This window comes from Blennius ocellaris, assembly GCF_963422515.1.
Source record: "Blennius ocellaris genome assembly, chromosome: 12".
NCBI classification, from domain to species: domain Eukaryota; kingdom Metazoa; phylum Chordata; class Actinopteri; order Blenniiformes; family Blenniidae; genus Blennius; species Blennius ocellaris.
In genome coordinates this window covers 2,878,756-3,167,113 of record NC_137661.1, presented here as the reverse complement: position 1 = coordinate 3,167,113, position 288,358 = coordinate 2,878,756, and the positions used below count along the sequence as shown (strand labels likewise).

At 45.7% G+C, this 288,358-nt stretch overlaps 10 protein-coding genes across 18 annotated transcripts; 2 read left to right on the top strand and 8 right to left on the bottom strand.

Annotated features, from left to right (window-relative positions):
* Positions 1-624: 624 nt before the first annotated feature.
* gorab (golgin, rab6-interacting) lies at positions 625-9,655 on the bottom strand. Its single transcript, XM_080506398.1, has 4 exons — positions 9,162-9,655; positions 8,130-8,231; positions 7,478-7,618; positions 625-1,317 (listed from the first exon to the last, which is right to left on the bottom strand). Exons 1-4 carry the CDS (start codon positions 9,536-9,538, stop codon positions 972-974), a joined length of 966 nt encoding a protein of 321 aa, XP_080362524.1. The 5' UTR covers positions 9,539-9,655; the 3' UTR covers positions 625-971.
* A 24,146-nt stretch (positions 9,656-33,801) lies between these two features.
* Positions 33,802-55,538, bottom strand: ntmt2 (N-terminal Xaa-Pro-Lys N-methyltransferase). Of its 5 annotated transcripts, none has more exons than XM_080506187.1 (5): positions 54,808-55,538; positions 49,374-49,546; positions 48,436-48,465; positions 45,145-45,418; positions 33,802-34,894 (listed from the first exon to the last, which is right to left on the bottom strand). In XM_080506187.1, exons 1-5 carry the CDS (start codon positions 55,070-55,072, stop codon positions 34,638-34,640), a joined length of 999 nt encoding a protein of 332 aa, XP_080362313.1. In that variant the 5' UTR covers positions 55,073-55,538; the 3' UTR covers positions 33,802-34,637. The 5 variants fall into 5 exon arrangements, with proteins under 5 accessions (XP_080362313.1, XP_080362314.1, XP_080362317.1 ...); XM_080506188.1 differs by having other exon boundaries at positions 45,145-45,400; XM_080506191.1 differs by lacking the exon at positions 54,808-55,538 and adding an exon at positions 53,294-54,250 and having other exon boundaries at positions 49,374-53,203.
* Positions 55,539-67,999: 12,461 nt separating this feature from the next.
* On the bottom strand, positions 68,000-126,069 carry patj (PATJ crumbs cell polarity complex component). Of its 2 annotated transcripts, none has more exons than XM_080506438.1 (41): positions 125,931-126,069; positions 124,291-124,357; positions 123,528-123,682; positions 122,948-123,112; positions 122,541-122,753; positions 113,128-113,361; positions 112,946-113,048; positions 112,706-112,794; positions 112,458-112,587; positions 110,638-110,715; positions 110,392-110,441; positions 110,179-110,235; positions 108,745-108,879; positions 108,129-108,518; positions 107,831-107,965; positions 106,661-106,870; positions 104,152-104,196; positions 97,160-97,330; positions 96,989-97,056; positions 96,833-96,910; positions 96,580-96,760; positions 95,531-95,641; positions 94,993-95,203; positions 86,171-86,421; positions 85,888-85,979; positions 77,311-77,386; positions 77,154-77,198; positions 76,895-76,951; positions 76,662-76,716; positions 76,426-76,532; positions 76,128-76,211; positions 75,871-76,058; positions 74,373-74,520; positions 73,842-73,925; positions 73,635-73,761; positions 72,280-72,317; positions 70,983-71,105; positions 70,755-70,856; positions 69,902-69,978; positions 68,308-68,431; positions 68,000-68,233 (listed from the first exon to the last, which is right to left on the bottom strand). In XM_080506438.1, exons 2-41 carry the CDS (start codon positions 124,310-124,312, stop codon positions 68,087-68,089), a joined length of 4,956 nt encoding a protein of 1,651 aa, XP_080362564.1. In that variant the 5' UTR covers positions 124,313-124,357; positions 125,931-126,069; the 3' UTR covers positions 68,000-68,086. The 2 variants fall into 2 exon arrangements, with proteins under 2 accessions (XP_080362564.1, XP_080362565.1); XM_080506439.1 differs by having other exon boundaries at positions 112,497-112,587.
* Positions 126,070-128,622: 2,553 nt separating this feature from the next.
* On the top strand, positions 128,623-138,476 carry tm2d1 (TM2 domain containing 1). The gene is made up of 7 exons (XM_080505882.1): positions 128,623-128,750; positions 134,570-134,643; positions 134,897-135,005; positions 135,076-135,167; positions 137,993-138,066; positions 138,180-138,299; positions 138,399-138,476. Exons 1-6 carry the CDS (start codon positions 128,632-128,634, stop codon positions 138,285-138,287), a joined length of 576 nt encoding a protein of 191 aa, XP_080362008.1. The 5' UTR covers positions 128,623-128,631; the 3' UTR covers positions 138,288-138,299; positions 138,399-138,476.
* A 47-nt stretch (positions 138,477-138,523) lies between these two features.
* Positions 138,524-165,509, bottom strand: tmem259 (transmembrane protein 259). Its single transcript, XM_080505881.1, has 13 exons — positions 165,243-165,509; positions 163,724-163,960; positions 161,263-161,571; positions 160,380-160,485; positions 159,167-159,277; positions 152,229-152,351; positions 143,590-143,690; positions 143,462-143,519; positions 141,589-141,672; positions 141,090-141,222; positions 140,145-140,244; positions 139,970-140,059; positions 138,524-139,810 (listed from the first exon to the last, which is right to left on the bottom strand). The coding sequence occupies exons 2-13, from the start codon at positions 163,937-163,939 to the stop codon at positions 139,613-139,615; spliced, it is 1,629 nt and encodes a 542-aa protein (XP_080362007.1). The 5' UTR covers positions 163,940-163,960; positions 165,243-165,509; the 3' UTR covers positions 138,524-139,612.
* A 2,208-nt stretch (positions 165,510-167,717) lies between these two features.
* LOC308137101 (olfactomedin-4-like) lies at positions 167,718-186,083 on the bottom strand (the record flags this gene model as incomplete). The annotated part of the gene is made up of 7 exons (XM_080505675.1): positions 167,718-168,153; positions 169,781-169,949; positions 173,019-173,246; positions 173,347-173,500; positions 173,812-174,030; positions 185,829-185,951; positions 186,030-186,083. The coding sequence occupies 7 exons, from the start codon at positions 186,081-186,083 to the stop codon at positions 167,718-167,720; spliced, it is 1,383 nt and encodes a 460-aa protein (XP_080361801.1).
* Positions 186,084-209,637: 23,554 nt separating this feature from the next.
* Positions 209,638-268,356, top strand: cyfip1 (cytoplasmic FMR1 interacting protein 1). 2 transcript variants are annotated; one of them, XM_080506126.1, is made up of 31 exons: positions 209,638-209,936; positions 227,584-227,704; positions 230,893-230,982; positions 231,637-231,714; positions 233,820-233,921; positions 234,533-234,714; positions 236,210-236,306; positions 236,763-236,891; positions 236,960-237,064; positions 238,240-238,331; positions 238,540-238,657; positions 239,060-239,182; positions 239,274-239,399; positions 239,483-239,649; positions 242,973-243,120; positions 243,724-243,877; positions 243,971-244,127; positions 246,070-246,166; positions 246,517-246,593; positions 248,237-248,345; positions 248,422-248,541; positions 248,636-248,835; positions 252,389-252,476; positions 256,017-256,160; positions 257,031-257,121; positions 257,272-257,402; positions 257,521-257,593; positions 260,357-260,451; positions 261,380-261,618; positions 262,308-262,455; positions 267,260-268,356. In XM_080506126.1, the coding sequence occupies exons 2-31, from the start codon at positions 227,588-227,590 to the stop codon at positions 267,422-267,424; spliced, it is 3,762 nt and encodes a 1,253-aa protein (XP_080362252.1). In that variant the 5' UTR covers positions 209,638-209,936; positions 227,584-227,587; the 3' UTR covers positions 267,425-268,356. The 2 variants fall into 2 exon arrangements, with proteins under 2 accessions (XP_080362252.1, XP_080362253.1); XM_080506127.1 differs by lacking the exons at positions 209,638-209,936; positions 227,584-227,704 and adding an exon at positions 228,469-228,481.
* Positions 252,883-253,996, bottom strand: fndc9 (fibronectin type III domain containing 9; the record flags this gene model as incomplete). The annotated part of the gene is made up of 2 exons (XM_080505936.1): positions 253,922-253,996; positions 252,883-253,503 (listed from the first exon to the last, which is right to left on the bottom strand). The coding sequence occupies exon 2, from the start codon at positions 253,495-253,497 to the stop codon at positions 252,883-252,885; it is 615 nt and encodes a 204-aa protein (XP_080362062.1). The 5' UTR covers positions 253,498-253,503; positions 253,922-253,996.
* Positions 268,357-268,483: 127 nt separating the features above from the next.
* On the bottom strand, positions 268,484-287,624 carry nipa2 (NIPA magnesium transporter 2). 3 transcript variants are annotated; one of them, XM_080506131.1, is made up of 9 exons: positions 287,491-287,624; positions 287,349-287,396; positions 287,166-287,256; positions 280,113-280,270; positions 271,878-272,108; positions 271,498-271,554; positions 270,276-270,366; positions 270,033-270,193; positions 268,484-269,437 (listed from the first exon to the last, which is right to left on the bottom strand). In XM_080506131.1, the coding sequence occupies exons 1-9, from the start codon at positions 287,621-287,623 to the stop codon at positions 268,791-268,793; spliced, it is 1,617 nt and encodes a 538-aa protein (XP_080362257.1). In that variant the 5' UTR covers position 287,624; the 3' UTR covers positions 268,484-268,790. The 3 variants fall into 3 exon arrangements, with proteins under 3 accessions (XP_080362257.1, XP_080362255.1, XP_080362256.1); XM_080506129.1 differs by lacking the exons at positions 280,113-280,270; positions 287,166-287,256; positions 287,349-287,396; positions 287,491-287,624 and adding an exon at positions 272,174-273,179; XM_080506130.1 differs by lacking the exons at positions 280,113-280,270; positions 287,166-287,256; positions 287,349-287,396; positions 287,491-287,624 and adding an exon at positions 272,632-273,179.
* nipa1 (NIPA magnesium transporter 1) lies at positions 274,716-276,858 on the bottom strand. The gene has a single exon (XM_080506133.1). The coding sequence runs from the start codon at positions 276,716-276,718 to the stop codon at positions 276,260-276,262; it is 459 nt and encodes a 152-aa protein (XP_080362259.1). The 5' UTR covers positions 276,719-276,858; the 3' UTR covers positions 274,716-276,259.
* Positions 287,625-288,358: the final 734 nt, after the last annotated feature.

Sequence of the window (288,358 nt, the reverse complement as noted above, 5' to 3'; positions counted from 1 at the left end):
CAAGGGGGAGAAAATCTGAGTCTCATTAAGGAAAAACTTCCTGAAAAAAAAATCGAAAAACAAACTGGAAGAGACGTAAAAGGAAAAAAAAGAGGAAAAAACCAGCAGTCATGAACGCAGCACAAGCTCCACCGTTTGCATCTGTGTTGAAATGTGAACATTTGTTTGCATCTCGGTCAGAATAAGTTAGCATTTCTATTAGCATCTATAGCCTGTTTACGTATTTAACGTCTTCAGCTGTTCTATTAGCTTCTCTTTAAACAAATTTGGCTAATTTACACCGCTAAATTCTTTAGTATCCGTCAGCTTACTTTCGTATACTTTTAGCATCTCTAACCTGTTAGCATCTTCATATCCTTTAGTGTCTATTAGCATCTTTTGCCTGTTAGCATATTTAAACTCTAAGCATATTTCGCCGTTGTTAGCATCATAGTCTACTAGTATCTTTTGCTTCTGTTAGCATCCATAGCCACTGTTAGCATCTTTAACTCCATTATATATTTTAGCCTTTTAAGCCAGTTCTGTTATTTTAGATATTTTAACTTGATAACAAAAGTAACTACTCAAATTCTTTTATACTTTGACTTGAAAATCACAAGTGGGAGTAATTCAACACTTCAAAGCAATCAAGTTTTCAAAGTGTCTTTATTGTAATCAGTGTATTTACATGTTAGCATTAGCGCAGCCAGCATTGTAGCCCGCAGAATATAAATACCCCATAAATACCAGGAAAAAACTGTCCTTCCCCCACAGCGATGAAAAAAACTCTGTAAAAGTATCAAAACATTAGCGGCAGCATTAGCACCGTTCTCCACACAGATAGAACCGAATGGATTCTGATGTTTGATTGGTCCACAACATTACAGTGAAAAGGGTCTGAGGTGGCCAGACCCACTTCCTGCTAAGTCCAAAATCGGGATTTTCAAAAATAAAAGCCCCGGGCAGGCTTGGTAGCTTCTTCCTGATTAGTTTTATTTTGGTAAAATAACAGTTGCCGCCTCCTTTTTAGACTCCACTTCCTGTTTAGGCTCTACCTTCTTCGGTTCGTCTGGCATCTCCACTTTCTTCTCCTTAGACTCCTCCCCTTTTTCCTGCACTACCTCTTTTAGCTCCACCTCCTTTAACTTCGTCTCCTTAAGCTCCGCTTCTTTGAGCGCTAGCCGTAGCATGAGCTCCTCTAGCTTGCGTGCCTTACGCAGCTCCTTCTCCTGGATGATGGTGTAGAGATGCTCCACCAGCTGCTCTTTCACCTCCGTCTTGTGGTGCAAGTCGAGCTTAGCGGCTACAAACTCCGCCTCCGCACGCTCGTAGCGCTTCCTGTCAAGGAGCAGACTAGCTTTAGCGATGGTTAGCCAGCCGAGAACTAGCCACTATTATTACTATAAACTTTCACTACAGTTAGCGACAGTGTGGATGAACAGTTAGTCACCGCAGACTTAGCGACAGAGAAGTTATTCCGTGGGAATAGATATAAAACACTCGATGCGTCATGACGCTGCCGGTGACGTGCCAGCAGCACCACCATCTTGGAGCGGTTAGCTTTAAAAATTAGGTATGGTTTGTGTTGCTATGTGGACTAGCAAAGTGAACTACGATTATTTTTGAAGATTTTCTCGCCTGGAATCTTTGTGTTTAGCACAAATGGGAGACCTCCCCAAGATGGCGGTGCTGTAGGCATGTCGCATCAACAGGCGCTGATGGGCGGTGCGGCATGTAGGTTTTATATTTATGGCCACGGGTAGTGACAGGAAATTTAGCAACTGGGAGTTTGGCAACAGACGAGTTAGCCACAGGAAAGTTTGTAACAAGGCATTTAGCGAGAGTTAGCCACAACTAGCGACCCGACAGAGAGCGACAAGGCAGTTAGCCACAGGTAGCCACAGTCAGAAACAAATCACTTTAGCCACAGTTAACCACAATTTGCGACTGGACAGGAAGCAACAGACCAGTATACCACTTCATGGCTGACTAGTTAACAGTGGTTAACTCTCACCATGGCTGACTAGTTAACAGTGGATAACTCTCACCATGGCTGACTAGTTAACAGTGGTTAGCTCTCACCATGGCGTTCACTAGCAGCACTGTGTCCATGATGCCAGTTGAACAAAGGAAGGATAGGATGTAGCGTGGACTGAACTTTGATACAAGCCAATACTGTAATGAAGAGTTACGCCTCTATGGAGCCCTGGAGTGGCTATTGGGGGGGGGGGGGGGGACTATATATATAAAATGCATGGAAATTAGATAATAATTAGTAACCTCTAATTAATAACTGGAGACACCGAGTTACCATCTTGTTCTCTCGTATTCTATTGTTTCACCAATGCCGCTTCTATTACGTCATATTTGCTGTTGTGGAGCTTTGAGATCAAATGATACGGACCACATTAGATAGTGGTGTTTCCAATTAAAGCATGTGAAATACAGACATGTTAAACTCACCTGGGTCCAGAAAGAGAGGATCTACTTCTCATGTCTCCCTCTTTACCAGAAATAAATGAGGCTGGGGCTTCTTTTTCTACATTTGGGCCTTACATAGTGAATTTCTGCTCCTTTCACTTTATTTCTGGATTGTCTGAATCAAAAGCTTCAACATCAGGAGGAATGGAGGTGACGAATGATAGAACGAGGAATGGAGGTGAAGAATGATAGAAGGAGGAATGGAGGTGAAGACTGATAGAACGCAGCTCTCCAGCCATTTCCATGCCAACCTACGTAAACACAAGCTGATTAAAGTTCTCTTTCACACGAAGCCTTTAAAAGGCTCATTTTAGGGTTAAAAAATCCAGCTTTTGTTTACAGTAGTTTGTAGTTTGTTTAGTAGTTGATGAACCAAAAGTCTGGCTTCACTATAAAGAAGTTCTGTGGCGAGTAGCAGGGAATCTCATAGCGGGGCGTCTCATAAGCCGCTGTTCCACCAGGCAGAGCGGGAGGTTACGGTATGGCAGAGCGTGGCAGAGCGGGAGGTTACGGTATGGCAGAGCGTGGCCGAGCGGGAGGTTACGGTATGGCAGAGCGTGGCAGAGCGGGAGGTTACGGTATGGCAGAGCGTGGCAGAGCGGGAGGTTACGGTATGGCAGAGCGGGGCAGAGCGGGAGGATACGGTATGGCAGAGCGGGGCAGAGCGGGAGGCAGAGCGGGGCAGAGCGGGAGGCTACGGTATGGCAGAGCGGGGCAGAGCGGGAGGCTACGGTATGGCAGAGCGGGGCTGATAAGGACTGGGAGACGTCCAGTGAAGAACATGAAGCGGTCAGCGGTTAAACGTTCTCACGGTGAACAGCAGGTCCAGATGCTGCTGAAGCTCCTCCGGTTCCTGAGAGGAGCCACACAACCCCGTGGTCTTTCAACCACCTTGTTAAAAGGATGTGATGTTGTGTCGCGCCGACGTTTCAATAAACTTGGTTAACAAATGAACCAGTGAGCGCAAAGCGACGCATGTAAACAACAACAGAGGGGTTATGGCTGATGAAATAATTAAATGTTGCAGGCAAGTCGAGAGAGATGATCGTCACTACCAATCAGCAGACGGTGGTGCCGTGGCTCCTCAGACCCGTTACTCGGTGCCAGGTCCCTCAGTGGAGGGGGAGCGGCGGTCACCAGTTCTTTCCGTACCGTCCAACAACTTTTAAGTCGGACTGGACAAAAACCCGTCCTGCTCTGCAACAGAAAGTGTGGTGGAACTACGCCTATAGTGGAGCGTCTCATAGCGGGGCTTGCTTATTATCTCCTTCCCTCTTTATTAATCTGAGGTAATGACTTATTATCTCCTTCCCTCTTTATTAATCTGAGGTAACGACTTATTATCTCCTTCCCTCTCTTTATTAATCTGAGGTAACGACTTATTATCTCCTTCCCTCTCTTTATTAATCTGAGTTAACAACTTATTATCTCCTTCCCTCTCTTTATTAATCTGAGGGAACGACTTATTATCTCCTTCCCTCTCTTTATTAATCTGAGGTAACGACTTATTATCTCCTTCCCTCTTTATTAATCTGAGGTAACGACTTATTATCTCCTTCCCTCTTTATTAATCTGAGGTAACGACTTATCTCCTTCCCTCTCTTTATTAATCTGAGGTAACGACTTATTATCTCCTTCCCTCTTTATTAATCTGAGGTAACGACTTATTATCTCCTTCCCTCTCTTTATTAATCTGAGGGAACGACTTATTATCTCCTTCCCTCTCTTTATTAATCTGAGGTAACGACTTATTATCTCCTTCCCTCTTTATTAATCTGAGGTAACGACTTATTATCTCCTTCCCTCTTTATTAATCTGAGTTAACAATTTATTATCTCCGTCCCTCTCTTTATTAATCTGAGGTAACGACTTATTATCTCCTTCCCTCTTTATTAATCTGAGGTAACGACTTATTATCTCCTTCCCTCTTTATTAATCTGAGGTAACGACTTATTATCTCCTTCCCTCTTTATTAATCTGAGGTAACGACTTATTATCTCCTTCCCTCGCTTTATTAATCTGAGGTAACGACTTATTATCTCCTTCCCTCGCTTTATTAATCTGAGGTAACGACTTATTATCTCCTTCCCTCTTTATTAATCTGAGGTAATGACTTATTATCTCCTTCCCTCTTTATTAATCTGAGGTAACGACTTATTATCTCCTTCCCTCTTTATTAATCTGAGGTAACGACTTATTATCTCCTTCCCTCGCTTTATTAATCTGAGGTAACGACTTATTATCTCCTTCCCTCTCTTTATTAATCTGAGGTAACGACTTATTATCTCCTTCCCTCTTTATTAATCTGAGGTAACGACTCATCTCCTTCCCTCTCTTTATTAATCTGAGGTAACGACTTATCTCCTTCCCTCTCTTTATTAATCTGAGTTAACAACTTATTATCTCCTTCCCTCTCTTTATTAATCTGAGTTAACGACTTATTATCTCCTTCCCTCACTTTATTAATCTGAGTTAACGACTTATTATCTCCTTCCCTCGCTTTATTAATCTGAGTTAACAACTTATCTCCTTCCCTCTTTATTAATCTGAGGTAACGACTTATTATCTCCTTCCCTCACTTTATTAATCTGAGGTAACGACTTATTATCTCCTTCCCTCTTTATTAATCTGAGTTAACAATTTATTATCTCCTTCCCTCTTTATTAATCTGAGGTAACGACTTATTATCTCCTTCCCTCGCTTTATTAATCTGAGGTAACGACTTATTATCTCCTTCCTCACTTTATTAATCTGAGGTAACGACTTATTATCTCCTTCCCTCTTTATTAATCTGAGGTAACGACTTGTTATCTTGTTTTCTCACGTTATTATTTTCTCTTTGTTCACTCCGGGGCTTCGTACAGTAACTTTCTATATCATTCTCTCGGGTCAAAATTCAAAAAAGATGAGGCAACATGATGCCGTCGATCATTCAGCTCAGTTTTCATGTTCTACTTTAATATCCTGGTAGCAGCATAGTCTGTCATGTTTGATGGTAGTTTTATAGTAGTCTGTCATGTTTGATGGTAGTTTTATAGTAGTCTGTCATGTTTGATGGTAGTTTTATAGTAGTCTGTCATGTTTGATGGTAGTTTTATAGTAGTTTGACATGTTTGATGGTAGTTTTATAGTAGTTTGACATGTTTGATGGTAGTTTTATAGTAGTTTGTCATGTTTTATGGTAGCTTTATAGTAGTTTGACATGTTTGATGGTAGCTTTATAGTAGTTTGACATGTTTGATGGTAGTTTTATAGTAGTTTGTCATGTTTGATGGTAGCTTTATAGTAGTTTGACATGTTTGATGGTAGTTTTATAGTAGTTTGACATGTTTGATGGTAGTTTTATAGTAGTGCGTCATGTTTGATGGTAGTTTTATAGTAGTTTGACATGTTTGATGGTAGCTTTATAGTAGTTTGACATGTTTGATGGTAGTTTTATAGTAGTTTGTCATGTTTGATGGTAGCTTTATAGTAGTTTGACATGTTTGATGGTAGTTTTATAGTAGTTTGACATGTTTGATGGTAGTTTTATAGTAGTGTGTCATGTTTGATGGTAGTTTTATAGTAGTTTGACATGTTTGATGGTAGTTTTATAGTAGTGTGTCATGTTTGATGGTAGTTTTATAGTAGTCTGTCATGTTTGATGGTAGTTTTATAGTAGTCTGTCATGTTTGATGGTAGTTTTATAGTAGTCTGTCATGTTTGATGGTAGTTTTATAGTAGTCTGTCATGTTTGATGGTAGTTTTATAGTAGTTTGACATGTTTGATGGTAGTTTTATAGTAGTTTGACATGTTTGATGGTAGTTTTATAGTAGTTTGTCATGTTTTATGGTAGCTTTATAGTAGTTTGACATGTTTGATGGTAGCTTTATAGTAGTTTGACATGTTTGATGGTAGTTTTATAGTAGTTTGTCATGTTTGATGGTAGCTTTATAGTAGTTTGACATGTTTGATGGTAGTTTTATAGTAGTTTGACATGTTTGATGGTAGTTTTATAGTAGTGCGTCATGTTTGATGGTAGTTTTATAGTAGTTTGACATGTTTGATGGTAGCTTTATAGTAGTTTGACATGTTTGATGGTAGTTTTATAGTAGTTTGTCATGTTTGATGGTAGCTTTATAGTAGTTTGACATGTTTGATGGTAGTTTTATAGTAGTTTGACATGTTTGATGGTAGTTTTATAGTAGTGTGTCATGTTTGATGGTAGTTTTATAGTAGTTTGACATGTTTGATGGTAGTTTTATAGTAGTGTGTCATGTTTGATGGTAGTTTTATAGTAGTGTGTCATGTTTGATGGTAGTTTTATAGTAGTTTGACATGTTTGATGGTAGTTTTATAGTAGTGTGTCATATTTGATGGTAGTTTTATAGTAGTGTGTCATGTTTGATGGTAGTTTTATAGTAGTTTGACATGTTTGATGGTAGTTTTATAGTAGTTTGACATGTTTGATGGTAGTTTTATAGTAGTTTGACATGTTTGATGGTAGTTTTATAGTAGTGTGTCATGTTTGATGGTAGTTTTATTGACCAGATAAAAATACTGTGCTACCATCCGCTACAATGTTTAAGACAAATTACTGAGGCACGGAGACTTGAAAGTGGGCGGAGCCTTGGGTGGAGTGTTGCTAACCTCACTGTTAACTTTGACAGCGATGTTAACCAACAGGATGACTAACCATGTTTAAAACAACGTACATTTAATGGTCAGTTAGCTAATGGTGGGTTAAGGATTTAACCAGCGGTTAGAGCTTCACCAGTGGATAAAATAATCCAGTATTGAACAAGCAGGCCCAGACTGTTAGGGGCCGGACAGTTAGCCACAGTTAATCGCCAGACAACAAACAACTTGACGATTAGTAACCAGACAGCAGGCAACAGGGCAGTTAGCAATGGGCCAGTTAGCCACCACAAGGTTAGCAACTGATTATTCAGCAAGGTAAGCTACAGTTAGCGACAGAACAGTTCGCTGTTTGGGATGGTTAAGAACCCCCCCCCCACACCCTGAGTCAGCATTTGCCTGGCTTTGCTGTACTCCCAGTCGGACTCCTCGATTCGTCCCCTCAGGATTACGATGTCACTGGTTGCCATGGTTTCCAGCTGCTGCAGCTCCACATTGACAGTGCGCAAGATGGCCGCCTCAGCCTGCGTCTGCTGTTGCCTGAGGTTGGGGGGGGGGGGGGGGGGGGGGGGGGGGGGTGTGACACGACAGGTTCAACATACATGATCTCAGTAAGAAACCATGACTTGGCAGAATTACTTTATTTTTTTTTTACCTGGCATTTCAACCATGACTGGGCACATTTTTGAGGAACCACAACTCACCATTTTGTTTGCAAAACCGTGACTCCACACAATGACTGCACTTGACTTTGCTCTTGACCCTGCCAAGTCATGACAGGGTCATGACTTGGCATTTTTGCTTCAATTTGAACAACAATTCAGCAGTTTGAACTGTGACTCGGCACTTCGTTGGAGGAACCATGATTCAGTGTTTTGGACAATAACTTTACATTCTGAACAATCACTGCACTATTAACCATAATTTGGCACTCCGAACAAAACCAACTCAGCGGTTTGATCCATGACTGCAGTTTGAACTGTGACCCTCCTCATGTTTAGAGGAACCACGACTCGGCAGTGTGAACCATGACTCAGCGGGAATAACGTACTTGATGAGCAGCGTTCGGGTCAGCAAGTCTTTCTTGACTCTGTTCTGTTTCTCCATCAGACTTTGTTGCTGCTGCAGAAGCTCAAGACGAGAACGCACCACCCTAATGGAGGATTAACACACGTTAACATACACACACTTCATTAACACACGTTAACCAGCTCAAGACGAGTCAAGACAGTTGTAAAACATTGTAAAATAGTAGAAAACCAGGCTAAATCCAGTGTAAAATATTCTAAACTACAGCAAAAAATAGACATTTTATAAAAGAAATTTAAATCCAGAAATTATGGAAACCCTAAAAGGACATGGTTAAAGATGTACATATTTACTTATGTACATACTCTGAAATTACACACAGTTACACACTATGTCACAATTGATAATCAATCAGTTCTATCCTCTGTATCATTGATAAATCAGTTCTATCCTCTGTATCATTGATAATCAATCAATCCGTTCTAGAGCTGCTGATTCAGCAGTAAAATGTCACTAAAGAAACATCTACAACACTGCAGCTTGGTTTATGATCACGTGGATCAATAAGTCTGATATTTGAAGATATTAAATGTATGAGATGAATCTGGTTCTATTCTCCACCTCACAATCAACGCTGCCGGGTTCCTTGTCTCCAGAATGTGCTGCTCAAGGTTCCAAGTTGTTGTACTGGTACCAACATTCTCCCACAAAATTTTTAAATCACAAACTTTGCGTAGGAAGTGGCGTATGCATTTTTCGGGGCCCGTTTTGTGCTTCAGCAGCCTTTATAAATGAGAACCTGGACATTTTTTATTTTCAGGAATGTTTTCAGTTTTTTAATACGCTGAATTTTTAACTTGTATTTTGTAGATAGTTTTTTATTTACGTATTTTTAATTAATTCTATGTTTTTTCATTTCCATGTTGTTTTTTTTCATTTTATGAATTTTTTGCTACCTTTTCTGGAATTTTAACAAAACATTCTGGATTTAAAAATGTTATTTTATGGAAAGTTATTTCTTGATATATTCACTTTTCAGGCATTTTCCACTCACCTATCCACTTCTTGCTTCTCCAGCTCCTTCACCTCCTCTTCCTCCATCTTCTTCACCTCCTCCCGGGTCTCTTCGCTCTCTGTTACCGGCCTCTGCTTCACCTCCGGTCGGCTCTCTGTCTCCACCTTCTCCCCCTCCTCTTCCTCCGGAGCTCCATGTCTCCTCAGCGATGCTTCTGCTTGCTGCTGTCCAGCCTGCAGCGCCTCTCCCCCGGCTGCCTGGCTCCTCTTCTCCCGGCTCCGCGGAACGGAATTTACCTGCTTCTTCCTCGAAATCTGAGCCGAAGAACAGGCATTGTGACCCGGCTTCTGTTCCACGACCTTTCGCTGCTGCATCCTCCGCAACTCTTCATCTGAGAATCCCGCCCAGCCGCTCATGTTAACCCGGCCACGTATAAAAACATGAAAATATATCAATTCCAGGTCAAGAAAACATTTTTTTCATGTTTTTCAGTTGAATACAAACTTTTTAAAAAACTCCTGGCAAGTCCGCCATCTTTGTTTATCAGCCACGTCACCAGACCCAAAGGGAAGTCCAACATGCTGCCTGATCAAATATAAAATGTATTTATAAAGACCCCAAGGGAAGCCCCAATATTTTACCTTATCAAAATATATCACACCTATTTATTTATTTATCAATCTATTTAATATAATTGATGGTTTTTGTAATTCATTAGTTCTTAATGTATTGTTTTTTTTATATATATATACACATATATATAGCTTTGTTGTAAAGCACTTTGGATACCACTAGGTAACTAGGTGATTGTAAAGGGCTATAGAAATAAAGTTTGATTTGATTGATTTGATTAGTATTGCTAATGCTAGCTGCTAATAGCATAGCTATGCTAATATTTCAGCTATGCTAATAGCCTATGTATGCTAATATATTAGCTATGCAGATAGCTTAAATATGCTAATCCATCCACTCTGCTACTGGAATAGCAATGCTAATTATTTGTGAAACGAAGCAGGAACATCATGGCTTGACCTTAGTCCCCCTCCACTAAAACCCCCCTCCTGTAAATACCCTGTGGGGCACGAATCACGAGAGTGTGGAGGGAGTCAGACATAGTGGCGCGCGCTGTCCAGATGTTAGTGTGTTAGCGTCAGCGGCGGGTCAGGAATATGGTTCATTAGAGAGTTTGAACACCCCCCCCCCCCCCCCCGAGTGTGTCGTGTGTGTGTGTGTGTGTGTCGGGGGGGGGGGGGGGGGGGAATTAGCCACTGGGGGTGTTATTTGTCGACCTTGTCTGAACCGCAACAAGTTGTTGGGGTTTTGGGGGCTTGAGCTTGGTGGTTAGGGTTAGGTCCTGTCCCGCTGCTGATTTTGGATTTTTTTTTCAGGATTCAGGGTTTTCTTTAAGGGTTTTTTAGGGGGAGGTTAAAGAAGTTTTTAGGGGTGTTGGATTTTTTTCTTTTTGTGGAGGGGTTCAGGGTTTCTTTCAGGGTTTCAGGGGGTTCAGGAGGTGTTTTTTGGGGGAGATTAGTTGCATTTGTTTTGGTAGGGTTGGAAATGAGTTTTTTGTAGGGGAGTTTCAGGGGGATCAGGGTTTTTTGGCAGGGGGTTCAGTGTTCATTGGGGTAGTTGGATTTTCTTTGGGCGTTTCAGGGTTTCTAGGTTTGAGGGGAGGGGGTTGGATTTTTTATTTTTTGAGGGGGGTTAAAGGGTTGTGTTTTTTAATTTTTTTACTTTTTTGGGGGGTGTTTCAGAGGGATCTGGTTTTGGGGAGGCAGTTTAACAGCTCCAGCTTGATGCGACACAGCTCGTCTCCCATTAGCTGCCAGTGCTGCTATTTTTAGCTCTTTCTTTTTTCAAGGCGCCGTGCTGTTTGAGTTTTTTTTGTATTTCATTAGCTAGCAGCGTGGCGGTTTTGTAGCATCTGGATTCTATTAAATGCCCCCGGGAGGGGGTGGGGGGGTGGGGGGTTGTGGCTATTAGCGGTCATCTGGCATTGTTAGCTTGTTAGCCACCCCGTTAACCGCTTCTCCCACGGACTGATTTTTTTTTTTAAATGCTAGCCGTGTCTCATTAGTTAAAAGATCTATTAGCGGAAAGAAGGGGGTGGGGGGGGTGTTTATCCCCCCCACCCCACCCACCCTCCTCGGGGTGTGAGTGAAAGGGTTTTGGCGCTGAGCTAGCGCAGAGAGAGAGTTAGCGGAAAAATGCCGACATAAACTTTAAAAAAAATGCAGAGTTGTGGAAACAAAGAGGATGAATCAGCACTTTGATCTGCAAGAAAGAGGAGCTAACTGCTAGTGGCTAAGTCATTAATACTGACAGGCAAACTAACTGCTAACAGCTAAGTCATATTTTTTAAGACAAGCCATTTGCAAAGTCAGAAATACTTTGAGACAAGCAAACAATGAACTGCCATGTCATTAATACTAACAAGCTAACAAGCTAGGTACAAACCCTCAAACAGTAAGAGAGACGCATAATGCTATCGGTAGCCCACAAATAAACATGATAACAGCTAAAAGCGAATCCACAAAACGGTGAAATATGCGAACAGCTAACTGTTAGCAAAGATCCAAAAGCTAGTCCTAGAACTGGTTAGGAAACATGTTTACTAATCTGAGAGCCACTTAACAATGAAGCTAAAGCTAGTCCTATAACAGTTTCACAAACAAAACTAAAGCTTGTAGCAAACATGCTATGCTAACCGTAGAACTACTTAGCAAAGATGCTAAAGCTGGAAATAGCTTCAAAGGTTCAGTAAGCCGACAGACTGCTAGCAAAGCATTAGCATTTAGCATGTTAGCTCCCTGTTAGCATTTAATTTGTTTCATAGTCTTCCACGAAGAAAACACAAAACACTCCTAAATGTGTCATTAAAATAATAAATCCGCTAATGCTAACCGCTCTGACGACGCCTCGCTGGAGTGGTTAGCTTCCAGGCCCGGAGCGCTAACATAAAGCGTCAGCGCGTGCAGTTAGCTTAGCATGTCGGGCCAGTGCCAGCTCCTCCGCCATCGTAAAGACACTAACAGGCTCGTTAAAGCTAATCGTCCCCGCGTACGGTTGCCAGCGACGCTAGCAGCTAATGGCCCACAGATGTGTGCGCTAACAGTGTGCTAAAAGGTCACGGGAGGAGCGCGGGTGGAGTTAGCGTGTGGTAGCACGGCTGTAGCTAGCTTTAACCTGAAGCAAACATGGATGGCAAAATAGCAAGTATGCTAACTGGTCGTGAAACTAGCTTAACGTGTTTGCTAACATGTTTTTTGGACTAAATTTAGCTTCATTGTTAATTTACAAGGTATTTAAGGGGTATTTTTGGAGAGTGTTTGGGAGATATTTAAGGGAGTATTTAAAGGAGTATTTGGGGGCATTTTGGTTGTTTTCTAGGAATATGTTTGAGGTATCTGGGGGTATTTATGGTGGTATATGGGGCTAAGTTTAGGGGGTACTTGGGGGGATATTTCTGGGGATATTTTGTTGTAATTTGGGGTATTTGTGGGGCTACTTATAGGGATTTTCAAGCTGTATTTTGAGGATGTTTTGTATTTTTTTTTTGGGGGGGGGCTTATGGGGGCATTGAGAGAGTGTTTGGGGTTTTGAAGAGGGTATTTCAGGGGTATTGGAGGAGCTTTTGGGGGGATATTTGATTGGGTATTCTGGAGATATCTAAAGTGGTATTTGGGAGGAGTTGTGGAGTATCTGGGATTGGATTAATTTTGGGTCGGCTTTGGGGATATGGGGGCATTTTGGGGGTATATTGGGTGTATTTCTGACAGTATTTGGGGCTATTGTGGGGATATTTGGGGTATTTGTGAGGTATTTGTGGGGTATCTGGGAGAGCACTTGGGGGTATATTTTAGGTTACTTTTGCGTGGGGGGTGTTTGCAGGTATTTGGAGGTATTTTGCGGATGTATCGGATCATATGGGTGTGTATTAGGATTTTTCTACCATTGTAATTTGGGGTATTTGGGGGGTATTTAGGGATATTTAGTGGGTCATTTCTTCTTCTCTCCTCTGGTGTATTTCAGTGTATTTACGACTTGTTGTCTCTTGTCACGTGACACTTGCAGAGTTCTATTGTAGTTGCCCCCCTTCCCCACATATTGCCTCCAGATGTGGGCAAGATGCTTCAAAGGGGTGGTTGAGGCAATAATTCAAGATGGGGGGGGGGGGGGGGGGGGGGGGAGAAAAATCCCCGCTGAGTCGTTGTCCAGCCAAAACAAGCAAAAACTCATTGAGACGAGGAAAAAAAATCCCCTGATGATGTCATCAGTGCATATTAATGCCCCGCACCCTCCCCCGTCCCCAGGCTGAGGGGAAACACACCGCAGAAAACCAAAACAGTTGCAATTTTTTTTAAATGTCAGTGTGCAGTATCAACATGTATGAGAATTGTACAAAAAATAATTAAAATATGAAGATGTATGATCATGTAAGAAATCATAGAAAAATGTAAAAAAATTATGGAAATGCAGGAACATTTTGGAAAACGTATAGAATGCAGGAAAATGTGAGTAAATTCAGGAAACTGTACGAAAGCATATGTAAAGTATGAAAACATGAAAGGAACCAGCAGATGGCGAAAATGCAACTTCACAGATGCCAACTGCCATTTAACTCAAAAGAAGAAGAAGAAGAAGAAGAAGAACAAAGACACAAAAATGTACAAAAAATTTAGGATAATGTAGGAAAATGTACAAAAACGTATAAAAAGTACTTAAAGGTACATAAAAGTATGCTAAAGTAGAGAAAGGTTCTAACAACCCCAAAATGCACAGAAATATACGGAAATGTAGGAAAACAGAAATACATGAAAATGTAGGAAAATGACAATGATTGAAAATCCACAAAAACATGCAAAAATATATGAAAAAGCATAAACACATAAAATCAAAGTTTACCTACAAACTCTCTATCACGACTAATTCATACAGGATGTGAAGTTAGCTTCATGCTAAGCCACACCCTCTCTATTATGACTACTGTTAGCATTAGCATTATACTAAGCCATACCCTCTCTATCACTACTACTGGTAGCATTAGCATTGTACTAAGCCCCAAACTATCACGGCTCTACTGTTAACATTAGCATCCTGCTAAGAATCTGTCCTACTCAATGATGATGTTAGCTTTACAATTTGTGTCAATTGACACATTAAAACAAACATTAGCATTGAAGGCTAATAATGAGGTTTAACGTGAACGGCTAACACTGTGATTAGCTCTGAGTCTATTACTCAGGCTAACACTAAGGCTAACCCTGTGGTTAGCTTTAAAAATTAACACTGACACTAGCTTTAAAAGTTAACAATTAATGTGGCATTAATGGCTAAATAATGAGGTTAGCGCTGAAGCTTAAAACATGACTAGCTCTGAAGCTAATTCTTAAGCTAGGTCTAGCTTTTAAAGCTAATAATAAAGCTAACATTTAGGCTACCATTGAAGTTAGCATAACAAGCTAATAATTAGCCTATCAACGAGGCTCGCATTAAATGCTAACACTGAGGCTAGCATTTCATGTTGCTGTATTACTCTCTCCCTTCACTAATGTTAGCATGCAACACGCTAACCCCTCCATGTGAACTCCCCGATCTTTAGCCTTGCTAGCCTCCCCCACGCATTCCTGTGGCTTGTGCTGACGTTGATCTTCACAAGCGCCGATTGCTGAGTGTCTGCAACGCTAACCACTAGTGACAAGGTGACAGCCCGCTTGACTAACATGCTACAAGGGTGGGAGAGGGAGGGGGGGGGGTTAATTCATACAGGATGTGAAGTTAGCACGCTATACTGTTAGCATGTTAGCTTGCAGGACAGAGCAAAGCTTTCATGAGACACTGCTGCAGCATGCTAATGCTAAACATGTGGTGGGGTGAGCAAGCAAGAGACAGAAAGAGAGAGAGAGACAGAGAGGGAGAGACAGAGAGGGAGAGACAGAGATTGGAGGTGGGGGGAGGACAGCTGGAAGGTATTAGTGTAATCTCAATGATTCACACACAAGCTAATGCTAATGAGCTAATGGAACATACAGGTTTTAACAAGGGTGGAATTCTCACAATAAAATACAGTAGAACCTCTGAGGACTGGACCTGATAAGAATGACACTCTGTACTGAGCGACACATCATGATGAGCGGCAACCTGCAGAACAAGGGAACCGGACAGGTTTTCCTGGCGAATGTCAAGCTGAGCGACACTGAAACCACCAAAATACTTGCACTGGACCCGATTATTGGAATATCCAGGTCACGGGTGATCCATGATTGCACCCATACTACACTAGTTCACTTACATGCTCATTCCATAACGTTCCATAACATATCGTTCCATAACGTAATGTTCCATAACGTAACGTTCCATAACATAACATAACATAACGTTCCATGACGTAACGTTCCATAGCGTAACGTAACATTCCATAACGTAACATTCCATAACGTAACATTCCATAACGTAACGTTCCATGACGTAACGTTCCATAGCGTAACGTAACATTCCATAACGTAACATTCCATAATGAAACATTCCATAACGTAACGTTCCATGATGTAATGTAACGTTCCATGACGTAACATTTCATAACGCTCTACAAAATAACGTTCCGTAACGTAACGTTCCATGACCTAATGTTTCATAATGTAACGTAACGTTCCATGATGTAACATTCCATAATGTAACGTTCCATTCCATAGCGTTCCATTCCATAACGTTCCATAACGTAACGTTCCATAACGTAACGTAACATGACGTTCCGTAATGGTCCAGAATGTAACATATTCTACAATATAACGTTCAATAACGTAATTAACGTTCCATAACATTCCATAACGTAACAGAACATTCCATAACATAACGTTCCGTAATGTTCCATAACGTAACGTAACCAGTTACGTGCGGTGGTGTTTCAGTCAGGGCCAGCAGCCCCCACCTCCGCAAAACATTGTGTCCTACAGTAAAAACACAATCAGAATCCAATGTAAGGCCACAACTATGCATCAGTACTTAATCCACACCAACATGACAGCTGATCAACAACCACAACACATCAACACTCCACTGTGCAGCTTCGCCATCAGATCATTTTCCAGGTTTGCATGGAGGGGAGGGTCTTGCTGTTAAACTAGCCGTCATCACTCCAGAGTAGCAGATAATAACAGTGTCATCACCTCCTGCCCATGAGCCCATGAGCCAATCAGTCCAGCTCAGTTCAATGACCACACCCAGACCAGCACTAGAAACTCTGCTGGCCCTAAGGTGGTCCGTCAATAACACATCAAACTCTGATTGGCTGATGATATTGTCACTCAACATTTTAACCCAATAGCAGCGTCCAGCTTCCATCAGAGGTTAGCAATGAAGCTACTGCTGCCCCCCCCACCCCCAGCAGAGGAAAGGAGCTGTGATGCATTTAGAGATCATGGGAGATTTGAGCTCCACAAAATTTAACTAGTCGTCTTCTGGATAAAGTTGCTAAAGTCACTAATTGATTCCAGACACAGATTTCAGAATCACTTTTTTAATTATAAAAAAAAAAAAAGACTGCACACCACTGAACGTTACCTAGCGTTCTATAACGTAACGTTCCATAACGTAACGTTACGTTCCACAACGTAATGTTCCATAACATAATGTTCCATGACGTAAGGTTCCATAACGTAGCGTGACGTGGCGTGGCGTGGCGTGACGTGACGTGACATAATGTTGGGCACGGAATCCATGCTCTTCTTCAAGCAGCTTCTCCCCCGAGAGAACAGGCTGCAAGAACAATGTAAAGACAATAAACCAGCAGGGGGGGGGCAGCGACCTCTGGCAGGGCCACAAACCCCAGGTTGGGAATCAATAGAAGCGGAGAAGCGACTGCAGGGCTCCTTGCTCCCAACCGCTCATTGGTCAAACCTGATCCAGACACTGCAGGTGTCCGAAACTCAAACTTGGTCAAACTGCCTCCCAAACAACTGCCCCCTGCTTCTCACCCCGACTCCCGAGCAAGACGGAAGTCTGTGCATCACCGGGAGACCAAGAGAGCACAAAGTGGAGCACAGAACCAAACCAAACCAGCCCATAATACCTCAAGTAACAGCAATAATAAGTAATACCTCAGCTTTAAAATGAGGTATTATTTGTGTCGATACGTGGAAGAGCAAGTGAGCTACAGATGTTTTTGTGGATTTTCTCAAGAGATGTCAGTGGGGAAATCCAAGATGGCGGTGTTGCGGGCGCCGCCATACTTATTTACAGGTCGCCGCCATCTTGAAATCGTGCGAGGCGGAAGCGTGACCGCAAATGACGCAAAATGACCCAAGGAAGTGACGTGTTGGACTGAAAACGTAGGGAATTACGTTCACGGAGGCCGACCCACAGTAAGTTACGTTCTGATCGAACATGAAGGTACGTAGACAACATGAACACTTGAGAAGTGGCGTAGCGGGACCCACTCGCCGGATATGACGCCAAAAAGAAGTCATTCGCTGAAAAGACGCACATTTATCGTTTCTTTTTTCCAGCCTTTCGTATGTCAACAGAAGGAGGATTGTCTTCTCATCAGGTAAATATTTGCCTTGTTATCTCTATAGAAACGATCAGCCTGCTCTAATAAGAAGCAGTAGTTTATCACTGCTAATGAGAGGAGGAGGAGTTTTGTGGTTAAGTTAGGAGCAATGAACGTTTAAATTGCTCTTTCTATCCTCTGCCTTGTTTTGGTGAATTAAATGTCATTTCTTGTCTTGTGAAAACTTTCTCCAGTAACTTTTGGTGTGTGAAGAATTAAGAATGTGCCGACAGTGAACTGCACCAGTAATCATATCATTCTGTATTAATGGATGTTTACAACGAGCTTGCTGCTGTGTTTTTAACCCAGATAGATGCTGTATATATATATTCACTGTGTGTCTTTATGTGTAAAATTACATTACTATTCATCCTCGGTCACTAAAATGTGACTAATAATTAATTTATTATAATCAGGCATCTTAATAGGAAGCATGTATCTGGGATGAAACTTTTTATCAGTGCATTCACATGAGAAAGTTATTAAAGGTTATGAGAGAAATTTTAAATCAAGTGTATGACATAATGCAACGAATCATTTAGATGTTTGTCAATAAAGTTAAATGTTTATGTCTGTGTAACACATATAGAGAACTGAAATTGCATTTCTCTTCACATCTGCATTTAAAAAAGAATTTCACACACTAAGAATAGAAATAATTGACGTAACATATATACAGGCTATGAATATAATAAGTTAAGAGAAGTATAAAAAGATAAATAATGTAAACACTGCAGTGAAATCAACACAGTAAAGTAAACAGAAAGTTATAACAAATATAAATTATGATGATTGACTTGTTCTGTTTTCAGAGGCAATCTTCTATTTTAAATGAAATTAAACAAAAATAATGTGAATACATCTCTTGTTTTGCAGGATTTTTTTAATCCAGACACAGAAATGCTGGAATGGATGCAGTGCAAAGTTTGCAAAGGTTGGCCTGTTGGTTGTGCCTTAAAATCCCACAAACATCAGAATCAGAATCAGAATCATTTTTATTGTCATTGTAACAGGTACAACGAAATTTCATAGAAAGTTTGGGGGAAAGAAGGACAACATGAGGTGAGGAGAGGAGGGGAAAAGGCAGATTGCAGACTGTGTTCTAAGGAGACAGTCTGTAATTGGGGAAAACCCACCTCAGGCACATTTAGCATCAACACAGACAGGTTACAACATATTTCTCCAGACAGCACTTGGGATATGTGAAGGCCAGTTTTGCAGCCGCCGCTAGGGGGAGGTGTTTCGGCCCACAGCCCACAGGACGCTCAGCCCGTCAGGCGCACAGCCATAGACTCCGCCCACAGCCATAGACTCCGCCCACAGCCTCTGCTGTGAGGAGTCATCCAGCTGTGGATGTGAGACCACGGATGAGAGCACAAGGTACTACAACAATAGTTTGTACAGTTATTCAATAGATGTGTGTCGTATGGCAGAAATGACTGAACCACTTGGTGAGATATTTATTATACACTTTGTGTTGATGTTGTGTCTTTATATTTCATTTCATTTCATTTTATTGAGAGCCCCATTAGCTTCTGACTTATTGCAGGAGCTATTCTGCCTGGGGTCTCCTTCAATTTCATTACAAATTAATACATAAAAAGCAACATAAACACACATACACACACACACACACACACACACAACAAACCAAACAGTGGAAGTTCAATGTGAAACAAAAAACACATCACATAACGATAGCAACATTATCATTTTGCTATCACCTACTGACAAGTTTAAATTAACAATCAGAGTTCATTATTGTGTAAACAGAAACACTTTCAACTTCTTTTGAAAACATATTTTGTTGTTCTCTGACAACAATAATCCAGGTAAAGCATTCCAGGCAACCATGGCTCTGTAACAAACAGCTCGCTGCATTTGGTTAGTTTTACAACCGGGTAAAGCACACCTTGTGTCAATGGCCTGACGTGTTTCATAATTATGGTTATCTGAGAAAAATGACAATTTATTATATATGATTTGGGGTGTTTTTGTAACAATTACATTCCTCGTAAATGTTGTTAGGAAGTGTTATGAGGTCACTACTTTCATAAAGGGTTAATCATCAACAGTAGTTTGATGATCACATTGTCAAAGTAAAATATCAACTGATTCTGCATCTTGTCTACAGTTGGTGATTAATGTTGATTTCACCTGGTGATGGTGTAGTAATCTGATTACTTCCTGTTTTCACCTGGTGATGGTGTAGTAATCTGACTACTTCCTGTTTTCACCTGGTGATGGTGTAGTAATCTGATTACTTCCTGTTTTCACCTGGTGATGGTGTAGTAATCTGATTACTTCCTGTTTTCACCTGGTGATGGTGTAGTAATCTGATTACTTCCTGTTTTCACCTGGTGATGGTGTAGTAATCTGATTACTTCCTGTTTTCACCTGGTGATGGTGTAGTAATCTGATTACTTCCTGTTTTCACCTGGTGATGGTGTAGTAATCTGATTACTTCCTGTTTTCACCTGGTAATGGTGTAGTAATCTGATTACTTCCTGTTTTCACCTGGTGATGGTGTAGTAATCTGATTACTTCCTGTTTTCACCTGGTGATGGTGTAGTAATCTGATTTCTTCCTGTTTTCACCTGGTGATGGTGTAGTAATCTGATAATCCTGTCCTCTCTCCTGTCCTCTCCTCTGTCCTCTCTTCTGTCCTCTCCTCTGTCCTCTCTCCTGTCCTCTCATCTGTCCTCTCTCCTGTCCTCTCCTGTCCTCGTCTGTCCTCTCTCCTGTCCTCTCTCCTGTCCTCTCCTCTGTCCTCTCTCCTGTCCTCTCCTCTGTCCTCTCTTCTGTCCTCTCCTCTGTCCTCTCCGTCCTCTCTTCTGTCCTCTCTCCTGTCCTCTCTTCTGTCCTCTCTCCTGTCCTCTCTCCTGTCCTCTCTCCTGTCCTCTCCTGTCCTCGTCTGTCCTCTCTCCTGTCCTCTCCTGTCCTCTCTGTCCTCTCTCCTGTCCTCTCTACAAAGGTGTCTTCCTGTTAGAGGGACTTTTCCTTTCCACACTGTCTCATATGAGTTTTCTCTATCAAAGTCACCTGAGCTTGTGTAGAAAATAAAGATCAATGATTCATGGATGTTTGATTCTTTTAAAGGTGTCAGAGGAACTTTTTGAAGGTTTGTCATGGACATTTACTCTTTTCCTGCTGAAGTAACTACAGTTACTCTCCATTCTTGTAGTTTATTTACTCCTTTCCTGCTGAAATAACTACAGTTACTCTCCATTCTTGTAGTTTGTTATTTACTCCTTTCCTGCTGAAGTAACTACAGTTACTCTCCATTCTTGTAGTTTATTTACTCCTTTCCTGCTGAAGTAACTACAGTTACTCTCCATTCTTGTAGTTTATTATTTACTCCATTCCTGCTGAAGTAACTACAGTTACTCTCCATTCTTGTAGTTTATTTACTCCTTTCCTGCTGAAGTAACTACAGTTACTCTCCATTCTTGTAGTTTATTTACTCCTTTCCTGCTGAAGTAACTACAGTTACTCTCCATTCTTGTAGTTTATTTACTCCTTTCCTGCTGAAGTAACTACAGTTACTCTCCATTCTTGTAGTTTATTTACTCCTTTCCTGCTGAAGTAACTACAGTTACTCTCCATTCTTGTAGTTTGTTATTTACTCCTTTCCTGCTGAAGTAACTACAGTTACTCTCCATTCTTGTAGTTTATTTACTCCTTTCCTGCTGAAGTAACTACAGTTACTCTCCATTCTTGTAGTTTATTTACTCCTTTCCTGCTGAAGTAACTACAGTTACTCTCCATTCTAGTAGTTTGTTATTTACTCCTTTCCTGCTGAAGTAACTACAGTTACTCTCCATTCTTGTAGTTTGTTATTTCCTCCTTTCCTGCTGAAGTAACTACAGTTACTCTCCATTCTTGTAGTTTATTTACTCCTTTCCTGCTGAAGTAACTACAGTTACTCTCTATTCTTGTAGTTTATTTACTCCTTTCCTGCTGAAGTAACTACAGTTACTCTCCATTCTTGTCGTTTGTTATTTACTCCTTTCCTGCTGAAGTAACTACAGTTACTCTCCATTCTTGTAGTTTGTTATTTCCTCCTTTCCTGCTGAAGTAACTACAGTTACTCTCCATTCTTGTAGTTTATTTACTCCTTTCCTGCTGAAGTAACTACAGTTACTCTCCATTCTTGTAGTTTGTTATTTACTCCTTTCCTGCTGAAGTAACTACAGTTACTCTCCATTCTTGTAGTTTGTTATTTCCTCCTTTCCTGCTGAAGTAACTACAGTTACTCTCCATTCTTGTAGTTTGTTATTTCCTCCTTTCCTGCTGAAGTAACTACAGTTACTCTCATCATTGTAGTGAGTTTTGCTTAATGCACCACATTGTCACTGCATGAATGAAGCAGCAGATCAGTTTAGTAGCTGAACTCTCCAGATGTGGTTCCAGCTGCAGTGTCTTGCTGAAATAGGTTCAGAGAGAGTTGGACAACTTGGTCCATCATGTCCACAGCAAGTGTCTCCAGAATAAAGGTTTGCTCCTACAGAATAAAGGTTTGCTCCTACAGAATAAAGGTCTGCTCCTACAGAATAAAGGTTTGCTCCTACAGAATAAAGGTCTGCTCCTACAGAAAAAAGGTTTGCTCCTACAGAATAAAGGTCTGCTCCTACACAATAAAGGTCTGCTCCTACAGAATAAAGGTTTGCTCCTACAGAATAAAGGTCTGGTCCTACAGAATGAAGGTTTGCTCCTACAGAATAAAGGTTTGCTCCGTGGCTCAGCAACAATGTGGGATATAAAATAAGAGGTGCAGTGATGTGAAATGTAAATGTACTGCAGTATTTAGAATAGAGAAGAGTGAATGTACTGCAGTATTTAGAACAGAGAAGAGTGAATGTACTGCAGTATTTAGAATAGAGAAGAGTGAATGTACTGCAGTATTTAGAACAGAGAAGAGTAAATGTACTGCAGTATTTAGAACAGAGAAGAGTAAATGTACTGCAGTATTTAGAACAGAGAAGAGTGAATGTACTGCAGTATTGAGAATAGAATAGAGTAAATGTACTGCAGTATTTAGAATAGAGAAGAGTGAATGTACTGCAGTATTTAGAATAGAGAAGAGTAAATGTACTGCAGTATTTAGAACAGAGAAGAGTAAATGTACTGCAGTATTTAGAATAGAGAAGTGTAAATGTACTGCAGTATTTAGAACAGAGAAGAGTAAATGTACTGCAGTATTTAGAATAGAGAAGTGTAAATGTACTGCAGTATTTAGAACAGAGAAGAGTAAATGTACTGCAGTATTTAGAATAGAGAAGAGTAAATGTACTGCAGTATTTAGAATAGAGAAGAGTAAATGTACTGCAGTATTTAGAATAGAGAAGAGTAAATGTACTGCAGTATTTAGAATAGAGAAGAGTGAATGTACTGCAGTATTTAGAATAGAGAAGAGTGAATGTACTGCAGTATTTAGAATAGAGAAGAGTAAATGTACTGCAGTATTTAGAACAGAGAAGAGTAAATGTACTGCAGTATTGAGAACAGAGAAGAGTAAATGTACTGCAGTATTTAGAATAGAGAAGAGTAAATGTACTGCAGTATTTAGAATAGAGAAGAGTGAATGTACTGCAGTATTTAGAATAGAGAAGAGTGAATGTACTGCAGTATTTAGAACAGAGAAGAGTAAATGTACTGCAGTATTTAGAACAGAGAAGAGTAAATGTACTGCAGTATTGAGAACAGAGAAGAAGGTTAGATGAGACACTATGTTGTCCTGAAGGTAAGGAAACATGACAAATAGAGTGAAAGCTGATTCAGGAGGTCTGAAATGATTCTGCCTCATTTCATCGTCAATAATTCCTCACCAGTAAACATTATTGTCTCAAATAGCAACGTTTAATTTATTTTCAGGAATGTTTGTAGTTCTTCCACCTGAGCCTGGAGATCAGAGGCTGATTTAGGATGAGACATTGAATTGAATTGTTCAAAATTTGATTCCATCCTCTTCTACTTTTGTAACGTTTTCTTTGTTTATGAGAATCAGATCATTTATGGAATTGAAAAGTGATTCATCATTTTCTTAAGAAGATGACTACAGGTTGATAAAGAAACCTCCATTATACTTTTTGTTCAAAGCATTCTTTTCTCTTGGCTGTTTGTATAAATTGAATATGGAACATGATGGGGGGGGGGGGGGGTGGCTCTGGACCTTATAAATACTCTGAGCTTTATTCACATTATATCTACTGGATGTTCCTCCAGTGTTCTTGTGCTTCTTCAAACTGAACATGGTCCACGAAACCGTGACGTAACTGAAGCAGTGACGTCAGTGGTCCTTTTAAATATGGCGGCGACCACATACATGTATGGCAGCGGCCACAAACGTGTATGTCGGCGCCCGTAAGCCACCATTATGATACCACACTGGTGAGGTTTGAGTTTTGAGAGTAGTATGGCGCTGAGCGTGAGCAATGATGTCGGCGTCCATAAACAAGTATGTCCGCGGCCGTACACCGCCATTTTTATACCACACTGGCGAGGTTTCAGTTCTGGAGAAGCACGGTTGTATTGCGGATCATGTACTCTTGCCTCCCACCGCAGTGACGCTGTAATTGTGCGTCGGAACAAAACAAGGCGGCGACCAGCAGGAAGCAGCCATACTCCATGTAGTACTGCCTCCCACCAGCAGTGGCGCTGTGGTGGTGATTCAGATCAAAATGGCAAAACAAGATGGCGGCGGTCATCAGGAAGCGGACATATTGTCGGCCATTTTGGATTCCCCAATGACGGCTTCTCTATTTTCTAGCCTGGAATCTATGTTTAGCACGGACCGTCCCAAGATGGCGGAGCTGTAGGCACGTCGCAGGCAGCGCCGGAAACCACATGGTAGAAAATGGAGGGGAAAACTCATGGCAGAATGCAAAGCAAGATTTTGTATTGAGTCTTATTTGATAAGAAAAAATATCTGATCCACGACTCAGACAAAATGAGCGCCACCAAGAAACAACTTGTGGTGTGTTAGGTTATGACGTTAGGCGAACATTGTAGACAGAATCACTTGACTTATAATGGCTCTCCTACATTTGTCCCTCTAGAGAAAACACCAGAAATACCTGGAGAGGTACACCAAGCTGGCTATTAATAAAAGGAAACATGACGAAGCAGCACCACCCAAGCAGCTGAAGCTGTGGGATTCGTGTTGCGTGACTCAGAAAGGTGTGGATGAGTGTCTTTTAGATTCTGTGGTGAATGCACCACTCTGAATGTCGTAGAAGAGCGAGAGAGAACCTTAAGGGGACGATGCAGGATGTGGAGTTCTGTGACTGTGTGGTTTGGTAACACCACAGACAAAGAGAGGAGAGCTCTAAACAAGGTGCTCCGCTCTGCAAAGAGGACTGTGGGCTGTGAGCTTCCTGTTCTGGAAGTCCTTTATAAATCCAGACTTTTAAACCGAGGACTTGGAATAATCAATGACTCTTCTGGCCACCCTGGAAAAACCTTGTTCCAGCTTCTTCCTTCTGGCAGAAGATATCGTTCGCTGAGATGCAGGACATCTCGATATGCCAGCAGCTTCTTTCCACAAGCTGTTATCAGTCTAAACAGCACTTTAATGAATAATCTTGCACTTTTATTGAATCTGTTTCAGTCGATCGATTTCACAGTGTCAATTGTTTACTGTTCTCTTTGTTTTATTTCTGTACTTTTATCTTGTTTTATTTACCTACTTTTAATTAATGTTGTTTTATGGCTGTACCTGTCTTGTGCACACCGGGGACTTTGACAAATGTATTCCAATGTGGTTTTACTGCAAATGGCAAATAAAATGAATCTGAATCTGAATCTGGGCCACCACTGACTGCTGGGCAGCAAACAGGAAGGACTTCATCGGTGTCACAGCCCACTGGATACAACCTCGAGTCTGCAGCGCTGCTCTGCTGCACCAGCATGCAAGCAACTGAAAGGACTGACGAAGATCCATACAGGTATGGAGGCTACATTTAGTACTATTTGCCTTGAGTCTAATCCAGTTTAAATATTTAGGCTTGTTGTCACATCTGCATTCATTCATTCATTTTAATACTTTGCCTTTAACTTAGAATATCTGGATGATCAACTGCTAATGTGTGCAATCATGTGTCTGTGTCTTTTCCCTTGCTACTGTGAACTTACATTTCCTGTGGGATCAATAATGTATCTGTATGCCTTTTTTCTTTCCCGTCTGTCTGGAGTTCAACATCAGAGACAAGATTGTACGTACAACGACAGAGAGTGGGTCCAATTTTCTGAAGGCCTTCAGAGTGTACGGTGTTGACGATGACAACAAAACCACTGGGGGCAGAGCCAGATGAATCAGGTGGGTGTAGCATATAGGGCTGGACAATATGTCTTGAAAGTAATAGTTTATATTGCAGAATATTTACCTTTAGTGGAGTATTTTCAATGTTGGGTCTTTGTATTTTTGCATAAGTCGTGGACTTGAATTTACACACCCACTGAAAAAACAACTGGAGGTCTTCAAGATACTTTTCAGAGCTGGAAGCTGTGGGTTCAATTACAAACGTGATCAGACGAACTGTTCTTTCTGCATGTGATTTGATTTTTTCAACCATGGCAGATAAAAATAAAAATCACACAAACTAGCTAAGTTAGTTTTTTACAGAGCAGTTCTGCTGTGCAGAGTACAGGGAGACACTGGAGTATTTATTTTCTGTTGTAGCAAACACAACAGCATTTCAGGCACTCGTCTGCAGCCTCAGCTAATCTACATACTTGATGGCTTACTGAAGGAAAATAACACGTTGAAAACTCCAATATGACAATATGCTCATCTGCTATATCGCACATCAGTTCATACTCAAATATAATCCACACATCGCCCACCCCGAGTTGCATAGTGGTTTGTGAAGATGACATAACTATTGTCAAGTGTTTGGATATCATGAAAAGCACCCTTGAATGCTAATTCCTATATTATTTTATTCTCAAGGAGAAGAGGATGGTGAAGAGATCGTGATGGAGGCTGTTGAAGTTGGTCCCTTGTTGGAGCAGGATGATGGCCTGGAATACCAACTGCCAAATCGCTGTGCCTGTCGCCTTATGAACCTGCTGGGTGTTTGATTGAGTAAAAACGGTAATCCAAGGGATGACATGTAAGTTTGGACACTTATTCTCCCCACGGTCCTTTGATATTCACAGGTGGCAATAGTTGATGTCAAAGCAGTGAATGAAGACCGAGATACGTGAAGCTCTCACGCTCATCGTTTGCAAAGTGCCAGGCTCTCTAGAACAAGAGCAGCAGATCCACCATTCAGAGATCATTGAAGAACACTGCAAACTCCATATCCTGAGTCCCTGTGAAACAAGGTACACTTTGCATTTTGAGATGTGTTCAACCCTTTGAATATGTTCCAGATGTAAAGCACTATACAGATATAATGTATTTATTTTTATTGTTATAAGGTGGAACTCTCTCTTCTATGCTGTTGAGAGGATTGTACGGATCCTGAAGGAACAAGGAGAAGCAGAGTGACTGAAGAGTCCCATGTAAGTTTACTTTGCATTACCACCTAACTGTAGGGTTGGCTGGTGTAAGTAAATATGGAGGAGATAATCAACAAGAGCAGCCGGCTTCTTTATCTACCATCTTTTCAGGTGATACAGTTTTAGGTGTTGTGGGTATTATTATTATTCATGTGATGTTTGACTACTTAGACACTGATGGTTTTGTGCGTCTGTGTGTGTTTTTCAGGTTCAGTCCTGCAGAGATTGCTTTTCTCATGGAATCTGCAAAGACCATGAGCCCATTTGCAAAAGCAGTTGATGTTCTTTGGAGCGAGGGAAAGATGCAGATGGGGTGACTTGTACCCACCATCACACTGCTCATGTCCAAGCTCCAGAACATTCACAGCACCTCCAAGAACTGTGGACCGTTGGTGGAGGTTCTTCAAGCAGGACTTAACTGTGGACCGTTGGTGGAGGTTCCTCAAGCAGGGCTTAACTGTGGACCGTTGATGGAGGTTCTTCAAGCAGGACTTAACTGTGGACCGTTGGTGGAGGATCTTCAAGCAGGACTTAACTGTGGACCGTTGGTGGAGGTTCTTCAAGCAGGGCTTAACTGTGGACCGTTGGTGGAGGTTCTTCAAGCAGGACTTTACTGTGGACCGTTGGTGGAGGTTCTTCAAGCAGGACTTAACTGTGGACCGTTGATGGAGGTTCTTCAAGCAGGACTTAACTGTGGACCGTTGGTGGAGGATCTTCAAGCAGGACTTAACTGTGGACCGTTGGTGGAGGTTCTTCAAGCAGGGCTTAACTGTGGACCGTTGGTGGAGGTTCTTCAAGCAGGACTTTACTGTGGACCGTTGGTGGAGGTTCTTCAAGCAGGATTTAACTGTGGACCGTTGGTGGAGGTTCTTCAAGCAGGACTTAACTGTGGACCGTTGGTGGAGGTTCTTCAAGCAGGGCTTAACTGTGGACCGTTGGTGGAGGTTCTTCAAGCAGGACTTAACTGTGGACCGTTGGTGGAGGATCTTCAAGCAGGACTTAACTGTGGACCGTTGGTGGAGGTTCTTCAAGAAGGACTTAACTGTGGACCGTTGGTGGAGGTTCTTCAAGCAGGACTTAACTGTGGACCGTTGGTGGAGGTTCTTCAAGCAGGACTTAACTATGGACCGTTGGTGGAGGATCTTCAAGCAGGACTTAACTGTGGACCGTTGGTGGAGGATCTTCAAGCAGGACTTAACTGTGGACCGTTGGTGGAGGTTCTTCAAGCAGGACTTAACTGTGGACCGTTGGTGGAGGTTCCTCAAGCAGGACTTAACTGTGGACCGCTGGTGGAGGTTCTTCAAGCAGGACTTAACTGTGGACCGTTGGTGGAGGTTCTTCAAGCAGGACTTAACTGTGGACCGTTGGTGGAGGATCTTCAAGCAGGACTTAACTGTGGACCGTTGGTGGAAGTTCTTCAAGCAGGGCTTAACTGTGGACCGTTGGTGGAGGTTCTTCAAGCAGGACTTTACTGTGGACCGTTGGTGGAGGTTCTTCAAGCAGGACTTAACTGTGGACCGTTGGTGGAGGTTCTTCAAGCAGGACTTAACTGTGGACCGTTGATGGAGGTTCTTCAAGCAGGACTTAACTGTGGACCGTTGGTGGAGGATCTTCAAGCAGGACTTAACTGTGGACCGTTGGTGGAGGTTCTTCAAGCAGGACTTAACTGTGGACCGTTGGTGGAGGATCTTCAAGCAGGACTTAACTGTGGACCGTTGGTGGAGGTTCTTCAAGCAGGACTTAACTGTGGACCGTTGGTGGAGGTTCTTCAAGCAGGACTTAACTGTGGACCGTTGGTGGAGGTTCTTCAAGCAGGGCTTAACTGTGGACCGTTGGTGGAGGTTCTTCAAGCAGGACTTAACTGTGGACCGTTGGTGGAGGATCTTCAAGCAGGACTTAACTGTGGACCGTTGGTGGAGGTTCTTCAAGCAGGACTTAACTGTGGACCGTTGGTGGAGGTTCTTCAAGCAGGACTTAACTGTGGACCGTTGGTGGAGGTTCTTCAAGCAGGACTTAACTATGGACCGTTGGTGGAGGATCTTCAAGCAGGACTTAACTGTGGACCGTTGGTGGAGGATCTTCAAGCAGGACTTAACTGTGGACCGTTGGTGGAGGTTCTTCAAGCAGGACTTAACTGTGGACCGTTGGTGGAGGTTCCTCAAGCAGGACTTAACTGTGGACCGCTGGTGGAGGTTCTTCAAGCAGGACTTAACTGTGGACCGTTGGTGGAGGATCTTCAAGCAGGACTTAACTGTGGACCGTTGGTGGAGGTTCTTCAAGCAGGACTTAACTGTGGACCGTTGGTGGAGGTTCCTCAAGCAGGACTTAACTGTGGACCGCTGGTGGAGGTTCTTCAAGCAGGACTTAACTGTGGACCGTTGGTGGAGGTTCTTCAAGCAGGACTTAACTGTGGACCGTTGGTGGAGGATCTTCAAGCAGGACTTAACTGTGGACCGTTGGTGGAGGTTCTTCAAGCAGGGCTTAACTGTGGACCGTTGGTGGAGGTTCTTCAAGCAGGGCTTAACTGTGGACCGTTGGTGGAGGTTCCTCAAGCAGGGCTTAACTGTGGACCGTTGGTGGAGGTTCTTCAAGCAGGACTTAACTATGGACCGTTGGTGGAGGATCTTCAAGCAGGACTTAACTGTGGACCGTTGGTGGAGGTTCTTCAAGCAGGACTTAACTGTGGACCGTTGGTGGAGGTTCTTCAAGCAGGACTTAACTGTGGACCGTTGGTGGAGGATCTTCAAGCAGGACTTAACTGTGGACCGTTGGTGGAGGTTCTTCAAGCAGGACTTAACTGTGGACCGTTGGTGGAGGTTCTTCAAGCAGGACTTAACTGTGGACCGTTGGTGGAGGATCTTCAAGCAGGGCTTAACTGTGGACCGTTGGTGGAGGTTCTTCAAGCAGGACTTAACTGTGGACCGTTGGTGGAGGATCTTCAAGCAGGACTTAACTGTGGACCATTGGTGGAGGTTCTTCAAGCAGGACTTAACTGTGGACCGTTGGTGGAGGATCTTCAAGCAGGACTTAAGCGTTGCTTTGGACAGATGCTTGCTGGTCCAGAGCTGATTGCTGCTGCCACTCTTGTCCCCAAGTTCAGGACACACTGGACGACTGATGGAGGCGTCCTTAAATGTGCTGCATCACTTTTTTTTGGTATTGTTACATTTTTTTAATTATGTTTAATATGCTTAACACCCTAAACCTCACTCCCCTCACATCTACATGTGCATACAAACCTTTCCCTACCTCCTCCTCCTCCACACCTCCATCCATACTCCCTCGTTTCCTCGCCCTCCCTTGCTCTGTCTCATGCAGCCCTCTCAGGTGACCCTCTGTCGCCAGCGGAGGACGAGGACTTCTTTTCAACCATCAAGTAGACGGATCAACGGGACGACAGCACCAAGCAACTGGAGCCCTACCTGGAGCCCTACCTGGAGCCCTACCTGGAGTCCTACCTGGAGCCCTACCTGGAGCCCTACCTGGAGTCCTACCTGGAGCCCTACCTGGAGCCCTACCTGGAGCCCTACCTGGAGCCCTACCTGGAGTCCTACCTGGAGCCCTACCTGGAGCCCTACCTGGAGTCCTACCTGGAGCCCTACCTGGAGTCCTACCTGGAGCCCTACCTGGAGCCCTACCTGGAGCCCTACCTGGAGCCCTACCTGGAGCCCTACCTGGAGTCCTACCTGGAGCCCTACCTGGAGCCCTACCTGGCCAGTCCAGCTGGACCATGGCCATCCTGACATCACTCCCATCTGTGTGGCAGCAGTCTCTGAAGCTCAACACCCCAGTACGGCCTCTGCTGCCTGGAGAGGCTTTGTAGCACCACAGGGAGGATTTTTAGACCCAAGAGGGCGAAGCTGCTTTCTGAGAACTTGGAAAACCTGCTTCTCATGAAGCTCAACAAAGGGTTTTGTTGATTTGTTTTGTTTATTTGTTTGCCTGATGTGCTATTAAAAAGGTTGATTAAGAGATGGGCCTATGATCATGATTAGTGACATCATAGTTTAGTGTGACGTGTTAACCTTAAGTGTAAAATACTAATGCTGAAAGGACTATATAGTGAAGTACATTAGGATACGAGGCAGGTTGTGTTTCTTTAAATAATAACATTGCTAAAGTAGGTTCCATATAAATTATCCTGTGTTTAATATTTTTGCAGCCTGTGAATCATACAATAGAAATACTTTTTACTTTTAAAAGTACTTTTGAGTACATTTTAGAGCCTGTACTTTTCACTTTTAATTGAGTAGATATTAGAATCAGTACTTTTTTTACATAAGTATTTCACCTTTACTCAAGTAAAGAATCTGGGTACTTTTGCCATCTCTGCTAATAACCAACCATAAATCCCCACAGTAACGTAATGTTCCATAATGTAACAGTAACGTAATGTTCCATAACGTAACATTCCATAATGTAACAGTCCAGAAAGTCCCAGCAGAGGAGCGGATCCCAGCGCACAGGATGGATGACGATGTTGACGTCACATACTCTGGTACAGTAAAGTTTGACATTCCCTGAACAGCAGAGAACATAAACCCACCAAGCGGCTTCAATCTGCTCCCACCAAGCAAGGAGCTGATAGAGGATTTATACTAGTTTTATTTTGAAATTTCATTGTATTTTGTAACAAAATGTTTAATTAAAATTGACTTTATGTTGAGATTGTAATCAACTTCAGTACTAACTGTTTGATCTTGAAAATATATTGAAAAAATAGACAATTTCGTTACGTACACTGTGACCACAACAAAGAAAAACTTTGAAGTGTAATTTTAAAGGATTTTATAGCAATATCTTACCAGTCTGATCCACTCAGGATGAAACTGGACTGTATGTGGTCCCTGAAGTACATTAAATCCTATGTAATACTTATCTTGTATACATCTTATATACATGTGTATATATGTATTTACATCATATAAACACATAAATACATCGCTAAAAGTGGTTAAATAAAGTAAAAAAATTGAAATAAACATAGTTAATAAATAAATAAATAGTTTACATTGTGGGTGAAAAGTGCTAACATAGTGTTAGGATTTCTTACCTCATAAGCATCACTAGGTACCATTTATGTTGTGTTTGGCTCTCGATAATGATTAATAATTATCCAAGATTAATTATGTTATTGAAAATTTTAATCTGATCTGTATCAGAACCTCGGACCTCCACCTGTCTTAACCATAATAGCCAATTCAGTTCTATCAGTGTCATAAGATATACTAAACAGTTCATCAGGAATTTGAATTAATAGTTAAATTAATTACAATTACCAGAATTAACAGTAAAGGTTGAAGGATTTTGGAGTTCTTGACACAGAAGAGTCGACATTTCATTCTCCTTTGTGCTCATTAATAACACAGCAAGTATGATTCCAAACATTATATTTATTAACAATGAAAACAAATAAACACAGATTCTAACTACCTATATACAGCTGGGTGTGTGTGTGTGTGTGTGTGTGTGTGTGTGTGTGTGTGTGTGTGTGTGTGTGTGTGTGTGTGTGTGTGTGTGTGTGTGTGTGTGTGTGTGTGTGTGTGTGTGTGTGGAGAAAAAAGAGAAAGAGAGAGAGTTGGAGGGAGTGTGTGTGTGAGACGTGTGATGAACTACAAAACAAGATGGCGGATCACAAGAAACTCCATTCCAATGTTTGTTATCAGAGAGCAGGAAGTCTGTCCTGGGTCTCCACCATGTGCTGGAGAACAATGGAACATGGAAGCTAGTCTTTAGCGTCTGCTTCCTGTGTGTCTCTGCTAAAGGACCATTTCTAGAATGACTTGATGTGAATGAGACTTGTTTTGTAAAACGTCAGGGAGTCGTCAGATGGTGTTCAGTTACTGTGTGATGTTGTCTTTGATGTGATATGTGTAGGATTGTGAGTTAACTAGTTAGTAAAGCAAAGATTAGCATGCAGACCCTGTGTCTGTGGCAGAGCTAACCTTGGTTTACAGGTTGATCACTGCTCCTAATATCATTATCTATAGAACTCAATCACTGCAACAGAATCAACACATCTTCATAAAGTTAAACAGTTCTATCATAGCATCAGGTTTAACTAATCTCAGGTAAAGCCCAGTTGTTGTTCCCACTTCCTTGAAGGAGTTCAGTTGTTGTCCTGCTGGAGGGAAGCTGGTGTCTTCTCCTGTAGTTAGCACCTCCTGCTAACTGTGGTTGCTGGTTCTGCAGGCTGAGGAGGAGAAGATGAAGTTGATGTTTCAGGAGTCCTTCTTTGCAGCTCCTGGTTGTTCCTTTTGTCCAGACTGAGGAGCTGGTCGCTCAGGTCTGTGATGGTTTTCCTGCTGGTTGAGGAAAACACAAAGAAGTTCTGTGAGGCGTCGTTCCCCTGGTCCGTCCTGGAACATTCCTGAGTCAGAATTTATATGTCATGATAGTTGTATCATAACAAATGAAAATTGTCTTTCTCTAGAAATGAACAAACTTTCTGTGGTCTTGTGAGATCCCAACAATAGCATAGCAAAAATTGTTAAAAGAAAAAAAGCTGATTGTTGCAAAGGTAAGTTAGTCATTATTTGCAATACTTCTTGAGTACACTAAGCCAAATGCTAAGACAAGACACTCACCCTAACAGCACTAACGCGAGCATGAAAACAAAATGAGACGAAAAGTTTCACAGCTTTTATTTTCCAACTAAATTGTAAAAACAAAAAAAAATATTTACATCACTGTTTGCATCACACGAGCTGTTTCAAAGCTAATCTTCACTTTTTTACACTGTCAAAAAAATCAGCTAAGCTGCATGCTAACTTTTCCAGTTTTACATTGATGCTAACATCAAGCTAGCTTCAAGTTAAGGCCGAGCTAACAAGAGTGATCATCAAGCTATTGCCATGCTAATGCTACTAGTTCAATTGTTTCAGTTACTGCTAGCATGAAGTTGTTTTTACATTGAGTCATTTTGGCATTGTTTCTTGCGGGCATAATCATTTGGCGTAAATTACTAATTAGCATTGAGTAGGTTTTAGCCAACAAAGTGATTTTGACATTGTTTCATAAGCGACCATAGAGTCATTTTTGTTTTACCTCTTGTTAGCTGAGTCCATTTTCTGTGGTGTCTGAAGTTACTGCCTGGAGCTGTTTTGCTCGTACAGAGCTGTTTTTGCTATCTAGCATTGAATCATTTAGGCTAGCTGGCATTCAGTTATTTTGACTAGTTAGCATTGAGTCATTTTGTCTAGCAAGCATTCAGTCGTTTTGTTAGCGAGCATTGAGTCATTTTGGCGAACTAGCATTGACTCATTTTGGCATTGTTTCTTGCTAACATTTTTGCGAGCGCTGAGACAATTTTAGCCTTATAAAACACGGAGTGGTTTTGGCATGGATAGTCATTTTGGAGCTAGCTTAAAAACTGACAACACTGACTGTTGTTTTTTAAGCTCGCAGATAGTTGTTTTGGACAAGTGACTGTTTTTGAATTTAGCTGGTAGCTATTTAGAAAGCTAGCGCATGGCAATCATCCAGACGGGCATGATGATGTCAGGAAATCCGTCCTGATGCTCCACGGCAAGGATCTGCAGTCCGGCGGCAGCGATGATGACGCGCATGATGTCCAGATGGCGGCTGACACTGCTATCGCTAACATCAAGTTTAGCACCCTGCCGCGCCATGTTGTCCTTCAGGATAATCACGCCATCCGGACGAAGGCTCTTCTTACAACGACGCAGGAAGTTCATCAGGTCCTTATCCGTCAGGTGACCTAGCATGAAGCAAAATAGTTACGTTCAGAAAAAGGTTACTTATCCATCAGGTGACTTAGAATTGTCGAAAAGTCACTTAATTTACTCGAGGTACTTCTTTGCTTCAGTGACTTGCCCGTGAGGTGAAACTATTTTTGCTTTTGTTACTTTAATAATACTTTGTAAAATGTTGCTTTAGTTCCTTATCCATCAGGTGACCTACAACTGAGAAAATAGCGTCTGTAGTTACTTTAGTTGCTATACAAAATGAGTTGCTGGCCTGTCAGGTGACCTAGTATTGTAAAAAGTGGTTACTTTAGTTACATTACAAAAAAAGTTACTTGTCCATTAGGTGACCTAGAACTGAGAAAATAGTGTCTGTAGTTACTTTAGTTGCTATACAAAATGAGTTGCTGGCCTGTCAGGTGACCTAGTATTGTAAAAAGTTGTTACTTTAGTTACATTACAAAAAAAGTTACTTGTCCATTAGGTGACCTAGAACTGAAAAAATAGTACCGTACCGTTCTGTACTGTACTGTACCGTACTCAGTGGTGTCGTCTCGTTTATTCACGTGGGTATACTGTGATTTTTCTAATCCCAGCCTCGTACACCCCCATCCTGGAACATCTGTCCCGCAGAACCCCCCCCCCCAGCAGCCGCTGCTCTAAAACAGCCCCAAACACCACACTCATTAATACATAAAGTATGCATCCACACATAATTGAGATCATGAAAGACTGGTTATGTATTATCTAAATGTAAATCTATTGTAAGCAATACAAGATGTATAACAGTCTTTAACAGCTGGACTTTAATTAACCACTGAACATCCCGTGACAAGTTAAGACAAATACGTTCCAAATAAAGAAAAATGAATGAATACATAAATAACAATACAATGATACAAATAAAGTTTCAGCAATCAAGTGCAAAAAACTGTGGAAACCACACAAATAAACTCTGAAGCTTGAAAAGGCAGTAAAGTAACTGCTGATTTTCAACCAACTTTGTTACCTTACAACATCTGTAGTATCAGAAAAATGTAAACAGTCTGTAAACATCCAAAAATGTAATAAATGACATCACTGGTCCACACCTCAACTCAACTTTCAATAAGTAACACAACTGTGTGTCACATGTATGTTTGTATGTTGCTTATGCGATGCAGGGTGTGTCTGTTTTTTAAATTATTTTTATTGTTCTACATCATTTTGTATTCTATGGTGTTAATTTAATTGTATATATTACATTTATTTTCTGCTCCTGTCGATGTTCAGCACTTTGGCCAACTGCGTTTGTTTTTAAAGTGCTCGAGAAATAAAGTTGAGTTGAGTTGAGAGAGTGTGCCGCTGCCCCGTTACTGACAGAGTGGCTCCATCACAACCATGCTGATACATGCCTTTGCGCATTTTTCAGTGGGTATACAGAAATCCTGGACGCTTTCTAGTGGCTATATGGTGTATACCTGCATATCACTTAGACTACACCACTGACCATACTGTACCGTTCTGTACTGTGTTGTAATGTACTACACCATACCGTTCTGTACTGTATTGTGCCATACTGTACCGTACCGTTCTGTACTGTACTGTACCGTACTACGGCCTAATACGGCAGAGAATGTTGCTGCTGCGCTCAAAGCTGCACTTCAGGATCGGCAACTTGACGACAAAAACCTTCATCCAGAAGCACTGAAACGCTGCCAACATGTCTGCTGCCATCAGGGCCCTGCAGTGGCTGAACTGCTTCACTCAATCTAAACTAATGCATTGCATGACCATCAGCAAAACCTGAGCGCACCCTGGGACGATGCTGCAGTGTTGTCGGGGCCTTTTCACACAGCTGGCACCGGAACAATGAAGTCCACAAGAAGCAAGTGGGGTTGGGACTCCCAGAGCAGAGGCTCAGAACGGTAAGCATACATGTATATCTGAAGATCTCAACCTGTTAACGTTAGATGACGTCACTAACAATACAATGGAAAGATAATGAGCTCATTTGTTAGTTACTGAGTTCTTCATGTATTCCTTCACCCGTCAGCAGGACTGTACCACTCCCTGGGGATCAAAGGAGCATTAGTGGAGCACATCCTGGAGCAGGCCCCAGCCATCCAGCTCCAGCTACACACACACACACACACACACACACACACACACACACACACACACACACACACACACACACACACACACACACACACACACACACACACACACACACACACACACACACACACACACACACACACACCGAGCTGTATATAGGTAGTTAGAATATGTGTTTTAATTGTTTTCATTGTTAATAAATATAATGTTTGGAATCATACTTGTGTTATTAATGAGCACAAAGGAGAATGAAATGTCGACTCTTCTGTGTCAAGAACTCCAAAATCCTTCAATCTTTACTGTTAATCCTGGTAATTGTAATTAATGTAACTATTAATTCAAATTCCTGATGAACTGTTTAGTATATCTTATGAGACTGATAGAACTGAACTGACTATCATTTCCTGTTAAGACAGGTGGAGCTCCGAGGTTCTGATACACATCAGATTAAATTTCAATAACATTATTAATAACTATCTTCAATAACTATTAATCATTATCGATAGCCAAACACAACATAAATGGTACCGGGTGATCCTTATGAGGTACGAAATTCCTACAATGACAACGATTTAATGACACACTACTGGCCCCATCGTACAGGAATAATGTTAGTGGTCGACCTCATCATGGAGGATCTGACTTCTCCCACAGTGAAGCAACATAATAACACTGAGATGAAGGTGATCACAACACTGTGACACCTGTCTCCAGGTGAGCTGCAGTAAAACACTGTGACACCTGTCTACAGGTGAGCTGCAGTAAAACACTGTGACTCCTGTCTACAGGTGAGCTGCAGTAAAACACTGTGACACCTGTCTACAGGTGAGCTGCAGTAGAACACTGTGACACCTTTATACAGGTGAGCTGCAGTAAAACACTGTGACTCCTGTCTACAGGTGAGAAGCAGTAAAACACTGTGACTCCTGTCTACAGGTGAACTGCAGTAAAACACGGTGACACCTGTCTACAGGTGAACTGCAGTAAAACACTGTGACACCTGTCTACAGGTGAACTGCAGTAAAACACTGTGACTCCTGTCTACAGGTGAACTGCAGTAAAACACTGTGACTCCTGTCTACAGGTGAACTGCAGTAAAACACTGTGACTCCTGTCTACAGGTGAACTGCAGTAAAACACTGTGACTCCTGTCTACAGGTGAACTGCAGTAAAACACTGTGACTCCTGTCTACAGGTGAACTGCAGTAAAACACTGTGACACCTGTCTACAGGTGAACTGCAGTAAAACACTGTGACTCCTGTCTACAGGTGAGCTGCAGTCAAACACTGTGACTCCTGTCTACAGGTGAACTGCAGTAAAACACTGTGACACCTGTCTACAGGTGAGCTGCAGTAAAACACTGTGACTCCTGTCTACAGGTGAACTGCAGTAAAACACTGTGACTCCTGTCTACAGGTGAGCTGCAGTAAAACACTGTGACTCCTGTCTACAGGTGAACTGCAGTAAAACACTGTGACACCTGTCTACAGGTGAGAAGCAGTAAAACACTGTGACTCCTGTCTACAGGTGAACTGCAGTAAAACACTGTGACTCCTGTCTACAGGTGAACTGCAGTAAAACACTGTGACACCTGTCTACAGGTGAACTGCAGTAAAACACTGTGACACCTGTCTACAGGTGAGAAGCAGTAAAACACTGTGACTCCTGTCTACAGGTGAACTGCAGTAAAACACTGTGACTCCTGTCTACAGGTGAGCTGCAGTAAAACACTGTGACTCCTGTCTACAGGTGAACTGCAGTAAAACACTGTGACACCTGTCTACAGGTGAGCTGCAGTAAAACACTGTGACTCCTGTCTACAGGTGAGCTGCAGTAAAACACTGTGACACCTGTCTACAGGTGAACTGCAGTAAAACACTGTGACACCTGTCTCCAGGTGAACTGCAGTAAAACACTGTGACACCTGTCTACAGGTGAGCTGCAGTAAAACACTGTGACTCCTGTCTACAGGTGAGCTGCAGTAAAACACTGTGACTCCTGTCTACAGGTGAACTGCAGTAAAACACTGTGACACCTGTCTACAGGTGAGAAGCAGTAAAACACTGTGACTCCTGTCTACAGGTGAACTGCAGTAAAACACTGTGACTCCTGTCTACAGGTGAACTGCAGTAAAACACTGTGACACCTGTCTACAGGTGAACTGCAGTAAAACACTGTGACACCTGTCTACAGGTGAGAAGCAGTAAAACACTGTGACTCCTGTCTACAGGTGAACTGCAGTAAAACACTGTGACTCCTGTCTACAGGTGAGCTGCAGTAAAACACTGTGACTCCTGTCTACAGGTGAACTGCAGTAAAACACTGTGACACCTGTCTACAGGTGAGCTGCAGTAAAACACTGTGACTCCTGTCTACAGGTGAGCTGCAGTAAAACACTGTGACACCTGTCTACAGGTGAACTGCAGTAAAACACTGTGACACCTGTCTCCAGGTGAACTGCAGTAAAACACTGTGACACCTGTCTACAGGTGAGCTGCAGTAAAACACTGTGACTCCTGTCTACAGGTGAGCTGCAGTAAAACACTGTGACACCTGTCTACAGGTGAACTGCAGTAAAACACTGTGACTCCTGTCTACAGGTGAACTGCAGTAAAACACTGTGACACCTGTCTACAGGTGAACTGCAGTAAAACACTGTGACACCTGTCTACAGGTGAACTGCAGTAAAACACTGTGACTCCTGTCTACAGGTGAACTGCAGTAAAACACTGTGACTCCTGTCTACAGGTGAACTGCAGTAAAACACTGTGACACCTGTCTACAGGTGAGCTGCAGTAAAACAGTGACACCTGTCTACAGGTGAACTGCAGTAAAACACTGTGACACCTGTCTACAGGTGAACTGCAGTAAAACACTGTGACACCTGTCTACAGGTGAACTGCAGTAAAACACTGTGACTCCTGTCTACAGGTGAACTGCAGTAAAACACTGTGACTCCTGTCTACAGGTGAGCTGCAGTAAAACACTGTGACACCTGTCTACAGGTGAGCTGCAGTAAAACACTGTGACTCCTGTCTACAGGTGAGCTGCAGTAAAACACTGTGACTCCTGTCTACAGGTGAACTGCAGTAAAACACTGTGACTCCTGTCTACAGGTGAACTGCAGTAAAACACTGTGACTCCTGTCTACAGGTGAACTGCAGTAAAACACTGTGACACCTGTCTACAGGTGAGCTGCAGTAAAACACTGTGACACCTGTCTACAGGTGAACTGCAGTAAAACACTGTGACTCCTGTCTACAGGTGAACTGCAGTAAAACACTGTGACTCCTATCTACAGGTGAACTGCAGTAAAACACTGTGACTCCTGTCTACAGGTGAACTGCAGTAAAACACTGTGACACCTGTCTACAGGTGAGCTGCAGTAAAACACTGTGACTCCTGTCTACAGGTGAACTGCAGTAAAACACTGTGACTCCTGTCTACAGGTGAACTGCAGTAAAACACTGTGACTCCTGTCTACAGGTGAACTGCAGTAAAACACTGTGACTCCTGTCTACAGGTGAACTGCAGTAAAACACTGTGACACCTGTCTACAGGTGAACTGCAGTAAAACACTGTGACTCCTGTCTACAGGTGAACTGCAGTAAAACACTGTGACTCCTATCTACAGGTGAACTGCAGTAAAACACTGTGACTCCTGTCTACAGGTGAACTGCAGTAAAACACTGTGACACCTGTCTACAGGTGAGCTGCAGTAAAACACTGTGACTCCTGTCTACAGGTGAACTGCAGTAAAACACTGTGACACCTGTCTACAGGTGAACTGCAGTAAAACACTGTGACACCTGTCTACAGGTGAACTGCAGTAAAACACTGTGACACCTGTCTACAGGTGAACTGCAGTAAAACACTGTGACACCTGTCTACAGGTGAGCTGCAGTAAAACACTGTGACTCCTGTCTACAGGTGAACTGCAGTAAAACACTGTGACTCCTGTCTACAGGTGAACTGCAGTAAAACACTGTGACACCTGTCTACAGGTGAGCTGCAGTAAAACACTGTGACACCTGTCTACAGGTGAACTGCAGTAAAACACTGTGACTCCTGTCTACAGGTGAACTGCAGTAAAACACTGTGACTCCTATCTACAGGTGAACTGCAGTAAAACACTGTGACTCCTGTCTACAGGTGAACTGCAGTAAAACACTGTGACACCTGTCTACAGGTGAGCTGCAGTAAAACACTGTGACTCCTGTCTACAGGTGAACTGCAGTAAAACACTGTGACTCCTGTCTACAGGTGAACTGCAGTAAAACACTGTGACTCCTGTCTACAGGTGAACTGCAGTAAAACACTGTGACTCCTGTCTGCAGGTGAACTGCAGTAAAACACTGTGAAACCTGTCTACAGGTGAGCTGCAGTAAAACAGTGACACCTGTCTACAGGTGAGCTGCAGTAAAACACTGTGACACCTGTCTACAGGTGAGCTGCAGTAAAACACTGTGACACCTGTCTACAGGTGAGCTGCAGTAAAACACTGACACCTGTCTACAGGTGAGCTGCAGTAAAACACTGTGACACCTGTCTACAGGTGAACTGCAGTAAAACACTGTGACTCCTGTCTACAGGTGAGCTGCAGTAAAACACTGTGACACCTGTCTACAGGTGAGCTGCAGTAAAACACTGGCACCTGTCTACAGGTGAGCTGCAGTAGAACACTGTGACTCCTGTCTACAGGTGAGCTGCAGTAAAACACTGTGACACCTGTCTACAGGTGAACTGCAGTAAAACACTGTGACTCCTGTCTACAGGTGAGCTGCAGTAAAACACTGTGACACCTGTCTACAGGTGAACTGCAGTAAAACACTGTGACTCATGTCTACAGGTGAGCTGCAGTAAAACACTGTGACACCTGTCTACAGGTGAGCTGCAGTAAAACACTGGCACCTGTCTACAGGTGAGCTGCAGTAGAACACTGTGACTCCTGTCTACAGGTGAGCTGCAGTAAAACACTGTGACACCTGTCTACAGGTGAGCTGCAGTAAAACACTGACACCTGTCTACAGGTGAGCTGCAGTAAAACACTGTGACTCCTGTCTACAGGTGAGCTGCAGTAAAACACTGTGACACCTGTCTACAGGTGAGCTGCAGTAAAACACTGTGACACCTGTCTACAGGTGAGCTGCAGTAGAACACTGTGACACCTGTCTACAGGTGAGCTGCAGTAAAACACTGACACCTGTCTACAGGTGAGCTGCAGTAAAACACTGTGACACCTGTCTACAGGTGAGCTGCAGTAAAACACTGGCACCTGTCTACAGGTGAGCTGCAGTAAAACACTGTGACTCCTGTCTACAGGTGAGCTGCAGTAAAACACTGTGACACCTGTCTACAGGTGAGCTGCAGTAAAACACTGTGACACCTGTCTACAGGTGAGCTGCAGTAGAACACTGTGACACCTGTCTACAGGTGAGCTGCAGTAAAACACTGACACCTGTCTACAGGTGAGCTGCAGTAAAACACTGTGACACCTGTCTACAGGTGAACTGCAGTAAAACACTGTGACTCCTGTCTACAGGTGAGCTGCAGTAAAACACTGTGACACCTGTCTACAGGTGAGCTGCAGTAAAACACTGTGACTCCTGTCTACAGGTGAGCTGCAGTAAAACACTGACACCTGTCTACAGGTGAGCTGCAGTAAAACACTGTGACACCTGTCTACAGGTGAGCTGCAGTAAAACACTGGCACCTGTCTACAGGTGAGCTGCAGTAAAACACTGTGACTCCTGTCTACAGGTGAGCTGCAGTAAAACACTGTGACACCTGTCTACAGGTGAGCTGCAGTAAAACACTGTGACACCTGTCTACAGGTGAGCTGCAGTAGAACACTGTGACACCTGTCTACAGGTGAGCTGCAGTAAAACACTGACACCTGTCTACAGGTGAGCTGCAGTAAAACACTGTGACACCTGTCTACAGGTGAACTGCAGTAAAACACTGTGACTCCTGTCTACAGGTGAGCTGCAGTAAAACACTGTGACACCTGTCTACAGGTGAGCTGCAGTAAAACACTGGCACCTGTCTACAGGTGAGCTGCAGTAGAACACTGTGACTCCTGTCTACAGGTGAGCTGCAGTAAAACACTGACTCCTGCATGACGCTTCATGAATATGGGCAGTGATGAACGGAGAGTAAAATTAAAAGATCAACTATCTTCGGCTGTATTAAAAATGTGTAATCATGACAATTATTTCATGTCTATTTAATGAAACTCAGAAAAATGTATTTAATTTGTACACAGCTTAAAAATGATTGAACTTGTTCACATGCTTATTATTATATTGATTTGATTATTGTTATCTTTTCTGTCCACACTGGTCATTTTTACCACTTAATGCATTATTATGATATTACTGGTGGACGCAGCCGTCATCAATCGCAGTGATTCACCACCAATGTGGGGCAGTGAAAGAACCGTAACGTCAGACTGACGCTCTGCTGACGGAGGGTTGAGACGGACCATCATCACTGTTGTACAGAAACGGCACCCCGAGCAGAGACAAGAACAAACTCCCCTTTAAAATCTGTATTTTTTTTACACCTTTAACAAAATTGAATGCACAGTGTACGGCACCACTGATTAAACAAATGGAGAACATCTTTCCTTTATCTTTCTATTTCCATCATCTTGTCTGTTTAAGAAACTCTTGTGTGACTTCTTAAAGTCCTCCTCACTACTTTTAGTGGTTTTCCACCTTTGAAGCTCTCTTAGGGCTGAAGATGATTCCTTATCTAAGTCAGGAACAATTCTAAGAAAAATCTTACATTTCGAGGAATTCTAAGATTTTTCTTAAGAGTGACGTCACTAAGAGCTAATTTTAGCCTTAAGATGCTTTGTGAATACGGGCACTGGTGACCTAGCGATGGGAAAGTTACATTAGTAGCTTTAGTTACATTTAGAAAGAAGTTACTTAACCATCAGGTGACCTAGCATTGGGAACGTTACATTAGTAGCTTTAGTTACATTTAGAAAGAAGTTTCTTAACCATTAGGTGACCTAGCATTGGGAAAGTTACATTAGTAGCTTTAGTTACATTTAGAAAGAAGTTACTTAACCATCAGGTGACCTAGCATTGGGAAAGTTACATTAGTAGCTTTAGTTACATTTAGAAAGAAGTTACTTAACCATCAGGTGACCTAGCATTGGGAAAGTTACATTAGTAGCTTTAGTTACATTTAGAAAGAAGTTACTTAACCATCAGGTGACCTAGCATTGGGAAAGTTACATTAGTAGCTTTAGTTACATTTAGAAAGAAGTTACTTAACCATCAGGTGACCTAGCATTGGGAAAGTTACATTAGTAGCTTTAGTTACATTTAGAAAGAAGTTACTTAACCATCAGGTGACCTCGCGTTGGGAAAATATTACTTTAGTTACTCACAGGCCACCCACTGGATCCAGACCACGTCGTACTTGTCCCGGGTCGAGGTGAAGTTACTCTAGTTACTCTAGTTACTCACAGGCCACCCACTGGATCCAGACCACGTCGTTCTTGTCCCGGGTCGAGGTGAAGTTACTCTAGTTACTTTAGATAATCTAGTTACTCACAGGCCACCCACTGGATCCAGACCACATCATACTTGTCCCGGGTCGAGGTGAAGTTACTCTAGTTACTCTAGTTACTCACAGGCCACCCACTGGATCCAGACCACATCATACTTGTCCCGGGTCGAGGTGAAGTTACTCTAGTTACTCTAGTTACTCACAGGCCACCCACTGGATCCAGACCATGTTGTACTTGTCCCGGGTTGGGGTGAAGTTTCTCTAGTTACTCCAGGGACACTAGTTACTCACAGGCCACCCACTGGATCCAGACCATGTTGTACTTGTCCCGGGTTGGGGTGAAGTTTCTCTAGTTACTCCAGGGACACTAGTTACTCACAGGCCACCCACTGGATCCAGACCACATCATGCTGGTACCGGGTCGGGATTAAGTTAATCGAGTTACTCTGGTAACTTTAGTTACTCTAGTTACTCTGGTTACCCTAGTTACACTGGTTACTCTGGTTACTCTAGTTATTCCAGTTACTTTACTTACTCTAGTTACTCACAGGCCACCCACTGGATCCAGATCACGTTATACTTGTCCCGGGTTGGGGTGAAGTTACTCTAGTTACTTTAGATAATCTAGTTACTCACAGGCCACCCATTGGATCCAGACCACGTCGTACTTGTCCCGGGTCGGGATGAAGTCCTGCAGGTTGTAGCAGAACAGGGTCTCCACGCGGTCCACCTGGTCCTGGTCCAGGAAGTCCTGGTGGGCCGTGAGCAGGAACCGTTCCACCATGTCCACCAAGTCCACCTTCTGGAAGACCGGCAGCAGGACCGAGCGCGAGACCCGACCGATTCCAGACCCGCAGTCCAGGGCAAAGGACGACCCAGCATTTCCAGGTCCCTGGATCCACAACCAGGTCTGTTAGAACCAGAACAAAACCACGGGACAGCCAGCTAAAAATGCTAAAAATGCTAAAAAAAAAAAAAAAAAAAAAAAAAAGAAAAAGGCTAAAAACACTAAGGTTGTTCAGAATGCTAAAGTTGTTGAAAATGTTAACATCATTAAAATTGCTAACATTGCTAAAATGCTAAGTTTCTAAAAAAAAAGTGCTAAAATTTCGAATAATGCTGAAATGTAGCCTAAAATACTAACTGTGCTAAATATGCTAATCTGCTAACATGCCAAAAATGCTAACAAGCAGTTTAAAATGCTGAAGGTATTAAAAACATATTAAAATGTGAGCAGTGCTAAATATGTTACAACTTGGCAAACAAAGCTAATATGCTATGGAGCTAAATGACTAAAAGAGAGTTGAACGAACTAACAGGCTAACATGGTAACCTCGGGTTGAAAGCCAGCATTACCCGCTAACTCTCATGCTAACCCTGCATATTAGGATGCCAGCAGTAGACTATAGTTAGCCGCTCGGCACCATTAGCATTTATATTTAGAAACATGGGAAACATTATCACATATAGCTGCTGAGTTAGCTAAAGGTATTCGTCTACTGAAACAATTAGCACTGCGCTATGTTTAGCACACACTAGCTGGGCCCTTCACTATATTTAGCATGTGCGAGCTGAGCTCCTCACATATCCGACATGCCAGCTGCTTTTACAAAGTGTGAATTGTTTACGATAAAAATAGATGAGAACATGAATCCTCACACCATGCCAACACCGCTAACACAGTTACTTTTAATACTTTAGGCTCAGTGTCTGCTCCTTTATTTACTCTAAGGAGAGTTACTTTTACTTACTTTCATATCAAAGTTATTTATCAGCCAAGTGACCTGCCATACTTATTTGACTTGGAACCAGTTACCTTTGGGTTACTTTTGTGTTTGCATTAGCCTTTAGCTTTAGCCTTTATATTAACCTTTAATGTTAGCGGCAATGTACCGTAACATTGAGTTGCTAGTTTAGTGTTAGCCTTTAGCATTAGTGGCTATGTATCATAAACCTCTTCAGAAATTGTTGAGTGTTAGTATTAGTCTTTAGCATTATCCCATAGCATTAGCAACTACATACCATTAATGTTTTGTGGAACCTTTTAGTGTTTAGCATATTTAGTAGTCAAGATACCATAAACCTGAATTATTTGTTTAGCATTATGTTTTAGCATTAGCGGCTACGTGTTCTGAACTTGTCGAGAATCCTTTAAGTGATACTTCCTTTATGTTTATAGTTGGACGGGACAGTTCACATCAATGAACAGGCCATCACTTCACCAGGTTACTGTAAAAATGCTAGATTTAGCACAATGCTAATTTCCATCCGTCATCCCAGATAAAACCATATAACTTGTAAACATATACAAACTATAAAAACGTATTAAAACAATACGGTACAACAAAGATAAGATCATTTACGGCGCCATCTTGGCTTAGCGTTGGTCGTCTAATAACTGGAGGGTTGGTGGTTTGAATCCCACTCAATCCAAGTCCTTGTGTCCTTGAGCAAGGCACGTTACTCACATTGCCTCATATGCATGGGTATGAATGGTGCATGTATGACGATGGTGGTGGGCAGTGGTGACTACAAGTAGTTTACCACCACTGGTGGGACTGTTGTGAATGAATAATGGTTTCTGTATGTACTTTGAGTCAGCCTGAAAAAAGCGCAATATAAATTCAAGCCATCATTATTATCATTTGTATTAAAAACCCACCATAAAGTAGGTAAAGTTCTTACTCAGTGGTCTGACTTAAGTAAACTGCCTATTTATTTTAAATATATTTTAAGGTGCATGAATGTCCTAATGTTGATCAGCCATATCTTGCTGGTTTTTAAAACCGACGAAGGGGGAGCTTTCTGAGATCACTGGAGATTTAGTTTTGCAGTTTCTGCAACCTTTGACAGCAAAAGAGGACTGTGGTTGGCCTGACGTTAGTACGACTATTTCTTTCCCTATTAAAATACCCTGGGGTGCAGGGGCCGTCCCAGGCATGGCTTTGTCTATTAGGCAGGCACTTTTAAATCATTTAAAATCCTAAAAGCTGAGAAGTTGATATTTCTTTGAAATGGCAAAATGATGTGACGATGTGGCTTTTTGTCAAACACCTTGAAGTTTTGTTTTTTGTCGAGCTGTTCTATAGGTTTTAGAACAGAAGGTGGAGAAGCAGAACTCCAGGTGAGAGGCCATCCTGTCGTGGACGGAGGATTTACTACCTTCAGCTGTAATGAAGGGCTGGACTTCTTTAAAATGTACTAAATTAAATTAGATGATTCTGGTCACCTGTTTGATGTGTTTTTATAATAATTCAGGTTGGAGTCCAACGCAACCCTCAGTACTTTACTGCTCCAGTTCTTTTCCATCTAACAACACAGGAGCTGCTTTGTGTCGCTGGTTGTTTGCTGATCCTCCTGCAGGCAGGTTTTTCTGGAATGTTCTCACTGGGTTTTTCTGGAATGTTCTCACTGGGTTTTTCTGGAATGTTCTCACCAGGTTTTTGTGGAATGTTCTCATCAGGTTTTTCTGGAATGTTCTCACCAGGTTTTTCTGGAATGTTCTCACCAGGTTTTTCTGGAATGTTCTCACCAGTGCCCGTATTCACGAAGCCTCCTAAGGCTAAAAGTAGCTCTTAGTGACATCACTCTGAAGAAAAACCTTAGAATTTCTCGAAATTTAAGATTTTTCTTAGAATTTTTCCTCACTAAGATAAGGAAGCATCTTATGCCCCAAGAGAGCTCCTAAAGTGGAAAACCACTAAAAGTAGTGAGGAGGACTTTAAGAAGTCTATGTTAAAGATTTCTTAAACAGACAAGATGACGTGAATAGAAAGAGAAAGGAAAGACATCATTGCTTCACTGTGGGAGAATTCAGATCCTCCCTGATGAGGTCGACCACTAACATTATTCCTGCACGATGACGCTGGTCGTGTGTCATTAAATCGTTATCATGAAACAATTTCATAGTACTCACGGTACCCTCACCATTATCCACGAGCGCCTGGGCAGATAGTTCTTTGTGCCGGCGCAGGGGGGTGGTTGTCATACAGAAAAGGCACATCAAGCAGAGACAAAAACAAACACCCCTTTGTATTATAAATCTTTTCACACCTTTAACAAAATTGTACACAATCAGTCAGTGCCACTGATTAAATAAACACAGAACATCTTTCCTTTCTCTTTCTATTTCCGTCATCTTGTCTGTTTAAGAATCTCTTAGGATTCTTAAAAGTCCTCCTCACTACTTCTAGTGGTTTCCCACCTTCGGAGCTCTCTTAGGGCTGAGGATGCTTTGTGAATTAGTTTTATCTTAGTAAGGAAAAATTCTAGGAAAAGTCTCAAATTTTGAGGAATTGGAATGTTTTTCTTAAGAGTGACATCACAATGTATTACTTTTAGCCTTAGGATACTTTCTGAATATGGGCAAGGAGCACAGAGCATCTTCCTCTCTCTAATAACCAATCACAGCTTTCAGCAGACTGCATCATACAGAGCAACGGGGTCAACCACACCTCCTCCTTGCTAAGAGTTACTCTTAGACACTTCCTGAGTCACTGTTAAGCTAAGAGTTCCTTGCTAAGGGACTTTTAGGCTAACATAAGTGTTCCCTGAGACGCTTTGTGAATACGGGCACAGGTTTTTTGCTGAAAATCAGACAGTTTTATCAAGGCCTTTATTGTCTGTTATCACTGAATCCTTTCCCCCAGTGAAGATCACCACGTCATCTGCATACACCTTTAGCATTAGCAGCTACATATGATGAGCTTGAATTACAAGTTTAGCATTATCTATTAGCATTAGTGGCTACACATTATGAACATATTGAGGAATGATGGGTTAGCTTTAGTGGCTAAGTACCATGAATTTCTTGTGGAAACTTTGAGAGTTAGCATTAGCCTTTAGCATTAGCCTTAGCCACGTACCATGAACTTGCTGAGGAACTTTCGTGAGCCTTCCAGGTCAGCGTGAGAAACTTCGATGAAATCTCCCATCATGCCCTCCTCCGTTGCCGGAACATCTTCGTAGAACTTCTGAGCTCGGAAATAAAACGTTTTCTCTCCTTCCAGGAACTCGCATGTTAGCGGGAACAGCTTCACTGCAAGTAGCATCAGGCTAACTGTTAGCATCAAAGTTAGCTGGAAAACATTTTCTACAAGTAGCATCATGCTAACTGTTAGCATCAAAGTTAGCTGGAAAACATTTTCTACAAGTAGCATCGCACTGTTAGCATCATAAGATAGCTGGAAAAGCTTCTCTAAAAGTAGCATCATGCTGACTGTTAGCATTATAAGTTAGCTGGAAAAGTTTCATTACAAGTAGCATCAGGATAATTGTTAGCATCGTACATTAGCTGAAAAAACTTCACTACATCATGCTAACTGTTAGCATCATATGTTAGCTGGAAAAGCTTCACTATTAGTAGCATCATGCTAACTGTTAGCATCATATGTTAGCTGGAAAACCCTGGCTCTCCCCGCAGTGCCTGCTCAGGTAGTATCACCCCCGGCACCTGGGCTGCTCAAAGCGCCGGAGTCCATCCCTGCATCGCATCTGCGCTCTCTGCCCAGGCGTGGAGGTTGGGCCGGTCACAACCAGTGGCGCCAACCGCTGGAGTGGCGAAGAGCCGGCACCACTGTATGTGACTGTGGGGTGGTTGGTGCCACTGGATGTAGCTGCCTGGGCCCCCGCGCCTGGGCGGAAGGCGGTGGGGGATGTAAACAACAACAGAGGATTCATAAGGTCCAGATCTGCCACCAGGCTGAGACGACTGTTGCAACGTCACGTATTTGCAGAGCTCTAAGCCCCGCCTACTTTTCAACCTACTTTCTGCAGTGGAACCGGGCACCAGATTTGGCTCCGATACGCTTGGCTGTACCGCTCCGTAAAGCTCCGTTCCGTCCTGCACTTCTTGTGCGGTGGAAACACGCCATTGGTCACGGGTTACTCTCATATGACCACTTTTTTCAGTAACCAGTAATCGTACACGTTACTATTTCCAAACCAGTGATCAGATTATAGTTGCTTGTCCAAGTCACTGTGTGTAAGTGTGACAACATCCAGCAGGAGGACTTTCTTGTCTGCAAAGCCGCTTTATTATTAAACTGAACCGGCGCTGGTTCTCTGTCCTCCAAACACACACACACACACACGGTCGCACTATGGGGTTATATTTGTGCTAAAATTCTGAGCGAGCGAAGGGAAAATTTGAGCGCAAAAAAATTAATTGTGCAAGCACACTAAAAGCATTTTGAGGAAATATTTAAATTGCACAAAGACAAACTTGAGATTGTGCGCTCAAAAATCATTTCTGCGCTCAGATTCTTCCTCTGCACTCAACCTCTCTCTCTCTCTCTCGCTCGCTCAAATCTCTCCACGTCGCTCAAGTCCTGCTGTGCGCTCGCTCAAAATGTGCAAAGCCCAAATGTGACAGACACGGTTGTCCACCAATCACAGAAATTTGGGGCGGGCGGTGAATTCTGATTGGTTCCTTCGGATTCTGGAAGTGCCTCATAACCAACGAAGAAGAAAAAGAAGAAGAAGAGGGAAAAACAAACTGCGAGGGAAAACATGTTGTAATCCAGGATCATTATCTTTAGTTTTCCTTATTTCTGTTTTCCCTCGCAGTTTGTTTTTCCCTCTTCTTCTTTGTCGGTTATGAAGCACTTCCAGAAACCGAAGCAACCAATCAGAGTTCGACGCCCCAAATTTCTGTGATTGGTGGACAACCGTGTGTCACATTTGGGCTTTGCACATTTTGAGCGAGCGCACAGCAGAACTTGAGCGACGTGGAGAGATTTGAGCGAGCGAGAGAGAGAGAGGTTGAGCGCGAGAGAGAGAGAGGTTGAGCACGCAGAGGAAGAATCTGAGCGCAGAAATTATTTTTGAGCGCGCAATCTCAAGTTTGTTTTTGCGCAATTTAAATATTTCCTCAAAATGCTGTTAGTGTGCTTGCACAATTAATTTTTTTGCGCTCAAATGTTCCCATCACTCGCTCAGAATTTTGGCACAAATATAACCCCATATCGCACGTGGGTGTAAAAAAGGTCGCGTAGAGCAAATACTGTCCCTCCATCCATTTTCTGCCACTTATCCAGGCCGGGTCCCAGAGGCAGCAGTCTGAGCAGAGTTGCCCAGACTTCCCTCGCCCCAGACACTTCCTCCAGCTCTTCTGGTGGCACCCCAAGGTGTTCCCAGGCCATAGAGAGACATAGTCCCTCCAGGTGTCCTGGGTCTGTCCTGAGACCTCCTACCGGAGGGACATGATGGAACACCTCCCTGGGGAGGCGTCCAGGGGGGCGTCTGAAACAGATGCCTGAACCACCTCAGCTGCTCCTCATCTGCTCCTCTGGATGTGGAGGAGCAGCGGCTCTACTCCGAGCTCCTCCCTGGTGACTGAGCTCTTGAGCAAATAGTGTATATAAATATCTAAATAATGCAACAACAGACTTCAACTACATCTCTGGGTAAATAAATACCAGAAATAGTATAACTCTGATAATAAAAGCGTGAGTCAGATATAAATACAACAAAGAATGAAGGTCAAAGGTCAAATATGTACCAGCAGGAGGTCAAAGGTTAAACTAGATGATCTGGATTTCCCGCGGCAAATGCATGATAGTGTGAATGCTGCTGGCAAACTGTAATGCTTTTTGCTGCCTGCCGACTGTAATGCTTTGCCCTGCCGGCCCGTCTCTGGTCTGGAGTGACAGTTTAAGAAAGAGTTTAAAGACTGGCAGTTTAAAAAGGGCGGAGAGGAGATGAAGAAGAGGGTGAAGAGCACAGATGAAATGTTTGAGAAAAGTTTAAAGCTGAGGGTTTAAAACAAAGTTGATAAAAGAAAGTTTTAAAAAAGTTGCACAATTTTCCAAAAATTGCACACTTTAAAAAAAATTGCAGTTAAAGAATTTTAAAAAAAATTGCACGATTTTCAAAAAGTTGAAACAGTGTCAAACAGTTGAAAAAGTTGAACAAGTTTCAAAAAGTTGAAACAGTCGAAAAAGTTGGAAAAAGTGTCAAACAGTTGAAAAAGTTGGAAAAAGTTAAAAAAAATTCAAAAAGTTTCAAAAAGTTGAAAAAGTGTCAAACAGTTGAAAAATGTGAAAAAGTGTGAGTTGAAAAAGTTTCAAAAAGTTGAACAAGTTTCAAAACGTTTACAAAGTTGAACTGTTTAAAAGTCGAATGGTTGAAATCGGTTAAGATTTGAAGAAGTTATAGGTAGTAAAAAATGTCTCCATCCGTTAACATTGGAATAAAGTTGCACAAAAGTTGAAATATTTTAAAAAGTTGAAGCGATTTGAAAAAGTTGAAATATAGCCGCAAAGTGCCAAAAAAGCTGCACGATTTGACATTCGAATGGTTACGAACGGTTGAAGATTGCCAGAGTTTAAGCGATTCGAAAAACGTCCAGAATAAACAGAATAATAAAGATTTGAATCTCTAGAGTGTGAACGCCATGCAGTCACACTAATAACTATAAACATGGTGCAGGAAGCACAATCAGCAGAGTTGTCATTTTCCTGTTGAGACAATGGAGGGTGTTGTCGGCAGCTGCTAAAAGTAACTTGTAATCTCGTCAGTAAAGTAACTAAGTTACTTTTAATGAGTAACTAGTAATCAATAATATGATTATTTTTTCAACGTAATTGTGACAACATTGCTACTAAATACTACATTGTGATGTGTAGATTTTTTTCTTTAAAGGTAATAGATTCCTTTCAATGGTGATGGTTTTCACTTGTACTTGTACCTGTACCTATACTTGTACCTGTACCTGTACCTGTACCTATACTTGTACCTGTACCTGTACCTATACTTGTACCTGTACCTGTACCTGTACCTGTACCTGTACCTGTACCTGTACCTATACTTGTACCTGTACCTGTACCTGTACCTGTACCTGTACCTGACTCCGCTCACTCCAAACCTCACTACATGTACTTGTTTTTTCTCCCTGTCGTTTCACACTACTTCTATCTGCAGCCTAAACTGAGCAGCTGTAAACTCTGAACTGTGAAATAGTTTCTATTCTCCTCTTATTAGTGTTTAATAGAATATTAGATCTTATTCGTTCTCCACAGGCCTCCTAAGGCTCAGTCCAACACTTTACAATGTCACAGCCACACTGAATTAAACTGCTGAGGGAACAAGCACGATTGTCAAAACGAGCCCCAATCCTATATAAAAACCTACATTTTCACAGTAGAGAATATTTTATTCTTCAATGAAAGCATAAATGATGTGCAGTTATACAAACGTGTGTCAACATTATGGACATTAATAATTAGATCTATAGAATTAGTCCCACCTGTGTGGATTCTGCAGATAGAGTTCCTCAGCACCGTGGAAAGGAAATTACGCTAAATTCCTCCTCTCCACTTCAACATTGAACGCATCACGATGAGCCAGAGCAATAAAAACCAATCAGAGGCCTCCTTTCAAAACATATAGATCACATGGTATCAACTGACAAATCTGGTTACTCCTTACAGGAAGTCAGTAGCGAGTCGTTTACTAGAGGCAATAATTCAATATATTTTGGCGAAAAAAGATGAATTTAGGCAAAATTAGACAATGGCAAGTCATGTTGGAGGTTATAACATGTTTTAGAGGCTTTGAGCAACACGTCTGCTGTTTATTCAGCCATCTTTTCTGAAAACTGATGATGATGATGGCAGATCCAGCTCAGCGCTATCATCACACATTAGTGGGAAAAAACCATCACTACAAGGAGCATCCAGCTATCCAGTAGCCTTGCATGTCAGCGAGAACCGCTTTACTGCAAGGAGTATCACGCTAACTATTAGCATCACACATTAGGAACAGGTTCACTATAAGTAGCAACCAAGTAACTGTTAGCATTGCACATTAGGAACAGCTTCACTCTAAGTAGCATCCAGCTAACCAAATAGCATTGCACATTAGTCTTCATGTAAGTTGAATATGCTAACAATATGTGTTCAGGATATGCAAACATGCTATTTTCTTCTAATGACGTGCTAACAACATGCAAACTTGCTAGTTTTTCAACTAATGACATTCTAACAACATGCTTACATGCTATTTTTCACTAATGGTGTGCTCACAACATGCTTGTTCTATTAAATTACTAAGATAATTTTTGCTAATTACATGATAGTTACACATGCTAACACTATGCTCCATGCTACATGTTAACATACTGAGGGAGATCTGAACCACCAGGTACAGGTCACCATGGTAATACTATGCAATACGCTAACATACCAAGGGGGATCTAGTCCACCATGTACTGGTAGCCATGCTAACATGCTACATGCTAACATACCAAGTGGGATCTGGACCACTGCGTACAGGTAGCCATGCTACATGCTAACATACCAAGGGGGATCTGGACCACCAGGTACAGGTAGCTCGCGAAGAACTCGTTGCGTAGCGTGTGGTGCAGATGAAAAGACATGCTATGTTTGCACATGTTAGCGTCGGCTAGCTTCCAGCGCTCCCGCATTGCATTGTGGGCCGCGGCGTACTCCAGATTAGCTGGTGGGGCTGCCAGTGGAGACTCAGAGGGGGCCGAGCCAGAACCAGTATCAGAGGCAGGACCTGGATCAGGATCAGGGGGGTCTGTTTCTGAGGTGGTTCCCATGATAAAGGGCCTGGACCAGGATTACAGTCCAGGGGATCTACAGGGTGGAAGTTCTGGGTCAGGTTGTTTTCAAAGACTTTTTGGTTTTCCGGGTTCTGGTCCTGTTGAGGAGGTCGGAGTTGGTGGTTTTGGCTTTGGTGGTGCTGGACTTGTTGGTGGTGCTGGACTTGTTGGAGGTCAGACTCTTGGTGCTTCTGGTTCCGGTCTTGTTGGAAGTTAGACTGTGGTTTGTTGGTAGTTCTGGTTCTGGTGGCTTTTAAAGAGGTTCTGGTCCTGTGGGAGGTTGGAGACTTTATGGGTCCACACTCTGTCCTGGTTCTGGAATTGTTAGGGGTTCCGGTCTCTGTGGTCGTTGTATTCCTGGTTCTGGTTCAGGACTTGGTGGTGGTTTCAGGTCTTTCTGCACTCTGTTAGTCCCAGCTTATGCTCTGGACTCAGAATGTGGTCTGGACTCATGTGCAGGGTCTTTTTCTTGAAGGCAGCAGAGCTAATTCCGGGGGTGGTAGTGGTGGATGGGTCGGTGGGTGGAGGGGTGGGGGCGGGGGGTTGCATTCCTGAGACGTTAACGCTAAACTTAGCAGCAGGTGCTGGTAGCAACGAGACCACATTCCTGCTGCTAGCAAACAGCCTGCTAACACACACACGAATATAGCATGTATGCTAATGTCATGCTAGTTGTATATGCTAACTGCTAGTTTAGTGTTATATTTATTTGAAAAAGCTTTTTTGCTCATTTTACTTTGATGCTAGTTTTATTAAGTGTTTTAGCTAATTTGATGCAAATTGTTTAGCTTTGAGTTGAGTTCTACAAGTGCTAATTGCTGGTTTTATGCTAGTTCTAAAAAGGTTTTATGCTAATTCTACCAATGCTAATTGCAAGCTTTCAAGTAGTTTTAAAGTTTCAACTAGTTTATGCTAATGTCATGCTAGATTTATTCAGGATTTTTGCGAATCTTATGCTAATGCTCTGCTAGGTTTCAGTTGCTTTTATGCTTATTTCATGGTAGTTTGACAGACGTCAATTACTGATTAAAATCTTTATTATTATTATTACTTCTTTAATGCTGCGCTGTAGCTCCTGCAATCTTCAACCGATCTGAACTGTTCAAATATCACAACGTGCGGCTTGCTTGTGAAATGTGGTCTTTGTTCACTAGGATCTTTTCCAGTTCTTTTATGACCGGTTCCTTGATGACATCGCTGTGACATCACAAGCAGAGTTAGCAGAGAACCCAGGCCTTTTCGCTCCATGACAGCCACCAGACACCAGTCATGACACGCCGATACACCACTTCCTCTTGCCGCTCTGCCGGATGCCGCAGATCCACCGGAGCAGCTGCAGCTAAGAAAAGCCGGCTGAGGGCTCCTGCATTCACGTTTACAGCGTTACAGTTCTGCTTCATTCAGCTGCGGCATTCACATGAGCATTTGCTTTCACAATGCAAACGTCTTGTTGCAAGTGAAAAGTCACTTTTGTTTTAAACAAAAAACTAAGGAAGCAGAAGATAAATATAAAAAAATACAAGAACACGTTAACTCAAATTATACAGGTATGTAGAAAGGAATATTATAGTAAATTATTAAATAGTAACAAAAATAACGTGAAAGGAATATGGGACATATTAAATAGTTTGATCTAAAATCATTCAAGACGACAAAGTTATCCTCAATACTTTATTGATAATGAAACAAAAAAGGACAACATGGAAGAAATTGTTCATAGTTTTAACAACGTCTTTGTAAATATTGGACCTAAATTAGGAGAGGTAATCCCTGAAGAGAGGAGTGATTATATTATAGATAGGAACCCCAGCTCCATGTTCCTCACAGCAGTGGAGGAAAAGGAACTAATAGATATTGTAAATAAAACTAAATACAAAAACGTCTACTGATTATAATGAAATAGACATAAAAACTGTTAAAAGAATTATTGCGAGGATTTCAGAGCCACTAACACACATCTGTAATTTATCATTTCAAACAGATACATTTCCAGACAAAATGAAAATAGTAAAGTACTACTGCTCTATAACACTGGGGATAAATTCCACTTCACCAATTATGGGCCAATTTCTCTGCTTCCACAGTTTAGAAAAATTATTTATCAACAGATTAGATCAATTCTTAGACAAGCATAACATACTCTCTGACCGCCAATAAGGATTTCGGCCTTGAAGAAGAAGCTTTATTGTCATTGTACATGAACAAAATTGCGGTGTAGCTACAATAGACACACAGACATACAATGGAACACAGGCAGCCATTCTCACATTCAGCATCACATTCATCTCAGCAGACACACTGTATATACAGAATAACCTAAACATTCAGCTCTCATACAGACCCGCTCACACACCCAGATGAGTGAGAAAGTGAGGACATTAGTGCAGTAAGGTAAAAAAAAAAGTTAAAAAGAAACAAACCGATAATAAGTTACATAAAATACAAAACTAGCTACTTGAGGTACCTTGGTTGAATGAGTATGAGTATGTGCGGTTTGAGCACAAGGTACATGTTATTGCACAGAATATAGAATATTGCACACAGTCTGAGGTAGGTAGTTCTTGTCTGAGATAGGTAGTTCTGTCTGAGGTAGGTGGTTCTTGTCTGAGGTAGGTAGTTCTGTCTGAGGTAGGTAGTACTTGTCTGAGGTAGATAGTTCTTGTCTGAGGTAGGTAGTTCTGTCTGAGGTAGGTAGTTCTTGTCTGAGGTAGGTAGTTCTGTCTGAGGTAGGTGGTTCTTGTCTGAGGTAGGTAGTTCTGTCTGAGGTAGGTAGTTTTGTCTGAGGTAGGTAGTTCTTGTCTGAGGTAGGCAGTTCTGTCTGAGGTAGGTAGTTCTTGTCTGAGGTAGGTAGTTCTGTCTGAGGTAGGTAGTTCTGTCTGAGGTAGGTAGTTCTTGTCTGAGGTAGTTAGTTCTGTCTGAGGTAGGTAGTTCTGTCTGAGGTAGGTAGTTCTTGTCTGAGGTAGGTAGTTCTGTCTGAGGTAGGTAGTTCTGTCTGAGGTAGGTAGTTCTGTCTGAGGTAGGTAGTTCTGGTCTGAGGTAGGTAGTTCTTGTCTGAGGTAGGTAGTTCTTGTCTGAGGTAGGAAGTACTTGTCTGAGGTAGGTAGATCTTGTCTGAGGTAGGTAGTTCTGTCTGAGGTAGGTAGTTCTGGTCTGAGGTAGGTAGTACTTGTCTGAGGTAGGTAGTTCTTGTCTGAGGAAGGTAGCTCTGTCTGAGGTAGGTAGTTCTTGTCTGAGGTAGGCAGTTCTTGTCTGAGGTAATTAGTTCTGTCTGAGGTAGGTAGTTCTTGTCTGAGGTAGGTAGTTCTGTCTGAGGTAGGTAGTTCTGTCTGAGGTAGGTAGTTCTTGTCTGAGGTAGATAGTTCTTGTCTGAGGTAGTTAGTTCTGTCTGAGGTAGATAGTTCTTGTCTGAGGTAGTTAGTTCTGTCTGAGGTAGGTAGTTCTGTCTGAGGTAGGTAGTTCTGTCTGAGGTAGGTAGTTCTTGTCTGAGGTAGGTAGTACTTGTCTGAGGTAGGTAGTTCTTGTCTGAGGTAGGTAGTTCTGTCTGAGGTAGGTAGTTCTTTTCTGAGGTAGGCAGTTCTTGTCTGAGGTAATTAGTTCTGTCTGAGGTAGGTAGTTCTTGTCTGAGGTAGGTAGTTCTGTCTGAGGTAGGTAGTTCTTGTCTGAGGTAGTTAGTTCTGTCTGAGGTAGATAGTTCTTGTCTGAGGTAGTTAGTTCTGTCTGAGGTAGGTAGTACTTGTCTGAGGTAGGTAGTTCTTGTCTGAGGTAGGTAGTACTTGTCTGAGGTAGGTAGTTCTTGTCTGAGGTAGGTAGTTCTGTCTGAGGTAGGTAGTTCTGTCTGAGGTAGGTAGTTCTTGTCTGAGGTAGATAGTTCTTGTCTGAGGTAGTTAGTTCTGTCTGAGGTAGATAGTTCTTGTCTGAGGTAGTTTGTTCTGTCTGAGGTAGGTAGTTCTGTCTGAGGTAGGTAGTTCCTTGAGGTAGGTAGTTCTTGTCTGAGGTAGGAAGTTCTTGTCTGAGGTAGTTAGTTCTGTCTGAGGTAGGTAGTTCTGTCTGAGGTAGGTAGTTCTGTCTGAGGTAGGTAGTTCTGGTCTGAGGTAGGTAGTTCTTGTCTGAGGTAGGTAGTTCTGTCGGAGGTAGGTAGTTCTTGTCTGAGGTAGGTAGTTCTTGTCTGAGGTAGGTAGTACTTGTCTGAGGTAGGTAGTTCTGTCTGAGGTAGGTAGTTCTTGTCTGAGGTAGGTAGTTCGGTCTGAGGTAGGTAGTTCTTGTCTGAGGTAGGTAGTTCTGTCTGAGGTAGGTAGTTCTGTCTGAGGTAGGTAGTTCTTGTCTGAGGTAGGTAGTTCTGTCTGAGGTAGGTAGTTCTTGTCTGAGGTAGGTAGTTCTGTCTGAGGTAGGTAGTTCTTGTCTGAGGTAGGTAGTTCTTGTCTGAGGTAGGTAGTTCTGCATGAGGTAGGTAGTTCTGTCTGAGGTAGGTAGTTCAAACAGGTGGTGTGCAGGGTGGGGGTCGTCAGCTGTGTCGCCTCAGCTCTTCTGACACGTTTAGTGTGGGGAGGGCGCCGTCTTTACGACCCTCTGGAGCCTCCTGCGGTCTGCCTCGGTGCAGTGGGAGAACCACACGGGGCTGCAGTAGGTCAGGATGCTCTCCATGGTCGATCGGCAGAAGGTCACCAGCAGCTTCTGGCAGATGTCCTTCTTCCTGAGCACCCTCAGGAAGTGCAGCCGCTGCCGGGCCTTCTTGACGACGGCCGAGGTGTTCCCAGACCACCAGAGGTCAGCCCAGATCACGGTGCCCAGGAAAGTGAAGCTGTGGACCCTTTCCACGAGCTGGCCGTTGATGTGAAGGGGGGGTGGGTCCGACATGCGACTCCTCCTGAAGTCCAGGACGACTTCCTTGGTCTTGGTGGTGTTCAGGATCAGGTTGTTCATGGAGCACCAGGCGGACCGTTGCAGGACCTCATCCCTGTATGCAGACTCATCACCGTTGGTGATCAGTCCCACCACTGTAGTGTCGTCGGCGGACTTCACCATGGTGTTGCGGGGGTGCGCAGGTCTGCAGTCTGTTGTGTACAGGGAGTAAAGCATCGGGCTCAGCACACAGCCCTGTGGGGAACCCGTGCTCAGGGATCTGGAGGAGGAGCGGTGAGGGCCGAGCCTGACGGTCTGGGGTCTGTTGGAAAGGAAATCCTTAATCCAAGCGCAGGTTAGTGCGGGGAGACCCAGGTCCAACATCTTCCTGACCAGGAGACCCAGGTCCAACAGCTTCCTGACCAGGAGACCCAGGTCCAACAGCTTCCTGACCAGGAGACCCAGGTCCAACAGCTTCCTGACCAGCAGGTCAGGGATGATGGTATTGAACGCTGAGCTGTAGTCTATGAAGAGCATTCTGACGTAGCTCCCCCGATGTTCCAGGTGCTCAGCGCGGTGGCAGAATCAATTGATTCTGGCATTAACAGAATCAATTGAGGAAATTATGAATGCTATAGGTTACAAATAGTTTACAGGTGTGGAGATCGAGAGAGTTCATGAAAGTACATTTCCTGGTAATTTAATTAATAATTGATGATAAAATCAATTGGAAATCTCATATAAAACATGTTCAAAACAAAATATCAAGAAGCATTTCAGTAATCAATAAAGTATGACACATTCTGAACCACAAATCACTCCACATATTATACTGTTCACTGGTGTTACTGTATCTAAATTACTGTGCAGAGGTTTGGGGAAACACTTAGAAACACTCACTGCAGCCACTATCAATTTAACAAAAAAGAGCAATTCGTAGTATTCATAATGCTGGCTATAGAGATCATACAAATCCACTCGTCTTAAAAGCAAAATTACAAAAATTCACTGACCTGATTAATCTTCGAACCGCACAAATAATGTATAAAGCAATACACAACCAAGTTCTTTCAAATATTCAAAACCTACTTTTTACCAGAGAAGGGGGTTAACTGGAGATGGGATCTAAAGTTAAAACATGGAAGGTCTTTTTGTCTTTCTATATGTGGAGTTAGGTTGTGGAACAGTTTGGGGTTAGAGCTCAGGCATAGAGCTTGTACACCAACAAGAACCACGTTCTCGTTCAGGATCGGTTCATAAATGAGCACCGACAAAGAACCATTTTTTTTCTACCCTTAACAGAACCAAGTGAGAGCCAGGAACCAGGAGACGGACTATAACAGTGGTTTGGTCCAGGAACCAGGAGACGGACTGTAACAGTGGTTTGGTCCAGGAACCAGGAGACGGACTGTAGCAGTGGTTTGGTCCAGGAACCAGGAGACGGACTGTAACAGTGGTTTGGTCCAGGAACCAGGAGACGGACTGTAACAGTGGTTTGGTCCAGGAACCAGGAGACGGACTGTAACAGTGGTTTGGTCCAGGAACCAGGAGACGGACTGTAGCAGTGGTTTGGTCCAGGAACCAGGAGACGGACTGTAACAGTGATCTGGTCCAGGAACCAGGAGACAGCCTGTATCAGTGGTCTGGTCCAGGAACCAGGAGACAGACTGTAACAGTGGTCTGGTCCAGGAACCAGGAGACGGACTGTAACAGTGGTTTGGTCCATGAACCAGGAGACGGACTGTAACAGTGGTTTGGTCCAGGAACCAGGAGACGGGCTGTATCAGTGGTTTGGTCCAGGAACCAGGAGACGGGCTGTAACAGTGGTCTGGTCCAGGAACCAGGAGACAGACTGTAACAGTGGTTTGGTCCTGGAACCAAGAGCTGGACTGTAACAGTGGTTTGGTCCAGGAACCAGGAGACGGACTGTAACAGTGGTTTAGACCAGGAACCAGAAGACGGACTGTAACAGTGATCTGGTCCAGGAACCAGGAGACGGACTGTAACAGTGATCTTGTGATGGAACCAGGAGATGGACTGTAACAGTGGTTTGGTCCAGGAACCAGGAGACGGACTGTAACAGTGATCTGGTCCAGGAACCAGGAGACGGACTGTAACAGTGATCTTGTGATGGAATCAGGAGATGGACTGTAATAGTGGTTTGGACCAGGAACCAGGAGACGGACTGTAACAGTGGTTTGGTCCAGGAACCAGGAGACGGACTGTAACAGTGGTTTAGACCAGGAACCAGAAGACGGACTGTAACAGTGATCTGGTCCAGGAACCAGGAGACGGACTGTAACAGTGATCTTGTGATGGAACCAGGAGATGGACTGTAACAGTGGTTTGGTCCAGGAACCAGGAGACGGACTGTAACAGTGATCTGGTCCAGGAACCAGGAGACGGACTGTAACAGTGATCTTGTGATGGAATCAGGAGATGGACTGTAATAGTGGTTTGGACCAGGAACCAGGAGACGGACTGTAACAGTGGTTTGGTCCAGGAACCAGGAGACGGGCTGTAACAGTGGTCTGGTCCAGGAACCAGGAGACAGACTGTAACAGTGATCTGGTCCAGGAACCAGGAGACGGACTGTAACAGTGATCTGGTCCAGGAACCAGGAGACAGACTGTAACAGTGGTTTGGTCCAGGAACCAGGAGACGGACTGTAACAGTGGTTTGGTCCATGAACCAGGAGACAGACTGTAACAGTGGTTTGGTCCAGGAACCAGGAGACAGACTGTAACAGTGGTTTGGTCCAGGAACCAGGAGACGGACTGCAACAGTGATCTGGTGATGGAACCAGGAGACAGACTGTAACAGTGGTCTGGTCCAGGAACCAGGAGACGGACTGTAACAGTGGTTTGGTCCAGGAACCAGGAGACGGACTGTAACAGTGGTTTGGTCCAGGAACCAGGAGACAGACTGTAACAGTGATCTGGTCCAGGAACCAGGAGACGGACTGTAACAGTGATCTGGTCCAGGAACCAGGAGACAGACTGTATCAGTGGTCTGGTCCAGGAACCAGGAGACAGACTGTAACAGTGGTCTGGTCCAGGAACCAGGAGATGGACTGTAACAGTGGTTTGGTCCAGGAACCAGGAGACGGACTGTAACAGTGGTTTGGTCCAGGAACCAGGAGACAGACTGTAACAGTGGTCTGGTCCAGGAACCAGGAGACAGACTGTAACAGTGGTTTGGTCCAGGAACCAGGAGACGGACTGCAACAGTGATCTGGTGATGGAACCAGGAGACAGACTGTAACAGTGGTCTGGTCCAGGAACCAGGAGACGGACTGTAACAGTGGTTTGGTCCAGGAACCAGGAGACGGACTGTAACAGTGGTTTGGTCCAGGAACCAGGAGACAGACTGTAACAGTGATCTGGTCCAGGAACCAGGAGACGGACTGTAACAGTGGTTTGGTCCAGGAACCAGGAGACAGACTGTAACAGTGATCTGGTCCAGGAACCAGGAGACGGACTGTAACAGTGATCTGGTCCAGGAACCAGGAGACAGACTGTATCAGTGGTCTGGTCCAGGAACCAGGTCGCTCCATCTAGTCTGGCCTAAACCTCAGATTCAGACCAAAGAGACAGAAAACATTGCGTCTCCTCGTTGCTCTATTGGTGTTTTTTCACGTCCGTCTTGCTTTAGTCTGGAGCCCCTAGTGGCCAGAGAGAAAATAGGAATAATAATAATAAGGTGAATGAGCTTGGGGCTTATTTTTCAACATGTGGGCATTACATATGGAATTTCTGCTCCTTTCACTTTATTTCTGGACGTGTCTGAATCAAATGGAAACAATGGACAACTGCTTCTAATTTATATATCCGACGCAGCTAACTTACAGCGGAGGAGCTCTGCACACCCCCATCTGAATTTAACCGGAACCATGGAATTGATCAGCTGGTCTCTCAATGCGATCGACCAAATGTTTAGACACGACGATCAGCAAAGGAGAGCCTGCATGTCCTGATGGGACGTTTGCAGCCGGATACATGCTGGATTCCTGGGGTTCCTGGAGGTCCTGGAGGTTCCTGAGGTTCCTGGAGGTTCCTGTGTTTGGCCATTGTTTCCATGGAGGAAGTGGAGGACCTCTACATATTGGGATTCATGATAGCAGGTATGCTGCTGATTGGAGCTGGAGGCTTTCTGCTCTATCGCAAAGTTGAGAAGACGCTAGCAGCTGCATTGGGAAGGCTGCCTATCGTCACTGAGGGACTGTGCCGAGCTTTGAACGCTCAGACTCATGTGATAAACCAACTCAAGAGTATGCAAGTCACGACTCTTGAACGTTTACGCGAAATTGGAGTCATCTTGGAGAAAGTTAAGACTTGGCAGGAATGCTAAAAAAATTACGGCCAGGATTTTGGAGCAGCATTGGAGACCAGAGACACTCAAGGTTGAAAGATAAAGCCGAAATCGCCTGAACGAAAACAAATCTAACCTACATTTCAGATTCCCAGACACCCAGTCGTCGAGGCTGGTGTTTCGTCTTCAACTCTCCTGGATGTGAGTGTGGAACGAAGGCTCTGTGTCCCCCCTCCCCCCCCTTCTTCCTTGATACCTGGCCTACTGGAAGCTTGCTCTGTTCAGGACTCAAGGCCTTCTCATAACAGAACTGGACTGAACTGCAGAGACAAGCAAACAGTACCTTTTACCACCTTCGCTGCGCCCCCCCCCCCCCCAACCCAACACCAAGCAGAGGCTGTGGGAGGAGATATGGCTGATGCGCTGAGACACCTCCTCCTAGTGGCGGGCTGCAAAACTACCCTTCACATATCCCAAGTGCTGTCTAGAGAAATATGTTGTAACCTGTCTGTGTTGATGCTCAATGTGCCTGAGGTGGATTTTTTCCCCCAATTACAGACTGAACTCCTTAGAGCTCCTTAGAACACAGTCTGTAATTTGCCTTTTTTCCCTCCTCTCCTCACTTCATGTTGTCCTTCTTTCCCCAAAACTTTCTATGCAATTTTGTTGTACCTGTTACAATGACAATAAAGACGATTCTGATTCTGATTCTGATAAGAATAAGAATGGGAATGAAAATGAGAATAAGAATAAGAATGAGAATAAGAATAACTTTATTTATATAGCACTTTTCAGAACACGTGTTGCACAAAGTGGTTTACAGTAAAAACAAACAGAAAGTCAGGTGAGACTGAGGAGACAAGCAATCAAAGAGACGGACAAGTAGTCATCAAACAGATAGAGAGTTATAGATGGAAAGTATTATTATTATTGCTGACAAAACACCACTGGTGTGGGTGGCCTAAAGAGAGAGCATGCAAAAAGATAAAGGGGCAACATTTATTAAAAATGGAGGCTTCCCTTAAAAGCAAGTCTATAAAAATGGGTTTTTAAAAGAGAGGTGGATCTAGAGTACAGGGCCCTGGTGGAGAAGCACCGTCACCCTTAGGTTTAAGTTTTGACTTTGGGATGACCAGAAGGGATCCACCCCAGGATCTCAGGCTGTGAGCAGTTTGTATTAGGTCAGCAGGCCAGTAATGGAACTGGGCACCAGACCAGGAAGCGCTTTAAAAGTAATTAGCAACCATTTAAAATCATTTTTAAAACCGACAGGGAGGAAGGCCAGGACAAGTGTAATGTGCCTATTAAAACCAGTAAGAAGATTTATCTAGATTTCTATTTACTCATTTGATTTTGTTGTTTTGTTTTGTGTCTTTCGCATATATAAAAAATAGAGGTCAACTGCTGGTTGATGTGAATGGGGGTAAGCAGTAAATAAGCTCTACTTCTTCCTACTCCTTTTTGGTTATGTTGGGCCTTAGTTATTAGTTATCCATTACTTTTTTAATTTGTGCTTTGCTCCGTTATGTTTGTTGTTGTGTTATCTCTGTTTTGTTATGTACACACATGTCCTTAATAAACTAGAACTACATGCTACAGCTATGCTAGTTCTAAGGAGGAATTAAGGTGCTTAATTAAGTCACTTGTCAATTAACAATAGAATTAACATGAAACCGAACTAGCATAAAAGCTAGTTAGCAATTAGCATCTGTAAAGCTAGCTTAAAACAAACAAAAATAGTTTTAATAGCTATTATGGTAGTTTTAATTGGTTTTGTTTTTGTCTGTCAGCTTAGCATTTGCTTTCATTATCTGTGCCTTATATGAGCTCCACATTAGCCTTATGCTCGCTGCTTCATTCTAACTCCAGGCATTCAAGGGTTAAAAATAGATGTGATCACTAACAGCTGTCACCGAGCTGCCACGGTAACTTTAGCCTGTCCAGTCAGGTGTGAAATGCTGTGTGAGCAAGAATCCTTATGGCCGGGTGACAGCTCATGTCACTACGCTAAATTTATCCGTCCGGCTCCAGATCCTACTAACGTTAGCAAAACACAAGCTGAAGTCACCTGAGAGCTCAGACAGACAGCTAGCGCGAAACTACAGGGACAGAAACTAGCATAGCATGCAGCAGGTTGGCATAAAACTAAAGTAGCATTAAATAGTTTGAATTAGTATGTAAAACTCGCCGACATAACTCGACAAGTAGCATGAAAATGAACTGAAAACAAGAAAAAGCTCAACTGGAATCAAGACATGAATTTAGCATCGTGTCAACTCCCTCTGGTCCCAGTGATGACAACGCAGTCCCAGTCCTGACAGTTGTCTCCGTGACGACAATGCAGTCCAACACCTGACAGTCGTCTCCGTGGTAACAACACAATCTCAGTCCTGACAGTCGTCTCCATGGTGACAATGCAGTCCCAGTCCTGACAGTCGTTTCCATGGTGACGGCGATGATGCAATCCACGTGTCTCTTTGAGGTGCTAAGCTAATGTAAAATGGGTTAGCATCATAAAAAGAAAACAAATCTGGCAGAAATAATAGTGGCATGAATTTAGTGTTATATTGAATACATTTAGCATTATTATCACTAAACCAGCATTAATATAACTAAACTAGCATTAATAACTAAAGTAGCATTAATATAACTAAAGTTATGAAGTGTGGAGGAGAAAGTTGGAGGTAGTGTGTGATGTGCGATGGAACTACAAAACAAGATGGCGGATCACAAGAAACTACATTCAGATGGAGGTTATCAGAGAGCAGGAAGTCTGTCCTGGGTCTCCACCATGTGCTGGAGAACAATGGAACATGAAGCTAGTCTTTAGCGTCTGCTTCCTGTGTGTCTCTGCTAAAGGACCATTTCTAGAATGAGTTGATGTGAATGAGACTTGTTTTGTAAAACGTCAGGAGTTGTTAGATGGTGTTCAGTTACTGTGTGATGTTGTCTTTGATGTGATATGTGCAGGATTGTGAGTTAACAAGTTAGCAAAGATTAGCATGCAGACCCTGTGTGTGTGTGTCAGAGCTAACCTTGGTTTAACAGGTTAATAACTGCTCCTAGTATCATGATCAATACAACTCAATCACTGTAATAGAATCTAATCTAATAATAATATCAAGTATCCCTGCACCAGGAGACGCTGGGTTCTGGCTTGCGGTCAGTCAGAAGAGTTGAGGCCTTGGGTGTGAGCAGTGGTGACCAGATGACTCGTCCACAGACAGCCCCCACAGAGGACTGACGTCGGTCTTATTATTTTGGGATGGAGGGATTTCCCTGGGGTGACTGTGGGTCTTCTCCACCTGGTAAACGGCTTATTAATGATAAAGACAAAGGCTGAAAAAAAAAGGTGTGGTTCTGCGGAACCTGCTGATGTCCACTCATTCACTCCGCCATCTTGGTTCCTCCTGGAATTGACAAACATTAGCAAGGAAGTAAATCATTCACATACAATATGTAAAACTCACACAATGTAAAACCAGCGTGAAACAAACGAGGCTTTAATCACTTTTTTTATCGTTTGATGGAAATGTGACAAAACGCAAAATTATTTGTAAAGAAAAGAAAAAAGAAATGAAAGAAAAGAAAATCGTCCAATAATGAACTGTTAGCAAAATTATGAGAGAAGTTTGGAAATGACCGCAAACTGGAAAACTGCGAAGGTGTAAGGCTAAGCTTTGTGGATTAGCATTGGGTAGAAAAGTTCAACTTTGTTGCCGTTACAATGCAAGGAAAGTAGTTAGCACGATGGGGGAAAAAACTTGGCTAAAATTCAAGCTCTGAACAAGACTTTTATTGTTTTGATGGAAAAGTCGACCAACGCAGAGGCTATGCTTGCTGTGTTAGTTAGCTAGCGGGCTAGGCTAGCAGCTGCAGCACGACGCTGCCACGTTGCCTCTTGAGCATGTCGACGGCCTGCTGGTGCGTCGCGCCATGGAGACTTTTGCCGTTAACCGCCACGATCTGGTCGCCACGTTTCAGACTGCCTTCGGCTGCCGCCGCACCCTGAAACACATAGCATAGCATGCTAGGCTAGTCATGCCGATCATGCTAAGGTAGTGTATTATTGTGCAGCCCACCTTGCTGAAGACAGTCTTGACATAGATGGGCAGGTCTCCGTGAGGACTGCCAAAGCCGCCGACGATGCTGAAGCCTAAACCGTCCGGACCTTTTTCCAGAGCCACTGAATGGTGCCGCGGGCCACTAACACACACACACACACAGACACACACACACACACACACACACACACACACACACACACACACACACACACACACACACACACACACACACACACACACACACACACACACACACACACACACACACACACACACACACACACACACACACACACACACCCTAACTTTGAAATGTATTTAAAAAGTATCAAGTCTGTACAAAGTGTCTGATGGAAGAAAGTTGCTGAGTCATTAAATGTGAAGCGCTGGGGTGTTTAAAGGTGAAAGATATTCAATGAGTGGTTCTGTGGAAACAGTAACCATGACTGAAGACTCACCTATTCTCATGATTTCTCTTTTAATAGTGTATGTTTAGTTTTGTACATTTCGATTGTGCGAGTGTAGTTAAAGTGTGTATGTTGCGTGTGAAACAGTAACCATGACTGAAGACTGTCGCCGTGGAAACAGACAACCGGCGAACATCATGAGTATAGAGGCAGGGCAGCACCAGGCCACACCCCCTGGAGTCCCGGTAAGGACACCCACCGGCAGTAAGGAGACCCATTCGACGTTAAAGAGACCCATCCGGGGCTGGTTTAATCTAGACAATCATGTTACTGTCTAGATAGAGCAGCTCAGGCTGGTTTAATCTAGACAATCATGTTACTGTCTAGATAGAGCTGGTCAGGCTGATTTAATCTAGACAATCATGTTACTGTCTAGATAGAGCTGCTCAGGCTGGTTTAATCTAGACAATCATGTTACTGTCTAGATAGAGCAGCTCAGGCTGGTTTAATCTAGACAATCATGTTACTGTCTAGATAGAGCAGCTCAGGCTGGTTTAATCTAGAAAATCATGTTACTGTCTAGATAGAGCTGCTCAGGCTGGTTTAATCTCATAACAGTTGGAAAGTATTTGGATCAGTGTGATTACTGTAAATAATATATGTAGCCCTAACAAGGGTATTGTATGTTGTCCCCCACCCATCCCCCCACTCCCTCTCCCCTCAATCTTCTCTCTCTCTTTGATCTTTCCCCCCGGGTCGTGTACAGCAGCCATACCAACTTCTAATAAAGCAGCAACATGGGGAGTCTCTTCCTGTTGCAAGAGCAAAAACTGTTCTGACATCAGAAGCTCTCAATCACTTCATATTGTCTCCCAAGCTGCTGAACAGGACGAGGGCGAAAAGAAAAAACAAAAACATAAAAAGAGAGACGCAGCCGGCAGTAAGGAGTCCCACCAAGCGGTAAGTAGACTCGTGGTAAGGGTAAGGAGCATGGTAGTAAGGAGACCCACCCGGTGGTGAGGAGACTAAGCCAGTAGACCTCACCCGGTGGTTAGGGAGACCCACCTGGCGGTAAGGACACCCACCAGGCGGTGAGGAGACCCACCCAGATGACCCCCACCAGGCTGTGAGGAGACCCACCCAGTGTGTGTGTGTGTGTGTGTGTGTGTGTGTGTGTGTGTGTGTGTGCGTGCGTGTCTCACTGGTTTTCTGCCGAGTCGCTGGACGATAGATGCTCCACCTGAGAGACGATGGCACTCAAGTTGGTGTCAGATGCAACCTACAACACACACATTGTTTGTGTGTACCTGCAGTGTGTAGTGTGTACCTGCAGTGTGTAATGTTGTGTACCTGCAGCATGTACCTGCAGTGTGTAGTGTGTACCTGCAGTGTGTAATGTTGTGTACCTGCAGTGTGTAATGTTGTGTACCTGCAGTGTGTAGTGTTGTGTACCTGCAATGTGCAATGTTGTGTACCTGCAGCATGTACCTGCAGGGTGTAGTGTTGTGTACCTGCAGGGTGTAGTGTTGTGTACCTGCAGTGTGTAATGTTGTGTACCTGCAGCATGTACCTGCAGGGTGTAGTGTTGTGTACCTGCAGTGTGTAATGTTGTGTACCTGCAGTGTGTAGTGTTGTGTACCTGCAGTGTGTAGTGTGTACCTGCAGTGTGTAATGTTGTGTACCTGCAGTGTGTAGTGTGTGTACCTGCAGTGTGTAGTGTGTGTACCTGCAGTGTGTAGTGTGTACCTGCAGTGTGTAGTGTTGTGTACCTGCAGTGTGTAGTGTTGTGTACCTGCAGTGTGTAATGTTGTGTACCTGCAGTGTGTAGTGTTGTGTACCTGCAGTGTGTAGTGTGTACATGCAGTGTGTAATGTTGTGTACCTGCAGTGTGTAGTGTGTGTACCTGCAGTGTGTAGTGTGTACCTGCAGTGTGTAATGTTGTGTACCTGCAGTGTGTAATTTTGTGTACCTGCAGTGTGTAGTGTGTACCTGCAGTGTGTAGTGTTGTGTACCTGCAGTGTGTAGTGTTGTGTACCTGCAGTGTGTAGTGTGTACCTGCAGTGTGTAGTGTGTGTAGTTCTTCAGCAGGTCGACGACGTCGTCGTGACTCAAACTGTCGACGAAAACATCGTTGATGCTGATCAGACGGTCTCCAACCTACACACACAATAATACACACAATACTCAACAATACACAGACAAATGATAGATTCATCGTCAGACACACACACACACACACACACACACACACACACACACACACACACACACACACACACACACCTTGAGTTGGTGCGTTCTGGCGGCAGCTCCGTTGGCGTCCATCATGGCAATAAAAATTGGGGCGTTGCCCAGTGGACTTCCCCGCCCCCCCGCAATGCTCACACCCAAAGACTCTGATGGTGCCTGGAGGGGGAGGGGAAGGCAATACTCAGGGTAGATAATACTCTGGGGGGGTAGGCAATACTCTGGGGGGGGGGGGGGGGTAACACTGACGGGAGTTAATACTCTGGGAGGGTAGAGAAGTTCATTCTTTGGGGTAGATAATGTTCTTGGTGGGTAGTTAATATTCTGGGGGTAGGTAATACTCTGGGGGTAGGCAATACTCTGAGGGTAGTTAATACTCTGGGGGTAGGCAATACTCTGAGGGTAGTTAATACTCTGAGGGTAGGTAATACTCTGGGGGTAGTTAATACTCTGGGGGTAGGTAATACTCTGAGGGTAGGTAATACTCTGGGGGTAGTTAATACTCTGGGGGTAGGTAATACTCTGAGGGTAGGTAATACTCTGGGGGTAGTTAATACTCTGGGGGTAGGTAATACTCTGAGGGTAGGTAATACTCTGGGGGTAGGTAATACTCTGAGGGTAGTTAATACTCTGGGGGTAGGTAATACTCTGGGGGTAGGTAATACTCTGAGGGTAGTTAATACTCTGAGGGTAGGTAATATTCTGGGGGTAGGTAATACTCTGGGGGTAGTTAATACTCTGGGGGTAGGTAATACTCTGGGGGTAGTTAATACTCTGAGGGTAGTTAATACTCTGGGGGTAGTTAATACTCTGAGGGTAGGTAATATTCTGGGGGTAGGTAATACTCTGAGGGTAGGTAATATTCTGGGGGTAGGTAATACTCTGAGGGTAGTTAATACTCTGAGGGTAGGTAATATTCTGGGGGTAGGTAATACTCTGGGGGTAGTTAATACTCTGGGGGTAGGTAATACTCTGGGGGTAGTTAATACTCTGGGGGTAGGTAATACTCTGGGGGTAGTTAATACTCTGGGGGTAGGTAATACTCTGAGGGTAGGTAATATTCTGGGGGTAGGTAATACTCTGGGGGTAGTTAATACTCTGGGGGTAGGTAATACTCTGAGGGTAGGTAATACTCTGGGGGTAGTTAATACTCTGAGGGTAGGTAATACTCTGAGGGTAGTTAATACTCTGAGGGTAGGTAATATTCTGGGGGTAGGTAATACTCTGGGGGTAGTTAATACTCTGAGGGTAGGTAATACTCTGGGGGTAGGTAATACTCTGGGGGTAGTTAACACCAGGGGGTGCAGTAACAGTGGAATGAACGGAGAGTTACCCTGCTCAGGTACACGGTTCGAATCCCAGAGGGAACTGCTGTGAAACAAAGAGACACCGAGTCACACAGATGATGTCATCACCGTCACACAGATGATGTCATCACTGCAACATGTCAACCAAACCAAATGGCCGGAGCGTCGACCAGTTGATGGCAACATGGTTAAAGCGATGGCACTTTCTCTACAGTCATGGAGCAGTGGCTTTGAATTCATCCCTTTTAATTCTCACAAATACACATCCTGTAGCACGAGTCCCCCGTAGCGTTCCACCCCCCGTAGAGTTCCACACCCCGTAGCGTTCCACCCCCCGTAGCGTTCCACCCCCCGTAGCGTTCCACCCCCCATAGCGCAGTGTTTTTCACCCACTGCTCCGCGGCACACTGGTGTTTCCTCTAGATCGTCAGCTGAGCCGTGGGAAATTATCCAATTTCACATTATTTTCTAAAAAAACATTTGCTCTCACAGCGACAGTGTGTTGCAGAGTAATGATGTATAAATACTCTTCACCACTAGAGGGCAGCACAGAACTTTGCCGGTGAAATGTAAAGTGACAGACGTCAGTGTGGTTCATCTCCACCTCCTGCTACCATCTTGTATCAAAGTACTGTGTCAGTGACAGTGATGGAGAAGTTTTTGAAAACCAGGATCTCAGCTCTTCATCCATCAGGTCCAGGTTTCACACTGAGGGAGTCACTATTAAAAAAAGTCCTTGCTTTCTGGATTTACTTGATTCCTGTTGATAAAACTTTGATGAGAAAGACTTTATATTGTTAATAGACGCTACAGAGTTTAACTTTTTAACATTTTCAGGTGGAGGTGTGACTCCAGAGTTTTACAAAGAAAAAAGTGTGTCTCGGCTCAAAAAAGGTTGAAAAACACTGCCGTAGCGTGCCACCGCCCTGTAGCACCCCCCCGTAGCAAGCCACCCCTCCGAAGCGTGCTAACCCCCCCCCCTCCCCGCAGAGCACCACCCCCCGTCGCGAGCCAGCCCAGGCAGAGTTCTGTCTCCTCATAGAGATCCAACCCCCAGAGCGTGCGACCCTCTTTAGCGAGCCGCCCCCTGTAGGGAACCACCCCCCGCAGAGTTCCCCCCCCCGTAGCAAGCCACCCCCTGTAGGGAAACACCCCCCGTAGCAAGCCGCCCCCTGTAGAGTTCCACTCCCCGTAGCGACCACCCCCCCCGTAGAAAGCCGCCCCCTGTAGAGTTCCACTCCCCGCAGTGACCCCCTCCTGGTAGCGACCCCCCCCCCCCCCCCCCCCCCCCCCGTAGCAAGCTGCCCCCTGTAGAGTTCCATGGCAGAGTGCAGACCTCCTTAACATTAACACACTATCACTTAAACATCCTCAACGCTACCGATGCTGTTGGCGGCGGCCGTTGTTGTGGCGATGTCATGGTCCTCTGATGGTTGTGGAGGCTGTGATGACTCTGGCGTGAGGGGCGGAGCCACAGCGGACGAACTCACCCGGCTGATGCCACTCACCTGAAACCGTCGGACGAGAGAATTTCTTGAATTTGAAGAAATTTGATTGTCGTGTTTTGTTGAGTCATCATTGATCGTACCTCGCTTTGCTGAGACTGCCGGGAGGAAATCCACGATGCGGCTTTGAGACGACCGACTTCCAACAAAACTGGACCTCGAACACACTACACACACACACACACACACACACACACACACACACACACACACACACACACACACACACACACACACACACACACACACACACACACACACACACACACACACACACACACACACACACACACACCTAACTTTGAAATGTATTTAAAAAGTGTCAAGTCTGTACAAAGTGTCTGATGGAAGAAAGTTGCTGAGTCATTAAATGTGAAGCGCTGGGGTGTTTAAAGGTGAAAGATATTCAATGAGTGGTTCTGTGGAAACAGTAACCATGACTGAAGACTCACCTATTCTCATGATTTCTCTTTTAATAGTGTATGTTTAGTTTTGTACATTTCGATTGTGCGAGTGTAGTTCATGTGTGTATGTTGCGTGTGTGTGTGTGTGTGTGGAGTATTGTATATGTTGAAAGAACATTCAACATGGCCGCCACCTCCTCCTGTTTGTACCTTCAACATGGCCGCCACCTCCTCCTGACTCTTTGTGGTCGTGTCGTCTCCATTGACCTTCAGGATTCGGTCGCCCGTCATGAGTCGTCCGTCCAGCAGGGCGGCGCCACCGCCAACCAGCTGAGAGATGAAGACACCACTGCCACTCCTGGAGGACCAGAGAACAAGATTAGTGGGCAATTCCTCCAATGCTAGTCAGCAACAAGTCAGTGACTCATCAAAAGCTCGGCAGCTAATCAAAAACTAGTCAACTACTAATCAAAAACCAGTCCCATACTAATCAAAAACCAGTCCCATACTAATCAAAAACCAGTCAACTACTAATCAAAAACCAGTCCCATACTAATCAAAAACTAGTCAACTACTAACCAAAAACTATTCAACTCATTGGCAGGTAATCTAAAACTAGTCAACTACTAATCAAAAACCAGTCCCATACTAATCAAAAACCAGTCCCATACTAATCAAAAACCAGTCCCATACTAATCAAAAACTAGTCAACTACTAATCAAAAACTAGTCAACTACTAACCAAAAACTATTCAACTCATTGGCAGGTAATCTAAAACTAGTCAACTACTAATCAAAAACCAGTCCCATACTAATCAAAAACTAGTCAACTACTAATCAAAAACCAGTCCCATACTAATCAAAAACTAGTCAACTACTAATCAAAAACCAGTCCCATACTAATCAAAAACCAGTCAACTACTAATCAAAAACCAGTCAACTACTAATCAAAAACCAGTCCCATACTAATCAAAAACTAGTCAACTACTAACCAAAAACTATTCAACTCATTGGCAGGTAATCTAAAACTAGTCAACTACTAATCAAAAACCAGTCCCATACTAATCAAAAACCAGTCCCATACTAATCAAAAACCAGTCCCATACTAATCAAAAACTAGTCAACTACTAACCAAAAACTATTCAACTCATTGGCAGGTAATCTAAAACTAGTCAACTACTAATCAAAAACCAGTCCCATACTAATCAAAAACCAGTCCCATACTAATCAAAAACCAGTCCCATACTAATCAAAAACCAGTCCCATACTAATCAAAAACCAGTCCCATACTAATCAAAAACCAGTCCCATACTAATCAAAAACTAATCACATACGAATGAAAAACTAGTCAACTACTAACCAAAAACTATTCAACTCATTGGCAGGTAATCTAAAACTAGCCAACTACTAATCAAATCCTTGTCAAAGACTACTGCTGAAAAACTAGTGAACTACTAATAAAATAAACTAGTCAGCAGCTAATCAAGAACTTGTCAACCACTATTAAAAACTAGTTATGTACTAATCAAAAACTAACTACTTAACTACTAATCAAGGGCTAGTCAACTATTCATCAAAAACTAGTCAACTAGTAATCAAAAACTAGTCGGCAATAAATCCCAAAACAGTCTGCAACTAGTCACTAGTCTGCAACTGGTCCTCGTTGTGTTATTGTGTTGTTGTCATTTTTTATGGTCAATGTTGTTTACCTCTTGCAAGCGATGCTCAGCCCCAGGCCCCGCCCACTCCTCCTCTTTAGCTCCACCCTCAGGACGGCCTCCTCGTTGCCTTGGCAACGCTCATCCCTCAGCACCGTCAGTCGCACTCGAGTTCCCGTTTGGCGCAGCACCAAGATGGCTTCCTGGTGGGTAGAGTCTCGCACGTCCACACCGTCCACCTGGAGAGATAGTAATAGTAACATTTAAAGTACTAGTAATGAGAGGATTACTAGCAACTACAGGATTACCTCCAGGATCTGGTCTCCGGCTCTTAGTCGTCCGTCTCGAGCTGCTGCTCCTTCGTCATAGACTTCGTGAATCAAGATGGCATCCTGAACACACACACACACACACACACACACACACACACACACACACACACACACACACACACACACACACACACACACACACACACACACACACACACACACACACACACACACACACACACACACACACACACACACACACACACCTTGAGTTTGTGCGGTCTGCAGGTACACACTACACACTGCAGGTACACAACTATTCTATTATTATTACCAGCTGCGTATCGTTTCCTCCAACGATACTCAGCCCAAGTCCCGATCGGCCTTTATTGATCTCCAATCGAGTCTCCTGACCAGGAAGTACAGGGCACAAGGCGGGGTCTAGTGAGGAGAGATTGGGGCAAGAGGGCAGGCAGGGTGATGAGGGGGATTGGGAGGAGTCATTAAAATGGTCAATTGAATGACTTCTTGCTTCAGTGTGTGTGTGTGTGTGTGTGTGTGTGTGTGTACCTGTGTTGTCATGAAGCAGTTCTGGATTTATCACAGCAGACACTGTTGGTTGAGACTGGCAGGACCACACACACGCACACGCACGCACACGCACACACACGCACACACACACAAATAAACGCCGTAAAAAAACCAGAAGAAATGAACCACACACACAAATAAAGACATACACACAAATTATGCCAAGACACACAAACCACACAAGTTACACAATAACACACATACTCAGGTACCTGGTCAGAGGCATGTGTGAGTGTGTGTTCCTCTGTTGGCGGGGAAACACTGTCATCCTGTGGGCGCGCACACACACACACACACACACACACACACACACACACACACACACACACACACACACACACACACACACACACACACACACACACACACACACACACACACACACACACACACACACACACATCAGAAACAAGCACACAAATGCACCCACACACACACACACACACACACCCACACACACACACGGCTGACCTGCAATGTGTGTAGTTCCAGGCTGTCGAAGGAGGCGGAGCCCATCTGATACATAACCAATTACAGGAGGAAACGTCAATGTCACAATGTACGTGCATGTGTGTGCTTGTTTTTCTGATGTGTATGTGTGTGTGTGTGTCTGTGTGTGCTTGGTTACCCCCGGGCTGTTGGTGCGAGGAGGGGAGGGGGGGGGAAACGGGGTGACAGCCATCTGGTTCACCGCATCATCGTTTCTAGGGAGACGGACGGATACCTCTGATGTTACCATGGTAATGTCAAACTCGCGTCAACTACCCTGGAAGTTAAACTAGTGTAAAGTAAAATAAACAAAGTAAAATTAACGTAAAGCAAAAAGAAGAGTTACAAATGTAACTGGTTCTATTTCATCCCTACTGACCGCTTTAGCACTGGATGTCTACGTTTCATGTACACACTGGTCGACTTGTCATACCAACAAAGTCACCCGTGACCCCCACGTGACCTCTGGAGCCTAGATGAGCAATGTCAACAGTGTCATGAGGAATCTGGATACGCACTTCACACATTGGATGCTGAAGGAGTGACGGCCACGCTCACTCTGGTGAACCTGGTAAAGGTGCTGGGTGAGATCCACGAGGCTGCCACACAGACCGCCTCAATGGGTGCCCCCTTCAGAGAAGCCCATGAGGTAGATACACTCCTCGTTGAGTGACATGTTACCCCGGATGGTGGGGGGAGAGCACTGGCCATGCAGGTGTTCGTAATGGCGTCCACCACCCAGTGGGATAGCCTCTGCCTTGACAAGGCCCTGTCCTGCCTTGACAAGGCCCTGTCCTGCCTTGGGCCACCGTAGCAGCCAAACAGCTGCTCACATCGTTGTATGCTTGACGTAGCATTAATGTAAGTCTTCAGGGCCCTAACTGGGCACAGCAGTTCGGACACCCCTCCTGACGAAGGTTCAATGCGTGCCAACCAGATCGGCTGGTTAACGTACAAGGGCGACAAACCTTTGGGAGGAAAAAGCCACGTTCGGCCACAACGTGAACCTGCCCCCCCCCCCAGGGTACCACCTCAGATGTGTCTTCCACCGACAGGGCATGTAGGTCACCAATCCACTTAGCGGAGACAATGGCCAGGAGAAATGCTGATTTGACAGACACCCGGTTGCGCTCCACTTGTGCCAAGGGTTCGAAGGGATGCTGACCCAGCGCCTCTAGCACCAGGGGCAGATCCCATGCTGGAGCCCTCTGAATGCTTGGAGGCCAGAGCCGTAGGGCCCCTTTTAGAAAGCGGGTCACCAATCGGTGGGAGCCCACAATGGCCGAGCCCACCTGGGCATGTCTGCTGGAAATAGCGGCAACAAAGCCATTCAGCGTGGACTGTGAGCGGTCACTATCCAGGGACTGAAGAGAATCCAGGATTACGGTCACCGGGCAGTGGACTGGGTCCAGCCGCCTGTCCCCACACCAGACAGAGAACCTCTTGAACTTGTTCTCATATTGAGTTTGAGTGGATAGTGCCAACGTGTTCAGGATGGTGGCTCTGATGACAACTGTACAGCCGTTCAGCAGCGGGTCGGCCCCTGCAATGGACAGGCCCACAGCTGGAGTCGCCCAGGGTCTTGGTGCCCAATCTGACCCCCAATTGGGAAAGGAGATCCCTCCTGTCGGTAAGGTGCCATGGCTGAGGGTGAAACAGCCTACACAGCATGGGAAACCAGGTCCTCCCCGGCCACCAAGGAGCCACCGGCAGCAGGCTGCGGCTCTGCTCAGAGACTCTGTGTAGCGTCGGCATAATCAATGGCAGAAGGGGGAATGCGTAGAGCACGAGGGGGACTGGAGGTCTCCGTCCAGGAGAACAAAAGGGGGCAGTGGGTCGACTCCTCCCAAGGCAAAGAGGTCTATCTCTGCCTTCCCGAAAAGTTCGCAGAGGTTTTTCACCACCTCGGGGTGAAGCCTCCATTCGCCAGGCGGGGGACCCCATTGAGAGAGGAAATCCACCACTTGGTTCTGTTCCCCCGGCACATGCATCGCTAGTAGGCTGGCCCACTGGGGAACCGTCTATTACAGCCCCACATGAACAATCAAGGAGCTCGAGACCAAACGCTAGATTTACAAAACCTCTAAAACAAAATTGGAGTAAAACAACTGGTGGATTACTTTGCCCAGAAAAAAACAACTGTATCAAATGTCTGTTAGGCCAGAAGTGCAAAGCTGGGTGAGAAAGCACTGCGTTGATCTTCCGACTGCAATCACAGCCAAATTGATGAGTTGGGCAATACATGCAGAGAAAGTTACCAGAACTAAGGACAAGAAACAGAAAGGTGCACAGCAGCCACACGTGTATGAAGCAGTGTTCTCACTTTTCAACTGCACAGTTTATTTCTCACCTCCTGTGGTGTCGTAAACACTTTTTGTATGAGCGGGAAGTTTGTCTGGTCTTAAATGCACGGCTGGCACTGCTGAAACAGGTTTGTTCAGCCAGAAGGAGCTCGCCGACAGAAGTGACGTCATTTTGTTGGGCAGCATACCTCACTGCCAAAGTTTCGTCTTGTGCTTATGGAGTATGAATTGACCTTTATCGTGAACATGAACGAAGTGGAACCTGTCTAATGTAGGATTGATGTACTAATCGCAGGGAAAATATCTTTAAACAGTTTAGTGGGTATTGGGTCTCGTAGGCAAGTTTTATTTCATCCCTACTGACTGCCAGAGGTGGTGCTTTAGCACTGGATGTCTACGTCTCATTTACACAAGTCCTGGTCACACTCCTGGTCTCCCTAAGCGTCACAAAAAAGATGATCCTCATGAACTGGAAATCCAAACATAATCTGAATATAAAGTTATTTAAAAACTCCTAGACCACATCACATTGGAGAGAATTTCTGCTTGTAGGAAAAATCATTTGGCTCAATTTGAGTTGACATGGTCCCCAATAATTAAACACACCATGTAGCCCTGTGGGGGGGCGGTGGTGCTGCCCTGGGGCTCTGCGGGCCATCTGTGGCTGGGGCGTCGTGGCTTGGGTGGTTGGCGGCCCTGCGATCTGGGGGGGGGGGGGGGTTCCGGCATCTATCCTGGGGAGTGGCGGCCTGGCCTGGGGGGTACTGGGGGGGTTGTGTGGGGTGGGTCTGCTCTGGGCTGGGGGTGGTCCTCTGAAGGTTGGGTGGGGGTGCTGGGCGTCGGGCCCTGGCCGGGCCGTCTGGCCGGGGCGGGCGGGTGTGGGTCTTCGGGGCCTTGGGGGCTGGGTGCCCTCCCCTTTCTGGTTGGGGTGCCCGCTGCAGCGCCGAGGGTGGGTCCTCCCTCTGCCTCCCTCCCCCCACTGGGGCGAGTTGGCCCCTGCTGCCGTGCTCCAGGTCTGCCTCGCTCCCGGATCTGGGGGGGTGGGGGACAGTGCGGATCCTGGTTTGGATGGACAGCTGACTGAGGGTGACCCCAAGCTATCTGTGCTTTCTCTTTTTTAAACTTTGACAAAATCTTGTTCCTTTTAATTGGATTTAAAACTCCATTCACGTTAAATGTAATTATTCTAACAGAAATGAAGTCATTCTTTCTCTCTCGAAAGGTTGTAAGCAGTCCCTTAACAAAAAAAACGAAACCCGAGAACATATTTAACATGGGTGTCAAGAACATGCAACATTTTAACAACTTTCCAAACTTCCCACCTTGTGGTCGGCTCATTGACCTGGCCCGGACCTGGCCCGGACCTGGCCCGGACCTGGCCCGGACCTGGCCCGGACCTGGCCCAGACCTGAGGGGTATCCTCTGTATCCTGTCTGCATTAGGGGCCTTCTTCTCTGTTTGCAGCTATAAAGTGTCCTTTCTTTCCTACTTTGTGTCTCGATCGCCCCATTGATGGTTACATTTTCTACGCCTAGTTTATTTCTTATGATGTACATACCAGTACACCCTGAGCCTTGGCATGAATGCTTAATTTTAAACTAGTCTGTGTTCTCCGTCTGAACTCGACGAAATGCTTGCAGCTTTTCCTTGAAGCCTGGGGCTCCGCTGGTTCAGGGAACCTCAGGCTGTTTGCCATGATTCCCGCTGTATCTTCTCCATCAGTGACTTTGGTTGTATGATTACTTTCACTGACACCTGCCATGTCTGCCGTCGCCTCCTCCACCAGCTCGTAGGTTGTTGACTCCTTGTCATAAAAGACTCTCAGTCCCGCGGGGTAGAGGGTCTGGAAGCACATGTTGTTTTCCTTCAGGGCTCTCCGTGTCTCTGTGTATTCCTTTCATCTGGCTAGAATTGCCACTGCATAGTCATGGTCCAGATTGAGGTTGCAGTTTTCCCAGGTAAAGCCTTTCTTTTGCCATGCTAGTTTAATGACTTCTTTTGTTTTATATCTGAGAAATTTGACCAGGATGGGTCTAAGTTGCGGGCATGCTGGGGGCTGAGGCGCCAGGGCCCGGTGGGCTCTCTCAATCGGCATGTCCTCTGTCTCGGGAATATTCAGATTCTCTCGAAGCAGTTTCTCCACGAACGGGATCAGTGACCTGATTCCACCCTCTGCTCCTTCTGAAACTCCATTTATCCTCATGTTCTCCCTCCTTGCACGGCCCTGGTGATCTGTTAACTTGGACTGTAGCTGCTCCTGTATTTTTAGCATTTTGGCTAACACCTCTTCGACATTTTGCCACCTGTCCTCGTTTGGTACGATCCTAGCTTCAGCTTCGTCTAACCTCATGTTGGTTTTTGCAAGCTGTTTTTTGTTGTCCTGTCTAAAGTTGCATATCTGTCTCGGTATCAGGGGTAGGTCTGCCGCCTCCTCTGCATCCTTCCTGGAGCTGCATTGGTTAGCCCCAGGTGGGCTACCATTAGCCTCCTCGTGTTGTGGTATTTCACCTTCCTCCTCCACTCTCTGGACGTGTTTTTTGCTCTTGTTTCTAGACGTCATCCAAGTTTTTCCCGGTTATTTCTGATAAATGCAAAAACTTGTGTTAAATTGACTTTAGGGCGTTTTTTTCCTCACTGCAGTCGTGCGCTCTTACTGAGCTGCTACCGATCGGTGGAACCCGCTAGAGCCTATCTTGATAACAATTCTTATTTCTCCTCAGCTTCGAACATCTGTCTTTCTTCATCCTCTTCCTCACTCATCAACTCGAAAACTACTCTCTCCGAGAGTTCGGCAGCGTCTTGCAGAGTATAAACAGTCCTGCCGAACACGCGTGTTTTTTGGCAGCTTGCCGCCGTCACTGCAGAACCTTCGTCTAGTTCTTACGGCTTCAAGAAGGGAGTCTGCAGGGGCCTAAACTCTTCAGTCCAGACTGATGTTAAACATGGAGTTCCACAGGGTTCTGTCTAAAGTCCTATACTCTTTACTTTATACATGCTACCTGTAGGGAATATTATTAAACACTCCATTAACGTCTATTGTTATGCATGTGACACACGAGTTTATTTATCGATGAAACCTGATGATAATAACCAACTTTTTAAAGTAAAAGCTTGTCTTGACGATATAAAGGATTGGATGAGCCATAATTTCCTGCTCCTGAACTCAGATACCCCAATCTCACCCGGGAGTTATTTTTGACCAGGATTTATCCTTTAACTCACACATTAAAGAAGTCTGCAGGACTGTCTTTTTTTACCTATGCAATATACTCAAACTTAGAAACATGCTGACTCATAGTGATGCTGAAAAACTAATCCAGGCGTCTGTTACTTGGAGAGTAGACTATTGTAACTCCCTATTACCAGGGTGTCCAAATAACCATTTAAAAAGTCTTCAATAGATTCAAAATGCTGCAGCGAGAGTCCTGACAAGGACCAGCATGAGAGATCACATCACTCCACTACTAACCTCTCTTCAATGGCTCCCTGTTAAATCTAGAATAGAATTTAAAATCATCCTTCTAACGTAAAAAGCTCTTAACAACCTGGTCCCATCACATCTTAAAGAACTGTTGGTCCGATATCTCCCCAGAAGAACACTTGGTTCTCAGAGTACTGCCCCCTGGAGGTTCCTAGGTTTTCTAAAAGTAGAATGGAGGCGGGGCTTTCAGCTTTCAGGTTCCTTTTATGTGGAACCAGATCCAGTTTCAGTTAGGGAGGCTGAAACAGTCTCTACTTTTAATAGGAGATTCAAGACTTTTCTATTTACTATAGCTTACAGTTAGGACTGTTTCAAAAGACCCCCCACAGCTTCTTTCTCTCCCTCTCTTTCTACCTCTCTCTACCTCCTGAACCAGGGTCTGTTTCTCGCCGATTTACCCAAATCAAGGTTTGTATCTCCCCCAATCTATCTCTGTCTATCCTATCCTCTCCTCTATCCCCCAATCTATCTCTCTGTCTATCCTATCCTCTCCTCTATCCCCCAATCTATCTCTCTGTCTATCCTATCCTCTCCTCTATCCCCCAATCTATCTCTGTCTATCCTCTCCTCTCCGCTATCCCCTCACCCCAACTCATCAGCAGAAATCCTTCACCTCTGATTCTGGTTTCTACAAAGGTTTCTTCCTGTTCGAGGGAGTTTTTCACAATAAATCTGCTGCTCATGTGGATTTGTTGGGTTTTTCTCTTTTCTCCGTTAAAAGCACATTGAAATGACTGTGTAGTATTTGGTGCTTTATAAATAAAGTTGAATTGAATTGAATTGTTCTTGGCCCAGCAGAAGGAGAGGCGTGTTCGCCGCCTGTCTGGTAGAACCCAGCACTCCGGGGCTCAGCCTGAGCACAGACGCAGTAGACCGGCCGAGTATAGAGACCATATACTGGGGACGGGAACGCGCATGGTACCTGCAGAGTCTTGGCCCAAATACAATAAACACAAAACAATCACTGTACTGTGGTCCTCACCCAAATTGGGCTTGGCAACAAAGGCTGATAGCAACTTACGCCCGGTGAAGCTAATGTGAACAAGACCACGCTGGGCTCTGGGCACATAACCCACTAGCAAACAAATTAAGCTGGCTAAAATAAACATCGAGAGGAAGCTGCGCAAACGTGGCCGTCATCAGCAATCTCTTTCTATTTTATTTACATTGCCCAGTGTGCATCAGCAGCCCAAACACGAAGCATATGCTGGGGGCAGGCGGCACTCATGCGGCCTTTGCCAACAGAGGTTGCTAACGGGTAAAGCTACTGCCACAGCTCCTGCTGGGCGAATGCGCGCTGTTCCAACCTAGCACGGTCTCAGAGCTCCGAGTGATGGAAGCTGTAGCAGTAGCTTGTATGCACAATCTCCCAGCAAACTGTGCGTGAGAAGAAAAAAGTCAAGTGCCCTGGAGTGACACCTGAAGATATAACCTTCATTTGGGCAATCCAGGGGTCACAGGTGACATTGTACCCGCACTGCACATGTGCCAAGGAGAATATTCAGCACTTAAAGCGCCACCTCTGGCGGTCAGCAGGGATGAAATACAACTAGCCTACAACTGAAACTAACATAAAATCAAACAAACGTAAAGTAAAATTAACACAAAGTAAAACAAACCTTCAACTGAAAGTAACGGAAAGTAAATGAAACGTGAAGTAAAATTAACAAAAAGTAAAACTAACCTTCAACTGAAACTAACGTTAAGTAAAAGAAAGTAAAATTCACACAAAGTAAAACTAATCTTCAACTGAAACTAATGTGAAGTGAAACTAACAAAGTAAAACTAATCTTCAACTGAAACTAATGTGAAGTGAAACTAACAAAGTAAAAATAACCTTCAACTGAAACAAAGTAAAATTAATATAAAGTAAAACTAACAAAAAGTCATGTTAACGTAGAGTGAAACCAATGTAGAGTGAAATTAACGTAGATGGACCGAACGTAGAGTGAAACTAACGTAGAGTGAATCTAACGTAGAGTGAATCTAACGTAGAGTGAATCTAACGTAGAGTGAAACTAACGTAGAGCGGACCTAGCGTGGAGTGAAACTAACGTAGAGTGAATCTAACGTAGAGCGGACCTAACGTAGAGCGGACCTAACGTAGTGTGAAACTAACGTAGAGTGAATCTAACGTAGAGCGGACCTAACGTAGTGTGAATCTAACGTAGAGCGGACCTAACGTAGTGTGAAACTAACGTAGAGTGAATCTAACGTGGAGCAGACCTAACGTAGTGTGAATCTAACGTAGAGCGGACCTAACGTAGTGTGAAACTAACATAGAGTGAATCTAACGTGGAGCAGACCTAACGTAGAGTGAAACTAACGTAGAGTGAATCTAACGTAGAGCGGACCTAACGTAGAGTGAATCTAACGTAGTGTGAAACAAACGTAGAGTGAATCTAACGTAGAGCGGACCAAACGTAGAGCAGACCTAACGTAAAGTGAAACTAACGTAGTGTGAAACTAACGTAGAGCGGACCTAACGTAGTGTGAAACTAACGTAGTGTGAAACAAACGTAGAGCGGACCTAATGTAGTGTGAAACTAACGTAGTGTGAAACAAACGTAGAGCAGACCTAACGTAGAGTGAAACTAACGTAGTGTGAAACTAACGTAGAGCGGACCTAACGTAGTGTGAAACTAACGTAGTGTGAAACAAACGTAGAGCGGACCTAACGTAGTGTGAAACTAACGTAGTGTGAAACAAACGTAGTGTGAAACAAACGTAGAGCAGACCTAACGTAGAGTGAAACTAACGTAGTGTGAACCAAATGTAGAGCGGACCTAACGTAGTGTGAAACTAACGTAGTGTGAAACAAACGTAGAGCGGACCTAACGGAGGGTGAAACTAATGTTGATTGAAACTAACGTAAAAACCACCGTGAACTAAAACTGAAACTAAACTCAAACTAACGTAAAGTTAAACGTACCTGAGCAGCAGCAGTTTGACACGTGTGGCGGCGCTGTTGATGATGGCGGAGGCATTCTGGTGGCTCCGCCCATAAAGGACGTGATCATTGATCTGGAGGGAATGGGAAGTGCTGAGTCAGCAGAACAATACGCTGACTCGGCAGAGTGTTATGCAGACTAAGCAGAGCATTATGCTGACTCAGCAGAACATTACGCCGACTCAACAGTGTTACGCTGACAAAGCAGAACATTACGGTAACTCAGCGGAACGTTACGCTGACTTGGCAGAATGTGGACGCTAACCTCCAGCAGCTCGTCTCCAACCCGGATGCGTCCGTCACGGGCCGCCGGCCCACCCGGCTGCAGCCCGACCACAAAAATGCTGAGTCGTGATCGGTCCCGGTTCCCGGCCAGGCTGAGGCCCAGACCCTGACGCTCCTTCTCCAGCTCCACGCTAAGCAGCACCCCCTGCAGGTCACTGTAGCGCTCACTCAGCCGCTCAGCCGGGGGAGGGGAGGGCAAGGAGAGAGAGAGGGAGAACTGCCGAGTCATCTCTGAAGGGGAGGGAATGAGAACTTTGCTAAATCTCAACAAAAAACCTTTAATTACAAAAATGGCAAATTAAATGAAGACCTTTTACAAATAACATAAAAACACAAAAAACCTGACAAAAATAAAACAAAAAATTCTTAAAGACAAAAAGGACAACTAAACTACAAAATCGTGTGTGTGTGTGTGTGTGTGTGTGTGTGTGTGTGTGTGTGTGTGTGTGTGCTGCATCAGTTGCGGGAGGTCACTGCAATGCAACAAGACCCCCCCCCCCCCCACACACACACACACACACACACACACAGAGTTGATGTTGGCATGACGACAGGGTAAAAGGTGACCTCTAAATACACACACGCACGCACGCACGCACACGCGCACACACACACACACGCACACGCGCACACACACACACACACACACACACGTTAGCATGCTACAAACCAGGCGGCAGCATCGTCCATCCTTCAGTCTCACCGCTGATGCTCCTCGTGTGTGTGTGTGTGTGTGTGTGAGTGAGAGAGATGACGCAGGGGGAGGGGTGTGTGTGTGTCAGTATCACCGCCACATGCACGCACACACACACACACACACACACGCACACGCACACACACTGGGAGTGCATTCACTGCTTCCTTGCTAATGTAAAATCCGAGGCTAATGCTAAAGCTAAATGTAACTGAATATGAGGCTAATGCTAAAGCTAAATATAACTAAATATGAAGCTCATACTAAATTATAAGCTCATGCTAAATCTGAAGGTAATTATAAGGCTAAATGCACTACTAGATCTGAGGCTAATGCTAAAGCTAAATGTAATGCTAAATGTGAGACTAATGGTAATTCCAAAGCTAATGCTAATTCAGAAGGAAATTTGAAAGTTAAATGCACCTCAAAATCTGAGGCCTGTAAAAGTTGGTGAGGTTAGAAAGACTTTCCTTCCTCAGTCTCTGCTGGGCTTTCTTGGTGACGGCAGCAGTGTTGGCGGTGGAGGACAGATCCTCTGCCAGATCAATGCCCAGGAACTTGACACTGCTCACCATCTTACCACAGCCCCGTTGATGAATAGTTTGACACCTGTGAATTCCCCACTTCACCAAAAGCATTTGGAAAGAAGCTAAAAGCTTTGTTCCTACTCTTCACCTTCTGGACCAGAAGAAGAAGGCCTTTAAAGACGGTGATCAACAGGAGCTCCAGCGAGCAGTACAGCAAGAAGCTTGAGCAGAAGTTGCAGAACAACAACGTGAAAGAGGTGTGGGACGGGATGAAAACCATCACTGGATGCAGCTCCAGGAGGGGAGTCACCATAGAAGGAGGAGTGGACCAAGCAAACCTGCTAAATTACTTCTTTAACAGGCTTGACCTTCCCCATTCACTCCCAAATCAGATGACTGCACCCCCCACCAGCACCTCTGCCGATGCCTGCACAGAGGGAAGGGCTCCCCGCCCAGAATAACAACAGCCCAGGTGTGTGGAGAACTGAGGAGGCTACGTCCCAGGAAGGCGGCTGGTCCTGACGGTGTGTCCCCACTATTCCTGAAGGCCTGTGCTACGGAGCTGGGAGACCCTCTACAGCACATCTTCAACCGGAGCCTGGAGCAGGGGAGGACCCCCCAGCCGTGGAAAACCTCCTGCATCGTCCCAGTCCCTAAGAAACCACAACCTGTATAGCTGAACGACTACAGACCGGTTGCCCCGACGTCACACATGATGAAGACCATGGAGAGGCTGCTGCTACACCCTCTGAGACCACAGGTCCGCCACGCTGCTGACCCTCTGCAGGTTGCATACCAGGAGAAGGTGGTAGTGGAGGATGCCATCGTCTACATGCTGCATCGATCCCTCTCCCACCTCGACAGCGGCAGTGGTGTTGTAAGAATCACATTCTTGGACTTCTCCAGCACCTTCAACACCATTCAGCCCCCGCTCCTGGGACACAAACTAACAGAGATGGGGGTGGACACAAACCTGGCGGCATGGATAACGGATTATCTGACAGGAAGACCCCAGTATGTTCGACTGGGCGACTGTAGGTCCAACACTGTGGTCAGCAGCACTGGAGCGTCAGAGGGGACTGTGCTGTCTCCGGTCCTGTTCACCCTTTATACATCCGACTTCAAATAAAACTCGGAGTTGTGCCACGTGCAGAAGTTCGCAGACGACACTGCGATCGTGGGATGTATAGGTGGTGGACGGGAGGAGGAGTACAGCAGAGTGATCCAGGACTTTGCCACATGGAGTGACTCCAACCACCTGCTCCTCAACACCACCAAGACCAAAGAAATGGTGGTGGACTTCAGGAGACCGAGGCCACAACCGGGGCCTATCACCATCAAGGGGGACACTGTGGACATTGTGAAGTCTTACAAATACATGGGAGCACAGTTGGATGACAGACTGGACTGCAAACACAGATGCCCTGTGCAGGAAAGCACATCCTTCAACATCTGCAAAAAGCTCCTGCAGATGTTTTATCACTCTGTACTGGCGAACTCCCTCTTCTATGCTGTGTTCTTGGGGGGGGGGGCAGCATCAAGAAGAAGGACGCCACACACCTGGACAAAGGAGTGAGGAAGGCAGGTTCTGGGGTGGCACTGAACTGAACAGTCTGACATCTGTGTCTGAACGACGGGCGCTGGACAGGCTCCTGTCCATCATGGACAACCCACTGGACAGGCTCCTGTCCATCATGGACAACCCACTGGACAGGCTCCTGTCCATCATGGACAACCCACTGCATCCACCATCTCCAGTGACAGGCTGCTGTCCCTGTCCTGCTCCACTGACAGACTGAGGAAATCTTTCCTCCCTCATGCCATGAGGATGTTTAACTCCCCCAAGGGAGTTGGTGGTTAAAAAAACCTGTGGACAAGGGTACTAGAGGGGACCCGAGCACCCATGGGTACCAGACTTTGGACTGAAAAAGCTTTTGCTCTTTATTTTTTTGTTATTTTTATTTCTACTCCATTCATTGTATTCTGTTGTTGCCTCTGCTGACACCGTTGTTTGCTGTTGTTGTGGTTGCTGCTGAGACTGTGAATTTCCCCACGGGGATGAATATAGTATTTATCCATCTTCAACGGAAGAGTTTGCTGGAAGCAGCTCACCCAGCGTTAGCATTAGCTCACACCAGAGGCCTGCAACCAGGGGCACTGTGTCCCCTCGCAAGGAGCATAGTTTAGGACCTGCCTTGTTTTTTTTCTTCTCTTTGTACCTACTGTTTTACCCTCTTCTTTTTTTCATTGTAGATTTTGCAGTTTGTGAGATGAAAAAATTATTAATAAATCAATCTCCCTCCTCCTGCAGCTTCCCACCTGGTTCTCCCTTCTGTGCTCCCAACAGCCGCTACCTCTTCATCGTCAAAGAGCAACAGCGCTGGAGCGGCCTCCCTCTCCTCTGGACAGCCAGACCAGCGACCCTCTTCCCGTCAAAAGCCCACCGCTTCTTAAGTTGTTAAGTAACTGTGGAAAATCTGTTTTAATCTTTGGCCCCAGTCCCACTCTTGGCCGAGGTGCAGCTCACTTCCGCAGAATTTTAAGCCTGAACATGTTTGTTACTTCTGCCTGCAGAAGCCACAATGTAGATTTCATTGATAACTTCAACTTATTCTCGAACCATCCCTCCTTCTTCCGTCCTGACAGACTTCATCCCAGCAGCTTGGGAGCGAGATATTAGCTGCTAATATCCTAAATAACGTACACTAGTCCCCTCGAGACTGACTGTTTATATTTCATGGACACGCCCTTGAGTGTCCTTGCTCCTGGACTCCTCAGGCCCCCAGCACCCCCTACTGTTCTCCTCTGTCAATTACATCCTCACCATCTGTGTTCTCAAAATTAAACTCTCTTCCTGCTGTCTCCTCACCTTCTAATATCCAAAGCTTTCATGTGGAGACTGTGTCTGTTCCATCACCGTTTTACCAAAGACTAGATGACTCCCACAGGAGAGGAGTTAAACATAGGAATCTGATAAAAATCAAAACTCAAAACATCTGGCAGGGTGGTGTTGGGATCTCACAAGGCCACAAAAAGTTTGTTCATTTCTAGGGAAAGACAATTTTCATTTGTTCTCGGGAATGTGCCTGGGCATCACTCACAGCGGGGGTGGAGGACCTTTTGCCACTGCAGAACCATGAAAATTCTCCCCTGCTTTCTGCTCAAAAGACACTTCCTCCATGGACTCAGTCAGTGAGGCTCTCAGGATTTCACACCTTCGAATCTCCCAACTTTCATCAAGAGTTGGAGAGATTCTCTCAAGAAGGTTTTTGCTCGTGTTCTTTGGAGGAGGAGGGTTGCTGGAGGCTCACCCAGTGTTAGCATACAGCTAACACCAGAGGCCTGCACCCAGGGGCCTTCACTCCTCCACTCCTCTGCTGACCCAACCACGAGGGTCAGACCTTCCCCTGATCCAGAGACCAGCACCCAGAGTCTGATCTCCCATCAACCAGGAAAACCAAGCAGTTCCTCCAGGACGGACCAGGGAAACGACGCCTCACAGAACTTCTTTGTGTTTTCCTCAACCAGCAGGAAAACCATCACAGACCTGAGCGACCAGCTCCTCAGTCTGGACAAAAGGAACAACCAGGAGCTGCAAAGAAGGACTCCTGAAACATCAACTTCATCTTCTTCTCCTCAGCCTGCAGAACCAGCAACCACAGTTAGCAGGAGGTGCTAACTACAGGAGAAGACACCAGCTTCCCTCCAGCAGGACAACAACTGAACTCCTTCAAGGAAGTGGGAACAACAACTGGGCTTTACCTGAGACTAGTTAAACCTGATGCTATGATAGAACTGTTTAACTTTATGAAGATGTGTTGGTTCTGTTACAGTGATTGAGTTCTATAGATAATGATATTAGGAGCAGTTATCAACCTGTAAACCAACGTTAGCTCTGCCACAGACACAGGGTCTGCATGCTAATCTTTGCTTTACTAACTAGTTAACTCACAATCCTACACATATCACATCAAAGACATCACACAGTAACTGAACACCATCTGACGACTCCTGACGTTTTACAAAACAAGTCTCATTCACATCAAGTCATTCTAGAAATGGTCCTTTAGCAGAGACACGCAGGAAGCAGACGCTAAAGACTAGCTTACATGTTCCATTGTTCTCCAGCACATGGTGGAGACCCAGGACAGACTTCCTGCTCTCTGATAACCTCCATTTGAATGGAGTTTCTTGTGATCCGCCATCTTGTCTTGTAGTTCCATCACACGTCTCTCTCTCTCGCTCTCTCTCTCAGTTAATTTAACTATTAATTTGAATTCCTGATGAACTGTTTAGTATATCTTATGAGACTGATAGAACTGAATTGGCTATCATTTCCTGTTAAGACAGGTGGAGCTCAAAGGTAATCTGATACAGATCAAATAAATATTTTCAATAACATAATAACTATCTTTGATAATTATTAATCATTATCGATAGCCAAACACAACATAATCCTTATGAGGTAAGAAATCCCTACAATGGGGTCTGTTTGCTGCCTTGGGGGGGTTATAGTCCACCGGGGAGTTGAAGCCCTGCCACGGTTGCCAAGTGTCCCCTGTGTCGCCTGTGTACGTGAAGTGGTTATGGAGTCTCTGGACATACCGCCTGTTTGCCTGCTTGATGCCCTGTGACAGGTTCTTCCTGGCCAGGCTGGAAGCAGCTGCGTCACCTGATTTAAATGCCGTTTTCCTCGCTCTGAGCAACAATCGCACCTCAGCACAGGTCCAGGGCTTCTCTTTGTTGCGACATTTGAAGGTTTTAACCACGGTCACATCATGTGTACGTTTAGAAATGTAAGCCATGACTAATTCAGTACATTCCTCCAAGTCCAGTCTGCTGTGGTATGAGGTGCCTCCTGGAAGATGTCCCACTGCGTTGTCTCAAAACAGTCCTACAGCATGGTGAGAGCATCCTGTGGCCAAACCCTGACTTTCCTGGATTCAGCTTTTGTTTGTACAAAGGGGTGAGCAGAACCGCAAGGTGATCAGAGTTACCAACATGTGGGAGAGGGGCCGCTCTATATGAGTCCTTCATGTTTGTGTACACCAGATCTCATGTGTTGCTCCCTCTGGTTGCAAAGTACACGTTTTGGTCGAATTTTGGCAGGACTTATTTGAGGCTTGCCTGATTAAAATCCCCCTATGCGATGAAGAAGGCATTTGGATGCACTTTCTGCTGTGCACTGATGACATCATGCAGCTCCGCCATAGCATCTGTCACATTCGCCATGGTACGTACACAGCCACTATAATGGCCACCGACAGTTCCCATGGGAGGTAGAAGAGGCGACATCTCACCATCAATGCCTTGATATCAGGTTTTCAGACCATGGAGACAACGTTGGAGACCTGGCACCACGAGTTATTGGTGTAAACTGCAAGACCGTTACCTCTGCATTTGCCGGTTAGCCTTGCGTCTCTTTCGGGTCTGCACAGCGTTAGGCCCTCCAGTCCGATCACGGCGTCCATGATGTTCTGGCTGAACTAGGTCTCGGTGAAACTGAAGACACAGCAGTCCCTCATGCTCTGCTGGAATGCGCTCCCCAGCCTGCTGTGGTCCAGCTTGCTGTCTAGCGACCGGACATTGGCCAGGAGCACCATTGGGATCGCCGACTTCCACATCCTCTCGCTCCTCCTCTGATGCCCCCTCACTGGGTCAGGTAGAGGCTAGGCTCACCTCGCCTGTGGAGCACGTCTGGCTGCAACGCTGTGTAACTCCATGTTTTGCCACAACGTTCTATAAGCTCTGCCGATTAGATACACTTCGTGTTCTTGCACAATTTACTCCACTTTCCATGGAGTTCCTAACACTTGCGCTCGCACAGCAAGATTTCGAGCACTTGATCTTCTTTCTTTTTACTTGCTCAAAGTTGAATGGAAACGTATAAGTTTGGGTAATGTATGAATTCGACCAACATAACTTTTTACATAAAAACACTTGTGGTTTCTTTTATCATCAAAATAGCTCAATGGAACTTTCAGGGAAGGTGTGTCTCTTTATACTCTTCAATCTGAAGGAATAATAATATATATTTTAAATTTGTTCTTGGTCTGAAATAAATTTGATAGTATTAAGATTGGAGCTGTCACACCCTACTACGACCAACAACATACTACCTACATACCACACCATATTTATTGCATTAGTCCGTTGTTGTCATTTTTTATTTTTTTTTATAACATGGTAAACGTGTCATGTATTTTTATTATATAGGTCAATAACAAATCATATCCTGTCCCTCCTCTTCTTCCTTTTCCTGCTCAACTTTTTTTCTGAACCATAAAAGTTATGAGTTGTTTTAGCTGAACTTGTTTTTATGTGTTGAAGTCGAGTGAGTTGTTAATACGTTCCGGTGAGGATCTGAATGTTGACCCAAGTCAAAAATTTTAAATTGACGATGACAAGTTTCCCCGACTACGTCATTGGAGCGAATCCCGAGGATACACAATGCTCTCCAATCAGAATTCATGTTTTCCAGGTAAAACGCAGCGTCACTCACCAGAATGCGGATCACTAATCGGGAAGAAAATAGCGGCGGCTATTGGCCGTGGTCTTCACGTACCTATATCAAGCGTTTTCTCACGCAATCATTGGCGTTCACGCCAGAATCACGTGATCGTGCTCTCGGGGCGAAAAATGGCCGCCCCCAGCACTGGCATGATCCGTTGGCAATACCAAGTGATGTTTGCCGAAAAAACAAGGGGCAAGGTGGGTAGATGATTCAGTCGCCCGAGCAAAGCCTTTACTAGCCCCGGACGTTCAGACAAGCCTTCATGTCAATCACAGCTACACACTGCTACACACTGCTACACACTGCTACCGCCCAAGGAGACGTCTCTGCCAGCGCCGCGCCAACCAAAGGCCTAGTCCTCTCAAACATTGTTGACTGATTTGTCTGAATGTGTTGGTGAGCATGTCTCCTTTGCCCAGATAATCCATCCCACCTTACAGGTGTAGCACAGCGAGATGCTGATTAGACAGCATGAATATTGCACAGGTGTGCCTTAGGACCTAGTTATGGTTGAGCCAGCCTGGGTTAAGTGCAAGATGCTCTGGATGGAGGAGTGTTGGACCCCAGCATGAGAAGTCCCTAGCTTTTCTTGGGTGTTCATTTTTTCACACGTCAAAATCATTGTTGCATGTGTGAAATTGTGGAAAATACATAAATGAAATGAAATGAAATAAAAGGAAAGGCCAGGCGGGCTTAGGAAAAACAATAGGGTCCTGTCCTTTCGTGCTCGGTACCTAATTAAAGCTGCGAGCAGAGTCGGTCAGGACCTCGTGCCCTGGGCGTGCCTGTCAGGGTTGGCCCAATCATGACCTCTGGTCCATTTAAATATTGACCAAATATACATTTTGAAGGTTTTAACAAAAAAGGACTTTTATTTTGAAAAATGTGTGGATGGAGGGGGGCTTTTATTTTGAAAGCCATATAAACTCTAATCCAGCTAATCCCTAAATATGAATTATTGAGGGTTTCGGTATGATTTTTAATAAACAATTAGACATAAGAAACAATTCCAACAGTGTCCTTGCGTCCAGCCTCTGGGGCTCGGTCCCGAACAAGACTGGACTCACCTCTGGCCTGCTCCGCGTCACAGCTCGCTGGGGTCTCGGCTGGCCCGGGTGGTCTGTAGGGCGGGGGTTGTCGGGGGGGGAGCGGAGCTTGTACCCGAGGAGGAGGAGGAGGAGGAGGAGGGCCCTGTTCATGAAGGGTCGCAGCCTCGTCGGGAGACTCGCTCCTATTGGCTCCCTGTCTGCTGTAACTCTGAGCTGTGACAGAAACTGGCTGTAACACACACACACACACACACACACACACACACACACACACACACACACACACACACACACACACACACACACACACACACACACACACACACACACACACACACACACACACACACACACACACACACACACACACACACACACACACACACACACAAATGACATTCCTGATCTGTGTCCCCATTAGAACAGGTACCTAGCTCAGAGTGTGGACAAAAACACACACATATTGATGTGTGTGTGTGCGCGTGTGTGTGTGTGTGTGTGTGTGTGTGTGTGTGTGTGTGTGTGTGTGTGTGTGTGTGTGTGTGCGTGCACGCACTCTGGGAGCTGCACACAGACTCTGGACCAGGAACTCAACAGGACTCTGCGCTGACTTGATGGTGAGGACAGCCTCTTCGTGAGTGGCGGCTCGAAGATCCACACCAGAGACCTGCATGCACACACACACACACACACACACACAGATAAAAAACTGGAAAAAATATTTTAAAAACAAAAAAAAGAACATTTAAAAATGTAAAAAATGAAGAAAATGAAGAAAATTGAAAAAAATTGAAAAAACCGAAAAAACCGAAAGAAAAAGAAAAATTAAAGAGAAAAATCTGGGAAAAAAGAATGTTGATAGTTGTGACTGTAATGTGACTGATCAGACTCATGAAGAAGTTGATCTGAGCATTCCAACACTTCCTCTTCCCAGCAGGTGGCGCCACGACTGATGCTGGTAGTTGTCTGGCTGTGGTGAGGCTCTAATGCAGCGTTGCTACGCTGCATTAGAGCCTCACCACAGCCAGACAACTACCAGCTACCAACTAACACATTCACTCCATTTACATTGCACTTCCTGTTCCGTGGCGTTCTTGACCATGGCCACACCCTGAAATGGCGCCATGACTGAAAGTTACCATATAGTTGTGATCAGGACCAGACTCTGGTTGTGTCCAGTTTGAGCTCCATCTGATCACGTTCAGCCGGTCTACACTGCACTTCACATTTCATGGCGACACAAACTTGATGGCGAGGTGAGGCCACGCCCTCAAACTGTAGCCAGAGACTTTAAGAACTCGTGGACTGATTTTCATAGCTCTCCGTCAAACAGCATTCTGGAGCTTCCTTTCTCCAATTGTGTCACATATTATTGAAGTTTTCTCCGGACCTGACGACTGCAGCGTTTCCCCAAAAGTCATGTGTGCCGAGGCCCTCAGAAAGCATCTGAGGAGCCCAAGTTTCAACGTTTCAATGTCGAGCACTGTCGGCTCAGACCCTAAACCATGAAAACATTGAAAATAGAGTGAAAGAAGAGTGAAAATACTGTCTAATCTCTCAACACATAGTAAAGTACATGTAAATTGTTCGCCCTTATCACAGCACCTCCAGGACCTTGTCCCCGGTCTTCAGCCCCCCCCCGGCCCTGGAGGCGGGGCTTCGGGGCAGAACCTGCTTGATGAAGATTCCCCGCAGTTCCTCCCCGTTCTTCAGCCGGCGAATCACTTGGTGGCCCCCAACGATGCTGAGGCCCAACGACTGCCCTGGCTCCGCCCACACCGTCACCCTGGGGGCAGATGGAGAGTTACGCCCTGTGGCGCAACGACGAGCCTTCTCTCTCTACAGTGTAATGACTGACCTGCGGGGGGCGCGCCAGTGGCTGAAGGCGGGGGTCTCCTGCCCCTCTCCATCCTCCCTCTGGGGTAGTTCTTCTTCTCTGGGGGTAAGAAAACAAGCATCATGGCGTCATGTGTGGGCGTGGCCTGTCTGTCAGTGTACCGTCTGCTACACACACCTCAGGAGGCCTCTGATTGGACGAGGGACAATGGGATGACTCCGCCCATTGCTGCTGGGAAGTGACGACTGGAACATACACACACACACATTGTCACACATTGTCACACACACACACACACACACACACACGCACACACACACGCACACGCACACGCACACACACACACACCTCTCTCATCTTTGAGTCTGTCCATTCTTCCCAAGATGGAGGTGGAGCATTATGGACTCCTCCCACGTCATCTCTGACTCCTCCCACTTCGTCAATGACTCTGCCCACCTCCTCTTCATCCATGGCCATCTCTCTGCTCCCGTCCTGCTCCTCCTGCTCCTCCTGCTCCTCCTTGAAGGGAGCAGTGACAGTGTTCGTCCAGCAGGAGGCAGTAGAGCTTCACACAACCAGACCACATCAACACGACAACACTGTCTGTGTTCTTGTTATTGTGGGTGTGTAGATTTTGTGTGTGTAGTGTGTGTAGATTTTCTTATTTTTCTTTTTTTTATTTATTTTTCTTAGAAATCTTCAATACAGGTTAAATACAACAAAAAAGAAAAATCCAGTAATATATATCAAATAGAACATAGGTACATTAATTCTTGTATCCATAAAATAGACAGCCAGCATCAAAATAAACAAAACAGTTTATATATAGACATATACACAAGTATCTTCCCTTTGTTTTAAATAAAGTAACTTAAGTAAATTGATTATCCAAAATGTATCTTTGAATTGAGGACCATTTATCCATGAATACATCAATTTTCATTTGCAGTCTTGCCGTTATTTGCTCCATACGGAGCAATGGATCCATACACTTCTTTTAGTTTGTTCTTCCACTGAGAAACAGTGAAGGGTTGAGGGTTAGGGTTGACAAAGGGAGTACTAAAAAAAATCTCATTTTAGTTTTCCACTCAAATTCTCTCAGGCTTGGACTGTTTATTTTATGTCCCTCCCACAATGTCTGTTCTCAGTCATCATCCTTAATTATTATGTTAATTTCTAATTCCCATTTTCCTTTAACGTCCTGTGTATTCTCTGCGTTTTCTTGTAATATTTTGTAAGCATGAGATATACATTTCCTGTGTGGAGGCGGAGAAAGATGAGACGGAAGAAGGAGTCGAGTCGCTTTTCTTTATTTCCTCCCGCAGCAATGACAGTTCACCTGTCAAACAGGTGTTCTGTTTGGGAGAACCTCCCCCGGTTTCATGCGGTCCACTGAAACCCGGACCCGTTTACCCCCCATGTCCACCACAAAGTTCTTCCTCCCTGCCTCCAGGACATGAAAGGGGCCGTCGTACGGCGGCTGAAGTGGGGAACGGTGAGCGTCATGCCTGATAAAGACATATTTTGCTGCCATCAGGTTCTTTGGGACGTATGACCGGAACCTTGGTCGTCCCACTGTGACCCCCCAGGGTTCCGATGGCTGTGGCAGGAACTCCCCGGGGACCCGTACTGGCTGCCCCAACACCAGCTCCGCAGACGATGACTGGAGATCTTCCTTCGGAGCCGAACGCAGGCCCAACATGACCCATGGCAGTCGGTCAGCCCAGTTGCTGTCTGTGAGTGTGGCTCGGAGAGCGGCCTTCATCGTGCGATGGAAACGCTCACACAGTCCATTGGCCTGTGGGTTGAACGCCGTCGTCCAGTGCAGCTGCACTCCCAGGCCTTTAGCCACCTCTGTCCACAGCTCGGAGGTGAACTGGGAGCCTCTGTCCCAAGTGACGTCCAATGGCGTACCGGACCGTGCCGCCCAGGTGGCTATGAAAGCACGAGCCACCTCTGCCGACGTCGTTGAAGCCAGCGGGACCACCTCTGGCCACCTGGTGGTCCAGTCCACCATGGTGAGGAGGTGAGTGAAGCCTTGGGAGGGAGGCAGCGGACCCACCAAGTCCAGATGCACATGGTCAAACCTCCTTTCCGGGACCAGGAACGGCTCTAGGGGGGCTTTGGTGTGACGCTGTACCTTGGCCCGCTGACACGCCACACAGGAGGCTGCCCAGCTCCTGACGTCCCTCTTGAGGCTCGGCCAGACCAACTTGGTCCCCCCAGCTTCACTGATGCTCTCACACCTGGATGCGATAGGGCATGAACAGCATCAAAAACCTGCCGTCTCCAGCCCGCAGGTACCATGGGGCGGGGCTGACCTGTAGGCACGTCGCAGAGGAGTGTGGCACCATCGTCGTGGAACAGCAAATCCTGCAGCTGTAGACCTGTGGTGGATGTCCTGAAGGTCTGGATGTCGGAGTCTGCCTGCTGGTCACTGGCCATGGCAGTGTAGTCCACCCCAAGGTGCACAGAGTCCAGTCCGCCTGCTGGTCGCTGGCCATGACAGTGTAGTCCACCCCAAGGTGCACAGAGTCCACGTGTCCCGGGAGAGGCAGTCGGCCACAGCATTGCTTTTTCCAGCCACGTGCTGAATGTCTGTGGTAAACTCTGAAATGGCAGAAAGGTGGCGCTGCTGCCGCCCAGACCATGGCTCCGAGGTCTTGGACATGGCGAAGGTGAGGGGCTTGTGGTCCACAAAGGCAGTAAACCGCCGACCTTCCAACAGGAACCTAAAATGTCGGACGGCGAGGAAAAGAGCCAAAAGTTCTCTGTCCAACGTGTTGTACTTCCTCTCGTTGTCGCACAGTTGTTTACTGAAAAACGCCAGAGGCTGCCAGGCTCCCGCCACCCATTGTTCACATACCGCCCCCACTGCGTAGTCCGAGGCATCGGTGGTGAGCGCTACCGGTGCTGTGGGAGCTGGGTGGGCCAGCATGGCGGTGTTGGAGAGCGCAGCCTTGGCCTTTTCGAAAGCCAGGATCCTTTCTGCAGACCAGTTCACGTGCTGCTTGGCCTTTCCGCCCCTCAGGGCTTCATAAAGAGGCCGCATCAGCTGAGCTGCATGTCTGATGAAGCGGTTGTAAAAGTTCACCATGCCCAGGAACTCCTGCAGTGCCCTGATGGTCTTCAGGTGCGGAAAAGCAGTGATTGCTTTCACCTTAGCCGGTAAGGGTCCCACTGCCAGTGCTGCCACATGGTGGCCCAGAAACTCAATCTCTGAGAGTCCAAAACAACACTTAGCTGGGTTCACCATCAGTCCATGCTCCTGCAGTCTTTCAAACAGCTGACGCAGGTGTAGCAGGTGCTCCGCGGGCGAGGCGCTGGCCACCAGGATGTCATCCAGGTAGATGAAGAGGAACGGTAAGCCCCTTAAGACGGAGTCCATCAAGCGCTGGAACGTTTGTGCTGCACCTTTCAGACCAAATGGCATCCGCAGAAACTCAAACAGTCCAAAAGGTGAAAAGGTGTGATCACTGCAGTTTTGGCTACATCCTGCGGGTGGACTGGCACCTGGTGGTAGCCTCTCACCAGATCCACCTGGGAAAACCTTACCTTCCCTGCATACAAGACGGAAAAGTCTTGTATGTGTGGAACAGGGTACTGATCACGTGCCGTGACCGTATTAAGGCAATTCAAATGAATTGGTTAGAACCACTCTGTCTCTATGGTCAAATTTAGAAAAAGCAGTTTTGGCAATATGTTCATTCTAATTGTTTCTATCCTCCCTACTAGTGAGAGAGGTCAAATGCAAGGTCTTTTTTAATTTCATGCATGAATGTACTATAGTTGGCTTTAAATAATTGTGATGCTAGTCATTATAATTCCAAGGTATTTAAATCCTTGATTAGAGAGGCGGAAATTTAATTTACTTCTTGAATTTATGGGCCACTGGTCTTTTAACATCATTGTTCCTGATTTTGATTTGGTTTATTTGATCGCCAGAAAGATTGCCGTAGTTTTCTAAAGTTTCTATTAGTGAGGTCAAAGATGTCGCAGGGTCACTGATGTACGTTAAAATATCGTAGGTGAAGAGAGAAATCTTATGTTCTTTCTTATTCCCATCCTCAATGCCTCTAATATTTCTATTCATTCTGATTGATGGTGCAAGTGGCTCAATATTAATTGCAACTAAAAGGGGACTGAGGCAATGGCCCTGGCGGACAGCTCTTTCAAAATAGAAGAAACCAGAGAAACATTCATTTACTCGAACGCGTGACTTGGGATTTGTGTATATTATCTTTATCCATTCCACAAACTGTGGATGAAACCCAATAATAAGTATAGTTGAACAATGAAACATTCACCCTCCAGTATTTAAAGACGTTCACAGGTGCACAGTCACTTAGTTTTATTGTTTCTATTTGGCAGACTTTCTACATATGTTGTTGAGAGACGCATAAAAACATCTATTCTTGTATAGCTATTATGGACATTAGAGAAAAAGGTGAAATCTTTCTTACTTGGATTATAATCTCTCCATGGATCCTCCAGTCCCAGTTCTCTTAACACGTTATGAAGAGTTTTTGTTTTCCTATTGTGCGAGCCCATTTCCAATGGTGTTCTGTCTAATTTACCATCTTGCATAGCATTCAAATCTCCCCCCCAACTATAATTACTCCTTTAACATTCTCTGCTATGGTGTTTGCAAGATCTTTAAAAAGGTTTTCATCGTGCTCCTCTGGACCGGACAGGTTTACAATAGACACTTCCTCCCCTTCTGATGGCCAAGTGCCACGACAACAATCACATATCCGTGATTACCTTTCTGTTGAAAAAGCCAATGATTTACTGATTAAAATAGCCACCACTCTTTTTTTTTCTCAAACAAGATATAAGATTGGTTTACCCAATCTCGTCTAAGCTTTTTGTGTTCAAGCTCACTTAAGTAATAAAGCATTGTAATTTATTTATTACATTTGTTTACGTTTTGTTTTTTCTTTTAATAGGATTATATAAGCCATGGACATTAGACGTAACAACCGTCAACTTCCCCATTAAGATTTAACAGGTTTTTAAAGGAGTACGTTAATTTACATACATCAAATGGAATGGACCTAAAAATAAACGTGTATTTTTAATGGATTTTTCAAAAGTGTTGACCTGGAAAAGAACAGTAATTAAGAATGTCCTATGGCATCGTGGTAAAGCATATGTTGATGATAACCAGCCTTATTGGTAAACTTCATTTATTTTATACTATGTGCACGTTTCTGCTGCAGCAGTCCATTTTTCAGTTTTTTATTATTCGTCATCTTACGCAAACATTTGGAGAGCGTTGAAGTCCAGCGCTGCGTCTCTGGTGGCTCCTCTGGATGTAGTAGTCCAGGCGTTGTGCGAAAGCTTGTCTGGGATATTCTCCCGTTCATCCACTAACATGTATTCCAACCTCTGAGGGCCGGCGCTGCCTCTGTGAGTGGAGCCAACATGTTCGACCACCATCGTGGTGGAGATTCAGTTGGGCAGGGAATGGTGACACCGCCTTTATCTTCTTCTCTTTGAGTTGTTTGATAGCCTCCCACACTTCTTCTGTACCTCTGCGGTTTAGTCTTGGTCGAAGAATATTCTCTGGCCCTGGTGCATGAGCACGCCACTTTTCCACGTCGTTCCAGGCTTCTGTTCCTTCACTCGGTAGTCCAGACATTTCACGATAATCCATCTGGGGGGTGCAGACTCTTTTGGTTTTGGCATCAGGGATTAGTGCGCCCTTTAAAGTCCCAGTGAAATGAAACTTCCACCTCCAAAACACTCTGGTGTCTCTTCTAGGAACATTTTCCTGCTAACTGGCTGAAGGGTAAAATGTTAAAACTCGGCAATCTGAGAGAAAATAACCGATAAACAGTGCTATTTCCTCTGCTGGGTGGAGCTTCTGACAATAACAGAGTGACATCACGAGTTGTGCACACGCCCAAGTTGTGTTTACATTCTGGAGGATCAGAGTTTTGACCACGAAGAGGCTGAATTTAACCATATTTCATCATCATGGTCATTTCAAACCCAGTGATTGATGAAGAAGACACAGAAGGTGGTTCTGCCATCGGTGACCCCGTCTGGAACATGTTTGAGGAAGCAGAAGACGCTTCGTCCTCCATTCGTCCTCGTCTCCTCGCCTCAGCAGCCGCCAGTTTTCACCTTTGAGGCTTTGAGGCTCCTGACTTCTGGCAGAACGACCGGCTTCCTGGATCAAACACGTCCAAGAGCTAGAAGACTGCGGAATCACCGGAGACGAGTCCAGGTATTACTTGATCGTCTACTAGCCGCCCGAGCTAGCCGCTCCCGCTAGCCGCGCGAGCTAATGGCTAGCCGCTCCGCCACCTGTGCTCCTTTTCTCCTCTCTGGTCTCTTCCAGGCTCAATCTTTCATCAAGGCTCATAAAACGCCGACTAGAACATCAAAACACTGTTAAAACTTGGATATTTAAGAGGAAACAAGCCGATATAAACACAACAGATGGAGATCTGCACAACTCTTGACGTCACGCTCACGAAGAAGGATTCCCCCGACTTCCTCGGCTGGAGATTCAAAATTCAAATAACTTTGTTATGCGACAACAGTGGTGGGGCAGAGTCGGAGGAACCTTAGAAGTAGAACCCAACTATCAGTTTTTGCAAAGTAGTGTTTTACATTTCACTGGGACTTTAAATACCCAGCTCCATGTCTGCTAGCAGTTTCAGTGAAATACGGAGCATTCCAGTTATGAAGGGAATCATGTCGTTTTTTTCTTCGCCTTTTCTATTCCGTATATGCGCAGATGGTTTCATCTTGCCCTCGACTCAAGCTTCTCACATTTAGCAGATAGTTTGACGTCACAATATAATAAATGGTGGCTAGCTCTCTTATGCGTTACTGCTCACCTTCTGCTGCACATTGGTCATTTGCTTTTCAAGCTGAACTGTGCAGTCAATCACATCTTTCAACGTCGTCTCCACCCTGGTCAAATCAGCCTTGGTATCTTTACAAGCATCCATAGTTCCTTTTCTGAAGTTTCGCAACTGCTGAAGTAGCAGCGCCATGTTCTCTTCAGGCTCGCTCATGTCCAGAGCGTCCTCGTTAACCATGGCAACCCAGACCGGAAGTCCACTTTTATTCAACAGGAAGTAACTGAGTACTACCATAACTCTGAGTGTCCTCAAAGTAACCCTGTGAGTACACATGCACACACGCACGCAGCCTGCTAGCTGCACTAATGCACCACTTTTCTTCTTTCTGCTGAGGCAGCAGAAAGAAGAAAAGGTGTGTGTGTGCGCGTGTGTGTGTGTGTGTGTGTGTGTGTGTGTGTGTGTGTGTGTGTGTGTGTGTGTGTGTGTGTGTGTGTGTGTGTGTGTGTGTGTGTGTTTTACCTTGTGCCAGGACAAGTCCATTCGGCTCCTTTCCGACAAATCCATCTGTAACAGACAAAGTGAAAATCAGCACTTTTTGAGGTAAACACAAATGTAGGTAATACAAATTACCAACTGAAATTAACGTGAACAATTTCTGATTTAATTCAACTGAAATAAACGTAATGAAAATTAATATGGTGAAGAAGGAGCTGAGCCAAAAGACAAAGCTCTGGATTTACCGGTCGATCTTCGTTCCTCCCCTCACCTCTGGTCATGAACTATGGGTCATGACCGAAAGAACCAGATCCCGGATACAAGCGGCTGAAATGAGCTTCCTCCGTAGGGTGACTGGGTGTACCCTTAGAGATAGGGTGAGGAGCTCAGTCACCCTTAGAGATAGGGGGAGGAGCTCAGTCACCCTTAGAGATAGGGGGAGGAGCTCAGTCACCCTTAGAGATAGGGTGAGGAGCTCAGTCACCAGGGAGGAGCTCGGAGTAGAGCTGCTGCTCCTCCACATCCAGAGGAGCAGCTGAGGAGGTTCAGGCACCTGTCTCAGATGGACGCCTCCCTAGGGAGGTGTTCCATCATGTCCCTCCGGTAGGAGGCCTCAGGACAGACCCAGGACACCTGGAGGGACTATGTCTCTCTATGGCCTGGGAACTCCTTGGGGTGCCACCAGAAGAGCTGGAGGAAGAGTCTGGGGTGAGGGAAGTCTGGGCAACTCTGCTCAGACTGCTGCCTCCGTGACCCGGCCTGGATAAGTGGTGGACAATGGATGGAGGGATGGAAAATTAATGTACCGTATTTTCCGCACTATAAGACACACCGAATTATAAGGCGCACCTACATTGATTGACATAATTTACAACTTTGTTCATATATAAGGCACACCGCATTATAAGGCACATGGAATAGACCAGTGGTCAGCAACCTTTATAACTCAAAGCCATTAGGTTACATTTTCCACTGATTCTAACACCCAGAGAGGTGCACACGCTTTATTTTGATAGTCCTACCTGCAGCCTATGCCAGGAAGACACTACACACAAAACCTTCTTCACTGCTGGTTGACAACTTACAACTACCGGTAATAAACTAAACTACATGAACTAAGCAACAAAAACACAACACAACACAATTATTACCGACACCACAAACCAAATAGAACCCCCAATAATTGCATTTAAAACACCACAAACAGCTGCAATGAATTATGGGAGTTTCTATCGGCTGCACTGAGGAGCTCAGGATGAATTTGTCGCTGCAAGGCATGATGTCCCATCATGCCTTGCAGCGACAAATTCATGTTTTGTGTTGTTGGAGGTTATTGTGGGTTGTTGTTGGGCTTGGTGTTGTGTTGATTGTGTTGATTGTGTTTTTGTTCCCCAGTTTAGGGAGTAATTATTTCATCTAGTTTATTTTGGTTTGTTAGAATGTTGGTTTGCAACCATGAGTGATGAAGGTGTTGTGTGGAGTGTCGTCCGCTCTGAAGATCCGGTTGAGAAGTTAGAGTTGTCAAAATAAAAGCTTCTGGTTGTTCAGCTGTCAAATAGCAATCTCGAGTAGAACAATCGTCCATATATAAGGCGCACCGGGTTATAAGGCACACTGGCAGCTTTTGAGAAAATTGGAGGTATTTAGGTGCCTTATAGTGCGGGAAATACGGTAAGTCAACGACGCAAACTGGCCACTGACATTAATGTAAACAAACTTAACGTAAGCCAACCACAACTTGGAAAGTGAGAGTAATGTAAACAACAAAAAATAAAGTAAATTAAAGCTGCCAGCAGCATTAGTCGGGACCTACATTGACAGGTTACAGACTCCTAGCGTAGCGGAGTACTTACATTGACAGGTTACAGACTCCTAGCGTAGCGGAGTACTTACATTGACAGGTTACAGACTCCTAGCCTAGTGGAGTACTTACATTGACAGGTTACAGACTCCTAGCGTAGCGGAGTACTTACATTGACAGGTTACAGACTCCTAGCGTAGCGGAGTACTTACATTGACAGGTTACAGACTCCTAGCCTAGCGGAGTACTTACATTGACAGGTTACAGACTCCTAGCCTAGCGGAGTACTTACATTGACAGGTTACAGACTCCTAGCCTAGCGGAGTACTTACATTGACAGGTTACAGACTCCTAGCCTAGCGGAGTACTTACATTGACAGGTTACAGACTCCTATCCTAGCGGAGTACTTACATTGACAGGTTACAGACTCCTAGCGTAGCGGAGTACTTACATTGACAGGTTACAGACTCCTAGCCTAGCGGAGTACTTACATTGACAGGTTACAGACTCCTAGCGTAGCGGAGTACTTACATTGACAGGTTACAGACTCCTAGCCTAGCGGAGTACTTACATTGACAGGTTACAGACTCCTAGCCTAGCGGAGTACTTACATTGACAGGTTACAGACTCCTAGCCTAGTGGAGTACTTACATTGACAGGTTACAGACTCCTAGCCTAGTGGAGTACTTACATTGACAGGTTACAGACTCCTAGCCTAGCGGAGTACTTACATTGACAGGTTTTCGGACTCCTAGCGTGACAGTCCCGGGCGGCACCCCCTTCAGGACCTGGACAGCTCGATCCAGATCCATCTGGTCCAGATGGGTCTGGTTCACCGAGACCAGCTGGTCGCCCGGCAACAAGCCGCCATGATGCTCCGCTGGACCACCGGCCACCAGAGACCGGACCACCATAACGCAGCGGCCCGGGTCCAGCGGGTCCTTGGATTACAGATTACAAAATAGAGGGAGGGATACAAGAAGATTTAACCTGGTTTTAAGTAGACGTAATCTGGTTTTAACTGGATTTAACCGGGTTTTAACTGGATTTGACCGGGTTTTAACTGGATTTGACCGGGTTTTAACTGGATTTAACCGGGTTTTAACTGGATTTAACCGGGTTTTAACTGGATTTAACCGGGTTTTAACTGGATTTAACCGGGTTTTAACTGGATTTAACCGGGTTTTAACTGGATTTAACCAGGTTTTAACTGGATTTAACCGGGTTTTAACTGGATTTAACCGGGTTTTAAATGGATTTAACAAAGTTTTAACTGGATTTAACCGGTTTTTAACTGGATTTAACCGGGGTTTAACTGGATTTAACCGGGGTTTAACTGGATTTAGCCAGGTTTTAACTGGATTTAACCAGGTTTTAACTGGATTTAACCGGGGTTTAACTGGATTGATCCGGGGTTTAACTGGATTTAACCAGGTTTTAACTGGATCTAGCCAAGTTTTAACTGGATCTAGCCAAGTTTTAACTGGATTTAACCGGGTTTTAACTGGATTTAACCAGGTTTTAACTGGATTTAATCAAGTTTTAACTGGATTCAACCAGGTTTTAACTGGATTTAACCAAGTTTTAACTGGATTTAACCAGGTTTGAACTGGATTTAACTAAGTTTTAACTGGATTTAACTAAGTTTTAACTGGATCTAACCAAGTTTAACTGGATTTAACCGGGTTTTAACTGGATTTAACCAAGTTTTAACTGGATTTAATCATGTTTTAACTGGATTTAACCAGGTTTTAACTGGATTTAACAAAATCTTAACTGGATTTAACCAGGTTTTAACTGGATTTAACTGGGTTTTAACTGGATTTAACCAGGTTTTAACTGGATTTAACCAGGTTTTAACTGGATTTAACCTGATTTCAACCAGTTTTTAACTGAATTACCTGGTAATCTAGGATGCTGAATCCCAGACCTCGGCCTTCATCCTTGTGAAGCTCCAACAGCTCAACATTTGGAGACCAGAGAGCCAGCTGCTGATCTTCATCATCCTCATGCTCTTCTTCCTCCTCATCAGAAACCTGGAAACACACACACATGTATGTATGTATGTATGTATGTATGTGTGTATGTGTGTATGTGTGTGTGTGTGTGTGTGTGTGTGTGTGTGTGTGTGTGTGTGTGTGTGTGTGTGTGTGTGTGTGTGTGTGTTTTTTAGATGTTTAAGACGACCAGTTCTCTCACCTCATCCACGCTGGTCCCTGAAAGTCCTAGTTCTTCTCCAGGTCCTGGTCCTGGTTGTAGGCCAGGTCCTGGTTCTGGTTGTAGGCCAGGTCCTGGTCCTGGTTGTAGGCCAGGTCCTGGTCCTGGTTGTAGGCCAGGTGCTGGTCCTGGTCCTGGTTGTAGGCCAGGTCCTGGTTCTAGTTGTAGGCCAGGTCCTGGTTCTAGCTGTAGGCCAGGTCCTGGTTCTAGTTGTAGGCCAGGTCCTGGTTCTAGTTGTAGTCCAGGACCTGGTTCTGGTTCCAGGTCGGAGGCCGGGTGTCTGCAGCAGATGAGTGTGAATGGAGGAGGAACCTCCTTCAGGAAGGAGACCACCTCCCGGCGGGACTTCCCGTAGAGCTGGACCCCGTTGACCTACACACACACACACACACGATTTGTCCCCACAAGAACACAACGTAAAGTAAGCTGGACACACACACACACACACACACACACACACACACACACACACACACACACACACACACACACACACACACACACACACACACACACACACACACACACACACACACACACACACACACACACACACACACACACACACACACACACACACACACACACACACACACACCTCCAGCAGCTCGTCCTCAGGTTGTAGGGTGCCTTGCTTGTGGGCAGGGCCTCCAGGAGACACGGAGGACACATAGTGGTGACCGTCAAATGAGTCAAGCTCCACGCCCAGTCGCAGTGTGTGGACAGGAAGTAGCTAGGAGACACATGAGACGCGAGGTGATCAGGGACTCAAGGTGTTCAGGGACATGAGGGAGACAAAAGGTGTTCAGGGACATGAGAGAGACATTAGGTGTTAACGGACACGAGATGTTCAAGGACATGAGAGAGACATGTGTTAAGGGACACGAGGTGTTCAGGGACATGAGGGAGACACAAAGTGTTCAGGGACATGAGGGACACATGCAGTGTTCAGAAACACAAGGTGTTCAGGGACATGAGGTAGGCACGAGGTGTTCAGGGACATGAGGCAGACACGAGGTGTTCAGGGACATGAGAGACACGAGGTGTTCAGGGACATGAGGGAGACGAGGTGTTAACGGACACGAGATGTTCAAGGACATGAGCGAGACATGTGTTAAGGGACACGAGGTGTTCAAGGACATGAGGGAGACAAAAGGTGTTCAGGGACATGAGAGAGACATGAGGTGTTAACGGACACGAGATGTTCAAGGACATGAGAGAGACATGAGGTGTTAACGGACACGAGATGTTCAGGGACATGAGGGAGACACAAAGTGTTCAGGGACATGAGGGAGATACAAGGTGTTCAGGGACATGAGGGACACACGAGGTGTTCAGGGACATGAGAAGTTCAGAATCACAAGGTGTTCAGGGACATGAGAGAGACATGAGGTGTTAACGGACACGAGATGTTCAAGGACATGAGAGAGACATGTGTTAAGGGACACGAGGTGTTCAGGGACATGAGGGAGACACAAAGTGTTCAGGGACATGAGGGAGATACAAGGTGTTCAGGGACATGAGGGACACACGAGGTGTTCAGGGACATGAGAAGTTCAGAATCACAAGGTGTTCAGGGACATGAGAGACACATGCAGTGTTCAGAAACACAAGGTGTTCAGGGACATGAGAGACACATGCAGTGTTCAGGGACATGAGGCAGACACGAGGTGTTCAGGGACATGAGGCAGACACGAGGTGTTCAGGGACATGAGGCAGACACGAGGTGTTCAGGGACATGAGAGACACGAGGTGTTCAGGGACATGAGAGACACGAAGTGTTTAGGAACATGAGGCAGACACGAGGTGTTCAGGGACATGAGGCAGACACGAGGTGTTCAGGGACATGAGAGACATGAGGTGTTTAGGGACATAGGGGAGAATTGAGGTGTTCAGGGACACGAGAGAGACCTGATGTGTTAAGGTACACGAGGTGCTCAGGGACATAAAGAAGACATGAGGTGTTCAGGGACATGAGGGAGACACGCAGTGTTCAGAAAGACGAGGTGTTCAGGGGTTAGAAGTCATCTACCTTGGATGACTTCTGCAGCTCCGCGTCATCCTCAATGATCGGACTGAGACTTACCACCTGCACACACACAATATTACACACACACACACACACACACACACACACACACACACACACACACACACACACACACACACACACACACACACACACACACACACACACACACACACACACACACACACACACACACACACACACACACACACTTACCATGACTTGATACCGAGGCCCCAGAGCCTGCCGCCACTTCAAGATCAGATCTACACACACACACACACACACACACACACACACACACACACACACACACACACACACACACACACACACACACACACACACACACACACACACACACACACACACACACACACACACACACACACACACACACACACACACACACTTACTTTTCATACCATCTTTCAGTGTCATACCACCTTAAGAGAGTCGCACCTTGGTCCATCTGATTCTGTCTGGTTGCCACGGTTACGAGCGACCTCCTCAGAGACGTACGAGACTCTGCCCTTTTCACTGTAACACACACACACACACACACACACTCACGTCCTAAGCTCCGACCACTTCCTGCTAATGCTAGCAAGCTTAGTTTTGTCCCTCATGTCTCATGTCCCTGAGACATGGGGTACGTCCAAAAAGTCCTCCCAACTTCCTTACCTATGGACTTTACCTTAACCCTGGATGACATCACAGGGTTAAGGAAAGTTGTTAGGAGGCTTCCTAAAGGAGTTAAGGAAAGTTGTTATGAGGCTTCCTAAAGACTTAAATGACCCATATTCTACTAAATGGACTTTTCTGGTCTTTAAACATGATAAAATAGCTATTTGGGGTTCATCTACATCCCCAAAGTGTTTTTTCATTGATTCCCTCCAGCTTGAGTTCACAGTGATCTTTCTCTGTTCTACCTGGTGGGGGAGCTCAACACCTTGATTCTATTTGATGACGTCACAGAGCTGGAGAAGCCCCGCCTCCAGGAAGATTGACAAGAGGAGAAGCCAAAACAAGACACGCCCACATCTCAGTCTCTGCTGCTTCACATTGAACTGCTGTTTTTCTTGTTCCACATCTGTTTTCACCTTCATGTCCACTGGAGAAAATGTGTTTTCACCTTCATGTCCACTGGAGAAAATGTGTTTTCACCTTCATGTCCACTGGAGAAAATGTGTTTTCACCTTCATGTCCACTGGAGAAAATGTGTTTTCACCTTCATGTCCACTGGAGAAAATGTGTTTTCACCTTCATGTCCACTGGAGAAAATGTGTTTTCACCTTCATGTCCACTGGAGAAAATGTGTTTTCACCATCATGTCCACTGGAGAAAATGTGTTTTCACCATCATGTCCACTGGAGAAAATGTGTTTTCACCATCATGTCCACAGGAGAAAATGTGTTTTCAGGTACCAGTATGGTTCCTCACTATTTGTCTTGTGGAAGAAAAAGCACAGCGGCCAATGTGGCTGGACTTGTTGTTGTTTTCCACAAACAATGTTTGTTTGTGAGCGACTCTTCACCAAAGAAGCTTCCAGAACTACGGTACTTTGAAACTGGACTTCCTCAGAAGCTCCTCTTGAAACCTGCTGCTATTCCCACTATAAAAGACTAAGGAGGGCCGAGATGTGTCAGTACATTACTACAACTACCAGATGAGCTGCTGGCTACGTCACCCAGGGGGTGGAGGAGGCGGCTGTGGGCTGGGCTGCAGTCTCCGTGAGGGTGGAGGAGGTGGAGGAGCTGAGAACCACCATCATGAGAGGTGACGTCAGCTCAGTCCAATAAATACTAGAATTTCACTAGTTGTGAGTGTTTCTACTGGATCAGACACATTCTTGTCCACATGAGCAGAGGAGGGACTGAAACATGAGATATAGTGAAATATGGTCCTTTAAGGAAAGGCGTTAGGAGGCTTTCCAAAGCAGTTAAGGAAAGGCAAGGTTGAACAAGTCCATAGACAAGGAGATAGGAGGGACATTTTGGACGTACCCATGGTTTTTCTAATGCTAAGCTAGCATACCGTTGCCTAGCGACATGGTTCTTCCAACGCTAATGCTAAGCTAGTGTACCTTTGCCTGGCGACATGGTTCTTCTAACGCTAATGCTAAGCTAGTGTACCTTTGCCTAGCGACATGGTTCTTCTAACGCTAATGCTAAGCTAGTGTACCTTTGTCTAGCGACATGGTTCTTCTAACGCTAATGCTAAGCTAGTGTACCTTTGCCTAGCGACATGGTTCTTCTAACGCTAATGCTAAGCTAGCGTACCTTTGTCCAGCGACCTCTCCGGAGCCTGGTTCTTCTTACGTGCTAGTGTTAGCTCGACGGTTCGTCCGGCCTGCTTCATCACCTCCAGCACTTCCTGGTTGGTCAGACCATGGAGGCTCACGCCGTCCAGCTGGGAAGTAGACTCAAAATCTGGATTGAACTAGACTAAACTGGTTTTGGATTAGTTAAGCTTGGTTTCATACCGGATTAGACTGGTCTAATCCAAGAGCAGAATGAAGGTTACTCACTGCAATGAGTCGGTCGTGGACCCGGACGTTCCCGCTATGGTCAGCGGCGCTGCCAGGAACCACGTGTTTGACAAACACACCCACCGCATCTGAGGATGGACAGGAAGTGAGCAGAAATATGCATAGGAGGAGGGCGGGGCCTGGAGGTGTTTGCTCTCATCAGCCACCAGGAGGAGAACCAAATTCAACTGATTTCCCCAGATTAAGGCGGTTTAATAGCAGATTAAGCCATAATCTCACCCTGGCTGGTCAGCGGGTTGTACCCAACAATAGAGACTCCGAGACTCTGTCCATGGCTCCGGGTCAAAGCCACCTGCTCGATCTGGTAGCCCTCCAGGTTCGGCTGCAACAAGACGCCTCAATGGTTAACGGTCAGGGGCGGGGTCTCTGTTGAAAGGGGGGTGGGGTCTGTATTGACTCACCGCCTGGCCAGCTCGGCGCAGGGAAGGTAGGACGGTGACAGGGGAGGAGTCCGGGCGGGGCGGGGGAAGGGGCGGGGCCAGCTGCAACCTCTGACCCCGGGGGCTGCGTCCAATCAACAGGGTCACGAGACCACCGCACGCCTGAAGCACGCCAACCACCTGTCCACTGCTTAAGCCGTCAGTGGGTGTCGCCCCGATACGCAGGATGTGGTCGCCGGTCTGGAGACGCCCGTCCTGATTGGATGATGAGATAAAACTGATTTGAAATGATTAGTGACTGCCAACTAAGAAATAGTGGCTACCAAATATCAACTATTGGCAACCAACTAGTGGCTACCAACTACTGACTAGTGACTGCCAACTAGAGACTACCAACTATTGACTATTGGCTACCAACTAGTGGCTGCCAACTATTGACTATTGGCTACCAACTTGTGCTGCCAACTACTGACTGGTGACTGCCAACTAGTGGCTACCAACTATCGACTATTGGCTACCAACTACTGGTTACCGACTAGTGATTACCAATGAGTAGCCAGTGGTTTCCGACGAGTGGCCAGTGGCTACCGACTAGTGACTACCGACTAGTGGCCAGTGGCTACCGACTACCAACCAGTAGCTACCGACGAGCGATTAGTGGCTATTGACGAGTGCAGTAATTCTTAAACATTGGGCCATGAGCGCCACCTGGAGGGCCGCAAAAAAATGTCTGTTTCCGCCTGTGGGCCACAGGTTAACAATTGACCAAAGATGTTACTCTGTCATCCATCAGAATCGTTACAGAACCGCATCCCACCACTGGTGGCGTTATTGTGACAGGCAGTTGTGTAACAACAACAAACTCCAAGCAGAAGAAGACTCTCGGTAAGCAGAGCATTTAGCCTGGAGTGAAAGTTTATTAAAGAAAGCGATGGAAGTATTCCAAAAGAAGAAAATAAAGATTAAAGTGGTACCAACCCCCCCAAAAAGGCAAACATTTTGCGCAGGTACAGACCGAACTTTATTAAGTACAGATTTGTGAATAGAGGTAATGAGGCAATTCCAGGAGCGCAGTGTGTTGAGTGTGGGCTAACGCTATCAAATGAAGTACTAAAGCCTTCAAAACTAAAGCTTCATCTTGAAACCAAACATCCAACGCTCGAGAGAAAGCCGGTGGCATTTTTCAAGAGGAAAGAAACTGGGCTACAGAGGCAGAAAAGGTCTGTCGTATCACTGACAAACAATTCTAAATATGCTTTGAAAGCCAGCGAGCTCGTAGCCAGACATGTGGCACAGAGTAAGAGAGCGTTGACCAGGGTGGAGGACGTGGTTCTGCCTGCTGCGGTGGAGAGGCTGAGAAGCTGCTGAACATCCCGCTGTCAAACCACACTGAGTATGGCACACATGAACTCACACATACAGCAGCAGCTTCTAGAAAGAACAAACAGTAGCTAGTTTTCTCTTTGCAACTAGACCAGCCCACTGACGTCCCGGATGCTGCACTCCTGCTGGCTTTCGTTGGCCATCACTGGGACAGCAGTTTGCATGAAGACATACTGTTTAGTGGAGAGATGCCAAAACGAACACTGGCTCAGGAAGGTTTCCGCTGCAGAGATGACCATTGCAATGGCCTGGACTGGACTGCAGAACACTGTGGGCTGGGCAGTGACGGTGCAGTGTCACTGACTGGCAGAACAGTGTGGGGTGTGCAGTGATGATGCAGCGTCAGTTACAGGTAGGACTGTGGGGTGTGCAGTGACGGTGCAGCGTCAGTTACAGGCAGAACGAACGACAATATTGCTGTTTTGATACCATTTTTCCACTAAAATTATTATAATAATGGTATAATAATGCAGGTACACCTTTTTAAAGATAAATAAAACTTTTATTTCTTAAGAATATTGAAAATTGGAATTGTAGTATGAAAAAAGACATTGTAGATATCCAAAATAAATCATCAAAACAACCAAAAACAATAAATAGAATGGACTGTCAGTCTCTGTTCACAAAAAATGCACTTGAATAAAAGCGACACACAACTGAAACAGTAAATAAAGTATAAAGTCTCTGTAAATGAAATTGCACTTCAATATATATTAAACATGAGGCTCAGACATTAAGATATTTAACAGGCAAAACTGCCAATCCAGTTACGACCTTTGTAAACAAAAAGTGCACTTGAATAAAAACCACACAACCAAAACCAACATATAAAATGACCCTGTTGCTGATAAGAAAAAAACAAAAGTTATATCTTTAAAACTTCAGAATAACTTAATTAATTCCTGGAGAAAATATTTAGCAAAGCAGCACAAACAGCAAATTTTCCAGCACTACAGCATGAGAAATGATTGGGACTATTTTCAGGGAGCTTAGCGTGGAGTAGGACACAGCTTCACAGAGGTGTGAATCGCCTGCTACAGCCTGGAGGAGCTGCTGTTCATTGTTTATATATCAGAGCCATTCTCCTCTGAGAGCTGGCGTTTTAAAACGGTGACGTCTGGCGGCAGAGCGCCTCCCTGTACAACGGCTTTGCTAACATCCACGTCGATGCGTTGTGGTGTTTTGAGCGTAAAATACATCCAAACTGCCATGTTGTCATGAAAAGTTAGATAGCTGCGATGCTAGCTTCCCGAGCATTCTCGTTGGCCGCAAACTGTGGAATGGATTTCCTGACTCTTTTACTCCGCGAAATAAATGAAAAATTCGGACATAAGACCGATTTTAAGAGGACATAAATGAGACCAAGGGCATTTTTATCGGTCATTTTTAATGACTGCCTGTCCGACATATCACTGCTCGACTCTATGGGACTCTCCTGCTGCACTCCAGGTGCGCCAGGTCAGGCCCCGCCTCCTCACACGAGAGTGACTGACAGAAGGGTTCACTCCTCATTACGCTAAAGAACCCAGAGGAGTCAGTTGAGATGGATGCAGCCAAGTTAACTCATTATCCAGTGTCTTTGGTAAATGAAAAATTATAGAGCCTGGCAAACTTATCAAGCTCATTTTTTGATATCGTGCAATTAATTGATTTAATGATCATCGCGACAGGCCAAGGTGTGCAGTGACACTGCAGCATCAGTGACTAGCAGGAATCACGGCATCATCAGGCACGTATTGGATTGTTCACCAGAAAACAAATGGACCCACGGTTTCCTCCACCGTGGAAAAAGAGATCAGCAGAGTTCAACCAGGTGATGGATGTACCTTCAGTAAAGATAATGTTGTGAACTCTGGACGTTCTGCCAAGCTTTGTGAAGACACAGAAGCAGATCATGTCCAGCTGCTCCCTCACAGTGAGTAGAGATGGGCCTCAAGCCTTTGTCTGGAATAAAGAATGAGGTCTTCTTTCAATAATCGCGGTGCTGAAGAAGTCTCCCGTCACCAGCCTGAATGAGTACCGTCCGGTGGCCCTCACCCTGGTAATCATGAAGTGCTTCGAGAGGCGAGTTCTACAGCACATTAAGGACTATTTCCCCCAAGATCTCGACTCCTCCCAGTTCACATAGCGGGCGAACTGATCCACTGAAGCACATCACTGTAGCTCGGCACCACCTGGAGCAACAGCAGAGCTACGTCCGGATGCTCTTTGTGGATTACAGTTCTGCCTTTAATACAATAATACCGGAAATCCTCATTACAAAACTGCACACTCTTGCCCCCCCCCCCCCCCCTCCCCACATGTACCTGGAGTAAGGACTTTCCAACCGGCCCCAGACTGTGAGACTTGCCCCCACCTCTCCTCCGCCTGCACACTGAGTACCGGCTCCCCACAGGGCTGTGTGCTGCCTCGACACCTACGACTGCAGTCCGACCCACAACAACCTCATAGTGAAGTTTGCGGACGACACTACGGTGGTCGGACTCATCTGGAAGGGGGGCGAGGCAGCCTACAGAGCGGAGGTCCGGAAGCTGGCAGACTGGTGCTCAGAGAACAACCTTGCTCTGAACACCAAGAAAACTAAGGAGGTCATCGTCGACTTCAGGAAACAGCACAGACCTAGCTCCCTCTCTACATCAACGGCGAGTGTGTGGAGAGGGTCCACACCTTCCGGCGTCCTCATCTCCAACAACACCTCCTGGACAGAGAACATCACTGCAATCACTAAGAAGGCTCAGCAGTGGCTGCACTTCCTGAGAGTCCTCAAGAAGTACAACCTGGACTCCAACCTGCTGCTGACCTTCTACCACTCATCCATTGAGAGCCTGCTGACAATCTGTACCACAGCATGGTATGGCAGCTGCACGGTTGCAGACAGGGAGAGGCTCCAGAGAGTGGTAAAGGCAGCACAGAGGATCGTCGGCTGCCCTCTCCCCTCCCTGATGGACAGTTACACCTCCCACTGCCTCAGCAGAGCTATGAACATCAAGGACAGCTCCCACCCTGTTTGACCTGTTTGACCTGCTGCCCTCGGGAAGGCGCTACAGGGTCATCAGGTCTGAGACAAACAGACTCAAGAACAGTTTTTTTCCCCAAAGCCATAACCACTGTGAACTCTCATAGGCACTGACTTTACAGTCTAGCATCTCTCTGTGTGCTTTCCTTTCATTACGTTCCATACCCACCTAATGTGAACACAACTGGTCTGTGCAATACTTTTGTGAACACATCTGCATTTAGTGTATATAACTGGACTGTCTGTGCAATACTTTATAATGTGCAATATAATTATTATTGTTCTCAGGACTGGACTGTGCACTTTACCTCCTTTACACCCCCACCCTCCTTCTTGCACTATTTTCCTTTCTATGTTTTTTACATATTCTGCACTTTTTATTCTTAACATGTTCTCACATATTCTGTACTGCACTGTTACTGGAGTTGTTTTTAATCTCATTGTACCTGGTATGGTGACAATAAAAGGCATTCTAATTCTCATATGCTTTGAGGCCACTTCTTTTTGTGTATAATTCTCTTTTCTCACCGAGAGAAAATCTGCTCTTGCACATTACAATGTCGAGACCAAGTTCACACCTAAACTGGCCTGGATCGTCCCTCTTCAAGGGAGGAAGAGTAAAGCCCGTTTCCACTGCACAAAAAGTGCGGGGATAGACCGGTTTAGTCCGTTCCAGTTCACATTTCCACCGCAGGAATGCGGAAACAACCACTCCAAAGGCGGTCGCTTTTCCTCTTCCCCTCCATCAGGGTACCAGGACCATGGAAGGGGTCTGAGTTTGAGGAGCCGTCTGCTGATTGGTCAGTGATTTACTACACCCTCAATATTTTAATGTGTCGGCTGGATGAATCCTCTGTCAGTGTGGTCAGCTTTGCACTGGTGGTTTTTTGCTTTTTTCCCCCTTTTTTCTTTTCTTTGCTGGTCAACTTTAGTGTTGACGTGGGGCTTGGGACTTTGCATTGCGTTGGAGCTTCTCTGCATCGCGTCCGCCGTCCGTCCCCACGGTGTAGCGGCACTGACCGCGGTTGAACAGAACGCTGACCGTCTCTGCATCGCGTTTGAACAGAAACCACAGACCCACGGCGCTCCCATGGCGGCGCTCCGTGGATGTGTGGTTTCTGTTCAAATGCGATGCAGAGGCGGTCAGCGTTCTGTTCAACCGCGGTCAGTGGCGCTACATCGTGGGGACGGACCGCCGACACGATGCAGAGAAGCTCGGAGCTCAGAGCCTCCTTGTTCCGGCGCGGAGCTGCAGGAGCGCGATCAGCACCGGAGTGGAGTGGCTGCTCCTGCGTTTGAGCAGAAAGCTAAAGGCTCCCTTGTCTGTGCCTCAGCCAACCGGGACGCTCGGGTGCAGGGCAAGTCTCCGGAGCGTTCGCTCTCTCAGAACAAACAAGGAAGTTGCGGCTGCAAAAAATAACAGTTAACTAAACAAGTGCAAAGTGGAAGATGCAAACAACAACAGAGGATTCATAAGATCTGGATCTGCAGCCAAGCTGAGACGACTGGTGTAACGTCACATATCTGCGGAGCTCTTAAGCCCCGCCCACTTTTTAAGTTCCTCTCTGTGGGGTAAACAGGTACCGGAGCCGAGCTCTGGTTTTGCTTTGGCGTACTGCTCCGTTCCGTGCCCACACTTTTGGGAAACGGGGAAACGGGGCTTAACATGCTTATTGTTGCAGACAAAGTTGAAGTTTTCAAGAGGAACCTTGCTTTGTGGACGAAGGGGCCCAGGAAAAGAGGATGGACATGTTTCCACTTTGGTCTGACATGTTGGAAAACTCCCCTCAGGTAAAGATCAGCGACTGTGTCAGCACCTCACGACTGGCAGACATTTGATGAATGCTTCCCTGAGGATCCCAGAGAGGGACAGATGTAGATGTTGGAGCCATTTTCTGTGGATTCTACTGAAAGTGATGCTGCTTTGCCATCACATCTGGAATTCCATCTTGTCTTCCGGCTCTCGGCGAAGGCGGATGCTTCTCTCTTCTCTCCCCTCCCCCTCGTCTTCCCAGCTTGCTGCTCCCGTCCTGTACTGTCTCATGTCAGAGATTGTCAAGAGACTCTCTTCACTCCCCATCAGAATTTAACCTGAACCATGGAATTGATCAGCTGGTCTCTCAATGCGATCGACCAAATTTTTACGACACGACGATCAGCAAAGGAGAGCCTGCATGTCCTGATGGGACGTTTGCAGCCGGATACATGCTGGATTCCTGGGGTTCCTGGAGGTTCCTGGAGGTCCCTGGGTTTGGCCATTCTTTCCATGGAGGAAGTGGAGGACCTCTACATATTGGGATTCATAATAGCAGGTATGCTGCTGATTGGAGCTGGAGGCTTTCTGATCTATCACAAAGTTGAGAAGACGCTAGCAGCTGCATTGGGAAGGCTGCCTATCGTCACTGAGGGACTGTGCCGAGCTTTGAACGCTCAGACTCATGTGATAAACCAACTCAAGAGTACGACTCTTGAACGTTTACGCGAAATTGGATCGATCTTGGATCGATCTCGTTTGGGAAGCTAAAATCTTGCCACAATTGGAGCAGCATGGAAACCAGAGACACTCGAGGTCGAAAGATAAAGATGAATCGCCTGAACGAAAACAAACCTAATCTACATTTCGGACTCCCAGACACCCAGTCGCCAAGGCTGTGTTTCGTATTCAACTCTCCTGGATGTGAGTGTGGAACGAAGGCTCTGCCCCCCCCACCCCTTCCTCCACTTCCTCCCACCCTCCCCTTCCCTGATACTTTGGCCCACTGGAATTCACCAGTACCTTTTACTGCCTTTCCCAATTACAGACTGTGCTCCTTAGAACACAGTCTGCATTCTGCCTTTTTTTCCCCTCCTCTCCTCACCTCATGTTGTCCTTCTTTCCCCCAAACTCTCTATGCAATTTCGTTGTACCTGTTACAATGACAATAGAGACGATTCTGATTCTGGAAGTTTCCACCGACAGCACTTTAAAGTTGCAGTGGGACAAATTGGACCTGGGCTCCTTCTGGATTGCCGTTTCAAAGCAGTACCCAGGTCCAGCACTGAGGGCTGCTACACTGGAGGCTACCAGAGAGTGAGCCTTTCCCCACAGAACAAATTGCCAGCGACTCGTGGCTACCAACTCCTGACTACTGGCTACGGACGAGCAACTACCGACTCCTGACAAGTGGCTACCAATTAATAGCTACCAACTAGTGACTAATGACTCCTGACTAGTGGCTACCAACTAGTGGCTATCGACTAGCGACAACCAACTAGAGACTAGCAAGAAGGGACTACTTACTAGCAACTAGTGGCCACCAATTAGGAGCCACCGATGAGTGGCCACGGACTAGCAGTTACCGACTAGTGAATACCGACCCCTGCCCAGTGGTCACCGACTCCTGACTAGTGGCCACCGACTACCAACTAGTAGCTGCCAACTTTGGCAACCGACTAGTGATTACCAAACAATGACTACCAACTCCTGACTAGTAGCTACCGACTGACAACTAGTGGCCACCGACTAGGGACTACCAAGAAGTGACTATTTACTAGCGACTAGTCGCCACTGACAAGCGGGTACCAACTATTGAATACCGACCCCTGACTAGTGGCCACCGAATTCCGACTAGTGGCTACCAAGAAGTAGCTACTGACTAGTGGCTACCAACTACCAACTAGTAGCTACAAACTAATGGCCACAGACTAGCAGCTACCGACTCTTGACTACTGGCCATCGACTGCCGCTTTGTAGCTACCAATGAGTGGCTATCAACTAGCGGTTGCCGACTATCAACTAGTAGTTACCATCTAGTGGCTACCGACTAGCGGTTACGACTAGTGGCTGACAACTACCAACTACTAGCTACCAACTAGTACTAGCAACCGACTAGTGGCTACCGAACAGTGACTACCAACTCCTGACTAGTAGCTACCAACTCCTGACTAGTAGCTACCAACTAGTGGCTACCGACTGACAACTAGTGGCCACTGCCCAGCGACTAGTGGCTACCAACTAGTGGGTAACAACCAGCGACTACCGACTACCAAGTAGTAGCTGCCGACTAGCGATGACCGACGAGGGACTACCAAGAAGTGACTACTTACTAGCGACTTGTGGCCACTGACTAGCAGCTGCCAACTAGTGGCCATGGACTAGCAACTATCAGCGAGTGAATACCGACCCTTGACTAGTGGCCACTGACTTCCGACAAGTGGATACCAAGTAGTAGCTAACAACTAGTGGCTACGAACTAGTAGCTACTGACGAGTGGCTACCAACTAGCAACTACTGGCTAGTGGCTACCAACTAGTAGCTACCAACTATTGGCTACCAATTAGAGGCCATGGACTAGCAGGTAGCAACGTGTGGCTATCGATTAGTGGCTACCAACTACCAGCAATGAGCTACCAACTATTGGCTACCGACTAGTGGCCACAGACGAGCAGCTGCCGACTAGTGAATATCGACTCCTGACTGCTAGCCACCGACTCCCGACTAGTGACTACCAACTAGTAGCTACCGACTAGTGGCTACTAACTACCAACTAGTAGCTAGCTACCAACTATTGGCCACGGACGAACAGCTACCGACGAGTGGCTACCGACTAGTGGCTACCGCCTACCAACTAGTAGGTACCAACTATTGGCAACCGACTCATGGCTACTGAATAGCGACTACCAACTCTTAACTAGTGGCCACCGACTAGCGACTAACGACTAGTGGCTACCAACTAACGACTAGTGTCCACTGATAATCGACTCGTGGTTACTGACTAGTAGCTGCCAACTAGCAACTACCGACTCCTGGCTAGTGGCTACCGACTAGCGACTAGTGGCTACCAACTAACAACTAGTAGATACCAACCAGTGACTAGTGGATACCAACCAGCGACTACCGACTACCAACTACCAAAGAGTGGCTACCGACAAGAGACAACCAACAATTGATGAGTGGCTACTGACTAGTGACTACTGACTCCTAACTCGTGGCTACCAACTAGTGACTAGTGCTAACTGACGAGCAGCAAGCGACTAGTAGCTAGTGCCCACTGACCCTGTGCGCCACGCTGTCCTCCACGACAGTCCGGACAACCACTCCGCCACTCTTGGAGCCCACGATGCCGAAGCCCAAACCAGAGCCGTCGTTCCTCAGCTGGATCTCCTCCATGTGGCCCCATTGGCTCCGCTGGGGGCCCAACTGGTCCCGCTGGTGGCCCAACTGGTCCCGCTGGTGGCCCAAATGGTCCTGCCTGTGGCCCAACTGGTCCTGAGTTTCAATGTTCCCACAGGAAAGGTATCAGTGAATGCAACTCAGCTCTAGTTTAAACTGGTAAAAGCTGGTTTAAACTAGATGTTTACACTGGTAAAAACTAGGTTCAACTGATAAAAACTAGGTCCAACTTGTAGATATAGAGACAAATGGTTTTACACACACATATGTACTGTACAGCATTTCCTCACCGTGGCGGTGGCACCAGTGGGCGGAGCCGCTGATGGGCTAAGCTCCGCTTCCAGCGGTTGGCAGTTGGCCCACTCATTGCCAGAGGGCGTGTCTTGGCCGAGGGTGGGCGGGGCCAGGACCAGATGACCCCTCCTGAAGTCGGAGTTTGGAGGCAGGGAGGCTAACTACAGAGGAAACTAATGCTTTAGCATCATGACTAGCTGCAGAGGGAGCTAACGCATCAGCATCAAGACTCTCTGCAGAGGAGGCTAACGCGTTAGCATCAAGGTCACCTATAGAGGAAGCTAATGTTATTTAGCATTGAGACTAGCTACAGAGGAAGCTAACATGTTAGCTAGCATCAGGATAGAGCTAATGAAGGTAAACATGTTTATATAAAAATTATTTTTAGCCTAGCATTTAGCATCGTGCTGTAGAGGACACAAACAGGCTGCACAATTGTGTGTGTGTGTGTGTGTGTGTGTGTGTGTGTGTGTGTGTGTGTGTGTGTGTGTGTGTGTGTGTGTGTGTGTGTGTGTGTGTGTGTGTGTGTGTGTGTGTGTGTGTGTGTGTGTGTGTGTGTGTGTGTGTGTGTGTCACCTGCTGGACAGAGTGCTGCAGAGCAATGACATCAGCAAGCAGCGGACTGCTGAGCGTGTGCAGCAGCGACCCCAGCAGGCTGACGTGAGTCCACTCTTCTCTCTGTAGCAGCTTGGACTGGAGACGCTGCAGTGCTGCAACTGCTTCCACGTGATCTGTACCAAGCATTAGCATGTTGGCATTAACTGTATGAGACATTAGCATGTTACCACTGCCACCTGATAGGTACCAAACATTAGCATGTCAGCATTAACTGTATGCATGTTTGCACTGCCACCTGATCGGTACCAAACATTAGCATGTTAGCATTAACTGTATGAGACATTAGCATGTAAGCACATCCACCTGATCTGTACTGGACATTAGCGAGTTGGCATGTTAGCATGGTTGAGGCTACATCCTTTAAAGGTCTTTGTTTTTTAGCCTAACAGTTGAAAATTGCATGTTCACATAGTAAAATAGTCTGGAGGGATGGTAGCATGTTAGCATTGTAGGCCTTAACGCAGAGAAACCATCTTCACAAGTTAGCTTGTTAGCATATAGAGGCGAACTTACTTTAAACCTCTTTGTTAGCACACCAGTTGATAATTACAAAAACGCGAGTACTTTTGCATGTGACCTCCACATGACCTGTATAAGATAGCATGTTAGTATGCTCAAGGCTAATGCAGGAAAAACATCCTTATTTGTTTGCACAAAAGTTGCTCATTTCAAAATCCCAGGTGTTGGCTGTGTGTTAGCATGTTAGTGGCGCGGCTAGTACCTGGAGGAACGTGTTCAAACATGGCCGCTGCTCAGTGAGTCAGTGAGGATCTGAACAAACACATAACCTGGATAAGAGAAAACCAGAGTTAATCCTGAAATTACCCAGAGAACTCATCCTAAAGTTACCTGGATAAGAGAAAACCAGAGTTAATCCTGAAGTTACTTGGATAAGAGAAAACTCAGCAACATAGTACAGACCTCTGGTATGTTAATCCAGATAGCAGAGATATCCTGGTGTGTTAATTTACGTAACTGACATATCCTGGTATGTTAATCCAGAAAACAGAGATATCCTGGTATGTTAATCCAGGTAACAGAGATATCCTGGTATGTTAATCCAGATAACAGAGATATCCTGGTATGTTAATCCAGGTGACAGAGATATCCTGGTATGTTAATCCAGGTAACAGAGATACCCTGGTATGTTAATCCAGGTAACAGATATATCCTGGTATGTTAATCCAGGTAACAGAGATACCCTGGTATGTTAATCCAGGTAAGAGATACCCTGGTGTGTTAATCCAGATAACAGGTATCCTGGCATGTAAATCTAGGTAACATATATATCCATTATGTAATCTAGGTAACAGAGATATCCTGGTATGTTAAACCAGTTAACAGAGATATCTAATCCAGGTAACAGCGACATCCTGGTATGTTAATCCAGGTTAACATAGATATCCTGGTATATTAATCTAGGTGACAGAGATATCCTGACATGTTAACCTAGGTTAACATAGATATCCTGGTATGTTAAGCCAGGTAGCAGATATCCCGGTATGTTAATCCAGGTGACAGAGATATCCTGGTATGTTAACCCAGGTAACATAGATATCCTGGTATGTTAATCCAGGTAACAGAGATATCCTGGTATGTTGATCCAGATAACAGATATCCTGGTATGTTAATCCAGGTAGCAGATATCCTGGTTTGTTAATCCAGGTAGCATAGATATCCTGACATGTCAACCCAGGTAACAGAGATATCCTGGTATGTTAATCCAGGTAACATAGATATCCTGACATGTTAACCCAGGAAACATAGATATCTTGGTATGTTAATGCAGGTAGCAGATATCCCGGTATGTTAATCCAGGGAACAGATATCAGATATCCTGGTATGTTAATCCAGATAACAGACATCCTTGTATGTTAATCCAGGTAGCAGATATCCTGGTATGTTAATCCAGGTAACAGAGATATCCTGACATGTTAACCCAGGTAACAGAGAGATCCTGGTATGTTAATCCAGGTAACAGAGATATCCTGGTATGTTAATCCAGGTAACATAGATATCCTGACATGTTAACCCAGGTAACAGAGACATCCTGGTATGTTAATCCAGGTAACATAGATATCCTGACATGTTAACCCAGGTAACAGAGACATCCTGGTATGTTAATCCAGGTAACAGAGATATCCTGGTATGTTAATCCAGGTAACATAGATATCCTGACATGTTAACCCAGGTAACAGAGACATCCTGGTATGTTAATCCAGGTGACAGGTGAAAAACACAAACCGTTTATGAGCAGAAAGAGACTCGAGACGCAAACAGCAGGTGGTGAAAAACACCCTGTTTATAAATAAACATGTTCTAGTTACCAAACAAAGAGTAAAGTGCTTGTTGTCGCCTCACCTGAGAAACCCGGAAGTGAACAGGGAGGGGGAGTACTCCGTTCGTGGCGATGACTCACGCAGCGCGTGACAGGTGCGCCGACAACTTTTCAAACTCGGAACTGGAAGCGAAGCGGGAGCTGGCGGCTAACAGGCTAACGGTACAACGTCTTCCGGGTTGGTATGTCCCCCAGAGCTGTCCAGTGTAGGCATAGATATAATAAAGAGTAGTCCCTGCATTGACCGCTACTCCCTATTGGCGCTGGCGAGCGGTGGCGCCGCCATCTTGGCCCGGTCGTCCGCCCCACTCAGTCTAGTCTGCTTGACAGGAGCAATAAAGAGACTTGAATCAACCAGAACTCGCTGAATACTGAACTGATCTTCACCTGGTTTTCTTTCCTGCAAACATTATACATGTAGTTCTGATACTGGACACATGGTTTTGGTGTATTTTAATGTTCATAGTGGAATAAACAATAACGGAATATGATCTGTGATAGGTCATTTATAAAACACAACATACGCAAACACGCACGCACACACACACACACACACACACACACACACACACACACACACGCACACATACACACACACACACACACACACACACACACACACACACACACACACACACACACACACACACACACACACACACACACACAAAGTAAAAGCAGATTTTGTACTGCCCATCCATTTTAACAAGTTGAAAAGTACAATGAATACATTGTAAACCCATATACAACATACAACACAATAGGCAAGTTATCCATCAGGACAAAATCTAGATTTTGTTTTTTTTATGAATTCATTTCAGGCATATAGCACTTCACATGTGTACAATCACATCATTTACCAACATCCATATAGTCACACACACACACACACACATATATATATATATATATATATATATATAAAACCCTTATTAAGCCTGGACCTTCAGCGTGCACTGACACGGTTCGCAGCCGAGTGTGAAGCAGCTGGGATGAAGATCAGCACCTCTAAATCCCAGGCCATGGTTCTCCACCAGAACAAGGTGTCTTGCCCCCTCCAGGTTGGTGGAGTGCCCTTGTCACAGGTGGAGGAGATCAAGTATCTCGGGGTCTTGTTCACGAGTGGGGGGAAGATGGAGCGTGAGATCGACAGGCGGATCGATGCAACGTCTGCAGTTATGTGGTCGTTGTATCGGTCCGTCGTGGTGAAGAAGGAGCTGAGCCAAAAAGCGAAGCTCTCGATTTACTGCTTGATCTTCGTTCCTACCCTCACCTATGGTCATGAACTATGGGTCATGTCCGAAAGAACCAGATCCCGGATACAAGCGGCTGAATTGAGCTTCCTCCGTAGGGTGGCTGGGCGTCACCCTTAGAGATAGGGTGAGGAGCTCAGTCACCCTTAGAGATAGGGTGAGGAGCTCAGTCACCCTTAGAGATAGGGGGAGGAGCTCAGTCACCCTTAGAGACAATAATATAATAAATTCCAAGGTAATGGATTTGGGGGGATAACAAAGACTAAATCACAGGAATATGGACTGGAAAACCTGTATTTCAATACCCCTATGCCTATTGGTAATGTCTCCCCCGGCTACTCCTGAGACCTAGAATAGATTTCAGTTTAATAGAATTAAAGAAAGAATGGGAAAAGAGTAGGATAGGATATCCATCAAGTCATTATATTAAACATAAATATTATAATCATCTCGAGATCTATACAGATGGATCTAAGGATGAAAATGATCGAGTAGGCACAGGAGTATTTATAGCCTTAATAAATATTAATATTAGAAATAGGATTCCTGGTAAGACGCTGGTTTATACAACAGAAATGATGCAATCATTGTGTGACTACAGTGGGTAGAAGAAGTCCTGACAGAGTAGTGTAGATTCAATGGCCGTCCTGTTAACTCTACAATCTACATTATCAAACAGGGAAGACTTAAAGATGGAAATTCAGCAAACTTTATTTAGACTTGAAAGGATTGGGTGGAAGTAGACTTTGCTGGGTACCTGCCATGTTGGAATAAAAGGTAATTAGTGAGCAGATGAAATAATCAACAAAGCAACCAGACTACCAATTATTATAGACATAACTTTTGGTAAAAGAGAAGGTAAGGCAATACTCAAAAAAGAAATAATGACAAATGGCTGGACAGATGGGACAGGGACAGATGGGATGGGACAGATTGGACAGGGACAGATGGGACGGGGACATATGGGACAGGGACAGATGGGGCAGGGACAGATGGGACGGGGACAGATGGGACATGGACAGATGGGACGGGCATAGATGGGACAGGGACAGATTGGACAGGGACAGATGGGATGGGGACAGATAAACATAGCACTGTCGGAAATATAGGGGAGAGAGGACAGAAGTAATGCAAAAGATAGCGGAGGCAGGTAGAGTATGGCAGGTAGAGTGTGGAGCCTTGAGGGTATCCTGGGAACAACAGGAAAGGGGGTACAGGACACACAGAAAGCTTTAGTGGAGTACTTGAAGGAGACAAGATTATATTGTAGAATTTAAGGTTAGTTGAGTTTATTTATTTATTTATTTATTTATAAACTTCTATTTAGTAAATAAGTAGCAGTTAAGTGAAACGCATTTACATACTCCGGGACAGTCGGTAGCGCTATGCACCGAATAAGTCATGGTTGCAACCTGCCAATAAAGCAAAAGAGGAAGAAGAAGAAAACGAAGAAGAAGAAGAAGAATCCAAGATGGAGACATCCGTGTCCGTGATGAGGATGCTGCTGCTCGGTGTCCCCCTGCTACTGCTGGAGCTGCGTCTTGCCTGGAGCGAAGAGGCCGAGAACTGCGACTTGCTCCGGCTCGGACAATATCCTTTAAGCTGGGAGGAGGCCGAAGGGGAGCCGGGGAGAGAGCCTGAGGTAGCTAATGGGGCTAAAGTAGCTACGACTGGGCTAATGGATCGATAACCAGGCTAAAGCAATTGAAGCTATAACCGGGCTCGTAGGGCTAATGGAGCTTTAACCGAGCTGACGTTCGTGGAGCTATAACCGAGCTAAAGCTAGTGGAGCTATAACCGGGATAATGGGGCTAATGGAGCTATAACCGAGCTAAAGTTAATGGAGCTGCAACCGGTCTAAAGCTAATGAAGCTATAACATGGCTAACGGGGGCTAATGGAGCTATAACCGGGCTAAAACTAATGAAGCTATTACCGGGCTAAAGCTAATGAAGCTAGAACCGGGTTAATGGTTTTTAATGATATCCTCGTGGCGGTTGACGGCGGTGACCATGTGGTCCTTGTCCTGCTGGACCTGACTGCAGCGTTCGACACTGTGGACTAGTGATGATCAAATTTGAACGAATCGTTCAAAACCCGCGAGTCACTTTACTGAACGGTGACTCACGAGTTTTCACGTTCATTAACTCGTTCACTGAGTCATTTTTGCTACAGCCTCCTTGTAGCTGGGCCGCTAAGCACAGCAGCTTCCGGCTCCTGACATTCACATGCGGCAGTTTCAGCACACTCGAGTCAGCTTGTCGGTGTAGTTCAGCACGAATGACCGACTCACCTCCCCTCAATCGTTCAGCTCACATGCCCGAGTCAGCTCGCTCCAATCGTTCAGCTCACATGACCGACTCACCTCCCTTCAATCGTTCAGCTCACATGACCGACTCACCTCCCTTCAATCGTTCAGCGCACATGACCGACTCCCCTCGAAACTCGAAAGAGTCGTTCACTGAATCGGTCAGTAGCACTTCCGCTGTATCGTTCACCTCATGAGCGGTGAGTCCTCCCCCCCTCCCTCACCTGAAAATCTGCAGCGGCGCTCCGCTCAGAAAGTTTCTGAGTGACAGCGGAGAAGAAAAAAAAATACATTGTTTGTTTCACAAAGCTTGAAGAAATAAATACACAATAAATTATGTTAAAAATACGACTTTGTTGCCTTCAATGCTGTCCCCTATAAGTAGTTTCACCCTTTATAAATCACATTATTTATTAATAGAAGTAAAACTATTTTGGAGAGTTGTGAGAAGAAAATCAAAATGCTGGAAGTGAAAGGTTTCCTATCTGAGCAACTCCTTCCCTGAACGGCCGACCTTCTTGTGTGGTGGAGATCTGGTGCCCCAGTGTTCAAAAACACAGTGGAGGTTATGAAAACCAAACTGTGCATCGTGGAAACATCAGTGCCTTCAGAACGGATCTTTTCCATTTACTTTGGAAGATTGTTTACGAGATTTGCACTAATTCATAATTTGTGAAACGCCTTCATTTACATTTTGCACATAGTTATTTTATTCGTATTTATTCATTTAAGTGTAAGTTCCAGTTTCTGTTTACTTTCTATTCCAAATTTTCGTTTTTGACGTTTCAATTGTGATGTTTCACATTTACCTTTGAGGTTGTGACAGAAAAAAAAATCAACATTTGCATTTTAAGAATTTTTTATCTTTCTGTCTTTTTTCTGCTAAAAGCAGCTTGTAGCTGTAGCGCTAGCTGCTAAGCACAGCAGCTTCCGGCTCCTGACATTCACATGAGGCTTTCAGCACACGAGTCAGCTTGGAGGTGTGGTTCAGCACGAATGACCGACTCACATCCCTTCAATCGTTCAGCTCACATGACCGACTCACCTCGAAACTCGAAAGAGTCGTTCACTGAGTCGGTCAGTAGCACTTCCGCTGTGTCGTTCACCTCATGAGCGGTGAGCGGTGAGCCCTCCCCCCCTCCCTCACCTGAAAATCTCCGAGTGACGGCGGAGAAAAAAATAATACATTGTTTGTTTCACAAAGCTTGTAGAGATAAATACATGAATAATACATGGCTAAATACACAATAAACAATGTTAAAATACCACTGTAGCAGGTATTGTGTTACATTTAATATTGTCCCCTATAATTAGTTCTGCCCTATGAACGTCACATTATTTATTATTAGATTATTTATTAGATACTAGTAAAAAAAGAAAATCAGAATGTTGGAAGAAAAAAAAACTATAAAAACATATGTATACATTAATATATACTGCATATCTGCCATTCTGGATGCCAGGTATTTATTCAGTTTAATCATTTATCTAATTTATTTTCTGATTCAACTAAACCTCAAAAACAACACACATAATCTAGAATAAGGAGACCAGGACCACTAAAAACTAATGTGTACTTATTGTGTATTTTCCTCAGAAGTGTTTCATCATTTTACTATGAACACATGATTCTCCCCCTGGTTCATGTCGCAGTTCAGCTGAGCCTCCAGGTCCTGGAGCGGGTGGAAATAGTGCGCATGCGCAACTGAATCAAATGACTCAAATGACCGATTCACTTGGGTGAACGACTCAAAAACCCGTGAGTCCGTTCGAGGAGTCGGGTTTCTCATCACTACTGTGGACCACAATATGTTAGTATGTCGTCTGCAGCACCTAGTGGGCATTGGTGGTACTGCCCTAAACTGGGTCAGATCTTATCTTGGGGGAAGATCCTTGGTGGCTCTGAGTCCCACTCTGCGCCACTGTTATATGGTGTTCCACAGGGTTCTATTTTAGGGCCACTGCTCTTCTCCTTCTACCTGCTTCCCCTGGGCGCCATTCTGAGGAAACACGGCATCTCTTTTCACCTCTTGAAGACATCAAAACATGGATGTCGCTGAACTTTTTAAAATTCAACGAAAAAAAGACAGAAGTGATGGTGTTCGGCCCGAGCGCCACTAGTGAACCGCCCTCGGTCGATTTCGGCCCACTGAGACAATACATAAAGCCGTTAGTCTCCAACTTGGGCTTTAAAATGGACAGTGATTTTAAACTGGACGGCAGAGAGGGGCTATGGTGAAGTCCAGCTTCTTTCACCTGAGGCAGCTGGCGAAGGTAAAGCCCTTTCTTACACAGAGGCACCTAGAAGCAGTAATCCACGCTTTTATTACATCTGGGCTGGATTACTGCAACTCTCTTTATTGTGGAGTCACCAGTCTTCCCTCACCAACTCTCTTTATTGTGGAGTCAGCCAGTCTTCTCTCACCAACTCTCTTTATTGTGGAGTCAGCCAGTCTTCCCTCACCCCCCAGTTGGTGCAGAACGCTGCTGCTCGCCTCTTAACTGGAGCACATCACCCCCATACTGGCTTCCCTCCACTGGCTGCCTGTGCATTTTAGAGTCCGTTTTAAGATTCTTTTATTTGTTTTTAAATGGTCTGGCCCCGCCTTACCTCTCTGAGCTTCTTCATCCATACCTCCTGCTCGGGGCCTCAGGTCAGCTGACCGGCTGCTCCTGGAGGTACCGAGGTCCAAACAGAAGCTCAGAGGGGAAAGAGCCTTTTCCACTGCCGGTCCTCATCTCTGGAATGCCCCCCCCCCCCCCCCCCCCCCCCCCTCCCCCTCCCTCCCTGTTAGACAAGCCCCCTCACTGTCCATTTTTAAAACTTGTCTTAAAACACATTTTTATTCTTTGGCTTTTACCTCAGCGTGAGACTCTGCTCTGGTTTTAGTGCCTTCGGTTTTTTGTTGTTGTTTTAACCTTTTATGTTTTGTTTATTGTTTTAACATCTTATTGTTTTTATTGTTTTAGTGTTTTTATTTTGCGACTTATATTTTTATTTACAATGTACAGCACTTTGTTTCAGCTGCGGCTGCTTAAAAGCGCTTTATAAATAAAGTTGATTGAATGGGGTTACTGGAGCTATAACCAGGCTGAAGCTAATAGAGCTATAACCAGGCTGAAGCTAATAGAGCTATAACCAGGCTGAAGCTAATAGAGCTATAACCAGGCTGAAGCTAATAGAGCTATAACCAGACTGAAGCTAATGGAGCTATAACCAGGCTGAAGCTAATAGAGCTATAACCAGGCTGAAGCTAATAGAGCTATAACCAGGCTGAAGCTAATAGAGCTATAACCAGGCTGAAGCTAATAGAGCTATAACCAGACTGAAGCTAATAGAGCTATAACCAGACTGAAGCTAATGGAGCTATAACCAGGCTGAAGCTAATGGAGCTATAACCAGGCTGAAGCTAATGGAGCTATAACCAGGCTGAAGCTAATAGAGCTATAACCAGGCTGAAGCTAATGGAGCTATAACCAGGCTGAAGCTAATAGAGCTATAACCAGGCTGAAGCTAATAGAGCTATAACCAGGCTGAAGCTAATAGAGCTATAACCAGGCTGAAGCTAATAGAGCTATAACCAGGCTGAAGCTAATAGAGCTATAACCAGGCTGAAGCTAATGGAGCTATAACCAGGCTGAAGCTAATGGAGCTATAACCAGGCTGAAGCTAATAGAGCTATAACCAGTTCTCATCTGTAACCTGTATCTCATTACAATTAAAAGTGTCTTTGGCATAAATCATGACGCCTCCCTTGTAACCCTGTCGGTCTGTTCTGAACATGTTATAAGCAGGTAGTCCTGCTGAAGGCGAAGCTTCATGGAGTCATGAAGTCATGGAGCCATGTCTCAGATAGGCAGAGGAAGTCAATGTTTGAGTCAGTGAGAAGGTGATGGACCTGATCACTTCTTGTTAGAATACTTCGTAGAGTTAAGTGTGCACAAAGAATGCCTTTTGGTTTATGTGTTGAATCCCATATTCATCCCATAACGCTTTGAAGCACAATGAATTTCCGGTGTTTTAATATTGCAGGATTTGGCAGCCTCCTGTTTCTTTTATTGGCAATGTTTGCATGTGGCTTTAAACTACCAGCTTCCACATCAGCCGACAGACCTCCACCTAGCTAACAGAAACAGAGGCCCAGCTAGCAGTGGTGGAGGCCCAGCTAGCAGTGGTGGAGGCCCAGGTATCAGTGATGGAGGCCCAGCTAGCAGTGGTGGAGGCCCAGCTAGCAGTGGTGGAGGTCCAGCTAGCAGTGGTGGAGGCCCAGCTAGCAGTGGTGGAGGTCCAGCTAGCAGTGGTGGAGGCCCAGCTAGCAGTGGTGGAGGTCCAGGTATCAGTGGTGGAGGCCCAGGTATCAGTGGTGGAGGCCCAGCTAGCAGTGGTGGAGGCCCAGCTAGCAGTGGTGGAGGTCCAGCTAGCAGTGGTGGAGGTCCAGGTATCAGTGGTGGAGGCCCAGCTAGCAGTGGTGGAGGCCCAGCTAGCAGTGGTGGAGGTCCAGGTATCAGTGGTGGAGGCCCAGCTAGCAGTGATGGAGGCCCAGCTAGCAGTGGTGGAGGCCCAGCTAGCAGAGGTGGAGGTCCAGCTAGCAGAGGTGGAGGTCCAGCTAGCAGTGGTGGAGGCCCAGCTAGCAGAGGTGGAGGCCCAGCTAGCAGAGGTGGAGGTCCAGCTGTGAAGTGTAAATTTAAAGGTTATTATATCAATATTTTAACAGCCTGGTCACTCAGGATGAAACTGGACTGTATGTGGTCCCTGAAGTGCATTAAATCTTATTCAATAATTATCTTGTATACATCTTATATACATGTGTCTATATGTATTTATACTGTATACATCTTTGTATTGGTTCAGTTATTTACTTTTAAATACTTATAACATATTTAATGTTTGGTTCTTTCAATATCAACTGGTCTTACAATTTGAAATGGTTTTTTTTAACCAATTCCATTCATCGGAAAAAATAATCGACCAATTAATCAATTATTAAAATAATCTTTAGTTGCAGACCTAGCACACACCCGTTTCCGTGGAGAAGAATTGTATGCAGTGTTTCAACGGAGGCGCAACGTTTTCAAAAAGTTGTTTCCCTGACTTCGTTGACGTATCGCTGCAACGAGCCAAAGATCGACGAGAACACGCAAGAACCCGAAAACTGCAGAGATGCTACGGCCTGGGGTCAGTGTGTGGTTTTTGTGTTTAGTTTAGTGTGTGTGTATTTTCAGTTTTTTGTGTGTATATGCAGTTTCTGTGTGCGTGAAGTTTTGTGATTTTGTTTGTGTGTCTGTTTTCCTTTGTGTGTGTTTGGGTTTGTTGCCACAAGTGACGAATGAAGAAAAAAAACCCTGTATAATCTGTGTGTGTGTGTGTGTGTGTGTGTGTGTGTGTGTGTGTGTGTGTGTGTGTGTGTGTGTGGTGTGTGTGTGTGTAGTGGAGTGTCTCCCAGCTCCAAACATCAGCTGTCGCCTTGCCAACGGTTCAGAGTTCAAGTTCAGCGGCGACGAAGTCGGTTTCAACAAGACGGTGCCATGTCGTAATGTGTGAGTACACACACACACACACGCACACACACACACACAGTGCTGCTGATGTTTTGTGTGTGTGTTGCAGGAGTGTGTACTCGTACAAAGTTGCGGTGGCGTTGTCGTTGTTCCTCGGCTGGTTGGGAGCTGATCGCTTCTACCTGGGATACCCTGCTCTAGGTACACACTCCTGACTGCATGCTGGCACTGTGTGTGTGTGTGTGTGTGTGTGTGTGTGTGTGTGTGTGTGTGTGTGTGTGTGTGTGTGTGTGTGTGTGTGTGTGTTGGGCTTGGGCGCTATCCACATTTTGATTCCGCATGTTACCATGCTATATGGTATTACCGTGACTAATTAAAAATGATGACGTAAGCCTCAGGTGGCGTCACCAAACTGTTGACTTGTGCCTTCACCTTTCAGAAAGTGAATACCAAACACTATTACTGAAACAATAACAACAGAACATGCATAATAATATTAACAATAACATAAACAACAATTGCAGCTTATAAAAAAGTGCAAATACAACAGTCAAACAGCATTAAATTACCACGTTTAATCAGAACAGTTTTCTGAATCAAATCAATTAAATCAAGTCACAGCCGTTCAGGCTGTTTTTTAATTTTGCACTTTTTTGTAAGTTGCTCTTTGTTGTTAAAAGTTGTTCAAACTTTGTGAGCTGGTGGCACAGACACACAGCTACTTTCAGGCCAGTGGGGAAGACGGCTGGCAGCGTTCCACCAGAGCTGGGTCCTCGTCTCCTTCAATGACACACTGCAAACAGCAGGCTGGTATTTCATTACCTAGGACCTCCTGCTGCTTTTTGCAGGAGGTTCCCAGAGACATGTTTGTTCCTGGGGGTTCAGGTTGGGCCTCTTCCTCTTCGGTTCTGACGGCCACTGCTGCTGCTGCTGCTTGCCCCTCTAAGGCCACAATCTCAGCCTGTAGTTCAGCCTTGATTCAGTCTCACATCCTCCACCGTCACCAGGCTGGAGGAAAATGTACTCTTGCATTCATTTGCACACTGAATCAGATTCATACTTGGCCTCCAGCGTTTTAGAATGGCAGTTTTGATCGACTTTGTTCGTCGATGTCATTTTGTGACAGCCAACACATTGTCCCTGCAGAGCTGGATGTGGGGAGGAGAGAGGAACTGGTCACTTCATTTCCCCTGACCAAACACCAGTGAAGTCACTGACTGTTTCAGTGCAGCGCTCACAGCTTTCAAGACGTCCGTGTCCTGCCAGTGCAGGACAGGTTGCTTCTTCTGTCATGGGACAGAAGGAGCTGGATGGCTGGGGCCTGCTCCAGGATGTGCTCCACTAGTGCTCCTTTGACACCCAGGGAGTGGTACAGTCCTGCTGACGGCTGAAGGAATACATGAAGAACTCAGTAACTAACAAATGAGCTCATTATCTTTCCATTGTATTGTTAGTGACGTCATCTAACGTTAACAGGTTGAGATCTTCACATATACATGTATGCTTACCGTTCTGAGCCTCTGCTCTGGGAGTCCCAACCCCACTTGCTTAGAGGAGAGGGGAAAACCTATAAAGAAGTGCAGACAACGATAGGCTGTTCAGCTACAATGATATCAAACTCTTTAAAATGGCAGCCAAAACCAGAAAGGCGAGGAAGAAAAAGAAAAACGACTATTCGAATGGATGGGAGAATAACCACAATGGCCAAGGCTCAGCCAATGACCAGCTCCAGGAGGATCAAAGAAGATCAAAGATTGCCTGTGAGTACTGGAACAATCAGACCACGTCTATGTGAAGCCAAGCTACCAGCAAGACACCCCGCAAAGTCCCATTGCTAAAAAAAGCACATGTGCTGAAGCGGCTACAGTTTGCAAAAGAACACATTGACTGTCCTAAAGAGAAATGGCAGAACACTTTGTGGACTGATTGTTCTTTCTGGGTCTCAGTCTGTCAGACGTCCTCAAACACTGAATTGAAGCCCCAGAACACAGTGAAGACGGTGAAGCGCCATGACATGGGGATGTTTGTCGTACGATGGTGTTGGTCCTACTGGTCACGTACCAGGGATCATGGATCAGTTTGAATACATCAGAATACTGGAAGAAGTCGTGTTGCCGTATGCTGAAGAGGAAATGTCCTTGACATGGGGGTTTCAACAAGACCATGACCCCAAACACACCAGCAAGGGAGCAAAATCCTGGTTCCAGACAGACAGAATTCAAGTCATGCAGTGGCCAGTACAATCCGGACCTCAATCCCAGAGAAAACTTGTGGGCTGACATGAAAAATGCTGTTCATGAGGCCAAACCAGGAAATGCAGAGGAATTGTGGAATGTAGTCCAATTGTCCTGGGCTGCAGTACCTGTTGACTGGAGCCAGAAGCTGGTCGACTCCATGTACCACACATGAAGCAGTTATCAGAAGCCCTGGTTATGCAACTCAATATTAGTTTATTATTCTCAAGAAAGTTGAATCTTCAAGCATCTCTTGGTTTATACAGTACATTTTTTAGTTGGTAAAGAAAGATGTCAACACTGCTATTTTTTTTAACATTATATTTCTTGACTTTCTGTAAAATATGATCAAATTCAATTACTTGTAAAAAAAAGTGTGCAGTGTCCCGAATGCATTTGTGTTTATTAAAATACAATTTATTTGAAGGATTTTGAGGTTTTCTCACCTTTTTAAACACACTGCTATTATTATGAACATAACTAAGTGCTACTGGACATGGAATCAATTTCAGGCATTAAATGACTTGTTTAATATTTAATACATATCTCCTATACAAGTGCATTGCATTTTTTCATGATGGTATTGAAACTGATACCGTTGCTCTTTTTAACACCGGCAGTGTACGGTATTACTGTAGTACCGCCCAAGCCCAGTGTGTGTGTGTGCACGTGTAGTTTGGCCAGTTTGTGTAGCTTTGTGTAGCTTTGTGCAAGTTGTGTGGTATATTTGTCTATAGTGTTGCGTGTGTACTTTCAACACAAAACTTCAAAATAAAGGACATGTGTGTGTAGGTCTGTTGAAGTTCTGTACGGTGGGCTTCTGTGGAATTGGAACGTTGATCGACTTTGTGCTCATCACCATGCAGGTCAGTACGTTACCACGGCAACAGTCCGCCTGTTGTCACACAACCTCACTACCAGGAAGTAGCTTGCTTTCTGGCGAACAAACTGTGTACTTGGCGGTGTGTGTTTTGTGTAGATTGTGGGTCCCTCCGACGGCTCGTCCTACATCATTGATTTCTACGGAGCTCGACTGAACCGACTGAACATCGACAACCAGACTTACAGGAAGACACACAACCTGTAGTACACACTTCCTGTAAGTACACACACTGTCAGCCAGTAAGACCTGAAGCACTTCCGGGCTGAAACAAAGCCGACGCACCATTTTAACACCAAGTCGTCGTTTGTGTTCCAGGTCCACCTTTGTCCTGATGGTTTTTTTTATTTTGGGAATCCATTGTAAATAAATGTTTTTTTTTCAGAAGTAATCTGATTGCTGTGGTTGTGTACTTTAATACGCAAAAATGTGACACGGTGATGTTGATTTTAAGAACTTTATTTGTGTCATAGTCGATGAAAACAATCGGAGGAGCTTGAGTTCCAGGCCCCGCCCCCTGAGTAGCAGCAGCAGGAAGGGGCGGGGACGGATGGCATCACGCAGCCAATCAGACATAAGGCACCGCCACAATAAAAGTCTTCGGTTCCCCGACGGTCTATTCAAAATAAAATGTGAAAAATAAAAAAAAGCCTGGTTAACTACGACGACTTCGGACGATTGCAAACTCGTTAAGTTGTCGTTAACTCCAAGTCGTGGAAAATTTGTTGCGCTACTGTTAACTTGTCGAGCGTCATCTCCTTCAGTTATTGAGTTAGCAACTCAATAGTCACAATAGAATTGGTGACAAGTTGACGAGTTAAGGATAACTTCACGAGCTATCGCTCACTTGTTTAGTTAGCGAGAGTTAAGTTAGCGATAACTTGCTGATAAATTGACAAACTTTCAACCCGAGCTCTCAATCAATAATCCCATCGTCGGCTTGGACCAATCAGAACGAAGCAGGAAGTGGGTATTGTCCTCTCCGTGGCGAGTTGATGAATCTTGTGGAAACGTCCAATCAGCTGCGAGCTCCAGTCACGTGACGTCACCAGAACCTGGTCCCAGGAGTTTACGATAACTTTGTTGAGTTATCGTTAACAAGTTACTGATACCTTGGTGAGTCAAATTTTTCACAATTCGACAACTTAGTGACATTTTCAACAAGTCTTCTGAAACGTAACAAGATGGCAACAAGTCAACAAATTTTAGCAACAACTTGTCAAAATAGTAATCAAGTGCTTTGCTAAGTTGTTAGCTTTTGGCTAAGTTAGCAATTACTCATGGAGTTATCGCTACCTAGTCAAGTTAGCAAAAACTCGTCACGTCACTAACTGGTTAATGACTCAATGAACTTTCGACAACTCAAGTTAATGACGACTTTTTTCGTCAACTCACTGGACGAGATATTGTCAACTTTTCTTTAACAATCAATGATGCTCAGTTCCGACCAATCAGAGCGAAGCAGGAAGTAGTGTCCTCCTCTGCGATGAGTTCATGAGAAACATTGTAGTCCAATCAGCTGCGAGCTCCAGTCACATGACGTCATCAGGACCCAGTCCTGGTTCTGTACCCGAGTCAGTCTGCTGAAGCCCCACCCCCTGGTCCTGCTGATGCTCTGTGATTGGAGGGGGGGTGGTGGAGTGGGCATGGCCTTCCTCAGGAACCTCCGCCTCCTCTTCGTCTCCATTGTTGTTGTTTACGTTGTCCTGCAGGGCAGGGCGGTTCTGGTCCTGAGGGACAGTTGGCATTAATGCTAATGTCAACAAGGAATGCTAATGATGCTAATTCTAATGTTGCCAATGCTAACATAAAAAAACAGTGCGCTAATAATGCACATGCTATCCTTCCAAGTGGTGGGGGTGACATTTTTTGCTAATGTTAAAGCTAACCTGGTTGTTGTGCAGCAACATCTCTTGGATCCGGATTTGTTGCAGAATGGCCGGCAGCTCATAGTGATGGAAGAAGTAGATCATGGAGTGCTATTAATAGAGACACACAGGGGGGCGGGGTTAGCAGTAGGAGGCGGGGCTTGAATGGAAACTGAGTGGGTGGAGCTTCACTCACCTGGATGAAGAGCCAGGAAGTGACCAGAGCCAAGCTGCTGTACTGGCCATTGAAGCGGTAATGATACGCGTAGAATGCAAAGTGGTACAAATAGAAGAACCTGCGGGAGAAATGGTTCGCGTCAGGCTAATGCTAATGCTTAATAGCATTGGGTTCATGCTAATTCCTGAAAAGGACAATATATGACCTATAAGCTAAAAACATGCTAATACTGATGCCAGGTGTTTGCTTGTTTGCAAGCTGTTTGCAGATTTGTGATTTGTTAGCTTGTAGATATTAGCATGTTGGTGTTAGGGAAGTGGAATCAAAAGAAAATTATATGTTATTTATGGAGAAGAGGAGGGATTTAATAAGTTATACTTCTTCCAACTCCTTTTGGGACAGGCTACCTGATTCTATGGTTCTGTTGTGATTATTCACCGTTTCTTTGGTTTTATATATATACATGTACATATGGCACTTTGGGTTGAGACTAATTTTAAGCCTGTCTGAAATGAAATAAAAAATGAAATGAAAGAAGTTTTTGGCATTTTCATGAAAAAAGCAAACATCAAGTGGTACAAGAAGAACCTGTGGAGAAACAGCAAGCATCAGGCTAATACTAACCTAATGTTACCCATGATCATTTCCTCTTGCTTGTGTTGATGCTAATGCTAACCTTAGCCAGTGCCTCTTGCTGGTGTTGGTGCTAATGCTAACCTTAGCCAGTGCCTCTTGCTGGTGTTGGTGCTAATGCTAACCTTAGCCAGTGCCTCTTTCTGGTGTTGGTGCTAATGCTAACCTTAGCCAGTGCCTCTTGCTGGTGTTGGTGCTAATGCTAATCTCAGCCAGTACCTCTTGCTGGTGTTGGTGCTAATGCTAACCTTAGCCAGTGCCTCTTGCTGGTGTTGGTGCTAATGCTAACCTTAGCCAGTGCCTCTTTCTGGTGTTGGTGCTAATGCTAACCTTAGCCAGTGCCTCTTGCTGGTGTTGGTGTGGCAGCAGATGGCGTCGTACTGGTCGGCTAGCCAAACGATGAGGATGATGTAAAATGCCGTTGTGGTGTCGTTGAAGAACTCCGACATGATTGCCTCCATTCCTGAGGACATACAGTTAGCACCTCGTTAGCACAGCCACAAACTAGACCCACACTTTGGGAGCACGGACACAAGAAACACATCGAAGTGTGTGGAAACTGGGGGAATCGTGTTCTAGGACTTTATTTGTATTCAGCCGATGTTCTTGAAAAAGAAATCACTAAAAACTGTGAATAACTTTCCAATACAAAGCGGATGGGAGAAGCATCCTTTCATCTTCGTCTGTTGCCATGGAGACAGTGCAGCTGGCAGGGCTTGTTGATATGGACAGTGGGGGAGGTGGGTCTTTTCGGTATTGAGGGGCCAGACTTGTAGGTATTGAAATGGGGGAGGGATTGAGGTTGACAGCAGGGGGGGCTTGTCCTCACCTACGAGAGCCAGGATGACGGTGAGAAGAGGGGCAGCTGGGAAAGCAATCGTCATGTTCATCTCCAACATCTGGAGCAGATCCACTGGAACAAACCAAGTCGAGAGAGGGGGGGTTAGACAGAGTACAGAGCGAGGTTATACCATGTACAGAGAGAGGGGGTTATACCATGTACAGAGAGGGGGGGGGGTTATACCATGTACAGAGAGAGGGGGGTTATACCATGTACAGAGAGCGGGGGGTTATACCATGTACAGAGAGGGGGGGTTATACCATGTACAGAGAGAGGGAGTTATACCATGTACAGAGCGAGGGGGGTTATACCATGTACAGAGGGGGGGGTTATACCATGTACAGAGATAGGGGGGTTATACCATGTACAGAGAGAGGGGGTTATACCATGTACAGAGCGAGGGGGATTATACCATGTACAGAGAGGGGGGGGTTATACCATGTACAGAGAGAGGGGGGTTATACCATGTACAGAGAGGGGGGGTTGTACCATGTACAGAGAGAGGGGGTTATACCATGTACAGAGCGAGGGGGGTTATACCATGTACAGAGAGAGGGGGGTTATACCATGTACAGAAGAGGGGGGTTATACCATGTACAGAGAGAGGGGGGTTATACCATGTACAGAGAGAGGGGGGTTATACCATGTACAGAGAGGGGGGTGTTATACCATGTATAGAGAGCGGGGGTTATACCATGTACAGAGAGAGGGGGTTATACCATGTACAGAGAGGGGGGGGTTATACCATGTACAGAGAGAGGGGGGTTATACCATGTACAGAGAGAGGGGGGGTTATACCATGTACAGAGAGCGGGGGGTTATACCATGTACAGAGAGGGGGGGTTATACCATGTACAGAGAGGGGGGTTATACCATGTACAGAGAGCGGGGGGTTATACCATGTACAGAGAGCGGGGGGTTTATACCATGTACAGAGAGGGGGGGTTATACCATGTACAGAGAGAGGGGGGTTATACCATGTACAGAGAGAGGGGGTTATACCATGTACAGAGAGAGGGGGGTTATACCATGTACAGAGAGCGGGGGGTTATACCATGTACAGAGAGAGGGGGGTTATACCATGTACAGAGAGCGGGGGGTGTTATACCATGTACAGAGAGGGGGGGGTTATACCATGTACAGAGAGAGGGGGGTTATACCATGTACAGAGAGGGGGGGTTATACCATGTACAGAGAGGGGGGGTTATACCATGTACAGAGAGAGGGGGTTATACCATGTACAGAGAGCGGGGGGTTATACCATGTACAGAGAGCGGGGGGTTATACCATGTACAGAGAGCGGGGGTTTATACCATGTACAGAGAGGGGGGGTTATACCATGTACAGAGAGCGGGGGGTTATACCATGTACAGAGAGAGGGGGGTTATACCATGTACAGAGAGCGGGGGGTTATACCATGTACAGAGAGAGGGGGGTTATACCATGTACAGAGAGAGGGGGTTATACCATGTACAGAGAGCGGGGGGTTATACCATGTACAGAGAGCGGGGGGTTATACCATGTACAGAGAGCGGGGGGTTATACCATGTACAGAGAGGGGGGGTTATACCATGTACAGAGAGCGGGGGGTTATACCATGTACAGAGAGGGGGGGTTATACCATGTACAGAGAGAGGGGGGTTATACCATGTACAGAGAGAGGGGGGTTTTGACCATGGACTGGGGGGGTTAGACCATGTATAGAGAGGGGGGTGGTGACTAGACTGAGTACAGGGGGGGTGTGGGAGGAGGGGAGAGAGTTAGAGTAGAGGGGGGGGTCTAACTGGTCAAACCAAGACAGAGGGGGGAGGAGTCTAAGGAAAGAGTGAGAATAGCTTGTTTGTGGCAGAGTCATACTGACCGATGAAGACGAAGATCTGATGATGAGAATATCGCAGTAACATCGACACAGACAGAGTCTGAAACACAAAATGTTGACGTTACGACGGTCCTGGTTCTGGTTCGGTTCTGATCAGTTTGACAACTTACGAAGATGACCATGATGACAAAGGCGGCAAGGTATGATGTCCGAGCCATCCACATGCTAACGAACCGGTAATGCTCTCCGGAGACCACGTTCCTCAGGAAACCTGCAGACAAGCGCACAGCCAGCTGTTAGCATGGCGCTAGCATCACACCAGTGTGTGGGCACTAGCATGTGCTAGTGCCATGGTAGTGTTGGTGTTATCGTGATGTTAGTATGTTGCTAGCATCACGATACGGCATAATACAGTAGTGGATCAAATACTCTGCACTGGTCCACTTGGTGGATGAGTTTCCACGTTGAGCGCCAGTCCTGTTACTCCTGGTTGACTTGGGGCCGAGCGCTACAGGCCAGGGCCCGTGGTCACTAGCATCCTGAGGCTACTGACTTCACTCTTAACTTTGTTTTGAGAATTACTCAAAATTTTGGATTTTTCTTCAAATTTTTCCTGAAGGAAGAATCTTCAGCCCTAAGAGAACTCCTCAGGTGGAAAACCACTCAAAGTAGTGAGGAGGATTTTTAAGAAGCCTTCGAGTTGAAGCAGACAAGATGATGGAAACAAGGAAAGATGTTCTCCGCTTGTTTAATGACAACGATTTATTGACACTTCCGGCTCCACCATGCAGGAATAATGTTGGTGGTCCACCTCATCAGGGAGGATCTTCATCCTCAGTGGAGCAGAGGTGAAGGTGAGACAGGAGCTCTGAGAGACTCTGACGCTTCATGAATATGAGCAGTGATGAACGGAGGACTATTCAGAAGCAGCACATCACTATGGACTCATACGTTGTCATGGTAATGCTGCCCCCTGCTGGCTTTCTGGGATGACAGGAAGTCAGCACCTATTCAGCAGGGTGGCGCCGGCCAGTAGAAGGGAGTGCTCAGGGTAGTTTCTATCGGTGGCTGGCAGGGCTCTCAAACCTGGGGCCTGAGGAGCTGGAACCACAGGAGGTTCTGCTACTTTACATTAGTAGCACGACATGTGGAACAACTCCAGAAGTTGAGTTCACCTTTATATGCCTGCTGTAAGCAGCCGAGGCTTTTATTTTGACACTGGAACCAACAGGAACACCATGGCAGGAGCACATGACACATAAAACCCTCTTCACTCCTGACTGCCAACTTACAAATACACTAAACTAAACTAGTGACAACTCACTTTATGTTCAGAAGAACCTTCATGAGCTCCATCCAATGTAATTAATTTTCATTGATTTTACACAATTTCACATACATAACATGATTTTGACATGTGCAATGAATTATCCACATCCCAAGAAGCTCCGGGTTTGTCATGTTGGGGTCCAACACACCAGCACCCAGTGCATCTGAAGAATAAACGATTCTTCATTTCTATGAATGTAATAGTAAGTCATATATTTTGACTAGCTCTATGTACAGAGACCTTTTAACCCTGTAAGCACCAGGCCGCATGTAAACCTCCAGTAGTTGAGTCTTAAGTTGCCTTTTAAATATGGACAGTGTGGCTGATTGCTTTAAGTTACTTTCCAACTCATCCATATGCTAAAACTGGTACTTTTTAGTTCTCTGTACCTTTTAGAAGCAGTTTATTTCTGGTGTCATGTTGGTGAGAGGGAGAGAATAATGAAATGAGTTCACATCATCTAATATTGACCTGTCAACAACCTGATACGTAATTCATGCTGTTTGATAAAGAAGCTTTAAGAGTCCAGAGTGATGGAAGAGATTAACCAGGAAGTGATTCTTAAATCTTTCTTTTGTGGTGTCAGAAGCTTTGTGGTGCAAGTTGAGAATTGTTCTAGATAAAGTTACAATAATCCAAGTGAGGCTCAAACGGATCTGAACAGTGATAAGAGTGCTTCTATTGGGACCAACTGTCCTTTTAAATACCAGGCCTACAGTTTTAGACCACCTTTTAATGAGTTCATTAATATCCTTTTTAAAATGTATACATTCATCTATATAGATTCCTAGGAATCTTATGGAATCAATGTTTTTAATATCTATGCAATGTATTTTTATGTTCATGACCTGATTATTGAACTTGTGACTGTTTGAGTGGAAAATATAAAAGGTCTTGCTAATATTTAATGATAATTAATTACATTTAAACCAAGTATTGACCTTATCTAGTTCCTCATTCAGGAGCTTTTCAAGCTGATTCATGTTCTTATGTGACATAAACACATTTGTGTCATCTGCAAAGAGTATTTTCTAAATATCATTGGAACAATGTACAAAGTCATTAACGTAAATAATAAACAAAGAGGTCCCAGAATGGATCCCTGGGGAACACCACATTCTAGGTTTCCCTTTTCAGAACTTCCATGTTGCCGTCTTCCATAAACATAGTGTCTGAAGCAGTGGAGAGCCCCGTCCCTGACGCCGTAAAGCGACAGCTTCCCAAGTAGTATTTGGAAGTCGACGGTATTTTTGCCACCTTAGCCTGTTAACGAAGCCAGACTGTAGGAAGAGATGAATTATGAAGATCAGTGTCTCAGATACTTCGTTCACTCTGGCTTTAAGGATCTTACGACAACACCATCAGCACCTGCAGAGCAGGAACCTTTCATTTTGTTAACAATATTAATAACTTCTAATTTACGTGTAGGTCTAAGGAAGCATGAGCCTCGATCATTACTTTTCATAAAATGTTTATCATTGGCTCCCCCTGGTGTACACATTTGATGAGTCAGGTTTTTGCAACAGAAACAAAGAAATGATTAGAAGTAGGGTTGAGCCAGATAATCGTTTCAGACGAGTATCTCCCCACCCAATCTATCCCTGTCCTCTCCTCTATCCCTCAATCTATCCCTGTCCTCTCCTCTCCTCTATCCCTCAATCTATCCCTGTCCTCTCCTCTCCTCTCCTCTATCCCTCTCCTGTCCTCTATCCCTCTCCTCTCCTCTCCTCTATCCCTCAATCTATCCCTGTCCTCTCCTCTCCTCTATCCCTCAATCTATCCCTGTCCTCTCCTCTCCTCTATCCCTCAATCTATCCCTGTCCTCTCCTCTCCTCTCCTCTATCCCTCTCCTGTCCTCTATCCCTCTCCTCTCCTCTATCCCTCAATCTATCCCTGTCCTCTCCTCTCCTCTATCCCTCAATCTATCCCTGTCCTCTCCTCTCCTCTATCCCTCAATCTATCCCTGTCCTCTCCTCTCCTCTATCTATCCCTGGCAGGTTACTGGCAGGTTAGGAGCTAATAAAACTAGTTGGTATTGGCAGGTTACTAGCAGGTTATGAGCTAATAAAACTAGTTGGTATTGGCAGGTTACTGGCAGGTTATGAGCTAATAAAACTAGTTGGTATTGGCAGGTTACTAGCAGGTTATGAGCTAATAAAACTAGTTGGTATTGGCAGGTTACTGGCAGGTTATGAGCTAATAAAACTAGTTGGTATTGGCAGGTTACTGGCAGGTTAGGAGCTAATAAAACTAGTTGGTATTGGCAGGTTACTGGCAGGTTATGAGCTAATAAAACTAGTTGGTATTGGCAGGTTACTGGCAGGTTAGGAGCTAATAAAACTAGTTGGTATCGGCAGGTTACTGGCAGGTTAGGAGCTAATAAAACTAGTTGGTATTGGCAGGTTACTGACAGGTTATGAGCTAATAAAACTAGTTGGTATTAGCAGGTTACTGGCAGGTTATGAGCTAATAAAACTAGTTGGTATTGGCAGGTTACTGGCAGGTTATGCGCTAATAAAACTAGTTGGTATTGGCAGGTTACTGGCAGGTTAGGAGCTAATAAAACTAGTCGGTATTGGCAGGTTACTGGCAGGTTATGAGCTAATAAAACTAGTTGGTATTGGCAGGTTACTGGCAGGTTAGGAGCTAATAAAACTAGTTGGTATTGGCAGGTTACTGACAGGTTATGAGCTAATAAAACTAGTTGGTATTGGCAGGTTACTGGCAGGTTATGAGCTAATAAAACTAGTTGGTATTGGCAGGTTACTGGCAGGTTATGAGCTAATAAAACGAGTTGGTATTGGCAGGTTACTGGCAGGTTATGAGCTAATAAAACGAGTTGGTATTGGCAGGTTACTGGCAGGTTATGAGCTAATAAAACTAGTTGGTATTGGCAGGTTACTGGCAGGTTATGAGCTAATAAAACGAGTTGGTATTGGCAGGTTACTGGCAGGTTATGAGCTAATAAAACGAGTTGGTATTGGCAGGTTACTGGCAGGTTAGGAGCTAATAAAACTAGTTGGTATTGGCAGGTTACTGGCAGGTTAGGAGCTAATAAAACTAGTTGGTATTGGCAGGTTACTGGCAGGTTATGAGCTAATAAAACGAGTTGGTATTGGCAGGTTACTGGCAGGTTATGAGCTAATAAAACTAGTTGGTATTGGCAGGTTACTGGCAGGTTATGAGCTAATAAAACGAGTTGGTATTGGCAGGTTACTGGCAGGTTATGAGCTAATAAAACGAGTTGGTATTGGCAGGTTACTGGCAGGTTAGGAGCTAATAAAACTAGTTGGTATTGGCAGGTTACTGGCAGGTTAGGAGCTAATAAAACTAGTTGGTATTGGCAGGTTACTGGCAGGTTATGAGCTAATAAAACTAGTTGGTATTGGCAGGTTACTGGCAGGTTATGAGCTAATAAAACTAGTTGGTATCAGCAGGTTACTGGCAGGTTAGGAGCTAATAAAACTAGTTGGTATTGGCAGGTTACTGGCAGGTTAGGAGCTAATAAAACTAGTTGGTATTGGCAGGTTACTGGCAGGTTATGAGCTAATAAAACTAGTTGGTATTGGCAGGTTACTGGCAGGTTATGAGCTAATAAAACTAGTTGGTATCAGCAGGTTACTGGCAGGTTAGGAGCTAATAAAACTAGTTGGTATTGGCAGGTTACTGACAGGTTATGAGCTAATAAAACTAGTTGGTATTGGCAGGTTACTGGCAGGTTAGGAGCTAATAAAACTAGTTGGTATTGGCAGGTTACTGGCAGGTTAGGAGCTAATAAAACTAGTTGGTATTGGCAGGTTACTGGCAGGTTAGGAGCTAATAAAACTAGTTGGTATTGGCAGGTTACTGGCAGGTTAGGAGCTAATAAAACTAGTTGGTATTAGCAGGTTACTGGCAGGTTAGGAGCTAATAAAACTAGTCGGTATTGGCAGGTTACTGGCAGGTTAGGAGCTAATAAAACTAGTTGGTATTGGCAGGTTACTGGCAGGTTATGAGCTAATAAAACTAGTTGGTATTAGCAGGTTACTGGCAGGTTAGGAGCTAATAAAACTAGTTGGTATCAGCAGGTTACTGGCAGGTTATGAGCTAATAAAACGAGTTGGTATTGGCAGGTTACTGGCAGGTTATGAGCTAATAAAACTAGTTGGTATTGGCAGGTTACTGGCAGGTTATGAGCTAATAAAACTAGTTGGTATTGGCAGGTTACTGGCAGGTTAGGAGCTAATAAAACTAGTTGGTATTGGCAGGTTACTGGCAGGTTATGAGCTAATAAAACTAGTTGGTATTAGCAGGTTACTGGCAGGTTAGGAGCTAATAAAACTAGTTGGTATCAGCAGGTTACTGGCAGGTTATGAGCTAATAAAACGAGTTGGTATTGGCAGGTTACTGGCAGGTTATGAGCTAATAAAACTAGTTGGTATTGGCAGGTTACTGGCAGGTTATGAGCTAATAAAACTAGTTGGTATTGGCAGGTTACTGGCAGGTTAGGAGCTAATAAAACTAGTTGGTATTGGCAGGTTACTGGCAGGTTAGGAGCTAATAAAACTAGTTGGTATTGGCAGGTTACTGACAGGTTATGAGCTAATAAAACTAGTTGGTATTGGCAGGTTACTGGCAGGTTATGAGCTAATAAAACTAGTTGGTATTGGCAGGTTACTGACAGGTTATGAGCTAATAAAACTAGTTGGTATTGGCAGGTTACTGGCAGGTTATGAGCTAATAAAACTAGTTGGTATTAGCAGGTTACTGGCAGGTTAGGAGCTAATAAAACTAGTTGGTATTGGCAGGTTACTGGCAGGTTATGAGCTAATAAAACTAGTTGGTATTGGCAGGTTACGAGCTAATAAAACTAGTTGGTATTGGCAGGTTATGAGCTAATAAAACTAGTTGGTATTGGCAGGTTACTGGCAGGTTAGGAGCTAATAAAACTAGTTGGTATTGGCAGGTTATGAGCTAATAAAACTAATTGGTATTGGCAGGTTACTGGCAGGTTAGGAGCTAATAAAACTAGTTGGTATTGGCAGGTTATGAGCTAATAAAACTAATTGGTATTGGCAGGTTACTGGCAGGTTATGAGCTAATAAAACTAGTTGGTATTGGCAGGTTATGAGCTAATAAAACTAGTTAGTATTGGCAGGTTACTGACAGGTTATGAGCTAATAAAACTAGTTGGTATTGGCAGGTTACTGACAGGTTATGAGCTAATAAAACTAGTTGACCAGGTGTGTTTCAGTAAAGTCAGCAGGTTTTATCTACCAGATGTTTCTTCAGGTGAGACGTTCACAACACTTTCACTGCTGGAGGCGTCATTAGCATCGTACAGAGGTGAAGAGGCTCCTCCCACTTTAAACATAGTGATGAGAGCAGCTGGCTGCAGTATCCATGGCAACAAGTCAGGTCAGCCTGAAAGCGTCAGAAAGTGTCGCAATGCCAGAGGACGGATCATGTGACACTGCAGTTCTAGTCTATTCATCTGATTTTCTACTGTAATCCTGCTCAGTAATCCCAATTTTTATCAATATACCTGTAATGAGATTACACATTTTTGAATGTATTGTAATGGATTACACTTACTTTTTTTTGTATCTTAATTACGTAATGCTGTTACATGTAATCCGTTACTACCCAACTCTGGTAGTCTTTAGATGTTTCAAATTGGAGTCAGGTGGTCGATATAATACTCCAGTGATAATACTTTTACCACCAGCTGTTTTTACTTGTAGAAACAATGAAACCATCATCGATACTCAGGTCATTTTGCTCTTTTACTGAAAAGTTAGTGTTTACATATAAACACACTCAAACCTCCAATTTTCCCCAAATCTATTTCTAAAGTGCACCGAATATTCATCAAGTTTGTAAACATCTAGAAATGTTTGTTCATTCATCCATGTTTCACTACAGCCGACTTGTCAAAATTCCCTGTGCAAGTAAGTAATGGAACTAGGTGAGACCATGCTCAAAGTTCTCATACTCCTTGCAGCAATTTAGGTCAATTATTCCCATTGGTTTTTTTGTAGACAATATTTTAGATTGTAGATTCATCCCATACGTTGAACCAAGGATCGTACTACTGCTTTTTGTTATTACGACACCCTGTGCTTTAAGAAAAAGAAATAATAAAAGAAAGAAAGAAAGAAAGGACTACTTCCGCCAAAGACAATCCCAAAGTTCAGTTTCTCTCTTTCCACTGATTATACGATGTAGCACCTATATACAATAGACACCAACTGTGCTCCGTAATCCATAATAGACACTGATGAGTTGACAGAGCAATAGTTCTCACCAGACTCATTATTTCGAGAGGTAAAGGCTACTTTACCAGTCTGGAAGGTTAAAAGGAAAGCTCCAGCCTTGTTCGGGTGTTTAAATGACTTCTGCATGTCATTTGCCCTGAAGTAGAGAGTAGCTGGAGACGCCATCCTGAAGCAAATGTTCCTTTTGCTGAGCTGGGAGCAGATTGTGTTGAACGCTCGTCTGGCAGCTCGGACATCAGGTGGAGTGTCTGGGACAATCCGTAAGGACCGTCCCTCATGCTGGAGATTCCCATGGCGTTTCTCTGCCGCCAATATCATGGAAAGGTCCCTGGATTGTTGGGCGCGGTGGATCCTCTTCAGGTACTCCGAGGCCCTGATGAGTGCCGTCCATGGATCTTGAGACGGGCAGCAGCAGCAACTTGGGAATAAACGCCTCGAAAAACACGAGCGGGTCACTTCCTTCAATGGACTCCTTAAGGTTGAGCAGCCTGATGTTCTTCCGTCTTTGCCGACATTCCAGGTCAGTAACTTTGTCTTTCAGTGCCTTGTTTGCTTTCTCCAGCACGTCCAGTCGCTCTTTCATAGGCGCGATGTCACCTTCCAGTTGGGAGATGTGCGATCAAGCCTGCACCTCCCGAGCAACTAGTACCTCTAGCAGCTGTGGCGTCATCACGTTGTCCATCTTTGTGTCAAGTTTCCCAAGAGCCTCATTCACGAACATTAAGATTCAATGTTCCATTAATGTTCAGGATAACCGTTCATGATCTTCATTCAATGTCCCTTTCATGTTCAGAACAAATCATTAAAACTGTTAATAATGATGGGAGGATTTTTTGTGGAATCCCAGCCTCACCCAGACTCCGCCTCCAGCCTCACCCCACCTCCAGCCTCACCCAGACCCCGCCTCCAGCCTCACCCAGACTCCGCCTCCAGCCTCACCCAGACTCCGCCTCCAGCCTCACCCCACCTCCAGCCTCACCCAGACTCCGCCTACAGCCCCAAAGTGAATTGAGTTGGAGACCCCTGCTCTATGGTTTAAAGTAGCTATTTCATAGCATATTTAGCATTTTTGGAAAGAAAAAAAAAAACAAAACTATTTTTAAAAACATTTTAAAGTTGCCTTTTTTTTTTGTTGCATAGTTAGTGTTTGAATTATTGATGTAGTTTCTTTGTTTATAACATAGGTATTTTCTTGGTGCATTTTGCAACACTACGTACGTACCTTTGTTCTCCTCATTCTCAGCTAGCGCCTTGACGCTGGACATCAGGATGTCGTCGTAGCCTAGAAACTCGTCCAGCAGGAAGCGGCTGAAGCCGTCACCAAAACACTCATCCTTCATTGGGTCTGCACGGGAAAACGCATCACATCATTAGCATTGCTGTTAGTTTGTGCTGTTTAGCATGTGGTGGTTAGCATGCGATCACTAGCCTTGCTGTTCGTGCTTCTTGGGTTGGTTTGTGTGCTAGAGGTGAGTATATGTGGACATCCTGGCATTTGCTCACTGTTAGCATGTTGTGGTTCACATGTGGCTGTTAGCATATGCTGCTTGGCATGCTAGCAGTTAGCATGTGGCTATAAGCATTAGGCTTGGGCGGTACTACAGTAATACCGTACACTGCCGGTGTTAAAAAGAGCAACGGTATCAGTTTCAATACCATCATGAAAAAATGCAATGCACTTATATAGGAGATATGTATTAAATATTAAACAAGTCACTTAATGCCTGAAATTGATTCTATGTCCAGTAGCACTTATGTGTTGTTGAATTTTCAGTTTTGCTTTAGTTTGATATGTTTTGCCGACTTGGAGACGTTTCATAAAGGTTCTGAACATGACGCCATCACATGACGGCGTGGAGGAGAGAGAGACGTACCGAGGGAGAGAGAGGGAGAAACACACACACACACACACACACACACACACACACACACACACACACACACACACACACACACACACACACACACACACACACACACACACACACACACACACACACACACACACACACACACACACACACACACACACACACACACACACACACCTACCTGTATATAAGTAGTTAGGTTTTCATTGATAATAAATATAATGTTTGGAATCATACTTGTGTTATTAATGAGCACAAAGGAGAATGAAATGTCGACTCTTCTGTGTCAAGAACTCCAAAATCCTTCAACCTTTACTGTTAATTCTGATAATTAATTTAACTATTAATTCAAATTCCTGATGAACTGTTTAGTATATCTTATGAGACTGATAGAACTGAACTGACTATCATTTCCTGTTAAGACAGTGGAGCTCCGAGGTTCTGATACACATCAGATTACATTTCAATAACATTATTTATAACTATCTTTGATCATTATTAATCATTATCGATAGCCAACCACAACATAAATGGTTCCTTATGAGGTAAGAAATCCCTACAACGCCAACAGCAAGCGTTGTGTTTATTGCAAAGGAGAGCAACAGGACAGCAACGCAGCCTTACAGCCTGCAGAAAACTCAAGAGCAAACCACACAAAAATTTCAATAACATAATTAATAACTATCTTTGATCATTATTAATCATCAATATCATATAAATAGTGATCCTTATGAGGTAAGAAATCCCTACAGATGTAATATGACCAATTATTTTCGCCTTATGAGGACCATCAGTAGAGGGGGGGTGACAGCAGGGTCCTGGGACAGCTGGTCGTTGACGTAGAATCTGTCCACAGTGATGACGGCTTGTGGACGGGGGCGCTGGTTGTCCTGTCGTCTCCCTCCCAGGTGGAGGACAGGGGGCTGGTTGTCCTGTCGTCTCCCTCCCAGGTGGTGGACGGGGGGCTGGTTGTCCTGTCGTCTCCCTCCCAGGTGGTGGACGGGGGGCTGGTTGTCCTGTCGTCTCCCTCCCAGGTGGTGGACAGGGGGGCTGGTTGTCCTGTTGTGTCCCTCCCAGGTGGTGGACAGGGGGGCTGGTTGTCCTGTCGTCTCCCTCCCAGGCGGTGGACGGGGGCGCTGGTTGTCCTGTCGTCTCCCTCCCAGGCGGTGGACGGGGGCGCTGGTTGTCCTGTCGTCTCCCTCCCAGGCGGTGGACGGGGACGCTGGTTGTCCTGTCGTCTCCCTCCCAGGCGGTGGACGGGGACGCTGGTTGTCCTGTCGTCTCCCTCCCAGGCGGTGGACGGGGACGCTGGTTGTCCTGTCGTGTCCCCCCCAGACGGAGGACGGGGGTGAAGGTGATGTTATTCAGTGTCCACAGGAAGCTTCAGGAGCTCCTGCATGAATCCTCACAGCGATGTTTCTGCGTTTTCCTCCTCCCGTTCTGGAAGTCCAGCAAAGACGAGGTTGTCTCTCATGCTTCTGCTTTGAAGGTCCAGGATGGATTCTTTCATCTTCTTGTTCTCCTGGTTCAGCCCTTCAGTCCCTGGTTCAGCAGGTCCACCACCTGCTGTTGGATGAATTCCAGCGAGTCCCAAAGTGCTTGAAACTCAGGGTGGAGCTCCTCCACCAGGGTGAGACGAAGCTGGACAGCTTGGTGTTGATGCTGTCCAGGATGTCCTCCAACTGATTGTAGGTGAAGGAGCTGCTGTTGGAGAGCTTCCAGTGCAGCTCCTCTTCAAGACGAGGTCTGGAGTGTTGGACATGACGAGACGGTCGTAGCTCTCGTCCAAGTGGGGTTGAAGGTCTTCTATTGTTTCCTCTTCCAGCGTTAGAATTTAGCTTAATTTATCCTTTGTTTCTTTGTTTAGTTTAGTTCATTTTTTCCCCCCACAGTGGTCAGAAACATTTGCTTTACAGCCTGGGTGTCGCCATGTTGGGTTGCACTCAATTACGTCACACTGGAATCACTCACTGCACATGCAGATCCTCTCCTCCCCCGAACTGCAGATATTTGGACTGCGCACAACCGCAGTTACCTCGGTGTGATGCCCACTGGTTGGATCCACACAGCATAAAGCAAAATACAGCAGCCTTGGCCTGCAGACGATTCAAGGGCCGTCATACGTATGACAGCATTGCTACTGGACTGTACAATATCCATTCTTCCTTTGGTATTTCTAACTAAATCACAGCGACTGTTACCGATAATAGTTCAAACTTTGAGAAAGCCTTTAAAGTTTACCAGCCTGTTCAGGGTGGCGACTCTGTGGAGGAGGAGGATGATGTGACTTTTGTCGACCTTCATGATGCTTTACAAGACATGAACGTGGAAGAGGGTATGGAACACCACACCACAGATGTGCATCGCACACAGCAAACCTTACTTCATCCTCTGATGTGGACAAGTGGCTACTTTCAAGGCCAGACATAAAAGCTGTTTACAGAAGTGCCACCTCCAAATGCACAGCTTTGTGGAATAAAGCCAGCCGTTCCACAGTGGCTGCAGAGATCGTGGATGAAGTCCTTGAAGGGAAACTCCTTGTCCCATGTACAACCAGATGGAACTCCTTTCATGATGCAGTCGCCCGTGTCTGTGAATTCCCCATCGCCGAGCTGAACACCGTTTCCTACAATTTTGGGTTGAAGGCCATCACAGATCAGTTCCTCGGAGAATACTGCACAGTGATGACGCCACTAACAGTCGCCCTGGACATCCTTCAAGGCAAAGAGAACTGTTATTATGGCAGCCTCCTACCCACACTGGAGACATTGATCTCCAAGGCCCTGGACTTGAAGAGTGGCCTACAAGACCTTGGTGACCTTCCAGAGGCTGTTGTCAAGGTATGAGCTAGTATTTCTCTCAAATACATTGAATGATGAACTATGTATTAATTATTAAATTAAATAATTATTTATTTATTATTTGTGTGTGTGTGCGTGTCATTTCAGGCAATCAAAACCAGATTTGCACAGGTGTTGTAAAGTAAGCCTGCCGCCTTGGCTGCGGTGACACTGCCCAGATTTAAACTACGTTGGCTCACGGACACAGGGAAGGAAGGACCACGCCAAGCTAAGTCTGCTGGCAGACTGCTGGAGAAGAGCCAAGATGAAGACCGGCTAGCAGGTTGCAACGCACCAACAGGCAGCCTCAGCACCGGCTCAGCCAAAGAGGAGGATGAGGAAAACCTCTTTCTGTGGAAAGCCAAGTCACTGACTATTTAAAACCAAGAGCCCAAGGGATGGACAGTCTTCACGGATTCCCACCAATAAAGAAAATGTCAGTCCAATACAATGCAGCCACTCCATCCAGTGCCCCGGAGAGACTGTTCAGCCTGGGGAAGCTGCTCTTCACCCCAAACAGGAACAGGCTGACAGACAAGAGGTTTGAAATGCTGCTGCTTCTTAGATACAACCAGCGGTTTGAAGGATAGGATGGTTAGCTACGTGGTTCCTCACACTTTATGTCATTTAACCGTTTACTTTTGCAGAAAATACTTACAAGTACAGACTGCCTACAAGACCAGTTGTCTTTATATTATTCGCTGCAGTTACTGCAAAGACACTTTATATTATTTAGCAGTTTACCTTAAGACAATACTTGAAGTGCAGAATGTCTACAAGACCAGTTGTCTGAGCTTGGGAGTTTGATTTATTAAATTAAGAATAAGACTAGCTAAACACACTTGTTTGTTGTTTAAACATTTACTTTTGTTGTAAACAAAATACTTGGAAGTACCGGTTGTTTACTTGACCAGTTGTCTCAGCTTGTCACAGTTTCATTTAATTTGATAAACACACTGTTTACTTTTCAAGATAATACTGTAAGTGCAGGATAAACCTTTTGCTGTCTGTTGATGTGCAATAAATACCGAAGGTTATGTACAACAACAAGTACCTGTCTGTTCTACTCATTTTAAATGACTTGTGACAACTGCTTAAAAACAAAATCTGAATTCTTTGACATACAGCAACTTTTTTTAACAGTAAAGCAAATAGTTACTTTCCTTGGTAATGAGTTACTTGTATTATAGAGTAATTCAATTCATAACTCAGTTACTTTTTGGAACAAGTAGTGAGTAACTATAACTAATAATTTTTTTAAGTAACATTCCCAGCACTGAGGACACACTGCTGCGAGGATGAATTAGGCTCTGAGTTCCCTCAGTGCAACATTCCACAGCCTCCCACTGACACGCTGCAGGACCAACAACAACGTCCACCCCCAGTTCCACGCAGCCAAGATAATGGCGCCTTCACCAAAACAGCAAAGCACAACAGGGACAGCCTCCGCTGGAAGACCTGCACTGATGCTGTGACGAAATACCTGGTGGAGGAACTGGTCTCTTTCTACCAGGTGAAAACAAGTCCTTTAAGGACACAGTAAAGGTCCTGGATGTCCAGTACGAGTTACTGGGACACAACATTTCTCACAAACAGCGATCCCATGTTTGCACATTCAAGTTAGAGGCGAGGTTCAGGCGTTGCTGTCAGGAGCAGATAGTTGTTCCTTAACAACTGACATGTGGTGGTCAGTTAATACGACACCATATATGTTCCTGACCGTCCACAGAGTTACACCCCAGTGGAAACTTCAATCTAAATGGCTCCAAACAACGTATTTTCCTGAGAGTCATACAGAATGTTGCTGCTGCGCTCAAAGCTGCACTTCAGGATCGGCAACTTGACGACAAAAACCTTCATCCAGAAGCACTGAAACGCTGCCAACATGTCTGCTGCCATCAGGGCCCTGCAGTGGCTGAACTGCTTCACTCAATCTAAACTAATGCATTGCATGACCATCAGCAAAACCTGAGCGCACCCTGGGACGATGCTGCAGTGTTGTCGGGGCCTTTTCACACAGCTGGCACCGGAACAATGAAGTCCACAAGAAGCAAGTGGGGTTGGGACTCCCAGAGCAGAGGCTCAGAACGGTAAGCATACATGTATATCTGAAGAGCTCAACCTGTTAACATTAGATGACGTCACTAACAATACAATGGAAAGATAATGAGCTCATTTGTTAGTTACTGAGTTCTTCATGTATTCCTTCACCCGTCAGCAGGACTGTACCACTCCCTGGGTGCCAAAGGAGCACTAGTGGAGCACATCCTGGAGCAGGCCCCAGCCATCCAGCTCCTTCTGTCCCATGACAGAAGGAGCAACCTGTCCTGCACTGGCAGGACACGGACGTCTTGAAAGCTGTGAGCGCTGCACTGAAACAGTCAGTGACTTCACTGGTGTTTGGTCAGGGGAAATGAAGTGACCAGTTCCTCTCTCCTCCCCACATCCAGCTCTGCAGGGACAATGTGTTGGCTGTCACAAAATGACATCGACGAACAAAGTCGATCAAAACTGCCATTCTAAAACGCTGGAGGCCAAGTATGAATCTGATTCAGTGTGCAAATGAATGCAAGAGTACGTTTTCCTCCAGCCTGGTGACGGTGGAGGATGTGAGACTGAATCAAGGCTGAACTACAGGCTGAGATTGTGGCCTTAGAGGGGCAAGCAGCAGCAGCAGCAGTGGCCGTCAGAACCGAAGAGGAAGAGGCCCAACCTGAACCCCCAGGAACAAACATGTCTCTGGGAACCTCCTGCAAAAAGCAGCAGGAGGTCCTAGGTAATGAAATACCAGCCTGCTGTTTGCAGTGTGTCATTGAAGGAGACGAGGACCCAGCTCTGGTGGAACGCTGCCAGCCGTCTTCCCCACTGGCCTGAAAGTAGCTGTGTGTCTGTGCCACCAGCTCACCTCAGAGTGGCTTTCAGCCCCGCAGGTAAAGTCGTCGCTGCACAACGTGCAAGTTAAAGCCGCAAACAGTTAACATGCTGCTCTGTTCTGTGTGGGAGAAAACTGTTCTGGACATTTAAGCTCATTTAATTCTATTTGACTGTTGTATTTTGCACTTTTTTATAAGTTGCTCTTTGTTGTTAAAAGTTGTTCAGCCTGTGACTTCATTTAATTGATTTGATTCAGAAAACTGTTCTGATTAAACGTGGTAATTTAATGCTGTTTGACTGTTGTATTTGCACTTTTTTAAAAGCTGCAATTGTTGTTTATGTTATTGTTAATATTATTATGCATGTTCTGTTGTTATTGTTTCAGTAATAGTGTTTGGTATTCACTTTCTGAAAGGTGAAGGCACAAGTCAACAGTTTGGTGACGCCACCTGAGGCTTACGTCATCATTTTCATTAGTCACGGTAATACCATATAGCATGGTAACATGCGGAATCAAAATGTGGATAGCGCTCAAGCCTAACAAGCATGCTGGTAGGTAGTGCTGTAGCGGTTACCGAGGGTGACCACCATGACGGGGATATTGAGTCGTTGCCGGGTGCTCTGGGAGAGTCGCAGGAAGCCATACTCCAGAGAATACTCCACCATGTACTCCTCCTGAGGCCACGCTGGAAAACAATGGAGGGGCAGAGCTTAATGAAACAGCAGGAAGAGTCTCATTTAGTTTAATTTACCGTATTTTCCGCCCTATAAGGCACCTAAATACCTCAAATTTTCTCAAAAGCTGCCAGTGTGCCTTATAACCCAGTGCGCCTTTTATATGGAAGAATTGTTCTACTCGAGACTGCTATTTGACAGCTGAACAACCAGAAGCTTTTATTTTGACAACTCTAACTTCACAACTGGATCTTCAGAGCGGACGACACTCCACACAACACCTTCATCACTCATGGTTGCACACCAACATTCTAACAAACCAAAATAAACGAGATGAAATAATTACTCCCTAAACTGGGGGACAAAAACACATAAACACAATCAACACAACACCAAGCCCAACAACAACCCACAATAACCTCCAACAACACAAAACATGAATTCCCATCATGCCTTGCATCCTGAGCTCCTCAGTGCAGCCGATAGCTGCAATGCATTATGGGAGTTTCTGTTTGTGGTGTTTTAAATGCAATTATTGGGGGTTCTATTTGGTTTGTGGTGTCGGTAATAATTGTGTTGTGTTGTGTTTTTGTTGCTTAGTTCATGTAGTTTAGTTTATTAGCGGTAGTTGTAAGTTGTCAACCAGCAGTGAAGAAGGTTTTGTGTGTAGTGTCCTCCTGGCATAGGCTGCAGGTAGGACTATCAAAATAAAGTGTGTGCAGCTCTCTGGGTGTTAGAATCAGTGGAAAATGTAACCTAACGGCTTTGAGCTATAAAGGTTATGACCACTGGTCTATTCCATGTGCCTTATAATGCGGTGCACCTTATATATGAACAAAGTTGTAAATTATGTCAATCAATGTAGGTGCGCCTTATAGTGCGGAAAATATGGTACTTTAAAACAAATTACAGTTTTTTATTTTAAAATCCTTTTTCCATTTTTACACAAACTTTTCTTTTATTTACTTAAAGTTTCTTTTAATTTTCCTTAAATTTGTATCACATATAGAATGTGAAGAGTGGGCGGGTCCCAGTGAGTGTGGGCGGGGTCACATTGGAGTTGGCATTACGTGGGCAGGGTCAGAGTGTAGTGGGCGGGGTCACAGGCCTCACCTTTGGGGCTCTGACTGAAGGAGATGTCTTGGCTGCTGTTGGCTCCGCCCCCTCCTCCTCCTCCAATCACAGACGGCTTCAGGCGTGGCTCCAGGTCCAGTTCAAACTGAGTTAGCATGAGCTCATTAGCATGTTGTTAGCATACTGTAATCTCACTTTACCATGTTAAAAATATGCTAACCATCGCCTGATAACCACAGCATGCTAACCACAGTGTGCTAATAACAAAGTAGTAACAACAACGTGCGAGCAAAGTTCTACTGACAGCATGCCAACTGTGACATGCTAACGAATATATGCAAACAGCAAGGCTAACGATGCACTAACGGCAAAATGATAGCGACGGCAGGTGACCAATGACAGGCAAATGGCATTGTGTTAGTTTGTCGTCGTTTTAGTAGCTAACAACATTAATCTAACATGCCAATGACAGCTTGTTGTCGTTAATCTATTATTGTTCGCCTGCTGTTGTTTGCGCGCCTTCATTAGCATGGTGCTAGATTATTAGACTCCGCCCATCAGCATGGAGCAGTTGTTAGCAATCTATCATTAGCATGTTGTTAGGGTACGAGCGTCCGCGCACCCGCATGGGGCTGTAGTTGTTAATTCACTATCACTACCATGTTGCTAGGCTCCACCCACCTGCACGGGGCTGCAGTTAATTCGCTATCATGATCATGTTACTAGGCTCCACCCACCTGCACAGGGCTGTAGTTGTTACCTCACTAGCATTAGCATGTTGCGAGGCTCCACCCACCTAGACAGGGCTGTAGTTTTTAAGTCGCGATCATTAACATGTTGCTAGGCTCTGCCCACCTGCACGGAGTTTTAGCCGCTAGCTTGCTATCATTAGCATGTTGCTCAGTTACTATGCTCCGCCCACCTGCACTGAGCTGTTGTGGAACACGCCAACGCTCATCTCCTCCTCTTCCTGCTCCTCCTCTTGTTCGTCCTCCTGTGGGGGGCCGGCCCTCCCCCCTGCAGCCTCTGGCTCAGCCCTCTCCTGCTCCTGGAAGGGGGGCCGGGAATGGAGGTGGTGCAGGAAGACAGAGGCTCTGCTGGAGTTCCGCTGGATCTCCACCCGCAGGACACCGTCACGCGGCCAGCGCTCTCTCACCGCCTGCAGGCAGTCGATGGGCGAGCGAGAGAATGCCATGTGGATGTAGGCCAGGATAAACAACACCAGCAGGGCCTGTAAACATGTAAACAACACCGACAAGGCCTGTAAACAAAATGTAAACAACACCAGCAGGGCCTGTAAACAACATGTAAACAACACCAGCAGGGCCTGTAAACAACACCAGCAGGGCCTGTAAACAACATGTAAACAACACCGACAAGGCCTGTAAACAACGCCAGCAGGGCCTGTAAACAACATGTAAACAACGCCAACAGGGCCTGTAAATAACATGTAAACAACACCGACAAGGCCTGTAAACAACACCGACAAGGCCTGTAAACAACATGTAAACAACGCCAGCAAGGCCTGTAAACAACATGTAAACAACGCCAACAGGGCCTGTAAACAACATGTAAACAACACCAGCAGGGCCTGTAAACAACATGTAAACAACACCGACAAGGCCTGTAAACAACACCAGCAGGGCCTGTAAACAACATGTAAACAACACCAGCAGGGCCTGTAAACAACATGTAAACAACACCGACAAGGCCTGTAAACAACATGTAAACAACACCAGCAGGGCCTGTAAACAACATGTAAACAACACCGACAAGGCCTGTAAACAACACCAGCAGGGCCTGTAAACAACATGTAAACAACGCCAACAGGGCCTGTAAATAACATGTAAACAACACCGACAAGGCCTGTAAACAACACCGACAAGGCCTGTAAACAACATGTAAACAACGCCAGCAGGGCCTGTAAACAACATGTAAACAACGCCAACAGGGCCTGTAAACAACATGTAAACAACACCGACAAGGCCTGTAAACAACACCAGCAGGGCCTGTAAACAACATGTAAACAACACCAGCAGGGCCTGTAAACAACATGTAAACAACACCGACAAGGCCTGTAAACAACATGTAAACAACACCAGCAGGGCCTGTAAACAACATGTAAACAACACCGACAAGGCCTGTAAACAACACCAGCAGGGCCTGTAAACAACATGTAAACAACACCGACAAGGCCTGTAAACAACATGTAAACAACACCAGCAGGGCCTGTAAACAACATGTAAACAACACCGACAAGGCCTGTAAACAACACCAGCAGGGCCTGTAAACAACACCGACAAGGCCTGTAAACAGCACCAGCAGGGCCTGTAAACAACATGTAAACAACACCAGCAGGGCCTGTAAACAACATGTAAACAACACCAGCAGGGCCTATAAACAAAATGTAAACAACACCAGAAGGGCCTGTAAACAACATGTAAACAATGACAACAGGGCCTGTAAACAAAATGTAAACAACACCAGCAGGGCCTGTAAACAACATGTAAACAACGCCAACAGGGCCTGTAAACAAAATGTAAACAACACCAGCAGGGCCTGTAAACAACAACACAGCCATGTGGAGGTGGATTTGAACCAGTGATGCCGGGAACGTGTTAATTAGTAACGCGTTCTTCTCATATGACCACCTTTTTCAGGAACGAGTGATTTAACGCGTTACTAATCCCAAACAGTGGTGTGCAGTCAGGGCGGCAGGGCGAGCGCAGCTTGTCCTGTCAAATGGTTTAGTTGTTTTTTTTAATAATTAAAAAAGTGATTCTGAAATCTGTGTCTGAAATCAATTATTGACTTTGTCCAGAAGACAACCGGTTATGTTTTGTGGAGCTCAAATCTCCCATGTCCTCTAAATGCATCACAACTCCTTTCCTCTTAATCCAGGTAACAGAGATATCCTTGTATGTTAATCCAGGTAAAAGAGATATCCTGGTATGTTAATCTGGCTAACAGATATCCTGGTATGTTAATCCAGCTAACAGAGATATCCTGGTATGTTAATCCAGCTAACAGAGAGATCCTGGTATGTTAATCTGGCTAACAGACACCCTGGTATATTTATCCAGGTAACAGATATCCTGGGTATGTTAATCCAGGTAAAAGAGATATCCTGGTATGTTAATCCAGGTAAAAGAGATATCCTGGTATTTAATCCAGCTAACAGAGATATCCTGGGTATGTTAATCCAGGTAAAAGAGATATCCTGGTATGTTAATCCAGGTAACAGATATCCTGGTATGTTAATCCAGGTAACAGAGAGATCCTGGTATGTTAATCTGGCTAACAGATACCCTGGTATGTTAACCCAGAGTTGTCATATAGACTCCAGTAAATAACAACAGTAAACAACAACAAGCGGGTGTCACCTTGAGCAGGACGAAGAACTCGAAGACTCTCCTGAAGGACGGCGGGAAGAGGCGAGCGTAGGTGACGGCCATTTTGAAGAAGAGGGCGTGGAAGAGGCGGTCCCGCACGTTGATCAACGGGTTGGGGTTGGGGTTCCGGATCCGGTTTCCAGGTCCAGGCCCCATGTTGTTGTTGAGCGGGACGTTGTTGTTGTTATTGGCCTGGTTCTCCGACATGGTGTCCCACCTGGAGCTATCCTGGAGCCCAAGACGCAAGACACCATGACTCCTCCCACTTCCTCTCCTAAGAACCTCCACAATCCCACAATCCCTGGGGTGTGTCCTAATGGTCCTTCCTATCGCCTAACAGTGCCTCCTATCTCCTTTCCTATCCATTTCTCCTTAACTGCAGAGCAGTTTAAGCAGCGGCTATGATTATTGGAGCATATTGGAATTCTCACAAAGCTGAGTAAAGGAGGCTCAATGCTTCCTTTATAACCTCCTGTAGCCTAGGAAACGCTGATGCTGCCTTTAGCCTAGGAAACACTGATGCTTCCTTTATAACCTCCTGTAGCCTAGGAAACACTGATGCTTCCTTTATAACCTCCTGTAGCCTAGGAAACACTGATGCGTCCTTTAGCCTAGGAAACACTGATGCTTCCTTTAGAGCCTCCTTTAGCCTAGGAAACGCTGATGCTTCCTTTATAACCACCTGTAGCCTAGGAAACACTGATGCTTCCTTTAGCCTAGGAAACACTGATGCTTCCTTTATAACCTCCTGTAGCCTAGGAAACACTGATGCTTCCTTTATAACCTCCTGTAGCCTAGGAAACACTGATGCTTCCTTTAGCCTAGGAAACACTGATGCTTCCTTTAGAACCTCCTTTAGCCTAGGAAACACTGATGCTTCCTTTAGCCTAGGAAACACTGATGCTTCCTTTAGAACCTCCTTTGGCCTAGGAAACGCTGATGCTTCCTTTAGAGCCTCCTTTAGCCTAGGAAACACTGATGCTTCCTTTAGCCTAGGAAACACTGATGCTTCCTTTAGAACCTCCTGTAGCCTAGGAAACACTGATGCTTCCTTTAGAACCTCCTGTAGCCTAGGAAACACTGATGCTTCCTTTAGAACCTCCTTTAGCCTAGGAAACACTGATGCTTCCTTTAGAACCTCCTGTAGCCTAGGAAACACTGATGCTTCCTTTAGAACCTCCTGTAGCCTAGGAAATACTGATGCTTCCTTTAGCCTAGGAAACACTCATGCTTCCTTTAGCCTAGGAAACACTCATGCTTCCTTTAGCCGAGGAAACACTGATGCTTCCTTTAGCCGAGGAAACACTGGCTCCAGGACCAGGACACCAGGACTCTAGGACCAGGACACTAAGACCAGGACTCTAGGACCAGGACACCAGGACTCTAGGACCAGGACTCCAGGTCCAGGACTCCAAGACGTTGCACCGGGTCCCGGTCCAGCAGCTCTCCGGACCACAGCGCGTGTCCCCCGGTCATTAGTCTCCGCCTCCCTACGCTGCTCATCACCCACCTTTTCACTGCATCTCCGGGTCCATGTCCCGGTCCGAGGCCCGGGTCCCGGCCCGACACCGAGCCCAGCTGCAGAGTCGGCAGCCCCGCGGAAAGTGGCTGGGCGCTCCGGGAGAACGAGCTCCGGCACGGTAGACGACAGCGGGGCGTAACGAAACAGCAGGACGGGGAAGGAGGCTCCACAGCGGCAAGGAGGTTCGGATGAAGCCCGGTCCAACCTCCAGCTGCTAACTGCTAACAGCGCTCTGACGGATCACAATCACACCGGAAATTCGGTGCCTGAACAGCGGAAGTACGGGGAATCAAGGAGGAAGTGATTTAAGAAGCACCCATAGACCATAGACATATAAAGAGTAGACGCCGCAATGGCTGCCGCGGAGCAGGAAATACGATGGTCATCTTGGTCCGGTCATTACAGACTGTGGCGGATCACGAAATACGGCGGCCATCTTGGTCCGGCCATCGAAAGCTTCGGCGGAGCAGGAAGTACTACGACCATCTTGCTCCGGTCACCACAGGCTGCGTCGGAGCAAGAAGTACGGTGGTCATCTTAGTCCGGTCGTCAAGTCACACAACAGCAGCAGAGAATCAAAACAGCAGAGTACCTTGTGGTGTATTTCTGGACAAATCAGAGCACTGTTTAAAGCAGGGCTCGGGGGATTACCTTTCATTACTATTGTTTGAATGTTGTGAATATTAACTTATTGTTCTGTACTTCTGTCCACCAGTGAACTCAGAGCAGCTGTCATGAGTTAGACTTTGTTTACAGCTTGTTCACCTGCTTGTCCAACTGAGTCTTTATTAATCCACATGTTCCACAATACAGACTTAGATTACAACTGACTCAAGAATGCTATTGCACAAATAAACCAAATATTACTGGAGTAACATGGACCAGCACATCTTACCAGGTGACACAGGCTGTATTATTCACATGTAATTTTTTCAGCCTCAGAGAAGTAAGATTCCTCTCATGTCTCCTCCTCTACACTGAGAAACACTGACATGTGACTGTAGAATAGATTGTAGAATGTCTCCTCCTCCACACTGAGAAACACTGACAACATGTGACTGGAGAATGCTCTAAATGTTAATGAAAGTAAAAAATAAAAAATGGCGGATGACGTAATTTAATGGATTCCCGAGGAATTACACGGTGTTATCCAATCAGAATGCCTGTTTTCCAGGTAAGACCAGAATGAGGAACACGAATCAGCAATAAAATAGCGGCCACAATCAGTGTTTTCCCACGCTATCATCTCATTCACGCGAGAATCATGTGATCGCGCTCTTGGGGCAAGAAATGGCCACACCCTGCGGTGGCGTGATCCATTGGTGACACCAAGTGATTTTTGCTGAAAAAACATCAAAATATTTCCTAAAAAACCACAAGCCTGTCGGGCAAGCTGGGTTGATGATTCACTTGCCCAAGCAAAGCTTTTACTAGCCCTGGACGACATATAGAAGTCACTTGTGTTTTAAATGAATACATTTTTTATTAATTTTGGTCTTTATTTTGTTCTCTACTTTGTAAATTATATGCAGGAAGATGAAGAGCAGTGGACCTCAGTATTTCTAAAACTCTGGCTATGGCCCTGTTTACAGGCTTCATACATTTGTGACTATAATGTGTTTCTAAAGCACTTTTTCATTGATTTGTGTCATGCCCAGTCCTCAGAGGCCTGTTAGGGCGTGGCTGGGTGTTTCCCTCTCCTGTCTCTCCTCCCTTTTGTTCCAGGCAGTTTGAGGAAGTGGAGTTGCTGAGGATTAATTACCTGATTCAGTTCAGCTGTGACGACCGGGTGGAGCTCGTCTTCTCCTCTTAAAGGTGCTGGACTCCACTCAGTGCTGGATCGTAACATTCCCTGCACTCACCTGCCTCAGCTCTGAGATCCACCACGACCAGACCTGACTCCAGCCCCCAGTAGCCCCCGCTTCCTCAACGCAGCCTCGGCTATCTGCCACCGGAGCCCGCAGAACCTCAAGCTCTTGAGACCCGAACCCAACTAGGATTGGCTCCCTTTTCTGTTCACTCCGTTTTGTTAAATAAACTCTTACCAGTGTACACGTCTGTCTCCAGCTGGTTTATCCACACCCGAGTCTCCAAAGTCGCACCGTAACAATTTGACTTTTATTCAAGAGTCTCTGTTCCTCCCAAGTCTCTCTCTTATTCTATACTGGAAAGCAACAATCAAATCCACTGCCTTCTCAGATACGTTTTTACTTTCTGATTCCAGCAGGTGGTTAACTCTGAAGGAGTGATGAGAGAAAACATGGTGCCGAGTTTGAAAAACCTTTTGATGATCCCTCAGCTGTGAAGACATTTTGGTAGTATTTTAGCATCCCATAAAAGAAATACAATATTACACTGATTTTAGATTCTTTATTTATCTTTTCTGCCAGGCAGCCGGCAGATGATTCTTCACCGTTTCAGTGTTTTCAGATAACCTCTCCTTCCTCTTGTTTCTATGCACATTTATTCAAACCAAACCTTGTAGGAGACCAGGTTGGAGTTGCAGTAGGCGTGTAACATCTGGTCCACTGGGCTGTAGTTCAGGGCCTGAATGTTTGGAGCCATCTTCTTCATGAGGATCCCCACATTGAATCGCTCCTTCCCCGTCGAAGTGTCCAGTGCATAAAAGATCTCCTCTACGTATTTGCTCACGAATCGGGTTGCGTAAAGAACTCCACAGGCCATGAAAGTGTTGGTGACCGCCTGCTTGTAGATGGCAGTGTGCCAGGTTTGGCCGAGCCTCGGCGGCTCGCCCTCTTCCACCTTGGAAAGCACCAGGTTTCCGAAGTCCTGGGTGGTGGTGTAAGTCACCCAGATGCCAGACTCATCGGTGGCCAGGTCCAGGTCAGTGTACGGGTAGCATTCATCCAGATTGCAGAAGTTCCCCTTTGAGTTATATCTAGTAAAAAACAAACAAACACAAGAGTTTCATCCATCTTCTTCATGGTTTTACAGGATACGTGATCATCAGGTGATGGATCTAGTTCCGGCTGAGTGTGGAGAAAAGAACCAAATTGTGAAGCAGAATAGAAAATGGAATTGGAGTCATAATAATCGTGTCGATTCACATCCATGTCCTCCAACCTCTGTGCAGGACAGGGACGCCGACCTGGAGGAGTCAGAGACGGAGATGTGGAGGTTTTCACTGGGATTGAGCAGAATCAACAGGATCAAGACATTAGAGCAGGGGTGTCAAACTCAGATCCTGGAGGGCCGAAGCTCTGCACGTTTTCCCCGTCTCCCACTGAATGTCCTGATGCTTCATCAACACCTTCAGCACAAAGCCAGATAACGAGCTGCTCATTGGAATCAGCTGTGTGGAAGCAGGGACACATGGAGAACGTGCAGGGCTGCAGCCCTCGAGGACTGGAGTTCGACACATGTGCATTAGAGGGACAGCTGGAGGGAAACAGAGAGAGAGAGACAAGGCTGAGGTGGCTCCATCATGAGTGGACGCTTATGACGAATGAGGAAAACATGGAGGCGGTTAGTGTGAGGAAGGAAGAAACATGAGATGAACAGTACCGTATTTTCCGCCCTATAAGGCGCACCTAAATACCTCAAATTTTCTTAAAAGCTGCCAGTGCGCCTTATAGCCCGGTGCGCCTTATATATGGACGATTGTTCAACTCCAGGCTGCTATTTGACAGTTGAACAACTAGAAGCTTTTATTTTGACAACTCTAACTTTGCAACCGGATCTTCAGTGCGGACGACACTCCACACAACACCTTAATCACTCATGGTTGCACACCAACATTCTAACAAACCAAAATAAACTAGATGAAATAATTACTCCCTAAACTGGGGAACAAAAACACATAAACACAATCAACACAACACCAAGCCCAACAACAACCCACAATAACCTCCAACAACACAAAACATGAATTTGTCGCTGCAAGGCATGATGGGACATCATGCCTTGCAGCGACAAATTCATGTTTTGAGCTCCTCAGTGCAGCCGATAGAAACTCCCATAATTCATTGCAGCTGTTTGTGGTGTTTTAAATGCAATTATTGGGGGTTATATTTGGTTTGTGGTGTCGGTAATAATTGTGTTGTGTTGTGTTTTTGTTGCTTAGTTCATGTAGTTTAGTTTATTATTATTATTATTATTACCGGTAGTTGTAAGTTGTCAACCAGTAGTGAAGAAGGTTTTGTGTGTAGTGTGGTACTGGCATAGGCTGCAGGTAGGACTATCAAAATAAAGTGTGTGCACCTCTCTGGGTGTTAGAAGCAATGGAAAATGTAACTTAATGGCTTTGAGCTATAAAGGTTGCTGACCACTGGTCTGTTCCATGCGCCTTATAGGGTGGTGAGCCTTATGTATGAATGAAGTTGTAAATTATGTCAATCAATGTAGGTGCGCCTTATAACCCGGTGCGGTATTAGGAAAAAGATGATCCACTCTGGAAACCTCTAACTGGAAAATAGCCCATAAAGATGGAAAACCAAGGCAGGAGCAGGATTACAGCTTCTAGATACACCAGGCATGAGAGAAGAAGTTCCTGTCCACCAGCTCACCTGGTGCCTTCGGGTAGTTTGAAGCTGGAAACAGTTTTTGCCGTGAGGTTGAACCGACACACATCATGCTGGTTGTAGCAGTTGTAGTACAAGGCTCCTCTGTATAGAACGTTATTGGGACCCTGGATGGTGTTGGTTGTCGGATTGGAGGAGTGGATCAATATGTTACCTAGAAAGAAAAGCAAGTTTTAGGTACCATTAAAGGAGTCATCACCTGTAAATTGCAGTTTTTCTTGTTAGAACATGTATATTGGTGTTGGACTTCAGTTGAAACATGGACTCTTTTTTCAAACCAGAATCGCCCCTAACCACTAGCCGCACTAGAATATACAGTGGCTTGCAAAAGTATTCATACCCCTTGAACTTTTCCACATTTTGTCACATTACACACCACAAACAAATGTATTTTTTTGGAATTGTATGTGAAAGACCAACACAAAGTGTCACACTATTGTGAAGTACAAAGAAAATTATACATGACTGTACATTATTTTCACAAATAAAACTGAAAAGTGCAGCGTATTCATCCCCCCTTTGTGGAACCGCCTTTTGCTGCAATTCCAGCTGCAAGTCTTTTGGGGTCTGTCTCTACCAGCTTTGCACATCTGGACACTGACATTTCTGCCCATTCTTCTTTGCAAAACAGCTCCAGCTCAGTCAAACTAGATGGAGAAAGTTTGTGAACGGCGGTTTTCACATCTGGACACAGATTCTCGATGGGGTTTAGGTCTGGACTTTGACTGGGACGTTCTAACACATGAATATGTTTTGTTTTAAACCGTTCTATTGTAGCCCTGGTGTTATGTTTAGTTTGGTGGTCCTGCTGGAAGGTGACCCTCCAGTCTCAAGTCTTTATGTTTAGGATGGTGGTCCTGCTGGAAGGTGACCCTCCAGTCTCAAGTCTTTATGTTTAGGGTGGTGGTCCTGCTGGAAGGTGACCCTCCAGTCTCAAGTCTTTATGTTTAGGATGGTGGTCCTGCAGGAAGGTGACCCTCCAGTCTCAAGTCTTTATGTTTAGGATCGTTGTCCTGCTGGAAGGTGACCCTCCAGTCTCAAGTCTTTATGTTTAGGATGGTGGTCCTGCTGGAAGGTGAACCTCCAGTCTCAAGTCTTTATGTTTAGGATGGTGGTCCTGCTGGAAGGTGAACCTCCAGTCTCAAGTCTTTATGTTTAGTTTGGTGGTCCTGCTGGAAGGTGAACCTCCAGTCTCAAGTCTTTATGTTTGGGGTGGTGGTCCTGCTGGAAGGTGAACCTCCAGTCTCAAGTCTTTATGTTTAGTTTGGTGGTCCTGCTGGAAGGTGACCCTCCAGTCTCAAGTCTTTATGTTTAGTTTGGTGGTCCTGCTGGAAGGTGAACCTCCAGTCTCAAGTCTTTATGTTTGGGGTGGTGGTCCTGCTGGAAGGTGAACCTCCAGTCTCAAGTCTTTATGTTTAGGATAGTTGTCCTGCTGGAAGGTGACCCTCCAGTCTCAAGTCTTTATGTTTAGGATAGTTGTCCTGCTGGAAGGTGACCCTCCAGTCTCAAGTCTTTATGTTTAGGATAGTTGTCCTGCTGGAAGGTGAACCTCCAGTCTCAAGTCTTTATGTTTAGGATAGTTGTCCTGCTGGAAGGTGACCCTCCAGTCTCAAGTCTTTATGTTTAGGATAGTTGTCCTGCTGGAAGGTGAACCTCCAGTCTCAAGTCTTTATGTTTAGGATAGTTGTCCTGCTGGAAGGTGACCCTCCAGTCTCAAGTCTTTATGTTTAGGATAGTTGTCCTGCTGGAAGGTGACCCTCCAGTCTCTAGTCTTTTGCAGACTCCAACAGGTTTTCTTGTCCTGTATTTGGCTCCATCCATCTTCCATCAACTCTGACCAACTTCCCTGTCCCTGCTGAAGAGCAGCACCCAGAGCATGATGGTTCCACCACCATGTTGGACAGTGGGGACGGTGTGTTCAGGTGCAGTGTTAGGTTTCCGCTACACATAACGTTTTGCATTTTGGTGTCATGTGACCAGATCACCTTCTCCCACATGTTTGCTGTGTCCCCACATGGTTTGTGACAAAGTGCAAACGGGACTTCTTCTGGTTTCTTTGAACAATGGCTTTCTTCTTGCCACTCTTCCATAAAGGCCAGATTTGTGGAGTGCAGCCTAATAGTTGTCCTGTGGACAGAGTCCCCCACCTGAGCTGTGGATGTCTGCAGTTGGTCCAGAGTCACCATGGGCCTCTTGGCTGCCTCTCCTTGTTCGGCCTGGAAGTTTAGCTGGACGGCCGTGTCTTGGTAGGTTTGCAGTTGTGCCATACTCTTTCCATTTCCGGACAATGGATTGAACAGTGCTCCGTGAGATGTTCAAAGCTTGGGAAATCTGTTTACATGGACTTCTATGGACTTCATGGTCCTGTTTGCTCCCCAATATTCTCTTAACAAACCTCTGAGGCGTCACAGAACAGCTGTATTGGTACTGAGATTACATTACACACAGGTGGACTCTATTTAGTCATTAGCTCAACATTCAATCATTCAGCAGTCATCAGGCAACTTCTGAAGGTCGTTGGTTGAACTCAGAGAAAAGGGGGCTGGATACTTTTGTGTTTTATTTGTGAACAAAATGTAAAGTCATGTATAATTTTCTTTGTACTTCACAATAGTGTGACACTTTGTGTTGGTCTTTCACATAAAATTCCAATAAAATATATGTATGTTTGTGGCGTGTAATCTGACAAAATGTGGAAAAGTTCAAGGGGTATGAATACTTTTGCAAGCCACTGTACGTTGAACCTCATTTGATTTAAAATTGAGTCTGGATTTTTCTCCTGCATTTTTTCTACGAATACATTTTAAGAATTGATTGAAACACAAGTTTTGGCAGACTGGATACGTGAGAATACCAGGTGATGATTCCTTCAAGGGACATAAAGCAGAATTGAAGCCAGGCCACTGTTGTTCATAGGGTGGCAGTGTTGAGTCATTTCAGCAGTTGGTTCTTCGCCTGGTTTTACCAGTTTTTTCGTAGTTTAGTGGTCCAGACTGGGAGGGAAGATGCGTAATGACCTTGGCACTTCAACCTTCATCACCAGATTGATGCTTCAAGATGAGTTTGGCCATCAAAAAAAAAAAGCATCTCGCTCACACCACACATTTTTACCTGCATCTGAAAACACTTCCTCCTGAAACTCAATTACACCAACCTGGAAACAGCAGCTGGAAAATCTCTCAAAGCTGAATTTCATTCTGAAGGTATTCATTGTGTTTCATACCTGGGATGCTCTTGCCAACGATGAGTGAGCTCAGGCTGGAGTAGAGGCGGACGTAGTGGGCGTATCTGTTGCTGGAGGTCATCATTACCAGCCAGTACCAGTTCTGCTTCCCCGGCTGTGGTTCTGGATCTCGACCCCAGGCTCCGTACGAGTACGAGCCGGGATATTCTCCTGCTGTGAAGACCTGCGGTCCCGTGACATTCACAAGCCGCCCATGGGGACAGGTTCCTGAGGAGGAAGTCAAGAGAAACTCAACTTAAAATTCTTTAAAAATAGTAGTAAGTACTTGCTTCCCTCAGTATGATATGAATGGCTGTTTATGGCTCACCCTGGGGGGGCGGGTTGGGGGGAACAGTGGCATTCAGGCTGTTCCTGCAGACGTCCAGGTCCTTCTTCAGCAGCTGGTTGGCCAGCCGTGCCTTCACCACCTCCATGGTGTCGAACGTCTCCATCTCCCCCATCTGCGCTCGGAGGTCTGCAAGCTGAAGCGGAAGAGTTTGACTCAGTTTGAGCCAAATTGATCAACTTTAACAGCGGGAGTATTCTACTGGACAGACCACCAAGTTGGATTGTTATTACGGGGACTGTCAAGTATAAAACTACCAAGCCCCTGGAGAATATGGACATTGTTCTTATTGTCCACCTACTGAGCATGTGCAAAATAACTTATTTACTATGGCTGTGGTCCCACAGAAACGGAGTGGGAGCGTCTTCAAAAGGTTGTTGCCCCTTGTCATGTAAACAGGCTCCCAAAACGCCAGAAGGAAGGTTTGTGGCGTGCAGAGGCTTCTACCTGCTGGGTGGTGTCAGCGCTGAGGTGCTGGTCTCCCTCTACGGTGTGGTTCAGTTTGTCCAGAAGCTGCCGGATCTCCACCACCTCGTTCTCCACAACGTACAGGCTGAGCACGCCATACAGCTCCCCGTCGTCCTCCCTCTCCAGGACCGACACGTCTCTGTGCACCTGTGCGATGCGCCTCTCCAAACCCAGCAAAAGACTCTCCAGCTCCAAAGTCTGCAGACAGCAGAGACCACCGGTAAAATGGCACCTGAATCACTGCAGCTCTCCAGAAGCAGAGCGGAGGAGTGTCTGTGGCTCTGGGCTGAGGAGGCTTCAGAAGGACTTGATGGGGATTCATGCTGTTAGAGTGAAGGATGGAGTTAAACTACACATTGTCACCAAGAACCACCGGAAGCTTCTCCATGATGTTCTCATGAAGACCAAGGGCATCTTCAGACAGAGACACACATTTATTAAAGGTTATTAATGAAAAAAATAGATTAGCCATTTGGTAATCTCTTTGCAGAGAGCACCTGTTTCATAACTGTTGAATGTCCTGATTCACATTCTGATTCATTTCTTTGGTGATGTACAAACATCAAACCTTTTCACCACAGCTGAAATGAAATAAAACATTTCAACACACACCCGGGCTGAAGTTGGGGGCAGACCCCCACACAAGGGCGAGGATACTCACAGGACAAACCCCATGGAAGCTCCACCCCTCAAGGTGCATGTAGAATAAACAAATACCTGTTGTTTTTTCCAGCGATCAAACCACCAACCCGTGAGCTCCTGTGGCTCTGTTGGTACAGTGGTCGTCTCTCAATTGGAAGATTGCAAGCTCAATTGCACACGTTGAAGAGTCCTTGAGCAAGACCCTGAACCCGACTCTAATTGGATGGATTGAGTGCCTCGCATGGCAACCGCTCGTATTGATGTGTGACGGTGTAGCGGAGTTAAAAATGCATTTTATTAATTATTATTTTCAATTGACGTTTGTTATGGTTATGTTGAGTATTTGTGAATTTTATCTCAATAGGTTATTTTCATTGCCAATATTTGATTGATTTTGCTTTATTTTTGAATCGCCTTGTTGCGCTGTGTCTCGTTTGTCCCTCCCGGGCCTCCGTCGATCCTCCCGCCATACTCCTCAGTGTTGGTTTTGATAGCTGAGGGCAAGTCGTGTGGGAATTCACTGCCGCAACGTCGTGCTGTTTTGTCTGTAAATGTAGTAGTTTATGTCAACGTTTTTGCTGTATATCGTTTGTCATAGCGTGGTGTCATGTTACTGAGCTGTTTTGTTTGAACCTTTATTTTAACTTTTAGAGACGTATAGAGGTTCATTCATTTTGGCATGGTTTGCTAGTGAAGCGCGCCTTGTGACGTCAGCACAGCTGAAAACTGTTTTCGTTTTATGTTTAGAACCAGAGTGGAGAAAGGCCAATGAGAAGAAGATTCATTATATTTCAAATCTTTTCTGCAGGTATGTTTTAATTTTGTATTTTATTTCCCTTCCTTTGTTCCTCCCCATGTATTGTATTTATGTGTCCATCAGATGACAGTATAACACATTTTGCATTTAATGTTATTTCATTGTTCAGATTTAATGTTCAACAGTTTTAAATGTTGTGAGTTTTAATGGCTGAGGAACCAGAGTGGAGGAAGGCCAACGAGAAGAAGATTCACTATATTTTAAATCTTTTCTGCAATCGACTCATCGTTTTCCAAGTCCAAATCACCCGTTACAACTGCATGGATGGATGTGATTAACAGTGTAAAGCAGTGGTTCTCAATTATTTTCTGTCATGCCCCCCCCGAGAGGACAGAATTTTTTTCAGCCCCCCCCCCGAATTGTACTACCATTGAGAACCTGATAATATTTATTTATTTATCTGTATAAACCACTGTATGAGTTGCTGGCACCAGCATTCTGCATACAATCGCCTGATTATCAAAATAAATTAATAAAATGAGCTGGAGGCCCTTTTTTTTTTTAATCATTCAAGCATGAATAAAGACACTAATACTGAAAGTCACGCCCGCCTCACGCCCCCCCTGACACCCCACCACGCCCCCCCAGGGGGGCTCCCCCCACCATTTGAGAAGCACTGGTGTAAAGCACTTTGGGGACTGCTTAAGTGGTAGGAAAGTGAAATCTGTTTACTGTGCTGTTGTTCTTCCTGTTTAGCAGCGTGGAGGCACAGTGACGTGGACAAGTATTCAACTTGTGGAGAGACGGGATCAAACCACCAACCTTTTGACTGGGGGACGACTCATTCTATAAAACTGAGCCGTACAGCAGTGAAAGGACTCAGTAATCACCTTCTGTATGAACAATTATAGGGCCGTGAATTAAAAATAAGTCACTCAGGAATTTTGTGGATTATTTAAACATAATCTCACTAAACTAATATGATCAAACCAAAGAGAATACAGATAAATGGATTAACTTGCTGATTTCAAGAGCAGGGCGATTAACATGGTAACAATGAATATCCCTCCCAAATCCTTTTTCCTGTTCCGATGAATCCCTATTCTCATTAATATGGTATTCTTTGATAAATTAAATAGATTCTCTAATGTCACATTACATATGGAATAAAAAAAAACTAGAATCAAAAAGACTTCTGCAAAGACCAACATGTTGGGGTTATCTTGTTTCCCTTTATATTATTGGTCATGTAATATTCGCTCCATGTGGTTTTGGTTGTCCATTCATTGTACATTTTAAGAGTCCTGTTGTCTCACATTCAATTAAAATCTGGGAAAAATGCTTCCATACATAACCCACTAGTAAATCAAGCATTCACACCATCATTTCCACACCTCTGTCTGATCCAGTCAAAAACATATTAATAGCTAAAAATCACAATCTGCTGTCACAACTTGACGATGTTACTACATTAGACAATATGAAAAATGCTTGGCAGGAGTATTTGGGTGTGAGAATGACAGATAATCAATGGGATAGAAGCCGCCATAAAGGCTAAGAAAGGAAATGCATGCAATGCAGACTGCTCTTGCTGAGTCAGATGCAAAAATGGAGGTTTTGCAAAAATATGAAAGCACACAGTCAAACAGGAGTAGCATTGGAGCTGATGCTTGTGAACGGGAAGTGAAGACTGCCATTTAGCCACCACCACAGCTTTCCCCACCTACACCCAATGTTAAAGCGAATGCTCACAGCAGCACCTCAAAGACTTGGTCATGCCAAAAACGGAATTTAGTGATGGACCAGTGCCTGATAGCTTAGCGCCACAAAGAGCCTCATCTGCACCAAAAATGGATGTCACTGATGGACCAGTGCTTACTACTATTTTTAAAGAATTTTAAGTTGAGTTTCTCTTGACTTCCTCCTCAGGAACCTGTCCCCATGGGCGGCTTGTGAATGTCACGGGACCGCAGGTCTTCACAGCAGGAGAATATCCCGGCTCGTACTCGTACGGAGCCTGGGGTCGAGATCCAGAACCAGAGCCGGGGAAGCAGAACTGGTACTGGCTGGTAATGATGACCTCCAGCAACAGATACGCCCACTACGTCCGCCTCTACTCCAGCCTGAGCTCACTCATCGTTGGCAAGAGCATCCCAGGTACGAAACACAATGAATACCTTCAGAATGAAATTCAGCTTTGAGAGATTTTCCAGCTGCTGTTTCCAGGTTGGTGTAATTGAGTTTCAGGAGGAAGTGTTTTCAGATGCAGGTAAAAATGTGTGGTGTGAGCGAGATGCTTTTTTTTTTTGATGGCCAAACTCCTCTTGAAGCATCAATCTCGTGATGAAGGTTGAAGTGCCAAGGTCATTACGCATCTTCCCTCCCAGTCTGGACCACTAAACTACGAAAAACCTGGTAAAACCAGGCGAAGAACCAACTGCTGAAATGACTCAACACTGCCACCCTATGAACAACAGTGGCCTGGCTTCAATTCTGCTTTATGTCCCTTGAAGGAATCATCACCTGGTATTCTCACGTATCCAGTCTGCCAAAACTTGTGTTTCAATCAATTCTTAAAATTTATTCGTAGAAAAAATCCAGGAGAAAAATCCAGACTCAATTTTAAATCAAATGAGGTTCAACGTACAGTGGCTTGCAAAAGTATTCATACCCCTTGAACTTTTCCACATTTTGTCACATTACACGCCACAAACATAAATATATTTTATTGGAATTTTATGTGAAAGACCAACACAAAGTGTCACACTATTGTGAAGTGCAAAGAAAATTATACATGACTTTACATTTTGTTCACAAATAAAACACAAAAGTATCCTGCCCCCTTTTCTCTGAGTTCAACCAACGACCTTCAGAAGTTGCCTGATGACTGCTGAATGATTGAATGGTGACCTGATGACTAAATAGAGTCCAGCTGTGTGTAATGTAATCTCAGTACCAATACAGCTGTTCTGTGACGCCTCAGAGGTTCGTTAAGAGAATATTGGGGAGCAAACAGGACCATGAAGTCCATAGAAGTCCATGTAAACAGATTTCCCAAGCTTTGAACATCTCCCGGAGCACTGTTCAATCCATTGTCCGGAAATGGAAAGAGTATGGCACAACTGTAAACCTACCAAGACACGGCCGTCCAGCTAAACTTCCAGGCCGAACAAGGAGAGGCATAGAGGCATAGAGGCATCTGGGCCAGCATACGGGCGCGTTTCCAACAGAGAGGTCGAAGGTCGCGTACATCATCTCCCACCTGTCCGGCAGAGCGGAGGCTTGGGCCACCACTGAATGGAACCGCCAGTCCCGGCTGTGTGACACGGTGGACGAGTTCGCAGAGGCGCTGTCGAAGATCTTCGATCGGCGTCCCGGCGGACAGGAGGCGGCTCGAGCGCTGGCAGCGCTGCGTCAAGGCAGGAGGTCGGTGATCGATTACGTGATTGAGTTCCGCACTCTCTCCGCAGACTGCGCCTGGAACGACGCGTGACTGCGGGACACCTTCCTCTACGGGCTGGCCAGCCCGGTTCGCGACCAGCTCTTCCTGAGGGATCTCCCCGACGACTTGGACTCCCTCATTGGCCTGGCGGTCAAGATGGAGAATCGTCTGACGGTCCGTGATCGCCTGAGGCAGACTGACCAGCGGGTAGGAGAATCCAGGAGCGCGCGGGAGGAGCACGCCCCTCTCCGCCCCGCCTCCCAGCAGGAGCGAGTCCCGAGTGCTGCACAACCTCCGGAGGAGCCGATGCAGCTTGGCCGCACCAGCATCTCCACGCAGGAGCGGCATCGGCGTCTGGCCAGCGGCCTGTGTCTGTACTGCGGTCAGCACGGGCACAGAGCTGCAGCGTGTCCTCTTAAAGGGACAGGCTCACCTGGGTTCAGGAGGGCCCCGGTGAGTCTTAAGAACTCCTCCACTGCACCTTTAAGAAGACTCCCGCCAGCTCAACTGAGGTATGCCGACACCACGTTAGACGTTGATGTTTTCATTGACTCTGGTGCAGATGAGAACTTTATGGACCTTAAGTGGGCTGAGAGACACAATATTCCCACGGAACTGTTATCATTGCCCTTGAAGGCTTTAGATGGACGTAAGATATTCTCTATTGATAAAAAGACTCTTTCTGTTCAGTTATTGTTTGGTCCCTCCCATGTTGAGGAGATTTCATTTCATTTAGGGTTAAGTCTGTCACGGCTGGGAGCCGGCGCGTGGAGTGTCCTGAACCCAAAAGCAGACCTCAAGCAGAAAGTTGTTTGCAAACAGTAAATGTTTTATTGAGGAAACAGGGAAAGGGGGGCTGGAACGGTGACGGGACCCGGGGAACTCCGGGGAGCCTCTTGGAACCGGGACGGGACCCGGGGGAATCTCAGCGGGGCCTCTTGGAACCGGGACGGGACCCGGGGGAATCTCTGGGGGGCCTCTTGGAACCGGGACGGGACCCGGGGGAATCTCAGGGGGGGGCCTCTTGGAACCGGGACGGGACCCGGGGGAATCTCAGGGGGGCCTCTTGGAACCGGGACGGGACCCGGGGGAATCTCAGGGGGGCCTCTTGGAACCGGGACGGGACCCGGGGGAATCTCTGGGGGGCCTCTTGGAACCGGGACGGGACCCGGGGGAATCTCAGGGGGGGGCCTCTTGGAACCGGGACGGGACCCGGGGGAATCTCAGGGGGGGCCTCTTGGAACCGGGACGGGACCCGGGGGAATCTCAGGGGGGGCCTCTTGGAACCGGGACGGGACCCGGGGGAATCTCAGGGGGGGCCTCTTGGAACCGGGACGGGACCCGGGGGAATCTCAGGGGGGGCCTCTTGGAACCGGGACGGGACCCGGGGGAATCTCAGGGGGGCCTCTTGGAACCGGGACGGGACCCGGGGGAATCTCTTGGAGCCGGGACGGGACCCGGGGAGACTTCTTGGAGCCGGGACGGAACCCGGGGGGACTTCTTGGAGCCGGGACGGAACCCGGGGGGACTTCTTGGAACTGGCTTCGGAACAGGAACGGGAACGGGAACGGGAACCACCCCGGGGAGGACACTCACTCCCCGGGGAGGACAACACCGACTCACCTCCACACGGAGTGAAGACTAGGCAATCCTCTGGCACCGGACCCCCCTCACTGCAGGGCTTAAGACTGCTTGACAATCAATTAGCTGATTGCCTGCAGGAGTGCCAGAGAGGATCCGGTGCTGGAGCGAGGTGTGTGACTCCTGACAAAGTCCGTCCTACCCAGTTATCCTGGGCCTTCCTTGGTTGCGTTTGCACAAGCCCCATATTGACTGGGAGTCGGGGGTTATTTTGAGTTGGGGAGGGGATTGTTCTGGACGTTGTCGGTCAGTGTCTGGAGTTAAGGTGGCAGCTGTGGAGGTTCCTGAGTATCCGGACCTCGAGCGAGTTCCCAGCTGCTACCACGATCTAAAGGAGGTGTTCAATAAGGGGAAGGCGACGTCTCTGCCACCGCATCGTCCTTATGATTGTGCCATTGATTTATTGCCAGGTAGCACTCCCCCCAAGGTTCGCATTTACTCGCTCTCACAACCCAAGAATCAGGCCATGAAGGATTATATTGAGTCCACCTTAAAGGCTGGGATAATCAGACCCTCGTCCTCCCCTGCCGGGGCGGGATTTTTCTTTGTGGCGAAGAAGGACAAGACACTTCGGCCGTGCATTGACTACAGGGGCCTCAATGCGATGACCATTAAGAACCGCTACCCACTACCCCTCATGACTTCGGCCTTTGAACGCCTGCAGGGAGCCAAGGTCTTTACTAAGCTGGACTTGCGCAATGCTTACCACCTGGTCCGGATTAGGCAAGGGGACGAGTGGAAAACGGACACACCTTCTGGACATTACGAATATTTGGTGATGCGTTTCGGTTTATGCAATGCTCCTGCAGTTTTTTAAAGTCTAGTCAATGACGTGCTGAGAAACGCATTGAATAAGTTTATGTTCGTTTACCTTGATGACATTTTGATTTTTTCTTCGGATCTAGCCAGTCATGTTAAGCATGCTCGTTATGTTTTAGAGCGTCTTCTGAGCAACAACTTGTTTGTCAAAGCGAGAAATGTGTTTTTCATTCTCCCACAGTTTCTTTTCTTGGGCACGTCATCTCAGAGGGGAGGGTGGAGATGGACAGGGAGAAGGTCAGGGCTGTAGCGGATTGGCCGACCCCGGGTAACCACAAACAATTATTGAGATTTTGGGGGTTTGCTAACTTCTACCGGCGGTTTATCAGGGGATTCAGCTCTGTCGCGGCGCCACTACATGCCTTAACTTCTCCCAAGGTCCCGTTTTCTTGGGGTCCCTTGGCTGAGCAGGCGTTTTATGAGCTCAGGGCCAGGTTCACCTCGTCTCCCGTGCTTAGTATGGTGGATCCAGGATGGCAGTTTGTGGTGGAGGTGGACGCTTCAGATGTCGGGGTCGGGGCAGTGCTCTCTCAGCGCAGCAGTAAGGATGGGAAGCTGCACCCCTGTGCCTTTTTCTCCAGGCGGTGGACCCCGGCTGAGCAAAACTATGACATCGGCAATCGAGAGCTCCTGGCCATCAAGTCTGCGTTGGAGGAGTGGAGGCATTATCTGGAGGGCGCAGAGCACCCGTTTGTGGTATGGACTGACCATAGAAACCTCGAATACATCAAGTCAGCCAAGAGACTAAATTCTCGGCAAGCTCGGTGGGCTCTGTTCTTCACCCGGTTCAATTTTGTGGTTTCATATCGGCCTGGGTCTAAGAACGTGAAGCCTGATGCCCTTTCCCGGGTCTTTGAACCGGATCCTGCTCCTCGTTCCCCCACGCCAATTTTACCTCCGACCTGTGTGGTGGGGGCGGTGACGTGGGAGATTGAGGAGCAGGTTCGGCGGGCTCTGGAGGGGGTGACTGTGCAGCCAGGTTGTCCTCCCAATCACCTGTTTGTGTGTTCCCCGGTACGGTCTAGTGTTATTGAATGGGCCCACACTAACCTTCTGTCTTGCCACCCAGGAACTCAGCGCACCATGTTTGTGGTGAAACAGCGCTTCTGGTGGCCAGGAATGAACAGGGAGGTCCGTGAGTATGTCCGGGCTTGCCCTGTTTGTGCTCGTAACAAGACCTCTCGGTCCTCCTCTGGTCTGTTGCAGCCACTCCCGGTACCCACCCGACCATGGGCAGACCTGTCCATTGATTTTGACACTGGCCTCCCGGACGCAGAAGGGTTTACCACCATTGTCAGAGTAATTTTATATATAGTTGCCATATTCGTGCTTAATTATATTCATATTCAAGTTCTATCTTATTTCTGTGTATTCTCTCTTAGCAGCGCCCCTGAGGCGCTGCTCACTAATCACATGTTCTGAGCAGGTCAACCTGACCGAGGCTGATAAACAAGATGAGCCACGTCTTCCACACAGCTGCCATCTCGACGTCCCATGCGCGGGATGTCCTTTGATTGTATTCATAGTTGATAAACTGTTAAAACTCACAGAATGTTTTGTTACTATGATGTGTATCCTGTAAACCCTCCCCTTTGTTTAATGAAATAAAACCGCAGGAGAAATGGTCTGAAGCTCAGAGTGGGTAGGAGGTGTAATCTGAACACGCTCCTAGGCCATTCTCCTCGCGAGTAACCAAAGCTCATTCGTGTTGTCTTCTTCTTTCTTGCAGATTTAATAAATGTCTGTAGCCTAAACCTGACAACCATCCTCACCGTAGTGGACCGGTTCTCTAAGATTCTCACTTTGTGCCCCAAGCGAAGCTCCCATCAGCCAAGGAGCTGGCAGAGGTGATGTTTACTCATGTGTTCCGCCTTCATGGGTTCCCGCGGGACATTGTCTCTGGCAGGGGGCCTCAGTTCGTGTCTCGGTTTTGGAAGGAGTTTTGTAGGCTGTTGGGAACTACGGTGAGCCTTACGTCCGGGTACCACCCAGAGTCTAATGGCCAAACAGAGAGGGTGAACCAGGAGCTGGAGTCCATCCTTTGTTGTCTGGTCTCTGACAGTCCGGCTTCTTGGTACAGGCAGTTAGTCTGGGTAGAGTACGCGCAGAACTCCCTTCCCTGTTCGTCCACTGGGCTGTCTCCCTTTGAGTGCGTGTACGGTTACCAACCTCCCCTGTTCCCTGCCCTGGAGTCGGAGGTTAGTGTCCCTTCAGCTCTGGCGATGGTGCGGCGATGCAAGCGCGCTTGGTTCAAGGCCAGAAGCAAGCTTCTGCAGTGTTCTGCAGAGCGCAAGCCGCTTGCAGACCGGCGCCGGGATCCCGCACCAACTTACACGGTGGGTCAGCGTGTGTGGCTCTCCACCCGGGACCTGCCTATCCGCTCGGACGCAAAGAAGCTAGCGTCAAGGTTTATTGGACCTTATCCAATAGTTAAGCTTGTTGGCCCCTCTGCAGTCCACCTTCGCTTGCCCCGCTCACTTCATGTTCACCCCACCTTTCATGTGTCGAAGGTTAAGCCGGCCCAGGTTAGTCCCCTGGTGCCCTCCTCCAGTGCCCCTCCTCCCCCCCGTATTGTAGAGGGTGAGGAGGTTTTTACTGTCAGGCGGCTCCTGGCAGCTCGCCGGCGTGGCCGGGGGTTTCAATACCTTCGATTGGGAGGTGTATGGCCCTGAGGAACGTGCCTGGGTACCTGCTAGGGACATCTTGGACCCAGACATGATCAGGGACTTCCACAGGCAGCATATATGTCCTGTCTGTGTGTTTGTTCAGTGTTGGTCTGTTAGTCGTCCATGTCTCGTCCGTCCTGTCCAGTGATTTGGAGTCAAGTCTGCTGCTCTCCTCAGGTCCAGGAGCAGCATGCTATTCGTCGGTCTGTACTGTCATTATGAATAAAAGACTTGATTGAACTCAGCCTGACTCCAGAGTCCAGCACTTGGGTCCTGTCTGCTACCCGTGACACAACCCTCGAATGTTCTTGATAAGGACACAGGTAGCAGTTTCTGTAGAGTAACTCTGGCTCTAAAGCCAAATTGCATCGGGTGTAGGGCAAAGGAGGTAGTGTTGAGGTGTTCAATTATTTGATTTAAGAACAACTTTTCAGCAACTTTGGACGTTATGGAAAGAAACTTATAGGTCTGTAAATAGCCAAACACTGTGGGTCACCATTTTTAAATACTGGGACAACCACAGCAGATTTCCACATGCAAGGAAAGATTCCCTGCAACAAAGAAAGATTGATTATTTTGGCAATGGGTGTGTGAGTGATGTACTCTGTGATGTGATGTAGCTCTGTTAGCATCATAGTGTCCATACCAAAAATGTCTCTCGTTCTCAATGGCTGCAGAGAATTAATACACTGTAAAACATCACTGTCTGAGACACTCGTTAAATTGAGAACAGGTACATTTTTATCCATAGAGTCGATGATACTGTTTGAAGTTTCAGGTGCTAAACAACTTGCAATACTAGCCACATAATCTACAAAGTAATGATTGAATGCTTGGGCCAATTCTCCTGGGTCATGTATTAGATCCCCCCCCCCTCCCCCATCTTGATTTCCAGAGCTCTATGCACTCCAGGATGGTCACCAGTAAGTTTTAAATCTGATCCCATATAATTTTGCAGTTTCCATTTGCCCTTGCTAATACTGACAGGAAGAAGTCAGCCTTCGCTTTCTGCAGGGATCTCACCACTTTGTTCTTTAGCATACAAAAACCACTCCACTCCAATTTTGTTTTCACACACACACACACACACACACACACACACACACACACACACACACACACACACACACACACACACACACACACACACACACACACACACACACACACACACACACACACACACACACACACACACAGCTTCAGCTTGGTAGCTTTCAGCTTCAGCTTGGAAGCTTTGTTTAGAACAACAAATGTATAATTACTGAAAATGTAAAAAAACAAAAAAACAAAACAACTATTGTATTGGGTGAACAATGTCCATTTTTTCATGGTTTTTTTGTTGTTAGTTTTGTTTTATTGACTATAATATTAACCTGAATTTAATTGGAAATGTACGCAGCCCCTCTGGTGTCATTGGTGAAAAAAATATGATTGCTTAATAACGCATGGCCACGCGTTATTAAGGCGTGGGAACGAGATAAATAAGTCGTGGCCACGCGTTATTAAGGCGTGGGAACGAGATAAATAAGTCGTGGCCACGCGTTATTAAGGCTAACAATTCCAGGTCCTTCCAGCTGGTGCATGATGAAATCTATGACTTCCCCGGTGTCCGCATACTGTTTGCGTGTGAGCCGATGCTTTTTGAGCAGCCGGATTAAGTGTCTCTTGCTAAGAATGACTCCATGCCTAACTGCAAGCGCCTGAAGAATATCATTGTAATTCATTCCCAGATTGAAATAAAACCAAATGTATTCAAACTCGTCCATGTTTGCAAGCAGCTAAAGGAACAATGATGATGAGTTAAAGGTCACGTCTTATATATCTCACGCCTTAATAACGCGTGGCCACGACTTATTTATCTCGTTCCCACGCGTTATTAAGCAATAATATTTTTTTCACCAATGTCACCAGAGGGGCTCCGTAGAAATGTCATCTTTATTGAAAAATGTTAATAAAGAGATTTTGGGAGAAAAAAAATCAAAGCCTCCAGCAGAATCCCGGCCGGACACAAGAAGCTGGAGGTTACCTTGTCTGGGCTGATGTTGCTGTTGCAATCTGAAGCGTTTCTCTCCACCATGCCGAGTTTGTCGTGAGGAAAGGCCTTTTCTTCATTCCACAGTTCACACCAACACTCTTCAGCTGAAGGAGCCTGAGATGTAAATAAATGCACACATGAAAAGAGGTAGAGGATCTTCAATGAAACTCTGAGGATGAGTTTGTTTCTTACCTGCAGGCTGAGGGCGAACACAACACACAGTACAAGGACGACCTGCAGCTTCATGGTGGCTGAATGAAACTCCTCTGATCCCGACACTCATCCACACTCACACTGACTTCTGCATATGACAGTGCTTTGGGTTCACTTCCCATCATGTCGCTTTGTGGTTTGGTTTTTATTGAGACACATTACTTCTTCACTGCATGCAGATGAAGACAGAGAGGGATTTCTGACTTCTTGAAATAATTTACAATTGAAAAAAAAATCACGTTGGGAATAATGTGTCATTACATAAATTATCTTTTTTGAGCCATGAATGCTTCACAGCTGCAGCTGAAATGAAAAAGTAAAAAAAAAAAAAAAAAAAAAAAAAAAGATTAAAAAGGAAACCGAGGCAAAGAGACCAAAAACAAACGACATATTTACAAACATTCATACAGCAACAAAAAAAACAAACTACAAAGATACAGAAACACAAATAGCAACAAAAAGAAACAAACCCATTCAAATGATACACACATCCAAACAGCTACAAAAAGACACAAAGACACAACACATATTGAAAAAGAGACGATGCTTGCAATGACAAACAGAAGTAATTCAACTACAAAGTGACAAACGTTCAAACAGCTTCAACAAAAGTGACTGCAGAATATATGAACCTACCAAAGAAAGATTCGATATATCCAAATATATAAAATGACAAATGCAAAGAAACAACATACAAGAAGATCTAAAGCCACTAGTTGTAGAGGAAAAAGAGCCAATCAAATAAAAAGTGACACTCAACAGCTGCAAACATTTATTTCCTAAAACAGCTTAAAGAGGCACAAAGTGGCTCCAAGTTGTGAAATGTAATACACACAAACATCCAAGTGAACACAGTAACGGCGATTAGACCTGAAAAGAACAAGTCCAGTATTGAACACAAAATAACTACTAAGATACCAATGAGCTCACAGTTACAAAAATACTCAGTAACTGAAATTGGAAAGTACGGAACCCCAGAAGGGACATGGAGGGAAAAAAAAAAGCTATCTCGAGATCTCGCAAAAATTTCTGGGGATCTCGCAAAACTATCTCGGGATCTCGCAATAAGTTTTGTGAGATCTCGCAAAAGCATGTCCTTTCGCTAAGCACTGCTTGAATGTCTTTATGTTTTAGGCCGATTTCAAAATAAAACTCAATAAAACTCTCGTATGGGTGGGTGTCCTCCATTAGCTTTAGCTTCTCTCAGCAACAATGGGGGGTACGGTGGATCTGAAAGGATAAACTTAGTCTGGGGGGGGGGGGGTACGGTGGGTCTGTAAGGATCTTACAAAATAGTTTTGCAAAATCCCGAGAAAGTTTTTTTTTTTTTTTTCCTCTCCTTTTTTAATTTTCTCCATGTCCCTTCGGGTGCTCCGTAGGAAAGAACACAAAGACACACAAATAAGAAACAGGAGATGTTTATTTTCTATTCAAATAAAATAAATGTTGAGATTATAAGATGTGATAATGCATAATGTTTCATCTGTGTTCATGTGACGGCTGAAGGATTTCCTTGTTTCCTGGTAGAAGGAAGTTGACTGACCTTTACTCTGAAGCTGTGGCAGGACAGTGAAATGGTTCACAAGGACGGAGAACAGTGAGGGAACTTCTTTTTTAGTCACATACAAATATCAGGAACAGAAAGTGATTTGTCTGCACATAAAGCTTAAAAAAGTCCTGGTGATTCATTAATATCCTGCACATATTTAAGATGTTTTATTTTTATTGTTCCTATGTTTCTGGCTAAAAATATAGTCTTTTCAGTACAATGAGTTAGTATTTTGGTTAGTTCAAAGTTTCCAGTTACCCATTGTTTTTGTTTACCTTATGGTAAAAATAATGCCATTTCTTCAGTGTGTAACCCACTTCAAGGTATGTACACGTCTGGACCTCCAGGCTCATAGGAGCTAAGAATATAGCAATAACCACGCACACAAGTAATTTAGTTAAACATGAACTTTAGTTCAAAAAACTGAAAAAGTGCACATGCATTTTTAAATCACAACCTATGGGCCCAAACTAAGAAAATAAAAGTGTCTCTGGCGGCAGAAATGTCAGGAGTCACACACCTCGCTCCAGCACCGGAGCCTCTCTGGCACTCCTGCAGGCAATCAGCTAATTGATTGCCATGCAGTCTTGAGCCCTGCAGGGAGGGGGGTCTGGTGCCAGAGGATTGTCTTGGTCTCCAGTCCGTGTGGTTAGTCTCCTGTTGGCTGCTGCCGCAGGTGAGTCGGTGTTGTCCTCCCCGGGGAGTGAGTGTCCTCCCCGGGGTGGTTCCCGTTCCCGTTCCTGTTCCGACGCCAGAGATCCAAGAAGTCCCCGTCCGGGTTCCGTCCCGGTTCCAAGAAGTCCCCGTCCGGGTTCCGTCCCGGTTCCAAGAAGTCCCCGTCCGGGTCCCGTCCCGGTTCCAAGAAGTTCCCCGTCCGGGTCCCGTCCCGGTTCCAAGAAGTTCCCCGTCCGGGTCCCGTCCCGGTTCCAAGAAGTTCCCCGTCCGGGTCCCGTCCCGGTTCCAAGAAGTTCCCCGTCCGGGTCCCGTCCCGGTTCCAAGAAGTTCCCCGTCCGGGTCCCGTCCCGGTTCCAAGAAGTTCCCCGTCCGGGTCCCGTCCCGGTTCCAAGAAGTTCCCCGTCCGGGTCCCGTCCCGGTTCCAAGAAGTTCCCCGTCTGGGTCCCGTCCCGGTTCCAAGAAGTTCCCCGTCTGGGTCCCGTCCCGGTTCCAAGAAGTCCCCGTCCGGGTCCCGTCCCGGTTCCAAGAAGTTCCCCGTCTGGGTCCCGTCCCGGTTCCAAGAAGTTCCCCGTCTGGGTCCCGTCCCGGTTCCAAGAAGTTCCCCGTCTGGGTCCCGTCCCGGTTCCAAGAAGTTCCCCGTCCGGGTCCCGTCCCGGTTCCAAGAAGTTCCCCGTCCGGGTTCCGTCCCGGTTCCAAGAAGTTCCCCGTCCGGGTCCCGTCCCGGTTCCAAGAAGTCCCCGTCCGGGTCCCGTCGCGGTTCCAAGAAGTCCCCGTCCGGGCTCCGTCCCGGTTCCAAGAAGTTCCCCGTCCGGGCTCCGTCCCGGTTCCAAGAAGTTCCCCGTCCGGGCTCCGTCCCGGTTCCAAGAAGTTCCCCGTCCGGGCTCCGTCCCGGTTCCAAGAAGTTCCCCGTCCGGGCCCCGTCCCGGTTCCAAGAAGTTCCCCGTCCGGGTCCCGTCCCGGTTCCAAGAAGTTCCCCGTCCGGGTCCCGTCCCGGTTCCAAGAAGTTCCCCGTCCGGGTCCCGTCCCGGTTCCAAGAGGCCCCCCCAGAGATTCCCCCGGGTCCCGTCCCGGTTCCAAGAGGCCCCCCCAGAGATTCCCCCGGGTCCCGGCCCGGTTCCAAGAAGCCCCCCGAGATTCCCCGGGTCCCGTCTCCGTTCCAGCTCCCCTTTCCCTGTTTCCACAATAGAACTTTGACGTTTGCAAACAATTCACTGCTTTGAGGTCTGCTTCTAGGTTCTAGCTCCACGCACCGGCCCCCAGCCGTGACAAGAAAGTTCTTTCCGGAGCTTGTTGAGTCCATTCAATGTTCAAGTCAAATATAGTCAGGGGAAATAGTCAAGTCGGAATGTAAGTCTTGAATGTTGAAGAATCTTGTTGGTGTCGGTCAGTGGGACTGACACAATCCTCCCCCAGCATCCTCGGGACTGGCGGTGGAGCTCAGAACTCCACTGGGAGGCTCGCCATCCACGTTTCCATTCCACTCCTCACCCTTGGTGGACTCCAAAGTTGAGACTTCTCCGTATCACGGTCTCAAAAAAGAAAAGATCTGACCTGTATTAACAAAACAAGTTTTATAGACACATTCTTGTTATGCAATTGCAATTATATAAAAAAAAATTAAAAAGTGTTGTACAACATATGTATATTCCTTCAAAAGTAAAAAATATAGTTGCAGAGACTCAACTACTGTTATATTCAAATAAAAGTGTTATTTAGTCAAAATGTATCATTTTAAGCCATGAAATGTCAATGAATTGTAATAATACAATCACACTTTAGCAATGAATTTACATATCTGTGGAAAATACACTAACTTGGGTAGTATAATGTATAGAACATATTTTCTTGAGCATATTATCTCATTGCAACCCTATTTAACAAAGGATTTTAGATAGTAAATAAAATAAATGGAATACACAATTTTTAATAACAAAAATTACAGCTTTTACCCTTTTTAAATAACTTAAAATGAAATGTATCTTGAAATAGCTTATTTATCTGACCCACATTCACATTCAGTGAGTGTTACGTCCTGGCGTTGTGTGTGCACGCTTCTCACACTCCTGGAGGTTTTCTGCTGGGATTCACTCCCAAATGATGAGGCTTTTAATTTCTTTTCCTCATTTATTTTATGCAGGTGAAAAACCTTGAACAAACAAACACCAGTGTAACTATACAAAATATAATAAACACTTCAATCAACAACATTTCAGAAATATGGCATCACAATTATAGTAAATTCACCAAGTATCCAATATATTAAATACATTTACTTTAAAATAAACTATTTCAGTCAAGTTATCACCTATTCCTCAATTAATCATTTAACTTAAATAATCATGCTGATATTTAATTCATTAAGCAGTATAAAATATAATTATGAGATTTGATGTAATATAAATATACATAACATTCTTTAAAGTGCATTTCAGTGGCTCAAGTATAATTCATCACAATAATTCATTTTCTTTAACAATAGATTACTCATATCGTATATACACATTGATGTAGCAGCTCTTTACCACCCAAACAACAACAACAACGCGGTGAGGTAAATAACATTTAGGCTGGATCAGCCACTGTCCACACCTAAAGTGAAAAGAGTGTGTTGGAAAAAGTCATATTTCTGAGCTCACTCGAACGCAACATGCAGCGTCGGCGCCAAATGTCCGTGTAGAAAGCCCGGGTATCGGCTCTGACCGGCAGTCGTCTCCAGTCTTATTTGGTCAGTGATCCTCGGTGCAGCTCACCAGTTTGGTTGATCCCTTGATCACAGGCAGTCACCTTTGTTTTGTCCGCTCCGCTCTTCGCCTCCCAACAGCTGATCACCTTCCACCCGGAAGCTGCTTCCACCCTAACTTAACACCTGGTGCAACACTGTGGGCTGACCGGGGCCAGATGTGGGCTGGCTTAACGCCACTCCACGCAACAGTGAGTGTGACTAGTACAGTGTAAGAATCAGAATCAGAATCGTCTCTATTGTCATTGTAACAGGTACAATGGAATTGCATAGAAAGTTTGGGGGAAAGAAGGACAACAAGAGGTGGGGGGGGGGGGGGGGGGGGGCAGATTACAGACTGTGTTCTAAGGAGCTCTAAGGAGCTCAGTCTGTAATTGGGAAGAAAAAAAAATCCACCTCAGGCACATCTAAGCATCAACACATCTGTGTTGATGCTTTAACGCACGTTCACATCCAGGAGAGTTGAAGACCAAACACAGCCTTGGCGACTGGGTGTCTGGGAGTCCGAAATGTAGATTAGGTTTGTTTTTGTTCAGGCGATTCAGCTTTATCTGTCGACCTCGAGTGTCTCTGGTCTGCATGCTGCTCCAATTGTGGCAAGATTTTAGCTTCCCAACCGAGTTCCAATATCCTCCAAGATTGATCCAATTCCGCGTAAACGTTCAAGAGTCGTACTCTTGAGTTGATTTATCACATGAGTCTGAGCGTTCAAAGCTCAGCACAGTCCCTCAGTGACGATAGGCAGCCTTCCCAATGCAGCTGCTAGCGTCTTCTCAACTTTGATAGATCAGAAAGCCTCCAGCTCCAATCAGCAGCATACCTGCTATCATGAATCCCAATATGTAGAGGTCCTCCACATCCTCCATGGAAACAATGGACAAACACAGGAACCTCCAGGGACCTCAGGAACCTCCAGGAACCCCAGGAATCCAGCATGTATCCGGCTGCAGACGTCCCATCAGGACATGCAGGCTCTCCTTTGCTGATCGTCGTGTCTAAACATTTGGTCGATCGCATTGAGAGACCAGCCGATCAATTCCATGGTTCAGGTTAAATTCTGATGGGGAGTGAAGAGAGTCTCTTGATAGATCTGACATGAGACAGTACAAGGAACGAGGGGGAGAGGAGAGTAGAGAAGAGGAGAGAGAGAAGAGGGGAGGAGAGGAGAGGAGAGGGGGAGAGGAGAGAAGAGGGGAGGAGAGGAGAGAAGAGGGGAGGAGAGGAGAGAGGGGAGGAGAGAAGAGGGGAGGAGAGGGGGAGAGGAGAGAAGAGGGGAGGAGAGAGGAGAGGGGAGGAGAGGGGGAGAGGAGAGAAGAGGGGGGAGAGGGGGAGAAGAGAGAAGAGGGGAGGAGAGGGGGAGAAGAGAGGGGAGGAGAGGGGGAGAGAAGGGTGGAGGAGAGGGGGAGAGGAGAGAAGAGTGGAGGAGAGGGGGGGAGAGGAGAGAAGAGGGGAGGAGAGGAGAGAGGGAGAGGAGAGAAGAGGGGAGGAGAGGGAGAGAAGAGGGGAGGAGAGGGGGAGAGGAGAGAAGAGGGGAGGAGAGAGGCGAGGAGAGAGGAGAGGGGAGGAGAGAGAAGAGGGGGGAGAGGAGAGAAGAGAGAAGAGGGGAGGAGAGGGGGAGAAGAGAGGGGAGGAGAGAAGAGTGGAGGAGAGGGGGAGAGGAGAGGGGGAGAGGAGAGAAGCGAGAAGAGGGGAGGAGAGGAGAGAGGGGAGGAGAGGGGAGGAGAAGGGGAGAGGAGAGAAGAGTGGAGGAGAGGGGAGGAGAAGGGGAGAGGAGAGAAGAGAGGAGAGGGGGAGAGGAGAGAAGAGGGGGGAGAGGAGAGGGGGGGAGAGGAGAGAAGAGGAGAGGAGAGAAGAGGGGGGGAGAGGAGAGGGGGAGAGGAGAGAAGAGAGAAGCATCCTCCTTCGCCGAGAGCCGGAAGAAGAGCAATACCTCCATATTGCACTTATTTCAATGACAGTGTGTATCACCATGAATTTACAAATCAAGTAACCTAATAAACATTTCTTTTAACTTTGTATCCTTCAAAAATTAACCTAAAAGTAACGAAAATGATACGCTAGCATGACCACAAAATGGCGGCGGCGTCTATACAAGTCCATAGGAACATGTGGTTGCTCCCTTACCAAGATTCTCTTCAGGAGATTCGGGACTATAAAAGTGCTTCCTCAACGTTTCTCCAACCTCTAAACAGAAGTTATAACCACATTAGATCAATAAATTTATGATTTATACTAGTCAATACATTCAGATTCGATTTCCATACCTTTTAAAGTGTTTTTCAACCAGCACATGAGAAAAGACACAGTGCTCTGTGCGTCAATGAGCAAAGTAAAGCTAATTGCGTTTTTGCATGCTTCTTCCGGTATTGCAGCAAAATAAACTTCCAGTTTTCAAAATAAAACGAAAAATAAAACAGCGTTTCAACACGAATAATAATATTAAGCCTTTTAACCAGGCGGGTTACAAGTGTTACAACAGAACTGTTGATTTGATGGCCCATTACTATTATTACACCTGTCGCTCTAGAAGAATCATTCTATAGACCAGTGTTTTTCACCCACTGCTCCGCGGCACACTGGTGTTTCCGCGAGATCTAGTCAGGTGAGCCGTGGGAAATTATCCAATTTCACATTTTTTTCTAAAAAACATTTGCTCTCACCGCCACTGTCAGCAGTGAGAGCAGTGTGTTGAAGAGTAATCATGTATAAATACTCTTCACCACTAGAGGGCAGCACAGAACTTTGCCGGTGAAATGTAAAGTGACAGACGTCAGTGTGGTTCATCTCCACCTCCTGCTACCATCTTGTATCAAAGTACTGTGTCAGTGACAGTGATGGAGAAGTTTTAGAAAACCAGGATCTCAGCTCTTCATCCATCAGGTCCAGGTTTCACACTGAGGGAGGCACTATTAAAAAAAGTCCTTGGTTTCTGGATTTACTGGATTCCTGTTGATAAAACTTTGATGAGAATGACTTTATATTGTTAATAGAGGCTACAGAGTTTAACATTTTAACATTTTCAGGTGGTGGTGTGCCTCCAGAGTTTTACAAACAAAAAAGTGTGCCTTGGCTCAAAAAGGTTGGAAAACACTGCTTTAAAGCAAATAATCTCGGTCTTATTGCTACCGATGACTGTACCTTGATGTTTTCTGCAGTCATTCTTACATTTCTATATCGAGGGGTATCCAGGGATCTTCTACTATCACTGTGAGATGGAATGACCTCATAACAGGAAATTAGGAGTTATTCCCCCTTGAAATGGTTAAACTATGTTTTGTTTTTTTGACATATTCTAATTTTTAAAGTTGTTTTATTTTGAAATGAAACATCAGAATTCTTTCATATTATTGGAGTGGTATCTTAGAATGGTCTACTATCACTGCGACATGGAATGACCGCATAAAAACCAAAAAGGAATTTTTGAGTTATTTCACCTTGAAATCAGGGAGTGTTTGGTTATGTTCAAATTCGCAGATTTATTTTGAAATGAATATTTGAATTCCGACCATACGATATTTGAATTTACATTTAATAAGTAGTTTTTAGCTTAAATATATCATTCTTTAGAAGTACTCTCAAGTCATTCATGGCGATGTGGTTGGAGCTTTTTGAAACCAGTGAGCTGACATTGTGCACGGCAAGCAGATCATCGACAACAGCCACCTTGCAAGCTCAATTGACTTCATTTTTGAAACTGCAGGCTGGCTTGACCACTGTCTTTTCCAGCTGAATTAGCCATAAAGGATTATTACATCCGATATTGCTGAATCTTTTGCTTGCCAAAACTTGTGTCTGAAGCATTTTTTGGCATCAAAATGACAAGCCAACATTCATGGTAGGCTTATTTAATAGATTCAAGCTCCCGAACCGGTCTTTTCCAGGTTAAAAATCCCCAAAGGTCTATTACCACTAAATGAATCCCAATAAAGGCCGCTGGAACCGAACGATAGCAAAAGCCAAGCTGTTGGCAGAGAATCACTTTTTAGCACCTTCAAATGTCACCAGATGACCAATACATCCAATCCACTTTGATTTATATAGCACATTTTAACAACAACGTGTTCCCAAAGTGCTGGGAACACATGACACTGAACTGCCACCAATGGACAGTTTTTATGCTGTTTTGAATGAATGAATGAAATTTAGTTTTTTGAACATGAACATGATTATTAGCAACAAAACATATTTTAGCAGAAAATAAGAAAATTAAAAGTCTAAGCATTGTTCAGAAAAAGGAGAAGGAAGAAACTAACTTATGCTTTCCGTCCCCTTTTACACATCTAACTTTGAAACTTTGAAGCTGTTTACTCTGTCAAGATGTCATCATTTCTCCTTATTGACAAAAACTTAATCATTTTAGGTACATTAGTCTGAAAATAATAATAAAAAACCCAACATACAATGTAAACAAAATATATATTTTTTAAATATATGCAAAATGGCAAAGATCAGACTGTATGGCGATTCAAATCAACCTCTTGAAGAGGAAATGAGACATTTGTCCCACGTCCACCTTCATTTATGTACTTTTCTAATGTAAACATTTTAAACCTTCTTTTGAGTTGCGCAATGTTTTCTTTGATTATTCCAGGGAGACGATTCCACAGCCATTGACAGACATGCACATGCTTTTGAGTGTGAGAGACATTTCCTCTCCTTCTTAAATTATTTCTACTATCTCTTTCTTTGAACCATTTTTGGATATTATTTAGTAGTACTTTGTTTTTAGCTTTGTACATACATTTGTGTGCTCTTAAAATCCACCATGTCCATAAATTTTAATGTTTGTAGTGTTTAAAATAAATCATTTGTGTGTGTATAATAGCCAACATTGCAGACTCTTCTCATGGCCTTTTTCTGCATAGTGCATATCGTCTATAGGGTGTTTTTGTAGGTATTACCCCACACCTCCGTACAATAGGACAAATAAGGCAGAAAAAGCGAGCAGTATAACGTCTACATTGTTTCCTGGTTCAATATGTGTCTCACTTTACAAAGTATACCAGTTTAGAACTAATTTGCTTGACTTGTGGTTTCCAGCTGAGATTGTGGTCAATTGTTGCTCACAAAAAGGAGTTTTCATAAACTCTTTCTAATCTGGTGTTATCACACAGTACTCCAATAGTTAAATCTTCAGGAATTCTACGTTTCCCAAAAATCATAAATTTGGTTTTCTTTAAACTAAGATATAATTAGTTTAATTCAAACCACGATTTAAGCTTGACCAACTCTTCAGAGACAATCTTCAACAGATGTTGGACATTCTCTCCTTCACAAAATATATTTGTTATCTGCAAAGATGACAAATTTCAACAAATCAGAAGTTTTGACAATATCATTTACGTATAATATAAATAATTTTGGTCCTAGTATTGAACCTTGTGGTACACCACATATTATACTTTGGAGCTGTGACTTTTCCTCTCCCATCTGCACAAATTGTTGTCGATGTTCTAAATAGCTTTTTATCCAATTTAGCCCCGTTCCCCTAATTCCATACCTTTCCAGTTTTTGAAGCAAAATGTGATGATCTATTGTATCAAAGGCCTTTTTAAGGTCAATGAATACACCTATAGCAAACTTCTTTTCATCGATACTGGTCGTTAGTTCTTCCATAAGGTCAATCAGAGCCAGAGATGTAGATCGATTTGGTCTGAAACCATATTGGCCATCAGTTAAGATCCCAGATTTATCAATGACACTGTCCAATCTGGTGGAAAATATCTTCTCCAAGATTTTAGAAAATTGGGGAAGCAATGAAGTTGGCCTGTAGTTAGTTTAATGATTCTGTTCACCAGCTTTAACGATAGGAACGACTTTGGCTATTTTCATCTTTGTGGGAAAGGAGCCCAGTTTCAGAGAGGTTGGAGATATACACTATGGGATCTACTGTAGCTACAATTACTTGTTTAATTAAAATATATCAATATCATCACAGTCTCTTGATGTTTTATTCTTAAAGTTGTTAACAATATCAAGTACTTCGGTTTTATCTGTGTTTCACAAAAAATAATAGTTGCTGGAGTTCTTTCTTCAAAGAATTGTGAGACATCGCCCCCTGGTGGAGGGATTATCTCATCAACCAGATTGGTGGAGGGATTATCTCATCACCCAGATTGGTGGAGGGATTATCAACCAGATTAGGCCCTACGTTCACAAAGACTCCACTGAAGCCTGCCACAACTTCATCCCAGTTTTTAATTATTTTACCATTGTCAGTCAATTCCTTTGGAAATCCAGTACTTGTTTTTTTCCTTCTGATAATTGAATTTAAGACATTCCAAGTACCCTTTATATTATTTATATTAGTTTCCAGCAATTTACTATAATAAGCTTTTTTACACTTTCTTTGAATAGCTGTTAATTTATTTTTATATGTCTTGTATTTGGTTTCTTTCTCTTCAGTTCTGTGCTTAACAACGTCTTTATATAAAGTATTCTTTTATTGCAGCCATTCATCAGACCCTTGTAAACCAGGGTTTTTCTGGACGTTTAGATGTTTTATTTGATTGCTGAATTGGACAATTTGTATGATACAAAGTCAAAAATGTATTTAGGAATGAGTTATAGGCTAAATGAACACCCCCCTCTTCATAAACATCTCTTACTGTTGCTGAGTGGGTGGTAATTCTGCTCGGTTGGTTATACTTGGATATAGGCCCTTACTATACATTGCATCTATAAATTCCTCTATTGCAGGTGATTTACTTGGATTTAAGAAATCTATATTATAGTCTCCACACAAATAAGCAACCTTCTGCTCAGCATTCAAAACCGTGGCCTCAAACACTTCTTTAAAGCTTTCAGTGCCTGAGTTGGGTGCTCTATAGACACAGCTAACCACAACATTTTTCATTTCACCCATATCGATTTCCACAGTAATACACTCACAGATGTCATCAATAACAGTCGTCATACTTTCAACAATCATGTACTTTAACCTGCTACACACCAACATTGCAACTCTCCCCCCCCCCCCTTTTATTTGCTCTATTAACAAAATGTAAGTGATAGCCTTCTAATTCAAAATGAGTCCCTTTGTTGCTAAGCCAACTCTCAGAAATAGCCACTATGTTATATTGCATGGTGTTATGTTGTAAACATTACTTTCCGGGTCTAAATCTCGGTCCTGCATAGCAATTGTTCAATGTGGTGGTAAACATTCACCTTCCCAGTCTCACACATCCAGATCGGTCCACATACACGCCACTGAAAGTGATAATAAAACCAATCATCCAAAAGAAGTCCATCAAAAAAGTTGAGAAGTGATGTTATCAGAATTCGACAGGTCGGCCTATAGTGATAAGAAAGTGGTTCAATATGAGTCTCTGGGACAAAAAGAGAAGGAGTGGGGGAAACGGTAAGTCAGCCAGAAGTCTCAAGCAAAAAGGAAGAAAAACAACCTTCGTAGTTTGTAGCAGGGTTGTTCCAAAGAAGTGTAGACCTGCTCACCACCACCAAGAGAATGTTCTTGTTGGCGACACAGTGTCATATTCCTCCAGGTCTTTGAGGTCCCGGTTTAGCAGGACCTTCATCTCACCAGACGAAGCATTAGTGCGTATCCAGATTTCACAATCCCTTGTCCATGTTGAATGGATTTCCCTTTGTTTCTTCAGTGCCCTTGCATGTTTAGCTATTTCGGCATTCCTTTTCGTAAGATGGTCATTCACATACACCTGCGTGTCCTTTAGTTTTTTCCTTGTTTCAAGAGTTCTGTTTTCTATTTACAAATCTCAGAATGATGGTTCTTTCCATTTGTCCATGTCTTTTGGGGAGAGTCTGGCAGGCAGCGATACTCTCCTTGTGAATGGAGATGTCATTGCTGTTGAAGAACTGAATCACCTGCTCCTGCAGCGTCTGTCTTTCTCCCTGTTAGAGCGACTTGGCAGCTCTCCCCTCGGGTGACATCGGTGTGTTCATCCATTCAATGTGTGTTTTACAATCGTTTAGGGTAATTTAATTATTTTTCAAACTAAACATCAATTTATTCCAATTTTGTATTGTATTTTTCTATATTAAATATAAATAACAACAAACCAGGAGTTTAAAATCAACATTTTAAAATTGTGTGACTGTACTGCAGACCTGCTGCTCACCAACATGGTTCGGGTGAGAAAATGTCCTCCATGTGTTTGTAACACCTATTAAATCCCTTGGTTGTGTTCATCTCTATGCCTGATTAATTATGTATGTTCCCGTGTTCCCATGAATTCCGTGTGTTCGTTTGATCCGGGAGAGGCAGAAACAGAGTAAATTTCTTCAATAGTGAATTTAATAATCACACAAACAAGAGTTTACGAAATTCCATATATCAGAAATACGAGCTCGGTCCGTTCTTCCTTGCAGCATGAGGTTTGCAGCGAAGAAGGGCCCCGCTGCAACGCGCGGTTCATATTTAGACATTTGCATACACCAAATCAACTCACATTGGTCAGTTCCTCGTGATGTATGTGTTGCTTTTCCTTTGTCTGACTTCAAACTGCTTCCAACTGGTTCGTCTCAGAGCTCCACGTTCTGTGGAACAAAGTGACCTCTGACCTCCTTATCTGTGGAATTCCATCTTTACCTTGACCATGTTTTTAAAAGTGCCTCCCTACACCTCAAAACTCGGCTTTACCTTGAACATGTTACTAAAAGAAGAAGAGACATCTCCAACCAACGAGGAATGTCCCGAGCAGTGATTTATAGCTGTTTTCCAACCAGGGCAGTGGGAGAAACAACTAAATACAATATGTTCATTTGTCACACAGAAAACAAATGTTTAACTACTATATTCCTTCAATTGTGGTCAATGAAGAGTCTATTTTTTAAGTATAAAATTAAAGTATAAACTCCATGTATATCCGTTTAGTTTATTCCATGTAAAAGAAGAATACAATTTCATCCCTTCTTCCTCTGAAATCTTTTAAATAACATGTCATTCATATCTTACTTGAAATATAAATTTTTCAAACTTTTGATCTCAGGAAAGAAGCGCGAACAGCCGCTGTCCCCAGATGATGTGCCCAGTGTGTTCCAGTAGGCGTCGTCTCCACAAAAGCAAAAAGATGCACAGCAGCTGGAGAAGTTTCATGAGTGGCAGAGTTTGGTTTCAAAAATACATATTAAAAACACTTGCACTGTATTATTACTTGTTGATCAGATCCAGGGTCCAGGGTGAGCGGTTGGAATGTTTTCACACTGCTCTGTCAGCGCAGGATCTCACACTTCCAGGAACTTTGGGTCATAATATTCATTCAGGGAAGGGACCGGGGTAAATCATGGCGTTTACTCCTGGGGACAAAAGTACAACCCAAAATGTAGCAGTGACCTGAATTGTTTTAAAATATAATGTAATAAATCCTGGAATGTAACTCGTGGATAATGCAACAAAACGCTGAGCCTAAGACTTAAAAATATTAAATGTTACATTATGAGACAATCAAAATATTTTCCCCCTAATGTTGTAATAATTTTATTACATAATAAAGTGATTTATGATTTATTGATGGATTGGACTTGAACTTAGAATGCTTCAATTTAAAAAAATGTTTTTGAAAAGTTTGGAATATTAGGTTGTTGATTTTTTTTTACATATATCTATATACAGTTTGTGGTATTTAAGTATGATTGCTGTTGCCCAAGTCATTTAGAGCCTTCTCTTCTATATAATCTGTAATCTATTTTCCCAATCACCAGGACAAAATAATGTATAGTCAATAATGTATGAAACAGATCCCATTTAAATTCTTGTTAAATATTTGAAAAGTTTAACTGTATAAACATTCAATGCAGATAGAAATAAAATCAATTCAATCCAATCGTGTTACATAGAATTATTTATGTAACACAACCTACATTTAGTTTTTATTATGATAACTGTTTTCTAACTTGAAGAAATAAATGTATAGGAATTAAAATGTACATCAGTATTGTATCATGTGTTCCCTATTAATAAAACTTACCTTGGCATGTTTGAGATGGCGCTTTTCCCCTCGGATTATCTGGGATATGTGTGATTATGTGTGATTTAAATGTTATAAAGTAGGTTCCACTAGGAGGCGCTGCTTTCATATGGATTAGCTCTGCTGGTACACTGTAGGGCTGCTTGATGGCAGTTGTAAGGTTGTTGTTAGAGGCCTGATCTCTGCAGTTCTGCTCTTGCCAAGCCTGTTAATAAAACAGTTAACACTACTTCCATGAATCTGTGAATTCATGACATGGTGTCAGAAGTGGCTCCTCCACCCTGTGGATAACCTTGAAGCAACAAGATGGCTAAGTTTCCTTCTCCTGAGTCGTCTAGCTTCACCCAGCCTGCGGCGTGGCCGACCTGGAGACAGCGTTTGTCCTGTATTCGATCGCCACAAAGCTCAGTCGAGAAGACGAGGACATACAAGTGAATACACCGTTATACGCAATGGGGAAAGAGTCAGAACCGGTCTTCAGTACCTTTACATTTCCGGATGATGTGCAGAACTATTATGAAGAAGTTGTGAGAAAGTTTGATGAACATTTTGCGCCAAAGTGGAATACTATACATGAACGTGCATGTTTCCATAGACGCTCACAGCTCCGGGGGGAGAGCCTGGAAGTGTTTGTCAGAGAGCTTTATAAGCTCGCAGAGCACTGTGATTATGGAGCAACTGAAGACGAGCAGATAAGGGATCGCATTGTGATCGGCATCTCGGATGGAGAAGTGTCGCTAAAGCTACAACTTGAAGCGGACTGAACATTAGAGAAACAATCAATGCTGCACGACGGTCGGAGCTTATTAAGGCACAAAGCGCCAGAGCAACGAATGTTGAGGTGGGTGCTGTTAATGCACGCAGACACAAACAGCCTCGGCGGTACAAAAAAAGTTATACCAAAAACAAAGGTGAGCAATAAACAATGTGACACAACAAGCAAGAAAAACGTGCACAAAATGTGGGAGACAGCATGATTATGTCCAGCTACGGGTAAACGCTGCTGCAATACAATGGGTCATTTTGAAGCACTGTGCAGAACTAAAAACATGAATTCAATCAAAACTGCAGAGAGTGGCAGTGATGAGGGCAGTGCAGGGTTTATCGGGGCTGCTGCTGATGGCAGTGAATGTGATGAGGGTAAATGGTATGAAGACCAAGAATTGAATGGCACAACTGTTGTGTTCAGGATGGATACTGGAGCAGATGTTACAGTGACTCCTGAAGACACATGTTGAATGCTGCAACAGCACCCTCTCCTGGTGAGGACCAAATCAACCTTCACAAGCCCAGCTCGGGTGCAAAGGCAAGTTTATAACACACTGTAAGAAACATAGAAAAACTTTTCCCTTTTGGATTTATGTCATGTCGGGCTACAAACTACAAACCTACTGGGACGGAAAACTGCAATCAAAATGGGACCAGTGCACAGAGTAACTGGACTTGAGTCATACGATGACGTATTTGGGGGCATTGGACTGTTAAACTGTGCTCCAGTCCAAATAGAGCAGAGGCCGGATGCAGAGCCATACAGCACTGCAGCCTCACAGCGCATCCCATTTCCAATCCTACCTCAAGTGTAGGAGGAACTGAAGCGAATGCAGTCTTTTGGCATCATAGAAGAAGTGAAGGACACCACAGTCTGGTTTGTTCCTACGGTGCCTGTGATTAAAAAGAATAAAGCCCCGTTTCCACCGCACAAAAAGTGCCGGCCTAGACCGGTCTAAACCACTCCGGTTCGCGTGTCACGACAGGAATGCGGTCTAAACCGCTCCAAAGGCGACCGCTTTTCCGCTCCCCTTCCGTTGGGGTACCAGGACCACGGAACGGGTCTGAGGTTGACGAGCTGTCTGCTGATTGGTCAGTGATTTACGACACGCCCTCAATTTGTTAATGTGCCGGCTGGATGAATCCTCTGCTGTCAGTGTGGTCAGCTGTGCTCTGGTTGTTTTTATTTTCCTTTTCTTTTCTTTGCTGCTCAACTTTAGTGTTTGTTGTGAAAGAGCGGACTTGAGGCAGGGGGAGACCGGGGGGAGGGACTTTGCATCGCGTTGGAGCTTCCTGTTTGCAGCATAGCGCTCGCCGTGGCGCTGATGTGCGTCCGGGACACCGGAGTCTGGAGCTTTCGTCTCAGGCGCTGACCGCGCTCCGGCAGCGCCGCTTTCCAGAGGTGGTCAGCGTTCTGTTCAGCCGCGGTCAGTGGCGCTTTATCGCGGGGACGGACCGCGGAAGCCATGAAAAGGAGCTCGGAGCTCGAAGCTCGGTGCCTCCGTGTTCCGGCGCTGTGCTGCCGGACCGCGATCAGAGAACCTCCTGCATTTGAGCAGAAAGCTCAGACTCCCATGTCTGTGCCTCAGCCAACCGGGGGGAACGCTCCGGCCACTTGCCCCGCCCCCCAGCGCTCGAGTGCGGGGCACGTCGCCCCAAGTCGCCGGCAAGTGGCCGAGCGACTCGCTCTCTCACAACAAACACGGAAGTTGCGGCTGCAGCTCTCCGCTGCAAAAAATGACTGCTGCAAAAAGTAACTTTTTTTTTTCAGCTGCAAAAAATAACAGTGCAAAGTGGAGAATTTAAACAACAACAGAGGATTCATAAGATCTACATCTGACGACGTTCTTTTCTGTTATAATGTCACATTTCTGTGGAGCTCATAAGCCCCGCCCACTTTTCACGCTCCTCTCTGCAGTGGGGACGCCACCCAAAATTTCGGTCGGGATCTCTATTCCGTACCGCTCCGCTCCGTCCCGGCACTTGTGTGCGGTGGAACCGGGGATTAAGAAACCTCAGATCTGTGTATATCTAGACCAGGGGTCGTGACCTTTAATGCTCAAAGAGCCATTTGATCCCGTTTCCCACTGAACACAACACCCAGAGAGCCGCACACATTTTATTTTGACAGTCCCCCAGGAAGACCATGCCAGGAGGACACTACACATCAGTCTTTTATTTTGACAGTCCCCCAGGAAGACCATGCCAGGAGGACACTACACATCAGTCTTTTATTTTGACAGTCCCCCAGGAAGACCATGCCAGGAGGACACTACACATCAGTCTTTTATTTTGACAGTCCCCCAGTAGACCATGCCAGGACGACACGACACACAAAACCTTCTTCACTGCTGGTTGACAACTTATAACTAATAAACTAAACTACATGAACTAAGCAACAAAAACACAACACAATTATTAGCAACACTACAAACCTAACATAACCCCCAATAATTACATTTAAAACACCACAAACAGAAACTCCCATAATGCATTGCAGCTCTCAACTCCTTTATCGCTACACATTATTAAAATGGAAGATAAATGTGGGAGATGTGGATTGTTAGAACCATGAGTGTGATGGTGTGGCTTTAATGTCCTGTAGTTGTTGTGGAATTCACTAGAATGTTCCGTCACTCTCAACAAGTCTGTAATGAACCTCCTGGAACTGTCGGCTTTTACTGTGAAAGGTACAGGAAGCTCCCAGCTTCAGACACCAGTTGAGCCGCTGTCATGACCTGCAGCCGCGATTCTACGTTCTTCATCCTTTATTGTTGTAATGACGTTACATCACTGCGTCGTTCACGACCCTACATTTTACCACTCTTTGTAGGGACTGAGCTCTGGGTGGCTTTGCCTCCTTACGCACCTCTCTGGGTGGCCTTGCCTCCTTACATCCCTCCAGGATGAGCTGCAGTGAGACGGAGGACCAAAGAGCCGCGTGGCTCCGGAGCTGCGTGTTGCCGGCCCTGGGCTAGCCAAAGTGAACATCGCTGTTCTCCACAGTGGAGGCTCCAAGCAGATCCCGCTACATGAGAGTAGCAGAAACTTACAACCTTCATCACTCCAGTGGGCTGCTTTTGTTTCCGTTGCCTTCCCTTCGGCATTACATTTGCACCGGAAATATTTCAGCAGAAAATGAGCTCAGTTCTGAGAGACCACACCGACATGAGGAGAAGCACAAGAAGAAGCCTTCAAAAAGGTCAAAAGAACGTTAAACTCAGCACCTGTACAAGCAGATTATGATGCAACAAAACCAACAGCAATAAGCGCAGATGCGAGTAGTTATGGCCTGAGGGGCGCACTCTACCAAGAAAACAGATGGATTCAGCCAGTCACCTTTTGTTCCAGGACACTAACAGAGACTGAGCATGGGTACTCCCAGATAGAAGAAGAGTGCCTTGCCAGTGTGTGGGCATGTGAGTGCTGTGGGAGGTACTTACAAGGTATGGACAAGCTTACAAGCTTGACAACCGACCACAAGCCTCTGGGTTCCACCCATCTACAGCTACGACGTGGATAAAGTACCTGTTCGGTGTCAGAGGTTGTTGAAGCGTCTAATGAAGTTCAACGCGGAAGCCGTTCACGTACTGGGAAAACAGCTCGTTGATGCTGATACCCTGCAGGGCGGTACTGTGCCAGACACAGAGCATGACGTCAAAGCTTATGTTCAGGCAGTGATTGAAACCACACTAATCACCAAAGGCAGACTTAATGCAATGAGAGAAGCCACCAGCAACGACAACATTCTTCAGAGATTAATTCTGCAAGTCATGGTTGGCCCTCAGGTTTGTCCCATCTGCCACAAAACCTGCTCAAGTATCACGCAGCTCGAGGTTACCTGTCTGAAATCAATAGACTCTTGCTGCATGATGACCGCTGTGACAAAGTGATATCCCGTTCTGTTACGTAAATTTGTACTTTATCTTAATTATTAGTACTTAATATAAAGACAATTAATACTTTGTAAGTTATCGTTGATTCATGCATGTCTATTTTAATCACTGTTCACTGTTTTACATCTGCAAGGCCACGAGTCTTTGTACTTTGTAATCACGAGAAGATTGATCAAAACTGCACCGCTCTGAGACTCTTCAGGTCTCTGGCCTCCGGGCCGGAGGAACAACTTATCTTCGGGCATTCCCACATTCTCAGCTCACATAGAAGTGTACTTACACACAAACACTCACACACACACACACACACACAGGCCTGAGAACCAGTGTTTACCTGCTATGTTGTATCTCTGGATGAGAAAGTAACCGCCGACTTTAGCTGTGTGAATAAAAGCGGGCAGCAGAGGGAAGGAACTTGGCAGATGGGTGAACGAGCTGTGAGGTGACTTCACTCTCTGCCCTTGTACAAGAATATTGACTGTTTTGACTATTATTGCTCTCGATACTGGGGTTTGTCTCTTTTCTCTCATTCTTCCAGGCTTTTCACCAAACACTTTCTCACGTTAACACAAACACTGAGGGACACCGGCACACAGTGTTGACGAGGGAGGGGGTGCTTGTGAACATTTGGAGATTGTGTTGGGGAGGCGTGGTGGGTCGAGTCAGCCACACTGACGTGGCTGGGACCGAGTGCGCCTTGTCATAAGTGTGGACACTGGACAACCATAGCTCAGGTCGGTAGTGCGGTACCCACTACACCCTGTATCGGTGGCACGCGGTAAGTGGGATAGGCAAAAACTCCCCACACAGCTCACCTCACGCACTTCCTGCTCCCGTCAGCCGGTTCCTCGCTGCTGAAGGAGCTGTTCACCTTATTCCGGAAGCTAGCGTGGGCGGCGCCATGCGCGTAATCACACTTCCGGTTTAGCTCCGCGCTACTTGATTTGCGATACCAGTCTGTTTAATTGTTTCCAATTTAAAGCTAATTTAAAGCTATCAGAGATGGCCGGCGTTAATTGCGCAGTACGTGGAGAAAAAGGAAGCTAACTCTGTTGCAGCTTTGTTTTGAACATCAGAAGAAGAGGTCTGAGTGTCGTGGTCTTTTGTTTACCTTTATTTCTGTTCCTGCAGCAGCTCAATGTTTCCCGACATGGACATGCTGCATATCTTTACAAAGCATGTTTTGGGTAATTTTAGTCGCTGGGTTTGTTTAACAGATGTCTTAATTTCCTAAGCAAGACGCGGCTTAAGAATCGCTAGACCGGCTGGAAGCTAACTAGTTAGCAACGTTAGCCTGTCGTCTTGTAAACACTGCGGCCCTGTAATGACAGCATGTAGCACTGGACACACTCTGATTTAGACTGTAGTCTGTAATAAAGTCACTCTATATGGAATATTGTGTTTCCACACTTAAGAATCCTCCAGACTTTTACTTTATTCATATCTTTTTTCAGTTAGGTTAATTTAGGGTAATTTAAAATAAATCTAAGTTCATTTTTGAAAACACCGTCTACCCTCTCATCCTTGCCTCATCCTCTCTCCCAACACCCGTCGACCACATCCCGAGTCGGGGTGACCGCCCTGGAACCTCACAGCCGCATTGTTCAGTGAAAAACACTGGGCTATCACAAATACATGCGGGTCACCAGGGACTCACAGAGCCGGACAAGGGCGAACATTTTAGTGTGGTGGCCAGCTGTTGAGAGAGAAATCGCTGAGCTTATAAATGCATGCAAGTTTTGCACCAAAAACAAACCAACTGATCACCACACCACTGCCATGAGGTGCGTGGCAGAAGGGGGGGACACAGCGCTTTCACAGGTCACGCTGCCTCAGAGCACACTGGTTACGTTGACAGCACCACCTGACAGCTCCACCTCCTCAGGCACCGCTGTTGGGGATTGTCCACACCCTCCAAGTGCACTGCTAGTGCTAACTGTGGCAGCGCTGTGGCTGAAGGATCGCCCTCTCCTCTGGCCGCTGGTCCCCCCACTAATGTCCAGACATGGAAAAAAACACTGCTGATATGGGTCAACACCCCCTTTGGGTTACTTTATTTTTACATCCTTGTTTTAAAATGTGTTCTTTTCTTTTTCCCCCTTTCATCTCTAATAAAGGTCCCAAGGGTTTTCTTTTTCCGTTTCTTTTTTGAACTTGATCACGTGTTTTTGTATGTTTATATGTAATTTTTGTAAAATGCTGGGTCAGCGAATGATTGATACAGTAACACTGTTTGCACGTATGGGGATTTGTTGGAGCAAAACATAGGAAATACTAGAGTATTTATAAACATTTGCCCCAGAATTAATAAAGTACTTCTGATTCTGATCTAATATTTGAAGCATTGATTTATTTGTTTATCAACAGTATTTGGGGCGTGGGGGGAGGCCCCTCTGTGTGGGTCCGCCCCTGGTGTTGTGTGGCACTCTCCACCCTCCATAGGTCCAGGTTGCGACGGGACACCCTCCACCCTCCATAGTCCCAGGTTGTGATGGGACACCCTCCACAGGTCCAAGTTGTGACGGGACACTCTCCACCCTCCATAGTTCCAGGTTGTGACGGGACACCCTCCACCCTCCATAGCTCCAGGTTGTGACGGGACACCCTCCACCCTCCAGAGTCCCAGGTTGTGACGGGACACTCTCCACCCTCCATAGTTCCAGGTTGTGACGGGACACTCTCCACCCTCCATAGTTCCAGGTTGTGACGGGACACCCTCCACCCTCCAGAGTCCCAGGTTGTGACGGGACACCCTCCACCCTCCATAGCTCCAGGTTGTGACGGGACACTCTCCACCCTCCATAGTCCCAGGTTGTGACAGGACACCCTCCACCCTCCATAGTCCCAGGTTGTGACGGGACACTCTCCACCCTCCATAGCCCCAGGTTGTGACGGGACACCCTCCACCCTCCAGAGTCCCAGGTTGTGACGGGACACTCTCCACCCTCCATAGTCCCAGGTTGTGACGGGACACCCTCCACCCTCCAGAGTCCCAGGTTGTGACGGGACACTCTCCACCCTCCATAGCTCCAGGTTGTGACGGGACACCCTCCACCCTCCAGAGTCCCAGGTTGTGACGGGACACTCTCCACCCTCCATAGTCCAGGTTGTGACGGGACACTCTCCACCCTCCATAGTTCCAGGTTGTGACGGGACACCCTCCACCCTCCATAGTTCCAGGTTGTGACGGGACACCCTCCACCCTCCATAGTTCCAGGTTGTGACGGGACACCCTCCACCCTCCAGAGTCCCAGGTTGTGACGGGTCACTCTCCACCCTCCATAGTCCCAGGTTGTGACGGGACACCCTCCACCCTCCAGAGTCCCAGGTTGTGACGGGACACTCTCCACCCTCCATAGTCCCAGGTTGTGACGGGACACCCTCCACCCTCCATAGCTCCAGGTTGTGACGGGACACTCTCCACCCTCCATAGTTCCAGGTTGTGACGGGACACCCTCCACCCTCCAGAGTCCCAGGTTGTGACGGGACACTCTCCACCCTCCATAGGTCCAGGTTGTGACGGGACACTCTCCACCCTCCATAGTCCCAGGTTGTGACGGGACACCCTCCACCCTCCAGAGTCCCAGGTTGTGATGGGACACTCTCCACCCTCCATAGTCCCAGGTTGTGACGGGACACCCTCCACCCTCCAGAGTCCCAGGTTGTGACGGGACACTCTCCACCCTCCATAGGTCCAGGTTGTGACAGGACACCCTCCACCCTCCATAGCTCCAGGTTGTGACGGGACACTCTCCACCCTCCATAGTTCCAGGTTGTGACGGGACACCCTCCACCCTCCAGAGTTCCAGGTTGTGACGGGACACTCTCCACCCTCCATAGTCCCAGGTTGTGACGGGACACTCTCCACCCTCCATAGCCCCAGGTTGTGACGGGACACTCTCCACCCTCCAGAGTCCCAGGTTGTGACGGGACACTCTCCACCCTCCAGAGTCCCAGGTTGTGACGGGACACTCTCCACCCTCCATAGCCCAGGTTGTGACGGGACATTCCTCGGCCTCACCTTGATAACCCTCCGCCAGGGCGGAGCCCCAGCGGAGGAGCCCTGCCTCGCAGCCCGCAGCCCAGTTTCCTGTTGAGTTTCCCTGTTCGAGGGACAGGAACTCCCTGCTCGACTTTTCTGTCCCCCGCCCATGATAATCACGTTGAGTGAGGAGAAGCTTCCTCTGGACGGCGGCCGGACGGAGGAAACATACCAATACACAACCGGACCGGGTCGTCCAAACTCCCCGGGATCCAGGCGCCGGCGGCGGGCTCCTTGAGCGAGTCTTCCCCGCTCACCAGGCGCCACTCCCGGTAAGTGATTGACCAGAAAGTTGGCTTCAGAGTCACTTTTCAGCTCCGCCCGTCGCGGTGAAGGGTGGACAGGCAGGGGACTGTTCGTGGGGCCGTGCGTGTGTTTCTTCCCACGTTATCGTGTGATTCGATCCGTTAAATCGTGCGGTTCGAGGCGAGAGTTCCTGGGAAACGAGCCCGGAGAGCCGCGGAGCCGCAAAGCCGTGTTCCTGGCTCGCAGGCCCGGCGGACACTAATCTCAGGCCTCCGCTCGGAGCAGGACGATAAACCAGCTTCACAGCAGAGTGTGTGTGTCGGAGACTAGTCTTCACAACAAATAACAACTACTATTAAGCACAATATCTTCAGAATTTCGTGTTTGGGTGTTGTTTTATAACTCCTGCAGCGGACAGGAGCGTCTCAAGTCCCTTGGAAAAGTTCAATCTGTCACTAAGTGTCAAATGTATGGCAGTTTTTCATAGTTTCCCAGTAATTTAAGTAGTTTTACACAGTTTATGACAATCATTTAGCAGTTACTGTATCAGACGACGTTTAGGTGGCTTGGCTCTTCGTGGTGCGTTCACGGTCCACTCACTCCTCAAGCTGCTTGCACCGAAACGTGTTTGTTGTAAAAAAAAAAAAAAAAATTATAATACAAATGAAAAAAAACAAACTTCATTATGTATGAACTGTTTTAACAAACGAGCCAGGAGGTTTTGCCTGATTATGGTCGGTTTTCTCACAGATCTAACCTGGAGAGGTGTGGCGACCAGGTGTCACTATAAAACAATAACATTAAAAAAGAATATGTGAAACAGTCATTACGAATTGCTCGCTAATTCGTAGCTGTTTTTGCTCTCTGTTTATACAGCTGTGGTATTTACAGTAGCTGCCTACACGTCTCTTCTTGGTGGTGCGTTCAGGGGCAGTAATGGGAGTAATCCAGTAATCTCAAGCGGTGCCTCAGATTTATTTTCTATTTTTGCTTGGATTAAATTATACCAAAAATAATGTGGCGATGTCTAAAATCTAAGGTCAGTTAATAATGTATAAAACATTCGAAGTAATATTACATCAAACCCATTCTCATTCTAATTTGACAGATATCCACTCTGGTTGTGTTTCCTTTGTTTATAAAACTGAGGTATTTGCAGCTAAACAACATAGAGAGAAGAAATGTTTGAAACAAATAGTAAAAGAATAACAATCCTATACATATGGTTGTTTTGTGCCCGTCCTGCGTAGTGAGCATTGATTACCCACACAACACGACTCATTTCAATAAGATTTCATGAAATAGTTTTGAACTCTTGAAAGCATTTTGTGTCTTTGAATGCATTTGGTGTAACTTGTAGTAATTTCTGCTCTGTGCTTTGCAAGCTTTGCTTTAGGGAGGGAGGGGGAGGGGGGGGGAGGGAGGGAGGGAGGGAGAGAGTGAACGGGGGATATGAGGTGTACAGATACCATAAGTAAAACCACATCAGTCTGTTTTGGTGAACGTGGTGGTGTTTCAGTTTCTGTTTCAACAATCCCAATCAGAGCTGCGCCCCTAAAGCACTGTACAGCATCAGTGATGGAGCATTACAGTGTAGAGGCCAAGCCACTGAGATATATTGGATTACTGTTCCCCATTATCCCCTTGTCACGATTGAATGAAGTTCTCTGAGCTCACAGGTGAATGAAAACACAAAGGAGGTCTAACAGAGGAAGATATTGTGAGAAGAACTGACTCAGCTGATGTTTGGGTTCCACCTTGAGCCTCTGTGATGTTAAAGAAAGTATTGCATGTTTTATTTCTGGAATTGAAGTTGATTTAAAAAAAAAAAATATTTATGAAACTGTGGGTAAATCCTTCTGCTCATGTGATGGCTGTGGTCTGACTCTTTGATTGAAAGGTTTATAACGGTACATGTTCACCCCTCCTCCTTCATACAGGGATTGTTTTAACACCATGAGCTGAAGGAGTCTCATGCAGTTTGCGTGTCTTTATCTCGTTGCCATGATGCAAGATGACGATTTCACAGGTCTTACACTTTTGAATTCAAACATCTCTCACTTTGAGCGACGCTTGTCTGTGTGTCTTCATTTGCAGGAAGTTATATGAGCGTGTTATAAGCTTGCCTTTTCTTGTATTTTTTATTTTGTGTTTCTAGTGAAAAGACTTTTACTTTAACGGTTCAAATTTTGCACATATGAAAACCCCTTTCCACTTGTTATCACTTACACACACGTGTGTCCTGCTGTGCCTCGAGCTTTATTGACAGTGGTTTGGAGATAACTGTATCCTATTACTGCTGCCAGTCTAGAGTATTGTTAAATAGGACTTTATATATCAAAGCCTTTGAAATAAGTATAGACGCAGCAACACGCTTCGGACCAGCTTTTCTATCTGTCGTATAAAACCACTTTAGCAGGAATAGTTCTGTCATAAACAATTTTTGTAGCTATAATTATTTAAAGGAGTCCTATTTTACAACTTTTCAATACTTTCATTCGGTCTCATCGTCCCGAAACATTCTATTCAAAGTTCATCGCCTAAAATCCATCTTTCCCTTGATTCTCCTCCATTAGAATATTGATCCTAGGAGCTGCATTCAGAATCTGCTGTGTCTGTGTGAGCTGGACTGGCTCCGCCCACACACGCCCATCTTGGGAAGAGGAGGAAGTACTTCCTCTGGTGGCGCCATGTGCCAGAGCAGAGCTGCCTGATTGTGGGAGGAGTCAAAGGGGAGGAGCCTACCTTGATTGTGATTGGCTGAACCCCCGATGACACTATAGAGGGTTTGATTCTGATTGGCTGCTTGGAGCAACACACTTTTTAAAACCTGGAACCACCAGGGAGAGAGAGGACACACTTTGTTCTCTTCTGGGACGTCTTGCAGGTGTGGAGACGATTAGTTCTGCTGGAGAACTGTTAGAAAGGGAATTTTACATAATATGAGCCTTTGATATGTTCACATTTTATTTAATTTTGCATTTTTTTATGCTGTTTTCATTTAATTTATGCACACCAAGTCATTGTCAAAAGGACTTTTTTTTTTTTTTTTATTAAAAAAACATTTTTAAATACAGTACACTCCTTCCTATGTGTTTTAACAGATATTTTTTTTTATACAGTAATCACACTGGTCCAAATATTTTCCAACTGTCATGAAATTAAACCAGCCTGAGCAACTCTATCTGGACCAGGGGTCGTGACCTTTAATGCTCAAAGAGCCAGTTGGTCCCGTTTCCCACTGAACAACACCCAGAGAACCACACACACCCCAACTCACCCATACACACTCCAACTCACCCATACACACTCCAACTCACCCACACACACCCCAACTCACACACACACACCCCAACTCACCCACACACACCCCAACTCACACACACACACCCCAACTCACCCACACACACTCCAACTTACCCACACACACTCCAACTCACCCACACACACTCCAACTCACCCACACACACCCCAACTCACCCACACACACTCCAACTCACCCACACACACCCCAACTCACCCACACACACCCCAACTCACCCACACACACCCCAACTCACACACACACACCCCAACTCACCCACACACACTCCAACTCACCCACACACACTCCAACTCACCCACACACACCCCAACTCACCCACACACACCCCAACTCACCCACACACACCCCAACTCACACACACACACCCCAACTCACCCACACACACCCCAACTCACCCACACACACTCCAACTCACCCACACACACCCCAACTCACCCACACACACCCCAACTCACCCACACACACTCCAACTCACCCACACACACCCCAACTCACCCACACACACCCCAACTCACACACACACACCCCAACTCACACACACACACCCCAACTCACCCACACACACTCCAACTCACCCACACACACTCCAACTCACCCACACACACTCCAACTCACCCACACACACTCCAACTCACCCACACACACTCCAACTCACCCACACACACTCCAACTCACCCACACACACCCCAACTCACCCACACACACTCCAACTCACCCACACACACCCCAACTCACCCACACACACCCCAACTCACCCACACACACCCCAACTCACCCACACACACCCCAACTCACACACACACACCCCAACTCACACACACACACCCCAACTCACCTACACACACTCCAACTCACCCACACACACTCCAACTCACCCACACACACTCCAACTCACCCACACACACCCCAACTCACCCACACACACTCCAACTCACCCACACACACCCCAACTCACCCACACACACCCCAACTCACCCACACACACCCCAACTCACCCACACACACTCCAACTCACCCACACACACTCCAACTCACCCACACACACTCCAACTCACCCACACACACTCCAACTCACCCACACACACTCCAACTCACCCACACACACTCCAACTCACCCACACACACTCCAACTCACCCACACACACCCCAACTCACCCACACACACCCCAACTCACCCACACACACTCCAACTCACCCACACACACTCCAACTCACCCACACACACCCCAACTCACCCACACACACCCCAACTCACCCATACACACTCCAACTCACCCACACACACTCCAACTCACCCACACACACTCCAAGTCACACACACACACTCCAACTCACCCACACACACTCCAACTCACCCACACACACTCCAACTCACCCACACACACTCCAAGTCACACACACACACACTCCAACTCACCCACACACACTCCAACTCACCCACACACACTCCAACTCACCCACACACACCCCAACTCACCCACACACACCCCAACTCACACACACACACCCCAACTCACACACACACACCCCAACTCACCTACACACACTCCAACTCACCCACACACACTCCAACTCACCCACACACACTCCAACTCACCCACACACACCCCAACTCACCCACACACACTCCAACTCACCCACACACACCCCAACTCACCCACACACACCCCAACTCACCCACACACACCCCAACTCACCCACACACACTCCAACTCACCCACACACACTCCAACTCACCCACACACACTCCAACTCACCCACACACACTCCAACTCACCCACACACACTCCAACTCACCCACACACACTCCAACTCACCCACACACACTCCAACTCACCCACACACACCCCAACTCACCCACACACACCCCAACTCACCCACACACACTCCAACTCACCCACACACACTCCAACTCACCCACACACACCCCAACTCACCCACACACACCCCAACTCACCCACACACACTCCAACTCACCCACACACACTCCAACTCACCCACACACACTCCAAGTCACACACACACACTCCAACTCACCCACACACACTCCAACTCACCCACACACACACATGTCTACATTGCCACTCACAATATCACTGATATTATGGTCAGTAATGTCAAAGAAGCACACTAGAGAAAAAGCTTATACTTTACAACAGACCTGAACATCAGTCTTTTATTTTGACAGTCCCCCAGGAAGACCATGCCAGGAGGACACTACACATCAGTCTTTCATTTTGACAGTCCCCCAGGAAGACCATGCCAGGAGGACACTACACATCAGTCTTTTATTTTGACAGTCCCACAGGAAGACCATGCCAGGACGACACGACACACAAAACCTTCTTCACTGCTGGTTGACAACTTACAACTAATAAACTAAACTACATGAACTAAGCAACAAAAACACAATTATTAGCAACACTACAAACCTAACATAACCCCCAATAATTATATTTAAAACACTACAAACAGAAACTCCCATAATGCATTGCAGCTCTCAGCTCCTTTATTGCTACACATTATTAAAATGGAAGATAAATGTGGGAGATGTGGATTGTTAGAACCATGAGTGTGATGGTGTGGCTTTAATGTCCTGTAGTTGTTGTGTGATTCACTAGAATGTTCCGTCACTCTCAACAAGTCTGTAATCAACCTCCTGGAACTGTCGGCTTTTACTGTGAAAGGTACAGGAAGCTCCCAGCTTCAGACACCAGTTGAGCCACTGTCATGACCTGCAGCCGCAATTCTACGTTCTTCATCCTTTATTGTTGTAATGACGTTACATCACCGCGTCGTTCACGACCCTACATTTTACCACTCTTTGTAGGGACTGAGCAACGCAGTTGGCTCTGGGTGCACTTTGCCTTGCCTCCCATACCACCCGTTGCCTTGCCTCCCATACCACCCATTGCCTTACCTCCCATACCACCCGTTGCCTTGCCTCCCATACCACCCGTTGCCTTACCTCCCATACCACCCGTTGCCTTGCCTCCCATACCACCCGTTGCCTTGCCTCCCATACCACCCGTTGCCTTGCCTCCCATACCACCCGTTGCCTTGCCTCCCATACCACCCGTTGCCTTACCTCCCATACCACCCTTTGCCTTGCCTCCCATACCACCCGTTGCCTTGCCTCCCATACCACCCGTTGCCTTGCCTCCCATACCACCCGTTGCCTTGCCTCCCATACCACCCGTTGCCTTGCCTCCCATACCACCCGTTGCCTTGCCTCCCATACCACCCTTTGCCTTACCTCCCATACCACCCTTTGCCTTACCTCCCATACCACCCATTGCCTTGCCTCCCATACAACCCTTTGCCCTACCTCCCATACCACCCTTTGCCTTGCCTCCCATACCACCCTTTGCCTTACCTCCCATACCACCCGTTGCCTTGCCTCCCATACAACCCTTTGCCCTACCTCCCATACCACCCTTTGCCCTGCCTCCCATACCACCCTTTGCCTTACCTCCCATACCACCCTTTGCCTTACCTCCCATACCACCCTTTGCCTTACCTCCCATACCACCCGTTGCCTTGCCTCCCATACCACCCGTTGCCTTACCTCCCATACCACCCGTTGCCTTGCCTCCCATACCACCCGTTGCCTTGCCTCCCATACCACCCGTTGCCTTACCTCCCATACCACCCGTTGCCTTACCTCCCATACCACCCGTTGCCTTGCCTCCCATACAACCCTTTGCCCTACCTCCCATACCACCCTTTGCCTTGCCTCCCATACCACCCTTTGCCTTACCTCCCATACCACCCGTTGCCTTGCCTCCCATACAACCCTTTGCCCTACCTCCCATACCACCCTTTGCCCTGCCTCCCATACCACCCTTTGCCTTACCTCCCATACCACCCTTTGCCTTACCTCCCATACCACCCTTTGCCTTACCTCCCATACCACCCGTTGCCTTGCCTCCCATACAACCCTTTGCCCTACCTCCCATACCACCCTTTGCCTTGCCTCCCATACCACCCTTTGCCTTACCTCCCATACCACCCGTTGCCTTGCCTCCCATACAACCCTTTGCCCTACCTCCCATACCACCCTTTGCCCTGCCTCCCATACCACCCTTTGCCTTACCTCCCATACCACCCTTTGCCTTACCTCCCATACCACCCTTTGCCTTACCTCCCATACCACCCGTTGCCTTGCCTCCCATACCACCCGTTGCCTTACCTCCCATACCACCCGTTGCCTTGCCTCCCATACCACCCGTTGCCTTGCCTCCCATACCACCCGTTGCCTTACCTCCCATACCACCCGTTGCCTTACCTCCCATACCACCCGTTGCCTTGCCTCCCATACAACCCTTTGCCCTACCTCCCATACCACCCTTTGCCTTGCCTCCCATACCACCCTTTGCCTTACCTCCCATACCACCCGTTGCCTTGCCTCCCATACAACCCTTTGCCCTACCTCCCATACCACCCTTTGCCCTGCCTCCCATACCACCCTTTGCCTTACCTCCCATACCACCCTTTGCCTTACCTCCCATACCACCCTTTGCCTTACCTCCCATACCACCCGTTGCCTTGCCTCCCATACCACCCGTTGCCTTGCCTCCCATACCACCCTGCTCTGGGATGACCTGCAGTGGGCCCGAGGCTCAAGGAGCCGCGGGGTGCCGGCCCCTGGTCTTGACAGTAACGTCCTTTTCTCGCAAGAGTATAAATTAGCAGGTAGGCAAAAAACAAATCAACAAAACAAAAAGCAAAACAACAACAACAACAACAACAGCAACAATGATAACATAACAAAAAACACGATTTTGATAATTGAAAGAATAGCAGTAAATAAGAAAAATCAGCAGCAAATCTCACGGGAGGCCCCGACAAACCCCCCCGGAGAGCCACGCCCCAACCCGGAAGGCACCAGATGGAGTGCAGCAAGGCCCCCCCCCAGGCCAGAGGGGCCCACAAGAGAAGGATAAAGGGCGCAGAGCCCCGGGCCCCGACCCGAGCCACCAAGCCGGGACCGGCCGGAGCAGGGCCCCCAGGCAGAACCCCCCCTGATCCCGGCAGTGGAGGCCGCCGCGCCTCCAGGGACCTATCTCTCTCCACCACCCCCCCAACCCCGGCGGGACAGAGAGGGCCCCAGCCGCCGAGCCCCAGACCAGGAAGAGTGAAGGCCCAGCCAGGCCCGGCCGGAGGACAGCCACCCTCAAACCCCCAGGAGCCCCAATAATAGCCCCAGGACCCCACCAGGCCACTACAAGACCTCATCCTCCACCAACCCAACTGTGAATAGGGAGGGAGAACCACTACCCAGCCCCCCCAGTAGCACCACGCCTGAGCTAGCGTGCCCCCCGTACTCCAGCCGTACTCACCCCGGAACACGGTGGGACGTGTTCCGGGAACAGATGTGTACAGTGGCTTGCAAAAGTATTCATACCCCTTGAACTTTTCCACATTTTGTCTCAGATATATTTTATTGGAATTTTATGTGAAAGACCAACACAAAGTGTCACACTATTGTGAAGTACATAGAAAATTATACATGACTTTACATTTTGTTCACAAATAAGACACAAAAGTGTCCAGCCCCCTTTTCTCTGAGTTCAACCAACGACCTTCAGAAGTTGCCTGATGACTGCTGAATGATTGAATGTTGGCCTGATGACTAAATAGAGTCCAGCTGTGTGTAATGTAACCTCAGTACCAATACAGCTGTTCTGTGACGCCTCAGAGGTTCGTTAAGAGAATATTGGGGAGCAAACAGGACCATGAAGTCCATAGAAGTCCATGTAAACAGATGTCCCAAGCTTTGAACATCTCACGGAGCACTGTTCAATCCATTGATTTCTATTTTTGTGTGCTGTTGATGCTAATCTGCCATCTTGGCTGTTCATGATTGAATTGAAGGATTAATTCACGTGGCAGGTATTTACTTTTGTTGATCTTTTTTTTTGTTAGAATTTAAATGTATGTTGTAAGGCTGGGCGATATGGCCTCAAATCAATATCAGGATATATTGATCAGTTCACGTCGATAACGATAAATGGACGATAACGACGCCACTGCACAAATAAAAGAGTTTGTCCACTAGATGTAGCAGTTATATTGATAGTATGACTCCCCTGGACTTATTTATTACCACTTTAAAGGACTGTAAAACTACACTGTCTGGAAATAATGAAGAAAGTACAAATGAAGTCCTTTTAGTTAAGATGTATTGAAGAGCTGAGAAGCACAGATGACTTGAAATGAGAAGGACTGAGAGGATTAGACCGTGACTTTGTCTGTATGTCACCTGAAAACACGGGATTTCTGAAAAAAGACCGTCTTACCTAATTCTCCTGAAAGAACTTATATGACATTAAAATGACTTTTCACGTCCAGCTGGACGGACGCTGTGTCGCTCCACGGGGCGATGGAGGCGTGGATTCCCACAGCTGGCGTCTCTGCCTCTGAGTCTAAATATGGAGGATTTGCTTCCAAGGCTTCTAAAGCCGTTCACTTCAGCCCCCCAGCAGCCGCTACACCTTCTGACCCTCCTCCATCACCTCCTCTCTCCATTTTCTCCACAGCCTCTTAAAGGGACAGGCTGCCTACACACACTCAAAACCAACCTTTCTTTTCTTATTTTAAAAAAACCGAATATACTGACATGGGCAAAATGCCGTCGCTAATTTTCGTTAATTTCAGTATCTGTAAATTTTCGGTTTATTGCCCAGGCCTAGTATGTTGTCAGACTGCAGCATGAGCATCCCACAACCCGGAAGTGAGCCGCATACACAGAAAACATGACATTAAAAACACAATATACATTACACACAAACAAACATCAAATAGAAGTAATCATGTCGCCACGTTTGCATCAATTTGTCCCAATGATATGACAATAAATGAAAGAAACAGATCAAGAGGTGAGCAGAATTGTGAGGACTGTCTCACTTCAGTGATGTCACAGTTTTTTTTCTCCTTTCAGACGTACATCATATTTATAGCTCAAGCAGCCGTCGTTGTTTTTGTTGCTTGTTAAATGATGAGATTGTTGTTTCAGTCTTTCCCTCTAAAGACAGATTTTAATGTATTGCTTCGTCGTACCATATTGTTGTATTGTGGGTCCCTTGAGCCGGACTCTGTCTCTCCAGTGTTTCCCACTTTGGCCTGATTAAGCTCCTTACTGTGTACTTACAGAGATAGCCTTGTTACCACATGGTGAGCCACTTTAGCCTGCTGTAACCCTGCAGGCTGAATTCACTTGTCTAATTTGTCTTTTCCTGTTTTAAGATGAGACAGCTGACACGGCAGCCTTAACAGGAACTGCGCACGGATGAACAAACCACAGAAGTTCCTTATTTTAATTTTGTAAAAAAACGTGAACATTTTTTTTTTTTTTCCCCAGTTAAAGTTGACCAGTAGACTGAGAATCAGATGTAGTTTCGCTTTGGCCTGATTGAAATGGGAATATTTTCTATATTTTGTCCTGATAAGGTAGTTTTTAAACAACAAAAAGTTTTGTTGACTCCTTTCTGGTTCTTGAGCTTGACGATTCAGCACAAGGCCTGTTATCGCAGTGAACAGTTCACGTTCCGTCCGCTGTGGTTCATACTTCTCTCTTTGGTCGGGGTCCTATGGGCTGTTTAGAAAGCACTGCTCTCGACCTCACGCCTGCCTGCACGGGAAAAAGCCGGTGAATCCTTGAGTCTTATTTCAAACATTATGTGTTTTTGTTTCTCCTCTTATGATAAGGAGAAAACTGTCTGTACAAGGAGATCCCAGCAGCTGCTTTATTGTCTGGAACCCTCAGCGGACAACTCTCCGTATGAGATTTCAGAATTTTTTGAGAAAATAAATCCTGTACAATGTACTTTTACATATTGTTTGTAATTAATATTTTATATATTTTTCATATGTCTAGTATATGTCCACATGGCTTTGTTTCTCACAAAGAATGGCCTTCTTGGCGCACATGACCGACGGAGATTTCAGATCCATGAAGCCTCATCTGTGCTTTACTGTTGCTGAAATGACTCCACGGTGTTTCCCTGCTGCTGCTCTGCTCGCTGGCTGCAAACTGTGGACTGGATTTCCTGAACGGAGGCAGGTCTCAATGAGTCGTGAAATCCATTCCATAGTTTGCAGCCAGCTTGCGGGTTAGCGTTGTAGCACTGTGCTATCCTACTTCTCGTGACATGTCACTGTTTGAACGTGTTTTATGCTCAAAACACCACAAAGCAACACATCAACGTGGATGTTTGCAAAGCCGTTGTACAGCGAGGTGGCCGCCAGACGGCACCGTTTTAAAACGTCAGCTTGCCGAGGAGAGCGGCACAGACCGCGACATCAAACCGATGAAAAGCAGCTCCTCCACTGTAGCAGGCGATTCACACCTCCATGAAGGTGCGTCCTCCTCCGCGCTAAACTCCCTGAAAATAGTCCCAATCATTTGTACTACATTGGTTCTGGAAACACTCCAGTTTGTGCTGCGTTGCTAAAGACTTTCCCCGGGGATTAATAAAGTGATTCTGAGGTTTTAAAGATAGGACTAGTTTATTATGAGATGATGACGTCACACAGACACAGCAGAACCACATCATCTGTAAAAAGCAGAGACGAGATTCTGTGGTCCCCAAACCAGACCCCCTCTGGTCCCTGACTGTGTCTAGTCCTCGAGGTATTCCTTCCACCACCTGATGACATCTCCAGTTGAGATCAGCAAATAACACTGCTCGGGTTCAGATCAGGGACTCCCAGGGACTCCAAGAAGGTTGGGTACTCTGAACTGCTGTTCGGTCCATAGGCCGAGACAACAGTCAGAGACCTGTCCCCTACTCGAAGGCGTAGGGACACGACCCTCTTGTTCACCGGGGTGAACTCCAACACATGGCGGCTGAGCTGTGGGGCAATAAGCAAGCCCACTCCAGCCCGCCGCCTTACACCGCGGGCAACTCCAGAGAAGTGGAGTATCCAGCCCCTGTGGAGGAGCTGGGTTCCAGAGTCCAAGCTGTGAGTGGAGGTGAGCCCGACTATATCTAGACGGTATCTCTCAGCCTCCCACACAAGCTCGGGCTCCTTCCCCCCAGCGAGGTCATGTTCCGTGTCCCAAAAAACAGATTCTGTGTCCAGGGATTGGGCCTTCACGGCCCCTGCCATGGACTGCCACCCATTCCACACTGCACCCAACCCCTAAGAGAAGAGCCCCACGTTGCCCCTTCGGGCTGAGCCTGGCCAGGTCCCGTGGCAAGGGCTCGGCCACCAGGCGCTCTCGTAGGAACCCCAACAAGAGGCCTGGCTCCAGGGCGGTGCCCCGCTGTGCTTTACCAAGCACTCTTCTCTTTCCTTGTTTGTTCATAGGGGTGTGTTGAACTGCTTTTAGTCTTGAATCGTCATTAAGGACCTGTTTGCCTTGAGACCCTACTGGGGGGCATAAAACCCCCGACAACATAGCTCCCAGGATCATTCAGGTACTCAAATGCCCCCACCACGATAAGGTAGCAGTTTAAGGGGGAGTCACCAGGGAGGAGCTCAGAGTAGAGCCGTTGCTCCTCCACATCCAGAAGAGCCAGCTGAGGTGGCTTGGGCATTGGTTTTGGACGCCCCCCTTAGTGAGGTGTTCCGGGCATGTCCCTCTACTAGGAGACCTCGGGGCAGACGGAGGACACACTGGAGGGACTATGTCTCTCTATGGCCTGGGAACACCTTGGGGTGCCACCAGAAGAGCTGGAGGAAGTTTTGGTAACCCGGCCCAGAATAAGCGGTAGATAATGGATGGATGGATGGAGAGATACAACAGCAGTCAAAACATGGGGTATGTCTTACTCACTAAGCCAAATATTTTCCTTCAAATAACTTTGCTGTTAACTAAAGTACTATGTAAGCAGTATACAATCTTCCTCTAATTGGCTCCTATGGTTCTTTTTTTGTTAATTTGATTGAATGCTATCTGGCTGAGAGATCAGATTTTACAGGAACACTGCATAAAGACATCAGAATATTGTCCACGTTCATACGCACCAAGAATACCATGCAATTGATCAATTCCATAATGCTTCACTCTGTCACATTCCCCTTTTAAATGCACATGGTCCCACATCCAGCTTTACCGGGGAATATAGAATATGGATTTGTGAGTTTCAGTAATGGAGGTTGTTCTTTTTTAAAACCACAACAACAAAGAAACTTTGTTGTAGTTTAAATAAAGCCTTGTCTTGTGCTCAGCCATTAATATTAATCTTAAATGGTGTGCGGCAAGCATCACGTGATGATGTTGCATAATAGATATAGACCAGGGGTCGGCAACCCGCAGCTCTTTGGTCCCTCCACTGTGGCTCTTTGGTCCTCCACTGAGGCTCTTTGGTCCTCCACTGTGGCTCTTTGGTCCTCCACTGAGGCTCTTTGGTCCTCCACTGTGGCTCTTTGGTCCTCCACTGAGGCTCTTTGGTCCTCCACTGTGGCTCTTTGGTCCTCCACTGTGGCTCTTTGGTCCTCCACTGTGGCTCTTTGGTCCTCCACTGTGGCTCTTTGGTCCTCCACTGAGGCTCTTTGGTCCTCCACTGTGGCTCTTTGGTCCTCCACTGAGGCTCTTTGGTCCTCCACTGAGGCTCTTTGGTCCTCCACTGTGGCTCTTTGGTCCTCCACTGAGGCTCTTTGGTCCTCCACTGTGGCTCTTTGGTCCTCCACTGTGGCTCTTTGGTCCTCCACTGTGGCTCTTTGGTCCTCCACTGTGGCTCTTTGGTCCTCCACTGTGGCTCTTTGGTCCTCCACTGAGGCTCTTTGGTCCTCCACTGAGGCTCTTTGGTCCTCCACTGAGGCTCTTTGGTCCTCCACTGTGGCTCTTTGGTCCTCCACTGAGGCTCTTTGGTCCTCCACTGAGGCTCTTTGGTCCTCCACTGTGGCTCTTTGGTCCTCCACTGTGGCTCTTTGGTCCTCCACTGTGGCTCTTTGGTCCTCCACTGAGGCTCTTTGGTCCTCCACTGAGGCTCTTTGGTCCTCCACTGTGGCTCTTTGGTCCTCCACTGAGGCTCTTTGGTCCTCCACTGTGGCTCTTTGGTCCTCCACTGTGGCTCTTTGGTCCTCCACTGAGGCTCTTTGGTCCTCCACTGTGGCTCTTTGGTCCTCCACTGTGGCTCTTTGGTCCCTCCACTGTGGCTCTTTGGTCCCTCCACTGTGGCTCTTTGGTCCTCCACTGTGGCTCTTTGGTCCTCCACTGAGGCTCTTTGGTCCTCCACTGTGGCTCATTGGTCCCTCCACTGCGGCTCCTTGAGCCTCGGTCCTACTGCAGTTCATCCTGGAGGGACGTAAGGAGGCAAGGCCACCCAGAGAGGGATGTAAGGAGGCAAAGCCACCCAGAGAGGGACGTATGGAGGCAAAGCCACCCAGAGAGGGACGTAAGGAGGCAAAGCCACCCAGAGCGCAGTCCCTACAAAGAGTGGTAAAATGTAGGGTCGTGAACGACGCGGTGATGTAACGTCATTACAACAATAAAGGATGAAGAACGTAGAATCGCGGCTGCAGGTCATGACAGCGGCTCAACTGGTGTCTGAAGCTGGGAGCTTCCTGTACCTTTCACAGTAAAAGCCGACAGTTCCAGGAGGTTCATTGCAGACTTGTTGAGAGTGACGGAACATTCTAGTGAATTCCACAACAACTACAGGACATTAAAGCCACACCATCACACTCATGGTTCTAACAATCCACATCTCCCACATTTATCTTCCATTTTAATAATGTGTAGCGATAAAGGAGCTGAGAGCTGCAATGCATTATGGGAGTTTCTGTTTGTGGTGTTTTAAATGTAATTATTGGGGTTATGTTAGGTTTGTAGTGTTGCTAATAATTGTGTTGTGTTTTTGTTGCTTAGTTCATGTAGTTTAGTTTATTAGTTGTAAGTTGTCAACCAGCAGTGAAGAAGGTTTTGTGTGTCGTGTCGTCCTGGCATGGTCTGTGGGACTGTCAAAATAAAATAAAACACTCTTTGAGTGTAGTGTTCAGTGGGAAACAGGACCAAATGGCTCTTTGAGCAGTAAAGGTTACTGACCCCTGATGTAGCCATATGGATAACTTCACAAAAACTGGGGATTGTTGTATAATATGACCCCTTTAAGTTCAAACGCAGCACTAAAATAAATGTCACTGATATATATACTGTTATACGTCACATACAACTTCTCAACACTTTTACATGGGTCACGGTCAAAAATATTGTTTTCAGTTTATTGTCCCCAAAATCTCCACACTTTAAAAATGTAAAGAAGCCAGGAAGAGAGAGGACAGACGTTCTTAACTTCTGGGTATTCCAGGTATGGAGACATTTATTACTGTTGGAAAACCTTTAGAGAGTGAATATATCACCCCTTTAAAGCAGGAGTGTAAAAATCATTTCACCCCAGGAGCCAAATTTTACCCTTTTCTATCACGTTGGGGCGAAAGTATGGAAGTAAAACTGTGCCATCAGATTCTGTATGTATCTGTTTTTGCTTCTGATTTTTTTTCAACATCTAAAAATATTCAGTGTGTAAAAATTCAACTGCAAAAAATGAATTTTGTTTGCAAAAAAAATTCAGAGTTAGAAATTCGAATTCAGAATCTGATGGCACAGTTTTACTTCCATACTAAAGTTCAAGCGTTCATAGCGGCGTCGCTTTTTGAGGCGACACCCACCCTCTAAATGTTTGTATTTTAGTGTATTGAATTGGTTTTTTGTCAATGAATGAAATAAAAACTAAACAAAAAATCTGATTGACTGTCCCAGTGTCGCTCTCACCGGCGTCGCTCTCAGCGGCGTCGCTCTCACCGGCGTCGCTCTCACCGGCGTCGCTGCTCTCAGCGGCGTCGCTCTCAGCGGCGTCGCTCTCAGCAGCGCGGCGTCGCTCTCAGCGGCGGCGTCGCCCTCAGCGGCGTCGCTCTCAGCAGTGTTGCAAGGCAGTGAGCTTTCACTGCTGCTGTACTGATGCTTCACTTTAGGTTTGAGTATAGTTATAGTGTAGTTATGTCCACTACTCTGAAACACAAAAAGGCTGCATAAATAAGCAATAGCAGTTAATTTCACACTTTATTTTTCATTTTACAAAGTCGTCTTGCGGGCCAGATTGGACCCCCTGCTGGGCCGGTTCTGGATCCCACAGGTACCGAGACACCCAGAGGCATCTTGAACTTTTAATGTCAAAATGGCTGCTGCTTTTCACAGCCTGGTGCACGAGGCTGTTCACCACTGATAGTGAGCGTGAGCTGGTCAGACCGGAGTGAGACCGCTTAGTTTTACCTGCTGATGATGTGTTGTTGCCATAGTAATTCTAATGCAATTAGTAATTCCCTATTAGTGCTTTGTTGCAGTCTGGATCTTCTGTAGTTGTTATTTTAATCAAACATTTTTGCATGGACTTTTGCACTGGTTCAGTCATTTATAACCAACGTGTCTCTTTTATTCATCTCACTAAAAGATGAATGGGTGGAAAATCTAACGTTGAAGCAAAAAGAAGACTCGCCCACTAATAAATGCCACTATGAAATTCATTGATGCAGCAGTTTTAGTTTTTATGTCTCTGATCCTCTGGTGTTTGTCACTGTGTGGCCCTGATGTGATAAACAGCCAGTGCCATGCTTTTGTGCCGGTGCGGCTCGGTGGCAGTGGATTGTCTGCCTCACTGTAGATCCTGATTGCAGTGGGACTTTTGATTGTGTGGTGCCAGTGATAGCCAGTCAGCAACAAAGTGAGAATGCAAACCCAAGCATACCGCTCGCCGCCACTTAACGATGCGTCTACACTCTATTTAGATTCGGATATCACCAAGTTGTGTTGACGTTTTTTTTTTAATTTGCTTGATCTGAAGGGAAACTTGGAGGTAAGTCACAAAGCCTCCATTGTGCCAAATGCTGATGTTGCTGCAAAACCGTGACCAGGTGAAGGTGAAGCACGTGAAAAGTGTCGAGACCCACAGATGAACACACACAGAGGAAATTGACCCCACAGTTACAAATACTGGAAAAACTGTCCAGAGCTGAAGCTGCTCGGTTTAGTTTCAGGTGAAGATTTGCTCATCTGCCCCTCTGAAATGCCACAGGGGCCATACCTGTGACTCGTCTGTGGCTGTGACTCGTCAGTGGCTGTGACTCGTCAGTGGCTGCTTCCTCTGGCTCCACCGTTGCAAGATGCAATTTGAATTTCACATTGAAACTTCTCAACGTCTCCCACAGCTGCCATTCTGTCACTCTACAAAAGCATCTTTTCCCTCGGCCTCGGCTGAACTGCTTTGTCTTTACACTGCTGAGGCGCTGCCTCACCTAACATCTGGTTCAACAAGTAAACATCTGGTTCAACAAGTACAGAGTGCAGCCAGCTCAAGTCCTGCTCATTTTGTACTCAACATAATGTACTTTGGCTCTTCCAGCACCATGGCGTCCACCGTGACCTTAGAGGACGCTCTCTCCAATGTGGACCTGCTGGAGGAGCTGCCGCTCCCGGACCAGCAGCCCTGCATCGAGCCGCTGCCCTCCTCCGTCATGTACCAGGTGAGCACCACCCCTCCCCTCCTCCGTCATGTACCAGGTGAGCACCACCCCTTCCCTCCTCCGTCATGTACCAGGTGAGCGCCACCCCTCCCCTCCTCCGTCATGTACCAGGTGAGCACCACCCCTCCCCTCCTCCGTCATGTACCAGGTGAGCGCCACCCCTCCCCTCCTCCGTCATGTACCAGGTGAGCGCCACCCCTCCCCTCCTCCGTCATGTACCAGGTGAGCGCCACCCCTCCCCTCCTCCGTCATGTACCAGGTGAGCGCCACCCCTCCCCTCCTCCGTCATGTACCAGGTGAGCGCCACCCCTCCCCTCCTCCGTCATGTACCAGGTGAGCGCCACCCCTCCCCCCCTCCGTCATGTACCAGCTGAGCGCCACCCCTCCCCTCCTCTGTCATGTACCAGGTGAGCGCCACCCCTCCCCTCCTCCGTCATGTACCAGGTGAGCGCCACCCCTCCCCTCCTCCGTCATGTACCAGGTGAGCGCCACCCCTCCCCTCCTCCGTCATGTACCAGGTGAGCGCCACCCCTCCCCTCCTCCGTCATGTACCAGGTGAGCGCCACCCCTCCCCTCCTCCGTCATGTACCAGGTGAGCGCCACCCCTCCCCTCCTCCGTCATGTACCAGATGAGCGCCACCCCTCCCCTCCTCCGTCATGTACCAGGTGAGCGCCACCCCTCCCCTCCTCCGTCATGTACCAGGTGAGCGCCACCCCTCCCCCCCTCCGTCATGTACCAGCTGAGCGCCACCCCTCCCCTCCTCCGTCATGTACCAGGTGAGCACCACCCAATGCTGCTGGCCTCGTTTGACCTCCAGCCTTGGTCAACACGGAGAGGAAGGGGCTTCCACCGCTGGTTCACATGCTACCTGGTTCTTCTGAGATCACTTCTGCTTGGACACACACACACACACACACACACACACACACACACACACACACACACACACACACACACACACACACACACACACACACACACACACACACACACACACACACACACACACACAGAAGCAAGTGATTTATTAGTTCCTGTTATACGGGACTTGCTCGGTGATGGCGTACACAACATCTGCATTTTGTTTCCTGTTCTACAAATGCAGCTGTCACAGTAGAGGTCATAGTATTGTATAGTATAGTATAGTATAGTATAGTATTGTATAGTAGTATAGTCACATTGTATCTGACTTCGCTCATCATAAACCGGACCACTCTCTCTGCCACCCTGCCAGTTTTATCATGAATGCAAAACAGTTTTGGTTTTTTTCCCCAACATTGTGTGTTGATATGGATTATTCAGCTCCTGCCACCTTCACCAGTACTTGCTCTCTCTCCATATATATGTATATATTCAGTACTTTTCAAGTACTTGTATGTGCAAAAAAATCCTTGAAAGTGAACCTAAATCCAATCCGACATCATCAGTGGGTTGAAACTAACCGGTCCCATCCCAGCTCACATTCCCCATTAGTGAGCTGCAGGTTGGATTCTCTTCTCCACATGCCAAAGTGTCCTTGAGCAAGACATCGAACCCCAAATTGCGCCAAACGACGGTGCCTTGCCTAGCCGCAGCCTCCACTGGTGTGTGAATGTGATTAACGATGTAAAGCGCTTTGGGACTGCTCACGCAGATGAAAGGCACCATATAAGGGAAGTCCATGGGTTTTTTTTTTTTTTTTTTTTTTTTATTTCTTAAGGTTCAGGGACCTTGTGTAGTGTCGCAGACACTTGGCAGTGTGATATAATGCAAACTTGAAAAGCAAGGATAATAATTTTGAAGCATGTTCACCATAAAGACAATTAGCAGTATATCCATATTTCAGTATAATTACAACAATGACATCTTTTTTTAATTAAAGTTTAACAGCCAGCATGAAACATCCAACATTATCACATTTTGTGCAATCAAATCAAATCAAGCCTCATCGTCATGGATCTTTCTGATTTGACTTGTCTGAAGCCTAAAACATTAAACAATTAAAAACCATAAATCCATTTGTCCAGTACTAAACATCCACACAGTGGCATTGTGATGGTTAACGTAAACAAACCTTGGTCAATTGATACTGTTTTATTAGAAATATTTGCCAATTATAAATGAAGTGAACTCTTGTAAAACACTGAACTGAGCCATGTCCAATCAAATCTAGTACCGTATTTTCCGCCCTATAAGGCGCACCTAAATACCTCAAATTTTCTCAAAAGCTGCCAGTGCACCTTATATATGGACGATTGTTCTACTCCAGGCTGCTATTTGACAGCTGAACAACTAGAAGCTTTTATTTTGACAACTCTAACTTCGCAACTGGATCTTCAGAGCGGACGACACTCCGCACAACATCTTAATCACTCATGGTTGCACACCAACATTCTAACAAACCAAAATAACCTAGATGAAATAATGACTCCCTAAACTGGGGAACAAAAACACATAAACACAATCAACACAACACCAAGCCCAACAACAACCCACAATAACCTCCAACAACACAAAACATGAATTTGTCGCTGCAAGGCATGATGGGACATCATGCCTTGCAGCGACAAATTCAACCTGAGCTCCTCAGTGCAGCCGATAGAAACTCCCATAATTCATTGCAGCTGTTTGTGGTGTTTTAAATGCAATTATTGGGGGTTATATTTGGTTTGTGGTGTCGGTAATAATTGTGTTGTGTTGTGTTTTTGTTGCTTAGTTCATGTAGTTTAGTTTATTATTATTATTATTATTATTACCGGTAGTTGTAAGTTGTCAACCAGTAGTGAAGAAGGTTTTGTGTGTAGTGTCCTCCTGGCATAGGCTGCAGGTAGACTATCAAAATAAAGTGTGTGCACCTCTCTGGGTGTTAGAATCAGTGGAAAATGTAACTTAATGGCTTTGAGCTATAAAGGTTACTGACCACTGGTCTATTCCATGCGCCTTATAGGGCGGTGCGCCTTATATATGAATGAAGTTGTAAATTATGTCAATCAATGTAGGTGCGCCTTATAACCCGGTGCGCCTTATAGGGCAGAAAATACGGTACTTATAAAGCAGTTTGTTTTTTTTCCTTCAGTGGCATCTGTTGTCACATCGGGGTGAAGACAGGGACTTGTGCATCTCCAGGGAAAACAGAACTACCAGCTGACATCAGTGTGAACATTGTTGACTGAGAGCGCTTTGCCTTGTGTTCTCTGTCTTCCCACAGCCCAACTTCAACACCAACTTTGAGGACAGGAATGCGTTTGTCACTGGCATCGCCAGGTACATCGAGCAGGCCACCGTCCACTCCAGCATGGTACGCCTCAGCAGCCTCGCAACACCTTTCCTCTCTTCAGCATGACAGTGAAGCACACCTTTTTGAACACGTCCTGAAATCAAAAAACAATAGTTTAACAGGTCTGCTCTCTCTGTCCTTGTATTGCTTTTATTTGAGATATGCAAAATCCCAAACCTTGGGCCCTCCTTGGGCTCTGGGCGTCAAAGTGTCCCCCGCCTCCAGGTCGGGGGCCGCCAGAGTAAAACATTCGAATGCGACGTGTTCACAAATACTTGCTTGGACAGGAGATTCACTAAAAAGGTGCTGGAGCATGACTGAAAACAGGTATAATGAGAGAACTGTCAGCCACTGCTTGGTTGGAATTGGAAATAGAAGAAGTGAAGCTCTCCAGGGACAGACGGAGGCTTTGGACCTTCTAATAACAGTGTCTCATTAGTGAGGGGTAATTACACTGGGTCAGAATAAAGCTGCACTGTGCTGGCAGGTGTGGCTTGAAAGCAGCAGTGCAGCTATCTGCTGCCCCCCCCCCCACTGTGACCAATGACTTCCATAGGAAGCAATGGCGCTTTGATGTGTGTCTCTGTTAGGATGTGCTTTGATGTGTTCCATAAAATGTCTTCCACTATTTAAAGCAAAGTTTGTAGTTTTTTTCCATCTCTACTGTGTTGCTAGAATGACATGCTGGAGGAGGGGCAGGAGTACGCCATCATGCTGTACACCTGGAGGAGCTGCTCCCGGGCCATACCTCAGGTAAACACCCTCACTTATCCACATCACATATATGGCTCGGTATTCTTTTTTGTTTTGACTAATTCATTAACGGAAATGACAAACATTTACAGATTCTGCCTTCTGTAAGCAGATTGTATTGTGCTGCAGGACATGCGATGTTAAAAGTTCTTATCTTGAGAATCCCTTTTGTGTGACGAGCAAATGAACTAGTTAGTTAAGAGGGAGTCAAATGTACATGTTGCTCTTCTGGGTTGTTACAGGCCCTCTGTGACTCACAATGTCTGCTGAGTTTTGCTTGTCTGTCTTATCCCACATACTCTTTTTAAACTGTTACAGTGTCTTTTTTTGCATTATTTTTCTGAGAAGGTTCAGGTTTTCGATGATTTGAACCTTCCTCTTGATATCAAGTTGCAGGAATGTCAATGTTCCTTGATGCTGAGCACCATATAACAAATATAGATGCAAACGTTTTCCATTCCCTTATTGTAGCTCTAAAACTAGAAATGACACAGAATGTTAAGTTGGTTCATGGCATAACTTCAGTGGTTCCTTTAGCTTCAAGCTGTTAAAAGACCATGAGTTACTTTCTTGTGGTTTTATCGGAAATATGTCCTAACATTAATTCAGCATCTGCTTCTCTGCAATGATATTTTAAATAAGTACTTTTTTTGTACAATTTGTCTGTGGCTCATTCATTTTTATCCTTGCTATAATAACATCTGGTTCAATACCACGTGTGCTTTTGAGTGAATGAAAGCTATGTTGTTAGTTTAATGGAGATCAACTGCAAGCCATATGAGTGACTTTTATTTGTGTCTCATTCTAGTTTGACCAAAGCAATTAGACTATTTCACTAAGTTGACTTTGAGTAGCTTGTGCTGAAATACTTGTAAACTATGGAATCACAGGATTGCCAAAATTAAATAAGAAATAAATGTGGAAATATAAAGAGAATCAAAAAATATACAAAGGTAATCATATTCTTTTTCTATCTAGTCTTTGCCATGTTGTCAAAGCTTCTCCTGTTTTGTCTTTGTCTTCTCCATTTGCTTTTTGTCATTACTTTTACTGGATGAGTCGTCTGGAAAAGACCAGCGCAATACGAAGCTAATCAGCAAGAGCTGCATTAAGAATAAGTTTGAAGTATTTAATTTAGTTTTCCTTTTACACATTTCTTATTTCTTGTACAATATTGTAAATAGAATTTCTTTGTTTTGGTAACAAAAGTATTTTGTTTGATAAAGAATCCGCCGGTTATGTTGGTTTCGGTGTAATGTGGGCGTGTCCAGTCGTCGTCGTATTTATATTTCCGGGTTTACCGATGAACGACAATTGTTGTGTGACTAAGGCCGGCACATGGTGGCTATGTAGCAGCCTATTGTCAGTTCATCCACCTCCGTCACATTTAACTTTCCCTCTTTTACTTCAAATAAATGTGCATATGAGTCCACTTCCTGCTGCTACATAGCCACTGTGCAACACGTCACCCTGGACAGACAGCTCTTGATGATTAGCATCGTATTGCTCTGGTCTTTTCCAGACGACTTGACTCATCCAGTAAATGCAATGACAAAAAACAAATGGAAAACACAAAGACAAAATGGAACGCTCAATAGGTAAAATGTTACATGATCATATCTCTATATAGTGTTTCGCCTGCTGTTCCCAGTACAATACTGACATTTTGCACAATTATGAGACAAAACAGTTTTCTATACTAATGTTCAGGTAATAAAATATGCTGAAATGTACTTTTCGTCCCTTGATGGTCACAAAAAGCTAATTTCTTGTTTTTACGAAAAAACACAACGCAAGTCTGTGTTTTTTCTCTGCCATCGTCAACATGCGTCTCATCTCCCTAAACACTGCTTGGAACCAAGTGGAAATGTTATTTTTATTATTGTGACAGCAGAGTACTTTCCACAGAATCTTTAAAACGGAGCGATAACATTCTTCGTTGAAACAGTGACATGTATTTTGTGTTTATTATAACATTTTTGGTGTAAATAAATCTTTTAAGAATGGCTCTGCAAAGACGCTTGTTTTGGATGGGAAGAATCTTTTGTTTGTGGCAGTCTTAATATCAATGTTAAATATTTTACCCCCCCACCCCCCTTTCTTAGGTGAAATGCAATGAACAGCCGAACCGAGTGGAGATCTACGAGAAGACTGTGGAGGTCCTGGAGCCAGAGGTCACCAAGCTGATGAACTTCATGTACTTCCAGGTAGATGCTGATCACCACTGAACACTCTCTGTATCTGCATCTCTTCAACCATCTCAATCATCTGTATCCGTACTTGCAGTGGGCGGGGCCTACACAAGAATTGGGCGGGGCTCAGTAGAAACTGGGTGTGGCTAAATCGCTACATTCTTTTAAGTCTGAAATTGATTGATCAGAAGTTACTTTATTTATTGTTTATTTGAAAACTATTTACAGAACAGCCTCAGAATTGAGATTCAATGTTTTATATATAAAAACACTGTGTGTGTGTGTGTGTGTGTGTGTGTGTGTGTGTGTGTGTGTGTGTGTGTGTGTGTGTGTGTGTGTGTGTGTGTGTGTGTGTGTGTGTGTGTGTGTGTGTGTGTGTGTGTGTGTGTGTGTGTGTGTGTGTGTGTAGGGAGGGTGGGCTGTGTGTGACGGCCAATCAGAGTCTGAAGACAGTCAGTTACCAAACGAGGATTTTCCTTCAGCATAAGCACGGATATTGACGAATAAACTCATATTATGCTCATAATCGTAAAAAAAATTCATTATGCGTATGAATCTGGATCCCTACTGAATAATCTTTGTTTTCTACAATAAACATTATTGTTGGTCTCTTCTGTGACTCCCAGCGCACCGCTATCGACCGTTTCTGTGGCGAAGTGCGTCGTCTGTGCCACACGGAGCGCAGGAAGGACTTTGTGTCCGAGGCGTACCTCCTCACCCTGGGGAAGTTCATCAACATGTTCGCTGTGCTGGACGAGCTGAAGAACATGAAGTGCAGTGTCAAGAACGACCACTCGGCATACAAAAGGTACCCACTTCTCTCCATACACTCACACTGCTGCTACCATTGACGGCCACAAGGTGGCAGCATTTGTCAGCAAGCCTGAAGAACATTGTCCCAGTCTGCTCATTTATCAGTTTGATAAAATACAAAATATGTGTTTACATGTGAAGCAATGAAAATGTTGTTGGATTCTTTTGGAGCCATCGTGTATGGAATCACAGGAGTGCCAACATTAAAAGGAAATACACGTAGAAATATATAGAGAATCAGTAATACAAAAAACATACAAAGGTAGTTGTATTCTTTTTCTATCTTTTCTTTGATTATTCCATTTTCTCTTTGTGTTTTCCATTTGTTTTTTGTCATTGCATTTACTGGATGAGTCAAGTCGTCTGGAAAAGACCAGAGCAATACGATGCTTGTCATCAAGAGCTGTGGGCGGGTCCGTCTGTCCAGGGTGACGTGTTGCACAGTGGCTATGTAGCAGCAGGAAGTGGACTCATATGCACATTTATTTGAAGTAAAAGAGGGAAAGTTAAATGTGACGGAGGTGGATGAACTGACAATAGGCTGCTACATAGCCACCATGTGCCGGCCTTAGTCACACAACAATTGTCGTTCGTCGGTAAACCCGGAAATATAAATACGACGACGACTGGACACGCCCACATTACACCGAAACCAACATAACCGGCGGATTCTTTATCAAACAAAATACTTTTGTTACCAAAACAAAGAAATTATATTTACAATATTGTACAAGAAATAAGAAATGTGTAAAAGGAAAACTTCTTTGGTGAAGAGTTGCTCACAAACAAACAAATTCTTTGTCAATGAAAAAAACACTTTGATAGATAGATAGATAGATACTTTAATGGTCTCCAAGAGAAATTCACTTTGGGGATGTATATGAACCCCAAATAGCACTTTTATGATGTTTAAAGCACAGAAAAGTCGATTTAGTGTAATATAGGACCTTTAAATACAAGCTGTTACTGTCTCTAGTAGGCAGAGGCAGACAACAGGCATCTCATGACTGATCATTTATTTGACATGTGAATCCCAATAATGTATATTTATGTGCATTTATATGAACACAATTTTACACAAGTTGTTGTGTAAATGTACTAATATTCCCACTGCTATATATGAACACGCATGCTACACGTGCACACAAGCAATATTCATTCATGCCTGAGTAAAATTACATTTAAAAAATAAAATAACAATATTTCAAGACCACCTTGGGAATTTCTGGGTGTGTCTTATTGTGACCCGACAAATATCTTTGGATTTCAGTAACTCAATAAAGAGTTATTAAATGATTCCGATGATGTCTGAAACACCCCAGGTCACAATTTTGAACTCTCAAGATTTTGTAGGAGATTTTGGCTATGAATCAAATGTATCTGTAGGAACTACACAATTGTACACTCTGTCTGGCCATGAATGACGGAATAAAGGTGGTTGGTGTACTCCGACAGAAACCACTAAAACAATGTTTCACGTCTCTGCACAGAGCTGCTCAGTTCCTCAGGAAGATGTCTGAACCTTCATCCATCCAGGAGTCTCAGAACTTGTCCATGTTCTTGGCAAACCACAACAAAATCACACAGGTTGGTTTTGAGTGTGTCACGAAACACACAAGCATTTCTCTGTGTTCTTGTGTTTCCAGATACAAGCAGTGGTATTTTATTGATTTCTCATGTATGAGAAACGATCACAACAAGCTCTATTAAACAGAAGGTTCACTTTAGTTGAGTCTCTTGGTAGTGAAGTCACTGCCACAGACCTAAAACGACAGATACTGACAAGACAGCGTGATTTGTTTGAGTTTTTTTATCATGTATCTTTTGTTGAAATTAAAATTACGACTGTTACGGGGTGGGCGCCCCATGCGCTGGCCCCCGTCAGCTATCCTAGAAATGATCAACGTTAATACACAGCGCTCCCTAATGAATGTAAAACGGAAATCATGGTGGGATGCGGCCCCGCCCTCACGGAGTTCTCTGGAGTCGGGCTCGTCCCACCACCTTCAGTCTTTAAAGACCTCTGCTGTGTTTTCTTGTCAGTCGTTGCAGCAGCAGCTTGAAGTCATCAACGGATACGAAGAGCTGCTGGCAGACATCGTCAACCTGTGTGTCGATTACTACGACAACAAGTTGTACCTCACTCCCAGTGAAAAACACATGCTTCTCAAGGTAAGTGGAGCTGTGCCCCGACACTGGTGTACTGGAACATTATTTATGGATCTGCTCCACTTCCTCAGGTTATGGGCTTCGGCTTGTACCTCATGGACGGGAACAGCAGCAACATCTACAAACTCGACGCCAAGAAGCGGATCAACCTCAGCAAGATCGACAAGTTCTTTAAGGTACATGTTCTAGCAGGTCATCACTCTGCAACACATCACTGTCTCTCGAATTTTACTTTTGTAAACTGAAGTTGGAATAAAAAGATGAGGGGGAAGGATGTGTCCCATATTAGCAGAAATATACATTTAAAAAAAATCACAACCAGCTCTACTCTGTTCACTCGTCACATATGATCAAATGAAACATATTTTTACAGAATAATTCCATCCATCCATTCATCCATCGTCCACCGCTTATCCAGGCTGGGTTGCGGAGGCAGCAGTCTGAGCAGAGTTGCCCAGACTTCCCTCGCCCCAGACTCTTCCTCCAGCTCTTCTGGTGGCACCCCAAGGTGTTCCCAGGCCATAGAGAGACATAGTCCCTCCAGCGTGTCCTGGGTCTGTCCTGAGGCCTCCTACCAGAGGGACATGATGGAACACCTCCCTAGGGAGGCGTCTGGGGGGCGTCTGAGACAGATGCCTGAACCTCCTCAGCTGCTCCTCTGGATGTGGAGGAGCAGCGGCTCTACTCCGAGCTCCTCCCTGGTGACTGTGCTCCTCCACCTATCTCTAAGGGTGACTGAGCTCCTCCACCTATCTCTAAGGTGACTGAGCTCCTCATCCTATCTCTAAGGTGACTGAGCTCCTCACCCTATCTCTAAGGTGACTGAGCTCCTCCCCCTATCTCTAAGGTGACTGAGCTCCTCACCCTATCTCTAAGGGTGACTGAGCTCCTCACCCTATCTCTAAGGATGACTGAGCTCCTCACCCTATCTCTAAGGGTGACTGAGCTCCTCACCCTATCTCTAAGGGTGACTGAGCTCCTCACCCTATCTCTAAGGGTGACTGAGCTCCTCCCTCTAAGGGAGTCTTATGATCTAACAACGCCCGATAGGACTCTTTCTTCAGCGTGACGGCCTCCCTTACTTCTGGTTTCCACCACCGGGTTCGGGAGTTGCCGCCACAACAGGCACCAGAGACCCTGCGGCCCCTCTGACATCTTTTTTAATTTTTCACAAACAATGTTATGACTAATTATTTGATCTGCTTGATCATCTTTAGAATCCTCCATACACAAACTTTTTCCTCCACACAGCTCCTCTCACTGAGCAGCAAAATGAAAAGAAAGGCAAAAACCCACTTTGGACCATTTAGTGTGAAACTACTGATGTATGTTTTGTGCTCCGTGTTCACAGCAACTCCAGGTGGTCCCCCTGTTTGGTGACATGCAGATCGAGTTGTCCCGGTACATCAAGACCAGCGCTCACTTTGAAGAAAACAAAAATCGGTGATTAGAAAACATCTATCTTTATTTGTCACTGCCAGTGTCATTCACAACCTGTAGACAGAGACGTGAATTCAGTAGAAACTTAGAAATGACAGAGATGGTTCAAGAAAGAATGAAGATGTGAAGGAATCCATGAAAAAATGCCAGAATGTTTTTCTCTGAATGGTTCTTGTGCCTCTGTGCCTGACGTCCTGGATCTCTTCTCCAGGTGGACTTGCACCTCTACATCCAGCAGCCCGCAGTACAACATCTGTGAACAGATGATTCAGATCAGAGAGGATCACATGCGCTTCATCTCCGAGCTGGCTCGTTACAGCAACAGTGAGGTGAGAATGGAGGAAATCTGCAGCTTTCCAGTTGCGAGATGGTGTTTGATGCATGTTTGTGTTTGTTTTTCTACTAAGAGTGACTTAATGTGTTCCATAACTGGCTTTCTGCACACAACACGGGCTGTTTCAGCCTCTGGTGTCAGCTGTACAGGCTCTTTCCTATGTGATGGATATTTGAACTCTCAGCAGTGATGTAACAGGCTTTTCAGCAGACGTCTTGACTCACTCCGTGGGTTTGCAGGGATCCTAATTCAATGGGATTCACATGGAAATTGTAGATCGCAGAGGGCAGGAATGTTTAAAGTACTGAAGGGACCTTCACAGCATTGGACTGTTATAATACAGGATTGTTTTGGGGCGTGCAATTAAGCCAAGATGTGTTTATCTGTCTCCATGAAGGTGGTGACTGGTTCAGGGCGTCAAGAAGCACAAAAGACTGATTCTGAGTACAGGAAACTGTTTGACTTGGCCCTGCAGGGCATGCAGCTGCTCTCTCAGTGGAGCGCTCATGTTATGGAAGTGGTAAGGAGGCAAACATCGGACAGAAGAGATAACTCCCCGTATTAATGTCTTCTGTACATTCACCTTTATAAACTTTCCCCTTTGCCCTCAGTACTCCTGGAAACTGGTTCATCCGACAGACAAATACTCCAACAAAGAGTGTCCCGATAATGCTGAAGAGTATGAGAGAGCAACCCGATACAACTACACCAGCGAGGAGAAGTTTGCCCTTGTGGAGGTGTGTAGTAACATAGACTTTACTGTGAAGTTTCCTTTGAACCAGCAGGCCTGTCTGTTGCTGAGTGTTGTGCTTGTCGGCAGGTGATGGCCATGATTAAGGGCCTGCAGGTGCTGATGGGTCGCATGGAGAGCGTGTTCAATCACGCCATCCGTCACACCATCTACTCGGCTCTGCAGGACTTTGCTCAGGTGACTCTGCGGGACCCGCTACGACAGGCCATCAAGAAGAAGAAGAACGTCATTCAGAGGTACGGATGTCAAAACGGTAAAAAAAAATTCAGATAACAAAATGCCACCACATATGGAAAATCTACATTTATTTCTTCATGCCACATTAAAGCGACGCAAAACTCAGATTTCAAATCCATTAAAATAAAATAGTTCTATTTCCTCCCTGCTGACCGCCTTAAAGCACTGAATGTTCCCTTTGAGTATGCGTACCAACGATGTCACCTGTGACCCCTGGGTGACCCAAGAAAGGTCATAAGTTCTGGTGTCACCTGAGGCCCGTGCCACGCATCCCGCTGCTTCCACAGCTGCAGTAGAAATTCGGTGCTATCAGTCCGTCGCTCGGAGCCTCTGACGTGTCGGTCGGAGCAGCAGGGATTCTCCCTCCAGAGGCTGACAGTGGTGGATTTGTTTTGTTGGTTTGAGACCCGGTGCGGTCTACAGACGGTTCCTAAGGGGGGGCTTTGGTTTTCCCTGAGAGAAACCGCCAATCCTCTGGGCCTGGATGCGCCGGCGCACCCTTGGCCAGAGGGCCTCCTTTACGCCTTTCCACCGCGACCTCTGATTCAGCAGACAATTCAGAGAGTTCTCCAAGAGGGTCCACATGTTGCTGGTGGCCAGCTTGGACATGGTTCCCCTTGCTGCGGAGACCCTGTTTCACCGATCCAGGTTGTCTCCCCGACTGGTAAGGTCTGTTGTCCCAGCAGGGGGGTTTGGCCACGGAAAGGCCCAACTCCCTACTGAGTGGATGTGCGGAGCCTGACGGGCATGCCATCCTGAACGCCAGAGCGCAGTGCACTCGGCTCCAGTACGCCAACAGGTGGAAGTTGTTTGTGGAATTGTGCCAGAGCCTTGGGGACGACCCGGTGTTTTGCTCTGTGCCCGAGGGTCTGGAGTTCCTGCAGTCTCTCCTCGATGTGGGTCGGACTCCGTCCACCTTGAAAGTCTATGCGGCTGCAATATTGGACCGACATGCTGAGGTCGACAATGGCACAGTGGGGGGCCACGGCCTTGTGGCTTTGTTTCTCAAGGGGGCTCTGAGACTTCACCCCCCCAGGGCGCCACGAGCCCCGACATGGGACCTGCACTTGGTGCTGAATAGCTTGTGCCAGCCTCCCTTTGAGCCCCTGGCCAGGGCGGAGCCACAGTGGGTGGCACGAAAGACAGCGCTTTTACTCGCCGTCGTCTCGGCCAAAGGTGTCGGCGAGTTGCCTGCGTTGTCGGTCAGCCCGTGGTGTCTGAGGTGGCCCCCCGGTGGTACGGGTGTCACATTGTGGCCGGACGCTGCTTTTATCCCCAAGGTGCTGGCCGGTTCCAATTTCATTCAGCCTGTACGGCTTGTGCTGTCTGATCCCCGTCAGGGGAAGATGGGCCCAGGTCAAAACTCTTATGCCCGGTCAGGGTCCTGAGATTTCATGTTGACGGCACCGCAGCCACACCCACGTCTGCACAGCTTTTTGTGTTATGGGGGTCCCAACCAAGGCTCTGCGCTGTCCAAGCAGCGCACCATTCTTATCAGGTGTCAAGCCGCCCTGTACCATCGGGCGTGCGTTGTCATACTACCAGGGATGTATCTACATCTTGGGCTGCCTTTCAGGGAGTGCCTGACGCCCTGCACATTTTCCAGGTTCTACAATGTGGATGTCCCTACTCCTCATCCACTGGGCGTAGTCCTTCAGTCTTCGGAGGCTTCTCAGTAAGGTTGGTGCTGGGATTCCTCCTGACTACGCTGGTAGGAGTCATTCGGTGCTTTCAGCAGGGATGAAACAGACGGTTCTATGAATCCTGAATGACCGCCAGAGCGTCATGTTACGTGAGGAGATTCTGTAGGAAAGGAACCTTATTACCTTTCTTGGGTCACCCAGGGGTCACAGGTGACAGTGTTGGTATTCATACTCGAACTGCGCTGGGATGGGAACATTCAGTGCTTTAAGCACCGCCTCTGGCGGTCGGCAGGGAGGAAATAGAAACGTAGTTACATTTGTAATTTTTGTTTTATGATTCACACTTTACCTCAATCTTTCCTTGTCATCCCTCCAGTGTCCATTTTTCTGAAACAAGCTGTTTAAGCTGCAGTGTATTTAACATTACTCCTTCTAAAAACCCTATTGATTAGTCACTGCCTGTAAATATATCTCATCTCGGATTTATTTGTAATACCAAAGCAGCAGTGCTACTTTATTGAGAGGTCGAAAAATACCGTTTATTTTCACTTTATGCAGAATTTCTGTACATACTTCCTTTATCTTTATTTTTTTTTTTATCTTTTCTTATTAGTGTTTTCATTTTCTGTTTTTAGAGCAAAAGAAAAATGTGTCTAAACAGATGGTGTGAAAAGTGAGCAGGTCGTTCAACAAAAATAAACAGAGTCTCAATATTGAATCAATTGAGGCCAATCTGCTTCTACATCCGAACTAATGTCCGTGGTTGTCGGTTGTCCCTCCCCACCCGTTACAAACTTAATACAAGACACAACGAGATATTAAAAATGAATAAACAGGAGAACTAAGACATAAGTAAGATAAAATGTGAAAGAGAACAACGGAAGGAGACGTATGGAAACAGACAGGACTCTTTAGTTTCTAGTGAATAGGAATGTTGGGCAGGTGTTTCACAAAGGGCTGCCAGGTGTTGTTGAACACAGAAGTGGAGTTTGAGTGAGAATCGTATCTTGTCCAGTTGAATGTGGGTGAGGCAGTAGTTGTGTGAAGGAGGGAGAGTGAACACGATAAGGCATCGGGCCAGTAGCGTTAAGACTGTGACGCAGCGCTTCGTCACAGGTAGAGCAGCTGTTGGAACTGGAGGAGACCCAAACAGTGCATGCAGGGTTTAGGGAGGCGTTCATCTAAAGCAGGGAGGTTTGGACGGGACCGGAACATGTTTCTGCTTGGCAGGCAACTGTTTACATCTGTTACAACATCACTGCTCAGGAGAGCCTTGTAGAGATTGTAATTTGACACCAGATCTTCCTGCTAGCTGTGCTATGCCTGGACAGGGAAGGAAAAAAAGAACCCATGAAGGTTGGGTCGCTCCCATTTAAATGCTCCCTTTCTTTTCACCGGTCAGTTTCTCCTATTTTTATTTCTATATTGGAATATTTTATTATTAGAAAAATGTTTTTTTTATTTAATTTTTTCGCATTTGTATCATTTCTGTTGTGAGCATTTTATGTCTGTATGTTGATATCTTGTTCATGTGACTCCAGTAAAGTCCTGCTTTTATTGTGCTTCTAATGTCCGAAGCAAAATGATCACATTGCTTTGTTTGTTCTCGTACGTTCTCCCACTCAGAAGTGATTTAATGTGATTGTTATGTCAGCTGTTGACCTGTGTTCTCCCTGCAGCGTCCTGCAGGCCATCAGGAAGACGGTGTGTGACTGGGAGGCGGGACGCGAGCCCCACAACGACCCTGCTCTCCGTGGAGAGAAAGATCCCAAGGGGGGTTTTGACATCAAGGTTCCCCGTCGTGCCGTAGGACCGTCCAGCACACAGGTGAAACATCCTCACCGCTGCTCACCCCAGCTTGCTTTTCCCTTTCCTCTCGTGCCGTTGAGGTCTGCTCATCAGTCCGGCCTCAATCCGGCCTATCACATGACAGTGTGTCCGCTGAGTGACAGATTTGACCTCACCTTTGCGTAATGTCACCTCGCTGTTGGGATGAACAAGATAATGTGCAACTCGCAGATCTGCCGTTCATCATAAACTAACCTATTGTCTTTAGCGCTTCACTTCTGGTGCAGTTTTAATCAAAGTTTCTCCTCGTAGCACGTGTGTGGTGCTCTCATTACATCCACGCAAGCTCTTCTATGCTGAAAAGCAATAACGTGTGTGCGATGGCATACATACTGCCAGTGTGTCGTTGAATAGGCACAAGATCAATACAGAGCTGGTGATTTTTTCAGGTGCATTGCTGCAAAGCTTGTTAGAACAACCTCGGTGCTCACTCAGCAGAATTAAGCTGAAAGGTTTTCAGTTGTCGAAGATGATGAACGTGTAGAGTGAAGCAACGCTGGTCTTCCACTTGAAGGATAGATAGTGAGTTTTCTTTCCAGCTCTTAAAAATTAATTTCACCTTGGTTGTTTTTGTCCATACAGCTGTACATGGTCAGGACCATGTTGGAGTCTCTTGTTGCTGACAAAAGTGGCTCTAAGAAAACCCTGCGCAGCAGCCTGGAGGGCCCCACCATCCTCGACATAGAGAAGTTCCACCGCGAGTCCTTCTTTTACACACACCTGCTCAATTTCAGTGGTAACCTTCAGTCAGCAGTTGGACTCTTGTTCATGAGGTCATATTCATGTGCAACAGCAGCTTTGTTGACCACGCGCCTCCTGAACTCCTCAGAGACCCTGCAGCAGTGCTGTGACCTTTCCCAGCTCTGGTTCAGAGAGTTCTTCCTGGAGCTCACCATGGGACGCAGAATCCAGTTCCCCATCGAGATGTCCATGCCCTGGATCCTCACTGACCACATCCTGGAGACCAAGGAGGCGTCGATGATGGAGTGAGTCATGTCTTTGTATTGGCAAATATCTACTGCCCAGTACTCAGCTACTCATTTGGACCTGAAGCAGCTTTGGCTTTGTCTCATTATGAGAGTTAGAAACATTGATTTGGGGCTGGAAGATAAATAATTGTGTGTTTTCTCAATTGTTTTTCAGTCTAGTGATCTAAACACAACCCTGGCATCCATCTCCAATGAGAAATGCACTGAAGTTGCTCCAAGTCATTTACCGTATTTTCTGCCCTATAGGGCGCACCGGGTTATAAGGCACACCTACATTGATTGACATAATTTACAACTTCATTCATATATAAGGCGCACCGCCCTATAAGGCGCATGGAATAGACCAGTGGTCAGCAACATTTATAGCTCAAAGCCATTAAGTTACATTTTCCACTGATTCTAACACCCAGAGAGGTGCACACGCTTTATTTTGATAGTCCTACCTGCAGCCTATGCCAGGAGGACACTACACACAAAACCTTCTTCACTGCTGGTTGACAACTTACAACTACCGGTAATAAACTAAACTACATGAACTAAGCAACAAAAACACAACACAACACAATTATTACCGACACCACAAACCAAATAGAACCCCCAATAATTGCATTTAAAACACCACAAACAGCTGCAATGAATTATGGGAGTTTCTATCGGCTGCACTGAGGAGCTCAGGTTGAATTTGACAAATTCATGTTTTGTGTTGTTGGAGGTTATTGTGGGTTGTTGTTGGGCTTGGTGTTGTGTTGATTGTGTTTATGTGTTTTTGTTCCCCAGTTTAGGGAGTCATTATTTCATCTAGTTTATTTTGGTTTGTTAGAATGTTGGTGTGCAACCATGAGTGATTAAGGTGTTGTGTGGAGTCTCGTCCGCACTGAAGATCCGGTTGCAAAGTTAGAGTTGTCAAAATAAAAGCTTTTTAGTTGTTCAGCTGTCAAATAGCAGCCTGGAGTAGAACAATCGTCCATATATAAGGCGCACCGGGCTATAAGGCGCACTGGCAGCTTTTAAGAAAATTTGAGGTATTTAGGTGCGCCTAATAGGGCGGAAAATACGGTAATTGGGCTTTCCTCTGGACAGAGAATTAATTTAGCCGCTTCTTGAATATGTGATTCTGCATACTGAGTGATGTGTGTTTCAGTTTGTGTTCAACATGGTTACTGGATGTGTGTTGAGATTTGTGCATTCCTGTGATGCTTCTGCTGTGCACATACAAATGTGTGTATGTGCACAAAATCCACATATCAAACAAACAAATGTCTGCTCATCTAAATGAACATCATAGTGCATACGTAAAAACACTACTCACGCAGGCAGAAGCCATTATATGAATATGCTTTTTATGGGCTAATCTAATAGTTGATATACTTCACAGAAAGAGAGTGGCACGACAAGCCACAGTTTTCCTCTACTTTGCTTTCACTTTGTGAATAAAGGACCTGGGTAAAATCCCCCAAATTAGGATTAGTTGTGACTGTTTTCATGTCTGGTTTAAATCTTTGCAGCAGGATTATGTTGATATGAGGCAGGTTTGACACGGCCATTAGGCACATCAACTGCCATGAGCCACAAGTGCAGTAACTTTTCAACTCTTACACAAAATGTACTGAGACATTAACAAACTCTACTATTGACATGAGTCAAATCCTGTTTTTCCAGAGGTTTCTACGGTGCGTTGACAGTCCGAGACACGTGAACACCTGGCTCTATGCGAGGCACTTTCAAAGAGAAGCTCTGCAAAAATTGAGCATCTTAACTGAGATTAATTTTATTGATGATGCTTCAAATGATATTTCATTAAAGAATGTAAATACATGACATGAGCTTGTACCTGCAAAATGAAGGTCTCCACCAGCATTGCATGTGCATAGCTTGTAGGGACTCTGATCCAATAGAAGGCACTTTAGAAAAGGTTTCATTGTTGTTCCATCTTCTGCAGGTACGTGCTGTATCCCCTGGATTTATACAACGACAGCGCGCACTACGCCCTCACCAAGTTCAAGAAGCAGTTCCTCTACGATGAGATAGAAGCCGAGGTAATCAATTCCATTTGCTCCATGTCAATTAGTTGCATTGTTTGCATGTTGAGAGGAAGTGTGTGTGTGTGGGGGGGGGGGGGGGGGGGGTAATGCCTGGAAGTGTCTGAAACAGCTGTAGAACTTTTTGACTTATTGTTTCTGTCAAGATGCCAAAATCAGCAATACTGTCTGTGTTGATGAATCCATCAGTCATTTTATTTGAATGTCATATGTTGTCACGGGGGATGCTCCCTGCAATCACAGAAGGTCAAAACTGTAATGAAAGCTTGCATCCTCTTTAAGGAGATGAATCATCGCAGATGGATTTTTGTCATGCATGTTAATTTGAGCCTCTGTTGTTATTGCAGGTCAACTTGTGCTTCGATCAATTTGTCTACAAACTGGCTGACCAGATTTTTGGCTACTACAAGATCCTAGCTGGAAGGTACTAATGCCCACATGCCACTTTTGAAAAGTGTGGCCCAGTGGGCTGCATGGGAAGAGGACAGTACAGGCCTCCTGGGCACAGAGCAGAGCTGCAAAGTGGCAGAAGCTCCAAAATCATACAGACAAATCAAATGACTACATAGTGATACGAAATCACTACAAAGAGATCCACATAAGGCAAATATGGCTATATAAACAGGCAGAACAACAAGAAAGGAGAGATTTGCAGAACCATATTCAACAAGGAAACATAGAAATATTGCAAAGTACTTTAAAGGGTTACAAAGGTGAGCAGAGAAAAGGGAACAGGGTAGGAAACACACATGCAAAATATCCACAGAGTGACTTTTAACTAAATTAAAAAAGGGATGCAAATAACTCCAGAACCCAAAATGACATAACGATGCAAGAATAATAACAAAGACAGAAATTCACTTCATTGTAATGCAAGTTGGAAAAGGAGACATGTCATTTCCCCCAGGAGACATAAAATAACCACAGGTACAAAAACCAGCTGAGTTTATCTGGGTGGCAGAAGACAGGCACACATCTCCAACCAAGATTTTTATTTAAAAAAAAGTTGTTGGCCTGAAAACAGTGATTATTCATCACTTTAAAAAATGTACACGTGGATCATGTAATGAAAAATACATCGTTGTCTTTTTGTATTTAAGCCTGAAGTCACGGTTCAAATCGCTTCGTGAATTTATTATTATTAACTCGTCAATAATTGGGAGAAATCGTCAGGATTGAATCAACATTACCGTATTTTCCGCACTATAAGGCACCGGATTATAAGGCGCACCTACATTGATTGACATAATTTACAACTTTGTTCATATATAAGGCGCACCGCATTATAAGGCGCATGGAATAGACCAGTGGTCAGTAACCTTTATAGCTCAAAGCCATTAGGTTACATTTTCCACTGATTCTAACACCCAGAGAGGTGCACGCACTTTATTTTGATAGTCCTAGCTGCACTACACACAAAACCTTCTTCACTGCTGGTTGACAACTTACAACTACCGCTAATAAACTAAACTACATGAACTAAGCAACAAAAACACAACACAACACAATTATTACCGACACCACAAACCAAATATAACCCCCAATAATTGCATTTAAAACACCACAAACAGCTGCAATGAATTATGGGAGTTTCTATCGGCTGCACTGAGGAGCTCAGGATGTCCCATCATGCCTTGCAGCGACAAATTCATGTTTTGTGTTGTTGGAGGTTATTGTGGGTTGTTGTTGGGCTTGGTGTTGTGTTGATTGTGTTTATGTGTTTTTGTTCCCCAGTTTAGGGAGTCATTATTTCATCTAGTTTATTTTGGTTTGTTAGAATGTTTGTGTGCAACCATGAGTGATGAATGTGTTGTGTGGAGTGTCGTCCGCTCTGAAGATCCGGTTGAGAAGTTAGAGTTGTCAAAATAAAAGCTTCTGGTTGTTCAGCTGTCAAATAGCAGTCTCGAGTAGAACAATCGTCCATATATAAGGCGCACTGGCAGCTTTTGAGAAAATTGAAGGTATTTAGGTGCCTTATAGTGCGGAAAATACGGTAACAGTAACTCTCTCTGACCTGACAAAGGTTTGAAAAACAGCAAACTGATTCGTCTTCTCTGCCAAACTCAGCCTTCTGCTGGACAAACGTTTGCGAGCCGACTGTAAGAACCTGGGCGACAATATTCCCTGGCCCGCCTCCAACCGCTACGAGACTCTGCTGAAGCAGCGCCATGTGCAGGTACGTGTTCCACCCCCCCGGGCCTTGCTCTCCGAGGACTGTCCTTCATGTTGCTCACCAGGCGTGACCTCCACAGCTGCTGGGCCGCTCCATCGACCTGAACCGACTCATCACTCAGAGGGTCTCAGCGGCTCTGTACAAATCTCTGGAGCTGGCCATCAACCGCTTTGAGAGCGAGGACCTCACTTCAATCATGGTGTGTCCCTCGCCCGTCCAGCCTGCAGGACGTCTGCTGCTGAAAGACAAGTGCATCAGTGTGTGAAGCCTTTCTCTGTCTTGCTGTTGAACAGGAGCTGGAAGGTCTTCTGGAGATCAACCGCCTGACACACAAGCTCCTCAGTAAGTTCTTGACCCTGGACAGCCTGGACGCCATGTTCCGCGAGGCCAACCACAACGTGTCTGCCCCGTACGGCCGCATCACGCTGCACGTCTTCTGGGAGCTCAACTACGACTTCTTGCCCAACTACTGCTACAACGGCTCAACTAACAGGTGTGTTGCTTTGCTGAGGCAGGCAGCATTGAGCTGACGTCAGCTGTTTTCCTGACATTAGAGAAAATAGAGAGGAAATATCCACTGAGACTCGCTGGTGAAGGAACTCAGGACAACATCATGTAATGATGCATAATAAAACTGCTGTAACACTTGATTATGACACACAGAGGTAACATCTGCTTTTGACCCCCCCAGTATGAGTCCGATTAATACAACTGGCCACTTTAAATACTAATGAATTTGGAATATTTTGATCGTTTTTAACATTTTAATTTAAGCAGTAAACAGAAAGGATTGTTTACTGGTTGCTCTGGTTGTTGAAAGGCATCATTGGTCCAACTGTAGTTTTGGAAGCTTTGGCAGTTGCTGAGTTCAGAGAAGCTGCCAAGAAGACTTCCTGTCCTTGGTGGTGTTTAGTTTATCATCACTGCACAGCAGTAGCAAGCTTCTTTGAGCCATCACAGTTCCAATCCTGCTGAGCAGGGTTATTATTATTGTTATTATCTTCTGGGATGACGGAAACCTCAACAACCAGCATGTAAAGTGTCTGAATCCTTCCAGTAGAAAATGGTGAAAAACAGCCTGGTTATCATTGAGCCCACGTTTTATTAACTGTTTGGTATATTATGTGTATAACAAACAAAATCTTACCCAGACAATTCACCCTTTTTAAAGGAGCCAAATCTTTAGGGAACAGGCATTTGTAGGATGAGCAGCACAGCTGAGTGTCTTAATGACGCTCAGCTGTTTGATTAGTGATCAGACCAGAAACAGACGTGTGGCGGATTTCTTCTTGGAACAAAGTCGTGAAACAGAAGAGCTTCTGTCAGGAATATTTATTGAAGCTTCAACAGACATCACAAGTCGGTCTGGGCGTGTGCCCTGTCCAACGCCCGAGCTAGCACTTGAAGGGACACAGATTGGTGTGTGTGAGTGTCCTGGCTACACCAGGACGGAGGGCGAGGATACTGGCTACACCATGACGGAGGGCGAGGATACTGGCTACACCAGGACGGAGGGCGAGGATACTGGCTCCACCAGGACGGAGGGCGAGGATACTGGCTCCACCAGGACGGAGGGCGAGGATACTGGCTACACCAGGACGGAGGGCGAGGATACTGGCTACACCAGGACGGAGGGCGAGGATACTGGCTCCACCAGGACGGAGGGCGAGGATACTGGCTACACCAGGACGGAGGGCGAGGATACTGGCTACACCAGGACGGAGGGCGAGGATACTGGCTACACCAGGACGGAGGGCGAGGATACTGGCTACACCAGGACGGAGGGCGAGTGTCCTGGCTACACCAGGACGGAGGGCGAGGATACTGGCTACACCATGACGGAGGGCGAGGATACTGGCTACACCAGGACGGAGGGCGAGGATACTGGCTACACCATGACGGAGGGCGAGGATACTGGCTACACCAGGACGGAGGGCGAGGATACTGGCTACACCAGGACGGAGGGCGAGGATACTGGCTACACCAGGACGGAGGGCGAAGATACTGGCTACACCAGGACGGAGGGCGAAGATACTGGCTACACCATGACGGAGGGCGAGGATACTGGCTACACCATGACGGAGGGCGAGGATACTGGCTACACCAGGACGGAGGGCGAGGATACTGGCTACACCAGGACGGAGGGCGAGGATACTGGCTACACCAGGACGGAGGGCGAGGATACTGGCTACACCAGGACGGAGGGCGAGGATACTGGCTACACCAGGACGGAGGGCGAGGATACTGGCTACACCAGGACGGAGGGCGAGGATACTGGCTACACCAGGACGGAGGGCGAGGATACTGGCTACACCATGACGGAGGGCGAGGATACTGGCTACACCATGACGGAGGGCGAGGATACTGGCTACACCATGACGGAGGGCGAAGATACTGGCTACACCATGACGGAGGGCGAGGATACTGGCTACACCATGACGGAGGGCGAGGATACTGGCTACACCATGACGGAGGGCGAAGATACTGGCTACACCATGACGGAGGGCGAGGATACTGGCTACACCATGACGGAGGGCGAGGATACTGGCTACACTAGGACGGAGGGCGAGGATACTGGCTACACCAGGACGGAGGGCGAGGATACTGGCTACACCAGGACGGAGGGCGAGGATACTGGCTACACCAGGACGGAGGGCGAGGATACTGGCTACACCAGGACGGAGAGGGTGAAGACACAGGGAGACGGAGGGCGAGGATACTGGCTACACCAGGACGGAGGGCGAGTGTCCTGGCTACACCAGGACGGAGGGCGAGGATACTGGCTACACCATGACGGAGGGCGAGGATACTGGCTACACCAGGACGGAGGGCGAGGATACTGACTACACCAGGACGGAGAGGGTGAAGACACAGGAGTGAGAGCCCACATGTGGTTCCCACGCCTGGAGGTCTCTCTCACCGTCCTGATGCTGCTGCATGAAGCAAAGGAAAACATGTCCACTGAATTCGTAAATAAGATTATAAGGCCAGAGTCACACAGACAAAAACAAAAGCATTTTAGTAGGACACACAGAAGAACAGAATTCTTCAATAGCACATAATAATTTTTTCCACAATACATTCTATATAAAACATTTGATTTATCATCTACAAGCACACATCTTAACGTCGTATCAAACTATAAACAGCTAGACAAGATTTTACTCAGAAGCTGTACTCATTATCAACTGCACATTTTAAACAGACACTAAATTCACAATTTAAGTTGGTTTAATAAACGAGTCACACTGTCGTCTGGAGGAACAGAGTAACTGATTCAGGTCTTGACTGGTTGCACTGGGGTGGTTGAAACGGTTTCATTTCTCCATCTCATCTCGTACATCTAACATCTGACCTATCGTTATGAACGTTGACTCAAGAGCATCTGAAATCCAGTTTGTCCAGTTCAGTAGACTCTTTCTTCTTCTATACTCTAGTGTTTTGGTCATGGAGCACTTGCCTTCTTGTTTATGAAATTTTTTCAGTTATTATAATTAGGTTAATCAATTAATTATTATTTTTTGCATAGCTTCTATTTCTACACTTGTTTTCCATCGTGAATCAAATATGTGTGGCTTCCTGTCCTCCCATCAGCTCTACTTGTTCTGTCTGTGTCCTGATTGTGGTGAAGTCAAAGTTTCCTGTGTGGATGATGTGTGATGTGTGTGGATGATGTGTGATCTGTGTGGATGATGTGTGATGTGTGTGGGTGATGTGTGATCTGTGTGGGTGATGTGTGTGGATGATGTGTGATGTGTGTGGATGATGTGTGATGTGTGTGGATGATGTGTGATGTGTGTGGATGATGTGTGATGTGTGTGGATGATGTGTGATGTGTGTGGATGATGTGTGATGTGTGTGGATGATGTGTGATGTGTGTGGATGATGTGTGATCTGTGTGGATGATGTGTGATCTGTGTGGATGATGTGTGATCTGTGTGGATGATGTGTGATCTGTGTGGAGGATGTGTGATGTGTGTGGATGATGTGTGATGTGTGTGGATGATGTGTGATGTGTGTGGATGATGTGTGATCTGTGCCTGCAGGTTTGTTCGCACCGTCCTGCCGTTCTCTCAGGAGTTCCAGAGGGACAAACCCCCCAATGCTCAGCCTCAGTATCTGTATGGCTCAAAGGTCAGTACATTTCATTATCACTCCCAGAGAAAGCAGCTCTTCAACCTCACTCTCTGCAGAGAGGAGTCTGTTTTTGCGGAATTACCACTTGACCTGACTTGACCTGACTGGGCATGTGCGATGAACACTTATTACCAAAATGTGTCTGTTTCATAGGAAGGTGGAGGATTTATATGAACACAAACATCAAAAAGCCCTTCTGGAGTTTCTTGTTCTGAACATTCATATTTAATGGAACAGTTTATATGGATCAAAAACATTTGTTGTTGAAAGCTAAAGTGCAGGAATCTTTTTTTTTTCTTAATGTCTTCTCTTTAATACAAATAGGATTTTGTCAGTGGATAAAAATACTTGGTGACTATTTGGTTGCATGGAACAATGCTGCGATGACCTTAATCCAGTTGATTCATGCTGGCTCGTTGCCAGACAGCTTAGCGAGTGTCCTCAGTTCATGGTCTTGGGTAATTACGTGTCCGGCGGGCTGTGCTGGACGGAGCGCTGCCTGGAGGATGGCACCGTGCTTGGCGCTGTCCTCACTCGCTCTGGGGGCGTAGAGACGTCCGGCTTCGGGCAGGTCCTGCCGGGCGGAGTTGGCCTGGCCGGGAAGTGTGCAGACGGTGTGAAGACATCCCCACAACAGGATGCCGGCGATGACCAGGAGCAGAATGCAGCACGTCAGCCAGACGCCCATGGCGAGTTCCCAGCCGGCGCGGTCGTGAGCCTCGCCGCTGTCGCTCAGTGTGCTGAACACCTGGCACTGCTCTCGCACCGGGTTGGCGGCCTGACACGTCACGCACAGGAAGTAGGCGGTGTGCGGGGCGAGGTTGGCCAGGTGTGTGCTGGTCTGGCTGACGGGGATGCGTTCCTCGTGCATGAAGTTCTTGCGCTTGTAGCCCAGAAACAGAGTGTTCCAGTTGGGGTCGTACATGACGCTGTAGAAGGAGTCGAGGCAGCTGGGGGACGAGGGCCAGCTCACCCGGGCTGAGGTGGAGGAGATGTTGTACACTGCAATGGCCATCATGAGGACCTGTGGAGGAAAGCAGGCAGTGAGCCAGTGTGAAACTCGGGGTGGTGGTCACAGGTCAAAGGTCACAGTTGCTTTATTATCCTCAAAGAAGCGTTGGGTTCAAAGTGACCAGATAAGGGATTGACATCACCAGGCGGGGACTCTGGGTTTGGCTTCTTGATTGACAGTTTTTAAAAGAGAAAAGCAACTCAGACAGGTGATTTACTTTTTCTTTTTCCACGTTGCATTTCGAAAGCAAAGACTAAAACAGCTGGAGACCAAAAATGTAGAAAGGCGAGATGAAACATTTAAGACTTAAGATGGAAAAAGGTGGAGACCAGAACACTGAACACTGAAGCCTGGTGATGAAATTAGTTCATGAAACTTGAGATCGAATACAAAAATATGTCAGAAATTCACAAAAAAATAGTTTACTCACAGAACAAAGAGATTGCAGCTGATTTGAGTTTTCCTCTGCCCCCAAAAGAAAACGATCACAAATCTCCTCTTTGTGTCTCCAATGCGTCCTTAATTCTCTCACTGTAAAACTCGGTTTATGTGAATTGCCTCGACCTCCTCGCTCTCTGCAAAGCATGAGAAATGGGTGGGGGCATTATGAGAGGATAATAAGCATTGTATGAGGGATTATCTGGGACAAAGTGGAGTGGTGAGAGGGAGCCCAGCGTATGTGCAGATGCTGAGTAAATGACATAATGCAGGAGGATTTTCCACTCATCACCTGTTACATGACCGCCTGTCGCCTCCAGCTGTTGAGACGCAGGTTCAAGGCCTGGACTGGGATTGAAGAGCTACTTATTCAAAATCCTGCACCACATGGAAGAGGAGATACATAGCAGACAATATAATCTGTGGTGAATTTTTTTTTCTTTCTTTCTTTTTTAATACTTTCCATAGTTCCAAGTTACTAATAGTGTAAAGGAAATTATGTTTTGACTTTGTCTTCTTTCCTTAACACCGATGCAGAGGTGTGGTCGTCAGGTGGGGGATATTTTGGCCCGAACAAAAAATGTCATTTAAAATGTTCTTTGAACTTCTTGTTGTGTTGGCTGCAACCTGCATCAACTAAAACTGTTGTCTGTCCAACAAGAAAGGCCTCTTGTTGGAATATTGATGGAAATGTATAGCAGCAATACTTACTGGTAGTGGAGTGTGGCACCTGGGGGGTGTGCAGTCAGGAGAGCTTCAGGCAGAGGATCCACTGCTACTGCTCATCGCTGACATCACCGTCTCTTCCATCAGGAGCTCTGACGCCGGCTGCTGCAACCTCAGCTCTCAGACAGGAGTGACGCTGGAGCAAAGAGGCACCGGCAGCTCAGAGGGAGGGAGGGAGGGAGGGAGGGAGGGAGGGAGAGAGAGAGAATCTGTAGTCTGCTGTTTGTTTTATTTCTGTTTCCACATGTTTTCTTTCATGGCTGGATTAAACGTCTGTCCCGTACTGTTCTTCACTCTGATGGTTGTTGTGAGGGTCGGTGACGTGGTTCACCACTTTGTACAGTGACTTCCACTGCAGCGGGTCTTTGGTGAGCATTAGTTGTTCCCTCCATCTGTCCAGTCATTGGCTCAGCTGTGTCCCGCAACAACTGATGGACGGATTAGCGTATCATTTACTGGAACGATTGGCTCCCAGAGAAATGTTCTAGTGCGGCGCCTCACGTTCCAATGAAGCACTCCGACAAACATCAACATGGAAGAGAAAGATCATTGTGAAGTGGCACTGCTGCTGCCGCCATTAAATACTTGCTTGTTAAATGAGCGGCAGCCTTTAAAACGATGTATAAAGACATACTGCAGTGAGTTCCCCCGTGAAGAACATCTTGACACCATTATGACACACTTGAGGTGAGACCGTCATAAGATCAGATTCTGTGCAGTAGTTATATACAACTTTAAGTATTGACGTTCCTCTGAAGCGTATTATGTTTGGTCAGCACTTCTTCCAGTGTGTCACCTGAGAGCCGCCTGATCACACGGCTGCAGACGTTTGCTGATGAGCTGTGCTCAGTTCACCAAGGACACATGAAAAACAGAAGCAAAGCAGTTGCATTTCCTCTCTTTGCCACAGAACACCAAGTCCCGTGTGTTTTTATAGCAGCAAGTCTTATCGCAAGAGTGCTTGAACCTGACGAAGCAGTCCAACACACAAATATAGGATTGATAGTACTTCTTTTATTTATGCTTTTTTAATATCTCATGCAATTTAATTTTCAGTTTTAGAATCTGTGGTTTGGATGTTTCACACAGCAAAGAAGTGATTAAGAGATAGCTATAATTGCTTACTAGAATTTAGATTAAATTGTGTTTTGCATTAAACTGGCCATAGTACCATGTATTCTGTTATTGTGCTTTCACTATTAAGACCTTTGGTTTTCAACCAACTTTCAAAATCACTACGTATTGAGTAGTTAATTTCTCGAGAGGTGTCTCCATCTCCTGGCCGCAATATCACCTTATCATTACTGGTCTGCAGCAGATTAAAAATAAACTGTCTGTCCCCTGTCTTTCTCTGCATGCAGACCTTGAACCTGGCGTACAGCAGCACATTTGGCTCCTACAGGAATTTCCTGGGCCCCCCACACATCAAAGTCATGTGCCGGCTGTTGGGCTACCAAGGCATCGCCGTGGTGATGGAGGAGCTGCTGAAGGTCGTCAAGAGCCTGGTGAGTCTGGGAGGAGCTGGACGCTCTGCAAGAGGCTGGTGAGTCTGGGGGGAGCTGGACGCTCTGCAAGAGGCTGGTGAGTCTGGGAGGAGCTGGACGCTCTGCAAGAGCCTGGTGAGTCTGGGGGGAGCTGGACGCTCTGCAAGAGCCTGGTGAGTCTGGGAGGAGCTGGACGCTCTGCAAGAGGCTGGTGAGTCTGGGAGGAGCTGGACGCTCTGCAAGAGGCTGGTGAGTCTGGGGGGAGCTGGACGCTCTGCAAGAGCCTGGTGAGTCTGGGAGGAGCTGGACGCTCTGCAAGAGGCTGGTGAGTCTGGGAGGAGCTGGACGCTCTGCAAGAGGCTGGGTCACCAGCATCTCCAGAGGTGGCAAAAGTACTCCGATTCTTTACTTGAGTAAAAGTGAAATACTTATGTAAAACAAACCACTTGAGTAAAAGTAAAAAGTACTGATCCAAATATCTACTCAAGTAAAAGTAAAAAGTACAGGCTCTAAAATGTACTCAAAAGTACTTTTAAAAGTAAAAAGTATTTCTATTGCACGATTCTATATAGTGTATATATTAAAATATATACGCTATATATATGAAGTAACAAGCCTATTTGGGAAATGTAAGGAGTAGAAAGTACCGATATTTATGTTGAAATGTAATGGAGTAAAAGTAAAAATTCATTAGAGAAATAAATACTTCTAAAAGTGCAAGTACCTGAAATCTACTTAAGTACAGTAACGGAGTACTTGTACTTGGTTACTTGCCACCTCTGCAGTCAAGGGGAGAGACGAAGTGGACCAGCTGGGACCAGAACACCAACGATAGCAAGGCGCCACTCTTCAGTTTTCTGCTGTTCCTCATCAACACTTGTCTTCCTGCAGCTTCAGGGCACCATCATGCAGTACGTGAAGACCCTGATGGAGGTGATGCCCAAGATCTGCAGGCTTCCCCGCCACGAGTATGGCTCCCCAGGTAGGGAGACCTGGGAGGGGCCCACATCATATGTGCAGCTTAGGAAGAGTTTGTTGCTTCACTGTTTGGAGGTTGAATGTTGAGTTTGTGTTTGAATGTGCGTGTCCAATGGGATGGTAGTTGAAGTGACCTCACTGTATCTGGCTTCAGGTATTCTGGAGTTCTTCCACCACCAGCTGAAGGACATTGTGGAGTATGCAGAGCTGAAGACTGTGTGCTTCCAGAACCTGCGGGAGGTTGGCAATGCCCTCCTGTTCTGCCTGCTGAGTGAACAGAGCCTGGTACAGTAGGAGCCATTAGTCCTCACAGCACCGAGAATACACACTCCGTTTTCATCTTTCAAGGTTTGGAGTGCAAAAGTTCATTGTTATATAATCAGAAGCAATTATTTCTATTTAGTCACAGGAAGAAGTCTGTGATTTGCTGCATGCTGCACCTTTCCAGAACATTCTCCCCAGAGTCCACGTCAAGGGTAAGAAGAAAAACATCACATTGTGACGAGATGGAAACCTTTTGATCATGGTCCGTGGTGTGTACTGTGTGCAGAAAACATTCTGATATAAAGCTTCAAACTCCTTTCAAACCGTATTTGTTAGTGATATTGGCCGACTCAGTAAATGTACACCGCTGTTGAAGAAGTCCTGTTGAGTTCCAAAGACTGAACAGCATGATAATAAGTAATGGATACTATTATTTATCAAGAAAATGTGATGTTCTATTTTATTGAAGGTTGTTCATTGTGCGTCAGACATCCGTCAACAGAAATCTGCACTCACTCATATGGGTGATAATACAGGGGTCTTAAAAAGTATTAAAAGTTGACAAATCAAATGTGGGAAATTAAAACCCTTAAAAGTCTTATTTGCGATTCTATCAGGTATTATATGTATATATGTCTTGTATACGCTTTGACTCGGTTGTATTCTCAGAGTTGATCACCTCGCGGCGGCGCACGAGTATGGTTGTCGTCACGTCACAGCGAATGTCCCACCGCCAAAAGAGACGAGGACAAAACAAAATGGGAAAGTGTAGATTCTCTGACTCCAGAGGCCGAATTCAGACTGGATGAAGTTCTCTGACTCCTGCTCTAGAGGCCGAATTCAGACTGGATAAAGTTCTCTGACTCCAGAGGCCGAATTCAGACTGGATGAAGTTCTCTGACTCCAGAGGCCGAATTCAGACTGGATGAAGTTCTCTGACTCCAGAGGCCGAATTCAGACTGGATGAAGTTCTCTGACTCCAGAGGCCACATTCAGACTGGATAAAGTTCTCTGACTCCAGAGGCCGAATTCAGACTGGATAAAGTTCTCTGACTCCAGAGGCCGAATTCAGACTGGATGAAGCCAGTGGAGAATACCAACCAGGAAACCTATTGCTCACTTTGTGAGAAAAGGATTAGCGTCGCGTCGATTGGCATAAATGCAGTGAAGTCCCATATGCAAGGTGCTAAACCACAAGACTGCTGTTGATAGCATCTTTCTGTGGTGCACCAGCAACACCCCCACCTGGTAACGTGATGGCTGAGCTAGCCAACACCCCCACCTGGTAACGTGATGGCTGAGCTAGCCAACACCACCACCTGGTAACGGGATGGCTGAACTAGCCAACATCACCACCTGGTAACGTGATGGCTGCGCTAGCCAACACCCCCACCTGGTAACGTGATGGCTGAACTAGCCAACACCACCACCTGGTAACGTGATGGCTGAGCTAGCCAACACCACCACCTGGTAACGGGATGACTGAGCTAGCCAACACCACCACCTGGTAACGGGATGACTGAGCTAGCCAACACGATGGGTGAGCTAGCCAACATCACCACCTGGTAACGTGATGGCTGAGCTAGCCAACATCAACACGATGGGTGAGCTAGCCAACATCACCACCTGATAATGGGATGGGTGAGCTAGCCAACAGGATGGCTGAGCTAGCCAACACGATGGGTGAGCTAGCCAACAGGATGGGTGAGCTAGCCAACATCACCACCTGGTAATGGGATGGGTGAGCTAGCCAACAGGATGGCTGAGCTAGCCAACACGATGGCTGAGCTAGCCAACATCACCACCTGGTAACGTGATGGCTGAGCTAGCCAACATCACCACCTGGTAACGTGATGGCTGAACTAGCCAACACCACACCACCTGGTAACGTGATGGCTGAGCTAGCCAACATCACCACCTGGTAACGTGATGGCTGAGCTAGCCAACATCACCACCTGGTAACGTGATGGCTGAGCTAGCCAACACCACCACCTGGTAACGTGATGGCTGAGCTAGCCAACATCACCACCTGGTAACGTGATGGCTGCGCTAGCCAACATCACCACCTGGTAACGTGATGGCTGAACTAGCCAACATCACCACCTGGTAACGTGATGGCTGAACTAGCCAACATCACCACCTGGTAACGTGATGGCTGCGCTAGCCAACATCACCACCTGGTAACGTGATGGCTGAACTAGCCAACATCACCACCTGGTAATGGGATGGGTGAGCTAGCCAACAGGATGGGTGAGCTAGCCAACACGACCTCTGCTTCATCGTCTGCTGACATTAGGGTGGCTCTTCGCGGCCCACCAACGCAGTGTGGAGGTTATCTTGTCTCAACACAGCAGCACATCACCACTCATTGAACTCAAATGAAGGTATTGTGGATCTTTTTAAGTCCATGTTTCCGGACATTGCTCAGACGTTCACCTGTGGCAAGGACAAAACTGGGTACGTCATAAGATTCTGGTGAGCACCGTACTTTAATCAGCAGCTTGTTGACGGCATCAACAAAGTGTTGATGTTTGAAGAGTCCGTCAATCAGTCAACAACAAATAAGCAGCTCGATGTCCACGTCCTCTTCAGGGAGGACGACTGCGTCCAGTCAGGGGCTCTCAATCCTTGAGACATGGAACAGCCTACCTTAGTTCTGTTCAATTGGAAACTACAACTGTTAAAGATGCGTCGCTAACAACAACTTAAGGTGGTGATGATGTCTTCATTTCTTTTGAAAGGTTTTTAATAAAGTCTTAAAACGATATTGAAATTAACCTCAGGATTCCTGCATATACCCTGGAATAAAGTGTGTGTGTGTATGTGTGTGTGTGTGTGTGTGTGTTACATTGACCATGGCTGCACTGATGTTACTATTATTTGGTGTAAAATCAGTTAATTTTCCTTTTCTTATTCCAGCAGGACACTGGACTCAGACACACATTCTAATTTAAATAATCATTGTTTTACTATAGAAGGAGAACGCTTGGATGCCAAGATGAAGCGCTTGGAGGCGAAGTACACGGCGCTGCACCTGGTTCCCCTGATCGAGCGTCTCGGCACCCCGCAGGTGAAACTCCTCCAAATCCCATCACATCATCCCGCTCAAATACTGCTGGTGCAAAAGCTCCCTCTACTGGTGCATGGTGGAACACATCAATGAGAATATCTAATGCAGAGTACAAAACATTGAGTTCGACCATATAAAACATGAACTTCATATCTCAAATGAGTGTCATCTTCTTATTCTAGTTGTTACATCAGCCTGCTATAACACAGTTCATGCATGCTGAGGGAATGTCTGAAATCATGAGAAGAATGATGATATAGGAATGGTTATGTCAGTCTGCTGTTTGAATTTCTCAGTGAATGATGCGGTGCAGTTTGTTTGTCTTGCTGTGTTTTTGAGAGATAAAGCAGCACGACACTTTGTTCAGAAAAGTGTGTTTCTCCTCCACACAGCAGAAGCAACTATTGTAAATCAGCTCGAATGTGCAGCAAATTACAGTCTTGTACAATACATATATTGTTAGCTTAGTGTGAATTGTTTCTCTCGTGTGTTCAATCAAAAGTGGAATTTATTCGAACTTGAGAGCCTTCATGTGTGGAGTTATGCATTTTCTCAGACTTTCTCACCAAACAACAAAGTCTTTAACAAATTAATTCAAACAAATAGATAACAAACAAAGGAAAATCATCCTCACCTGATGGTCAGATTACATTTTAACTTCAAAGCTTCACGAAACACTAAAATAAAACGTGTTCTTCTCATTTATATTGGTGCCTTTGAAAGCTCATTAAAAGAAAGAGATCTACTGATGTTCACTGATGTTTGGATCAATCAACCACCAATTACACTCAAAATCAAAGAGCAGGGAAAAAATGATGATTTGTACATGAAATATTTATTAAAAAGGAAAGGTGTGTGTGTGTTAATGCTGCTGCTTGAAACGGCTCCACTGTTTGACGGCACTGTGACACGGACTGTCTCCTTCCAGCAAATAGCCATCGCCCGTGAGGGCGACCTCCTGACCAAGGAGAGGCTGTGCTGCGGGCTGTCCATGTTTGAAGTCATCCTCACCCGGGTGCGAGGCTTCCTAGAAGACTCGCTCTGGCGGGGGCCGTTGCCCAGCAACGGGGTGATGCACGTGGACGAGTGTGTGGAGTTCCACCGCCTCTGGAGCGCCATGCAGTTTGTGTACTGCATCCCTGTGGGCGCCCACGAGTTCACCGTGGAGTGAGTACACTGCACCTCAGACGAGACCCCACATGTCCCCCTGTCCCCATGTCCCTCTGTCCCTCTGTCCCTCTGTCCCCCTGTCCCTCTGCCCCCTGTCCCTCTGCCCCCTGTCCCTCTGTCCCTCTGCCCCCTGTCCCTCTGCCCCCTGTCCCTCTGTCCCCCTGCCCCCTGTCCCCCTGCCCTCTGTCCCTCTGCCCCCTGTCCCTCTGTCCCCCTGTCCCATTGTCCCTCTGTCCCCCTGTCCCTCTGCCCCATGTCCCTCTGTCCCCCTGTCCCCCTGTCCCCCTGCCCCCCTGTCCCATTGTCCCCCTGTCCCTCTGTCCCTCTGCCCCCCTGTCCCATTGTCCCCCTGCCCTCTGTCCCTCTGCCCCCCTGTCCCATTGTCCCCCTGCCCTCTGTCCCTCTGCCCCCTGTCCCTCTGTCCCCCTGACCCCCTGTCCCTCTGCCCCTCTGTCCCCCTGCCCTCTGCACCCTGTCCCACTGTCCCCATGTCCCTCTGCCCCTGTCCCTCTGACCCTCTGACCCTCTGCCCCCTGTCCCTCTGTCCCCCTGCCCTCTGTCCCTCTGTCCCTCTGACCCTCTGCCCCCTGTCCCTCTGTCCCCCTGCCCTCTGTCCCTCTGTCCCCCTGCCCTCTGTCCCTCTGCCCCCTGTCCCCCTGTCCCCTGACTGGCCTGCTGCTCTGCAGGCAGTGTTTCGGAGACGGCCTCCACTGGGCTGGCTGCATGATCATCGCCCTCCTGGGCCAGCAGAGACGCTTCGACGTCCTGGACTTCAGCTACCACCTCCTCAAGGTGCAGAAGCACGACGGCAAGGACGAGGTCATCAAGAGTGTGGTGAGTCGTGGGAAGATGGCGGCTTGTCACAGCCGCCACAAACCTTTACTCCACTGGCAGTGTGAAGCTGTGGTGCACTGTAGGAATACACATGCTATCCAGTAGGGACGAGCAAGTCCACCACTGTCTTCTGTGTGTTTAACCGTCTAAATCACACGTGTTGACCTCCGGTCCTGGAGGGCTGCAGCCCTGCAGGTTCTCCACGTCTCCCTGCTTCCACACAATGAGCAGCTGGTTCTCTGGCTTGGTGCTGAAGGAGGTGAGGTGGAGAACCACCTGGAGGAGACCTGGAGAACCTGCAGAGCTTCGGCCCTCCAGGACCGGAGTTTGACACTCCTGCTCTAAATGATCTGTATCCGTGTCTGAACTGGGAGTGGGCGGGGCTCAAGTGGAACTGGGTGGGGCTTAAATCAATACATTATTTAAGTCTGAAATTGATATGATTGATCAGAAGTGGCTTTATTTATTGTTTATTTGATAACTATTTACAGAACAGCCTCAGAATTGAGATTCAATGTTTTATATATATAAAAAACTAGATACAGTATATAAAGCTTAATATGTAATATTTATATTATATTTATTTTATGAACAGCCATGTACAATAAACATTAATATAGGCTACTTTGTGTGTTCAGCTATATGTGTGTAAGTGGTGTGTTAGACTTTATTTTGTAATGACCTGGTGATTCATGTAAACATCCAGTGGTGGTAAACAGGAAATAACATGTCAGCCTTGTTCACTGTCTTCTTCTCAAAAGTTCAGTACGAGTAAAGTTTTCAACTGACTTTACACCAGCAGCCACACTGAGAGCAAGCAGACGGGGAAAAAAATAAAAATAAGAACCCGACCGTAGTGGAGGCAGTGATCGACGAGACACGAGTCGTTTTCAGCTCTGTCTTGTCTAATACACGTTATGAAACAAGTTCACCAAGTAACTTTAAATATCATACAAACTGAAATAGAGGCGAGCTGAAGGAAACCTGAAGTCCGGTTCACACGACAGGATGATTATTCCAACTTTGGCCCCGATTCTCCTTCTGACAATCTTAACCTGCTGGCCTGAAGCCTTTTGTGCCGTTTTTCACTACAATTGATTTTTCCTTTATATCTCAAATATAACATCTATAAACTTTGCCTTATTGCCATTTTGTTCAGAACAACCTCATAAATGCAGCTCTGAAGTATTGTGTTCAGTTTGGCACACTTTATTAACAGTGGATCTTAAAACACCATAAAACTACAAATTTGGTTGAGAATAACAGACGTATTGATGATAAAATTCACAGACATGGTTAACGAATCGTTTAGTTTACTTGTAAAGTAAATCTAAACTATAATTAACTAAAATGTATCAAAACAGGACTGAAAAAACAATTATATACAGATATTTACAGGGAAACAGAAGCACTGCCTCAGGCGCTTTTATAAAGCTATTTACAAAAGGTCACACATATAATGTCAGGAGAAGACAAATGATTTGTGCCACTCAAAAAAACAGATTGTGTCCAACACAACACAGAGGGACACGTCACAGGAAGGACATTTCCATGGAGTGTCTTTCCTTTTGTTGTGTTCCTGCAGGCAATGTTTACATTTGAGCCTCAGGCTGTTGTGGTGGAGTTGGAATGATGGGGACAGGATGTGGTGTGGGGGACAGCTGTCCTGGTCTGGAGGACTCCTGTCCTGGTCTGGGGGACACCTGTCCTGGTCTGGAGGACTCCTGTCCTGGTCTGGAGGACACCTACTGCATCTGTGCTGCAGCATTTTTATTGTTGTTGATGTAGATAGTTTTTACTGAATCAGTGGCACAAAACAAGAGGAAAAGGTCCTTTGGAGTGAGTGTCCTCCTGGAGTCCTGGAGTATAGAGTGAGTGTCCTCCTGGAGTCCTGGAGTATAGAGTGAGTGTCCTCCTGGAGTCCTGGAGTATAGAGTGAGTGTCCTCCTGGAGTCCTGGAGTATAGAGTGAGTGTCCTCCTGGAGTCCTGGAGTATAGAGTGAGTGTCCTCCTGGAGTCCTGGAGTATAGAGTGAGTGTCCTCCTGGAGTCCTGGAGTATAGAGTGAGTGTCCTCCTGGAGTCCTGGAGTATAGAGTGAGTGTCCTCCTGGAGTCCTGGAGTATAGAGTGAGTGTCCTCCTGGACTCCTGGAGTATAGAGTGAGTGTCCTCCTGGACTCCTGGAGTACAGAGTGAGTGTCCTCCTGGAATCCTGGAGTATAGAGTGAGCGTCCTCCTGGAGTCCTGGAGTCCTCCAGGTTGAGACCTGCTCCCCTCAGGACCAGATCAGCGAGGCTGCTGACTGCAAAGCTTCTCACACTAAAATGTTGCGGAAAAACACGGACACAGTTTTCCTCATATCTCTTATTTGTGCTATCGACATAATTTTAAAACGATCTAGTAGTTAGTCTTGTAGTTATATCTGCACTTCAACATGGATTGAACCACTGGACCAGTGACGCTGCTGCCTTTTAAAACGGTCATGTGATCAGATATTCCTGCCATGTGGTGTGTTCAGACTGGTCACGTCAGGACCGCTCTGAGGTCGGGATATTCAACATGATGGATTGTTTCGGCCAGAGTTCTCACTGTGTGGTTTCCTCCGAGGGGAAGACCCTACCAGCCTGTTGACCTGACGCACAGCCAGTCAGAAAACTAGGTGAGGTACTGGTGCCGGACCGGAAGCGGGCAGGAATCCAAAAATCAAAACAGTTGTCATGACGAACCAACGCCTCTTCTTTCTAAAACGTGTTTTTTCTGGGGAAAACGGTACCTGTCAGCTGCCTCAGGAGTCAGGTGATCTAACAACGAGTCTGTCCGGCCTCCTCCTGGTGCAGCGCATCCAACTCACCACCAGGTGGTGATCAGTTGACAGCTCTGCCCCTCTCTTTACCCGAGTGTCCAAGACACACGGCCAGAGATCAGATGACACGACCACAAAGTCTATCATTGACCTCCGGCCTAGGGTGTCCTGGTGCCACGTGCACTTATGGACCCCCCTGTGCTCCATCATGGTGTTCGTTATGGACAAACTGTGACTGGCACATAAGTCCAATAACAGAACACCACTCGGGTTCAGATCGGGGAGGCCGTTCCTCCCAATCACCCCCTTCCAGGTCTCACTGTCATTGGCCACGTGGGTGTTGAAGTCCCCCAGGAGAACAATGTAGTCCCCAGTTGGGGCATTATCCAGCACCCCTCCCAGGGACTCCAAGAAGGTTGGGTACTCTGAGCTGCTGTTCGGTCCATAGGCCGAGACAACAGTCAGAGACCTGTCCCCTACTTGTAGGCGTAGTGACGCAACCCTCTTGTTCACCGGGGTGAACTCCAACACATGGCGGCTGAGCTGCGGGGCAATAAGCAAGCCCACTCCAGCCCGCCGCCTTACACCGCGGGCAACTCCAGAGAAGTGGAGTATCCAGCCCCGGTGGAGGAGCTGGGTTCCAGAGTCCAAGCTGTGAGTGGAGGTGAGCCCGACTATATCTAGACGGTATCTCTCAGCCTCCCTCACAAGCTCGGGCTCCTTCCCCCCCAGCGAGGTCACATTCCATGTCCCAAAAGCCAGAGTCTGTGTCCGGGGATCGGGTCGTCGAGGCCCCTGCTGACAACTGCCACCCAATCCACACTGCACCCGACCCCTACGGCAGCCTCTGTAGGTGGTGGGCCAACAGGAGGATGAGGAGGAGGGGCCCGCGTCGTCCCTTTGGGCTGAGCTGGCCAGGTCCCGTGGGCAAGAACCCGGCCACCAGGTGCTCGCGTACAAGCCTCAACCCTGGGCCTGGCTCCAGGGTGAGGCTCCAGGGTGAGGCTCCAGGGTGAGGCTCAAGGGTGAGGCCCCGGCTGCGCCTCACCGGGCGACGTCCCTGCTCTCCTCTGATGCGTGTTCATAGGGGTGTGTTGAACTGCTTTTAGTCTTGAAGCGTGAGTAAGGACCTGTTTGCCTTGAGACCCTACTGGGGGCATAAACCCCCGACAGCATAGCTCCTAGAACCATTCAGGTGCTCAAACTCCCCCACCACGGTAAGGTAGCAGTGCAAGGCGTTTATTCATCCCCAGTTGGGGAAATACGGACGTCCAGTGTGAGCTAGATATCACTAAACACACATCAGTACACATTAAAAGAATAAGTTAAAAAGCTACTGTCAGTAGAGATAAAAATGCACATTAAAGAAGCTTATTGGTACTTTTTGGAATTTTTGCATTCATCATCAGAACTGATGTCTGCAGACTAATTTGAATACTTGTGAGTAAGTGGTTTCTGTCTTTTCTCTGTCTGGTGTCTCGGGTCTATCTGGTTTCAGCGACATGAGCTCTGAACACTGAGACAATACCAGCCCTGCAACTACGTAATGAAACGGTTGGAGAACACGTCGCTCTGCAACCTGCACGTACAGGAAACAGTCAAGAGTTTTGAGAAATGCTTCAGATTCTATTTTTCATTTTTTTAAACGATGTTTGGTTCTGCTCAGAGCTCCTCAGCCTGGAATCTGAACTCCAGATAGTCACTGAAGGTCACATCAAACCAAACTGCTGGCCTTTATCCAGCATTATCAAGAACAAGAACTCTCTCACTGTTCAGAGTAAACAAATACTTTCCTTTTAAAGTCTGTGAAGCAACGAGTGGATGGAAACATTTAAGGACAAAATAACCACAAATGCTAACCCTAAACTCAAGGATGTGATTGTGGTGTGATCTGGGCCAGCGAGGGAATTCCACAGCACTGCAGTTTCTTGCTCCCTTCGGGGCGTAAATCCTGTTTCTTTGCCATGAGACTCACTGCTGCCATGTGCTGTTTCTCCTCCAGCCTCTCAAGAAGATGGTTGACAGAATCCGCAAATTCCAGATGCTCAACAATGAGATCTTCGCCATCCTCAACAAGTACCTGAAGTCTGGTGACGGAGAGAACATGCCGGTGGAACACGTACGGTGCTTCCAGCCGCCCATCCATCAGTCGCTGGCCAGCAGCTGAGCCGCCGTCGTACCGCCAGTTAGGTGTTCCAAACATTGAGTCACCAGACTACCTACACAATTTACTCCTTATTTCCTTGAGCAGGTCTTTAGTACTGCAGGACCATTAAATGTAAGACGTTGGGCCATTTTTTTCAGTGGCTTTGTGTTCACTTTGTGCCTTATTAGAGAATAGCCTCTTCCCCGTTTGGATCAACTATTCTTTGTTTTGTGTAGACAGCTCAGGAGGGGGGGGGGGGGGGGGGGTACTTTTATCAGATGCATTTAAGGGCTTTGCAGTGGTGTAATATTGAGGGTGAATATTAGCCTTATTTTAAGTCAAATGAGTTTGTATTTTCTACCTTATTAAACATGCATGCAAAACATTTTAAAGGTCCCATATTATGTCAACTTTGCTCAATGTTTTTCTACAAGCACCAGTGTCTCTATAGCCTGAGTTTGGGGAACGCCTGTCACCTCCTCCACTGTTTAGGGAACGTGTGTTCATAGAGGCCCTTCCACATTCTCCCTTCATGATGTCAAACAGGGAAATGACCTCGCCTCCTCGGAGTGGCGCTCTGCCTGATGTACTGAATAGATGCATTCTATAGTAACGTTTACTGTTAGTTCACAGGAACCAGCGTTGGCTGCTTTGTAGTAACTAACAACATTCAGACAATATTTTTACTTCACCAGCAGTAGAACCAGCCTGTTCTCAGTAGAACCACTGGAGGGACTTTAAGATGAGCTCATGTTCAGAACCAAGGCTGGATTTGAGAGTTTGACTACAATGTCTGACCTGACGCCTTGTCAAGTTATTGAAAAACTGTTTAATATGGGACCTTTAAAAGAAATGAAAATATAACAAAACTCAACTTGTGTTAAGCATTTATTCAATGTGCCTTGTGCTCAAATGTTTTAATCATTTTAATTCAATAAATATGTAACAAATCTGTTGGTTTGTCAGTTTGTCCATGTAAAAAAAAACAAAAAAACACCCCAGACCACCAAAAAAAAATCAAACTCGAATGATCCCAAAAAAACCACACCCTCAAATATCACAGAATCCAAATCATAGTGAATGTCTTATCAAATGTTACCGTCAGCAGGACGTTGTATAGAATATATATTAAACTTTATCTTGATTTATAGAAAGTAAGTCAGTGCATGGATATGCTTCACATATAGCAAAACATGTCTTAAAAAACATTTCCAGCGCTACAGAGGAATGAAATCAAGATGGAACTAACTGGATATGACGGGGTCATACACAGGCACGAGTAAGGCAAATCAAAAGGAATACAATCCAGTGGTCTGCCCCAGACCGCCGCGTCCAGGTGATTGTCTGAGAGCCGTGGTGCAGCCCACGGGGCGGCGAAGGATCTCCCTCAGTGATCCGGCGCCGAGGCCGTGGCGCCGTTCCTCCTGGAGACGCTCTCAAACGGAGAACCCAGTTCCACGTCCTCCGTGGCGTCGTGCAGCAGCTGGTACGTGCTGTGGGAGGCCACGCCGTTGGCGGCGGGGAAGGCACGCTCCTCCTTCCTCATGGCCACGGCGAGCGTGGCCAGGCTCACGCTGATGTCTTTGAAGGCGTGCAGCAGGAAGATGCCCACGATGATGGTGAAGAAGCCGCTGAGCGTTCCGATCATGTCGTCGGGGCCCATGTGCTGCCACTCCTTGAAGAGGATGGCCGAGCAGCTGAGCACCGACGTGGTGAAGAACACGTAGTAGATGGGCGTCACCAGCGACGTGTTGAATATGTCCAAGGCCTTGTTCAGGTAGTTGATCTGCGTGCTCACGCACGCCACCAGGCTCAGCAGCAGGATCCACGCCAGCGGGGTTTTCGCCACGTTCTTGCCGGCGATGGCCTCCTTGATGGCGATGCCCAGGCCCTTGACGCAGGACACCGACAGCGCCCCGATCACCGAGCAGATGGTGATGTAGACCAGGATGTTGCTCTGACCGTGGCGGGGGCCCACCACGAATATGAAGACGAGCGCCACGATGATGACCAACGTGGCGAAGACTACAAACCCTGTTGAACGAGAAAAGAAACAAACTGAGGTGGACAAGCAAGTTTCCTTTTTAAATAATGTTTCACCCGCTCCAACCAGAACTTCATAGAACCACCATGAGGTCCATTTCTAACTGTGACCGAAATATCTGGTTTTGATGCGCTGACAAAAACTGGAATCTGAGATGCTAAAAATAAATGTCTTTGTTGTGTCTAAGAGGAGCGATAAGCCCTGTTGGAAGTGTTTTAGTGTCATTAGAACACTTCAGCGCTCCGTCGCGCCCAGAAAGCCTTCAAGAAGCAGAGAGCCTGACTTATAGAAATCTTTCAAACGAAATGGGAATAAAGTGGATCTCTGAAAAGTTCATACTAATGAAGAAATATAGTTTAGATGTTCCAACAGCAAGTCAACTGGGTAAGATCCAGATTATGACCAACAATAAGCCGATGTTTATTACATTGAGAACGTTTTCCAGTGTTTCCATGCGATTGTTTGACTGATGGGAAAATTGTGAGAAAAGGTTGATATGATTGTAGTTTTGGAAAGACAAAAGAATCCAGAGTTGGCAGACTGGACCGGGCCACCAACAGGAAGTGAGTGAAGCAGGAAAGGTACCTGGGTCCACCAGCTTGTCGGCCATGTGGTCCAGACTGCTGATCTCCTCCTCCTGAGGAGCGTGGATCACCATGGTGGTGGAGCCCAGGATGCTCAGCAGGCAGCCCAGCTTCCCGTGAAGGTTCAGCCGCTCCGCCAGGAAGTAGGACGACAGCACCGCACTGCAAGGACGCACAATTCAGCCCCGCGGCGACTCGGAGAACCAAGACGCAGACGACATGTGGAGCTACGTCGCTGGCTCACCTGACCAGCACACTGAGCGCGCCCAGTGGGGTGACCAGCGTGGCGGGGGCGAAGGCATACGCTGCGAAGTTGGCTGCTTCCCCAGCGCCCACTGCAAAGAGACGGCACACGCTGAACCAAGGATCCAGACTGTGAGCTGGAACACAGAACGCTGCCGTGCCGTCTGAGGGTCACCCTGCAAATCTTCTCTCATATCATGTGACGTCCAGTCATTAGATTATAAACTTGATTAAAGGTCCCATATAAATGTGAACCTCTAACTGGATGAACAGTGGACTGCAGCAGGTTCTACAGAAACATGCACTGAGCCAAAGGGACCGGCGTCTTTAAAAAGAACAGAGGAAAAATGTATTTACACATCAGTGGACGCTTGTTGCATATGAGTCCTACATTCAAGTGTTCAGCAGCGTGGCCTCAGTAGTCATCTTCCTCCTGTGTGGCTTTACTCAGTGGTCTGGCTTCTGAACAATCTAAAGTCCCGTCTCTCTGCGTTAGAGCTGTGAGAAGACGGAAAAGCAGGTTGTCTGCAACACGTCTCACTATGGTGGATTACAGACGTTGTTCCCTGCCGGCCCCGGGAACCTCAGGATCCGTCAGGACGGTTAAAGTGAAGTCAACACTTCATTGTGTGGGAAAGCAGCTGCACTAGGTTGACAGGTAGGCGAGGCATGTGCTGATGTCCTTTAGACGACTTTAACCCTTCAGTCTCTGTTTGTTTTAAACCTTTTCAACCCGTCTTTTTAATATTTTGAAATACTTGATACGCATGAATGCAATACAACTTATATCATACATTGTTCTACACGACTACCTTCATCAGTACTGTAACAAATAATCAAAGTGTCTTAGTGACCCCCACCCCACAGTGTTTAGGTAATCCTCTTTCATCTGGCAAGAAAACTTCATTTACAGGAATTCTGTAAGTTTCAAGCGACGTCACATTGGTGCATCAGGTAGCAGCTGTTTTTAACCCGAGTTGCTTTTACCTTGTCAACCCAAACTCCATACTTTGTTGTGCTCACTCTTCAAGTTCACGTTTCTTGCAGGACAGGACAAACTACATAGTGGAATTCCAGGGTTGCCTGTCTGAGGGCTCACAACTGCACTCTCCTTTCTTTCTTTCTTACATTTTTATTTGACAGTAATTCTAAATTGCATCATTCCCAACCTTGCCAGAGTGTCTTCTATGTGAAAGTTGTGGATGAAGTGTATGGTCACTTACTTGATAACAAGCCAGCCCACCACAGCCACTCCTTCAGATATGCATGGCCACCCTGACCTGGAGAGCAGAATCAACAGGTTTTGTCCTCCATGTGACCACTTGTTTAAATAAAACTTGCATGTAAGCAAAACCTCAGCAGTGCAACAGCAGCGCCTGGTTGGCTGAACATCAGTTTAGCTCCTTTCCACCGGAGTAGCCAGAAGTTAATAATTACCAGGTTTCAAGAGTGTGTTGATGACCAATACAAACATAAACAGACACCCTGTTTCACTGAATCCAGCTCAACACTGGCAGCCAGCTGTTGCACAGCTGGAAGACAATGTGTCCCCTGATGGGGTTTGTGACCAACATCAGCCTAGGAGACAGAAAACAGCCGTCACCTGCCCTCATGGAGCCTTTCCTGGCCAGCCGGAGGAGGCCCTTCTTCTTCAGGATGAAGCTGCCTCCGATGAAGATGCTGGAGCTGATGGCCAGCCCCAGGCCGATGTAGAAGTCATACTTGCCCCGGTCCTCACCCATAGCGAGGCTGGACGTGTTGCTGCGCTCCGTCACATTGACGACCAGGCAGTGCAGGTGTCGACCGAGGCTGCAGTCGTGGGCAGTCCAGACCTCTGGAAGCACAGGGAACACGTCAGTGTGGCCCGGAACCGGCCTCGGCAGCCCGGACACAACCTACCCAGCCCGCAGGAGACACGACAGAGCGGGGAACCGGGACGTGGCAGGCTGGAGGAGTCCATGAGGAGCAGCAGCCTGTGGAGCGACCGAGCCGCTCTGATCGCAGACAAGCACGCAGGAACAAACCGGTCGTTTCGGGTGTTGCCTTGAGTAACTGACTGCTGCTCCGCTGGACTCAACACGCAGGAATTCAGGAAGTCGCTCGGCGGCGAGGTGCGCCGTCACACGGACACAACGGGGCGAGCCGCCGCCCGGGCTGCAGCCAACCATTACCGGGCTGTTTTATGAAAATACTCTTGTCAGGACGTTCCTCCCCATCGCCCCCACCCCCCGGTCCCCCCGGCTCCGCTGCGGGGCCCCCGTGGAAAATGGACTCGGGCAGAACCGCGTGTCGCGCGCTCAACCGCTAGCCGCGTTAGCTTCCCGGGAGGGGCGAACCGGGTCACGGTATCACAGTACCTGCTCTCCGGCGGACGGGTCCCTCCGAGCCGGGCACTGAGCGCAGTAGCGGCGGTTAGCGGTTAGCTAGCAGCGAGTCCGCTCGGTGGCTCCGCCGATGATCGTCGCATTTCCGCCTCGCGCTCCTCACTCAGCCCGCCGCGCCGCTCCGCTCCGACCTTCTGCCCGACGACCGCTCACTGCCGCAGCCGCTGCGGTTTCGCCGCTCTTCTTCTGCTTATCAGCAGAGGGGCGGCCGCTGCTGCTCGCTGTGCCTTCCGCAGGTCGGACCGCTGAACCGCACCGGCATCACTGGGCGCCTCCGCAGCAACCGGACACCGCGAGCCGGGAGTGTGACGAACAGCGTGAACAGCTCGAAGTCACAGCGGAGGGGGTCTGAGGTATCAGCGCGACGTCACAGCGGAGGGGATCTGAGGTATCAGCGCGAAGTCACAGCGGAGGGGGTCTGAGGTATCAGCGCGACGTCACAGCGGAGGGGGTCTGACATATCAGCGCGACGTCACAGCGGAGGGGGTCTGGCGTATCAGCGCGACGTCATCAAGGAAGTAAACGAAACACAAAGATATACAAAAAGTACTTCCGTCAATAAAAAAGAACTCATCAGAAAATCATCAATCAAACTATTAGAAAAACTCAGAATTCTGAGAAAAAAAAGATTTCTGATTTAAACCTCACAGTTCTAGCAAAATATTCCAAGTTCTAAATAAAACTTGAATTCTTAATATAATTTCACGTTTTATTTGTATTATTATTATTTTATTATTATTAAGGAAATAAGTCAAGTGTTCAGGAAAAAACTCTGAACTCCTTACTTTAAAAAAAAGTCACGCCTTTGATTCAAAGCAAAAAACCTCACAGGAATAAGTCGGAATTGAGACTTTATTCTTAAAATTCCGAGTAAAAACTCAAAGTTCCACCCTAATCACATTATTCTAAGCAAAAGTCAGAATTGTCATTTTAATCTGAAAAAAATCTTGAATCAAAAACAAAAATGTCAAATATTTAAAACTTTACTTCAAACTGAATGGAAAAAGGTCTGATCTGAATTTAAGTCTGAATGAATAACATCATAATTCTGATTCTTTATTGTGTATTCTTCAAAGTCAGATTTGTCTCACAATTTAATCAAAATAGTCAAAGTTTTGGATAAAAATCAATTTACCAATATAATGTCATGTTTTAAAAAAATTAAAAAATCAGTGTTTGCGAGGAAAAGTCTGCTGTTAAACTGAAAAGAACTCAGTTCTGATTTTAAATCACATAAATCTGAGCAACAGTCAGAATTGTGACTTTGTTGTGACAAATAGTCAGTCCAAGAAATTAAAAAAAGTGAAACATTAGAAATTAATCTATGAGGCCGGGGTTTATCATTGAATACATTAAAGAAGTCATCACCTGGTTTTCTCACACATCCAGTCTCCCATTAATATAAATATATAAATATATATATATGACCACAGCTAACTGCTGTATTCAACAGAGGTGGGTTTATATTCCAGTGTACAACACAGTACAATCAGAATGTTTTGGGCGCACCCCCTTTTATTCTGCTTTGAACAAAATGTCCAAATGAAATAAATCAGCCAGTTTCAAACTCCACATTTTCAAGCAATTTTCAACTGAGGTCCAACACCAATATTCATGTTTTAACAAGGAAAAATGGGATTTCCTGGTGATGACATCTTTAACTGTGTTGCAATGAAATATGAATATATTCTCTAAAACTTTCATAAGAAATAACTTGTTTCAAAAGGTTTTCTAGTCAAACTATTCTTGTTGACACTTTGCTCTCAGTGGGTTGCACCAGAAAAGTGGCAGTATAACAATCTTTAAATAACCACAAATCCAGTTGTTTGTTTCCCCCTTGTTTCAATGCAAAGAACAAATGAAGCCTGAATCTGAGAAGCTTAAACGTACAAAGAAAAACATGTAGTTTAATTTCAGTGTGTATGCACTACACTGGCCTAAACTCTTAGCCATGGACTGTCGGTGTAAAAAAGGGCAGACATTCAAATTGTACATATTTCAGACCATAAAACAATAAAACAACAAAGGAAATCATTAGTAGCTGCAAGTCTGAAAAAGTCAATGTTTTATTCGTAAAAACAGGTCATACAGAATCACAATGCACTAGTAGGGCATGATGTCTCAGTGAAAGTAATCCCTGATGGCCACAGTCAAAACTGCACAACATCCATATTCTATATAATCATATAAAATGAGGTGGTTTTATTAAAAAGCAATAATATTTGGAATCAGTTTCCCAAAACGTCCTTTTGGACAAAGTGCTGGTTCCTCAGCCACTCAGGCTCCACACTTCTGAAGTTCCCCTGAATAATTCACAGGTGATCCAGTGGCCAGACGATGTGGCATTGAGAGGATCAACACATGTGGAAGAGGAGCTTCTTCTTTGTCAATTACAACAAACCGATTCAATTTAATAACATTTTCAATCACAAATTCACCATTAGTCCCTTTGTCATGCTGAAGCGTTAGAAAGCCACAGATTAAAAGATAGTTCCCATAACTACAAGTGTTTATAAAATAACTTCAGTAATGATTAGGAGTAAACATTTTTTAAAAAGACGATAAACAATCATGTGCATTGTGCGTTCATACCAGAGAACTCTTGTACTCAGGCACATTCATATTAAACACTTCATGAAACATCCAAATGGTATTTAACCCCAGTATAAAGATTACATGCCTAATATTTGATTTCTATTTGTAATCCAGTCCACGCAGCCTGTTGGAGTTGAAGAATTGAGCCAATGAGCTGTTTTTCAGTGTAAACACTCGTCAAGCACAGGTGCTTTTTTAAAGCATGACGGATTAGGAGCTAATGAGAAAAAGAGTGAGGTGGACAATACAAGTAACCACAACATAGCTAATACAATCTTTATGTATTCTTCATTTAAAGGAGTCTTATGATTAATATTTAATAAATATACTATATAGTAGTGTTTTTCAACCTTTTTGAGCCGAGACACACTTTTTTCTTTAGAAAACTCTGGAGGCACACCACCACCTGAAAATGTTAAAAAGTTAAACTCTGTAGCGTCTATTAACAATATAAAGTCTTTCTCATCAAAGTTTTATCAACAGGAATCCAGTAAATCCAGAAAGCAAGGACTTTTTTTAATAGTGACTCCCTCAGTGTGAAACCTGGACCTGATGGATGAAGAGCTGAGATCCTGGTTTTCAAAAACTTCTCCATCACTGTCACTGACACAGCACTTTGATACAAGATGGTAGCAGGAGGTGGAGATGAACCACACTGACGTCTGTCACTTTACATTTCACCTGCAAGGTTCTGTGCTGCCCTCTAGTGGTGAAGAGTATTTATACATGATTACTCTTCAACACACTGCTCTCACTGCTGACAGCGGCTGTGAGAGCAAATGATTTTTAGAAAAAATGTGAAATTGGATCATTTCCCACGGCTCAGCTGACGAGATCTGGAGGAAACACCAGTGTGGTGGAGCAGTGGGTGAAAAACACTGGTCTATAGAATGTGGTCAGTTAAAGTAGAGACAGTAAAATGAAAGAAATCAAAGAAATGAGTCCATTGTAAAAAAGAAAGACAGAAGGCTTTGTTTCACCAAAGCATTGCACAAGTTTTCTCAGATTAGTCTCTTTTATGTGGCTCTTCCTTCTTCCAGGTGATCAAAGCCTCCTGAGAAATGCGCAGCAGCCCCACCCCGACACACAGCGTGGTCACAGCGCACAGCAGGGCAAGGCCGTCCGTCACGGTGAGGAGCGTCCACTCCCTGAACAGCAGCGCCGAGGCCAGCAGGGCGCTGGTGGTGAACGTCACGTAGTACATGGCCTCGAACACACCGGAGCTGTAGCGCTGCAGCGCCTTGGTGATGAAGAAGAACTGAGTGAGGACGCTGACGACCAGCACGGCCAGCAGGCCCAGGAACACGGCCAGGGCCCCGCCGCTCGCCGGGCCCCCCCCCACAAACACCTCCGGGGCCACGAGGCCCAGGCCTCTGCTGCTGGGAACCGTGAAGCTGCCCAGCAGGGAGCAGATGGAAACCTCCACCATGATGTTTGACCTTCCAGGAGCCACAGCAACACTCATGAGACTGACCAGCAGCAACACCACCAGGAGGGCGTAGCTCACACACACTGAGAGAGAGAGAGAGAGAGAGACAGAGAGAGAGAGAGGGACAGAGAGAGAGAGACAGAGAGAGACAGAGACAGAGACAGAGAGACAGAGACAGAGACAGAGACAGAGACAGAGAGAGAGAGAGAGAGAGACAGAGAGAGAGAGAGAGAGACAGAGAGAGAGAGAGACAGAGAGAGAGACAGAGACAGAGAGAGAGAGAGGGAGAGAGAGAGAGAGACAGAGAGAGAGAGAGAGACAGAGACAGAGACAGAGAGAGAGAGAGAGGGAGAGACAGACAGAGACAGAGAGACAGAGAGAGACAGAGAGAGAGAGACAGAGACAGAGAGAGACAGAGAGGGAGAGAGAGAGAGACAGAGAGGGAGAGAGAGAGAGACAGAGACAGAGAGAGACAGAGAGAGAGAGACAGAGAGAGACAGAGAGAGAGAGACAGAGAGAGACAGAGAGAGAGAGACAGAGAGAGAGAGACAGAGAGAGACAGAGAGAGATTAATTTATAATGGACTATTCCTTGAACGTCACACTAAATCTAATTATTCCATCTTTATATCCATTTGATCCAAGTGATAACTTATGAACACCCACACCTACAGCCAATTTACACTCCAACGTCCAGGGAGAACATGCAGGCTCTAAACAGGAAGTCTCCCACAAAGCTTCAGACATTAATCACATCACTGCGTTACTCTGAAAGACATTTTTATATATGCAGAATAATCTGTATATAGCCAGTAATAATACAACTTTATGATCTTCAGAGTGGCTGCTTATTCATATTTTTTGTTTCTTTTAGTCGTCCAACTCCGTCATAATAGGGTGTAAACAGTGGCTACATTTTTTATCTGTAATTATATCGTATTATTGACACTTTATGTTGAGTCTCTGATATACAGGTTGTTTTCTACAGATAGTGACCTATGTAGTTAGGTAGCTATAAATTCTGCTGCATTTCTATTATGTATAAAGCAACGCCTGGGTAATACTGACTCTACAATAGGGCTGCCACGATCAGCTGACTCCTCACACTTATGTCGACTAGTAAAATCGTCGACGATTTTAATTGTCGACGCGTCGTCTTAATTTTTTTTAATCTTTGTTTTTCTCTCAAAACTGCCACGGCAGCGTCCACCGTCCGCCTCTCTGTCCTTGACCCATGCACAGCAGTGGTAATCAGGGTCAGGTGACGTCACCAGACGGGCTCAGGTATCATGACGCCCGGCGGCAATGCAGCTCCACAGTGTGGGAGCATTTGAAGAAAACACAAGAGAAAAGCGAGCAATGCAACATCTGCAAGACAGAAGTTCCACGGCAGCACTGTGAAGCACAGCAGCCGAGAAGCAAGCACGTTGTGGCTTCTGACAACGATGAAGAGGGACCGTCGTCTCCGCAAGCTAACTGGCTAGTTAGCTGCTAATATTGGCGTAAACAGGGAGCTAACTTACTACTTACTCTTATAGCTGTAAACGTTATCATTAGCGACGACGATTTGATTCATTAGCCGCCCTTTGAACACATATTTCATGCTTTTTCTGTCACGTAAGTGATGGTTTGAATAGGAAATGTGGCAACACTAATGTTTGCTAACTTTATGTTTCAGTGCTAAAAAAGTACGCTGTGATGCGTCGACCAGTCGTTCCTCCCTGCAACCTCCAGCCCGTCGGAGAGGATTTTCTCTGCAGCAGAAGAGAGCCAGTCTTTCTCCAACACATGTAGAAATGCTCACTTTCCTGGCTATGAATAAGAGTCTTGTGCAGTTTGGAATTATCAAGAGTCAGAGTGCAGTACAGTTGAATACAGTTGTGAGCACTGAGCACAAAATGCACTTTTCTTATATTTGAGTCATTGACACCAAAACTAATAATTCCTTAGTTACAGGTTCCTACCTCATTGTTGTTATGTTTGATGCCAAAGACAAATTAAAGAAAGAAAAAAAACTAAACAATAAACCTCAAGTATTTATTTTTGTGTGTATAAGGAAAAGGCACTTGCCTAAGCAAGTGCCTTTTCCTTATTTTACTGGGCTGTTTGCACTTTATTCTACACAGTCAAACAAGCGTTTGCTGCTACAAGCATATTTCATTAATGGTTTAATGAACTATCATCTTAATGGTCTTTATTTTTAGTTAGCATATACCTTCAACACTTCAAGCTGAAAACTAATGATAAGAGCAGCTTCATGCTGGTGTGATAAGTTCTATGTTTTACATTCAATTTACGTATGGTCTGATTGACTAATCGAAAAATAATCAGTGATTAGTCGACTAGCAAAATAATCGTTTATGGCAGCCCTACTCGACAAGCTTCACTTCATCTCTGTTATTTTTAAGTTATGACGGAACTTATTGTTTATTATTGTTATATGGGGCTAATCTGTTTGACATTTAATGTATTCATGGGAATGTGTTGGAGATTAGGTAAGCTGATTCGTGTCCGAACTCCCAGTTGCACAAACGAGCCAAAAATGTCTGTTTCATCCTTTTTTCCTGACTAGTGATGGTTATATAAGAGCAGCTTCATGCACCTTCCTGTGATGCCTTGTTTGTTTTGGCCGTTGTGGCTGTTGACACAAGCCTCTTCACCTCTGCTGTGCTCACATGACCAAATAAAGAAATCTGTCTGACGTCAGCTTGTGCAAACCTGCAGGAGACCTGCCAGTCACATTTGTTCTCGCTATGATACGTAAAAACACCCAGGGTGCATTTAGTGTATATGTGGCATACATGTGCAAAAACATCAGAATGCAGGAAGCAATCAAAAAACTGAAATAAAAAGGAAAAGTTGACATTATTTTCATAATGTTGATTGTGCGGCTTTTGTCTTGGTAAAATCCCCCATTGCCATCAAGTTATAATATCAAACTGCTTTTCACACAAGGGAGGGTAGAATTGCCAAATATACAAAAAGTTATGCTCTTTGTGAAAAAAATATTAGTGTTTTTTATATTCAATTCTAGCAGGGTGAAGATAAAAAAAATCCCCTTAATGTTGTAATTTAAGATAAACGGTAATCACAGGAGGAAGTTACCATAATAATATTCCTCAACAGTCAGCAACATCTTCTCCTGGTTAGAGCAAGACAAACTACAGTGGGACAGGATTAAACACAACCTGAATGTTATACTTATTTATCCAGGTCACTGTGACAAGACAAGGCATTTCCAATCTTGTTCAGGTCAAGACAAATAAAGAGACGACAACAGTCACAACAGGCTCGGAGCTGTTTTCAGAAGCCTGGAGGAAACCAGAGAACAGCCACACAGGCACAGGGACAATATTCAAACTCCACATGTTGATGCAAAACTGCTAAGCACTACAGTAAAATGAGGCTGTAAGTGGAAAGCGAAAAGCCACCTGGGTCCAGCAGCCGCTCCTGGAACTCCCACCTGGACATGGCCGGAGCCTGAGGAGCGTGAATAGTGAGGACGACGGAGCCACAGCAGCACAGCACACAGCCCAGCTTCCCCAGGACGTTCAGGTGTTCCTGCAGGACCCATGAAGCCAGCACGGCCCTGTGGCACACCAGAACCACTTCCTGTTAGAAGCTGGAGCTCAGTACGGTGCAGCCAAAGCACAGTGTGGTCAGTTGATTGTCTTCTTCCCAGAGAGGTGGGCGGATTCTCTATTAGGAAAACAGATTAAAGCAGTGACAACTTTTTTCTTGAAGGATCACGTTTTTTTTCTACCATTGACAACAACTTCACAAGGTGTCAGAGGTCAAATAATGTATTTGAAGTGTATTTTCCCAAATCCAGCCTTGGTCCTGAATCTCACCAGTCTAAAAGTCCCTCTGGTGGCTCTACTGAGAACAGGCTGCTTCTGTGTCTGTCCACTCCTGCTCCACTCTGGGAGAAGATCAGTGTTGCCAGATTGGGAGCATATTTGTGTTTGCTTTTTTCTGTTCATTTAGTGCAGTGGTGCGTTTTGACGTGTCCCTTATTACTCATATAATAGTTTGACAGCTTTAACAACAGTTTCTACAGAGATTGAAATTTGAGCTGGTTTTTACTGAGGTGTGCAGATGTTACATTGAGTTTGGGCTGGAAACACTGAGTCAGATCTGGCAACCCTGGAAAATACGCAGCTTTCCAATACAATGCTCTAATCTTTATGTTGAATTTATTGCTTTCGCACCTAGAAATGCTATTTTTCTAATAAGTTTGAAGCAGAACGTGACCCCGAAGGAGAAGTTCCTAAAGAAGTTCCGATTCTGTGGCTGCAGCAAGACGTTTCAGACGTAGAATCAGAAATAGAAAGTTACTTGGTTTGGTCGAATGTGTTGTTAGTTACTGCCAAGTAGCTAACGCTAGTTCCTGCTAATGGTAACTGTCAGTGTTGGGAAAGTTCCGTTTCTACATGAACTAGTTCAAAGTTCAGTTCACACATTTTTAAAATGAACTCATTCAGTTTATAGCTTGTAGTTCTATTTTTTCCCCAATGTGTTGCTGCGAGCCAGAATACTGACATTCCCTCTTCTACTCACCCCATCCAGTCACACTAGCAGCCAGCTGCAGCTTCCCACCCCGACAGTAGATTCTCAAAAACATGCTGCTGGAGTGGTCTTTTTAATGAGGATTTATTAAAACAAAAAGAATGGACAGTAGTCTTTAAGGTGCAAAGGAAAATACAGCAGCAGGTTCTACAAACAGGTTAAAATAGAAAAACTCTCCAGGAGACCATTGTGAACTGCAGTATACTGTCAACAACAATGTCCAGGAGACGTGTTGGCATAATTCTTGGACTAACAAACACAATCTGAGGTAGGAACCAGGCTGAGGTAAGAAACTTAAGATGGACCTCAAAGTGCAACATTCAAAGTGCAAAACATTTAAACATTATTTATCTATGTCACGTTTCAGTTTTTAGTGAATCGATTGTTTCCTGACTTGTTTGCCCCGGCAGGCAATGTTTACACAAAAAGGTAAGATTTTTTCCCACCTGGGTCATCACTGGCCTTTTCATAAAAATTATTTTCAGTAATCATACGAAGATGAAGTATTAATGGTATAGGCAGAGTCTGAGGTAGTGCTGCTGTCTTCCATTTGTTTTTGCCTTGATACTTCACATGTTGAGCATGTGAGAGGCTCTGTGGTGGCTGCGGTTGCCAGATTGGCTGTTTCCCCCCCCGACATGTTTAGGCCCGTTTACGATGCGCTTTAGCTGGGTTTTCCACTGGAAGGCTCTGGAAATCTGGCAACCCTCTTAAATATTTTGGGTCGGCGTGAACTGAACAAACTGTATTTCTTCCCAAAGAACATTATTGTGAGATCACCGTTCACAAACACCAGAATGAGCGCGCTCACAGTAACGTTCATCAGGCAGAAACACAGTTTGTTCAGTTCACGTTCACCCAAAATATGAACGAGTTCATGAACGAGCGATCATTGAACTCGTTAAGGATCAACACTGGTAACTGTTTTTCAATCAACGGGAGAAATGGAACATTGTGAGGTTTTCTGTCTCAGATCTAAAAACTCTTGCTGTTGTTGTCAAAGACTTTTCTCAATCCTGGGTCCTGTTCCAGAAAGCGGGTTTTGTGAAAACTCAGAGTACATTAACCCTGAAATGAGGGAAACTCAGGGTTTTCCGTTCCAGAAAGAGAGCTGAATTAAGCTCAGGGTCAGTCACCACGGTAACAGACTGTGAACTGAACCTGCTCGCTGGCAGGTTTAGTAGAGGAAACCCTGAGTATCTACTGGCTCCTCCCACCTGAAGCAGGTTTAGTAGAGGAAACCCTGAGTTTCTACTGGCTCCTCCCACCTGAAGCAGGTTTAGTAGAGGAAACCCTGATTTTCTACTGGCTCCTCCCACCTGAAGCAGGTTTAGAAGAGGAAACCCTGAGTTTCTACTGGCTCCTCCCACCTGAAGCAGGTTTAGAAGAGGAAACCCTGAGTTTCTACTGGCTCCTCCCACCTGAAGCAAGTTTAGTAGAGGAAACCCTGAGTTTCTACTGGCTCCTCCCACCTGAAGCAGGTTTAGAAGAGGAAACCCTGAGTTTCTACTGGCTCCTCCCACCTGAAGCAGGTTTAGTAGAGGAAACCCTGAGTTTCTACTGGCTCCTCCCACCTGAAGCAGGTTTAGTAGAGGAAACCCTGAGTTTCTACTGGCTCCTCCCACCTGAAGCAAGTTTAGTAGAGGAAACCCTGAGTTTCTACTGTCTCCTCCCACCTGAAGCAGGTTTAGAAGAGGAAACCCTGAGTTTCTACTGTCTCCTCCCACCTGAAGCAGGTTTAGTAGAGGAAACCCTGAGTTTCTACTGGCTCCTCCCACCTGAAGCAGGTTTAGTAGAGGAAACCCTGAGTTTCTACTGGCTCCTCCCACCTGAAGCAGGTTTAGTAGAGGAAACCCTGAGTTTCTACTGTCTCCTCCCACCTGAAGCAGGTTTAGAAGAGGAAAGCCTGAGTTTCTACTGTCTCCTCCCACCTGAAGCAGGTTTAGTAGAGGAAACCCTGAGTTTCTACTGGCTCCTCCCACCTGAAGCAGGTTTAGTAGAGGAAACCCTGAGTTTTTACTGGCTCCTCCCACCTGAAGCAGGTTTAGTAGAGGAAACCCTGATTTTCTACTGGCTCCTCCCACCTGAAGCAGGTTTAGAAGAGGAAACCCTGAGTTTCTACTGGCTCCTCCCACCTGAAGCAGGTTTAGAAGAGGAAACCCTGAGTTTCTACTGGCTCCTCCCACCTGAAGCAGGTTTAGTAGAGGAAACCCTGAGTTTCTACTGTCTCCTCCCACCTGAAGCAGGTTTAGAAGAGGAAACCCTGAGTTTCTACTGGCTCCTCCCACCTGAAGCAGGTTTAGAAGAGGAAACCCTGAGTATCTACTGGCTCCTCCCACCTGAAGCAGGTTTAGTAGAGGAAACCCTGAGTTTCTACTGGCTCCTCCCACCTGAAGCAAGTTTAGTAGAGGAAACCCTGATTTTCTACTGGCTCCTCCCACCTGAAGCAGGTTTAGTAGAGGAAACCCTGAGTTTCTACTGGCTCCTCCCACCTGAAGCAAGTTTAGTAGAGGAAACCCTGATTTTCTACTGGCTCCTCCCACCTGAAGCAGGTTTAGAAGAGGAAACCCTGAGTTTCTACTGGCTCCTCCCACCTGAAGCAAGTTTAGTAGAGGAAACCCTGAGTTTCTACTGGCTCCTCCCACCTGAAGCAAGTTTAGTAGAGGAAACCCTGAGTTTCTACTGGCTCCTCCCACCTGAAGCAGCTGCTAGAAATTGATTGTAGGTTATTTCAAAACGCGATCGACATCGAGGCAGATAAAAATGCTTTATCCGGCATCCATCAGGGTCATCCCTAGGGTACGTCCGAAATGTGCCTCCTAACTCCTCGTCTATCAACTCTCTCTTCACCCCGGAAGTGTTTTGGTGTAGCGCCCATGATGAGGATGGTCTGAATTCTCAAGAAGCAAAGAAAAGGAGGCTGGTTGCTTCCTTTAGCTTAGGATAGCACTGATGCATCTTTTCACAAAGGATGCGAGCCATGCTGCCCCACAATTCCTTGCAACAACATTTAAAGGGACCTGCTCATCCAAGCGTTTATGGCAAATAAAGATGGCGGAAAAAGGACACAGATCAAGTAAGTAACCAAAGCAATAATCTGCTGGAACAACTTTAAATCATCTAAAACCCAAGTGCGCTTTTTATAGTTAATTTTTGGAAACTTGTAGTTCTTTCCCCACCACGACACGTCACTCAGGCCCTGTTTACACCACAACGATTACGAGTCTATCCGCAAAGCGTCCTTCACTTTTGAAGCGTTTACAAAGTGCTTCACATTCTGCACATAAAACTAAGAAGTCAAACACTAAATAAGTATAAAACCATAAAATTAAAATTAAAATAGATCAAAAACTACAAACACATCAAGAAACTACAAATAAGAATAAAACAATTCAAAAGAATAAATAGAAATATAAAGACGCTTAAAAAGCAATGAGCAAAATTTGAATGAGGTCTGTAATGTACTGAGGGGCCAGTCCATTCAAAGCTTTAAAAACAAACAACAACATTATAAAATCAATTCTAAAATTAACAGGGAGCCAGTGCAAAGATGCAAGGATAGGGGTAATATGTTCTGGTTTTTAGGTCCCTGTTAAAAGTTGTGCCGCAGCGTTCTGGACTAACTGCAAGCGGGAAAGTGCTTTGTGGCTAACGCCAGAATAAAGTGCTTTGTGGCTAACGCCAGAATAAAGTGCTTTGTGGCTAACGACAGAATAAAGTGCCTTGTGGCTAACGCCAGAATAAAGTGCCTTGTGGCTAACGCCAGAATAAAGTGCGTTGTGGCTAACGCCAGAATAAAGTGCGTTGTGGCTAACGCCAGAATAAAGTGCGTTGTGGCTAACGCCAGAATAAAGTGCTTTGTGGCTAACGCCAGAATAAAGTGCGTTGTGGCTAACGCCAGAATAAAGTGCTTTGTGGCTAACGCCAGAATAAAGTGCGTTGTGGCTAACGCCAGAATAAAGTGCGTTGTGGCTAACGCCAGAATAAAGTGCGTTGTGGCTAACGCCAGAATAAAGTGCGTTGTGGCTAACGCCAGAATAAAGTGCGTTGTGGCTAACGCCAGAATAAAGTGCGTTGTGGCTAACGCCAGAATAAAGTGCTTTGTGGCTAACGCCAGAATAAAGTGCTTTGTGGCTAACGCCAGAATAAAGTGCTTTGTGGCTAACGCCAGAATAAAGTGCGTTGTGGCTAACGCCAGAATAAAGTGCTTTGTGGCTAACGCCAGAATAAAGTGCTTTGTGGCTAACGCCAGAATAAAGTGCTTTGTGGCTAACGCCAGAATAAAGTGCTTTGTGGCTAACGCCAGAATAAAGTGCGTTGTGGCTAACGCCAGAATAAAGTGCGTTGTGGCTAACGCCAGAATAAAGTGCGTTGTGGCTAACGCCAGAATAAAGTGCGTTGCAGTAGTCCAGACGAGAAGAAATAAAAGCATGCACGACTTGCTCAAAAAGATTAAAAGATAAAAACGGCTTAACCTTAGATAAAAGTCGAAGATGATAAAAGCCCGATTTTAAAACGCCATTGATCTGTTTATCAAATCTAAAATCACTGTCTATGGTGACGCCAAGGCTGGTGACTTTGGGATGCAAATAATTTGAGTGATCCCAAGTCCGTGAGGGCTGATCCAAATACCATCAGTTCAGTTTTCCCCTCATTCAGTTTTAAAAAGTTCTGGGCTAACCAAGCCTTCATGTCACCTAGACAGTGGAGCAGGGGTGTCAGGGGGCTGTGGTCATTCTTGGCAATGCGCATGTAAATTTGGCAGTCATCTGCATAAAAATGGTAGGACATGCCATGCTTTTTAAAAATCTCTCCAAGTGGGAGGAGATACAAGGCGAAAAGAATGGGTCCCAGGATAGATCCCTGGGGGACTCCACAGTGAAGCGGGGCAGAAGAAGAGGTGGAGTCCCCCAGCCTGACGGAGAAGGACCTCCCCGACAGGTAGGACTTAAACCACTCCAACGCGGTCCCCCTGACACCCACGCAATCTCTTAGGCAGTTTAAAAGAATTGTGTGGTCGACTGTGTCAAAAGCAGCCGTGAGGTCTAGAAGCACTAAAATGGCAGAGCCTCCAGAATCAGTCATTAAAAACAGGTCATTAAAAACCTTTAAAAGTGCAGATTCAGGACTGTGCAAAGCTTTGTAACCTGACTGAAACGGGTCTAAGGTGCCATTTGCATCTAAAAAAGGTTGCAACTGTGCAAAAACACATTTCTCTAAAATTTTAGACACTAAAGGTAATCTAGAGATTGGACGGTAGTTTGCTAAAACTGCAGGGTCAAGGCCAGGTTTTTTAATCAAAGGCTCTACAACTGCTTTTTTACAAAAGGAGGGCACTATGCCAGACCAGCCTGGGAGCTGCTGAGCAACATCAAATTGCGACACACACAAACACGACCACAGTCGTAACTATTGTATATTATACGACCATAAATGATCCTACATTATACATTCAGGAATAGTATAATATAATATACTAATCATTTATTGGCATAATATAGATAAAAAGGCTCTGTACTACATTCAAGAAAGTAGCTTTTAATGTTGCGCTACTTTGAATTGTCGCATTTTATTTTGAATGAGCACTTCCTGTCTGACAGTGGAGAGAGCCCGACAGTGGAGAGAGCCCGACAGTCGAGAGAGCAGTGGAGAGAGCCCGACAGTGGAGAGAGCCCGACAGTGGAGGTTCTCGGATCATTAGCTGTTTGAACAGATAGATAGCGGTGTACCTGCTCATTGCTGGTCAAAATCCTATTTAATCACTAATGAACGCTTTTCACCAACTACTTTAGAATCCTCCTCACGCCTGTCCTGAACGTCACGTCAACCACGGGGTTCAGTGGTGGTCGATCAATAGAGAGTTAGGAGGGACATTTCAGATGTACCCCCCCCCCCCCCCCCGGACTGAGACTCACCCAAACAGAACCCCAAGAGCACCCAGGGGCGTCACGACCACAGCCGGGGCCAAGTTGTACGCCAGGAAATTCCCGATTTGACCCGCGACCACTGAGATGACAGAGAAGGAGACAGTCTGAGCACAGTCACGAGGAACCAGGGGGGTCTGCGGGAGGCCGGGGTCTGCGGGAGGCCGGACTCACTGCACAGGGTGCCGCTCCACCACACCACGTCCGACAGGTACGAGCCTCCTGCGGGACCACGCGGGGAGAAAACGCGACACGTTATGCCACTTGTCACGCCTCCGCTCTCGTGTGTGTTCACGCGTGTGGTTCTCCCGCTTACCCCTGCGGCGCGAGCGCAGAATCCCCTTCTTCTGAAGCACGAATGTCGATCCATTGATGAGGCTGGAAACCACCGCGACCGCGACCCCCGAGCTCAGCATCGAAACGCTTCGCAGCCCCGACTCTTCCTCCATTCCGGCCGCTAACTGAAAACAAGTTCTTCTTCTTCTTCTTTATTTCCGGCAGGCTGTACACTAGCATAAGCGTAATGCTGCCTCTACCGTTCAGGGTGTCACACTGCTTTATTTGAGATTTTTGAGTACATGTTGGTGGAGAGAAGGAAGGTTAGAACAGCTTTGTCTATCAAGCGCGAGCTCGCTCCTGAAGAAAATAATGACTTAATTGAGAACACTGATATTGAGAGATCTGTTAACTGTCTGTATAGAACCTTTCTTTCAGCAGAGTGTAGGGAGCAAGTAAACAGTACATGAGGTACTGTCTCAAGCTGACCACACTCACACAGTCCATCAGGGTGTTTACCAACGATCTTTAAATATGCTGCAAGCCCACAATGCCCCAGTCTCAATCTAGTTATCTTTACTTGGCTTGTCCGGCAACATGTCCACAAGGGCCTGGTATTCCTCACCAGAGGCTGGCAGTTAAAATAATGCCTTCCTCTCCTCTCTTTCTCCCATTCTACTTGCCACTGTTTATACATCGAACTTTTTATAATACTAATACTAATACTAATACTAATATAGTACTCAAGTTTTCCCACACAGATTTTGTACTCTACTTCTTTACAGAGAAGTGACTGTTTAGCCAAAGTATCGGCTGCTTCGTTCCCCGCTACCCCTGAATGGGCTGGGACCCAGCAAAACACAACACTAGACCCCATTGACTCTATCCGGCGAAGACAACACAAAATC

Coding starts and splice junctions, on each gene's coding strand:
- gorab (XM_080506398.1), bottom strand. CDS start 9,538: ATGAGCGGCTGGGCGGGATTCTCAGATGAAGAGTTGCGGAGGATGCAG. Junction 8,232..9,161: donor GAGAAGCAAGAAGTGGATAG/GTGAGTGGAAAA, acceptor ATCCTCCATTAG/GGTGGTGCGTTCTCGTCTTG. Junction 7,619..8,129: donor ACCCGAACGCTGCTCATCAA/GTACGTTATTCC, acceptor CCCCAACCTCAG/GCAACAGCAGACGCAGGCTG.
- ntmt2 (XM_080506187.1), bottom strand. CDS start 55,072: ATGGGAACCACCTCAGAAACAGACCCCCCTGATCCTGATCCAGGTCCT. Junction 45,419..48,435: donor CCAGGCGCTCGTGGATAATG/GTGAGGGTACCG, acceptor TGGTTCTAACAG/ACCTGGTTGTGGATCCAGGG. Junction 34,895..45,144: donor CTGGATCCAATGGGTGGCCT/GTGAGTAACTAG, acceptor GCTTCATGCTAG/GTCACCTGACGGATAAGGAC.
- patj (XM_080506438.1), bottom strand. CDS start 124,312: ATGTTTGAACACGTTCCTCCAG. Junction 96,761..96,832: donor CACTGGCGCGCCCCCCGCAG/GTCAGTCATTAC, acceptor ATCTGCCCCCAG/GGTGACGGTGTGGGCGGAGC. Junction 86,422..94,992: donor TGACGCGGAGCAGGCCAGAG/GTGAGTCCAGTC, acceptor CCTCCCCTTCAG/AGATGACTCGGCAGTTCTCC.
- tm2d1 (XM_080505882.1), top strand. CDS start 128,632: ATGGAGACATCCGTGTCCGTGATGAGGATGCTGCTGCTCGGTGTCCCC. Junction 134,644..134,896: donor CAGAGATGCTACGGCCTGGG/GTCAGTGTGTGG, acceptor GTGTGTGTGTAG/TGGAGTGTCTCCCAGCTCCA. Junction 138,067..138,179: donor TTGTGCTCATCACCATGCAG/GTCAGTACGTTA, acceptor TGTTTTGTGTAG/ATTGTGGGTCCCTCCGACGG.
- tmem259 (XM_080505881.1), bottom strand. CDS start 163,939: ATGTCGGAGAACCAGGCCAATAACAACAACAACGTCCCGCTCAACAAC. Junction 143,691..152,228: donor TGAGAATGAGGAGAACAAAG/GTACGTACGTAG, acceptor GCTTGTCTGCAG/GTTTCCTGAGGAACGTGGTC. Junction 140,245..141,089: donor AGCAAGAGGCACTGGCTAAG/GTTAGCATTAGC, acceptor TTTCTCCCGCAG/GTTCTTCTATTTGTACCACT.
- cyfip1 (XM_080506126.1), top strand. CDS start 227,588: ATGGCGTCCACCGTGACCTTAGAGGACGCTCTCTCCAATGTGGACCTG. Junction 237,065..238,239: donor AGATCGACAAGTTCTTTAAG/GTACATGTTCTA, acceptor CCGTGTTCACAG/CAACTCCAGGTGGTCCCCCT. Junction 239,400..239,482: donor AGAAGTTTGCCCTTGTGGAG/GTGTGTAGTAAC, acceptor GCTTGTCGGCAG/GTGATGGCCATGATTAAGGG.
- nipa1 (XM_080506133.1), bottom strand. CDS start 276,718: ATGAGTGTTGCTGTGGCTCCTGGAAGGTCAAACATCATGGTGGAGGTT.
- nipa2 (XM_080506131.1), bottom strand. CDS start 287,623: ATGGAGGAAGAGTCGGGGCTGCGAAGCGTTTCGATGCTGAGCTCGGGG. Junction 272,109..280,112: donor GGAGCGGCTGCTGGACCCAG/GTGGCTTTTCGC, acceptor CTGTGCTTCCAG/AGGTCTGGACTGCCCACGAC. Junction 270,194..270,275: donor GCGCTCAGTGTGCTGGTCAG/GTGAGCCAGCGA, acceptor GCGTCCTTGCAG/TGCGGTGCTGTCGTCCTACT.